This window comes from Seriola aureovittata, chromosome 15 (genome assembly GCF_021018895.1).
Source record: "Seriola aureovittata isolate HTS-2021-v1 ecotype China chromosome 15, ASM2101889v1, whole genome shotgun sequence".
Taxonomy (NCBI): domain Eukaryota; kingdom Metazoa; phylum Chordata; class Actinopteri; order Carangiformes; family Carangidae; genus Seriola; species Seriola aureovittata.
In genome coordinates, this window is record NC_079378.1 from 14,497,289 (window position 1) to 14,715,159 (window position 217,871).

Here is a 217,871-nt window from a genome sequence, read left to right on the forward strand (position 1 = left end):
TTGACTGGTTGCCAGCCTTTTTGATTTGACCCCTTTACCGGAAAAAAAAGAAAGAAAATGTCTGTTTGGGCCCCTTGTTGTGTTTCAGATGTCTGTGAGCTGTTAGCACTTCTATCCAGGAGACACATTCGTTCTGAAAAATCTGTGAAGGTTTCATTCAAAAAACTCTTTAAGACCAAAATAACTGTTTCAGACCAAGACATGTAAAATTGTTCTTTATTTATAAAAGCAAAGATTATAGAATAGTCCAGAAATGAGTCCACATTTTTTGGGAGAATTTAGGATATTCTTTCCTCTCCCATTAATCATCTCACCCCTCAGATTTATCTTGTGATCCTTTGGAGGGTTATGACCCACAGGTTAGGAACCACTGGACTAAATTGCTTAACTGTAAATGAAGTAGTTAAGATGAGCTCCACCCCAACCTACTACAACAGTGAAATACTTACGCATTGATGCATCAGTACTAACAGTTTGATAATGCCATATATAATCTTATACATCAGCCACAAGTATCAATGTTCTGTCGAACATGTACTTTGATACTGCAAGTTTTGCTTGTGTGTTTCTGTGGGATTTTAAATGCAGGGCTTTTAATTGTAATGGGGTGTAATGGGGTGTAATGGGCTGTAATGGGCTGTAATGGGCTGTCACTTTGCCACCCTGGTTTCCTGGATGCTCAGGAGCTGCCTGGAAACAGAGTAGAGCTTCCAGTTCACTGAGCTACTTACATACATCAATGATAACAATAGAGTAACATACTAATATAACACTGACCGGGGCCATTCTGGATAAGGAGTAGCCAGCACATTATGCTGGTAATATGTCTATACTTTTGCTTAAATAAAAATAAATTTGAAAGCATTGAAATTTTACTTATGGAGTATTTTTATAGTGTGGTACTGCTACTTTAATGATTTAAATACATTGGGTTACAACATATATAGCTATAGTTTTTAAGCTATTTAGCTAAAGCTAATGTGGTGAAGCTATTTAAGTAAAGCTAAAGTGGTGAATAATCGAAAAGCCTTCACAAGCAGTAGGCTAATACAAGCCAGCAAAATCTTACAATCTCACTTTCACAACTTCATGTCCAACTGCGTCAATTGAATAGAACAGAGCCATTAATAAAGTTAAGTAACACATGCTCTTCCTTCTATGACAGGTGTAAAAGTCTGCTGTGATAAAGGCCTGATGTTGATTCAACTCAGTAGCAAGCCTTCCTTTTGAGGCAGAATTTTGTGGCTTTGTCTTGAATCACCCTGTGTTGTAAGGTGCTTGTCACGTTTTTGCTCCTTCACATATGCAAACAAGGTGGACAAATGAATAGAAACACTGCTCTATATAATGCAGGCTAATATCAGCACTAAACCCCGTGTATGTAGTCTTGATAATCTGACATTGTGTTAGTTTTGGCTTGCGTGTTTCTATTTACTTTTTTAAAACTCTATTCGTGCATTTATATTTTTTCCGTTAAAAGCTCTTTAGCTTAATGTAAATAATGTTAATTTTACCAGAGGCTGAGGCCACCACAAGGGGCGCTGGTTGAGGGAATGTCTTCACATTGTGTTTGTGCGTTTAATATTCTCACCGGGTGAGCCAAAGGTTATTGTCTCAAAACAACGAATACAGTCTTGTCTTCTCGGGTTTGGGACCGACAGACTGATTTATAATAATGTTCGTCTAATTGTAGCCACATATATGGATTACGACTTATTTTTGTTTTAACAGTCACGTGGTTTTTTTTAATGTAGGTCATGTGACATACAACTGGCTGTGCTGCATTAACAAACGCACCATATCCAGTTCATTGACTGAAATGGCTACCACGGAAGTAGGTGAGTAGATTCATAACTGAATTCTGTGGACATTGTTTCCTTTTTTACAAAGAGGCAGGAGTTACACCAGCTCACAGCAGTTTGTTGGAGCGTATTAAACACATACAACAGTCGTAACGACCCTGGTATGTGGCGGCTGTTTTCTCCATGTTATGACACTCTGAAGCTAACTGCTAACTAGCCACACAAGCAGCTGCAGCAGTGATGCCCCTCCTATTGCCCCTGAAGACACTGCAAGCAAACCTGCAGGTGTTTGCCACTTCATGTGCTCTGTTTTCATTATTTATGTTTTACTCCATAATTAAATACAATATTAAAGTTAATTAATTACCCCAAGGCAGAGAGAAACACATTATTTCTCCTTATACTGTGTTTTATAGGTTTAAAACTAAACCAGGTCTTGCAGCCATTTCCCGTACGTTGACCAATTATTGTTTTCTATATAAGACTTTACATGTTTACATCGTAAAACTTAAAAAAGTCTTTCGTATCATACGTGTTATAATAAGTGCAGCATCCAGCTCAGTCTCATGGAATAAAGAGATTGAGCTAAACATTAAAACAGTCGTGTACGTTGAAGTTTCATTGAGGGCAAACAATTTGGATAAAATCATGTCATGGCATATGTATTTGTGATATCAATATATGATATATATATATGAATTTCCCCTAGGATATAAATAAAGTATGTATCTATCCATCTATCTATCTAGATGTGATGATGATTCAGTAACTTTTACAGACTGTGTGTAAAATAACGTTCTTTCCTAATCTAGTGACAAATCAAGGTATTTGTGACATTATTGCAATGAACATTTACAAATCCATTATTGCCATCAAACAGTCCTGCTCATTGATTTGCAAAAAACCTGTCAGCCCCAACCAATCTGGCCAGTCCCCTGTGACCTCTCTTATCAACAGTGGGTTCACAGAGCTGCTGCTCACTGGATATTTTCAGTTTTTTAAACTCTAGAGACTGTTGTGCTCGAAAATCCCAGGAGATCAGCAGCTTCAGAAATACTCAAACCAGTGTGTCTGGCACCAACAATCATGCTGCAGTCAAAGTCACAGAGATCACATTTTTTCCCCGTTCTGATGTTTATGTGAACATTAACCGAAGCTTCTGACCTGTATCTACATGATTTTAATCATTGCACTGTTGCCATATGATTGGCTGCTTGGACAATTACATGAAAAAGTTGGTGTATAGGTGTTCCTAATAAAGTGCTCAGTGAGTGTATGATAGTAAATGAAATATGTTTTGGTTTTGGACTGTTAGCTGAACAAAACCAACAGTTTGTCAGAATAGCACCTCTCTCTGCTCTGGGAAGTTTGAATGATTAATCAAGAAGGTTTATATTAATCACTAATGACAATAATCATTAGATGCAACCCTGTTGATATTATTCTCATTTTTCTGCCTGTATTTGTGTGTCTCTCAGAGCGTAGCCGAGGCCAGCTTGCTGCTCTGTCCATAGCAGCGGTGGTCATCATTGTGGGAGTCCCTCTGTGGTGGCGAACAACTGAAACATACCGCGCATGGTTGCCTGTCAGTCAGATAAACGAGTTAGCTAAGCTGCAGGTTTGTTTGTCCCTCCATTAATTAATCCCTCATTTTGTGGCCAATCATCTTCCATGTGTAAAACTCCTGTACCCTTTCAGAAACATCTGTCTCTTTATTTCTTTTTCTTCTTTTTTTGTAGCTACATTTGAGTGCTGATGTGGAGGTTGTGTTTGCTCGTGGCACTGTGACACCAGAACAGCAGAAGAAGGTCCCGCTGACACAGACACAGGATGAGGAGCACAGAGTAGATGGTGATTTATTAATGCTGTCTGTGATCTTAGATGAAGATATAATATGACGACTGCAAGTTCATTTTTTTCGTCTCAAATTAATTTGTTTCCAGAGGATACAGCTTTGAGGTACAGGTATGAGACAAGGTACCGCACAGCTACAGTCATGGAGGAGGACGCCCTGAACCAGCCCACTGCTGCAGGTGAGATGCTGTTTGCCTGTCGGATCAGCTCTTCACATCCAAACATTTTGTCATTTCAGTGAGACCACATGTAGTAATTTCTGTCGGTCTCTCTTGTTGCTGTCTATAGAAGCAGATCTGTCTCTGCACACACTCAGTGAGAGTCCGTGTGGTTCTTTGGTTGTGTATGTGATCCCAGAGTCATCTTCACTGCTGCCTCAGGTTCAAACACTCTATATTTTATTTTTTTCCTACATTTTTGTAATGAGCCATGTTTGGTTACCCATCCTATTCTTTTTATTTCCCTTGTTTTTCAACAGTGTGTATACGTTTAAATGTTAAAGGGTTAATGAGCCATGTGTGTGTAGTTTTATGCTTTGATGAATGGCTAAATTAGCTTTTGTGAGCTACATTCATGGATCTGTGAAGTCAAGTAGCATTTCCACTGAAAAAAAAGATGAATATAGATTGTTATTACTGCTTAATTTCTAAATACAGTACCTTCTCTATAGCTTGCAAACAGAATTATGAGTCATTTGAGTCACTCTGGATAAGTAGAGGATAATACATCACTAAATACCTACCTGTACCTTCATGCCTCTCAGGATGTGGACGTTTATATCGGTCAGAGACGGACAGCATTGCTGCGCATTGGTCCGCAGATGAGAGTGGGCAAGACTCTGGAACAACTGCTGGCTCACTTGGAGCCTCGGATTAAGCAGGTGCTGCAGGTGATGTCTTTTAGCCACACTGACATCACTGCTGCACTCAGCGACAGAGTCCGTCTCAGCCCTGGCAACAAGGAGAGCATCGCAGACAGTATGAGAGCCTTTAAATCCAGCCCGGGTTGGTATTTGTTTCAGGACAGCCATAAAGTCGATCACGTTAATTTCTGCTGTGGTCAGTATACACTTTAACTCTGTAAACCCTTTCCTTCTGTTCTCTGCTATTTCTTCTCTGTAGGTTATGAAATAACGTTCAGTCTGTTGAACCCAGACCCAAGGTCTCACCGGCTACACTGGGACATAGAAGGTGCCGTGCAGACCTACATCCGACCTTTGCTTACAAAACTGTCCCCTGTAGCCAACTTTAGCATTGACTCTCAGGTACAGTGTGTGCAAGTGTGTGTATGTGCAGCACCCACGTCACAATGACAAAATGCTCAGCCACTGTGTGTTGATGCGCTTATTCCCCTTACAGACCTTACACTATGCCGTGCTTGGTGTCAACCCTCGCTTTGACAGCAGCCGCAGCTACTACACACTCAACGCTGACAGCCTCGCACATGTCATCAACCCTGTGGAGGCTAGACTTGGTAAAAGTGTTTGCAAAAAGGAGACACATAACGTAGTTTGTTCTGGTGTATTTATAAACATATCTATATCTATATATATATAGATATAGATATGTATATATAGATATGTGTAGTAACTGTTTTTTTTTGCATCTTTCTTTCAGGCTCTAATGCTGCATCTTCCAACCCGGTGTTGAATTTTCTTCTGTATGTACCAGATGCACACCATTCACCCCTTTACATCCATGACCACAAGAAACAGGAAGTGCCTTCTAATGCATTTCACTCTCCTCGGTGGGGTGGAATTATGGTGAGATAATGTTATGGGCAACATTAGATGACAGTCTAAATATTGTGAATAGTTATTGCTCATTGTTATGGGCATGTGGTATGAATTATGATTTGATAGGCTGTATAGGAATGAGATTTTGCATTCAAACTTTAACAAAAATATCTTTATCCATGTGCTTGTAGGTTTATAATGTTAATGGTTTCTATGAACCAGAGACTGTGTTCCCTGTTGACATCAACATCAACATGGCTAAAGTCATGGGAGTCTTCCTTGCACAGCTTCGGTAAATGAACCCCCACAGTACACAGGTATTCCTTTTCCTGGAGACACAATATAACTTTGCTGTGCCGTCTCCTGTCAGACTGCTGCTGGGTGTGCAGTCGTCTTCCCCTCCCCCTGGCTTCCTGATGGCACCGTGTGGCAGTGCAGGACTAGCTGACTGGGAGCTGGATCGCCTCATGTGGAGTCGGAGTGTGGAAAATGTTGCAACAGCAACCACCACCATCACCTCACTGGCACAGCTGCTGGATCAGATAGGCAACATTGTTATCAATGACAACATTGCTGAACAGGTAAGATGCACACGCAGCTGCATTAATGTATGACTTGTAAAAGATTATGGACAACCCTGTCGAACATATTCTGGTGTATTTTTAATCTGGGGGTTTTTGTCATTGTGTGGATTTGCACACCATGAGTCCATTTACCAGTCAAAAGCACACCCCTATTTATTTTAAGAAAGCACACTGTCAAACCAAATATAGTCTTTCTAGAAATAATGTATTAAAGAATTAAATGTAGGGGCATCGCAGACTAAAGTAATCTTTGACCTGTCTGGTTCCAGACCTCTGAATTGGAACCCATACCTCAGATTTATTCAGTGATTCAAATAGTTCTGGGGTCTCAGTTATAACCACTGGACACACACAAAACTGGGCTTGAAAGATGCATACGCCACTTCCTACAGAAAAGCTAAGATTTATGTATGAATGTGCAAACCACCTACAAACATTTTGGAGACTTTTTTTGTACAAAATCGCTTCAGTGAATACATGACTGCGCTGTCAGGGGCATCAGGCAAACAGAGCGTAATGGATACACTACCAGGCTGCTACACAAACACTGCTTTCTTCAGGCACCTCATGCTAGCTACATACCTAGCTAGCACAAAAAAATAGCAACAAAACAGTAACAAGCATGGATGAGATTAACATAGCTTTAGAATTTGCTGTAAGTCTATTTATAGAAAGAATAACTCTAAAATCAACATTTTTATTTTATTTTTGGGCACATCATGGCTTTTTTTAGAGTGACACTGCAGTTAGTGCCTTAATTCCCTGCATATTTCTTTAATCAGTGTGATAAACATTAAGTTGACTGCTACTGCAGCTTCCATCTTATCTTGAAAGGACATCAAGGGGAAGGATATGTATGTTATTGTTTGATAGGAAAATAATAACTCCCTCTCTAAACAAGAAATTTAGGAACACAATGCCATGTGGAATGAATGCAGTGACACAAAGTGGCAACTCAATTGAACATTGTCTATGAAAAAATTATAGGGATCATACAAATTGCATTGCCTAAATTTGTTATTTAAATGAACATTAAAGTACATTAATTACTACTCTGTGTTGCATTAGTTGTATCTAACCTGTAATTGTTGCCGTTGTCTCTCAGGTGTCCAGTGCTGTCACATCTCTGCAGCTGGCAGTGGCTGAGTTGGAGGCCGGGAACCTCGGCTTTGCTCTGCAGTACAGCAAAGAGGCCATCTTGGCGTCAGAGAGAGCATTCTTCGACCCTTCACTCCTCCACCTCCTGTACTTCCCCGATGACCAGAAATTTGCTATCTACATACCGCTCTTCCTGCCTATGTGTGTGCCCATTCTGCTGTCACTGCTCAAAATAGTGTCTGAGGTGAGACAGAAACGCAGAGAGAAACACGCAAAGACGGACTGAAAAAACACTCAAGAAGAAGAAGAGGTCATGAGCAACACATTATGAACAGACTGTTTTGCCTTGACATTTAGGTACAAAGGTGGTATGAGGAAAGGCTAATTTGCAGCATTCAAGTGTGGGGTTTACAAATCAGTCATGTATGATTTTTTTTATTGTTTTGTGTGAGGAATTGTGTTTAGCATAAGATTTTAATGAAAGAATGCTGTGGCTGTCAGACACTGTACTGTTGAAAGCTTGAATTGTTGTAAATGTGTAAAAGTTTTATATTTGAATTCCACTTTATTCTATCCTAAGTTATTAACAAATAAAGACAAAGTTGTAACTATTTTTTTGTTTTTGTTTTTTTTGCTTTCTGACTGGCCTCTTTGGATCACACAAAATAAGACCAGATTTTAAATAAATATTACATAAATATGGGAGCAGTGTCCAAAGTAAAACCAATTTTGTCCAAGTTGAGCATTAATGTTCAGTTTTTATCTTGGAAAGTTTGACAAAATAATATTAGGGTTAGTTACCCTCTTAGTCTGGTGTTGTTTGGCTCAAGCAATTCAGCGATTTTTAATTGGTTTGTCTCACTGGACAAACTAAAGTACTTACTATTCTAATGTAGTAATGTAGTTAATGTAATGCAATCAGGATGCATTTGCGTCTACATTAAAGTTGCTACATGAAAACAGTTCTTAGCTATGTTGCTTTTTTGGAGAGTGTTTTTTTTTTTTATACCTTATGATTGTATTACTGTCTCTTTGAAACGATGTGAAGAAAAGTGCTATATAAATCTTTGTGTTAGCTCTGTGTAGTTGCAATTTTGATCATATCACATGATTTTGATAGTTATGTTTTCCACATAATTTTCAGTAGCAGATGAAGTTTATCCAGTTGTTATACAATTTTGTCCACTGAAGAAGATCATTGATCGAAAGCCCCAGAACGAGTTGAGACTGTTTTATCAACTGCTGTATCCATCGTCGACTGATTGAAGCTCAATATGCAGTACACATGCATCCCTGTAGGATGTAACCTGATTCTCCAGCAGGTGGCAGTGTGCGCACCGTTAAAGCAAGTTGATGCACTCAGTCACAGCGCCGAAGAAGAAGCCGTTTTCGAATTCCTTGAGCCGCAGCTTACAACTTCTAGCTTGTTGTTCATCTGATTGTTTCGACATCTACCTGGAAGGATTTCAGTTTCCATTAAGACGTGACTATAACTAAATAGTTGACGTGTAATTTTTATGTTCGGCTGACTACCTAAGCGTCATTTTATCGTTTATTCGTCAGGAGGAGATCTCCTAGTCAGGTTGCTAACTTCCTTCGCGGTTAACGTTACTGAGCTTTGTGTTAGCATGTCCGGAGGAGGTGTTGTTCGTGGACCCGCTGGGACTAACGACTGTCGTATATACGTGGGAAATCTCCCACCAGACATCCGCTCAAAGGACGTTGAAGACTTGTTTTACAAATATGGCTCCATTCGTGATATTGATCTGAAGAACCGGAGAGGAGGACCGCCGTTTGCCTTTGTGCAGTTCGAGGACCCGAGGTGAGCTGCATTGCTCCACCACGTTTCAACGTTATCTCCCCCTGTAGTTTTTTTCACCCAAAGCTGTTTACAAAAGATACATCCACACAACCACACTCATAGACACAGTTTATCTGGTAACCTGCAGTAAATCCGATTTTGCTGATTTTTTACTGTTTACACTGTTTCACTTTAAGTAATGAGGTAAATAACACAGATTAACCATTAGTTGCATCCATTATAACATTACTGTACTATTGTGGATATTCCAAGTCTACTTTTATGTCGCACTGTACACTCACTGAATCCACTAGCTGTATTTTAGTGGGAAATTATAACACACAAGTTTTTTTATTCTGGTGCCAAAGAATGAGTGATAGATGATTAAACACCCTTTTCGCACACAAAGACTATTGTATTAAAACAACTAACTCACTACAAATTTCATAGTCAATCAAGACCTTAAATAGGATTAGTCTTATAAAACACATGAAAACACAATAGTTTAATTGCTAAATCTTTGAATATACAATAGAATGATGAAAAGGGCTTCCAAGATGGTTTCTTAGTAATAAAATTGAGCAAATTTAATATGCTAAACATAGGCACAAAGGCATGGACTGGCAGCTACTTTGGATCGCGATGTGTTTCAAGCTTAAAATTGCCAACATTCTTCACTGCCATGCTTGAAATGCCTTCCAGTTGCGAATAGCTGCCATTTGATGCCTTTTTGTATTCTTCATGCCATTATGAGCCTGTGCACATATTGATCATATCAAACACTCTCACTTTTCTGTTTTCAACAGCTCCACTCCTTTCTTCATAAATAAACCAGTATAATTAATTATTCAGAACAATCACATTATTAAACATGTTTTCCCACTTACAAATGCATGCATTTTTCTCCCAGGTTTTATCACTGCAATTGTAAGATAACATGTTGCGACAACCACAAACCAGTGGGCTTCAATGATATCTGGCTTCTTTGACTTAAACAGTGTGTGTTTATTTACCTGATTGAAGTTAGATGATTATTAACTGTTGGATTCCACAGGGATGCTGAGGATGCTGTTTACGGCCGTGATGGTTATGACTACGATGGATACCGACTGCGTGTTGAGTTTCCAAGAAGTGGAAGGGGAGGAGGAGGAGGAGGAGGAGGAGGCGGAGGAGGTGGTGGTGGAGGAGGTGGAGGTGGTGGTGGTGGTAGTGGAGCAATGGGACCCCCGAGGGGAAGGTATGGTCCCCCGTCCCGACGCTCTGAGTACAGGGTTGTTGTGTCAGGTGCGTGTTTTCTTCCTCTTAGCTTGTTTTTATACTTTTCCCAAAATGTAGATAAGACTGAAGTCTTATGCCACCTTTTCCTGTCAGGTCTTCCCCCCAGTGGAAGCTGGCAGGACCTGAAGGATCACATGCGAGAGGCAGGTGATGTATGTTATGCTGATGTGTACCGTGATGGCACCGGAGTAGTGGAGTTTGTGCGCAAGGAAGACATGACCTACGCTGTCCGTAAACTGGACAACACCAAGTTTCGCTCTCATGAGGTAGGTAAAGGCTTGAAGCCTCAGGCTAAATTGAAATTTTAGTAAACATTTTCTCAATTGAAGAATTGATATTGTTATTGTTTCTTTGTGTCATTCTGGCTATGCATGTCATTCATTGAGTGATCATGACAGTGACAGTGGCATTTTAAGCCTAAATTTCAGTGACTAGATGATTTTTATCTGACGTCACCAAACAGCAAACACAGAAACAGATATTCGAAAATCTGAATTAGGGCTCTGGGTTACTTCTGCAGCAGCATATGAGCACGTTAAACATGGCAGTGTAGTTTTGAGCAAATGTCCCCAAAGACATTCATTTTGCTGTTTGTGACCGCATGTATTTCCTTCTGTCTACCTGAGTCTCATGTTGCAACTTAGTCATTACATAAACGAATGCTTAGTCGTGGTTGGCACTCCCATTCCTGCTCATTTTTTTTTGTGTGTTCAGGGAGAGACGGCCTACATTCGTGTGAAGACGGACGGACCTCGCAGCCCCAGCTATGGTCGTTCTCGCTCTCGCTCTCGCTCTCGTAGCCGCAGTCGAAGCCGGAGCAAGAGCGGGTCTCGCAGCTACTCTCCTCGACGCAGCAGAGGGTCTCCACGTTACTCTCCCCGGCGATCCCGCTCCCGCTCCCGCACCTAGATCTTGCATCTCACCTTAACTAAAGCAATGGTGTACCTAAGAGCTGAAGAGGAAATTTTCACATCACTTATCAAATCCAATCCTGTACACTGACCATGGATCATCTCCTGTGTTACCTGTTTGTACTGTCATATTGTGTGTTCCCTTTCCACCCCCCTTTTTTTTTTCTTTTTTTTTTTTGCAGTTTTTTTTTTTTTTGCAGTTTTCTTTGTATTTCTCAGTTCTGCAGACCAGATGTACACAAACCAGATGTCTGGTCTGTGTACATGGCCCCGTTTCACTCTTGATCTGCCGTGCTTCCCCTTTTCCATTTTCACAAACATTGCGTTTCTGCTAACCATCTTTTTCTCTTTTCTATTCTTTTTCTTCTGATTGTCCTCGTGTGCTTTGTTTTGTTTCGTTTGTAAAGATTTTGCTTCTTCTAAGCATATACTGCTGTCCTTTGACCTTCTTGTGTGTCTCTCTGTAGAGTTCAGAGGAACAGGATAGGATGGAAACAGAGGAAACAGTTCATATTAGGATAAACAGGAGGAGGAGGAGTCAAATATGGCACCAATGGTACGATGGCTGTGCCTTGTCAACTGTGAAATCTGCATTATAAGCCTGTTCGGCTTTTTTTTTTTTTTTTTTTTTCCCCATATACTTGACAATAGAGTGTTATGGATTGTTTTGCAGTACTAACAAGTTCTGTACAACATTTTGTATTTCGAGGCCCAAAGCTCGTGTTTTTTGCTTGTGCTCTTTTTGTATTATTCAAAGTAAATCTTAGTTTTTTTTTTTTTTTGGATTGATCATAGACGGAGTCCCTTGTTTATCTCAACGTAAACTTCCTCGTAGATGCATTTATTGACATTTTCAAGTCATTTGTGAAGGTGTGATTCTAACTTGCCTCCTTCTCTTTGGTTCTGCTGGTATTCTGAAGGTTTGGACTGGGCTCATTGTCTCCCCATTCCGGAGCCGGATCAGGATTCAGGATCAGATCAGGATTAGGATTAGGCTTCAGGATGGATACATGGAGCATGGGAGCATTTTACTGGGAGAGGATCCCGACCCCTGGCCCTGTCCACATAACCCCATCAAACCAGAGACATTGTAGTGAAAGTTTCAAACTAAATTGGCTTTCAAATAATCCAAATTAATTTTTCCAATTTCTGTTGGACCTCAGAGACAGTTACTGGCGGCAACGTGACGAGCAATTTATTTTTCATATATTTTTTTTTTTATTATTATAAATGAGAAGAGCAAAGCTTGGATCACAACCAGGAGGAGGGCTGGGAGGTGCAGGATGGATCCACACACGTAAGGAGAGTGGTAAATAGTGGGCAACCATTAACAGTGGAGGAGGGAGGGAAGAGGGAGGACTGGGAAGCGACAAGGGAATGTGACCTTAATGTGGTTTGTATCTTTTTTCTCTTAAGTGAGTCTTTTCCAGAGGAGAATGATTTCTGATTTTCTTAAGTATAATCTTCAGTATCTCAAAGCTTTATTCTCTTTTAATAAAACTTTCAATAACATTAGAAAATGTCTGTGTTCTTCTTGCTCAGTAATTTTAATACCGCAAAGGGTTGTGCACCAAAACATGCAAAACATATAGAAACATTCAAAGTTAAATTACTCCAAAATTTTGCTTACAGTATTACAGTACAGTATTTTAGTAAATGTACTAATATTGACATTGATGATAAAAGTAAGAAAAAAAAAAAGAATGAAAGTAAACAGGCTTTTTATATTAAAATCTCATAACTCCTGAAGCGGACAAGATATGTGTGGTTTTATTAATAAATTAAACAGGCTCAATAGTAAATAGTTCAATAGATTTAGAAAATGTGGGCTTTGAATATGAAATTTACCTAATAAAATTAATAGCTTTTATTTTTGTTTCTTGTTTTGGTTATATTGAAATTATATGACTTCCAAGATAACTAAGTTTGGATATTGGTAGAATATTCCTATATGTTTATCCAGATTCTTTTTGTGAATGGGCATTCTTAAAATACATGTTTTATTTTCTCTTTACAAACAGGTCTGCTGATGGTATCTCCAAATCTTGAAGTGTAGTTTGTGGGATATATATTATGAACAATTTTGAATCATACTTCTCCATTTGTTGGGGATAACCTCTGAGTATTTGCATCTGAAAAATCAGTTCCACACAAATCTTCCATGTGGAGTGATTTTTCTTCTACTGTTAAAAGTAAAAAGTGTATCATGTTTTTCCTTATATTTGTGGCTTTTAATGTGTATTCCGTTTTCAGAAATCAAAGATCCTGATTTCTGTAGCTAGCCAATTCAAAATGGCATTTCAACAGATTTATAAATGTATATCTATAATAATATACAATATAAGTTTTTATATCTAATTATTATTTAATTATTGAACATTGTACAATACAAATTTCAGACATCAGGTAATATCAAATGTGCAAAAAGTACATAAAATAGATTTAGATTTAAATTTTATGTCGCTACAGCAGTACATAATGACGACATGGCTATGATTTCTGCTATTGGTTAATAGAGCTCGCCCACCGCAGGGATACCGACTGGACTGTTATGAAGGGCCTCCACCAACGTTCCCGTAAACATTATGCTTGTAATTAGTTAAGCGACAACAGCCATAAATATATATTTCTACAATTTCTTGTTGGAGGTCAAACAATTGGTAGCCTGAACAGTTCGGTAGCTATCAACTTTGTTGAGCCACTGTTAAACATGTCCGTCGGAGGTGTCATTCGCGGACCCGCAGGAAGTTACGACTGTCATATATACGTGGGAAACCTCCCCCCTGATATCCGCAACAAAAACGTGGAGGACGTCTTCTATAAATACGGAATCATTCGAGATATTGATCTGAAGAACCGGAGAGGAGGACCGCCATTTGCTTTCGTGGATTTCGAGGACCCGAGGTAAACTGCGGTGCCACATTTGAACCACATTTCCCTTATTTCAGAGCTAAAGCTGTTCTCAGCACTATCACACACCTTTAAAACTTGAAACCTTCTATTTATCCAGGTAATAGTTTTAGACCTGTTACCTGGATTGAATCGTCAGAGTTGTAAAGATGCAGTTTACTTAATCTGAATCTTAATCTGAAACATGCCAATTGTGCCACTTCAAACCTTTGTTCATAAACATTGCAGTTCTTTGACACTGTGGAGATTGGAGAAACACTCTTCTTCTAATTTACTAGTTATTGTAGCACTTGTATCAATGCCCTTTTAGATGAATCGACATGTCAGAAATCTGGGTGTTCTGGGGTTTGTTAAGGTTGTTGTGAGGCAGTTGCTGTGCTGTTCCAGGTGTTTGTCATGAGGTGGTTTGGTGTGTAGAGTGATTTTTATATGGGGTTTATATTGTTCTGGGCAGTTGCAAGTCTCCTGCTAGGTGGTTGTTAAGAGTGTGTTGGTCGGTTGCTGGTTGGTTCGACCAATAAGTATATCGGCCGATAATAGTTTATAACCTACAGTATATACTAGTGCCAGCAGATGTGGTGGCATGTCAGTAAATAAATGTCAAAAATACCTTTGAGGGACTTTAATAACAGGCCCACCAATACATAATGTTACAGTGTAAAAGTTAAGACACTGTATGTTTGTTTTAAATGAATCTGATTGAAGAGAGACTGTTTGACTTTTTCAGCACCATGGACAGAGATACTGTTACTGAATGGGTTTGAATGCTTCAACACAGAATGGATCATGTGTGACTAAAACACATGTGCTATTTCCTCTATGCCATTTAATGAATATTCAAGCTTGTAGTGTAACATTTATGAACCATGTAGTGTACCCAAAAATCCCAACAGTGGTAGGAAATGTGGTAAAAACTAAATACTGATATGTAACTCATCTTCTACACTCTATCATTTAGGGAAAAGTGAGTGACTCTCACTGTCACCCTTCAGGGATGCAGAAGATGCGGTTTATGGACGTGATGGTTACGACTATGATGGCTACCGTCTGCGTATTGAGTTCCCTCGAAGTGGACGAGGTGGTGGTGATGGTGGTGGTGGAGCTTTAGGAACCACAAGAGGAAGATACGGTCCTCCGTCATGGCGCTCCGAGTACAGAGTTATTGTCTCAGGTTGGTGATATAGCCCTAACATTATCTTGTTACCTTGCATGGAGGAACTGTTGAGATTCTTATCGCCTTCCTTTCTTCCTGTCAGGTCTTCCCCCAGTGGAAGCTGGCAGGACCTGAAGGATCACATGCGAGAGGCAGGTGATGTATGTTATGCTGATGTGTACTGTGATGGCACCGGCGTAGTGGAGTTTGTACGCAAAGGAGACATGACCGACGCTGTCCGTAAATTGGATAACACCAAGTTTCGCTCTCATGAAGTAGGTTAGGGTTACAGTAAGGAATCGCTCTAGGATTAGATTTTGGCATTGAAACTGTTTGTTTAAGGTAAGTCTTGAAGTGAAACATAGAGCAGGTTAAGTGGGGAAAATGGGCATTAGGGTGAAGACAACTGGACAGCAAAGGTCAGTTTATATTCATGCTCAATGTTGTTGCTTTGTCATTATACAGTGTAAACCTGTCATTCCTGCCACTGCAAGGTTCTGGATTGATAAAGCTTATCTCTGATGCTCTGATGAAGCTCAACACTGGTGAGTGCTTACTCTGCCTGTCATGTATCATTTGTATGTGGAGACACTTTATAAGAGTGAGGCACTTGTGGAGACACTTTGTGAGAGGGAAAACCTTTTTTATGTTGTTTTTAACCATAATAACTATGAGTAAGCAGCTCTTTTCCCATTCCTGCTCACTTGTTTGTGTCTTCAGGGAGAGACGGACGGGGAGAGAGACGGACGGGGAGAGAGATGGACGGTCCTCGCAGCCCCAGCTACGGGTTGTTCCCGCTCTCGTAGCCGCAGTCGAAACAGCAGCAACATTGGCTCACGCAGCTTCTCCCCGCGTCACAGCAGAGGGACTCCACGTTATTCACCCCGGCATTCCCGCTCACGCTCTCGCACTTAAGGCACACATGACCTTAATCAAACCACCAGCCAGCAATGCATCTATGAGCGGAGAAGACAAACTTCACAGAACACATCCTTGACAGTCTCCATGGACCATTTGATATGTTAGTTGTTTGCTGTTTCTCTTGTTGTATGTTCCTGTTTCCCCAGTTTTCTGCTGTGATTTTTATTTCATTTCACATTTTGGCAGATTCTTGTTTGACCAGTTAATACCTTGGTCTGTGTACATTGCCCTCTCTCTTATATTTATATTCTCCTTTTCGATTTTCCCAGTGTTTCCTTTTCACCCCAAAATGATCAAAATCCCTCTTTCTGCTAACATTGTCTCCCCCTTTTGTGTGCTTTGTGTAAGGAAGGGTACCTTTTAGGGGAATACATCATTGTATGTCTTATGTTGTAGTTGTTATTTTGCAGGTGGTATAGTTAAATATTTTTCTAAGTCTTGCATTTGACCCTCTCGTGTGTTTCTCTGTAGAGTTCAGAGGAGCAGGATAGGATGGAAACAGAGGAAAAGGAAACACAGTTTATATTAAGATAAACAGGAGGAGGAATCAAATATGGCACCAATGGTATGATGGCTGTGGCCTCTCACAACTCTGAAATCTGCATAAAATAAGGCTTATTTCATTTTTTTAACCCTGAATATATGCTTGAAAATAGCTGAGTACCATTACCAAATGTTTCTATTACAAGTTTTGTTTTGTTATGCTATAGTTGCTGTAGTTGTGCATGCTCCCGTTATGTTATGAGTACCAGCAAAGTTACTTGCCTTCTGTCAGTAGCCCTTAAAGTCCAGTGTTTCCTCACACTGGTCCTGCAGTCTTTCCTGGGTTGGGTCAAGACAGTATCACTTAATTGTATATCATCTTCATATACCAAACACTACAGTGTGTTTAGAGATCCAGTAGTCACTGTTGTTTCTGCTTTTGCTCATTTGTTAGTATGTAAAGTAAGTATTTTTTTGGATTTATCATATACGACGTCCCTTGTTTTCCTCAATGTAAACTTCCTCATAAGTGTATTTATTGACATTTTCAAATCATTTGTGAAGGTGTGATTCTAACTTGCCTCCTTCTCTTTGGTTCTGCTGGTATTCTGAAGGTTTGGACTGGGCTCATTGTCTCTCCATTCCGGAGCCGGATCAGGATTCAGGATCAGATCAGGATTAGGATTAGGCTTCAGGATGGATACATGGAGCAGGAGCATGGGAGCATTTTACTGGGAGAGGATCCCGACCCCTGGCTCTGTCCACGTGACCATATTTTTTTTTCATGTGGGGCCTCAGAGACACAATCACTGATGACATCTTGATGAGTGATGAGTGTTTTTTGATAAAAACATTTTTTTATTAAGTGGAGCAAAGCTTGGATCAAATCCAGGAGGAGGGCTGGGAGGTGCAGGATGGATCCATGCACGTAAGGAGAATAGTAAATAGTGGGCAACCATTAACAGTGGAGGAGGGAGGGAAAAGGGAGGGAAGAGGGAAGGGGTGTGTAGGGGAATGTTACCTTAATATGTTTTCTCTTAAATGAGTCTTCTGCTGTAGAAGATTACTTTTAATTTTGCTAGGTATAATCTTCACTATCTTGTGTTTTTCTCTTCAATAAAAGCTGAATTTATAGTTTCATATTACTATGTCTCTCTTTTTTTATAGTAGTATATAGTAGAAGGAAAATTCTAAATATTCACTGCCCATTGAAAAGATTTTGGTGAACTGAAGGAAACACAAAACTACTGACAAGCTGAAAAGATAAAATAGCTTTAGACTTGCATTATGTGACTAGACTAGACTGAAGGGTGTTTAAGGCTTCGTTAATTTCATTTATACCAATTAATTTATACTGAGAACTGGTTGTCAGTGGCTGTTGTGTGCATCTGTACATGAAGGGACACAAATGTTAATGGAAAGCAGGATGCCACTTCTGTAGTGGCAGGGTAATTAGTTTTGTAAAAGGAAATATTTTTTATCTCCCATCAAGAATACTAACACCCAGAGAAGTACTGTTGCTCGCATTAATAAGAAGACCATCCAACACAGGAAACAATAACAACAGTAACACTTTTTTTTTTCTTTTTTTTTTTAAACTGATGCTTATTTTTTCACTAAACCATGGCTGTATACTCAATCCTCGATCCCCAGGTAATCACTTAAAGAAAAAGACAACATAAGACATGTATTAAATGTTTCATATGTTTTTTTCCACAAAAAAGTTCAATTATCCTTTTGAAAATAAATATACGCCTCCTGTCTCGTTGAAACATCCAGGATCTATGAATATGCAAATGTTTTTAATTTCAAAGGTTTCCCTACTAGACACACAATGTCACCTTCTTCACTGTAAACTCCACTCAGACTGGACCATGATTGCACCAAGTGCTGATCATACACATTTTAAACTCAGATTTAAGGTGAGCACAGAGAAACTTTCTCCCTTCAGCAGATGAGTCAAAAAAAAACAACCCTTTCAGCTTCAACCTCTGCATGTACATCATTCTGCACAGAGAAGCTCAAATATTTAACCAACAATAAGCATACCCCATTTTTGAACAGAGGGGGACTTTAAAAAGAGCAGCCAAATTGATCCCAGAAGTAATCTGAAGAAGAAGACTTCTGTAACCTCGGGTTATAAACCAGTCTCAGCAATACAGAGATATTTCCCCCTCAGGTTTATCCCAGTTATCTTGCTGGTCAAAGCCCACAGGAAGTCAGAGCTAAAAGTCCATTATGTCATCATGCTGCATTGAAGGATGTAGAGAAATGTTTCAGTATAAGGTCATTTAGGACAACTGTGAGCTGTATAACTGTCTGAACATGATTTGTTGTGGACTAGAATGCCTTTTTCTAAAATGGTTAATGAAGTAGCTCTTGGCTTCTAATGTGGAAAAATCGCTGAAAACCCTTTATGAGATATAATCTTTTTCATTTTAACATTTTTTATCGTGATCGTGATACTCTCTGTTTTCCAACCAGCATGGGATCAATACTCTTTACACTCCTGCATATTTGAGATGTGCCTTGCCTCCTCTGTTTGTGTCCAATCTAGCGTTTAATGTTTTGTAAGTGATGCTGATCAATACTATCGATCAACCCAATCACCTGGATCAATCACGCCCACTGAGGTGGAGGGGTGGTGGTGGTGGTGTGGTGTGGTGTGGTGTGGTGGTGTGTGTGTGTGTGTGTGTGTGGGGGGGGGGGGGGGGGTAGTGAAAATGGTGCATTCTGGGTTGAAATAAGATGCAGGCACTGTGCGCAAGTAGAAAACGCCGTCAGCAGGGTGGAGCCTTCACTCCAGCCAATCAGATAGAGGAGGTGATGTGGTGGGCGGGGCAGAGACGCACACTTCCCGTGCATAAATGAAGGAAAAGCTATACAGCTACCCGTAACGCACACATTTGAACGTTATAACTTCGCAGAGAGACGGTAAGGCTGAACTGCATGTCTGCTAGTGTGACTCGCTGTATGTTGTCGATGCAACCTGTGCACTGTCAGCAAGTGAGGGTGAATACCGAGGCTTCTGGTGCTTGCATGCTAATCTCGCCTGAGCCTCTTGTATTTGTCCTGAGAATCTGTGTGAATGCTCCTTCCACTTTCTTTGCATTGTTTGCAAACCTCACAACTCGAGTTAGTGATTTCTGATTACTGAAGTTTTAAATCATATAAGGAGCAACTTGTTGAATATGTGAAGAAATAGTTAACCAAAGTTATAATGCTGTCAGTTGCACAATGCAGGTGCATCCATTTCAGTAATGTTGCAGTATTATGTGTCATGTCAGCACCCTTCTTTCACTGCTTATTGTGATACATTCAGACAGGCTACATTGTCTTTCTCACACATCCACATTAGTGAGTTGTCTAAATGCAGCAAGTATATTCCAGAACAGCTGTCTGGGTACATCTGGGGGTGAGCTGAGGTGAGGTGGGGTGGGGTGGGGTGGGGTGGGGTGATGGGGTGGTCAAGGTTTTTCCTCAAAATTATCCAGATAATTTGGTGATCCTGCTTCATGGGGCTTCCAATCCAGTTAACTGGATAGGACAGGGTGCAAGTCTCACTTAGCGCTCAGTTGTAAATCATGTAAATCATCAAATCAAGATGCAAATAAATAGGCCCCAGCTGTAGTTGAGAGTCTTTCTGTAAGCAAATGTTGACGCCATGGACAGTCTCACTATCTGAAACTTGTAAGAACTATTTGGGGGGGGGAAATGTAACTGAATATTATGATTTATTTTGTCTCCTGTTCAGTTAAAACAAAAAGCCATCATGTCTGACAAGAAGGCAGTGATAAAGAATGCTGACATGTCAGATGAAATGCAGCAGGACGCAGTGGACTGTGCCATGCAAGCTATGGAAAAGTACAACATTGAGAAGGATATCGCCGCCTACGTCAAAAAGGTATGTTTGATTTTAATATTAAATGATTTCCACAAACATCTAACTTTTATTGGCACGTGTTTTTTAATGGCCTCTTATCTATGCTGTGCTAAATATTATCTTTCCTGCAGGAGTTTGACAAGAAGTACAATCCCACATGGCATTGCATTGTTGGGAGGAACTTTGGCAGCTATGTGACGCACGAGACGAAGCATTTCATCTACTTCTACCTGGGCCAAGTGGCCATTCTACTGTTCAAGTCGGGCTGAAATCCAAAGATTTCCTCCGAAAACTACTTTTAATGCCGCCCTTATACTTCTGTGCCACGCTGTACATGTGCTATCACCTTTCTGCAGACATGCCTACCTCCTGGTTTCCTGCTTGCTTTAGTCTGTTACTGTTTGCCACATACAACACTACCACCATCGTTGGATGGTGCTTTAGTCATGCCTGGGCTGGTGATGTGCTGTTCATAGAAAATGCCAATGTAACACTACTTATTATGCCAGCTGTCAGTCAGCATTTCCACATCTGTCAGACTCACTAGAAATCATAATTTCTGGATATTATTTCTGTTGTGCATTGATGCACAGACCTTGTACATTATTTCATGAATGTTGTATAATAACTTATTTTTCAAGAAATTAAAATGAGCAACAGAATTTTTGTTGAAATGCCTTTAATTTTCAGTGTTAACTGAGATCGAATTTAAAAATGCCAAGACTGTTGCTCTAACTTAATAAAGAATATTCCATACTAACAGATTTAAGGTTTTGTACATGCTTGGAACATTCCTGTTTTCACTTCTGCTGTGAGTGTGAATATTAACAATGTCACTGCTGTATTATCTCTGAAATTTAATTTTATTGGCACTTTGGTATTGTGATATTTTCAACATGTTGAGTTCAAAACAACTTTGAGACAGTAAATTGTTTCAAAATGTGCAGTGTGTGTGTGTACATGTTCCTTGAATTTACTTCCATGTACAAATGTCTTCACTTCTTATTGGGCTGGACACAGTATATTACCTCCTGTATATTCTAATTATAATGTGAAGTAAGGTACATACTTTTTGTTCCCTGAGGCTACAAACAAGTTACAATTTCTTTTCTTTCTTTTGTTATTGCATTAGTCTGCATTTGGGGAAACAGGCTGGGGGCATCTGCTGTAATCCATCAGAGGGAAGTAGTAACATTAACAGTACTACAGTATACAGTTTATTTTGTGTCTACATTTTTAAAGGACTTTTTGTGTTCTTTACTACTACATGTACCTGGCAGCCACAATTAAAAATTAGATGAATTTTATACAAAAACGTGATTAAATTATAGTATGTGATGCACTATTAAACTACCTAGCTATATATAAATGTTCCACCATGACCGGCTGCAATATTAACATAGCACTTATGTTCAAGCATCAATAATTTATTTTATGTTTATTCTAAGTATACAGCAGGGGCCAATGCCATAGCTAGCTTATAATGCCCAACCCTCTGCCTTTATGCAACAACAGAAAACTAAAAGTAATATTACATAAATATGTTAAAAACAACTCAATCTTTTGACACATTTAAAAAAAAAAGTGCTTTAATAATTTGACTCTTTCTTGTAATAATGAATTTTAGCATTATGATATATATATATATATGTGTAATGTAAAAGTTTTTCCATCTGTTTTTTTAGGGAGAAGATGAAAATAATAACTGGGATTTGGGTGTTTATGTTTCCGGGTCACACTGCAGGGGGCAGTAGTGAGCCTGACATTTGGGTGTTAAGCTTGAAAGGAAGCGCTAGAACCACCAAACAAGGGAAATACTTCCGAGGGCAAAAACATGAGCTTGGTTTTCTAAATTTTAAATGGTAATAGAAATAATACAAATTCAGTGGCAGAAAGTCACAGATATTCTTTATAAATACAATTTTAAAGTATGTACTTAATCCCATTTCTGCTATACTTTATACATCCACTACATTTCAGAGGGTAATATTGAACTTTTTACTCAACTAAATTTATCTGACATCTGGTGAAACTAGTTAATTTCCAAATTAAGATTTTACATTAAAAAACATACGATATGCTGTTGAATTGCAATACAAAACCTCTTAAAACAGTGTCAGGTTGAGGTTCATTTGTCATGTTTCAGATTATGAGTTGTTAAGCAGTTTGGCGGAATCTGCTGGTCAGACTGTGCAAATGCACTGAAAAACAAAAAAAATCAGTGGTTCAACCTAAGCAGACCTTCTACACAGAAATCATTTTGGGACCTATCCATGCTTGACACACTGCTTTGATGTCACTGACCTGCTGAGGCTCGCATGTGTGTGTATTCACACCGTCTGTGTGTCTGCTGCGTTGCTACCACCACCAGCTCGGTCTTTCTACTTTGAGTTTGCTTTGGATGTGGCCATCAATACTTGAATGTTGGATTTCTTTTCATTACAAACCTTAGTAACCTTATTTACCTTCATTCAGAGCAAGACACACTGTAGAGAGAGAGAGAGAGCGAGAGAGAGAAAGAGAGAGAGAGACAGTACAGTAAAATATTGCCCTTCACCTTTTGTTTCACTTATATTATTTACCGTATACCACTTGTATTACTAACATAATATAGGTCTAATCATAGCCTATGTTGGGTGTCTGCCAGTGAAATCACAATACATAAGGGCAGTAATGTCAAGATAGGAAAAGTAAATATAAACAGAACCTGGGCAGAAAAGTTAGGGCAGTTATTTCAAAATCTCAAAAATTGATGCTTTTTATTCTTTATTTGAAGTTTTGATATCAATATATATTTTCACATCTTCTTTCTCAGGCTCCTAACAGGTAATGTATTGTAACCTATTACTTAAGCTTGGTAAAACTAACCGGTAATGCAAATGACAATGGTGAGTCAGGGCTGAACGAGCCCAGCAGATGGTGAAATTCGGACTAAAATGCTCTGGTCAGATTTGGTGTGGAGCTTTACACTGGTGCCTTAGGCCTGGTACCGGCGCAAACCCCTGGATCAGCGTGCTGTTCTTCTCAGATAGAAGGAAGATTTTATCAGGAAAAAGAAAGAAGAAATGTTGCTGTATGTTATCAAAAAAAGAACCATTCCCTGGATAAGATATATCAGAGTTCTGGATCTTGGGTTTGATATAACACCTAGTCTGGTGCGGCAGCTTTAATTTATAGTTTTTCCCAAACGTTTAAACACATTTCCAGAAACTTTGTCTCCATTTCTCAAAACTCTAAACACAAACTGAAAAGAGTTAACTACTTTGTCAAAACCTTGAAAATGAAAATGAAACACAGCAATCAAAACCTTGTTCTCGCTTCTCAAAACTGATTCCTTCAACCAAAACAATACACGCAGCTATTATATGCTTATGTCTTACAGAGACTCAAATAAACACTGATGTGATCAATTCAAAACACTACCATGAAAAGTGTCATGTATGTTTTGGCTTCATGAGGCCATGTTATATATTCAAATGCATACAAGTGTGTGGAAATAAGTGTCCTTCTTTTCGTTTTGGTGAAGTGTAGTTTTGTCCCGAAATAGCATTTACAAAAAAAGGAAGAATGAGCATATCAGACAAAAGGCCTACACACAGGAAACACGTAACAAAGGTGTTTCTACAAAGTATTGACAAAGGGGGGCGGAATGCTTTTGCATGCCACACTTTTCCGTTTTCTATTTGTAAAAAAATTTGAAAACCATGTATCATTTTCCTTCCACTTCACAATTATGCGCCACTTTGTGTTGGTCTATCGCATAAAATCCCAGTGAAATACATTTATGTTTGTGGTTGTAACGTGACAAAATGTGGAAAAGTTCAAGTGGTATGAATACCTTTGCAAGCCACTGTATATGGTTGTTCAAGTTGGAGGATTTGTTGAAAAGATACTATACCATAAAAACTGTTTTAAAAAAGTGTCACAAGCTGAGTGACTCTGTTATGTGTGTGTGACAGTAGAAAATCAGAGTCAACAAATGAACTATTGAGGAAGAACTATCTGCTATTGCAGGTGTATTGATATTGCCATCAACTTTTTCAGCAACTCTTTCACTCTGTTGAGCTGAACTATTCCACAAAAGGCCGAAGTTCGGCTCTCTTGATGCAGCTCCATTCAAAAAGCTGTTTTACCACAAACATTTTGTTCAAAGTGCAGAGAAAAATAGAGGAAAAGAAATGAGACACAACTAATGAAAAACACAAGTAAAGTACATACAGTAAATAAATACAGCTAAATCCTGCAGTTTGACAGTTTCACTTGTTGCAGCCTGAACACTTTTAACCGCTGACTGATGAAAATAGCACTTAGCAGCTGTGTGATAGACCTGTTGTGGTCAGAGCATGAGCAGTCAGAAAAGAGGGGAAAGGAAGTTCACAAAGTTCAGAGAGGAACTGCACTTTTCACTTTGTGTAAACTCAGGTACAACCATGGTATTTAAACAACTCACTTTAGTAGCATTACAACTGCATTTGTTAAACAAAGGAAAAACTTGCATAATCCATAATTATCAATAATCTTTATATTCCAAGAATTAATGAATTCTTAATTAATTAATTAATTAATTAATTAAGAATTTACAAGAAATAATTATACTGCTGTTAATGTTCTAGTCATGGCAAAGGTAATATGTAATTCTCCAGTATGTAAATCTGCATCTGTAATTTGCTTGTTCATGAGTTTTGGAGAAAAGATATCAACAAAAAATATGTGATTGAATATCTTGAGAAGGGAAAGTGAAACCAAACCAGTATGCATTATAGTGAGGCCCTCCTCACCAAGTCCCCTCAGAGGATGTTCAGTCCATCAAACAAGGATGAGAAAAATCTTTCTACTCTAAACCCCAGATGTTTGTTTTATCTATACATCAAGTAAAATGACAAGTCTACAAGGAGATGATGACACCACATCAAGTGGACACAATCAGATGACTTCAAGGTAACATTTGAATCTTTAAATCACTGCTGAATTTAATGCAAGAAGTAAAAGACCTGCAGGGGCTAAAATAGATGTATTAACTAAGGTGGAAATGTTTGGTTTTAGATGGGCCTTTTTGGATTTTTTTCATTCAAAAAAGAGAATTCATGTGAATTAATAGAAGCTGTATTATTAGTAATTTATATTTATTAAATATTGCTAATCCTCGGCTTTAAAAAAAATCTTGCAACCAAGATAGGCCTTGCAGTATTAATATGCAGCAAAATTTCATGCAATTCTAATTTAAACATAATTAAAAAGGTATATACACTATAAATTCAGGTAAAGAAAAAGTACTATATAATAATTAAATTTATAAGTTAATGTCTTCTCTGTTCCTTTCCCTGTTATATTCCATTTCTCTTCTTTATTAGTTCTGCTTAGATCTTATGCTTCCTTGTACAAGTGACAAAGTTCTTTGTGGAGGCTGAATAAGTTTTGAACATTTTGCTTAGATAAAAATGTTTCTCCACTATCTCTGTGATTGAGGCTCCACTCTCAGGACAGGAAATAGCTGATGCAAAAAGTGATTATATTTTTAACCTCTGAAAATGTTGCAGTAATTTGTCTTTAAATTTACTTAGCGTAGATGATGACCATAATTTATGATTGTAAAATGTAATGTAATGAATGTAAAACGAATGCAGTGTAAAATATAACTTGTGAGCACCTATATTACAGTTTTTTACGATTGCTTACACACTAAAATGAAAAATAATACACAGATTTTGAAACTCGACACACAAGGAGCAAAATGTCAGCCCAGGACAACTATACGCACATTCTCGGCCTCAAATTTTTGCAAAACACTGCACACAGTGTTCATGTCATCTTCAGTTCAGTATTGAGAATAAAGAAACTTTGTTTCCCGATTGCATTTGCGTTCATATTTACAGCATGCTCAAAATGAGAAATGTCAAAAACATGCAGTAATAGTGTTTTTATACTTAGCATATATCATTAGAAAAGTAAAAATGTGGAAAATGTTTTAGATTTAGAACAATCGTGTGCAGTTGGCAGTGGAAAGATCTATATATTTGGTGTTTGTGTGTAAAGTTTGTTAGCCAAAGTATCATTTTTAGAAGAGTTTATTTAGTTTTTGATGTAGTGCTTGCCTTTGCAAGAGATGTAAGATGTTTTGTATTTTGTGTATATGGTTTTAGTTTGTGTGTGTGGAGCTCTGACAAACAGGGCCCTAGTTTCAGGAACTGTGTTTTTGCAATAGTGAAAAACTGTAATTACATGGTGCAGTATCATCTTGCAGAATGACAGGATGCCACTGGTATGATAAACAATGTTGGGAAAATAGGTTATAATAGGGTCAAGGTTTCACAAAATAGCTGAATCAATGTGTTTTTCAAAGGGAAGTTCAATGTTTGTTCTGTATTACAGAGAGGAACTTCAGGAAGCTCTATGCTTGTACACCTCAAAAAGTGTCAAGCACATTGATGCAGTGGGAAGATTCTTTGCAGGGTTCTCTCAATTAATAAAAGATAGGAAGAAAGACTTGAGCAAAATAAACAACATCAAAGACAAGTCGACGTCTCAAGAGATTGACCCAGAGGCAACAAGCAGAGGTGGGGCTATTTATGGTTGATGCTTTGTCTTACAGAAAGGAACTACAGGATGATTTGCGCCGCTACATCACAGAGACCTTCAACTACATCAATTCTGTGAGAGGATTCTGTGACAAGATCTCTGAATGGGTGGACAAGAGGAAGACAGAATCAAAAAAAGTGGTAGACATTAAAGATAGGGCTGACAAACTTGACCTGAACTTGAGACATGTTTACCAGTCAAAGAAGAAAGGTAAGGCCCTTCTGGAATATGGGATGAGCAAGGTGGCCGGGGTGAATGCAGACAAAAGGCGTGCAGAGCTGGAGAAGGAGCTGGTTGCTGTGTTGAGTGACACTTGGAAAGGCCTGGAGGAGCTCAACCACTTGCTGGGTGCAGTGGAGAAGCTGGTGGTCACCTCACTTCATGTGTTCATGGAGAACCAGGTGTTACATCTACCCAAAGGTATCAGCCTTGATGTTCAGGTTATCATCGCTACTGCACGACTAATCTGCCCTCTCCTCATTGAGTTTAAAAGAGATTCACGAGTCTTCAGCCTTCCCAAACTTCAGAATGCAGTGGTGCTGTCGAATCAGTTGGAAAGATACATAAAGACCACCCAGATAATCTGTGATGAGTTAGAGAAAAGGTAAATAGACATTTCATGAACAGCACATTCCATTTTGATTGAAATAATATGACAAATGTTTAAAAGACACCATACCATAGCTGTCTAAATTAATGATTGCTCTATCATTCACAGATCTGTTGGTAACTTCTGCCAGACAAAACCTGTTGTTGGTATACATGTGAATTTATCTAAGGAAAACATGGAGAGGATGATTCATCATGTCAATGAACTACTCCGAATCAGGTAAGCAGTTAAGGCAGTTTAGGCTGGTAGTCTTGCACCAGTAGGACTGAAAGAAGAGATGTTCTGCATCCATCAATGAATGCAATGAAGTCCAAATAGTAACCTAACCCATGGTTAATATAAAAAAATGTTGATAATTGCAGCTTTAATTTTGCTTCCCCTCTTTATTAGGAAGGACAAAGACTTCCAGACAGTGTTTATCTTCCCAGAAGGGCATTGTTCTCACTTCATCACTGAGTTCAGCAAGCGACAAAGCAAGTTACAGTCTCTTCTAACGAAGCTGAAGGACATTGCTATTCGTCTTGACAAGGTGAATAAGGGGATAAAGATCGCCTATGTGGCAGGCAGCTCAGTGGGGGCAATTGGAAGTGTGCTTTCCATTGTTGGTTTAGCGTTAAGTCCTTTAACACTAGGAGCATCTCTACCACTGACGATGGCAGGGCTAGGGATGGGAATTGCTTGTGGTGTCAGCAGTGCAGTCACCACAAGCACGAAGATTGGAGTAAACAGGAAACAGCAGAAAAAAGCTGCTTGTGTCTTCCAGAGCATCAAGAAGGATGTGGAGAGTATTCAGCAATGTCTGGAGGAGGTCAAAATGGAGAAAGGTAAACCTGATGTGACTCTGGGAGTAACCAGTGTTGTGTTAAATGTTGGTAATCTGGGATACAATGTTCATAATATTGTGGAATGTGGAGCAGGAGGTGTATGTGATGTGGTTGAAATATCCGCTGATATAGGACAGGCAGTAGCCAGTGCTGGTTTAGCAGCCCGTGCTTTTCTTCTCGTCTTTGACGTCTGTTCCATCATTAAAAACTGCGTCAGTCTAGCCAAAGATGCAGAAAGTGAAGCTTCACAGCCCATCAGGGACTCAGCTGATCTTTTGCAGTCAGTGATAGATTCATGGCAGGAGATTTATGAATCCTTGATTCAAGGCCAGAAAACATTTGAAGAAAACAAAGCTATCCTAGATAAAGCATTTTATCCAGAGAATTGGGAGAACAAAGAGCACAGAGACAAAAAATCAACTACAAATGACATAAAAAACAAAGAACAAGCACATGTGGAAGCTAAACAAGCACATGTGAAAGTTAAACAAGCACATAAGGAAGCAGACCAAACACATGTGCAACATAAACAAGCACATGTGCAACATAAACAAGCACATGTGCAACATAAACAAGCACATATGAAAGATAAACAAGCACATATGGAAGCTAAACAAGCACATGTAAAAGCTAAACAAGCACATGTGAAAGCTAAACAAGCACACGTGGAAGCTAAACAAGCACATGTGAAAGCTAAACAAGCACATGTGGAAGATAAACAAGCACATGTGGAAGATAAACAAGCATGCCTGAAAAATAACCAAGCACATGTCAAAGAACCAGCTCAAGTGAAAGATACGAGACAGGTGCATTGTGAAAAGTTGATGCTTAAGATCTGCACTGTCTTTGTTAAACTCTTGAATCCTGTTGGACCCTGTGGTGGGTCCATCATTACAAGCTGCAATTTCTAATAGTTTAGCCCTTTCAGCAAACACTTAAGAAATCCCATTTAGCAAGATGTTTGCAGGCTAAAACTATCAAGTTGATTCATGGATGATTTTGTTATTTAAAGGCATAGCAGTTTTTGGGGTTGGGTGGAAAACACATGGTAAAACCTATGTTTTTGTGAAATACATAATTTTGGATAACACAGTTCTTGAACTTACATTAGGTACAAAATGAAACTTAAAAGCTTCTTGTCTTATTCTTCATAATTTTTTGTCAAAATGCTATTAGGTGTCTTTCTTGATAATGTGGTGAATGATTTTGCTGTAATTTTGATACTAAGGATTTGTTTTTAATTTCCATGTGTCTTTTTATACATTTACATTTACATTTATACATTTATTCGTTTTTTGCATTTGCTTACACACTTATTTCAGAATTTGGCTCATTGTGTCAACACACAGGCCAAATAAGACAAAACACTTGGAGCTGAACATCTCACTTCTATGTCAAAATCAAACACTGCAGTCAAAACCTGACAATCCTCTTTCTAAATGGCGTTTCTTTTACAAAACCATACACATATACACCATCTGAATGACACTTTCAAAGCAGCAACAACACACCAATGAACTTAACACAAAACACTGCTGTCTTTACAACTTTAATTTTTTTCATCCATATTATGGATGCTACTCTGTAGCGACTTAGCTTGGTCTGGACCCTCTGCTCAGCCTCCCCCAGTGTCAAGCCATGATTTCTGAGTGGCCCTATTGTCATCTAAAATATGTTTGTCTATTGCCTGATCTTCTTTGTTCTGGCCCTCGTCCTCCACTTCCTCCCTGTCTTCCTCTTCCTCTAACTTTCACACCTGAGGTCTTTCTGTAGCACTAAGGCTCAGACTGATTGGTGTTCAATTTCAGCATAAGTGTTTTTAAGTGTGTATGTGTGTGGTGCAAAACTCAGATGTGTTTTGCAGTTTGAAAAAGAAGTGTTTCCTAATGACTGTGAGATCTTGAGATCTTGAGATCTAAGTATCTAATGTAAGAAAAAGTGTGTAGAGTTAGGAATAAAAAATTATGTAACATGGTTATGATGGAATTATTATGGTTGAGTCTGTTTCTATGAACTAAAAAGTGGCCAGAGTGGTCATGCACCCATGAAGGGAGAGACAGGGAACAGAAACCCACAGTGATGAATCTGACCTTGTCACCTCCGCCCACTCCTTCTGAAAAAGAATCAAACAACTCCGAATACAGAAGCAGGGAGCGTAGGTTTTTCTCTCTAGGGGCAGTCAGATCAGAAGAAGGAGGCACTGTGCCAAGAGGCTGGGACCAGCCTGTGCACCAAAGAAGGGAGAGCTGAGTCTAAACCACGGCTTCTCCCCAGCTTTTTGACCAATCAGATAGTTACAAAAATATATACAAAACTCTATGTAACTGCTAAGATAGACACTCTTCTCTGGGATGTTGGCCACGGCTAACTGCTTGCAGACTGTGGTTTTCAGATCGGAGGAGATCCATGTACATGCTGATTTTGATTCTCTAATAGCAAATAAATATTGGTTTCAATGGATGACTTCGAGTGGAGAACTCTTATTGCAAATAAACAAATGCGCTGACAATAGTGTTTTTTCAAGTGTGTGTTGTAGAACTGAAAACAAAGTGTAAAGTAGAAAATGTGTTTGTACTTTTGGCATGGGTTCAAAGGTTAAGGTTTTGATGCTTTGGTCTAAGCATTCACTTTTAGTGTTTTAGCAATTGCAAAAAAAACTGTAAGTTCATCAGTTTTGTTGCTGCTTTGAAAGTGTAATTCAGCTGGTGTGTGTGTGTGTGTGTGTGCGTGCGTGTGTGTGTGTGTGTGTGTGTGTGTGTGTGTGTGTGTGTGTGTGTGTGTGTGTTTGTTAAAGAAATGCCATTTTGAAAGAGGAATGTCAGGTTTTGACTGCAGTGTTTCATTTTGACATAGAAGTGAGAAGTTCAGCTCCAAGTGTTTTGTCTTATTTGGCTTGTGTGTTGAGTTTTGACACCAATCTTCCAGCCCCACCTATTTCACGTAGATGAGTGAATGTCACTTTGTTGTGTGACAATTGCAACTGTCTCCTCTTATCTTCTTGTGTGGGAAAAATTACTCCTTTAACATTAATATTTGTTTGTGGAGTCAAGAGTAATTTGCAACACATTGTCGATCTTCACACTCAACAGGTGTATAATAATGTAAGTTAGAAGAACAGAAAACTGTGAATGCATACATGTGTGCTTATATATGTGTGCTTGTCATTGAACATTTTGCATTTATTGTTGCACTCTGTCGCTCCTCTTTTCTTTGTCACATTTTTCTGGTTTTACCATAGGTGGAGCAACCTTTCCAACACTGTTGTTAGTCATGTAGCATAGCTACAGGTCAACCCACACACAATGCTTGTGAAGAAAGGATGTGGTATGAAACTCATACACACTCAACACTCTGAAATCTGGCTGGAATTCAGGTCTTTTTACCTAAATAATATGGTAGAGCTATGAATAAATAAAAATGCAAAAAGAAAAACCCTTTTCTTCTTTCCTTCTCAATTAATCATCTCATAACCCCTCAGATTTATCTAATGACCCTCAAAAGGGCCAAACCATGAGCATGAGCATGAGCAAGTGCCATCAGTTCAAATATGGTAAAAACGACTCAATCTTTTGATACTTAATCTTAAAAAAGTATTTTAATAAAAATGTGACTCTTTCTTGTAATAGTGAATTTTAACATTTTGATATATATGTAATGTAAACGTTTGTCCACCTGTTTCTCAGGGAGGCGATGAAAATAATAACTGGGATCTGGGTGTTTATGTTTCCGGGTCACCCTGCAGGGGGCAGTAGTGAGTAGTAGTCTGACATTTGGGTGTTAAACTTGAAAGGAAGCGCGAGAACCACCAAACAAGCGAAATACTTCCGAGGGCAAAAACATGGCGGCTCAAACCGGGTTGTCAGCACCGGGTCTTGGCCGTGCTTTCCCCCCGATGTCTCTGACTGAGGCCGGCCCGTTCACTCCCATGGGGGCGGACGGTTGGCAGATCGGCTCGCCGTCCGACGCCGAGAAACAGTTTTCCCGCTGCGCCACAAAGCTCCGAGCTCTGCGAGCAGAGTCCGGACAACTCAGAGAGGAGCTCAACCTGCTGTTTGACCAGCTGCTGTCCGAAAACTACAACAAAACTTTCTACCCCAATATCAACATCCGACCAGAGGTAACAGATATTCTGTGGTATTGTAGAGACGCTTGTCGTAACTCGTGATACTGAAAAACTTCAACAATTAGCCCCTGAACTTGCTGGTAAACGTTCAGGTTTACATGGTGCCATTGTAACATAGACAGGAACAAACACAGCAACAGCAGCCAAACCTAGATCCATATAAACCTAATGTGTCTGTCTGAAACTGGTAATGTCATGCAAACTTAAGTAGTGTGCATTAACTTTGTTCACATACACTCACCGAGCACTTCATCACAAACACCATATTAATACTGGGTAGTTCCTCCCTTTGCTCTCGAAACAACCTCACTTCTATGAGTCAAAATGTTGGAGGTTTTCCTTTGAGATTCTGGCCCATTTTTTGGGCAGTTTTTGCCTTTATTCGGATATGGACTGTGAGTGTTTTTAGCAATATTCTGAGTAAAGAAAATCCCAGCAGATAAGCAGTTTCAGAAATACTTGAACCAGCCTGTCTGCTATTAATGGCTGATTGGATAATTGTATGAATAAGTAGGCGTTCCTAATAAAGTGCTCATTGAGTGCATGTGAAAATGCTACCTGCTTTTACTCACTGGTGTGCCTTAACGTCCTAGTGGGCCCCAGGTCAAAAAAAGACTTGGGTACTTATTGCCCCCTGCTACACATGGCAGTGTTGTTATTTCCCCAGACACCCTGAATTATACAGGTGGACTGGAGCTGAAATGGCTGGTTGATGAAGCGATTAGTTGGTTGACAGAAAGTTCATTGGCAATTATGGGTTAGTTGCAAATATTATATTTGTAAATTAAATATCTTTGAGTTTTATACTGTTGATCAGACAAAACAAGACATTTGAAGAAATCTCTCTATACTATTTTCAAAAATGTTATATCCTAAATGATGAATTTATTATAAATTAATAAAGAATCAGACCCATAAATAGAGATTGAAAATAATTGTTAGTTTGTATTAGTGTCAAGCTTCTACGCATTCAGCTAAATCAACATGTATGATATCCAGGATTATACTTTGTGACCTCACCTTGTCACCACAGTAGCATCACAACTGTGTCACAAAACTTTACAGGTGTGTAATTGAGATTGTAAAAATGAAGGCCTAGTTCGGCTGAGTACTCATATCTTCAATATGTTGACGGGTGTCACGGCTGGTGTGATCCCATCACAAAATATTCTCTAATCATGTTTTCGATGCTGTGAAAGAAATTCTTGGTCGTGTTGAATCTCTTCATTTCCATTTCAGGACGTGTGTACTCTGCTGAAACATGCCAGCTGTCTTGTGCCGCTGAGTCAAGAACATTTAGTCATCAAACTCTGCCAGCTAATACACCATCTTCTCAATCAGCTAAAGGTAACAACAACTAGCCTTTAGCAACAGCAGAGCTCAGCCTACACATCCACCAATGTGCTGACTAGGTTTTCTTTTTTATTTTGTTCTCACTGATTTTTGTTTTTAAGGTAATAATGGACGAGCTGACATTGGATGTATTGGTGAACTATACCGCCAGTGCATTGAAAATGTGCAGTACATGGACACACTCGGATGTCCTCTTGGCACTCTCCACAGTAGTGTATGGGAATGGACCTCAGTGCCACCAGGTGGGTATTTGTACAAGCTTTCTGAAAGTGTGTTGTAATTAAAGATAACTATTGAAAGTTTACATTGATTTTTCTCATTCACAGCACCTCAGTGACTTACTGGGTGAAAATGGAGTGCTTTTGCTGTATAGTGCTCCATCTCAGCCAAATATGGAATTACGGCGCGTTGCGCTCACCTGTATGGCCAACATCTGTCTCAGGTAAGCTTTAGCATCCTTATAAATTTAGCCAGCTAGTTTGAGGACTGCGTGAAAACATGGACATGGTGTCTCTGATCTGATTTCTGAAGACGTGTTTTAAAACTTGAGAGTTAGGGTTTATCAATCTAGGAGCCAGAAGGAATGAATATGGACATTCGGGTGGAGCTAAGGTGAAACAAGCAAACTAATCCTAATACTAAATATCTTCTTAGTCTAATAATCATTTTCAATATCCCCATCTGTATCTTCGTATTATACTCCATCAAAAACAGAGTGAAAGTCACCAAACACCAGTAGGCTTGAGAAGTGGCAGTGAAAGCTTGTAGCCTTGTGGAGGACAGCTGCTGTTTTCAGCTTGGATTCACAACTGTCACAGTTGTGTTACATTCCAGTGAGAGCCCAGTATCATGGCAAAAATATCAAAACTTTAGGGAAACTTCTCAAAACTGCTACTGCAGTATAATCCGTTACTTCCCTGATCACTCAAATATGAATGTGTTCAAGAAAACTCTTGTTTGGTTCTCAAATACATGTTTTCCTTAAAGGTAACAGAGCACTACTACTACTACTAGTACTCCAAGAATAATGTCCAAAATCTGTTCATTTAGGATGTTTATTTGCATTCCGGGTCACAAATTGGCTTTTGTATTGTAGTGTTTTCTGACTAGATGCTCCTTCTTCTTGGTCCTTACTTTCTTGGTTGTTTCGCTCCAGGATTCCTGGTCAGCCACCTCTGGATGATCAATACAGAAGTGTATGTTTCAGAGTCTTCCTGCAAACACTGCAGTCACCCAAACCTCCCAACACAGATGAGCTCTTCTACTGCATGGTATGGATAATTTGTGTGATGTAACAAACATTTGAATGGGGAGAAATGCATTCAGTCATAGCTGATCCATTCCTGTCCCTGTCCCCTCTGTGCAGGTGATCCAGGCAGCTCTGAAGGGACTTCAGTGTTGTCTCTCAGGTGGGAAGTGGAAATTTGGCGGCGGGGAGGAGCTTGGATCTGTACTTGCCACAATGAAGGTGCAAAACTCTGCCACAGTTGCAGATTTTTCTATGGCTTTATCATTTTTGTTCCCTTTTCAGTAACTGACGTTGTGTGACAGTTTATATTTTGGTAAGAAACTAGAGATTTGTGCATGTATTCTACAGAGGCTCATGTTCCAGGGAGCTCCAGGTGTGAGCGTCGAGTGGCCGGCTGCGCTTTACCCAGCACCTCTTCCCCAGTATGAGGGTCTCTCTGCACCAAAACCTTCTGACCCACCAAAGGATGCAGCTGTGCAAGGCAAAGCCTCAGGGGTAAGACAAGCCATCATTTTTGTTGGACTCACTTATTGTAAGAACCACATTCAAATCTGTTTAATCTCTCCTAAGAATAAAAAGAGGAAATCCAGAGGAAAGGGGAAGAAGACGAGCGCTGAGGAGAGCAGAGGGGATGATGGAGAGGAGGATGATAGAGAGGCTGTGTCTGCACTTCAGAAAAGAGGGGGAAGAGAGGGAGGCAGAGGGGAGGGAGAGTCCTTCTCTAAACCCTCTGCCACATCTCTCTACCCGTCCTGGAAGCGAAACAGTTCTGACTCCGAGTTTTCTGACTCGGAGGGCAATGCACAGAGCAAATTAAGGTACAGAAAGAAACTGCCATCCATCCATACATCCATACACACATGCATGTTTGTTTTTTTTGTTTGTTTGTCTTTTTAAAGCCATTTCCTACGAAGTTACAAGTTACATTTGAGGAACAAAATGAACTTTATGTCTTCTAAAAGTTTTACATGTTTTAAGTATGTCATGAAAGTTTTTCCTAGTGTCAGTTAATGTTAACAGCAAAAGCAGACACAGTTTGTTACACTGACTGAACGAGTGAGAAATCCTGAGGCCTGCGGTATTTATCTCTTTCAGACTTTACCATGGTCGTGTGCGACAGGGAGCTCTGCACTGTTTACTAGCAGTGGTGAAAGGTGTTGAAAAGCGGACCCTGTACGGGTACTGGTCTTCATTCATCCCTGAATCTCCTGTCGGGGGACCACCACCTCTCACCCTGATCACAATTATACTGAAGGACCCATTGCCAAAGGTACAACATAACTTCACTCATGTTATAATTCTCCTCCACATGTATGACCGTAACATCTACCTCTCCTCTCTCTCAGGTACGTGCGTGTGCGCTTCAGGTATTGTCGGCCATGCTGGATGGCTCGCGTCAGTTCCTGGCTGTGGCTGAAGATACGGCGTCTCCTCGTACATCTTACACCCCTTTCTCCTTCTCACTGGCTACTGCTGTCAGAGAACTGCACCGTGCTCTCAGTCTGGCTCTGCTGGCTGAGACCGCCCCTCAGACGCTCACACAGGTCATAAAGGTACGATAACTTAACACTTGGTAAACACAGCTTACTTATCATGTGTGATTCCACCTTTGCCTGCTGAAAGAGTAATGGGGAAGTGTGCTGATTTTACTGTTGACAGTTGAGTTGCATTGTGGGTAATGTAGGCACTAGGTTTTGATAAGGAAAAAAAACAGACATCTCTTGTTCTCCCACAACGATTTTTTCCAGTGTCAGTCCAACATTGTCGTGGAGGTTGGCAGAGTACAATTTTAACAACAGCTACAGGTTTAAAGAGTTTCACCAGTTCCACTTTAACAAGACAAGCAATGAACAAACTAAAAGTGAAGCCATGTTGGCTGCCCACAAACGTTAACACTTGGTCCATTTATGCACTTATGATGACAACTGTTTTTTCCAAGGTCAAGCATGAATTGTCAAGCTCCGCCTTGCTTTCCGTACGTTTTGATCCGCACCATGTACAGGAAAGTTTAGAGGTTGACCCAAATCATAATTATTCATCCTCTGCACAATAGGAATAAAAATGATCAATATATTTCACTCTGGACCGAAAGGGGAAATGATTCAAAGATATTGCCACATAATAATTGCACCCTCCAGATTTAGACCTTAAAACAGAATGAGCCTAAAACAAACTGCTGACATAGTGCCCAGCTCTCACATGTAGGTTTATTATTCTAACAGCCTATCTCCTCCTTTCCTGGGTGTTAGTGTCTGGCCTATCTGGTGGCCAACGCTCCCTACCATCGTCTCAGACCTGGTCTGCTCAGCCCGCTCTGGAAGCAGATGCGTCCTTATGTGCGCCACAGAGGTCTGTATTTTGTCAGCACTCTAAAATAACAGGTCAGTAAATTGTGCTTCTTTTAAAACCACTGCGCTCTGTCTGTAGATGTGAATGTGCGTGTGTCGGTCCTGACACTTTACGGGGCTCTGGTGACGACTCAGGCTCCTCTCCCTGAGGTGCAGCTCCTCCTCCGACAGCCGGACAGCGGCAGCGGCTCCTTCACGCCTCAAGACTCGGCTCTCAGCTGGAGACAAAGAGACGGAGTGTCCTCTCCCTGTCGCACACCAGTCACACCCTCCCAGCGCAGCTCGCACACACACTCCCCCTACGTTCCTCGCACACCGGCGGAGGAGGACAGCTCACCGCCGTGGCTGCTGCAGCTGTGTGTGTCGCTGGTCACTCAGCCCAGAGAGGACCAGTCTGACAGCGAGGGAGCGGGAACAGGAGGAGGTGCTGTGTTGGAGCCCTCCCCTGTCCGACTAGAAGCTCTACAGGTGAAAGATAGTGGGTGAGATAGAAACCACAAAAGAAAACCTCAGTTAGACATTTTTGAAATCTGAACGTGAGTTTTTTTTTGTTTTTTTTCAAAGTGTGTCTTGTATCACTGTGTTTCAGGTCCTGTCCCACCTGGTACGTGGCTACTTCTCTCTAGCCCAAGCATGTCTGTGTGAGATCGGGCAGGTGAGCGCACGCTGCCTCGGGGAGACAGACCCCTCCATACAACTGCACGGAGCAAAGGTAAGGCCCTGTATTTCTTCTGATGGAGTAAATAAAAAAAAAATTTCACATATTTAGAAATGACATAAGTAACAACCAGGCAGTGATATCTGTGTCATCAACTTTTGTCTAGTTACTAGAGGAGCTGGGGACAGGAATCATCCAGCAGTACAGAGCAGAGAACAATGTGCCTGAGAGTTCGAGGGTCCCCATGAGCCAAGTACGTACACACTGTCTTTATACGATTATCAGGCTAAACTTGTTTTAATTAGTTAAGAGACACTTATTTCCTACTGCTGTTTGTTTCCTTTTTATTGTGTTAGATTCTTTCCTCTTTCATTCAGGTGATGTATTGATGAAAGACACCATGAGGTGTGTGAAAATTTAAATTTTAAGTTGCTTTCATTTCATACATATCTGTACATGATATAGGTGGTCCAGTTTTGGTCAGAAGTGTTGAGCGGTCCGCTGAACGGAGCGCTGCAGAATGAACAACATCCCATGCTGCAGACGAGCGCCTGCGACACGCTCTCCTCCATCCTGCCGCAGGCCTTCGCACAGCTGCCTGTGAGTTTCACTACGATTGAGCTCTGTCTGTTCCCACACTGGAATCTGTCATGTGTGATGTGTAACATTGTTTTCAGGAAAAGACCCAGCTGATGTGCATCACCGTGCTGCTGGGGCTGACCTACAGTGAAAACTATTTGGTGAAGACTGCGGCTGTCAGGGCTCTGGGAGTCTACATCCTGTTCCCCTGTCTGAGAGAGGTAAGGAGGCAACCATGAGCATACTGAGCATCAAGTAAAATCTTTAAAATTCTGTCAAGAGATTTACGTCTGGAAAAACTGCAGAACAGCAAACATGTTTCAGACGTACAAGGATCTGCTCTGAGGTTGTGGTATCTTTTTCAGGATGTGATGTTCGTGGCAGATACAGCAAACACGATCCTCGCCGCCCTTGATGATCGATCTCCAAACGTCCGTGCCAAGGCTGCCTGGTCGCTAGGGAATCTCACAGACACACTTATTGTCAATATGTAAGAAAGCATACAGAGTGCTGAGATGAAGCTTTAGAAATCATACTGTAATCTCCTTTATAATGGTATATTAACATAATCTAATGGTGAATCCATTTAAAGCATTGATCCCTCACTTATCTTTCAAAATAAAACTTTACTTTCTTTCATCATGTCATTAACAAAGAAAATGTTTTGAGATCAACTGATATTGATAAAAAGCAGTGTGATATAGTATTCAAGCTATACTGTATAATCTGTCCGTAGCTGTGTTTAATTTGTTTATCTGCTGTCTCTATGTCAGGGAGAGTGTAGGTGTGGACTTCCAAGAAGAGCTGTCAGACATGTTGCTGCTCAAGATGTTGCAGGCAGCTACTCGAGCATCAGCTGACAAAGACAGGGTGAGAATATTCACACTTTCACACACAAGAGAAAGAAGATCGTTAACTCTTGCCTTTTATTTTTTTCTGCTATGAAGTTATGTAGCATTAATGAAGGAAAGCACGTCCCCCGTAGAAGCATCTTAATTAAGCCAATGCCATGAAAAAAACCCCAGAGTACTAATGAAGAATCAAATATCTGCCCTGTGATGACATCATTTCCCAGTATTCTTTTTGATTGGCTCTCATCTCTCTGAACGTGCGTCCTCTCTTTGAACCTCCCAGGTGAAGTGCAACGCAGTGCGAGCACTCGGGAATCTGCTTCATTTCCTTCGTCAGAGTCAACTAACCAGGTCTGCTTTCCAACGGCCGCTGGAGGAAGCGGTCCGTGCGCTCGTAAAAACTGTCCAATCAGAGGCCACGATGAAGGTCAGATGGAACGCCTGTTACGCCTTGGGAAACGCTTTCAGAAACCCCGCCCTGCCACTCGGTGAGTCTTCATCCCTCAGGAATTCACCTGTGTTTGCCCTCAGCATGAATACCTCATCTTAGCATAAAGACTCAGGTAGTTATCGAAGATCTGATGATGCTGTTTGTTTCAGCTAATGTTTTAAACCTGTAGTTAATGTGACACACTCACTCTGATGTAAATTTCTACATCAGAGAGATGCATGACCATGACTGTAGAACACTAGAGCTGATTGACACGTTACAGGTTGTCTGAATAAAGAAAAAAAATCTATAAAATTTACACCAGAATTTTAGTTCTGCTGAGTAACACACGCACGTCTCTGGTCATCTATGCAGAGAGGACAACAGTAGGTTCAAAGAGGAGTCGGTGTACTCTCTCAAAACACAAGCTGATAGGTTGGTCCAACTTCCTGTTGGTAGCGGGATGTGAAAGACAAAAGAAAAAAAGGCATTAATGCTCTGTACAAGTATAAAATAACTTGTTCGCTTACATACAGCCAAGAAAAGCATGATACAGCTTTGAAGGAATAGTTCAACATTTCTGGGAAATACACTTATTATTTACCTTCTTGCTGAGACTTTAGTGAGACGATTGACAGCACAGTCATGTCTGTATACTAAATATGAAGCCAGAGCCAGCAGGCAGTTAGCTTAGCTTACTACAAAGACTAGAAACTGGGCAACAGAATCTTCTTCAGTATCACAGGGTTTGTTTGTTGATGGGTTGTTAAATGTATCCAACAGTGATTGATATGAATTTCAGTTTACATTTTAATGTTTTTCACATGTCTAAATTAACGTAATTAACTTAATATCTGTATTTTATTTCCCCTTAGACTCAGCTCTGTGGTCTTGCGACGCATTCTCCTCCCTCTGCCACGTTGTTACTTCCTGTAAGAATTTCAAGGTGAGGATCAAATCGGCCGCTGCCCTGGCAGTTCCTGCCCGCCGCGGCTGCTACGGGGACACAAAGCGGTTCAGCTGCGTGTGGCATTCACTGGCCACGGCGCTCGAGAACAGCGAAGACACAAACGACTTCTTGGAGTACCGCTACAGTGCCAGCCTGCGACACACACTCTCACAAGCTCTCCTGCACCTGCTCAGCGTCAGCCAGCCTCACGACATGCCTGCCCTCGGGGCATCGCTGGCTGGCGAGGAGGGTAGGGGCATCAAAGGGCATTTGATCAGATATCTCAGAGCCGAGGAAGGAGGAGGAGAGGGGGCAGAGGGAGAGAAGGACACAGGAGGGGATGGTTTCAACCCGCAGCAGAGAATCGGGCGTCTGCAGCAGACGCTGATCAGACTGAAAGAGTTGAAGGCTGAAGGGGAAGGACGCGGAGAGGAGGAGAGAGGTAAGGAGGTAGTGGTCAGTTTTCTGGAGGATTTGCTGAAGACGTGTGAAGAGCTGTAAAGAGTCTCCAGCTGCAGCGCTGGGTCTGGTTCTCACGTCGGGACAGAGCAAAGCAGGCTGACCTGTAGGCGGAAAAATGTCCAACCACAAACTCACTCAAGTGCTGACTGAAAGCAAAGATTATGTAACCAGCTTTGTCATAAGGTGATCATCACATTCACATGCACACTACATTATGTAGTTTTTTTTTTTTTTTTTCTTTCTTGAAGTCGGCAGTGGCTTTTTATATCCTTTTATTTACCCAATTGCACTTGCACTCTTTTATGGATTAACATCTGATATATGTAGTAGTGAAATTACATTTCAAGATCAAATGAATAGACAAAGATTGAGATTAAAGATGGGTGATAATTTATTGTTTTGACTTTCAGTGGAAACATTGCAGTAATATGAACATATTGTGCTGTTGTTTAACACAATTTAGTTTTCCAGGTTAATTAATGTGAGCAAAATGATGAATTCAAGTTGTTTTACATGTGAGTTTTGTCTGATGTGTAATGTATGACGGTGGAACATGGTTGGTTGCACTGACCATCAGTTTGTTTTATTTGTGATTTTACATTAATTTGCCATATTAATATTGGATAAATATTCTTAATGCCATGATATTGATTTAATATTGCCCAGCCATACTTCAGGTTATGAAGTATACTACACTGTCTACAGTATTTGAACACAGTAACAATGACACTGACCTGACAGACGGACTGGACATCTGTGCAGCAAATCTGATGTTCAAAACAATAAATGCAATGATTTCCCACAGTCTGGCTTCAGAGTTACTCAACATTAAGAGTTTACATACAGTAGGTGGTAATTTAAGAGAAATCCTTTGTTGGCTCTGTTTTACATCATCCTGTATTTGACCTGAGAATTAAAACACTGAGTATTAAAGTATAAAAGTAACAACTTGAAAACATACAGGTCACTGTCTAACCTGAAAAATGCCCCTCCTCTGAGACAAAATGAGGTCTCATATAAATAGAAAATACATATTGTATTGTTGCTGACAGAAAAATATACCCTTTAATTGAAAAAAGAAGAAAGGAAACAGTAATATGGCTTGTTAGTGTGTTGATCTTTAAGTATCACTTTGATATTTTAGGAGTAATGATGTTCATGTTTGGACTATCACCGGGCCATTATAGGTAATGAACATGAATAATAGTCAGAACGGAGTAAAAAGTACATCTGAAATCTGAAAAAAAAATGAAAACACTCATAGCCAACAGAGACTGAGCCCTTAACATCCAACCAATTTTTAGAAACAAAATCTGAGGTGAATAACTGTTAAGTGTTCACAGTTCATTTACAGTAATATTCCAACAATGAAATAACTGAGACTGATGATAAAATCAAATTGTATTCACAATCATGTATATATATATATATATATATATATATATATATATATACACACACACACACACACACACACACACATATTAAATTAATAAGAAACACATATTAATTAAAAAAAGTCGCATTTACACTTGAATCATGTGCCTGGTCTGATTCTGTGGCAAAATAATATGGATGGATTATGAATCAACATGGAGCATAGGAAAAGGGCCCCCACCCATTTACATTCATTTTGTGCCTTTTTGTAGTTGTCTGTATGTTTGTTTCGTGTCTGCATCGTAGTGTGCATACAGTTCTGTACTTTCTGTGCTCTTTTAATGTCTGATAGTGTTAGTCACAGCCAGTAGGTGGCACCAGAGGTCAGCGGTGGATGATCCCGGTTTGATTAGTGATGCCTGGATCAGTGCAGACCACGCTGCTGAAGGAATGGACGCTTTCGAGTTGTTTCGGAAACTCGGAGCTGGAGCAAAATTTGACCTGAAGAGGTTTGGTCAAGACGCAGCTCGGTTTAAGGTAAAGTAAACATGTAGTAGATGATATACTGGACGAAAATAGTGTTTAACAACAGCAGCTCGAACCATGGTTTAATCTATTTTGGTCAACCTCGGTTTGTACTAGCATGAAAATGTGCTGCAATGTTTGTTTTTTGAATATTTTGGAAATTGTGGCTAGATTTGGCGCCTTAATATCACATTTCATTAGATAAGTGGTGGAACACAATTTTGTATTTACACATACAGTTTACCCCTGCCTCATTTTGTAGGTTGTCAGATCTCACGGAGGGGAAGCGTCCTCAGATCCTCTATCTGCGATCGATTACTTTGGCACAGGACCGGCCAATGGAGCCCAGAGCAGGACCACGGGACTGGAGGAGGACGTGGAGGATGGAGGAGAGGAATATGAGGAGGGAAGTGAGAGTGGAGATTCCAGTGCAGGAGGTAAAAGGAAGCGAAAGGATGAAGAAAGAGAAGTGACGACGAAGAAGCAAAAGAAAAAGACAAAAAGAAACCAGGTGGAAGGTAAATGATGTTTACTGTTGACCAGATGTTTTGCTGGTTCCAGATGTTTTTTTTTTGTATCCGTGAACTATGTGATACATGTACAAAGCAGTTAAAGAATTCAAATAATATTAAGACGTGAACTTTTTGTTACTTGTGTCCTCTTCTAGTTTAGTTTAATTGATATGATTAATTGAATGTTATTGCATGTGAAAATTTTCCTTTGGGCTCAGGTAGCTTTTGATAGGTATTTTTTCCCTTAAAAAATGTTATATAGACTTAGCAGTAAACTCATTAATCGAAAATAGGTTGGTTTATTGGCAATGAAAATTATAAGTACTTGCAGCACTCGTTTAATCTGTCATTTTAAACCACAAAGTAAGTGTTAGACAGACTTAGAAAGTTGGCCACTTTTCTCAGTAACGTGTTTACTATGTAAACTTAATATCACAACAATGGTATGAGATGCTATTTAAAATAAACGCGATGTAGCAATCTATTTCATATATTCACTGATGTTTGCTGTGCTCTGTCTGCCTGAAGCTGGCGGCACGGAGGGAAATGGCATCAGCTGGACCTCTTCATTGGACAGAAAGATCCAAAACCTGCCAAGTGAGGGGAAGGACAAAAACTCTCTGAAGAGGCTGAAGCATCTTCATCAGGAAAAGGTCCCCACAGAGACACAACTCACAGCACATACACAACTCTTTAATAAAGGGATTTAGACAAATGTAAAAATGATGTCTACCACTGAAATGTTTATTAAGGTCCCTTGATTGATTTTAGGTGAATCGTACTCGCTCTCAACACCGTATAAATGTGCACGGCTGCGACGTACCCGACCCTGTGTGCACATTTGAAGAGCTGCAGTCCGAGTATCGTCTCAACCCGCGTGTCCTTCAGAACCTCAAAGACGCAGGGCTGAACTCCCCGACGCCGATACAGATGCAGGCAATACCGCTCATGATGCATGTGAGTACAGACGCACGCGTTCAGTGGTTTGTAAACAGTATACAGACGGTGGGTTTGTGAGGATTTCTGTGTGACTGGTTTCTCTGTCAGGGTCGGGAGCTCCTGGCGTGTGCCCCCACAGGATCTGGAAAGACGTTGGCTTTCTGTCTCCCGCTGCTCGCTCACCTGCAACAGCCGGCCAACCGGGGCTTCAGAGCTGTGGTTATCTCCCCAACCAGAGAATTGGCCAGCCAGGTATACACAGACACACACACACACACACACACACACTCACGCTGTATTGTTAGGTGCTTTCAAAGCCGTATTCATCGATTTTCCAGTCACTTGGGGTGAGCAAAAAAAACAAGCTGTAAACACAACACTGATATACTGTCATCTCGTAACGTTTTGGCTAACAGTTGCTTATTTACATGTGTGGCAGATTCAACATTAGCAGTCACTTGGCGTCACTTCTATCTGGCCTCCTAATAAAGATAAAGTGTAATAATAGTCAGTGTCCTTTGGCTCTGTTTTGGTCTTCAACTACTGAGGGAAATATGTTCACTATGGTCACCAGCTAAGTGTGTCTGTAGCTTACAAAGGGTTTATCAGAGGGTTATTTTTTGTGGCTTTTTTGGTTTTCTGCAGCTGGAAATGAGGTTGATAATAGCTCTGAGAGTGAACTAAAATGATAAATTGGCAGACCAGAAAAGCAAAACAATAAGATGACAGCTAAAATGCTTTGTAGAGCTGAGGGGAGCTGCAGAGTCAGGTGATAATTCTCTGTGGGTTCATTGCTACAAGCTTTCACAAGACACTATTGACAAATTCTTTATTTAAAGATATTGATTACTGCTTCTTTAATATTGAGATTTTATAGCGACTATAACAATATTTTACACTAAAAATGAAATGAAAATGTGAAAACCAATATGACAATGTGAAGCTTTATGGTGAGTAGTGAGCCTCAGGTCATCGTTTAGCTGTCCGATCCTTAATTGTGCCGTTTTGGTTCACTCATGGCGCTCTGACAGTGTTGTTTTCAACCGCAGAAGGCAGCTGGTTTCAGGGGAAAAGATCTAAAAACCTGCTGTACACTACCTGCTCCGCACCGAACACCAGCAGTTAAAGACCAGCTGCAAAACATAGTGGAGCATTTAGCCACTAAAAGGCCAGGTATCTCCTTCAGGAGTCAGTGAAGAATGAAGAGAGTGAATACTGGATTTATCAGGCGGACAAAAGCTCCCAATGAATGGAAATATTGCTCTGTAACTGCAAGAAATATGCAGAAGTTTGCTAACAAGTTTGCCATATCAACTTAAGGTGATGAACACCTTGTGTCTACTGCCCCCAAGTGGCCAAAAAAAGTTCAGAATCACTAATTTTACAAATCAATCGTGTTTCTCAAAAAAGTTTATGAAATCTGTTCTGAAATACTTGAAGATGCCAATTACAGTTTGACTTAATAATAATAATAATACAGCATATTTACTGATGTCAAGGAAGGAGGCATGAGCATCCAGGTTTCAATCCTTACGGAATGCAGTTTCAGGAGGATCACATATTGTACGTTGTCTTGCTTTCGATCAAGTTTTGTTGTATTGTGCTCAGACCTACAGAGAGCTGCTCCGCCTGTCAGAGGGAGTTGGATTTCGAGTTCACATCATAGACAAAGCTTCCCTGGCAGCCAAGAAGTACGGACCGCAGTCAAACAAAAAATATGGTAAGAAATGGCAGACTTGTTCACAGAAGACGTAAATGTGATCGCCCGTCCTCATTATTTACAATCCTACGTTTCTGTGCACAGACATACTGGTCAGTACTCCAAACAGACTCATCTTCCTCCTCAAGCAGGATCCTCCAGCTCTCGACCTCAGCAGGTAACATCTGATCTGCTACTTTTTCTTTTTCTTTTTTTTTTTTTTTGCTCACTTTTAGGTTGTTTCTTGTCTCTATCTCCACCGTTTATCGCCTGATTGTTTTCTTCTTGTTCAGTGTGGAGTGGCTGGTGGTCGATGAGTCCGATAAGCTGTTTGAAGCCGGTAAGACGGGCTTCAGGGAGCAGCTGGCTACAGTGTTTCTGGCCTGCTCTGGTTCAAAGGTGCGCAGGGCTTTCTTCAGCGCCACCTGCACGCAGGATGTAGAGCAGTGGTGCCGCCTGAACCTTGACAACCTGGTTTCAGTCAACATTGGACACAGGTAATAATCTACTTGTAACGCTCTTCATTTTTGATGGATTTGTATTGGCTTTTTCTTGCATTGGAAAAACTGAATTTATCGTCCTCTCAGAAATACAGCTGTTGAGACGGTGGAACAGGAGCTGCTGTTTGTCGGTACGGAGAACGGCAAACTGGTGGCCATGAGGGACATCATTAAAAAAGTACGGAAACATCAAGGAGGTTACTTTTCAAGCTTTTGAAGAATTTATTTTGTTTAATCGTTTTGTAAACTGGATCATCCCACAGTCGTGCGTTGGATTACTTTATTTTTTTTTTTTTTGGCTCAATGCAAAAGCTTGGTTCATTAATACATTAAATCCTGACATGGATTGGGACATGGAACAGTTAAACAGTCAAACTCAGTGTGTAAGACATTAAAAAACACATGAAATGAAAGGATGTCTCTGCTTTATTTCAGGGTTTCCTGCCTCCCATGCTGGTGTTTGTTCAGTCTATAGAGCGAGCACGGGAGCTTTTCCATGAGCTGGTGTATGAAGGCATCAATGTAGATGTGATCCACGCAGACCGCACACAGCAGCAGGTACATACGGACACCTAACACACTGTATTGTTGGATCACTCTGTGTCACTGATGTGCGACTTGGTATTTATCCTCCTCCTCTGTGACTCTTCTGATTTCAGAGGGACAATGTAGTGAACAGTTTTCGCTCTGGGAAGATTTGGGTGTTGATCTGCACGGCTCTGCTCGCCAGAGGAATCGACTTCAAAGGAGTCAATCTCGTGCTGAACTATGACTTCCCCACCAGCGCTGTGGAGTACATCCACCGAATTGGTTAGTTTTTTATTCATCTATTTATTGGTTTCATCCCAGCTACCTTTTAATCGTAATACACTTGTATGCCATCACATTTTTTACCTCTAACTCTAAGATTGTTACTGCTTTAGATCTATGTTTTAACACAGAGGAGTTGGACTCCCACTTTAATCACACCTGTCAGACTCCTGGACTCCTGTTGCCCCCTACAAAGACAAGATCAAATCCACCTCAGCCCTAGTTAAACAAATCCACCCAGGAATTAAAGAGCCTGTGGGAGAAAGGAGAGAAAGTGGGGAAAACAGGTTTACATGTATTTTATGAAATCTGGAAAGACAAATGAAAAGCTATCAAAAAGTTAAAGATGCAAGAAAATCCTTCTTCTCTAATTAAATTTTGGTTTTTATTATTGAAGTAATTGTATGTCTTTTCTCTTTAACGTGACCTCATATCTGTCCTTCCTCTCTCTCCTGCTTTCTGTTGTTATATATTGCCTCCTGAGTCTCTCGCTTGTTATTGCTTTTGCTTTGTTTTCAGAACATTATGTAAACTTTGTTTTTAACAAATATGTTTTTAACGATTAATCATTATTTATTGTGTAAAAAGACAAACAATTTCGGGTCACAGCCTCACAAACCTGAAGATTTTTTATATCATTGTGAATTAACTAACTCGGGTTTTTCATCAAAATTGGAGCCATAATGTTGCATTCTGGACACTTGTTATGGGCACATGATGTTTGATTCTACAAGCGAAATAATTAACTGAATAATCAAAAAAGAATAAAAAATCAATCATCAATAATACATAGCATCATTAGTAGTGGCCCTAATCCTGTGTTGTCTCCTTTAATACATTTCTCCTCTGTTTGATGTTCCCCAGGTCGTACTGGCAGAGCTGGACATCAGGGGAAGGCCATCACCTTCTTCACAGAAAATGACAAACCACTGCTGCGCAGGTACGTGGACACAGTGCATGAAACTTACAAAAAATGCAAACTGATCTTACTTAGCAGATAGGAATGGAAGACTTGCTTTTGTGAGTGTGACCCTGGAAAATGAGTACGCCAGGCGGCTGATGGCAGTGAAAGCGAAGTTAGTTTTTCTGTCTGTCTCTGCTGTCAAAAGGCAAAAAGCCCAGAAAAATCCATTAAAGAAAACAATCTACCTGCTGTACAGCGATGATACTACAGTAAAAGTGTTCTGGGTTAGACATTTGGTTCACTTTTCTCCTCTTTAAACATGACATCAAAATATCAGTTTTTGCAACAACATGCAGCAGGAGCCTGCACAGATTTCAAGTTTCTTGTTTTTCTGTGAGATGTTTTACAGTTTACACTTTGACTCTGAATATATTTCTCTTTTAACAGCATTGCTAATGTGATAAAACAAGCTGGATGTCCCGTCCCCGATTATATGATTGGCTTCAAGAAGATACACAGGTAAAGAATTAATGAAATTTCACAATGAGCAAAACATCTAAAGTCATTTTTGCTTTTAATAGTTGCTTAATTGATCCCTGTAGGTTTTGGAAATATGCTTCTAATAGTCCATCTTTATTTGTTTGTGTCCAGCAAAGCGAAACGCAGACTTGAGAAGAAACCTCCCAAGAGAAGCACCATTTGCACAACTCCTCGCTTCTTAATGAAGAAAAAAGGCAAAGCACAAGGACAGAAGCAGGCAGCGGGTGGAGAGCAGCAAGGAGAAAAGAAGACAAAAGAACAGGGACTGAAGAAGAGAAATAAAACGCAAAAAGAAGAGGGAACAGACAAACACAAGAAGACGTCACAGAAGACAGGATCGAATTCTTCTGGAGCCAAGTTAAAAAAGTAAGGATGGCGCTTCATGTGCATTTAAATTCCAAATTATTAATAAACCAGTTAACCAGAGCTAGACAAATGTTGCTTGTACACATAAAATAAGTGTCTAACTATATCTGTTTTGTGCCATAAGAGCTGGCTTTTCATCCTGATTATTCACTGGACCCCTCTAATTAACAAGTCTAAAATCTGGAATCTGTTCATTTTTGGATAAAATGATATTAGATGTGGTTCGTGTTGATGGTCATAAATAGCCAGAAAGAAAATAATTCAAATTTTCTTTTTTTTTCTCTCTTCCCCAGGAAAAAAGGTGAAGAAAAATAAGCCTCAAGAGGAATAGAGAGTGGCACAAGCAGACTGTTATGAAAATGTGATGTGGATTTTTTTTTTTTTTTTTTTGAAATCTAATTTACTGCTAATTTTCACATTTGTGCTTTGTATAATCAGAGTATAAAATAAACAGTTTTATATATAGTTGTGTTGTTTTGTTTCTGTTAATTTTGTTCACCTGCAACTTGAGACACTGACAGTAAATACACTTCAAGCTAGACCCAAGTCTATGAGCCAGATAAAGGAATGAAATAATATAGATAAAACTGTAATTGAAGACAATTGGGTGAGAAATGGGAAAACAAGTTCTTAACGTCACAAATTTATTTGTGAGTTCAGCACTTAACGCAACTGTGGGGCTTCTGTTTGTTGGGGTTGTGTAGACCTGATGAGGGAGGAGGGAAAGGATAAATTCTGCTTTATATGTGGGCTTAATGGAAGTCTATGGAGGTCGATTTGTTTCAATATAATTTGTGTGAACAGATCCACAATCCGTGTGTAAATGTGTAATCTGTAAATATAAAACACCAGAAAATAAATTTGCGAATTTACAAAAATATCTTGCAAGTATAAAACGGATTTGCAAATACACAAACAAATTCCACAAGTAAAAAAAATGATCTGTGAATAAATTCAATTAATTGACAAATTACAAATTTACAAATAAATGAAAAGCATTCGTGAATGTCTTCCTAAAGTTTATAGCTTTCAAGCAGACATTTGTGAATCAAATTTCTATTTGTGAAGTGGAAAAGCATTTGTGGATCTCTATTCTACGCTTGTGGATTTCAAATTTTACACACGTTTTGAAACAAACTTTCCACCAGTCTGAACCAAAATCAAGTTGTATCACTTGGCCACTGCGCGAACACATTTAAGCACCTGTATAGTAAGGCGTTAAAAGTCATAATATAATAAAGGCATAAAAAGTCACAGTATATTAAGCTATAAAAAGTCATAGTATAGTAAGGCATTAGAGTTGTTAATTAAACTAATGTGCATGTCTTTGGATCGTGAGAGGAAGCAAGAGTACCCGGAGAAAACCTACGCAGGCAGAGGGAGAACATGCAAACACCACACAGAAAGGCCCAGGACCTGGGATTTGATCCCTGAACCTCCTCAGTTTGAGGCAACAGTTCTAACCACTGTACCAACAAGTCGCCTCATCACAAAGTCATAGTCTAGAATGGCATAAAAAGTCATAGTATAGTAAGGCAAAAAAAAAAAGTCAGTATAATAAGGCAAAAAAGGTCACATGCGTAGGTTATAAACATGTCATACTATAATAAGGTGTAAAAATATTGTATAGTATGACATAAAAAAATCATAAAAAGATAAGGCACAAAGAATTTTTAGTTTAAAAAGTCCTAGATTGTCGTATGGTAAGGTATCGAGGGAAAAGGGATAAAATAGTAAGACATAAAACTCATATGACAAGTGATATGAAAGGTGATAGTATAATAAGTTATAAAAGTCATAGAATAGTAAGGCATAAAAATATCATAGTATAGTAAGGTATTAGACACCTAATGTGCATGTCTATGGATTGCGGAAGGAAGCTGGAGTACCGGAGACAACCCAAGCAGGCACAGGGAGAACATGCAAACTCACCACAGAAAGCACCCTGGATATATATAAGTCATCTGCATTCAAGGGAGTTCGGTCGATTCTCTTAACTATCGCGATACATTTGCCATGAGATCTCGCCCATGCATTATACTTCAGGAAACCCCGTTCAGTCTTCCTTTCTCAACATGGCACCGAAGGTGAAGAAGGAAGGTCTGTCAATCGTATCATTTTGAATGTCTAAACTGTGAATTTTTCTGTGATAACGTCTCTAAGGTTCAATAGACGTACCCGAAATGTAAGGATAAAGCGACAGTAGTTAAAATAATCTTAGGGTGTGGTTGTCAGATGTTAAAATGCGTAGATAACGCAGACTGTCCCCGGCATGTATGCTGAAACGTGATGCTAAGCTAATATTAGCATGTTAGCGTTGATAATGCTAACTAAATGCTGCCTATTAAGAGTAATGGTTCTGTTCCTATTTCGTCCGAGACTGTTTCTGATTCCCTTTAACTAGACAACATCAAGATGTCTTAGTAGCCGTCTTAGCCGTACTATGATAGGTTGTATATATTAGTTATGCGGTAATGTTAGCACTTGCTGCACCTTAGCGTTGTTTTAAACGTTGCAGTAGTTACACGTGATAGCCCCAGCCTGTACTTTATTAAAGAAAATAAATCGAGTGTCTAAAATATTTGTTTTATTGGTTGATGACAGTGGGTCTGTAACATTAAATCTGTAGGGGGTTTCGGCGATGCAATGCTATTCAAGTTTTTCTAAAAGAAATGTGATTGTAGCATGAAGCCCTGCTTAGTACCTAGTTTGGTAGAGTAAAATGCGGCTTTTGATATGTTTAAGCCCCGCAGTAGAGCTGATATGGTTGTGCGCGATGGCATATGTAATTACGAAGTTCTTTTATTATAGTGTGTATTTTTGTTCACGAATGTATGTGTGTGTGTATATATATATATATATATATATATATGAATAACTTAGACTGTTACCATATGTGTCAATTGCTGTCAGTTAAAAAAAAAAAAAAAATCTCTGCGTTGTCCTGAAAAATGCTTCAGTGGTACTACTACACCACTCAGCAGTCATATCATGCAGAGGTGAAGTTTGTTTTCATCTCTCAGCTCGTCAATGTAAATGTAGATTTTTCCTGATGACCCTCTGTGAAGGGGAGACTGATTAACTCTTAATGCCGTCTAAGGACTCGTTTTGGCACAATTAACATGTCATGTCAGGTATTTTTAGAGGTGATGGTTCTGTTTTCTGGCTTATTATTGAATTACAGACTGCAAGAGCATGAACAACTGACCAATAGTCTAACACATGGTATTTCTCTGACTTAGCTGTCCCTGCCAAGACTGAGGCCAAGTCAAAGGCTCTGAAGGCTAAAAAGGCTGTGCTTAAAGGTGTACACAGCCAGAGGAAGAAGAAAGTAAGGACTTCACCCACCTTCCGTCGCCCCAAAACCCTCCGTCTCCGCAGGCAGCCCAAGTATCCTCGCAAGAGTGCTCCTCGCAGGAACAAGTGAGTGACAATAACCGCATGCTACTAACAAACTGACAAGGATTAAACTTGGTGCATATGATGGTAAAAGCGATCAAAGTATGAAAAAGCATGATTCCAGCTTTATAAACTACTGATGCACCCAGCTGAAAAATTTTTCATGTTTGTTGCAGAGAAATTAAGTAATAGACATGTCATGTAGTACATGTAGAAAATTGTCTTTTTTGTAGAGACAGAAAAGGGGGGGCTTTTGAATATACATAATAATCATGTACATTTTTTCTGTAGGTTGGACCACTATGCCATCATCAAGTTCCCCTTGACAACAGAGTCCGCTATGAAGAAGATTGAAGACAACAACACACTTGTGTTCATTGTGGATGTCAAGGCAAATAAACACCAGATCAAACACGCAGTCAAGAAGCTGTACGACATCGACGTCGCCAAAGTCAACACACTCATCAGGTAGAAATCTTAACCCAGGCAGAGCTGAATGCAAGTTTCATTTTGTCCTGTTGGAAACTGAATTGCACTGATGGCATTATTTTGTGCAGAACCCTTTCCATGTATTATTCTTAGTTCATACCAGAACAGTGGTATATGGGGTTACCATAACCACAGCTATATTTGTAGTTTGTTTTATTGGACTCAGAAGTGAAGTCACAATAGTTGATTGCGTGACTTAATATACCTTTTCTAGGCATTTCATCTGGTGTTTTGACAGTTTGGATTTGATTCAAAATGTGGTCTAGGTAGCTTTTTGAACAACAACTTGATCTCACCTTTTATAAATATAAACTTGATAGCAACTGTCCTTTCATTATTTCATCTCGACTGTCTGTTTTGTTCTGACCCATATTCAGGCCTGACGGTGAGAAGAAGGCGTACGTTCGTCTCGCACCAGATTACGATGCGTTGGATGTTGCAAACAAGGTGAGATGTCAGTCATTCAACAGGGTAAAAGGGTTGGGTTTTAAGGCTAGTTCAGTTCAACATTATGGTAATGTTTGCTTTCAGAAGTTGTCAGTTCTGTGCAAGTGATGTAAACTTTTATTCAATCTGAATGTTTGTGATGCATTCAAAGGAACCACTGATGCCAGATAATACAGGTACAGTTCTGTTCACGCTGTTGATGAACAATGTGTAATTCATGTCTCTCTCTTCACAGATTGGCATCATCTAAACTGTGGCTGAAGAGACTAGTGGAAGAATAAATATTTGTATAAACAAATTGATTCAGTGTCTTTGTATTTTTGAGTTGTCTGCCTGAGTTTTAATTTTGGTTTCATGCAATTACATAGGTGATAGTAGGTAATATAATATAATAGGTAAAATGGTTTTATACAAATAGTATCAGGCATCAAAGCTGTGTGTTTGTGGATAGTGTATTTTAAATATGCAATAAGCTTGATTTTGGTCAGTTTGGCTTTGTATGCAGAATACATGGAGCATTGGTTGCGGTTAGTTTATTCCATGAGTGACTAGTCTGATGCTCTGGTAACCAGTCCAGAGAAACCAAGTTTGAATCTATAATCTTACAGTACTACTATATAATGTGTACATAGTTTTGTAGCTGTAATTTTACTGAAGTTGGTGATATAACTAAAGCCTTAGTAATGGTAATGTACTTGTTGAACATGTCCTTCCTAAAATGTCCATGGTTGAACTGGAATGGCTTAGAATAAAGCACAAGTACTGCTAATGGGGAACAGACACATTAGACTTGCTGAAAATGACACTTAGAGGTGCAGACAAAACCCATATGAACATTAGCTGAATTAATACCAGTGCAGATCACAGCTGACAGTTGTCAATTCCAATTGCCAGTTTCAGGTGTGAAAGCTATGGGGCAACGCATGATTCCATCAGATGCCCGAGAAAGGACTTTGACTTGTGATTTTTAATGAACAGAATATATCCATATTTTTATGTAACATAAATACAACGGCTGTAGTTACATGGGGGATGTAGGATATTTGGTCACAAAAGTCAGTTTAATTTGACATACAGAAAAATAAAACGCCTTAGATTTTGTGAAGGAACTGGTCAAAAACTAACAGAAGCCCTGCAGTAAATATGGTGAAGTTTATAAGTTCGGTTTTAAATACAGATGATTTAATTCAGTCAGCACTGGGTCTACTTGTATCGACAAAACTCTGAGACTATCCCTCTTCTAATTGAGGACTACAGTACCAATCAATTACCACCTCGGGTCACAATCAAACTTCTGTTTATGAAGCTGCTTCTTTAATGATAATTTAATGTAGTTGCTGCCTGTACTTGACCCTTAATGCTCAACAATGACCGTCTCATTGATGCGTCTGATAATCAAAATGACTGAAGCCTTTAAACTGATGTTGATTATGGGGCTGCTGTTATAAACTTTCCTTATAAGACAATCTTATGTTATTTTAGGAACAATAATATATTGATGTTTTTGTTTTACATGAGTTAAGATCAATAACAGTGGAACACATTGTTTTGAACAATGATTTGATTATTTTATTAGATTTTTCATATTTGGATATTAATAGATTAATAGTATACCTATGTCAAACATATCAACCAAAGAAGCATATTTGAAAAATCCATCACCTTGTACTCTTACTGTATTCTTATAAGGTTATGTCTGTGAGCATTATCCGATCATGTAGATAAATGATATAGAAAGTTGCCGATCTCGTCAATGTCTCTGGCCAGGTAAATCACATATTAGAAAACCTTTCCAATAAATATAAATTTGTATCATATTGCTTACATTCAATCACATCATAGTGACACATGAGACTGAGGGAGCTCGGCTCAGTCTCCTGGTTATGAGAGGAAGGTTCGAACTGTGCCTTTAACCAGACCTCTGCAGATGGGGCACTTTCGCAGAGATGGTGCGCACTCTTTGCACACCACCAGGTGTCCACATGGGATGAAGACAATGTTGACTTCTTTATCCATGCACACCTTACAGGTACGCTCCTCCTGCAGGCGCCGCAGCTGCTCCTCCATGGGAAGGTCTGCAAAGAAAAAGATAATTTTCCTCTTAAATCCAACATATTAGTCTGCAACAATTTACCGGTAATCTCAGGAATCTAAGTATCATTAAGTCATATTTAACATTTCTTAAACTTAAAATGGTGTATTACATCAAAAGACCCATGGAGTCCAAACAGTGTGCATCACTTAAATATTAACACGTACTTGTATTTTATGCAGAAAGTAACATTTACATTTAGGAATTTCACATGACTTTAAAACAGAAGTTACATAGTGATCCACAATGAAGCACACATTCAACTGGCAGAACACAAAGTTCTGTCCTAGGAACAGGTGTGTCTTCATACCTGAAAGATCTTGGCTTGGTGATGCAGCTTCATTTGACTGGGCTGAAAATGTGAAAGACAACATGCACTTAGGTCAGACTTTAGTCAGTGCACAGTGTAAACGAATATAAACCAACCACTGCATCTCATCACTATCTTATGTTTAATCTATTTTTTTTTTTTTTTTTTTTTCATTGATAGTTATACCAAGCCTAAGCTCAGAACAACTTAATGCGGTGGATTTCAGCCTGGACTTAAGTAAACCACTAAGCTACAGTTTGATCACTGTATTTTTGGATTTTTTTTTTTTTTTTTTTAAATCCAGGTTAACAGTTTCTGTACAAGGTGATCCACACACAGAACCCTTAGTGGCCGAAATATAAAATATTTTTCATACCCATGAGATCTCTGAGCAGGTGGACATCGTTTTTCTGGATCCAGTTGCGGAAGACCTCAGCGGCAGCGTTACCCTTTGTGAGGATGAGCTCTATCAACCTGGCTGTTTGCTGCTGGGCCGACGTCTGAGCCTGAAGACTGCTATACTCCTCAGCAGCTGCAGGTTAACAGGGAAGAGTTAAATCCCGATCGAGGTTTCTGAATTTACATGCTACAACTGTATAATAACAGCTAAAATGATAAGTCCAGTTATTCTACAAAATGCTGCTTGCAAAAATATCATGTTGCTGAATTATCACTTGTGAGTCGAGATTATATATTTCAACATGTATCTGTATTATCTAATGATAAACCACTAAACTTGTGTATGTTTTTTAACTAAATGAAATAAAATCTACTATATGTATATTACACAGACTCGAATAACCATACAGTTATACACCATTAACTGCAGCCGCAGGTTCAAGATACTTTGTACATTATCCTGTGATGAAGGGCTACAACTTTATGTAGTGGACCCAGCTACATTAATCTCAGAAACCTCATTGTAGTAACAAATTGTGAGGTAATTTAACTAGCTTCATTAAAGGTGCTCTCAGATACTAAAGCACTACTTAGCAACGAGTTTTACAACTTTAGTTAATTATAATTTTAAGATTTGATTAGAAATAGTTCAACTATAGCTGTTATGAAACAAAAACCTGGACACCAGAGTATCAAACTCTTTGTCTTCCAAATCTCAGACTAAAACACACAAAAAAGGATTATACATATACAACATACATAAAACATTTTGCTCTCTTAAATGGTCCAACACTGGCTCGACACTCTTTAAGCGCTGGATCAAAGCCGCTTGGTGTCTCTTCACAAAGGTGAAACCATCTGAAACAAAGGGAGACTGAGTTATTAAAGGAATTTATTGTTGGTGGTTTTCAAAAGCTTGACTGGTCTGAGAACAGCTGATAGTACGACTAACACTGAAATCCATTGCTGTTCATTTTCATGGACAATAAATGGAGAGGAAGTGCTATATTTTCCGCTGTCAGCTTTACCTGAAGCCATTGCCTCTGCCAGCATCTCACGCTCCTCCTCCCTCTTCTGGTCTTCAGCACTCAGCAGGTCTGAAACCAGCTCCTGGACTGTTCTGTAGTTCTCGCCACTGGTCAGGATCTTGCTCTGGACCGTTTGTTTGACTAGACTCCTCTCAAAACCCATCTCCAAGGCAGATTTAATCACAGGGGTGTTCATCATGACGGCGTCCTCAGATCGCTCCTCTCCTGGACCGAGGTGCACCACTGAGAGGAAGACAGAATAGACATGTCAGGCTGGGTGATACGACTTCTTAACTTATTTTAAACATTTCACATGTCAGTCTGGAGTCTATTTACCCCTTCGATTGTATCGTTTGACTTCGATAAGCTTCATTTAAGCACCAACACAACTAACAGTTTTATAGATGAATGTCAAAGACGAGTTCGGGCAACCTCTCTCATGATGCTAAACAGAAATTGACAATAACTCAAATACACAGCTGCAATTTCTGATTAATGAGCACCATATGATGTTCTGTCTATACTCTTCCTAAATGGTCATCTGGTGTTAAAACACAGTACTCTTCAGTGGATTATTTTTTAACCTTCTCAAGTATGTTGATATTATATAATTGTACACTCACCAGGTGGATCCACAAACTCTCTGGAGCTGGCGTCTCCATTTGTTAAAAGCTTTTGGAGACAAAACAAAAAAATAAGCATTTTCAAAACGACTCATTCTATGCCAAAAGTTTGAAATGAGAAAATATATTATGCTGCTCTCTACTAACCTGCTCAAAAAGCCGAGGGAAACGAGCCTGGATCTGGTGAACAAACTCTTGTCCCTTCTCCTGGAGCAAATATTCACACCTGCAATTAACCCGAGATACAAGAATACAAACATTCATTCAAACCATCCCTTTACGTGTATTTGGAAAATCAAAATATACATGGAATACAGTTTAAAGTGCTCTGGACACCAAATTTACCAATCAACATAAAAAATTGAAACAGCAGCACTTACCGAGGAAACCATTTAGCATGTTCCACCCAAGGATCATCTCCAGACTCCCAGCATCGCAGACCGCCATCACAGCAGAAACACTTGACATCGTCATTACGACCTTGAGGGCAAACAAAGAGCTCTCAGTGTGACAAATGGTTTTGGGGGGAAAAACCGCAAAATCATTGTGATTCTATTAAAGATGACTGTTTGAAACTAATTTGAATACGTTTCTCATCTTTCATTTTCTCTTTCGCTTGAAATATTTCATGATCACATTTTGGTACTTCATGTGTGTTCTCAACATGAGAACATGTGATTCCCTAAAAAGATTTTTACCAGGACTTTCCAGCTCAAATGAAACTGGGCAAATAGTGACAAATACCTGTCAGCTGTGGAACCCCCCACTCTCGAAACGTACCAGTGGGGGAAACTCTTACTGGTATCAGAAGGCACAGAGAAGAAATGCCTTCCTTTCAACCTTTCATCTGCACATTAAGAGTACATTTTTCTTATGGAGGTCACTGAATAACTGTCTCTCTTTGATATTGTCCTCACCTACATAGTAGAAGCCAGCTTTAGCCAGCTGGTCAGGGCGCACAGGAATACGAGACGGCCAATTGACAAAGGTAAGCAGCCTTTCTTCGCTCTGCTGCATGGCGGGGTTGGACACGTTACTAAGAGCTGGGCCTCCTGCAGACAGTTGGGACGTCACTGCTCCAGACGCAGCTCCAGCCATTCCGGCTAGCGACACGTTGTCAGCTCTATCCCCCCGGACAAAACGACAGTTCGGATAATGTCTCTGATGTTCGGATACGGCTCTATCACCTGGTTCCCAGTTACTCAACTGCAAATTCAAACAAAAACTCTTGTCATGTCCACTGTTCAAAAACATTAACACCCTGACATACCCATGGTGCTGGTTGTGCTTGTGAAGTGGATGTGCTGCAACCTGCTGCCCCAATTCTAGTACTAATAGTAATACTAGTGGTACAATATAGTAATACAACATACAAGAAGGGAAGAGCCACAAAAAGAAGATAAACCATCCCATTAAAGTGACTCAAAAAATGTGCGATTTTGAATATGACTGTACTCTGTGTACTGATACATGTAAACACACAGCTAAGCTAGTTAGCGATTTGCTTCCTGAGAGCAGCTGTGCTTGTGTCCCAGTGATGACACACACCTGTCCTCCGCAGCTGAAGCAGGCCACTCGGTCGCCTTGGCCTAAATAGTAGAAGCCTGCTTTGGCAAGCTCTGCGGGGGTGATGATGGAGAGTGTCCAGGAGTGGAAGGAGTCAAGGCGGTCCTGCTCTCTGCGCATGCTGGGATTGTGGCATGTTGGTCTCTGGTGGGACATGTCCTCAACACCACGAGAGCTCAGTGGGCTGGAGGGCGGCGGAGCAGAGAAACCCATATTTAGGTACCCGACCGGCTCATCACCTTGGCTTACTGTTTGGTTAGGAGCAGCTGGGCCTGGACCAGAAAGCTGGAAGAAAAACAACAGAGGAAAAATACTAAGAATATCATCATGTCGCTAAATGCTACTAGTAAAGGTAACTGCAATACTCAATGGGTTTTACACATCTCTGAAACTCTGAATTCATGGTCAAAAACAGATTCTGTTGTCAAAAACAAAACAATTTCACTGACTTTTCAGCCCCCCCCCCAAAAAAAACAAAAAACCATTTATACCTATGGGATGACATTTTTTTGTTTTATTATTTTTTTTTTGTTTTTTGTTCTCTGTATCTCTCCGCCCTCCCTTTTAGTAAGTCAAAATTTGAATCTAAAAACAATAAGAAAAAGTGTTACATTCAACATTATATTTCTATGATTTCGTCTTGCTTCAACAATGGGGGAAAAAGTTTTGTAAGAAACTTCCTGTGATCTTACCGGCATGGCTGGAGCAATGCGGAGTGGAGAAAAGGCAGAGTGAGAGGAGGAGAGCAGGTTGGCTGTAGATGGGAGGCTCTGGATGAAGGAGCAGGTGGGAGAGAGCTGTCTGTGTCTCTCTGTTGGACAGTCTCCGGCCTGCCAGCCCTCTGCCGTCACGTTGCACCTGAAACACTGAACCCGGTCACCCACGCCGGTGTAGAACCAACCTGCCCTCGCCAGACTTCGCTCTGTGACTCCCGAACATGGGAAACGAGCAAAAGTAGAGATCCGGAAGAGCTCTGCAGATTAAAACGACAATATATTGACACATTTCCATCACATTAGAAAGTTAGATGGATAAATAAATGCAAACATATTATAAATATATATCTGATGAACAGAAAGAATAAAAGAGATAGGTACCTGAGGAGTTATCATACTGTAGGTCAGGTGGAGGTCCGTTACGACACAAGCCCATCAAAAATGGGCTGTTTTTGAGTTGAACAAGAGTTTCCATTTTGAGATTTAATTTTAGTGAATAAGGGAAAAGCGATGTCCTTCAAAAGGGAGAGAGGTTTGAGAAAACCCAAGGTCTTATCCTCTCACACAGACACACTCAGTCATACAGAAACTGAAAATTGTAAAATAGATAAGGGGGCAGAAGAAGTGGGAGGGTTAACTCAGACCAAGACAACTGAAAAAGAATGTGAGGCTTGCCTAAGTGTCAAACTTAAAAAAAAAAAAGTACCACTCTGGCAACCAACATTATCACACAGCATTGGACATATCTGTTATTTATCCTCCTCAATCCTGGCTCTGTATTACATGTAGCTCGTACAGAGTACCACCTCTGAACATTTAACTGAAACTACAATATTTATTTTTCAGCTACAGTCCCAGCACACGTATGTCCAACAAAACACATCCTGTGCAGTAAAAAAAAAAAAAGATGGACTATTTTAAATAGCGTAATTAAAATGAATTCTCAAAGCAGTAATTATATCACACTGTGATCAGATCACCCAGGATCGGTGAACACTTTATTATCTGGTTTATTTACCTCAGACATGGTTAATACATTATCCAACCATTTAAACTTAAACATAAGGTATGTGATTATGTGCACCAACAATATAAATTAAATAAATTCCTCAAGCGCACACATGCATACATACAGACCATGGGTTGTGTGATCTCAAACCCCTCCCCCCATTTCGGACATCGCTTTTGTAGGTGTCTAAGCCTCCATAATCGAATATTAAAAACCCAATAAGAAAATTTATATCCTCCTTTGGTAAGGATAATGGGCTTCCCTCTTTAGTTTTGTGTTAGCAGCACCTGTGGAAATGAAGAAAAAACAGACAAAAGAGAAAACAACAGTTGATTTGTGTTCATGTAGAAATTCTTCCTGGAGTTTTTTAACATCTTTATGTCATTGTCTCTATTTGTTTAAAACTCATAATTACAATAACACATGTTTATATTTATATACATTTATTGTTATAATCTCCCAAAACCTCTTAATCCTTAATGGCCACTTTCCTATAATAATTAAGATCATAGGATCTGAGTATTTCCCTGAAGATTCATGTCATATAGCATCAACACTATTCTAAAACAAAAAGATAAGAGAATTTGTTTTGCTGTCAAATAGTATACAGAGGGATTCAACAGAGAATTATTTTAAACATTTCTGATAAAGCATAAATCTCATGAACACAAACAAATCTGCCAATTATATTTTCAATGAATCACTGGTTCTTGTAGAAAAGACTGTAAAAGTTTTCAAGGGGCCGAAGTGATTAAAATTGCTTATTCTGTCTGACTCAACAGTCCAAAAGCTAAACATATAATGATTTGATTACCTTTTTTTTTCTTTACCAATGACCTAAACTATTGATCAGTTAAAGTTTAGAGGGATCCCCATCCAGAAAGAGAAGCAACCAAAATCATCGAAGTGCTTTTTTAAGCAAAAATGCCAAAAGCTCACATAAACCAGCTTCTAAAATGTACACATTTGCCATTTTTTAAATAATACTCATGTCAACATATTTGTTTTTTTTTTTACTTCTGGTCAAACACAAAATAAGGCATTACATTATGTTAACTCGGGCTTCAGGGACTGGTAATCTAAACTTTCTATAGTAAAACTGGTGGAATGCCCCTTAAACAAAGCTGCCAAACACTTTCTTGTAGATCGACTAATCAATCACTCAGATAATCCTTTCAGAATTACGACTGGTGGTACTGAATTAGACAGTCAAATAAAGACTATACGTAACAGCATTTACTGTTATTGTTTCCGACTGGATAGCTAGGTACTTTCCTGAATACGAAAAGGGTTAATCAGCCAGACTCTTCCTGGCTCAGCTCTGGTTACGTTTCGGCCAAATTCTGCCCTTGTAGCTAAAGTTATCTTATGTCATACGATGGATTTAAACGAGGTTTCAGCAGTCAAGCATTAATTAAAATAAACAGTCAGCTAGCAACACCGCACGGAAACCAGTTTTGATAAGATCAGCAGACATTTAGCTTGCTAACGCTAACATATGCTAACGCTAATAACAGCCAAACTTTGCCCGCACTGATATGTCCAGCATCACAGAGAAAGAAAATTGAAACTGACAAACACACGGGACAAAACACAAGACACCGCAGTCGATTCCAAGGGTATACCACACTCACCGTTTCGCAATTCCGGCGACTGGCGACGGAAAGTCCCGCTGATGTCGACGTTTCTGGAGAGCGACTATACAGCACCGCCTCTGGCTGCTTCCGGTTGAAAAGTCAAGAACATGAAATAAAACAGAATTATGAATGACCGAGGTCCGAAGACCCTCAGTAAGACCCTGATCAGCCCATAGTCCTTGAGTTCCCGTTCACTGCTGGTTCCTGGCAGCGTACCACAGTCCCCATGTTCACATAAATTAGGCTATATTACAATAATAGGTTACATAAATCTGAGTCAGCATAAAATTACCTACATCCTCTGGAAAACTAGTCTGTTTAAATGCAAACACAGTAAAATACTGTCAGTAGAAAATGAAGACAACACTGACACTGTTGACTTTGTCACTGATACACAAATATTAATATAACATACCTACATATGTTCATGTCTACTATATACTTGAGGGCACATGGTCAATGAAAATAAAACGTGAGAGTTAGATCTACCCGTATGTCTACATCTAATGTATATATAAACCAAATATAAAAAAATTGTCTTAACTATTGTAACAACAATAATGTGTTAAAAGCATACACTGTATATAAAAAAAGTCAAGTCTTGTCAGGTTATCTCAGATTATTAAAGTTAAGATAAAGGTACATGGAATATTAGTAAGATACTTACATGTTGAGGCCTTATTGAAGACTAGTCAGATGGTTAGAGTATGAGCTGTCATTTTAACCACTTTATGGTATTTCCCATGAACTCCCCATACAGCAACCACTTCCTCTGACTATGCCACGCCCCCTTTTGTCTGGCTTTTCATTGGCTCTTTTAATATATTTTCTTTTTAAATGGTAGCATGAATTTTGACTCATGATTGTAAAGTACCTGCAGTTTTCTCTTCAAGGGTAGTTTAGATAATTTACCATTACCATTTATAAATACTACTTTTATTGTTACAGAGAGATCCAAACATACTGGAAATCCCTAGTCTAAAATGTTGTGTTCAAGAGCAGGGAGTTTATCAAACTTCTAATAATTACACTTTTCATTTATCAAGTGACTTACTTACAGTGAAGTGTAAAAGTCCCATGTGATCATGTGAAAGACCACATATGCTAAGAGAAGAATTAGCCAATCAGATATATTGATTAACTCTACATCTATCATATTCTACATTAAAAAAAAAAATCTGTAGTTTATTCCATTCATGCTCAACTCAACTCCATCCTTCATTGAATCAGATTGGGCTTTCGTAACTAAACCTTCAGATATTGCTACTACTACTTTAATAATCATTTTATTGGCAAAGTGTGTAATGAAATAAAATAATCAAAGAACTGTAATTTTGAACTCATAAAGTGAATATAGAAGCGGTGAAGAAATAATTCTATTCTAATATATCTATATCTATATATAGATATAGATATATTGATAATGAGAAGCCACCTGGTATTGACAACTTAGATGGAAAGCTCTTGAGGATGGCAGCAGACCATATTGCTACTCCTATTTCTCATAACTTCAATCTGAGCTTTGTGAGCAATGCTTGTCCCCGAGCCTGGAGAGAAGCTAAAGTCATTCCGCTGCCCAAGAATTTAAAAAAAGACACCTTGGACAATCCACATGAGTACAAATGACTACATGTCAAGTGTTTTTTAAAGGTTTATTAAACAGAAACTCCTTTAAAATGATTACAGTGAGAGTAAGAAGAAATATATTTATATAAAGCACATGCATAAAAAGGTACAAAACAAGTCTGATTGCCTCCAAACTCTCTGTAAATAGGATGATAAACATTATTATATGTAACATACATAGCGAGTGTCATGCATGCTAAGATAAATAATAGGCTAGGTAGTGTGTGTTGCCTTATGTGTATCAGCCCATTGTACTTTTATTTAGAAAAGATTACAAAAGGTGAACGGGCTCTTTATTTGGGGATGTTGTGAATTAAGTCTTTATACTCTATATACTGTATATATATATATATATGTATATATATATATAAAAAAAGGAAGCTGGTTAGAAGAAATGCTCTCACCAATAATAAAACAGCTTCAAATTCAGATAAAATATAAACACACTGCAGAAACAACCCAGCACATAAAAACAGAATATATACTTACTATATAGTTAAACTAGAGGAGAATAAGAAAGCTCCCCAGATTGATGATTGCCTTCCGTACTACAGCACCAGATAGCGCGTGTAGATAGAATAAAATACAAGAACACAGCATCCGTAATTAGCATGGTGCTTTTCTGAGGAGGCACCACAGGGTCCTTGACTTATGCTATGACTCTCAGAATGGCCCTGAAAGCCATTTTTAAAGCACAATATTTTCGTCATTCCTCTGAGAGGAAAACTGGAGCCAAGGACACAATTTGAAAAAAAAAAAAAGAAAAGGATGAGAATGTGGTTTTGTATACATGGCATTCATGGTGATCATTTATCAATCCCATGAATGAACACATGAGGAAACTGAAAACTGGTGAAAAAAAAACTTGGTGTACTGGAGAAACGTTGTGCAACATGTTTTGATTTTGATGGACTTGTTTTGAAGCTCACACTGGTCTGCAACTCGCTGCGTGTGCATTCTCAAAGTAAGAAACAATTCATTACAGTGAGCATCGAGACTGCTTTGTTTTTTTCTGTGTTACATTATCATTGTTTGTTAATGCAGGGCAGACTCTTCAAATCAAGTGGCACTTAAATTGCATTACCCCTCAACGATAATGCATGACTGAAAGAATAATGCACACTTGATTTTCACAGTTAGTGATTACGTCTCTTGGGCAATTTCCAGGAGTCTGGTAATTTAGGAAGTTATGGAAAACAATGGATGCATGAACTGGTAAGAAAAATGAATCTGAAAATCTGAATCAGCAGTGCATGCATCCAAAAATGGTCAGCAAAGTGTAGATCATTTGTGAGTTATAGTGTGGTTTTAGGTAAGGAGCTAAAACTGAAACACATGGCTGAAACTGTTACTGGTTTTGTGTCTTTCTGTGGGAGAAAAAAAAAACAATGATGCCAATGAATGAATAGACAATTTTTAAAAATGTGAAGAAGAAAATTATTAGGAATGACTCACACTATTAGTGGAAAAGGTATAAAACAGCTTAATCTCATAGTCAGAGGGGTGCTGGCTGACTCAATTCATTTTTTTCACTTACTGAAACATCTCGACCCTAATGGTAATTATATGGCGTCACTTCTTTAACAAGGGGTGAACATATTATTATTACAGCTGTACAATATAATGTAATCTAATAAAACAAATCTCCAATAAATACTACCTTTGTGAAGCTTATATTCAATGCTGGAGTAGACAAAATGACTGGACCACTTTACAATAAAATGCAATCCAATACAACTAAAAACACTAAAAACACAGCATTAACAAACCCTGAATATTAGTAACTTCAAAATAGGTGATTTTATAGCAAGGCTGTTGCAGGATTTCCTGCCGTGTTTGAGAGCGGGCGTGGGCGACTTTGAACCCACTTTTATATAATAAAACTGTAAGTTCAAGGTAAAAAGAGCAGAGGTGCTATTTCACACAGCAAACGCCATATAATGTATCTAAAGAGTGTGACTACCGTTTAAGCCGTCATCTACTGACTAAATTGATCACAAGACTGGATGTGTCAGGATTACTGTATCCTGAGGAAAACACTGCATTGTGTTGGATTGCATTATACTGACCATATGTTCATTTACTGTAGACATTCTCCATATATTCCAGTGGTCCTTACTGTAAAGAGAGGCCTTACAAACACATTTTGCTGTTAGCTCAAGTCAAGACTCCTCTGCATAGGGGCCTTTATTTCTCTCTAAGTGCTTTTGACAGGCTTTGATTTGTGAGGAATGAGGAAGAAGGTTTTTTTTTTTTTTTTACTGTGACTAAAGATAAAGCTTGTCCTCATGAATTTTATTTTGAAAAACCTTGCAAGATCCAATCCATGTTCAGAGCAGCCCTACACTCTTCAACACAGACTTACAAGTTACTCTGATTAAAGTTTTTGTTCTGTATTTTTTGGCTTGTGAGCATTTTAACTGACCATTTCTAAAGTTTGAGAGTAAATGGGAGTTTGCTTCATCTTCTACTGGCTCACCAAAAGGGTGCCTCCTCTTCTCCCTGATGTTTCTGTGTTGCAAAAGTAGCATGGATTTTTGGTTTTACCAAACCAATGTAGCGTTAATCGATATAAATTCTTTGAGTCATCTCTTTCTCGCAGTGCAGATGCTTCTTCAGAGCATGCCTTGGACAACTGTGAGCATGTGTGTTAAAATTACAAATTACAGGCTGCTCGGAGGTAGTAGAACTACTGTAGATGTGGCCATTTTGTCCCACAGGCTACATGGAGTAACAGAGATAAATGTGGATATGAGGATTTGCGCATCTTTTAGTTTATTTTGACATGTCTTCTTTGTGTTTCTTTATCTGTTACATGTAGACTATTATGACTTGGCTCTGTGTTTTTAAAAGATTGCTGCAAACAGTATTACCCAAGTGGGGATAGTAAAAAAAACAACTCTAAAATTAACTCTGACGTACTTTACCAGAGACGTGGGGAGCATCATCTGAGGTTGATGACTAAAAATGAATGTGTCATAAAATACAGATGTTCCGTCAATGCATCTCTGTAAGACCAGGCCCAAAAGGAGGAGAATATCAGCAGCTTACCACCTTCTGTGAGAGTCAGGTTTTTATATATTCCTCAGGGTGTGAGTAGTGTTAGGTATCCATCACTCAACAGTAGCGTATTCTCTCAGTAATGATGTTCGGTACCACTTTTGAAGCAAAAAGAAAAAAAGAAAAAAGAAAAAAATCCTCCAAAATTCTCAGTCACGTCATGAAGATCTGATGTCAAACCATATTTAGGCGGTGGCTGGGTGTGTCTATAGCCAGGTGAGCAGGCTGTCTCTGTCCATATGCGACCCGGAGAGAACCGTCTCCATGTCCATCAGAAGGTCCGAACTGAGACCCTCGGGGATGCAGGGCATTAGCTCCTCGCCCTCAGACATCGGGAGCACAGGCATCGACTCCTGTAAGGTCATCGAGGAGTTGTCGCCAGAGTCACCTGCACAAGTCAGAAAAGATAAAATGACTGAACTGTGTTGAGAATCTAAATATCAACAGTGAGCTGAGAACAATTTGGAAATTTAGTTGGGCTGTTGGGAGTTTTTTTCTTTTTGTTAAAAAACAAAATAAGGGACAGACTTTTCAATTTAGCAGCAGCTGAATCAAGGGCGGGTGCAGTGTTTTTTCCCTGCAGGAAGTTGTGTATGTGCATAAATAAATGCACAATTTATGTTTTTCTATCTCTCTCTCATCTGTTCAATATGTAAAAATAAAACAATACAGTGCTACTGAACACACAAAAAAATGTAATTAGATAAATATGTGCACAAATACAGATGAATAAATAGAAAATAAATAAACAGGAATTATCAAGGCATCATTAGGATGCTACTTGAAACTTGCAGTCCAGTGTAGCTGCCAGGCCAAGTGTTTTTCTGTGTTCTTTATGCCATTAGAAAGATGAAATTATTTGTTTCCCTATGAGTTATATTAATAATTAGTGAGAGGCCAGTGCAAAAGTCAGAGTTTACAACTAATTTCCATAATTACCATCGTTTTTAGCTCTAAAGTAGATCATTTCAGGTATTACAACTAAATAAGCCAGTATAATGGCTATCACTGGCTAAACTTGCAGCACATTATAAACTGCACCCAAAATAAACTGCTTCCCATTGGTCGCAGCATAGATTTAGATCATTAGATGCCAAATCGGAACACTGTATTCTTCATTACTTTGGTTTCAGTAAAATACACATAATATTTAGTTTGGAGGGACGATTTTGAAAAAAAAAAAAAAAAAAAATCAAACCTGCTTTTCCACTTCAGAAACCACAGGTCTATATTTCATGACTTTGTTTTTGGATGGTTGTGTGTGTGTGTGTGTGTGTGTGCGTGTGTGTGCGTGTGTGTGTGTGTGTCTGTGTGTGTGTGTGTGTGTATTACCAGTGTCCATGTGATCCACAGAGCTCAACATGTGGTCCGACGTGCGGGGTAAGCTGCTGACACTCAGACCACTGTCGGTGCTCTCATTGCGAGAGTGAGCGCTGCACAAGAACACACGCACAAAAATATTCCTTAATTCCTGATCCTCATCCCTTTTTAACGAAATAATATATACAATACTTTTTCCTGGAACTATGCAAATATTTTCATTGAAACTAACAGATTTATTTTTCATGCAAATTGCTGCCAGTGAAATTAATAGGTTATCCAGAGTAACTGGGACATTGTTCCTGGAAAGACACACTTCTGTTGAGTCTTTGAAATGTCATTTTTCAAAGCTTTGAGCTGCATGAATGGAATTCCACTTATCCCCAATGTATGGAGGCAGCAGCAGATGTTGAAAAAGTGAATTATTTCTACACTTTGTTGATGCTTTTACTGCAATAAAGTTTATGAATATCTTTAACACTTCTGTCACTTAATAACAACTACTGTCTACCATTTAAAACTACAGTTACAGTAGCTACATGCGATAATATTAAACATGTATTCACCCATTAAGTGTAGGTTCGTGGTTGGAGGATCTGATCCTGACATCCAGAGACGGGACAAGCGTCGGTGCGTTCCTGTCATGGTCCATCCCACCGGTCATCTGGTTTCTTCCTCCTGCCTCCTACAACACACACACACACACACACACACACACACACACACACACACACACACACACACACACACACACACACAAACACACACACACACACACACACACACACACACACACACACACACACACACACACACACACACACACACAAACTGTCATCTAAAACTCAAACTGTGTTTAAATGAAACAACATTTTCATTACTGTTGAGTCTGAACTGAATATACAGCATAATACAACCAAATGACACAGGGAATCACGTAACTGTAAGACAGCTTGTGCAGGTATTAGTGTGATTCCAAATGAAACGATAGAGTTTGTGGGTTACGGCACATCCAACTACAATTTTATTTGACCTCTGACCTGTGGTGTGATTTGGGGAGGAAGGCCTTTGCATCTGAGCCTTTCTTTTTCCTGCCTTTGCTGCAATGCCAGACCAAGGATGCCCGGGTTCATCTTCTGTGCTGGAAACATAAAATTCGTAGAAAAAAGACCTTTTTGACCATTAAGCAAATATTTCCAAAAGGTAAAACATTTCAGTAATGACATATATGAGCAAAAATTGTCAAAACTTTTGCGATCTTTCTTATTTTTGTTGCTGAACAGCAACTTGTGATGGTGGACATTGGAACAAAATGTTTCTCATTGACAAACAAGAATTGTCAATTCAGGAGACACAAATTTGATAGTGTGCTACCTAGACGCGGGGCGACCCATGCGGTGGTCTTATTTATGTGATCGATGTAGTACACCTCTCCATCTGCAGTCACAGCCTGCTCCCAGCCTTCAGGCAGTGGACCTGAACAGCAGTGAAAGTACACAGTGAGTGATGTGGATGGAGTGCATGGAGTGCTGAGAGTAAAAAGTAGAATTTGGCCCACGTCCTTCAATGTCTGTGCAACTTCTAGTTTGTAGAGATTTTAGAATAGAAGTGAAGGTTAGTGGGAAAACAGCTACAGTATGTTCTGTAGAGTAAAAATGCTCTAAAATCTGGCCTGGATGCACTGGATGGGAGATTTTGTAAATAAGTATGCAATATTATCCATACTCAAAAAATAAATAAATAAAATAGGGGAATCATAGTGTTCTATTCTTAAAGGGTCTGTTCAGCCAAATTACAACATTTAAATTCAACAGCAGCTCCTCTTTAGGGAAACACTGCCCCAGTTATTATGGATATAGTGGTAAATGCTTTGCTTCTTATTCTTCTTCTTTATTTGAACCTGCATTGATTGATATTTTGACCACTTGGGGGCAGTAGAAAATAAGCTGGAAACAACACTGACATACCCTATAAAGTTGTTAAAGTTAATCTGTTGCCTATTTACACTTTCAGAGGATTTGGATTAACATTATCATTCACTTGGAGCCGAGTTTGTGGCCACATGGCCGAGGGTTTTGGGCTCTGTGTTTGGTCTCTACCTACTGCTGAGGGAGATATGCGGCTCTTTAGCTGCCAAACGCTCCACTGTGTTCACCAGCTAGTATTTAAATCTGTTAACTGTTTCTCAGCTGTTGCTGGTGGTGCTGAGCAGGTAGTGTTCGGCAGGTTTTTAGAGCTTCCTACTGCAGCCAAAAACAAGGCTGATAAGAGTGTTGAGAGTGAACCAAAATAGTATAGTTGCGCCCTTGAGAACCAAAACAATGAGCTGAGAGATGCTACAATGGTCTGTAGAAAGTCGGATGATAACGTTCTGTGGGTTCATCTTCCACACAGAAGTACTTATTTGATCTCCCCCTTCATGCTGGACATAAAGAGATTCCTCTCTAATGTATTCGGTATAAGTGATGGGAAACAGAATTAATGGTACTTGTCCTGCGCAAAAATGCATTCAAACATTTATCTGAAGTTAATGTGATGCTTCAGAAGTCTTCAGTGGATAGTTTCCAAAGTTACACTTTTACTATAAAATCCCCTCTTTGTGCTTCCCTGAACAGTGTGTCCTAGTTGAGTTCCAGTGGAGGGATAGTAACAAAAGTAAGTGCTAAAAGCAACTTTAACTGTGGAAGATAGCCCCTTCATTTGCATATGTAAAACCTGGGGATCTACAGTAATAATGTCCAGTAGGAACATGAACACAATGATTACAGAGAGCAGAATCCATCTCAATGTTCGTATGGGCCCTGACTTGAAAAATCTTTTAGGTTCAAGTCTGGCCAGGGACCTTTGTTTCCTTTTTGTTTGTTTTTTGTAATTTGGGTGAACTGACCCTAGAAAAATTTGAAATGAGTGGAATAAATTCAAAGACAACCATGATCTAGCAAGCTATAAAACTTGCATCTAACTAATAAAAACACCTATATGAATAAAGTGCTTGAGTTTGACTTTCACCACTGTTTTTCCGGAGAATTAAGATTTCTCTCGCTTTAGTGGAATGCTCTCACTATCGAACCTGAGAGTCCATCTTGACGCTGATGTCATTAAAGTTCACCCTGGGTTTTAATCTATGAACATAATTGTTCCCAGAAAGAAAACCATGGATGTAGACACCAAAAGGGAATCCTGAAGAAATCACACCCAGCAAAGACCTGGCCCGCTGGAGATGGAGTTGAACTATGAAAAAGCAGGTCTGTGCTTTAAAGAGAAACTGGAGGGTGAGAGGGGGACGGGGGGTGTTAAGTGGTGGGGAGCAGTGTGATACCTGTCTCTGGGTTGATGTTTTGTGGTTGCGTAGTGGGTGCTGGGTTGCTGAGGGAGTGGGCATGGACCGGAGTGCCAGAGATAGGATGCTGAGCTGCAGCCGACTGCAGCTGCGAGAGACGAGGGTCGTGCCAAGTGGTTGTCTTATCCAGGTGACTGCAAACACACAACAGGTCTAAACGTATCTGTATCTGTTAAACCACTGTAACCTGACGGATGAGAAGCGTGAGGTAAGCTACGTTCTGCCCCGGACCTGCTTTACCTGTACTACCAGATGTGCGCCTTCACACATACACAGATCAATGTCACAGGCTTGTGCTGTGTTGTAAACTACGGTTGCCTTTGACAGGAGTGTGAGCTGTCAGGCCATGTGCTCCTGTGAATGAAACCGGCTGAAACCACACTGGTTGCAAAACTAGTCAGAGTGTTTTCTGTTTGAATGCAACAGATCGAGTTTAAGTCCTGGTTATATCTGCACAGTCGTTTGTCTCTCCCCATGTCTCTCTTCCTTGTGCTTTAATGATGTAGATAAAATTAATCAACACCCATTTGATTGTTTAATCTTATATCTTAAAGTAATTTATGGAGAAATTTAGCTGGTTCCAGCTTCTTAAATGTGAGAAATGGCAGCTTTTCTCTGTTATAAATGATTCTACACTGAACCTCTTTGATTTTTGGACAGACAATCAAACAAAACAAGACTCATTTGGGCTTTTGGGAAATTGTGAAGGGTGATTTTTACTATTTTCTTCCATTTTATAAAACAATAGATAATGCAGAAATGTAGATGTTAGGACTAGGTGGGGCTTAGTCTCTGGGTCTTTCTACACAGAAAACCCTTCAAGTAACCTGCAGAGCAGCAGATGAAACACAGTGATAAACAGAAGGTAGACCTCTTACTTGAGGAAGTATCGTTGGCCAGCAGGCGTTTTGGCCATTTCCCAACCGTGGGGGAGTGGCACGTCGTCAGGTATGATCTGTGGCGCTGCTACATCTGTTGCTTGAGTGGAGAGGGAGTTGACTGGGAGGGAGGCAGGGGAGGAATGGGCGCGGACGTGATGAGGAGTGAGGGAGCCGCACACGCCTCCATCCGAACTGGCCTGACGAGAAACAAGTAGGTTGACAACTGCCATGACGAGCCACAAACAACAAATCAGAAACTTAAACCAGCAGGAAGAAAAGGTTTGGATGGATACCAGAGTGAGGAAAGGTGGAAAGACAAACACTTCGGGAAACTGGTCCTTCACATGTCTGGTTGCTTTACTTTACAAGATGGTTTTATCACTTCTGCCAAGGAGCTTGCTTTGCTGGTGGTTTAATATTACTGGCAAAGTTATCCAAAAATCCTTTAGTGAACATTTGAGTTCAGCGAATTTCAATATTTGAGCCACAGCTACAAATCTAAGAGATACTTTCAAGGTGTGTTTTCAGGTCATTCAAAAAAAACCAAAAAAACAATATTGAACATGGAACTGAAGTGATGCTGGTTTGAGTGCTGGTGAAACTCTGTGACTACTTTCTAATCCCTAGAAGATCAGCCCCAAAATATTTCTCACTGTGGCTTAAACATCTCATCTATAATATCCAATTTTATCCTTAATCGTAATTATAATCTCCAAAGAGTGGGATCCAATAATGTTGAATTCATACACCTTAATAGGAAATATTAAAGCCCAAGGTGCCCTTCAAATGTCTTGTCTGACCAGCACTCCAAAACCTAGAGATATTCATAAAGCAGCAGATTTTTGGCATGACTTAACAAATCAATAAATTATCCAAACTATAGCTGTGAATATTTTAGTGGACTGACAGAAAAACGAATTGACAACTACTTTGATAATCAAGTAATTGTTTTTTTTAACTCTTGTTTTTACCAAAACGTTTTTGGGCTCCTTGCTCGTCATTGTCATACATTATAGTAAATTGAGTGTCTTTAGTTTTTTCAGTGTTGTGTGAACAAAAAATAATAATGTAAATACATCACCTTGGGCTCTGGGAAACAGCTGTGTCACTGTTTCTGACATTTTATAGACCAAACTAAGAAAATAATGAACTGATTAATCAACAATAAAAACAATTATTCGGCTCATCAGTTTACTAATTGTTTCATTGGACTGGGTGTTTCTAATATTTTGTCTCTCATGTATGAGAATGGGGGTGGACAAAATATTAGGGACAAACCCCTTTCCATACATTTGCAGTCTAATACAACACCATCACTAACTACTGACACTAACAAGCAGGTTTGGATTGCTTTGTTTTAACTGTATTATTGTGATCCCTCTTGTGTGAACTGCGGGGCTGTAGTTTGTCATGAATGTGGTGTAGTTACTAGCTGTTGTTAGTACTTGTCTGGAGTGGCCGCGGGGGTCCGGCTGCCTGAAGAAGGAGTCCGGCAGTTTCCTCATCCTCATGGGCAGAGAGGCCGGCTGTCTGGTCGCCTTGCTGGGGTTCATCACCGCACTGAAGAGGGCCTCCAGCTCCGTCTGCGAGTCCCCGCGGACGTGCACGATCTGCTGCCCGGCCGGAGGCGCGCCGCGGTGCGCGTCCATGTCGCCAAAAGTTCGGTGTCGAAACAAAATCTGTCGAAAAGTTCAATCACACAAATAAACAACCAAGAGAAGAGACGCCAGTGGCCCGTTAAGATTAGATGCGTGTGAGTGCTGGAGTTATGATCGGATTTGTTTACACTCTTTGCCCTCCAACCCCCCTCCTCCTCCGCCACCCACCCACCCCATTTGAACTGCTGTGTCGTTGTCTATTTCAAGCTGTAACATATCGGAAGTTAATCAGCTGTGAAGAGAAAAACAATCAGCGGGTAGACAAGTCGAAGGAGAGCAGTTTAGAGCAGGCATCGATGACGAAAATCAATCTCAGTAGTGTGCAACACGTTACATGCCTCCCACATACCTTCAAGCAGCCAGACCGTTTTCCCCCTCTCTGTCTCTCTCTGTATTCCTGCAGGGGAAAAAAAGTGAGCTGGAGAAATCACAGCCGGGAAAACACGCAGGCGAACACTGATTTCCGATGAAGATTTTAAACTAAAAGCCCCCTACAGTGGGAAAAATACATATATGTGTATGAAACTAGTTGGAGAAAAGTTATTTCAGCGAGACCTCCAAACTTTTTTCACATCCACTGTTGAGTCCAGATTCATGTGATAGTGCTGAGGGGCGGGGCTGCGGGGTTTAAAGCTGCCGCAGTTGCAGGGGAAATGTTTCACTCCAACACAAGACTCAGACAACAAGTCGTTTATTAAAGTTTTATTCACAGCTTCAAACGGTTCAAACAAGTCATCTCCAGCCACGAGAATGGGAACGCAAATAAAAGATATTATGGTCAACGACAAGCATTGGGTTGTTCTTTAGTTCTCCTCTGTGCTGTTTCCAGTTTTTGCGGTTTTTCTGCTGCTGTAGGAAAAGAAGCAGAGGGCGAAGTGTAGACAGAGGTGGCAAGAGACAACCACAGGAGATATATTGAAGCGGAGAAATGAGCCGGAGACATTCCCCTGAATCTGGGCCTGGGTCTGGCCAGGTTTTGGAGGGGGGTGGGGGGGTTGGGAAGTTGCATTGGGAAAACATCCGCCCCTGATGAGGCCAACCCAGCCGGAGCCTGTTTGTCCGTGCAAGCAACAGCCACAGTGTCCTGCCCTCTAGTGGAAAACATGCACACAATGAGCCGGAGCTCAGCTGGCCAACAAACTGAATTCAAGAAAAATGTCTGGTTGGACTGGTGCTATTACTGTGCACCCAATAACTCATTCAATTATTTCATCATTATAAGTCACCAGAAATAATACAGACCATACCGGACATGGAAACTCTTACAAATGATTGTAAAAAATGATTCATGGATATTTAATGGTGGATGGTGATGGAGTTTGTCATTTTAAGAGGGAAATAGACACAAATTCAAAAACAAACATGGATAAACAAGTTAAAAACCGCTTTACAAGTAGCAGACTGCCATTGTGCATAATTTTAAACTCATGCTGTGCAGTCAAACGTGATTCAAACCCACAGAACTTTATTTTAACTTCCAGTGGAAATCCCTACAGTTCCAAAGATACCAAATATGTCACAGACTGCAATTTGGAAAAATCTGCAAGAAATGATGCATAATAAATCCATATTATCTCCATTTTAATGAAAGGTTGTAAATAAACATTTAAATATTACACCCTGTAAACAGCATGAAGCTTCAAACCGTGTTGAAATAAGCTGATACAGAATATATGATATGTATGATTTTAACAAACTTAAAGACCCTGATCATATATTTTCTCATTCAGCTTCTTAACATGAGCGAACTGGTCGGACATGAACACAGTGTTTTCTGCCAGAGTTTGAATAGTTTTGGTAATTTCACATGAGAGAGTTCTGTAGTTAAAGCTCTTCTTATTGATATCTTATAATGACATATACTTCTCTGGGCCAATCAGGATTTAGATATATTGTTGATTCAGAATATACGTTCACTTTCAATCAAATCTGACCAAACCACACACAAACAATCTTGATGAGGCAGATTGACTGTCTTAAACCCCTCCTAAATAATATATAGAAATGCTTTTAACTCTGATTGTTGCTTATTTAGTTATGTATCTAAAGTTATAGAAAATACTTACATTAAATGCTTTAAAGTAAGGGCAAATAAAAGGGGAAGACTGGATATAAAGGAGTTCAAAGTGGGATTATTTCTATGAGTTTTATGCAGATTCCATTACTTCACTCTACAATTATTTCTCCATTTGCCAAGTGTTATAATTAATACGACTTTCTGGGGCTGTGTGCACACAGAAATAAATGAATGAAAGGTTTTCATGCATAGTTTCCTTTTACAGTCAAAATTAATTGGGCATGCCTAGTTCAAGAAAGAAAGTTCCCTTTGTCCTCTTTACCAACAAAAAGAAGATGAGAACACAATATAAAAGTAGGTAGGTCAAGAAATGGTTTCTAAAACTGTGATGACTGTGGTGGTCACTTAGATCCATCAGACGCCTCACCAGCTTCTTCCAAACAACACTCCTCAAAAAAACATACATTTTATCACCACACGTGTTGCTGCCTTCAACTGTACACCTGTAACTCTCACACTGTACACATCTACCATGTTATGTCAAGCATAACATATTCAGCCTCGGGAGTTCTCATGATTATCTGTTCACACTTATATTGTACCATTTCATAGCGCACAGTGATCACTTACTGTTTGGTGAGAAATAGACAGTTTACAGCACGTGTGTGTCTGTGGTTACTTGAACCTTTCATTTCTCATAACTTTTCATTTAGTGTATGTGTCTATTTGTGCCCCTGTTTAGCATCACTGTTCATTCAGATTCTAATTTATTTACCTTACAAGAGGAAAATAATGTGATTCAAAAACAAGATACACTTACTACACCTGCTTGGAGATCAGCAACCTTGTTATTTGCAGGTGTAGAATATAGCTGAATAAATGTTTGTGGAGTGTTATATACCAGCTGACTTATGTTATCATCACTGTGACAATATGTATTATTTGTGCTGAAATGATCAGTTGATTCTGATAAATCTGTATCACATTAAAGATATAATATTTTCTCATTTGGACTGGCAATAATACAGTTTCTTACATGTCAACTGTCACTATTATGTTTTTAAAGAGAAGTCTCTTTAAACTTTCTGATGCCTCATACATACAACATCTTTACACATATTTTTTATGCACCATGGCGACTGACTAAAGGTCAACACAAGAATTAAATGTAATGTAATACAAACCAGTCGCCATTAGATGGCACTGTCCTACCTTTACACCTGTAACGTGTTGTTTTGACATTACTGTCACATTAATTCACAAAGTGCAAAAACAATCGCACAGCAGTGGAGGAACAAAGTGTATGATAGAGTAGATTTAATGGGGTCTGTGGTCTTTTGATTATTACCTCTGCAGCAGGGTTAAACTTTCTTTCTTCTGCTGTTTTCCTGAACAAAATCATTTCCACACTGTTTTTTCTTTTTTTTTTATCACTGCCGTTTCTCTGCCAGATCAGAGGGGCTTAACCATCACAGGTGGCTTTTCAGGTGCTTATTCACACCACAAACAAAGCAGCTAGAATGAAGTGGTCTCATTTATTCAGACAAATCATTTCATTGTCACATGTGGTCAGGGCTGAGCTGTGGGGTTTATTGGAGAGAGTTCTGTCAAGATTAATATAATAATACTGAGTGATGATGTCATCCCACTTACCCTAATTTAGGTTTATATTCAGTTATGAAACGCAGCTTTCATATTATTAAATGACCAGTGTGTAGGATTTATGGGGGTCCGCTGGCAGAAATGTGATGAATCATGGCGTTTTTGTTGGTGAGTAAGTCCTTTATATCTAAATAGGGAACTAGCAGCATTTCTAGATGAATCGAGCACATTTATTTAATTTTGTACTGTCAACACTTAAGTTACCTTAAAGCTGCTAATATATATATAGTATGTCCCCCTCATGTGTCATTAAATCAGTTTAATGGAGACCAGTTAAGTAACGCAGTTCAGTTCGCTGTATTTTGAGTTTAGTTCTGTTTCACTGATCTCTTTGAGGGCCCAATTTAGTTAATGTTGCTTTGCCTTCTCTCATTTTTAAACTCCTAAAACTTGTGTGTTTTGTTTTTAATTTTTCATACCTTTACAAATCACACAGTCTTGTCTGAATATTCTCATTATCTGGCCTGGCAGATAAAGTGTGTCATTCGCATGCATAGACTGCTTTACTAGAGCATGTAACATAGGACAGATGTGGGGGCCCCAAGGCTTTCGGCACCAGGCTTTTCACATTCCTCTCACTGACCACGGCTGTAAACTCACACAGGTTCAAAACAACAGCAAATCTTTTCTTTGGCACTCATAGTAAAGTTTTCTAAAGAAGCGACAGGCCTCCAGCTGGACCCTGACTGGAATGCGCTGTTGCTCTCTATCGCTTTTCACTTTCCTCACTACCTAACTGCCCAGTTAACTAAAGTAATTGGTCTGACCCTCTAGGAGGCTGTTTTCAGATGTACGAGTCAGTGGTCAGAGAGAGAGAAGAGGGGTGTAACCGGGAGGAAATATGAGCCGAAGTGGCAGAGACACCCTACCTTCAGCTGCAGCTCCCACGCAAAGACACAAGCAGAGAGAACGTGTTGCTACATTGAAACAAGCTGCTCATTTCCCTCTCCACATCTGTTTCTCATGCTGGTGGCAGGATATAACCTGTAAACCAACAATGCCTGGTAATAGACACACCGAGGGGGAAGGTAGTCACTCTTTACCGCAAACCTGGAATCAGCACATTCAGCTACTTGTCAGAAATGTACCCAGACTTTTATCACCAGCCCATTTACAAATCTGACCTCCTCTCACATAGGATGTTGTCATGGGAATTTACAAGAAAAAGTGGGAGTAACTGATGGAGGTGGAGACAGGGAGGCAGTGAGGGAGGAGGTATAGGGAGAAAGGGAAGTGTGACAAGTGAGAGGAAGGAGGAGACGCAGAAAAGACTTAGTGGATGAAAGGGAAAGAAGGATGGATCTGTGAAGGGAAAAGAGCAGAGTCTGTGGAAATATAAGCATAAATGAAGGAGTGGCTGCTGGTGACGGAGTGGACAGAGCTCAGCCCCCTCGCTCCTAGAGGAAATAACCTCAGTCAGACGAGACTGGCATGATGTGGACAACAGCTGTCCTCCTGCTGCTTTTGCCTCATCTGCTTTCCTCCACAGTATGTACGATATGCATGTCATACATGTCAGTTTTAGTCAGCCATCTGCCTCGACCCTTTAACTTCTATCAGGAATTATGGGAGTGGCAATGTGTCATTTTTTAAACTTTACTATACATTTCTTCCAGAGATTCTGATGCAATCACAGAGATTTAGGGGCTTAGATTTAGGCATCATGAATTTGTGTGTGAGTGTGTGTGTGTGTGTGTGTGTGTGTAGTATAATATATTTTATATTGTTAATAGTGATCAATTAATGTGTGAGCATTTTCATTGTGGTTGGTCAAGGTGGAACTGATTTTAATTACTTACTGTTGTGCGTTCGATCTCCAAACTCTCAGTTTTATAGAGGCATTTCTATCAATAATCGAGTCTAAAATCCTTTTTCTGCAGTATCGTAACAATACATCAAACAATTGTGAAAACTCTGATTTTAGAGAATGTAACAAGATGTTTTGCACTGAAAAAAAGAAGTCATTATATTCCTACTACGCTGGCAGATTTTATTCTACAAGAATATAAAACTTGAAGGACTTAATTCCAGACTAAAATGTCTGAACTGATCACATTTTAGAAGCTTGTCATAAGTCCCAACCTGCAAAAAAGTACAATACTTCCTGTTTAAATGTAGTATAAGTATTAAGTAGCATTAAATGGATATAATCAAGTGAATTTCAAGAAGGACAGAACTGTATTGAGTAAATGAACTTGGTATCATTCCACCACTGGATTTAATTGCAGGGTATTGCAGGTACACTGTGTGTGTGTGTGTGTGTGTGTGTGTGTGTGTTTGTTGCCAAATCCCCAGATTAAAATTTTGTTATTCCATTCATCCCTCCTCAGTTGCAAGGTTCAGAATCTGATACAGAAGCTGCTCAGGACTCTGTGTTTTCCTCAACAACACTTCAGCAGAGTGTCCTGTTTGCTGACTCAGGGATTCGAGCAACAATCCTCCATTCAAAGTGCTGCTGAATATCCTCCAGACTGCCCTTCCCACTTGTCTGTTCTTTTTCAACAATGTAACAAAGCTGAACATCTTCATGGCAGACATTTTATTTTGGCATGTCATCGGGAAAATCACACATGTAATTGTTAGTGTTACAATGACTGTATTCCATTTAGGGGAACCAGTTCCAGGCTCCTGGTAAAGTGCACGCTGACTCACTGGGGCCTTTGGTGGAGTAAATATTAAGAGACTTGTCTTACTAGCAGTCCAAACTTGCAAACAATTAATAGGAAAAGCAGCAAATCTTCACGTTTGAGAGACTGGAACCATAAAATGTTTGAACTATAAATTGTTTCCAATTAATTTTTTAACAATTAACTAGCCTAATCTTTTCAGCTGTCCTTGTATTTACTGTTTGGTAGTTTAAACTATAACAAAATGTGTATTTTATTGGTGCTTCATATATTTTATATGCAAAAATCTTAATTTGGAAAGTAACTGCTGTCAGATAAATGCAGTGGTTACAAATCAAACTGTCTGCCATGAGAAAGGTCCTTAAATGAAATAGACACTGTCCAAACAAAACATTTAAATTATTCAATCTGTAATCCTCTAAGTGGCTGAAGTCACACATCCCAGGCTTGTTAAATAACACGATATGATTGTAGATTTAAACTTGCGGACAGTGGATCAAATTTCTACTGTCGTTCTCTCTATATTCCCAGGACACAGGAAACGGCACTAATTTTAACCAATCAGAAATAGAAGGTGAGGACTTCTCTGACGCTCCTGGCAAAGGCCAGAAACTTCTCGGAGGGGTCAAAGGTCGGGACACATGCTCCATCCCGTGTGACATCACCGTCAAGCTGCTACGAGATGAGAAACATTCAGTCTGTGGTAAAATGTCTTTCTCTTTCCTGGTATTGTTGTTACCTCTATCATCATCATCTATAGTCCAATGTGTGTGTGTGTGTGTGTGTGAGTGTGTGTGTGTGTGTGTGTGTGTGTGTGTGTGTGTGTGTGTGTGTGTGTGTGTGTGTGTGTGTGTGTGTGTGTGTGTGTGTGTGTGCGTGCATGCATGCGTGTATGTGTGTAGGCCAATTACATCAGTCTCTGTTGGCGTTTGGACGCAGCACCCGGAAGCTGATGAGGGATGTGATGGAGGAGCAGCAGAGAGCCCTGGACATCCTCAGCACCCAGGTAAAGTGAAGTTTTTCTTTTTTAGATAGTGACAGAATTTTTCTAAGCATCTGATTGGCTGGCTGTATATTCAGTAGTGTCACATTTCCAGGTCACAGAGCTGATGACCAAAGTGCAGACGCTCAGCTCCGAGGTCCAAAGAAGCAACACTGAGATGTACTCCGTGAAACCTGTGCAGTCCCACGGTAACTCAGACACAGACACATCCGACATTCACACAGATGGGAGACAAGATTTTCTAATTTTACACACAAATATCAGTTTACCAGTGGTGGAAAGTGACTGTGTACATTTACTAAAGAACTTAAATGCAGTTTTGATGTATTTGTACTTAATTTGAGTTTTTCCATTTTTTGCTGCTTTATAAGTTACATGTACTCCACTACATTCACTACACTACAATACATTTTTATTCCATTAAATTTACTTAATAGATTTAGTTACTAGTTACTTGTATTATTATAATATAATTCTACACTTGTACATGAATCTTTTAACACTGTGATACTGTGATTTTTACTTAATCTTTGAGTTTTTCTTCCACCACTGCTAATCATGCGGAACAAAATAAGAAATATATCCTGTAGTAATCAGTACACCACAAATTTGATGTTTATTATCCAGTGACATAAGTAATTAAAAGGCATATATAAAGTTAATTGAGGAGTTTTTGTGTTTTTTAGCCATTTGCATGCATATAAAGTACAAACACTGATTTCTTCTTTCTTGTCCTGCCAGTGAAACACTGTTGCGGAGGGATTATTTACTGGACTTGCAGAGTTATGCAGAGTTATTCATTTGTCATCAGTGATTATGAAACAGCAGCTGCTTTAGTGTTCGCTAATTTTATTCCTGATGACAAAAGAGAGCATGTTTGCTTTGATTAGGACGAGACTGCAGCGACATAAAAGACAGTCTTGTGTCAGTCGTCCCCAAGATCCCCAGTGGTATTTACATCGTCCACCCGGAGAATACTGACTCTTCCTTTGAGGTATGTAATTCACTCAGGCACACAGTCTGTCCCTCACTCATCAGCAGCTACTCAAAACAAAACTTGTCCTGCAGGTTTTCTGTGAGATGGACTATATGGGAGGTGGATGGACGGTGATGCAGAGGAGGACTGATGGATTAACTGACTTCAAACGACCCTGGGCTGATTATTCTGATGGATTTGGGAACCTTGCAGGTTGTACATTGCAGTTCCACTGGTGCACGCATGTTTTCTGTATCTGTGAGGTGTTAGCAACAACAGTATCAACCTTTAACACAACTTGACTTCTTTAGATGCTTTCAGGTCACAGTTCATGGAGAGATTCTATCTGTTAATGACAAAAGCTTCATTAAGAAACAGAATATACCAGTGTTTACTTTGATCTGTCATATTGCTTAAAATGAATCACATTTCTCATTATCTACATGTTAACTCCTTATAAGGTTTCATGTCAGTTAGATGTTTGAATTTCAGTCTTTTGCCAAACTGTTGGAAACACAGGTGTAAATAATAACATTGTTAAACGCACTGTTACAGTTATTGGACTGGAGACCTCGTTAGCGTCATTAGCATCACCTGTGCACCTGTCTGTTTTGACGGGTAAAACTGTCTGCTGTGAAAATAGTCAGCGAGTCTGGATCATTTTCGAAATTATAAAGAAACAAAGCTGCTGCAGACTATCAAAGGCTATCAAGTAGAACTGGCGATGCTCATGAAGCAAACTTATTGGCTCATTAAGCTCATTAATAGGCATCAACTTCCATCAAGGTGTGCTGCTCAACTAAAGGAAAATAAAGGAAAAAACTGCTGATGACGCAGCCCCTCACATATCTATATAACGCAGCATGTCTTAAAGGCACATTTCACAATTTAAAACCAAAAATATGAACAGGAGAGACTCGTTCTGTCTTTTGTGCTTAAAATTTGTGCAAACTTAACTTTTCATTTGCACAACAGAAACATATGGAACAAAAATTGCCAAGAAGCATGCAGTTGCAATTCTTGATGATATGTCTTGATGGGAAACAGGTGGCCTGGCTCTGTGTAAAATATGCCAACTAGCACCTAATTAACATGTTATTCAACAAACGCTTTGACTTCCTTGTTGAACAAAATCAGGCTATCTGCTACCCCTGTTTCCACTCATTATGCTAAGCTAGGCTAACCAGCTGCTCTGTAGCTTCATACTCAACAGAGACATGAAGGAAGAGAATAATAATTAATATAATTTGCACTTGACTGTGACTGTAGTAATTGTGCAATCTCTCTTTTCGTGTGTTTGTGTGTGTGTGTGTTTAGGAGAACACTGGTTGGGCCTAAAGAAGGTGTTTTACATATTAAACCAGAAAGATACTCGCTTCCAACTTCATGTGGCTCTGGTCTCCAACGATGACATCACCTCTTATGCATCATATGATGATTTCCGCCTGGACAGTGAAACCCAGTTCTTCAGTATACACCTGGGCCGATATGCAGGCAGCGCAGGTGTGACCATCCTCAGACAAATGTGCTTTTTGTTGCCACACAGTCAAACTCAAAATTGGGATAAATGCACTGTGTATTATGTCTCCCATCCATATGTGAATTTCTCTGTATGTTTTTTGTGCAGGTGACGCATTTCGTGGCTACGATCAGGAGCAGAACCAGGACACGGCTCCGTTCAGCGCCTCAGATGTGGACAATGACGGCTGCAATCCTTTCTGCTCCATCGAGAATCGCACTGTGGAGAGCTGCAGCACTCAGCACAACCAGACAGGATGGTGGTTCAACCAGTGCGGTCTGGCAAACCTCAACGGCTCTCCTGAAAATGCAGAGCAGAACCAGGGACAGAGGACTCACATCCTGTGGGACACCTGGAGACAGAACGGGGTCCCTCACACCATCAAATCTGTCTCGATAAAGATCAGGAGGATTGCAACCAATAATTGACAGTTGACAGAGAAAGAATTAGAGCACAGAGTCAGTACTTTAGTAAGTAAGTTGCACTGCATATTTGTACAACCTGAAGTTCTAATTAAACAACATAGAAGTTTTGTTAAAGTCTCATTTTCATTGTTTCACATGACTGTAACCAATCGCCTGTTCTGATTATAGTCCTCCAAGGTAATTTTGACTCTTGAGGATGTTTATACCTGAAATTACAATGTAATCTATTACAACAAAATGACAAAACCAGAATAATCAGAAAAGTAGAAAAAAATAAACGCAAAAGTCATTTAACATTTCTCTAACGCAGGATAAAACAGTATTGTGGTGTACTATTAAATGCAGGATTTTTGCCGTAGTTTTCAATTGATTGTGGAGATGTTTTAAAAGTTTTTTTTTAACTTATATTTATTGTTATTACTTCTTTCTGATTTTGCATGCAGTTATAATGCATATATGTCCAAATTTTCCATCATTCTTTCCACTGCTCCTTCAAGAAGAGGAAAACAAGAACCATTTTATTCACTCACTTATATAATGTTTGTAGCTAATGGTTAATAAATAATTCACAAATGCATTATTGATCAGGTATATGCCATTAATAAGACCAACTTTTGGGTTGCCAAGTCGTGTGTTATAAGTCACGGGTTAGCAGGTAACCTGTACGCTGTTAGTCCAGCATGAATCCTTATGCTTAAACCACGTCAAAAAGTTGTAGCCAAAAATGTTCATATGTGTTCATATAATTGCATCTATCCTGAGGATGAGGATATTCATGGAAGTTCAATGTCAACTTTCCATATCGCAGTGTTAGCTGATAATGAGCGGCCCTCTGCAGAGCTGGAAGTGTCATCAGTTTTTTTTTATCAAAGCCGCAGCAGCAGCTGGTGAATGTAAACAGTTTGTATTCCTAGTTACAATTACAGTAAATATTGTGCTGTTGTCAGAAGAGGGAAGACAGGTGGTCAAGCCTGAGCCGATAAGTGCCTGGGACGAAGGGGTCCTGTTTCACATATACACAGATCAGGGTGAACAAACTCTTTCAAGTGTGAACACATTCCATATTGTTGTTACACAGATCGCAGAGGGTGAGTGTGAAAAGTAGTAAATCTGACTTAATAATAAGCTGTGTAACTTTGTACTGTTAGTTTCAATATGACTGGCAGCAGCAGGTGAAACTGATGTTCTGAGTTGAGTGAAAACACCACTACCAACCCATTCCAGCAGGCGGTGCTGTGAATCCATCTCAACATAGTCAAGAAGAAAGCAGGTAAGTGTGTGTGAAGACGATACCTACATATGCATGAATATGTGTGTGCGTGAGTCATTTTGTCTGCAGTTTGTGAGAATAATGTTGCCTTGTTGGTACTAAGATTAATTGCAAATTATACTTGTGGTTACCATGACCTGGAATGGGTGAGTACCTGAACATGCGCTTGCATTATCTTTACACAGAGCAGAAACAAAAGCACCAGAAAGTTGTAATTTAGGCGTTGACTTGCTGGATGCAGTATTTCTTCACTTCCAGGGGGAGGCAGCAGCTCTGTCCATTCAACAACTTTTCCTGCCACTATGAAAGTCAGCTACACACACACATACACACATACACACACACACACACACACACACACACACACACACACACACACACACACGGACATCGTCAGCTGACTCTAAAGAGTTGAAAGTTGTTGCATGGCTTTCATACAGAATTGTGGCGTGTGTCATGGCGAAGTTAAATATCAACATTACCAATTGAGGGAAAATCAAGCTACAGTTTTCACCAACAGGATACTCATTTGTACACACACAGCTTAGTGTGTGTATTTGTGTGTGTGTGTGTGTGTGTGTGTGTGGATTCATTGGCAATATGCACAAAGCAGACCATACAAAGAGCCAGAGCTCCTACTGTGTTATCACCAGAATCAGTGGCATTAAGACATGCACACACACACACACACACACACACACACACACACACACACACACACACACACACACACACACACACACACACACATACACACACACACAGGTGCTTGCCCACTCGGTGCCCCCCAATAAGAGTGTGTATGTTTTAGCTGACAGTGTTTACGTTCAGATCTTAGGTCTGTTCTGTTCTGAGGAGGAAGTCTTAACAAAAACTCTTGCTGGTGACATTTGTCAGAGTTTACCCTCTTTCCCCCGACCATCCACCCTGTAAGATGTGACGCTGTTACACCATGAAAAGTACAAAGTGACTACGCTTCAGCAATCAGGCCCTTAAAAGGCAATTTTCACTGCTACAATCATACATCAGAGAGTCTGCTTTAACAGACATTTTTATGCTGAGATGTCCGTGTGATGTAAGGGGTGTTTTCTGTGAAATTCATACTGAAAGCAGATAAAATGTGGTGAACTGAGCGGAAACTGGCGACAATGATGCAAGACCTACTGTACTTCCAGATTAAAAAGCTAAAAATATCAGATGTGTGTGTTCTTGTCAATACAAGCGACAGAAACTGGGTGCCGGGACTCACCTTTGACCTACTGGAGAGAGAACACATGTTTGCATGCTTAAATACACTTGCTTAAATGTGTGTGGACACATACTGTGTGTGTGTGTGCGTGTGTGCGCACAGTGGGAAGTTTTTTTCCCACAGTGCACAAGGATCAGTGGAGAGTGGGAGCGCACAGGAAACAAAGTCTACTGGGAATTTAAACCCTAAGGAATCTCATCTGCTGTTCATCAGCCATCAGTCACTCCTGCACACATGTACACACATAAACACACACACACGCACACACACACACTGACGAACCTCAACATGTAGTCTAAACACTGCAGTTTAAAATAGAATTTTACAGCCTAAGGATGAAAACCACTGGCAAAGCACAATATTCAGAGAATATTCTGCAGCTGTAAATCAACTTAAATTTTGCAAAGTAGTCTGTATTCTTAAAACTAATCCAGAGAGTAATTTCTAAGGACATTAAAGGAAAATCCAGAAGAGTCTGTAGATTCAGCTGAAACAACTGTGACAAAAACGACCATATTCCACCAGTAACCTTCAGTGAGTTATCCTCCACATCTGTAAAGTTCAATGAGTCATGTAAATAAAAGTACAGTGGGACCCAGAAGGATGCATTCTTTCTCAAGGACACAGAATAAACAGAGGCGGAGGGAGACAGAGAGAGGGAGTCATGCCACAGGCACTTGATTACTCGTTCATATGAAGCAGGAGCAGACCCTCTATTGTTGACCACCTCCAGGATGAACCACAGACCGTTGGCGGCTCATCATAACAGCCGGACTGCGGGCTACAACGACAGCCCGAGGGCCAGGAGCCGTGATAACCTGCTGATATATGATGATTTTGGAGAGGAAAACTGTTGCCCTGGACGATGCCTCGGGTAAGTCTTATATTTACATCCCCTATTGAACCCCTGTGTTCATGTAGTGGGCGGGTGTGTTTATGTGTTTCGTTAGATTCATTAATCATTTGACTTTAATAACCTTTAAACAACTTTTCACAGTATTGACATCAACGCAGCATGACAGATTATCATGGAGTTTATAATAAAGATCCATAACACAAAGCAATAAAGTAAGACAATATCCTCGTCAATTACCTCAGCGTCATTGTAATTACTTATCATTTTGATTTTGGCGGTGTACGGTCATCTTCGAACTTGTTTTCAACATACGTGTCCACAATAATTAAGTCTTAAGTCCTAATTAAGAAAAAATAAGATGGATGAGATCATAATTGCATTTTTAATGTTACACCATATCCTTTAGAAGTCCCTCATATCCTACAAGGATTGTTTTATACAGATTATGTCCTGTGTGGTTCACAGTATGAGAGACAGCAGCTTTGATAGTTTGATCTCTGAAGATGCTGAACTTTGTAAAATGAGCTTGTATCCGACGATAAAAGAGAAGAAGAACACGTTATATTAATTAAACTATAAAATAGTTTCTGTCAGTGAATGGTCCAACACAATAATTTCATTAGGATTACTAGAAGATCATGAGTAGTGATGTAGTTTCCCTTCATATTTACAGCCCAGTAGAAGTTTTTTTTTGTGTAAAGAACATTTCCATTTACTCTTTGGTTTGTATATTTTATCTCTACTGTTGTCTATTTTTAGCTTTTTATCTAAACATGGTTCATTAAATGGAATTTAGGATTGCAGTTTCTGTAGAGTAATGTTTCAAATTTAAATTATTATCTACTACAACTATTAAAAGTCTTTCATTAATTTTGACTAATGATTTGTCTGACTGCAGTGGCTCTCTCTCTTTGTGTCAGAAATCACCTTTACATTATTTTTTTTTATGTCTATTCCAAGGGTTTTCTCTCAACATATATAGAATTAATGATTAAATGATGAATGATTAAATCCTATTAATGTGAAATGTGAAACTGAGATGAAACTGGGGACAAGTGTCTGAGGTGTGGTTTCCAAAAGAGTTTTCCCCTGACTCTCTGGCAGCCACAGCAGCTCGGAGAGACAGCTCACGGCTCGCCTCACCGCTGCTAAACGCCGCCAGGCTCTACGTGGTCCTGCCTACATGTTCTCTGCTCCTTCAATCAGCCTGTCAGAGGTTGAGCAGCGTTTCCTGGAGGCGGCTGAGTACGGCAACATACCAGAGGTGCGACGTATGCTGCTCCATGTGCCCAACTTGAATGTCAATGCTGTGGACTACATGGGCCAAAATGCACTGCAGCTGGCTGTAGCCAACGAGCATCTGGAGGTGACGGAGCTGCTGCTGGGGAGGGCAGATTTGTCCAGAGTGGGTGACGCCCTCCTGTTAGCCATCAGTAAGATGTGTGCATTTGTGTATGTTTGCAGACAAGAATCAAAAAACACATTTAAAGGGTTAATCACACATGGCAGAAGGCTGACATTGCTGATTGTGTGTTGAGCTTTATAGTTCGAACCATAACAACCAAGTTAATCTATCCTTTAACGGGCTCCTCCACCACAGCTCATAAAAACATACAGCTAAAAAGCCAGCATAACTTAGCAAACCCACCAAACACCAGGCTACCATGAGCCTCTACTGTCGGCTTCTACTGTAACAAGATTTTAATGTGGAGTTCTTTAACTTCATTAAACCTGCACTGACTGATTTTTTCAGTCACACGAGCTGAAAAAGAAGATGTAAACTGATTAGTCACATATTACCTCCTTATAAAGGTTATATGCTGAACTGAGCAAACAGTTGGGAGTTGCATCCACCAGATGTGGAGCATTAGACATTAGAATTGTGTCATGTTTGTGGCCACCTGGTGAATCTCAGTCTAATACTTCCCTGCCTTTTAGCTCTGTTCTGTGGCTCCATCAACCCGTTAGCTATTGAATGCTCCACTATGCTCACTGCTAACTCCATCTGCCATGCTGGACAGGTGGACGTTTTTCACCAGTGTGGGATGTTGGATCACGGCATGCAGACTAGACTTGGGTTTATAAAACTTTACTGAAGGGGTTTAAGGCATCAGGTACATATAGGAACGATTTCTTACAGTCATTTGACCTGCCATAATGCAGAGGTTTATTTGTCATTGACACACACACAACAGGTAAGGTATATTTGGTGTCCTCTGTGTTGTTTAGCAATTTCTGGAGCTTGCCTGGGCTGGTATTGCTAAGGTGCTTAAATGGCTCACAGAGGAATGCACTGCCAGAGACTTTTCTACAGAACTCTCTCTGAAAACAGCTTCCTGATGCAGCTCATAACTAAGCTGTGAGAGCTGGGAGAGTGAGCCAAAACTGTAAATTTGTGGGCCATAAAACCAAAGCAATGAGCTGAAAGATGCTTAAATGCTCTGAATAGGTGAAGGCAACTACAGATTTTGGTGATCCTGTAATTTCATAATTGAATCTTGAACTACTCAGGGTTAACTGTTAGAAACATAATCAACTGTTTTTACACAACTGAGTCCTCTAATGCTGTTGAATGAGTTTAGATCAAAGCATTACTTTCTTTATGGAAGATATAGTTTCAGGATTGTTACTTACTTTACAGTATAAGTAGGTAATGTCAAGACAACACATTTTTCACAGGCAATTCATGTTCCACAATATTAGCAACAGTACTGAGGTAAGACTGTCAAAGGGATGAGGTACCAAACCACACCAACAGCTTTTCTCTTTGTCCGTGTTTGTGTGTGTGTGTGTGTGTGTGTGTGTGTGTGTGTGTGTGTTGTAGGTAAAGGTTATGTTCGCATCACAGAGGTTCTGTTGGGTCACCCTTCATTTAGAGATGCTCATCGTCTGACAGCGAGCCCTGCTCAAGCTGACATGTTGGATGACTTCTACGCTTACGATGAGGACGGGACAAGGTATAAAGATACAGAGATATGCAAAAGGCGGAAGCATCACTAAAAAATTTGTTGCCTCTGACCACAGTAATAGTAGCTGCAGCACTGGTGCAATAAATATATATAATCCCTGATATGTGGGACATCCTGCATTCCCCTGACTGATTAAAGGGCTATTTTGTGTTTGCTGCACTGCCAAGAAATAGTTTGGTACATAACACCCTCGCAAAATGTTAATTTGTTGTTTTTACACCCCCTTTTTGTATGAATTGAACAAACAATATCTAAAATGTTAATCAGTGAACTTTAGAGGTGCTGGTACTTGGCTTTTGTTGCCTTCAGACAGAGCCAGTCTAGCTGTTTCCCTCTGTTCCCAGTCTTTGTGCTGAGCTAAGTTGGTCAGCTACTGGTGGTATTTAATAGACATGAGAGTGGTATGAATTTTCTTATGATGTTAAGGCCTTTGATGTTTGTTTGTTTTTTGCTGCTTTGTGAATGTATATTGTATATGTTTTTGTGTGTGTACATCCCCATAGGTTCTCTCATGATGTGACTCCAGTGATACTTGCAGCACACTGCCAGGAATACGAGATAGTTCACACCCTGCTGAGTAAAGGGGCTCGCATCGATCCTCCTCACGACTACTTCTGCAGCTGCGACTCCTGTAACTATCAGCAGCAGTTCGATTCCTTCAGCCACTCACGATCACGGATCAATGCCTACAGAGGACTCGCCAGTCCTGCTTACCTCTCTCTGTCCAATGAGGACCCGGTGCTGGCAGCCCTGGAGCTCAGCAACGAACTGGCCATGCTGGCCAATATTGAGAAAGAATTTAAGGTACAAATACCATCAAAGATCTCACAGAATCAGCACTAACAATGATGCAAACACAAGTCCACCAAGAACACGTGCACTGTTACTGGCACTGTGCACGTGACCTGAAAACCAGCTCATCATCAAGTGCACAAAAAGCATATTTGCCATGTTGCTGCCAACCAGCTGCCAGTAAACACAAGAACATTTTATGGGCCCTAAGAGAAGAAGCAGAAACGGATGAGAGTCAATACTGTAATCACTGTTGCCATTGTTGGTTTGACACATATTTAACAACTGTAATTATTGGGCCAACAGTAGGAAATTATACTATGGGTACTGCACAATAAATAAATGTCACAATTGCTTTTTACTGGTAGCATGATAAAAAACGTGATTTCACTAATTGACGCACATTTTCCCTGCTCGTAGAACGACTACTGCCGTCTGTCGAGCCAGTGTAAGGACTATGTGGTGGGCCTTCTGGATCTGTGTCGCAGCACGCAGGAGGTGGAGGCCATACTGAACGGAGAAACTGACTCTGAAGACAGCTATGATCTGCCAGGTCGCCCCTCCCTCACAAGGCTCAAATTAGCCATCAAATATGAACTCAAAAAGGTTAGTATATATATAATTTATATTTATATATATATTATTTATAGTATATATATTTGAACTGCAGATTAGACAAAATAGGCAATGTGTGTTGTGTGCATCATGATGATTCTTTCCCACACTGCCCCTTTGGCCCATTCATCTCATAATGACAATATCAAATTATTGTTTAGGCAGCAGATTATTGTCTCTTCATTCACACTTCACAGAAGCAATAAACATTATGGCTTGAAATTGCGGTCTTCTTTCTCTCACCACCCTTTATGTCTCTGCACTTGGGGCCCTTCAGTTTGTGGCTCATCCTAACTGCCAGCAGCAGCTGCTGAGTATCTGGTATGAGAATCTGCCCGGGCTGAGACAACAGACCACTGCTATCAAACTGCTGGTGGTGCTGGCAGTGGCAATAGGGCTGCCTGGACTGGCCCTGGCATACTTGATCGCGCCGTGCAGCAGAGTATGTCATTCACATTAATTCCCAAATGCACAAACTAGATTTTAAATCCCTGCAGTGTGTTTTTCTCTCATCCTCCTTTTGCTTCATCCTTTTTACTCAGGTGGGGAAAATAATGCGAAGCCCCTTCATGAAGTTTGTGGCCCATGCTTCGTCCTTCACAATTTTCCTGGGTCTTCTCATCCTAAACGCTGCAGACCGTTTCGCGGGCACCACCCTGTTGGCAAACATGACCCACCATCAGCTCCCAGTTGGACACCAACTCCACTCTGACCCGCTGCTGCTCTACCGCATGACAACAACACCCTTCACATGGATGGAGATCCTCATCATTTCATGGGTCGTGGGTGAGCAGTAGATGATCATGATGGATGAACTTCCTCATCACTTCGTCATCTTGTGTGTTACACCGTTTGATATGTGCTGCTGCAGGTATGATCTGGGCTGAAGTGAAGGAAATCTGGAGTCAAGGACCAGGGGAGTACCTGGTAGAACCGTGGAACTTCTTGGACTTTGGGATGCTGGCGATCTTCCTCGCCGCCTTCAGCTGCCGCTTCTCTGCTCTGAGACACGCTGACCAAGCCCAGACCCACATACACACACACTACACAACACTGATAAATGTCACACTGCCCGACAACTTACGCTACTTTACACTGGGTGAGCATGCTCACACACCTATCAGACCACCACACTTTAGTAGCCAACATTCACCTAGTGTTTAAACAGTTGCAGCAAGTTAGCACAAGGCGGTACACACAGGATCATATGTACTGCATTTGTTGAGATGACATGTGTTGGCTCTGGACTTTAGCAGGCACACAGATGGCCAAACATCAACAGTGTCTGTTTGAATTATCCTGTTATTGGGAAGTTAAATAGAACGATAAAACAGACCAAGCTTCTAGTAATCCCAATTAGAAAAGCAACATTTTGGATGGCAAACCTAAGTAACCTAAATCGTTAGTGGTTTCCAACATTCTTGGCTTTAGACCCCTGAAAATACAGTCCACTTTTAAAACCTTAGTCACAGATTGCACATGTGTATTTGATAATCATTGGAGGCCAGAAGAAGTAAAACTATCTAACATTTTACAAGAAATACATATAAGTAAAATACATATAAGTAAATGTTGATTTGCTGAACTTTGACTTGTTTGCGCTTTATTTTTGTAGCACGAATCGACTGGTTGCCGTCAGATCCCCAGCTGGTATCGGAGGGCCTGTATGCAGTCGCAGTGGTGCTGAGCTTCTCTCGGATTGCTTACATCCTCCCAGCCAATGAGAGCTTCGGCCCGCTGCAGATCTCTTTAGGGAGAACTGTCAAGGACATATTCAAGTTCATGGTTATCTTCATCTTGGTTTTTCTGGCGTTCATGATCGGCATGTTTAACCTGTACTCCTACTACCTGGGGGCGAAGCAGAACGACGCCTTCACCACGTGAGACATTCTCTGTGCACATGTCTGTTGGCTGTATATTTCACATTCATTTCACAGTGCAAGTGTGTAAACGTAAAGTGTGCTTTGAGAATTTCAATTCCATTTTTTTGAACATTTTGTGGTGGATGGAGGATGAATTACCACATGGGCAAGATCACTCAGCTGAGGTCCTAGAACCAACACTAAGCACAGTATCAGTATATCAAAGCACAATATAAAGGAACAATATTAATCTTAGATTGGGTCGTACAAAATTAATTTCCTAATCTTCAGCCCCTGTTTTATAGCATGTGTCAAAATCTATCTTGAAACTTAATCCAGCCACAGCATTGATTTATTATTAAACAAAAGGAAGAAAAAAAAAAAATCAGATTTTTTTTTATTGTTTATCCCTTTAATCATATTGGGACCTGTCAAGTTATGAAGTTCATTGGGCCCAAATGTGGACAACTAGAGCAGAGTAGTTGCAGTAAAGTGGCTTATTTAAACACAACATGAGAGACTAACTGACCAGGTAAAAGTAGTCTGAAGTGGCGAAGCAAGTCCAAGACCAGAAGTCTAAACTCAACAAAATCCAGTTGGGTGACACAGGGAGTAAGAGAACAAAAAGCACTAGGAACACTGGGAAACCAAACTGACACACAAGGGTGTCTGAGGAAAAATCTCAACTGTTCATGGGAGCAAACAGGAGTACAACAGACAGACTGATAATGACAGAGTGAAGACAGGGACTGAAATACACAAGGGAGGCATGGGTAATAGAACACAGGTGAAACACATTAGGGCGGGGCAGACAATCACTGAGGAGGGAAATGGAACAAAGATATAAAGTCCTACAAACATGAGACACACAAGGCAAATATAATAATTCAAAGTAAAACAGGAACTGAATAAAAATCCAAAATTCAAAGTCCAAAGAAAGTGTCCAAGTTTAGAAAAATAAGAGCAGATCATAACAGCAACCCCTCAGATTTACCTTGTAATTGCATTTTCACACAGTTAATAATAACACATGAAAATAAATATGATATGATGGCTTTCCTATCTTTAGCTTAAGTTTTTTTTTTTGCCTGTGCAAATTAGTAAAAGATAAATGGGAGGAAATCAATAGATGCCTGAAACCGAAAAATGTATCATAGGCTTTGAAATTGATGAAGAGCAACATAAACACATAATTAAGAATTTACTGAGCCTAAAAATATTTTTTCTTCCATTCCTTTTCTCACCGATCCTCTAAAATGTTTCCCTTCTGATGATGAATGTTTATGTTTGTGAAAAATAATTTTTCTCATGTCCCTCCATTTCACTCTCTGTGCGTCCATCCAGCCTGGAGGAGAGCTTCAAGACACTGTTCTGGGCTATATTTGGACTGTCTGAGGTCAGGTCGGTTGTGATCAACAACGGACACAAATTCATTGAGAACATTGGTTACGTGCTCTACGGGGTCTACAACGTTACCATGGTGATAGTGCTGCTCAACATGCTTATCGCCATGATCAACAGTTCCTTCCAGGAGATTGAGGTTCGCAAAACAAGTACTATCATCATAATAACATTATCATGTTCTTCAGATACAAGCTCACAGATATAGACAGTGGCCTGAGAAAGTATTATCTTCACATGTAGCACGCATTCTTCACACTTCCTGCTAAAATTGTTTTTCAGTTTCTGGCAGGAATGAAATAATGTCATTTAAAACAGGAGTAAAAATGTATATTTGCTCCAAATTGTTTGTCATAGTAGTATTGTTCAAAATGTTAAGATTAAAGATTTAAGATTTAGGTTTTACTCATTAGAACTCATTAGAACATGTTTTGTAAATAGATGGCACTTTTGCCTCCCTTTTCTAATGTTTAGGTGACAAAATAAATCATCTCACATTAATTTTTCATAGAGCAAGAAGAGTAAAAAAGTATACTCTTAATTTTTGTGTATGATAACAAACTATTTAATTACCATAATATATTCTGAAGAGATCTAAAATCCAACAAACAAAACTACAAACATTTTATCTATAAAAAGGACTCTAAATATACATTTCAATTAGCTTTTCACCTCAGTTGACTAGGCCAGAAAATTCTTTTTTTTAAAGTTTGTGTTGCAGATCAACACAGTGCTGAGGTTCATATTTTCATTTTACAGCATCTGTTGAAGAAATTGTTCAACATTTTGGGAAAGATGCATGCTTAGCATGACGCTACAGCTGGCAGCTGATTAGCTTAGCACAAAGACTGGAAACAAGGGGGAACAGCTAGCCTGGGTCTGGAGAATTCTCAAGACATGTTAAATAGTGAGCTTTAGCGATGCTGATAGACTGATTTAAAAAAAAATATTTGGACAGCCAGTCCATCTGTTTCTCCCTGCTTCCAGTCTTTATGCTAAGCTAAGTTAACTTACTGCTGGCTGTAGCTTCAAATTTAATCTACAGACATGAGAGTGATGTCAATCTTCTCATCTCATTTTTGGCAAGAAAGCGAATAAGAATATTTTCTAAAATGTCAAGCTATTTTTTCAGTAAATCTGAACTGGTGTCTCAAACTCAAATAGCCACAGTGATGCTCGTAATGTGTTTTCCCTCTTTTCTTCAGGATGATGCTGATGTTGAATGGAAGTTTGCTCGGGCCAAACTCTGGTTCTCCTACTTTGAGGAGGGAAGGACGCTCCCTGTGCCCTTTAACCTGGTCCCCAGTCCTAAATCCATGCTGGGACTGGCCACAGGTATCAAGTCCCTGTTCCTGCATGTAGCAGGACACAGTGAGGAGAAAACTGAGACACAGCTCAACCAGGTACCACACAATCTGCATGCATGTACTGGATATTTCATGAAAACATTGTATACAGCATTTATCCTTCCTCAGCTTGTACAGTCATAAGTCCATGGTACGTAGTAAGGCTTTAAAGACAGAGCCTGAGCACCTCCCAGTGGTTTCTCTGCTGCAACACAAGCTGCAGCTCAGAGCTGAAGACAAAAAGAAAAGTCACAATTATGTTCAAAGAAGTTAACTTCAGCTTAATTTTCTAGCTCGGGGTTTGTGCTTCGACCAACCCAAGCAGATATCAGGTATGCATGTGTGTTTTTTTGTTTTGTTTTTTTGTTCCAAACTTATTTGACAGCTGTAATTTATATTTAATTTATACTTAATTTATACTTAATCCGCAGAATTGGGTTTTATATCCAAACCAAGTGAGAAGTTAACAAAATATGATATTATATTTAATAATGCTACACTATAACTCATCAGCAGTAAACTACACTGTTACATTCACAAAACTTAAGCACGTATGTTAATGCTGTGATAAAATAATTTGTTAGTAGTCGTAGTAGTAGTAGTGTTAATTGTATCTGGTGCTTTTTCCATCACTGATTGTAGAAGATCATGAAGCGACTGATAAAGCGATACATCATCAAAGCCCAAGCAGACAGAGAGAGTGACGAGATCACTGAAGGTAAAATCAACAGAATGATACTGAAACTGCACTGAACTTAATTTAACTGCTGTATCCACTTTGGAAATAAAGCTACTCTAAATGTATTTGTCAATAAACCAAGCATGACCTTAAAAAAAAGAAAAAAAAAAAAGAATTTTCTCAGATCTAAAGTATTTTTTCTGCATTTTAGATTTTCTTTGATGCCTTTGTGTCTGTTGTTAATTCAGGGGAGCTGAAAGAGATCAAGCAGGACATCTCCAGCCTGCGATATGAGCTGCTAGAGGAGAAATCACAGAACATGGAAACACTGGACGGACTGCTGAGGAGGCTGGGAGAGATCAGCACACCTTCATAGTAGATTGAACACAAAACTGTACAGCCCATGGATTTAAAGCGCCTGTTCTGCATCACTGAATGTAGACAAACTATGATAGCATCAAAGCATTAATATAATAAAATAAGAACGTATGGTATGTGAATCTCAAATTAAAATGGAGCTTGCTGATTTGCATTATTATGTGTCATTTATATATTTATAATATGCAAAGTGCAATTTTTGAATCAATCAAACTGGGAGAACATCTTTTAAAAGACCATTTGAAAAAAAATGAAAAAAGTCTGATTTTGTCAACACTAACATACATTTGAAATACAGTGTCAATGTGAATGATTAATCAAATGTAGTATGTTTTGCACGTTGGCATATGGTACAATGGATATCTGTATTGAAAGCTGCGGTGACCTCAGAAACAAATAATAATTAAGAAATTTGCAATTTTTTTCTTGAGCAAATAATTAATACATAATACACATACAAAATAATAAAATAAGACTAAACATAAAGCGAATCTACAGATACAAACTTGTGGTTTTATGGAAAGTATTTGTCCTTTATTTAGGCAGCATGACATTTGACAGATAGTAAAATGAAGGAGTTATGAAACGATACAGTTCATACTGCTCCAGTACAGAAGTGTGAGCACTTAATCTCTGGACAGTTATAATATAATATGATTATTTACAAACACATAAATTACCAAGATTGATAGAAAAATACTGTTCACATGTACCTTGAAGACACCTCTCGTAGTTTTCTCATGATTCTCAGCAAGATGGCTGAACACAAACATGGAGAAGGAGCTGATAATGTTGATAAAGTGAAGCCAACAAGTCAGACATTAACATCTAGTGTATTACAAGCTGCTTAATAACACATAACATAGTTCAGATATAGTAGTCAGCTATACATACAGTACATACATCATTCAGATCCAGCTACAGTAGTCTGATATACATACTGTTCAGTGATAACAGTCACAGTTAAAAGATAAATATATTATAGCTTTGGTCAGCAGCACAGAGTGTTACTGTATCCACTGTAGATCCCTAAAGTTTGAGTTAGATCTTTGTGTTATTCAGTGATGCGGTGGTGACATCATCAGGTCTGTTAGATGTAGGTGATGTAGTTTTCAGGTATGAGGCCTGTCCTGCCGTTGTAAGTCGCCTGAAGCCAACCTGGTTCCACAGACGGATACACTGCAGACACAAACAGCTCAACTCAGCAAGTAAGCAAAGAGATTCATACATAAAACAATCTAGCACAGGGACCCACAGTCTTCTTAAGACATTGAAATTTCTCTACAACTTCTAAGAAGATTTTAATTTCCTGCTGGCTATGTGAATATACAACATACACTACATGATAAGTACAACCATACAAAAACCATCAACCATACAAAATCATTATGTATTCTTCAGAGAATCCTTGGAAGAAGTCAATTAACATCTACATCTAAAAATGTTTGACCTAACTTTATTTTCATTAATTTAACAGTTTGATGGAAACACTATGAACACTCAAAGTTAAGAAATACAAGAGATTACATGAGGTTATTATCAGGAATAAATGAAGATTGTAAGAGAGTTTGTGCTAAACCAGTTGATTAGCCGCCTGACAGAAAAAATAATCAGTGACTATTTTGATGAAACAGCAGCTCTAAAATTAAAACACACTTTTACAAATGTGGCCCCTGAACACCTAGTACTTCATTAAAACCTGACAATGGATATGGAAAAACACATTTCAGTATCAGGTGTGAATGGAACCAAAGATTCCTCGGGGACTGAAACCCCTGAGTGGTTTTCTTACCATTTGAGAACAGCGCCCCCTGTGGAAAACTGAGCTCATGGCTGTGCTCTGCCTCACAGGAGTAGAGAGCTTTTGCTTCCCTAGGAGACAAAAATAAAATAGTGATTTAGCAAGTGAGGTAGGGAGGATTTTGTGGATCAATATGTTTTTCTTTGCTTGAGTAGACTTTAGGCTTCGATGACTTCAAGACTAAAAGGTTTGTGCCACAAACAACCTAAAAAACAATGTACCTTCCTGAGGAACATATGTCTAACGCTGAGGAGAATACCGAACTCTCACGTTGTGGTAGTCTGCTCGATAACCTGTAACACACAAACACAAAATTGTAAGCTCCAGTACATACCACTGAGTACATTTCCTGGGATAATATCCAGTTTTTAATTGAGAGAGTGACTATGTCAGTATTGAAAACACTCTCAGCATAAAAAACGAAACAGCTTTCTCCTTCAGAAACAAGTAATCATTCCTGAAATCAGACCAATGATGTCTGAGATGAGCCAGTTTAAAATATGTTTAAAATGTGTCAAAATTAGATGACTGTTATCCATGGGCTCTTGGTTTCTCCAGGGCTAAACTATGCATGAACTGAGATCTATGGCCCCGTTCAGACCTGGTGTTAAGATCCCTATCGGGTGAATGATGTGAAGAACCGCATACTCAACTGACGTCCTCTGCCACGGACTAATTATTCCCTCCACAGTTTTATAATGAACTGAAAATATTAAGATATAACTATTTCAAATGGCTTATTATATTGTAGAGTGGTGAAGACCTACATCACCTACATCTAACAGACCCGATGATGTCACCACCACATCACTGAATAAAACAAAGATCTAACTCAGACTTTAGGGATATACAGTGTATGCAGTCACACTGTGCTGCTGACCAAAGCTATAATATATTTATCTTTTAACTGTGACTGTTATCACTGAACATGTGGAGATGCATTTTAATGCCAGGTGAGAACTGATGTACTTAGAGCTGACCACTTGTGATCAGATCAGTGAAGACACATGTTAATGCCAGGTGTGAACAGGGCCTATGTGTCTTTTCCTTCTCTGAGAGCACAGATCAAAGGCAAAGCACTGTATGACTCTGAGACTGACACTCACAGTGATCCAGGCCTCTGGTAACCATTGCTGGATGTAGTTGCAGAGAGTTTCGCAGTCATATCAGAGCCACACCGGATGTGTGAAGGTTTATGTCTGTGTGTTGCATCTCGTGGGTCCAGCGACATGAGACTCTGTACTGATCCGTGACAGCTTTTGTAATCTGAGACAAAACACAATAAATCAGAATTAAGCATAAACAGCTGACAGAGTGACAGATATTTAAACATTTCATGCTGTCACCACACTGCACCACCTACAAGTTCATCTTGATATTTTTGCAATTAAAAACAAATGTAGGCACCCTCAGAGATGTGTAGGGAGGTGAGAGAGGAAGATGTAGAAAGTTGGTAGGGAAACAATGAAGAGGAAGACGATGAGGAGGAGGAGGCGGTCCTGTAAGCAGTCCTGTGTGGCCGAGCAGGAGAAGTAGAATCTGTCACTCTGGTTTCTGTGACAGTGGAAGATGTGCTGGTCGCATTTCTTTGATCCACCGAATGAATGCTCTTCAGAGAAGAGACAGACGACACTCTCTGAACAGGCTGACCCTCTCTGAGAGAGGAGGCACAGTCCACTGAAGCGTGCTGGGTGGAGGCGGTGGATGTGGAGGCTCTGGAAGGAGATCTTGACTCTTTAACAGAAGACAAGGAGGCAGTGGAGTTTCCTCTGACAGACAAACTTCTCTCTGCAGAGAGTAAAGAGGATGTGGAGGAGGACACAGAGGAAGTCTGCTGGGCTGGAGTGGGCTGGGAGGAAGTCCAGGAGGATGAGGAAGGCATGAGCTGAGGGGAGGCGACGCTGTCTGTCTGGGGTTTCTGATCCTTCCCATTTGAGGAGTTGTGGGAGGGGGAACAGGAGGAAGCCGCAGGAGGAGATGCAGGCGCTGCGGAGGACGAGCTGGGCTCAGCAGCAGGAGAGGACGGAGGAGAGGTCTGAGACAGTCCGTTCTTTTCAGAGGAGTGTGAGGACAGAGATTCTTGGCTGCCCATCGGAGTTGTGCTGGGGCTGCTACTGAATGTGTCACCTGGATGAAGAAATGGAAACACATTACATAATACAGAGACTGAATGACAATGACGACATCAAGGATCCTGCTCAAACACTGCTGAACGGTCTACGGACCAGTGTACTTTGTTACTGTCCACCACTGTTGGTAGGATATATGATGAGATACAGGAGCTGCAGGCTGCAGGGAGACTCACTGTCGTTGTCTGCCAGGCAGAGAGCAGGAGGGTAGAGACGAGCCTTCCTCTTTCCAGATGACAGACAGATGGCCTTGTTCCTCCGAGGAGTCGACCGAGAGGACGGAGCCGGAGGTAACGGCACAGACAGGTCTGGAGCCTCACCAAAGATCTGACAGGGACATACAGTATACATGTCTGTAAGTTGTGTGTGTGTGTGTGTGTGTGTGTGTGTGTGTGTGTGTGTGTGTGTGTGTGTTTGTGTGTGTGTGTGTGTGTGTGTGTGTGTGTGTGTGAGCATGCATACCTTGTCGTGGTTTTCAATGATAATCTCCACCACAATGTTCTGAAACTTGATGTTCATCATGGCGGCCACCGTCTCTTCCTGTGACCTCATCAACGTTGGGCCAAAGATCATTCCCAAGTTGGACACAGTCATCAGGTTTTGGTCACTGTGAGAGGACACCCTGCACACACACACGCACGCACGCACACAGTCACACACACACACACACACAATAAGCATGTATTTTTAATATGTCCTATATCATCTAAAGGGGAAATAAGAGATGAAGTGTTAATAAAAACTGTTAAACAAAACAGAAACACAATCTTATTCAAAAAGTGATCATAATCCAAGTTCAGTTCACGTACTCCTACTAGTTTATCTATCAGCATATTATAAACATATCAATATTAATGTATTTTCAATCATACTTATTCGTGATAATTCGAGATTTGTGCAGCTAAAGCAAATAAACATTTGTTAAAAGGTGTCAATTTAATGAAATTTTAACTGTAATCTGTGCTAGGATTCTTTTCATGAATGGATTTCACTCTTCGGTGTTTAATTGTAATTTATTTTTGTTTTAAATTTTGCCTTTTTTGCCAACTTTGTCCACAAATTGACTGTCAGATGTTTGTAATAAAGCCAAAAAGGATTAAATGGCATGAGGATGACGTTCTTGCATTTTAACAAATATTTTAGGAAAATATTCAACACTTTCCTGATGCTCAACTATAAAAGCAGAGGATGTGATATACACATACTTGAAGAGGTGGTTGGTTAAGAGGTCCAACATTGCTCTGTTTTTTTCTGGGAGTTTGTGAACTAGAGCATGAATGGCTCTCACTCTATACTTCTGGTCATCGTACTCTGTGAAACAAAGAAAGGGATATGATTCAGGGGTGGTGAGGGATTGAGATACTCTGCTTCTGTGTACATGACATATAATGCAGCATGAGGCAGTAAATTCTTTGTGTTCTGAAGGAGGCAGCTCTTACTTGCAGCCTTGATGAATTCTTTATGCAGTCTGTAGGTCAGTACTGGTTCTGCCAGACACCTGTATGCACATTAGAAATCATGAATTCATGATTCATGGGAGGTGTTATTCAGACAGAATGTTTTGTACTATACAGTATGTTACCTGAAATAATTCTTTAGGCCACTGGTGATGGTCTTGTTGTCCCATGCGTCTGCATCCAGCTGCATGTCAGAAGGAGCTGTGGCCGCTACAGGAAAGTAGAAAGATCATGATTCATCTATAGTTACACATTTTTCTTATTTACTGTTTGATTGTACCTGATTGTGCTGGATCAAAGTTTCCCCATGCAAGGAAGAACATTATACACCTTACCAAACACACTCGTCATCAGCCGCTGCACTTTGGAGTTGACTCCTCCAATTCTGTACAGTCCCAGGGTGGTAATGCCTACACACACATACAGACGTGTTTAAATAAACTTGGTGAAGCAACACTGTAATTACAGTACTTAAGAATACTGATAAGAATCAGCTTGATTATAATCATAAACACTTTATGAAGGAGGAATACCTCTTGTTTCCACCAGCTCAATACACTTCTTAACAAAGCTGAAACCTGCTTCATTGAGAAAGGCTGTAAAACAAAAAACAAATATGAATTTAATTGCTGAATAACAAATAATAGAGGAATAAACCATTTAAGAATAAATCGAGTTACTTACTCTCCTCCTTTTTGCTAAGTAAAGAAGGAAGAGTGTAGATCTGAGGAAAGAAGGATAAAAATAGAGATAAATTAAAAAGTTTTACTTAATATATGTAATAATGTAAACCTGTGTTTGCATTACTTGCTGTAAAGCTTCATAAAAAGCCAGTTTCACTGACAAAAGATGAAATTATGACGCCTAACTTTAAGTCACAATTTGAACACCTTTTCTATGCAGCCTACATGTCTTCCTGGTGATACTCTATTATTGTTACTCTTTAATGATGTATATATTCATACAGGTTCTTTTCCATCCATTGCCTCCATCCACAGCCGCCTGTTGGCCTCAGAGAGCGCTTGTAGGGTGATGACGCCATGTCTGTAGAGAAAGAGAGATCATTTTACCGGAGCACAATCCAACAGTAGCCGTATTTTATATTATACAGACAGTTGTGTGTTATAAACACAGCCTCTCAGTCATCTTTCCCTCTCACCTCTCAGTCACCTCTATGTCGAAGCAGAAGCGTTTGTCGATTGAATCAGTCTTCCTTCTGACACACGAACGCAGCCTGAACATCTCTGGTGTGCCATTCACCACGCCATTCTGTTAACAGGGAGATGTTTTTGCAATATGCCATGATATGTGGCATTAAAGTCTTATAAGGATTCTCACTGAGCTTTTGATATTGTAGCAAAGAAACATAATGAACTTAACTCATTACTTCATATTGGTGTTTTTGCATGTTTTAGCCCCTCAACTACTCTGCTGACACTTGTACTTCCCACTTTTCAATTTGTGTCAAAATACTACAAAAATGAACTCAAATAGCTTGAGGTAAGTAATCCATGTCTTTTTGTTTCTGTCAAAGCTGCATTAGCAGCACATGATAAAGCAGTTAGTAGGGACTGTTTTGAGACTGTTACCTGTCTGCTGGCTGGTCTGGCCTCTGTGTTGCTCATGGTGAACATCTTGGAGCTTTTTTCATAAGTACAGTAGTATCTGGTCCACACGCTGCCCAAGGGACCTACAATACGTGACACACATTTTCATGCAGCTGCACTTGAGTTTGATTTTCTAGACAGTGTAAGTGAGATAAAGAAAAATATGATTTCTGTATATCTCACGTTTCTCCTGTATATACAGATATCCCTCCATGGTAAAGCAGCTGGGGGCTTTGAAGTCTTCTTCTGCTGATCGGATCCTCTTCATCAGCCGCTCAACCTCAGCACGAGTACTTTCAAAGTTATTGCGAGCCTTAACAACAAAAACATGTGTTGAAAGGAGGCTTGCATACATATTTGTATGAAAAAATACAAAATCTTTTTAAAAAATTAATTAAAAAATTTCTTTTGTAAATCCAAGCCATACATTGATTTCTCATTTGCATTTTTAAAAAGGTGACCCCAAACTATGAGGCTGCAACAATGATGTACAAGTTTGCACTAAAATGCAAAAGTAAACTGGATTTTATTTTTCCAGAAATTAAAGGAAAAACTGAAGGGCTAACTGAAAGGGTTGATAGTGAACAAAGTGTGAACTATTGAGGCAGTAAAATATGTGAGTCTGTGCAAGACAAAGCCTGGTTCAAGCCGTGGTTGAAGCACCAGGTGTGTGAGGTTTCCACTTAGGCACAGGTAGTGCCAAATGCATCTGAAATTGACTTTGAAATACCTTTTCATAACGGCTTAAGAGGCAGGTAGATCAGATGGAATAAACTAGTTAAAAATACTATTTACAAGTGATATCAGGCCCACCTTTGGTCCACAGGTTTGCAGCAAACACACACTTACATTCTGCAGGTTGAACTGAAGTTGCTGCTTGTAGGGTTCAAACTCACTGGCCAGCTCGTAGCCCTCATGGTAGAATGTAAACAAACCCTGCAGGAAGGCTAATAGCTGAAGAGCAGAGGGAGAAATCCGCAGGAAAAATGTTAGATGGGGGCTTGGTAGGTTAAAGTATAATGAGAGGATTACATAAGAATGATTGTCAGTCAACTGCTCAATCAACAAAAATAGCCTCTGTAGGTGAAAAAAAAACCCCAACCCTGCCTGTTGATTTTCTACCCTTGTTTACTTTACAACAAAGAATTTCCATCTCTGTCAGGCGGAAGAGATCTCCATGCAGGAAGTGCTGCTACAGCAACAGGAAGTGGGCTTTACTGATATGTATCATTAAAACATTTTCATCACTGACCAAACAGTGTGTGTAATGTGTGTTTTTCAGAATCTGGCTTAGCTGCCTTTCCATGATCATGTCTGTATGAACTCAACTCGACACAAGAAGGTAGAAGGCTGATACTGACAAAACCTTCTGTATTACAAATAATGACTTGCACTAAAGTGATATAAAATACATGACCATAATGTGTGTATGTGAACTCACCGGCTCCACAAATTCAAACTTCTTTCTCTCCTGCACTTCTTGGATCTTGAAGACATACTGCAGTGATGCATCATAAAAAACCTGCCTGTCCTTACTCATCTGTGAGTCAGCCTGCAACAAAACCACAATACACTTACAGTACTTTATGTTATCTAACACATGTGGGATGAACTAGGTGTGTGTTTTCTAGGAATCTGACAGTTTACCTCGTGTAGCTGTGATTCCTTCTTTTTGGAGGACAGGCTGAGGTGTTTCTCCAGAACAGAGTAGTACCTTTCTGTCTCCTTGTCAAACTGCTTCTTTCCCTCCTGGGGAAGACAGGGGGAGGACATGATCACACTTACACTACTTGAAAACTGTATGTCTTTTCCCCAAGCCCTTTGCATATGTTTCAGTGGGACTTTTCATACATTTAAAAATAAATTGTTCATAAATTTCTCAAATGCAATAGTATTTATTGTTATTGCAACAAGTGCAGCCACACAAGGCCTTAATAATTTAATAAAATAAACGGAATTGGTGTAAAAATAGCAATGTTAAAATCATAAATGATCTCAATCACTAAATATATAAATAGGTAAAACACACAAGAATCTAACTGGTCATTTCAAAACAGTTTTCAGGACTTTATAGTTTTCAATGCTACTACTGTACTTCTGACACAATTCAGTCAATACTCAAAAAGTTTTTGATACCCAGTCCAACTGTACAGAAACTAATAAGTAAATAAATAAAAGCAACAACACAAAGAGCCGACAAGCAGGTGTAACTTTTACCATGTTTAGCACCTTTATTTATCCTATTAGCATGCAAACATTTGCTAATTAGCACTAAACAATGTCAAATGAGACTGACATCAAGAACAAGACTAGATTACAGCCAGAAGAGAAGAATAGCTGTCTACAACTATCTGTTGTATAACATCGTGGTAATCCATCCCATAATTGTTAAGACATTTCCCTCTGAATCACAAACGTCAACCTCATGGTGGTGCTAGAGGAAACATCAGGGGCTCACCAAAGTCGGTAAGTTTTATCCTGTCGGCACCACAGATGTCTATACCGAACTTCATGTCACTGCGTCCAATAGCTGTCAAGATATTTTAGTTACTGATGGACCAAAACACTGACATTGCCTTTCCTACAGTTTGCTGCTTTGGCTCAAAATACCAAAATGCCACATATCTGTAGTGAGATCACAGCATCCAATATCTGCACAACATCCTGCATTTGTTTTGTTTCAAAAGTGACAAAAACTCAGGAGGGATTTTGGGGTAAACTAACATTCCAAAAAGCTATGACGAAGTGCAGTGGGACCATTAATAATCTAAATGAAGGGACTCTGCCAAAATATTTAGGACGACAGCTCTTTTCTAAAACAGCTGCAGCTACAAACCCCACATGTCCAACCCCTCTTTCTAGCACAACAACAGCAGTGTGAGGATGTACTGCTCACACACTCCTGCTACATTCTACAGGAGTCGCTTCGATTAACGCTGACAAACGAGCTATGATTTCACTTTCAGGATTAGTTTTAGCCGTGACCAGTTCTATTTTTTTAAACCCTGCCCACTGCATAACACTGCTATCTCTGCCCCTATTTCTGTCTAAAAAGAGAGCAAAGGAAAAAAAATGAGAAAAACTGAATTGGAAGACGTGAGGCAGCTGCTGAAACAAGACACCAGACTCACTTTGTGTTTACACTGCCTAACTGAGTTCAACTATCTGTCTGTGACGAGTTCCCTGTCTTGCCTTCCAGCGTCCGTTCCCATGACCTTGCTCCTGACACTGGACTGTGATCCATCGTTTATCTGAACAAACTGGATTCTCTGACCACTGACTGAGAGACCGACCGGGACCGGACCACAGCAGGATGACCTGACTGATCACCACCCACAGTGTTAGATAACTACTGACAAGTTTAATGAATTGAGCTTCACATACTGGCCTGGTTAAAACCTCAGCAGAGACGGTGTGAGGATCTGAACATCCCTTGTGCTTCTTATATGTAAAAACTTCAAAGCAAAAATTAGCTGGTTCAGCTACTTTGTGTTAATAACCTGTGCAGCTTTCATGTTACCCTTTAATTCCAACAACTGCAGGTATACCTTAACAGCTCCAATCTGCTCCTTACGAAACCTCTCGAGCGGTGAGATCAGCACGTCATCAGCGTTCTGGATCTGAGAGAGGGAAAAAACACAACAGTCTGCTCAGTTTGTCATAACAGCAAATACTAAAATGAGCAGTAAAAATAAGACAGCTGCTCAGTCCTTGCAGTGATGACTTCAGTGTTTTACTCAATAGATTTTTATGACAATTTTGTCTTAAAGAGACACATTTCCTGACAAATTTCTTTCAAAATATATCAATGAGGACATTAACATGATCTCAATGTCTTGCCATCTTCACAAATTTGTTGTATATAAGTAAAGCTAAGGCAGAGATTTACTTTATCTATTTCATGATGATCTCATCTGGTATTTCAGTTAACTAGAGATTTATAGATTTTGTGTATAGTTGTTATTGAATTCACAGGAAAAAAAATCTAGATGCAAATACTATTAACACAAGTTAGGTAGGGCAGATGCACAGAATTTCACAACAATTCGGCCAAGTCTGTCTACGATAAATCAATCTTTACTTTTGTGAAACCGTGTCTAACAAATTTCACCAGAAATTTCCAAACCTAAAATAAACATTGTACAATTGTGGAAATATCTTTGTAGCAGACTGTACAGTGAGTATGAGAAACTTATGGTTGATGTTGTGGCCTGAGATCAAGCAGTGGTTATCAGAGCTCTGGTGTTTATCTTTGGTCTCGGTCCTCTTCAGTCATGAGTCTATATATTGCAAGTCTCTGTGACGTCTCGCTTTGTTCCGTCCAGTTGATTTAAGTATTATACTGTAAATAACTTCCCCGCCCTGCATCATGACTTCACTTTCACTTCAGTTTAGAGCTGCACCAGCACCCGAAGAAAGGTCTGCTTTCTTTGTATGTTCTTTCTTTTTTAGCACATTACAATAAGGGGGGTGAAACTGAAAACGAAGAGAATGATGGGCATTGTCAATAGTCCCTCCCGGGTTGAACAGGTAGGTATTTCTCAGGAACCCATTTGCTGGAATTGCCCTTTAACTTAATAATGATGGTATTATTAGAAGTTCAGACCTATCAGCAGTGTTGCAGTGGTGCTACTCCTAGCGGAAAAGCATACAACACACACACACACACACACACACACACACACACACACACACACACACACACAGAAAGAACAGACACAACACACACAGGACCCTTTTATGGACTTTCCCAGGCAGTCATGGCTGTGCTCAGTCTCACAGGGGAATTGGCAGAATAGGTTCCACATGGTTCCTCTGTAACTAGACCATGCACAAAGTCACAAAGGCACACACACACACACACACACACACACACACGCACGCACACACACACACACACACGCACACACAGGGCTATACATAAGTTAGCATACTATGCACATACTGTACACTGAACATGCACAGAGGATTTGCCTACACACACAGACTGTGCCAGACTCCAGTCACTCCCACACAAAGGCGTCTGGTTGATGGAGGGTCTCTGAGTCAAAGATGTTTTTTCACAGCTACTGGCACAAAGTTTTCAATGTATGAATCACACTTGTGGGAAAACCAGATTAAGGCACAAGCAACCCAGAACCCAGTAAGATGCATTGAATGAAGGTTACTGACAAAAACTGTAACTTTGAAACTTTCAGTTGTTGAGTGTTGCTCTGTGTTGAGTCAGCTTCAATAAGCAGAGACAGAGAGATGGGAAAACTACTTGTGGACAAAGGAAGCTGTTGGTTTAGACTTTGGTGATAATTTGGTTAAGAAGGGGTTTTTGGTTTAATGGCCCTTCAGAAGTCTGAGGTTTCTATTTCCAACAGAATAAATTAAAACATACACTACATATGCATTTTATGCAGATGAGGATGGTGTGCAGAGAAAGGGAAAGGTGTGAAAATGTTAAAAATGTATAGAATAAATGTCCATGTCCAGCTGTTTTTCAAGTATCTCTGAAAACGTTTAGACTCCCAAATGTGATCAATAAAGTTTTAAAGCAATAAGCATACCTTTTTTGTGTAAAATACAGTGTAATTTATACAATTATAACTTAAAAACACCCCTTTTCAAAGTCGCAACCAATAAAAGGTCCTCAATTTTTAAACTTTCCTTATTTTATCTTTAAAAATATACAACAAAATCTGTTCATACACATACATACAAACAAATGTTTTTTCTTACCAGTCGTTTTCTCTCCTCTTCCATGGTGCTCAAGAGCTGAGAGAACTCCTTTAAGGACTGAGCTGTGGGGGAAATTATACACCATATACACAAGTGTGGAAAGACTCATCATATATGACATACTTTGCATTCTTAGCTCCTAATGTTCTAGATCATTAGGGGCATTTTCACCTCACCTATATTGACCTCATCATCAGTCTCAGCATCTCCAATACATTCAAACTGGAACTCCTGTAGAGACTGAGAGAAGCGCTGAACAGCAAGAGAAAGACCTGATGGAAAAACAGAGAGAATTTCATTCAGTCACAATGAACATAACAATCTTCTTATTTATAAGTTCACTATTTCCATATTATGCACAAGAATGACCTTGGCATAAGTTTGCATACTGCCAGTATTGGTTCAACACAATGCAGTGCTCCCATTTCCTTACAAAGCAAAAAACGACATCATTGTAATGAACTATTAATTACAAAGCTCTTGCATAGCATCCACTGCTTAGACATGAGGTGTCAAAGTCATCTGATGTACACAAACTGCCGCACCCTGCAGCCAACTCTGCTTAGCCTTACTCTCATAAAATAGTGTTTACGTGTCCAAATAACACTTCAATAACAGGATTTAATACCGCATTTTACTCTCTAAAGTGCACAAACGCTTGGCATCACAAGCTAGCATTCTCTCACCCACATACCCGTAACACTGGTCTGTATACCAGCTGCTGTAAGGCATTATTTCAATCACACCACTGCATTGTAAACTGACAACTGACTAAAACACACACATTTGAGATGAACACACTGAAAACTCCAGATTTTGAAAATGCTTTCCAATGAGAACAGAATTTCCAGTCAGTAAAGGTAATAAATGTTAGCATATCACAAATAACAACGGCATTGCATCATAGTAATATCCTATTTAGCTGGTGCTGGTGAATGATAAGCTCGTGCTCTGTACACTGTATGACCTGTTCATGTTAACAACGAAGTGATCCTGTTGTTTCAGTTGTCAAGCACAGCATATTGTGTGTGTATGGCAGACAGCAGCAGTGTTTACACTGATGACTTCAACCAGCAGGTGAGTGAAACAAACCACAGGCAGCCACAAAGCGTAGGTGTGTGAGATCTTAAACCTGATCAAAAGAAGTTCCAAACAAATGGGAGGTACCTGTTTTCATCAGCGTATGAGTATGACAGCCACAGTCAAACTGTGCAGCAGTTAAACATCCACCTTTCCAGCATGCCCCTTTCTATTGTCATAAGAAGGTAATAAATAAATACCTCTCTTTGTGGTCAGTTATTAAGTATGTAAGTATGTTGTTATCTGATCATTGAAAAGCAATGATACATTTTTGACCGGAGAGAAAATACAATTCAAAACAATCCCCATTCTCATACATTAGTGATTACAATACTGTGCACCTTAATACATGTCAGTGGACCCAGAGCTATTGTTGAATTATTGGTTTGATTAATATTTACATCTGCAGACTTGATGGATTATTGTAGAACCTTTTATTAATGATTCATTAACATTTATAACTTTTACCCTAATGGCTAAACAGAAATAGAGAAATGCAAACCTGATGACTTACTACAAAGTGTAAAACATTTAACTGAATAGAAACACACAGCCATTTTATTACTTTGCAATGAAAACCGCTCTTACCATAGGCATTTAACATTTTGTTATTCTTTCCTCATGTAAACTACTACAGCTAGTCAAACTCAATGTGAGTCAAATTGTTAAACCATAATAAATCTGTAGTTGTAAACGTTAATAAGAGGTTTATACATGGATTTTGGTCCAGATGTCCTGCAGCCCAGGAATTAAAGAGCTAAAAAACCATTCTGTCATGTAGCAGGATTGTCCACAAGATTTGTTAACCATTAATTACAGTTTTTAAAACCCTTTATAAATGGTGCCTTACCAGAGAGTGGCACTAAATTAAAATGTCTGTGCTTGTAACATTATATCAACACAGTGGCCTATGCATATCACTGTGACTACCTATCTAACTGTGCTGTTAATACCACCAAACACAAGTCAATGTAAAGACTATTAACTAAGTGTAATGTGGGCTAAACTCAGCACAGTGGCTCTATCTGATTTGATGGCCTTAGGTTACCCCGTTATCAGGCAGCTGCTGTTTGTGTAACTTTGTGTAAAACGCATTTTTACGCCGAAAAACAAGTGATGAAACAACGTGTACTTACTTCTAAGGGCAGTTATGAGCATGTTTCCATCTTTGATGAGGTCTTTTATAAACCTGTTGGTGCGCTCCAGCTCTATCTCATGGCACTGCAGTCGCTCTCTGAACTCCGGACTGTCCAGGAAAGAATCACTAAACTCCAGCGTCGGCAGACCCATCGATAGATTAATACACACAGCCAGTTATTAGATAAATACGGCAAAACGCGTCTTCTGTCCCCTCCGCAGGTTTAACGAGAGAAAACAGTGTTTCACTGTGCTCGGAGAAAATTTGTCAGAAGTTCCTTCCAGCTCCTTTTTTTCATGCCTTTCTCACTTTTCCCCCACAGAACTTCCGGACACTGAAACAGCAGAGTCTCTGACAGAGAAAGTTCGGCTAGGTTATACGACGAGCTCCACGCTGCTTCTCTTACCTTTTAATTTAAAATATTCGAATATAACGTCGCTTCGACTTCTTAGTGACTTATCAGTTGACATAGAAAACACCGTCCGTCGCAAAAAGAAAGCAGTTAGAGCTTAGTTTTAGACGCAACAAAGCTGTCGGCAGAGACTGTGGTGCTAACTCAGGCTACATACGGCTCTAAATGAAGGCTTGTTACTATGGGAACGAGAGACTCCTGCTGGCGCGTGCAAAAATGAGTGCAAAGTTTGCCATAATGAAAAAAATAATTACATAGTCTGGACCATTATAAGCTAATAGTTTAAGTTGTAGCCTATATTTTCTATTGTCAACAAATTCAATGAAAAGACCAAAACTAAGTAATACTTCTTCTATTTTTAAAAAAGGCTAAGTAATTTCCTAAAAACACTTGGGCACTGTAACTAGACTAGAGCCACAGATTACACATGTGTGATATTGCACAAAGGATTCATTGTAAATAAACTATAGCACCCATGGTCACTGTATTAAAGGAACATGTCACCCAGTTCAAACATTTTTGGATAACAAAGGAGGTCTACAGCCCAGAAGAATGTTTTTTTCAAGCTTTGCCAAAACAGACAGTTTATTGGTGTTTTTGATCATTCGTGGGATTTATTTATTATTAGAAAAACATATAATATCCAGCGAGGCTTATCATTGAAAGCAAATGAATCGGAGGCAATGAAAGAGTTAAAAGTGGGAGTAATGAGAGAAGCCTAAGTGGCAGCTAAATAAAAAATCCTGAAAAGAGTTTAAGTTTCATTTAAAGTGTAAGCGCTAAATAAAGTTAAAGTGTTTTTTAACTTAGTGTCAGTGGAAGTGAAAGTGCTGAAAGGAATTGAGGGTTAGTTGTTGTGAAAGAACTGAAAATAGTTAAAAGTTGAATGTTGGGTGATAAATGTAAGTCAGTCAGTTGTATAATTTCAGAGTAAGTTGAATATGTATGCAGCAAGTCTCACCACAATCTAATCAGATCATCTACTCCATGCAATAGATGTTTCTAAAATGTGTTGTTCTTCGTTGATCATGTTCATGAGAATATGACAAAAGTTACGACATCCTAAAACGTATAAACGGTATCAACATTTTGAATAGAGGAACACATATCACCCAAAGAAGCTGCACATTTTTAAGTTTGAATCAAGTTCCTCTAAAGAGTATGAGTTGGAGTATGAGTTGGAGTATGAGTTGGAGTATGAGTTGGAGTATGAGTTGGAGTATGAGTTGGAGCATGCCCTGTCCAAGACAGCAATGATAAATATGTAGTTGTTCAATAGTGTGCTTCCCTCAGGTGATAATAGCATTAGTAGATATAACACTCAAAGAAACCCTCTACCTACCAAAAGCAAGTTTATAGATTATAAAATGTGTATATTTTGTTTCTGCTATGTTTTGCAGGGATTTTTTGTATGGACTTAAACCTAAATTGTGAATGAGATTTGTTTTTTGAAAGATACGAACCTTATCTGTTATCTTACTACGAGCTATCACTGTACATGATGCACAGTAGGATATCATTCAAAATAGCTCTCACACACTCTCATGAAAATATGCACGCACAATAGAGAAAGTATGCGATAATGTTAAAATAATGTCTTACCTCCCTCAGCCCACAACACACATAAACCACAGTATTGTAATGAAATTGACTTGCAAGTTCGCAGGAACATTCACACAACAGAATACCTTGGGTTGCATTAGGTATAATGATTCATTGGACATTCACAAGTATAAATCTCCCCACTGAGAAGTTACTGGACAAAACAGACTATCTAATGTGAAAGAAATATAGTTGGGATTTATGCCAGCTGAAAACTGGGAGGCACAGTGCATTGCTGAGAGTGGGCCAAATGCTCCTGGGCAACCACTGAATAGACAACATGTTTTCATTTTCTTTTTTGTGTTGTGGTGTGTGTGACTAAACACAACTGCAGTGAGATCTATTTTATCATCATCATACTTGCTACTGTACATCTTACATGAGTCACTGTTGCAAGTCGTGACCTTTTAGACATGTTACCTCGGAAACAAGGCTCAGCTCACATTGAGTCTTTTTTTTTTTCTCCCCAGTTTAATCAGCTCTTTAATACTGCCTTTAATACAGCCCTGCTGCAAGCCCTTTAATACCCGACTATGTTTCCCCTTTAAAACTGTCTGTGCAAGCAGCCGCTGCAGAGTTTCAGCTCTCTGTTGGTGGTCCGGCTGCTTTTTTGTCTCAGTTGGTAACTACTGTATCTGCCAGTCACTGCAGAAGAATAGGATGCCATGACTACTGCCGTAAACAAGCTTTAAGTAGCTCTGTATATTGCCTGACGCACACACACAAACACATACACACAGTACAGAGAATTGTAGACAGTATAGGGAGACTACAGAAGTGTACCACATCTTGTGTTTTTTCTACATGTAAGGTAAGCAAAACAGTAACTCTCCTCAGAGCTGTCTCAGGCTTTATACTGGCTGTTATTTGAAAGACATAAAAACTGTGACACTTTTAAGGTTTCTTTCTTTCTGCAACTACTGAATACACTAAAGCTGTGGTCATTTTTTACAGTACTTGTTGGACCAGACACCAAAGATTCAGAGCTGCTGGTGATGCCAGTGAGCCAACAGGACAGCGAGGAGCCGACAGACAAAATGTTCATTGAAAATGCCAACGGACGACACCCACGTTGCCACCATGAATTCTTTCAGCGAAGTCGACCCTACAGGGGGGAGCTGCCGACGGTGGCAGGTAAAGGTTAACTGCTCTTTTGTCCCAGAGTCAGACCAAAGTTTGTGATGTTCTGAGATCAGATTATTCTGATTAAATATGTTGTGGTTCAGGTGGGAAAAGTTTTCTTCACCATGTATTTAAATAGTGAAGTCTATGCATAGTGGACAGAATGTCGAGGTTCACACTAATGAGAATAACTAAAATATCCGAAATTAGCACTATGTCTGTAATTTTGCTTCAGTGGAAAATAAAACATTATATTTATATCACATTTATCAATACAGTATTTAGTGTCATTGTCATTACAGTTATTATTTTTACTCTGCGGTTAAAGTAAATGGGCCTTAATGAGCCATGACCTACACCGCCAATTCTTATAATTTAAACAAGGATAGAGAACTGGTCTGGGGGTTTTCCAGCTCAAACACTAGAATAAAAATGCCTGATTGGAAGGATTTCAGCAGATGTTAAGTGAGGTTAGTCCAGCTGTGACGATGTGTTCGCTGGAATTACTCCAAAGTAGTGTGTTAAAAAAAGAAAATGCCAATAACTAAACTGTCTCATTTTAACCATGCACAAATACTTTGATTACAGGATATACATTCAAAACGGAAAACCTTGTCTTCCTGTAATCAGGCACTTTTTTATCCTCCCCAGGATTTCTCCTCTACCCAGACACTCCTGCTAAAATGGAGACCACGTCACGGGAGGCTTTCTGCTTTAGGCCCATCCCACAACAAGACAGAAGCAAAGGTCTGAAGTCTTATCTCAGCCTGGAGAGTAAACTCCACTTATCAGTTTTAAGATAACTTGTGTTTGTGGTTTGTGTGGAGTGTTTCGGTGTTGACAGAGGGCATGTCAGGCACTGTGTTGTGTTTAGTGGATATATATATATATATATATATATATATTTGTGTGTTTTGGAAAAGGTTTGTGCATGAGGGGAAGTGATTTATGAGTTTGTTCTTTCATTTAAAGGTTTAATTGTTCATAATATAAATAAGGCACTATCATTAGAGTGAAATAATAATAATACAGTAATACTTAAAAAAATATAACACAAATACGTCCATATAAGGTTAAACTTAAAAATGCTGTCACTTGTGTATCAAAAAAACAAACAAAAAAAGGATTATACTGACCCATTTACAATTTTATGTTATTATTAATTGCTAAACATTGCGAGCAAAGTACTGGCTAAACTAATGAGGGTGTAGCCTTTAGTCTGGCATTAGGATATAACGTTATAGGTCCATAAATAAAATGGTATGATAGTTTAATAATTTAACATCATTTATCCAAATTAAAGAAGACTAGTATCATACAGTGCAAATGAATGACTCTGGGAGGATTTACATAAGATATTTAGGAATTATAAGCCTTTGATTAAGACAGCAGAAAAAGCCACTGAATCTTTTTGATTGTTAATAGTTAAGATAGGTGTTTTACCACAGTTTTTATATTTTTTTCCTGGTGCTGCCTCCTTAAAACGGAAAGATGAGATGTTTCAGCGATATTCAACTACTGTGTTTCAAATGAAAATCTTAACAAGTTTATGATTACCTATCAGGAGACCATTTCACCCAGGGCATGCAGCAGCAGTCCCACTGTCGTCATCCAACATCCTCGAGACAAACAGGAAGAGGAAACAGCAGCAGCAGGGACAGGGAACCAGGGGAGGACGAGCAAGAGGGCAACCATGATCAGACGGGGTTGACAGCACTGAAAAATGAACAAGTTACAACAGAGATGCAGTCTCAGTATCAGAAGGATTTCCCTCCTCCATCCTCCTTCCGCAGGAGGCGAACACCTGCCCTCCCGCAGCAAGACAACATTGGCATCAACCCTGCCTTCAGGTGAGAGCTGAAGAAGTTGCACATCACAGTGGATTCTAGCTTCATGTAGAGAGCAGTTCATCAGTGTCCGTGTACGTTTTGGTTCACAGGATCGAGTTTGGCACAGTCCAAAGAGAGACTTACCCTGGTTGGCCCGTCGTGAACTGCAGGTATGCTGGCAGGCTGAGACCGGCCTCGCCCGGACAACCAAACACTTTTCAGAGATAGTCTTCAACATATGTAAGAAATCAGCTTGCATGTGCACTTCTAGGCAAAAAAGGTTTGACAGGACAGTCACCTCAGACACTTTTGTGATATATCTTCGCTATAAATCCAAGTTTGTTCCTGTGATGATGTTACGATCATACAATGCACAGAAATAAATAAGATTTTATAAACGAGTGAAACACATGACAGTTTTGTGGGTTTTGTTTGTGCGTCTTTGCATCAATCACACTGTCTCAACTCATGAAAAGCATATTATCATTACTTTTAATCTTATACTCAGTTTAGACATGAATTCAGTGAAAGTTAGAAGTTTATGTGTTGTTGAGTTTGCACCTATCTGGAATTATAGTCTTTTCTCAGGAAGTGCTTCCTTCATGGCACACATTTGTTTTTTAAGTGTAATTACATTATTTAGTTGTTCACTCTGTTACATCAGTGTTACTAAGGAATCAGTTCTTTTCAGCACAAACTTTTCTCAGATTTAACTTCTTCTCAGGACACAAGTGATGAATTTCCCACCAGCCAGCTCAGTCTGATGAGCTAATGGACTATGTGTTCACTGGATTGAGTCACTGGATAAGACTTAATGAGCTAATGCTAACACCAGAGCTTTAGCGTTTCACATTGATGACTTCATACTTGTGGTCAGCTTGAGAGAAAACATTCCACTTGGTGACTCATAACTACAATATGATCTGATCCGAGGGCAGGACCCAGGATTAAACAGATGAGCTAAGACTTCAGCAGGAGTCACAGAGGTGGATAACTTTCATCACACTGTGCGTTAAAAGACTGACATCCTGCACATTCTAATTTCTCTGTCTCTATTGTCTGTATATGATTATTTATTTTGTCATTATCATTTTTAGTTTCATTTTTTGCTTTTGACTGATTTTTTTTTTAGTAATAACTCCACTGGCTACCAATAACAACAAAAATATAACAACAATAAAAACAACAACAAAAGTTTTAATGGTAAGCAATGGAATTGCAATTTTAAGAATTCAAATTGGTGGCCTCTGCATTTGGTTGATGCTGTAATTTTTGCAATACAATTCCACAGAAAATTTGCTAGTAGCAGAGCAACATATAAATTAGGACAATAAAAAAAACATTCAATCAATCACCTCTTTCATAGAGCACAATGCAACCCATAATAGAGGAAAATCTTCATACCTTTCTGCAACTATGCACAAGGAAACACACCTTTTAGAGCCAGTGTTGCAGAAACCCTTCAGTGGCTTTTGCCAATTATGATGCTCTACAGGACATTGTTAAACTGCTCAACATAGGAAATCTTAACAGATTCAGTCTGATTTACAGGTACTTTATAGGTATATAATATAATAATAAAAAAATAAAAAAATAATTTTTTTTTTGGTATTTTATCCATTTAGTTGTGGATCCTGTTTTTTTTTTTTTTTTTTTTTTTTTTTACAGCTTATGGGCTTCACTTGGCTGGACGTCAACATAATAAAAAAAATTTAGTGAATTTATTTAAAAAATATAGTTAAATAGAACATGGGTTTTATTGCTCAGTGCACACTACAAAAGCATGAAGGCCTACTAAGTCAGAAATGCTGAAGAGTACCAGCTGAAAATACCGGTCCAGCATCTACTGAACATCAAGCCAAACTGACATCACGATACCATAAGAGGGTCTCTTATGGCTCTTTCCATAGACCAGTGCTACAAGCCTCAACAGTCACACTTTCCTTTAAAGTTCTCCACTGGAGGCAGGCAGCTGGACTGTGCATCAAAGCATCAGGCTTCATGTGCACCAGGTGAGATCAGTAATTTGTATGATCGATACGGGCTTCATCTTCTGTCCCTGTGCCTGCTCCTGTCACCGTGTCTGCGGTCATCCCTCTCTCTGCCTCTGTCCCGCTCATCCCTCCTCGATCTGCCGCCCCACTCAGCCTCTCTGTATCGGTCCCGGTCCTCCCTGTCTCTCGCCCCTTGTCTGTCCCACTCTCTCCCTCCACCTCCACCACCTCCCCGCTCCTGCACCATGCCGACACCGAGGTTAATGGGTTTACGGAACGGCCTGTCCCTTCCGCCGAACCGCAGCTGTCCGGACTCCTTCTTCCCTCCCAGCCCGCCGCCGAGCCGACGCGGGACCCATCCTTTAAGCGCCCTCTCCTGTTCAAAATCCACAAACACTTCGTGCTGATCCACCACCAGTTTGTTTGCGTCCCGGCGGGCCCGGACAACAGACCGCTCCTCCTTGTATTCAATGAAGGCGTATCGTTTGGAGAAGCCCGTGACGATGTCCCGGGCCAGTCGGAGCTGCTGGATGTCTCCGTACTTGGAGAACACTTGATAGAGTTTATCTTCGGTTGTCTGGGGGTTCAAACGAGCCACAAACAGAGTGAGCAGCGGGTCTCCAACAACACCCTTGTTAGGCTTGTATCGGGCACCCATAGCCCTCCATACCGCCCGGTCATGGGGCTCCACGTCCGTCCCGTCGATGCTGCCAGCTTTCAGCGGGTCGTACACCTTCGCTATCGGACTCCAGTCAACCATTTCTACCTAAACTGAGGCTAAAAGTCTCTTTCTTCCACACACGAGTTTCAGGCGTTACTCACTTACCACAACAGCACAGGCAGTAGTACGTACGTCCACAAAAACATTCCGTAATGAAACGGCCTGACAAGTTTTAAAGGTTCCTACTTGACCATTTTATACTCAATGCTGGAAACATGCGGGCTCGAGACAATTGTCCTAATTTGTAATTCTACGTAAATAAAGAGAGATGTACGGTTATTTGGATTTTTTGCTGATAAGTAAACAGAATTAAAGTAACAGGAAATAAATCGCTTACACCGTCCCCAACTGACCAAACTCAGATTTCTTACTTTGTACAAGCACTCACTGTAATTTGTGTATTTTAAAATGTACACGAATAAAAAAAATCACAACTCGTACAAACAGTAATTTACAGAACAAAAACAATAAAAATCGGCATATTTACAGGTATACAAGTCCAAAATTATAATTTCTCTCATTTATATAAACTAAAAGCTTATAAACTTACTAGTTTCATCTGGGCCTTTCAACCACTCAACTACCATCTTCTTCAAGAGTTTGCTCAGTTGTCATGAGGATGGATCTGCTGAGACCTGAACTCAGAAGCTGTTATGGTTTAATCTATAGCACTGTTATGATTTCTCATCTGTATTGGCTTGAAAGTTTAACATGAAAGCTGATTCTTCACCTTGGAAAAAGTAATTTGACAAAACAATCTCCACTAAAGGCCTGGTTACTCTAAAAAAAACGATGATTAAATGTCCTCATTGTCTTGTACTAAGTATTCCTGTGTAGCTTCCCTCTGCATGCCATTTCATGTAGGACTAATAGCCTTTTTTACAGCAGACAATCTGACTCATTGGAGGAAAATCAATTATATCATCAATAATGAAGATGATGGTTCAGTTTCATTCATGTGTTCCAGCTCAGGGACTTATCCATGCTGACTCACCGAAAACATACTCAGACAATTAAATGGCTGTCATCAATATTACATGTCAAAATATCTGCTGTGAATGAGATCTATACACACACAGCAGCATTATTTGACATTTCATCTGTGGTTAAATTGGGAGCCTGATATTATATAAGCCTTTCGGATGACAGGCGAAACGTCCAGTTGACTTTGAAGAGCTCTATGACCTGGATGACTGAGAATCATCACAGACACTAGTTAGATACACTTTTTGAATTTGTCCACATATCCTGGAACCATAATACCAGAAGGTGTTAAAGATCTGTTAAATGATATGTTTCTCACAGATGTGACCCTAACCCATTAAAAACAAAACAAAAATAACAAAAAAAAACCCAAACAAAAATACTAACTCCCCAAACCACTGTTTGTGAACACTTGTGATTCAGGGCACAACACTTAACAAAAACATTATTTAATAAAACAGTGAAAACCACATCTCCACATTGAACCTGTTATTACAAAATCATAAAGATGCTGTCACCTCACTATTATATACAGTTATGTTTGTGGTTTATCAGTTTGTAATAATCTGATATAAGTTGTACAGGACCAAACTGCTCTGGAAAGGTGAACAAAATGCATCAACATGTCAATTCTGCTGAGTAAATGAGTTTAACCTGCAGCTGTTCTAACATCACAGAGTAGATATCCCATTCAGCTAATTCTCTGAGGTTCAGTGGACCTGCGCTGCTCCTAAATAATCAGTATCTGATTGCCGTTACATGTCCTCCACGCTCCATTTATAAGCTGCCTCCTGGCCAGCTTTTTTGTCTGCCATCCGTGTGTAGCGTTTCTGTTCAAAACCATTTGATCTGTGAGAGAAAAACAAATTAAATTCCGTTTTTATTTCTGCAATGACACCCTCAACTCCATCTTTGATTTGGCACACCAGAGTAAATCTTCAATAAAAGCTCCCTATCAAGCTCATTTTAGAAGCCAAAATTGTGATCATGATATCACATATTGTACAATAGTGTAGGTATAGTATTGTCAATAGTGCAACTGTATGAGATGTAAGAAAATAGTATGAAGAAGGGATCTGCTACATGTGTTGACATTACTCCTATTACTAATACATCCCATTAGGTCACTTTCACAGACTCACAGACTCACAGACACACAGACACACAGACACACACACAGACACACACACAGACACACACACAGACACACACACAGACACACACACAGACACACACACACAACACACACACACACACACACACACACACACACACACACACACACACACAGTACCTGTCAACTCCATCCCAGCGATAGCCTGGTTGAATATTGAACCGGTTTGGAGGTGGTGCTGGACCTCGATACCGAGGCTTCTCTGCAAAACAAAAATAAGACAGTTTACAGTGTATACGCTAAGTAAACAGCCACTTTGGATCAGTCAACTCAAGGATAAATGTACGTGTATGTAATGTTTCGCACCTTGTGTCTTTGTGCTGCGAGCTTTTTTCCGTCTGAGCATTGCAGCCATGGGATCTCCCTCCCTTTCCTGCTCTCTCAACATACGGTCGAGATCCTCGTCATCGTAGTGACGTGCCAGCGGCTTCTGGGCTTCGTGCAGTGCATCTTCAAGTTTCTGCTGATGCATCTGGCCCTGGGCCAACCTATAAACACACGCTGACTTTATATCATGGAAACAAGTTGGCACAAAGCACATTTCAATTCATTATGCGGCCATCACACTCAGTAGCCTTATCTAATGTGTGAGAATTTTATGCAAACTCACCCTTTCCCCCACTGAGCATATTTCTCATCCTTTGCTGCTTTTTCTCCAGCTTTCTTCTTCTGTTCTTCTCTCTCCAAATCCAAATCCCTCTTTTTACCGCTCTTGTCTCGGAACACCGTCTGGGAATTGCGGGATTCATCTATTCATAGCAGAAAAATAGGTATAACGTGTCACCTGAATGAGGATTGCATCATCCAGCTCTATAGGAACTAATCCTGATTGTGACCAAAGAAATCTGTAAACATTTGGAGATTACATGGATGATGTAGACATGAGATAGAAAGTCTTGTAAGCTCTGCCACCAACAGCTGTGAAGGGAAAGTATCTTAGAAGAGAAAAAGCTGGGCCAACCTTCTAGTGGCTGGTTGTGTCTGTCTCTGCGTCGGTTCTCCTCCTGCTCTTTCCTTAAAACATCTACAGAAACCAGACCTGCCTTCCCACCAGAAAGCATCCTGTGGCCCTGACAAGAAAAAAACAAACAAACAAACAATGAAAACATATAGCAATCTCGGGCAAATCAAATTTTGAATTAGTCTTCAAACTAACACAATTTTCCTCACCTGTGACTGGCCAGGTCTACGAGGTGGTGACAGATCTTCATCCGAGCCCTTTCCACCCTGCGGCCGCCTCCTGGGTGGAGACTGGTCAGAATCAGAGCCGTGTCTTGTTTTTGACTGCCTCCTTGGAGGAGATTGGTCAGAGTCCGATGCTTCTCTCTTCTGTGGCTTTTTTCGTGGAGGTGACTGGTCAGGGTCTGAATCATGCCTGTTCTGAGCCCTCTTTGCCAGTGGTGACCGACGAGGATCAGGTGAACGTTTGTTACTTGACAATGATGAGCTGGGCTTTCTTCTGCTGGGGGGTGAATCTGACGAAGAAATAATTAGGTGTTTAGTTAAGTGTAAAACTAAACACTTGAACCAAAAATACGTTCCTCATGTGCACGTTGTTAGGCCAGTTGTATATGAGGGGTGACAGTAAAATCTAGAAAGTATTAGGCTGACTGATTAATATATTGATGTGTCATTTATCACATTTCAATGTAATTATATTACTACATTTTTAAATTAAACTGTACATCCTGATACATAATATCATTATCCAAATTAATATCAATCTGAAAGTGAGAGTCTTCTCATAATGATTTCTTAAGTCCATACAGAGTTCTGGCAAAATGAAAATTCAGTGTTTCAGTTTGACCTTTAATTATCAAGCAAATCAAATATGATGGATGTCAACAGGGCAACTTAACTAACTGGGTCTTTTGGTTGTTGTGATGTTTTTGTTGTTCATATTAACCTGCCCTATGCAAAAAGAGATTCGATTCAGCCTCCAATATTGTGTTTAAACACTCACCTTTACTTTGCACCTTTCCTGATTTCCCTGAATGTTGCCGTGGAGGTGACAAGTCTGGCGAGTCATGGCGGCCTCTTTTGGGAGGGGATATTTCTGGAGAGTCGTGGCGACCTCTCCTGGGAGGGGATGTGTCTGGAGAGTCGTGGCGACCTCTCCTGGGAGGGGATGTGTCTGGAGAGTCGTGGCGACCTCTCTTGGGAGGGGATGTGTCTGGAGAGTCGTGGCGGGTCTTTCTGACAGGAGAATCATGCATCCCTCTCTTTGATGACAGCTCTGGCGAGTCATGGTGGCCCCTGCTTGTGTCTTCATCTTCATCAGCTATAAGGAAAGGATACTCAAAGTAAATAACGATCTTCTTCACCACACAGGAAAAGATTCTCTCTACATCTTTCACAAATACCAATTACCTCCTATCACTTTCCATCTGTTGCTGGTTCTGAAAGCTTCTAACTGTTTCACCTCGTCTGGTCGATCATCAATCACCTCAGCTATCTGCGTAGACAAACAAGACAGGAAGTTTCAAGAGAACATTAGGCAACATGACAGGCAGGAGTATTATATGCAATGTTGTAAATCAATGAGGAGAACTGCCTTGTGGCAATAATGGATATGGTTTTTCCATCATTGTGATGATGGAGCTCGATTTTTCAGAAAAATAACAATATCAAAACTACAGCTGTAATGATCAATTATTAGTCGATTGACACAAAAATAATGACCAACTATTGACACATTTTTTTTTTTAGTAAAACTGCCAAAAATTACCTTGTCCAGCTTCTCAACTGAGAGTTTTGCTGATTTACTTTATCTTATGTAATATTAAATTGCATAATTTTGGTAGTTTTGTGTCAGACCTAACAAGAAATTTGAAGAGCCTATCTTGGGATTCATGAAGTTGTGATCAGCATTTTTCACATAAAATTATTCAGAAAAGAATTGTTGGTTGCAGTAGAGCTGCCACTAATGATTATTTTCATTATCGATTAATCAGCTAATTACTTTAAATCTTAAAATGTCAGAAAATAGTGAAGAAAAAAAAGGCAGCTATTATTTCTCTGAGCCTGAGGTTACATCTTCAAGTGTCTTACTCGACCAACAGATCAAAACCCAAGGATATTCAATTTACAATGAATATATGAAAAAAAGCTTCCTAACAGTATCAAAAATTACTTTTCTATCACCAAAATAAATTACTTCACTTTAAAGCTGGTCTAATCACAACATACATTGATGTAAAATTGCATATTCTGTTTCAAGACACGCTTGTCCGTCAATAAAGCAATGCATTTTGAAGTTATTTTTTCTAACTTAACTTATCTCTTAATTACTCTGTTGAATTTATATTTTATTACAAACCATATAATAAGCCGATGAATCCCAGAAGAAAATAACATCGATACAATTAAAATGAATGGTCTCGGGCCAAACAGCGAGATTAAGCTAGCTGTAAATTCTTACCACTGGAGCTTCATCTTCGTCCTCTTCAACCTCCTTCTCCTCTTGGACCATCTGTTTCCAGTCTATGTCATCGTCTACAATTTTAAGTCTAAAATGAAAGAAGTAAAAATGAGTTTGGTAACTTCACATACACTTTTCATTCAAAACATGGTGTTTAAGGCAGTGAACGGAGCGACCTCAACTAGCTTAACGCACACTCGCACACAATATGCCCGGCAACAACTTGATTAAAACGTCCCCATCGACTCACCCTTTCTCAGGAACTTTATGTCGTTTCTTTTTAAGCTTCCCCTTTGATTTCTTGGCATCTTCATCGGTGGATAAGTACCGTTTTAGGTACTCAGCTTTGGATAGTTCTGGTCCTTTACCGCTGCCAGCGAAAGCGGCCATCATTATGTTTTCGGAAACTACGGATAACACGGAGGGTCATGAACGTCTGTTTCGACTATTTCAAGTTCCGGATGTGAAGCCCTGACAATCTCTAAAATAGTTTGTACCAGGGGACAGATTTTGTATAAGGTCTCGGATGTTTTAATTTGCCTCATTAAAGTGTACATTTAAACAGCGAAATGAAATGAGTACTCGTTTGTAATTTTAAATTTTAGTCTGGTTTAGGTAGTGACTGGTGACACTGTACAGTCATGAAATATAAGCCATACTGTAGCTAATGGCATGAAAATATGGAGCGTTTTGAAAGAAAAACGTAAAACAAAATCTACCATGAAAAAAAAAAACGCTGCCACAGTGAAAATAAGAATGACTGAATAACTTTCTCAGTTTATTGTTTCATTTATTTCACTCTATTTCTTCATAGGATTATTTATTTCCTGGTGTCTTAATATTTGACACTTGGCGCACTGGGGCTCCATAGGTTCCAACAATAATCAAACAAACTCATTAGATTTTGTGGGATAGATAGAGATGATTATATGCCTTTGTGACCTCCTGGACTATTACTATATTTCTGATTTTTGAAGTTAGATCAAATTAAAGGCAGCCCCCTTGGACGTTTTCATGTTTTATTGTTCCCAACATTAAATCAATGTGGATTTAATATGGCTTTTTGGGCGAGGATCAACGGAAAATAGATATCCACAAAGTGTTCTGAAATAATTACAACTGTAAATGACAAAATATCTGTTTGCACAAGTATTGAAGTCATAATTTAGCAAAGATTACAGCCTTCAGTCTGAGTGGATAGGTCTCTCAGGTTGCGTGCAGCATTGTGAGTGAACAGCCCTATAGCTCAGCCACTCCAGGACATTTTCTTATTTTAAGCCATTTCTGTGCAGGTCTTTCTCTCTCCCACTCTCCCATTTATCTGTCACTGGTAGAGAAACCGGCCACATTTTATTGTCTGCTCAGTCTCTCTAATCTGAGCTTTAGAAGCTTGAAACTCCTTCAGGGTTTTCACAGGTCTTTCCCTCACCAGTCTTCTTGCACAGTCACTCAGTTTTGAGGACAGTCTGCTCTTGGCTGATTTACAGCTGTGTTCATTTAGCTTACTATAAGGGATGTTCAGCAACTTGGAAATTTGCCTGTATCCACCCCTTCTGCTTTTCAATCAGGTTTTCGCTGAGTTGCTTGAAGTATTCCTTTGTCTACATGGTAAGAGGTTTTACAGCTGTACTACCTCGCCAAATATTGCAGACACAGTGACGATCTCCAGTCGACAAATGTGACTTCTAAAACCTGAAGATCTTTTTCACAGCATATATTTTAACATCCCAAAGCAGGAAAAACACCAGTGTAATTAATAAGGAATTGATGAATTAGTTTTGGCAGTTCTCAAGACTTTGCATTGTGCATGCTGGCTGAATGGTGAGACTTACTTGAACCCTTAAATGAAACAGAGCCATAATTAATGTAATCAAACTCTTTTAAAGTCTCTGCTGCTGTGACAAGTCAAAATATCTGCTTTGGAAAAGGTTCGGGATGTTACTCTTATTTAAGTCAGAAAAAACTCTGTTTTCATTTTGATGTTAAAGTTTTTTTTTTAGTTGATCTGTGTCAAAAAAAGCCAAATTACATTTACTTTGATTCAGTGTTGTATGACAATGAAACATGAAAACTTCCAAAGGGTGTGTATCCTTTTGTACATGTGCTGTAACTCAGATGCTCCTCACCCAACTCTGAATCATCAATCACACATGTTGTAATTCTAATGATGGAACACATTAGCTGTCATTATTAACATTAGTAACATCTGTATCCAACATTACAGAGCTTATGTTTATTACACAGCTTTTAAAAGCAGCGGATTATCCTGTTGGACCATATTATTCCCATGTGAACCCCAGTTCTGTCCCATGGACATTGTATTCACAACAAGTCAACGTCTGACTTTAAACAGCATCCCTTTATTGAAAACAAATGCTCCAGCTTCCAAAGTAATATTTACATGGGAGTGCATTTATACACATACAATACAGTGTGAGCCTCAGCACCAAAAAAGCACATCTCTAAACATTTCTGCTGACTCTTTGAGTCACCTTCATTCTTTCTCATCAAAGAGAGTTACAAAAAACACCTTTTATTTCTACTCAGTGCTCTTGGGAGGAAAACAGCTGCAAGCTGTTGACAAAATCTTTTTAACATGTGGTGTTAGTGTTGGGATGTTTGCAGATGCGGACAGATGCATAGGCAGGGTTGGATGTGTGTTTGTATGTGCTGGCGCAAGACTGCATGTTTCTTTAGCTATGTGGGCAGTAGAAGGCGAGCAGCAGACAAACGATCCAGGAACCGGAGCTCTTCAGAAACAGGCTTACCGCTGAACACGGGACAAGTTGTTCTGCAGAGGAAGAAAAGTGGGATGCAAACAGTTGAAAGAAAAACCCCAAAACTCTCGAATATGTCTCCTACTCACTTACTCTCATGCTCACTCCCTCAAATCTGCACACACAATCACCCCACCTACCTGCCTCCACATGGACTTTGGCAACCTCCCCAGTTATTCTGCACATGTAAGTGGTGTTGTGTGGGAGTTTGTCTGTGAAGCCGGACAGGGTCATTCTGTAGCCATGGGGCTCCAGCTCCACCACGGTGCTTTTTTCCTTGAACTGGCCTTCTGCCGATGAACCAGACACATTGGTGTTGATGAGGGACTCTTTGTTGCCAGAGGACCAAGAGAACTCATAGCTGTTGATCTTGTTAGGCTCGGGCTTGACCAGACAGTCTACTCTCAGGTCCCTGTCATCTTCCAAGCACACAGTGATTAGACTGCACTTTGCGGGAATCAGCAACACTAGGGCAAAACAGAGAAGAGTATGTGAATAAACACAAAGGGGATAAGAGCATATGTAGAGATATTTCATTTATAATAATAATAATAATATTTTTTTACTAGAATTTATATACCATATATTCTTTAAAATGATTCTCACCTCCCAGCACTCCATACACAAACAGAGACTTGAGCATGATGGAAAAGCACCCATCCAACTTTGAAAAACAAGAGAGGAAATGTGAGAGAGGAAACCACATTGCAAACCACATCGTATCAAAGACAATCTAATCTAATCTAATTTAATCTAATCTTAATCAGCAGGTCAGGCTCTCTAGACAGTTGTGAGGTAATTTTAGGTGAGGTCATGACATCATTCATAGCATGGAGACCAAAAAAAAAGAAAAAAAGAACAAAAAGATCCCAAAGGAAACAAACTACAAAGACAACGTCCTTCTTTTGATAAAGCAGACATGACTTTGTGATCTGGGTCACAAATCAAAGAGTTTGAGCTGTTCTGATCTAGTTTGTGAATGTTAAATGTATATGCCCTCTAGTTGTCTCCGGAACCGGAGTCCACCTTTGGCCAAACCCAATGACTGGTCATGATCCAAAGTGAAATATGAAACAGATGAGGGTTTTTTTTCTCCGTTCTATTGCCTGTTTGTTATACTATTCCTCACATTTTCCCACTGCCCTTGACACAGTTTTGCACATATCACTATCCTAAGCTTAATATTACATAATGAGTTTTAAATGTCAAGTTATAAGGTAATGTTTACATATCTCTGAACATAAGCATTCTCTCTTATCACGCCTTGCATATCTACGTATTCTAGCCCATTCTTTGTCTTCCTGATAAGACCCCAGTGCTCATACCTCTTCCCCCGATCTGCAGCCGAACATCTTTGAGGAGACTTACCTCCTGTCAGGGCTGGATTATGTAGCAGCTCCTGCCTTTGTGGGTAATATGCAGCTGGTGGTAGTTGCCTCAGCACTGCAGAGCATCTCACTTCTGAGACAAGGTAGCAGCGACACAGAGAGGTGGGAGGGATGAGGGTGGGCGAGAGAGAATGCTGATTCGTCTTTCTCCTCTGCAGTGTGTCTGACGGAGGACACTGAGCAAGCACGCAGGCAGGCGGGCTGAGACCAAACTCGGTCAGCGTCATTTACCAGCAGGGTGTGATGACCTTGTCTCCTTTCCTCTCTGGTACTCTCCTCACCTTTGTCTCACTTCCAGAACTCTCTTGTCCTGATTTGCCCTTCACATCTCTCTATGTGATATTCTCCCTATGTTTTTCCACTTTTAAAGCTGCTCTTTTAAATTAGAAATGACTTCAACAAGGATTAGAGTGATTCTTGTGATGTGCTCTATATAACAAGTCTATGATTTACATGTATAGTGGTGAAAATATTGACTGAAATCATTATATTATATAAATTAAAGAGAATATATAGATTTTATTGAAAGCACGTTTGCACAGGGTGAATTTGGGAACCCCCACCCCCATCCCTAGAAATTTCTAGCACTGTCATGCTAAATGACTTGCGTATGATTGCTCAGTGTCTCCACCTTAGGGCCAATAAAAGGAATTTGACAGAATGAGCTGAGTGCATGTTCACAGCCTGCATCACAAGGTGACAGTGTTGGGCCATGTGATGTTTAGTGGTTGCTGCATGAGGGTGGATATGACCACAACTACTGAAACTGCACTGGGAAACTTGAGATTCATAACATGGAAGCCATCTGCATCATCTAAAGTCCACCTCTTCCTTTTTTTTTTTTTTTTGAGCTAAATGCAACAACAACATGGAGGAAAAAAAAGTATAAAAAGAAAATTTGACAGAGTAAAATCTTGGCTCATTGGAACATTTTGCAGGTAAAGTTATGAATACTAATTTACTCCTTTTACCCATGTCATGGTCACAGAGGACTGCGCTGTTTCCAGCATGCACTGTGCAGATGGTAAGAATTTGGAGAGGTCACTTGTTTAATAAAAGGGGATAACACTGGTAACACCAGTCAATCTGACCTATATGAAAACTCCACATAGAAATGAGTCACACACACACACACACACACACACACACACACACACACACACACACACACATATACACACACACACACACACTCTCTCTATCTACACATATTGATTGTGACAGATAAACCTTTGAATCTTTTGAATTAATGCCACCATGAATACATTTCTCTGTCAAACAGATGTGTCATGCTGCCTCCTACATCATTTCTTTAGCTTTCATCTTCATCTTCAGACACATTCTAAGACTCTTTCTTCCTATTTCTAGTATGTGTGTGTTTCCTTCACTTTTTCAGTTTCAGTGTAAGTCATTTCTCACTTGCCAACACTGGATTCCTCCCCTGAGCTTCCCTCCTCCGCAAATCATCCTGGACATACAAGCAAGACCAGACCACTTTTACAATTATATGTCCTTTCAATGATCCTTTGGTAAAATAGATGTATGTCGATGTAATTCGTATGATACAGGGCTTCATATTTTATCATATCTTTATGCTATACAACAGCCATATAGTCCACATACGTTTACAGGCATCAGATTATCGTTTCTATTTATGATTTTTTTCCATTAATTTATTCATCTATCAGGATGTGTCATGGAGAAAAAAAAGAATAAATCATGCACATAATTAAAATTTAAATGTATTCACTTTTACACACTTTTGTACCATTAGGCTCATCTTGAATATATCCTTCACATTGTCATTCTTTTATTTTGATCTCGGACAGAGGTGTACTTCAGGTTTTGGCTGTTAAACACAATGTTGTGTTATATTGGAGATTAATTAAACATATTTTACAGGATAAACTCACGGACTGCTTCTCCGTACAATATGTGACGTTACTGCAGATGTCATCTAGCTCACGAATAAACAGATTCAGGGTACGTCTTCTTCACACTCCTGCTCCAAGAGGGGAGGAAACAAACTAGACAATAGCAAAAGATATTAAATCCAGAGCACAAATTAAGCAATTAGAGATCACAAGTTATTCGAGCACATTTTTTTCTCTATGGCACCACAGGCTCTGTATTCATTTATATATCAAGTTATAAGTCACCAGCACTAGCTATAGATCAGGTCAGTGTTCAAATCTCTTCATCTCTCTTCATTAGTGGATGGTGAAATCAGGACAGCAGCACAGCAGAGGGGGCCTACAGTCACTGGGAGCTAATTCCTGTAGCTACGCCTCTGTCTGGGCCACTAATTGAGTCTATTGAGTCTGCTCATTTAAAATAGCCTGACTGCGCCTTTTCTCTAAATGTGCAGAGCAGCCGGCGGGAGGTTTGCTCAGCTCAGCTCAGCCCTCACACACTGACAGATAGTTGTCGGTCGGGACTGGGGGTAGGCTATCTCGGAAATAATCTGCCCACGCGTTAAGCTGCTTTATCCCTGCCAAGCCTCAGCCGGACAGAGACTGCTGCAGCTCCGTTACCGGTCGGAGGGAAGTCGGAATTAAGAGTGGGAGAAAGAAAAAGTGACACAAGGTGCGGGGACAAGTTTGAGAAAGCTTTCCAGGCTGACAGTTAGTGAAGCAGGGGTGAGTGCGGGTAGCTCGGTTTGCCGCAGAGGACATGGAGACCTGACGGGACCTTGAACATACGGTCCTGAGGCTGAACCCGCTGCTGTGTTCAATCTGGGGGGGGGGGGGGAGGGAGGGAGGCAGGAGGCAGAAAACAAGTGCACACTGGGAATTTAACCACAGCGAGACGCTGGCCACGGTGGTATGGGCATGGAAAACACTGGATTTTGGATATTCCTGATAACAACTTGTGTTGTTCCAGGTAGGCTGCTCTGCTCTTCTTAGCACCTGTTAAGGAATAATGAAATGACACCGGTGTTATCAGTCCAGGTTAAAAGACGTTGATTTCCCTGTATCCTCTCAGTGAGGAGATGCAGTCATAGAGGATGGAAGTAATAATGTGCAAAAGAAAATTTCAGTGTTTTTCCTGTTATGAAAATTTCATATGTTGTAGCCTACATTCAGTGAACAGTAAAGGTTAAACCCACATAAACTCAGTCTGTAAGTGAAGTAAAAGTAGAAATCACAGTACAATAGTGAAAAAGGCCTAATCACCTTTTTATTTACCAACTTCTTGCTCACAACCATCGGTATCCTGTGTTGTTGTGTTGTCAAGCATGGTAGTTTAAACATGTTCTTTTTAGTTTCAGTTTATTGTTTTGATAAATGATTGAATATTAACATCATAGTGTCTTTTATCTATTTTACATTACTGTTATATAACATTTGAGTGTTCATTTAAACACTAATGAGTCAGTTTACTTATATCACCTTCATCATCACCCTCACCATTACCTTCCTCATCATTTTCTTCATCAAAGTATGAATGAAAAAAAACAGGCAAAAACAAAAAAAAAAAGACAGGTCACCACTTTCTGATAAGTTACCTTTTAAGAGTGATATATAATATGTATCTGATTGCTGATTAATGACATATAAATAATTTACTAATCTGTTGTAAACCAGTAACATTTGAAAACAAGATTTGGGTCACCAGGGTGTGAAAAGTCCTCTTCCATGATTATCATGTCAGGTACAAATGTTAACGTTTTCACAACCAGGCAACTAAAGAACTCTGGCTTATAACTGATGTTTTAAGCAGTAAACAATTATTTATTAACTATTACTGAGGGGATTTGTTCCAAATTAAAAGTTTTTTCATAATTTTTAAAATTAGGTCAATTCTCAACGTACTTCGGGCCATAGGTTCATTGATCTTCTGGCTCTTTTCACTAATGTTTGTTCAGTTTTTCCAGTGTCTGATGTTCAGTGCCCTAGTGCCAGTTTTCCTTCATTCAGTGGGAGCATCAAACTCCTTTCATCCTCATATGTAAATGATTCAACCTCTGAAACTAAATGTCTTTACTCCTGATCAGTTCAGAAGTCAAACCAGACCATTTCAACACTGTTGTTATTTTTCAGTCAGTCCAGACTTCACTGTGTCCAACTAAACTTGCCTGTTGCCAGCAGGTGCACTGCTGTAATCACACTGAGATGTGGCCACTCCTGCAAATGGCATCCCCAGATCTTACAGTGTGTGTGTGTGTGTGTGTGTCTGAATGAATAGACTAACTCTTGCCTCACTGTAACAGGTGCAGCTGTGTAATCACACTAAGCTGGGGCCAAACATATAAAGCTGGCATCAGAGTTGGGGATGTGTAATAAAGGGGGGGCAGTGGTGGTATACATAATACGCAATGACAAAAGCGATTGTGGCAGCATACGCATGTGTTGAGCTGCTGTGACATCTGCTGTGATTGGTTTTTTCATTCAGTCAGTGATAAACCCCCCTATGCAAGTTGAGCAGTAATTTTCTTGTGTGCATACATATGTGTGTATGTGTTATTAGCGAGTGGGAGGCCACGCCATGTGTGTAGGATTGTCATGTTGAAGGACAGAGCAGTGGATTAAAGCTGCACAGAGAGCAGGAAGGGTGTAACAACATGATTGCTGCCAAGTCCAACCCTGCTGACTGTTGCTGCAGTGTGTCTGTCTTCTCCTGACTGGTGCAGACTCAGAGCACCTCCGCAGGTCTGTCATCTCCTGTAGGGTGCCACCAACTTGATGCGAGTGCTGTCACAGATAGGCACTGATATGTTTTTCCCCTTCGCATAAAAGTTTGCAATCCTCCTCTGCAGAAAGACACAGAAAAGGCTGACTAAGGCTGACAGACAGACAGACATCCTCATGAATTTTAGCATAATCCACTGTCCACAGCTGGAACACACAGACGCTACCCCACAGAAATAATCCAGCACAAACACACAGCCCTTCTGTCCTCTGCCTTTTTTGACTTTCTCTTTTGTGCACCTCTCTCTCTCTAGAGAGAGTCGGCCCACTGGAAGCCCCATTTTTTCCCCCCTTCATTGTCTCTCAGTCAATTGATCTTCCTCCACAGACATGATTTCTAAACATCTCCTCTCCCTTTTGTGTTTATATTCGCCTGTCATGTCCCAAAACACAGATGCAGCAGCAACAGTCATCGTAATCCTGTGAGCTGCCCGCTGAACACTGGCCAAGCGCACACTCCGCGTTCCTGCAGTGCCACAGAGATTACACACCCACACAAACACGCACACATGTACATGCATGTGTGCGTGCACAGATACCAGTCAAAAAACAATGAGAGATTATAATCAATTTAGGGGGTGGGTGGGCGAGAGGAGAAGAAGTGTTTTCTCCATTTCAATCAGGCAAAAATGGACAGGAGTTTACATAATTTGGTAAAGTGGAGGTCGAAAAGTCAGTTTACATTGTCAGTAAAGTTGTTGTTTTTTGCTGTCAGGCTATGCAATCTGTTGAGAGTTGCTATGTAAAATGACTAGTGACTCTAGTCACAGGTAACGGTAGTAGTCATATCACAAACACGTTATTAGTTCGAGCGTGTGTGTGTGTGTGTGTTTGTGTGTGTGCACGTGTGCATGTGCTTGTGTGTGTGTGTGTGTGTGTGTGTGTGTGTGTGTCAGTTGGTCTTCATTCTGCCTAAGGTTTCCCTATATTGTAAGTCACAAGGCCAAAGACACAAACACAGTGTGTAATCCCAGATCAATCACAGATTTCATGGCCTAAAGATTAAACAGTTAATCTGCCCTCTCCTCTTTCTCTCTCTGTGATTTTCATTTTCTCGTATGCAGCATGAGGTCAGTTTTTCAGTATCTCCCAGCTTCTGGTAGCCAAGTGAGGGAAGCTGAAGTGGTTTGTTCAGGCCTGAAACGTTTCAGTTTAATGTGACGGTCTGCACCACTGCAGACAATGATGTCACCCTCATATTCTTAATCTTAGACAAAGGCTTGTAGATACCTGAAATTCTTTGTGCCAGTGTGACAGAACAGATAACAACTTCCTTTAAAAAAAACTATCTTAAGGGAAAAACATTTTCGGATCAAAGTGACCCAGTTTGAATTTGATAACAGTAAATTTTAAAAAATAACTTAATTCTACCAAAAATATCTACAGATGTATGGCTACTTATGTTTTTTAGTGTTAATGAATGTGTTAATCTCATGAAGTTAATGTTTCAGATTGGTTTTATCTATTTAGCCGTGCTAGCAGCATGGCTCTATTGATGGCAATGTTCATCTCAGTACAGATGTGTACTTTGAAATGCTTTGAAATTTTGCACAGGCATTCGTGACCCCCTGAGGATGAACCCTACTGTGTTTGGTGTCTTTCCATCAGGCTGACATTTGTGGTTTTATATGGACTGAGGGCAGAGTGGACGCTAAAGTGACTCACTAAGGCCTCATAAAGTACAAAGTGGTATTACGAGATGGGACAGGACAGGGCTAGCTGGTTAGCGTGCTAACTTGAGTAGATATTTCTGAAACACAAGACATACAGTCGATTTCTTATTACATTACATTCTGTTGATAATTTTAGTTAATTTTTTTAATGTTTTAAACTAAAATACTTAGATATAGCACCTTTTAAGTTACCTTTGATGCTGATTCTAGGATGAAATAGTTTATACTTATAATAGAAATTAAGAAGTTAATCTCAGTGAGACCTATACTTAAAAAATTAGATATTAGCATATACATTTTATTGGTGTATGCAGAAAAGTGTAAACGCTTTACCAACAGCAATCAGAGACTGTGCTGAAATAATGAAGCAATAAGATTTCCATTTTCCAATCTTTTCTTAATACCCTGCAGCAACACCTGCCACTCTCATACATACAGGAAAAGCTTAAAAATAGGTTGTCACATAATTATTAAGTTTGGTGAAGAAAGATTGCAGGATGTGTCCATTCAGGATGTAAACAAAAAGCCCAGCATCTTGCTGTGATGCTCTTGCTGTTCTTACATGCTGCACATTCAAGTGCGAAACAATGTTTCCATTGTTTTGTCAAGTTCCCATGGTCGTCTCTTGCCCATGTGCTGCTCTTTATGGGTAATTGTCAGGTGGACTGTTGACATAATTTCCTATAGTCTAAACAAAAGAAGAATGTGAATGGACCCGGCAGAAAAGAGGAAGGTGGGAGAGATATGTGTGTGCGTGTGTGTGTGTGTGTGTGTGTGTGTGTGTGTGTGTGTGTGTGTGTGTGTGTGTGCGTGCATGTATGCGAGTGTGCATGTGTCAGAGAGGCTCCCTTTCTGCTCTGACCTCACCTAAAGCCCCTAATCAGCTCAGCTACAGGGCTCAGCAGGGGGGGACTCTCAGTGGGATGTGTGTGTGCCTTTAAAGGGTAGTGTTTAGACTAAAGTGAAAGGTATTTCATCTCCCTGATATAAGGCAGGGCTGAAATTACAAACTGACTTGTTAATGAGGCCTGTCTGTGTTTACTGAGCGTGTGCGTCAAATAAACACATAGTGTGTGCGGATGGAGGGTTGCAGGGGGGCCATTAATGCAACACAGACTTTGTAAAGAAACGGTTTGACACTTTGGGAAATACCCCTATTGGCTCTCTTGCCAAGAGTTAGATGAGAAGATTAATACCACTCTCATATCTGTATGGCTATCATGAAACTACCTCAAACAGCTTGTTAGCTTAGCTTCTCTTCGCATAAAGACTAGAAACATGGGGTACTAGGTAGCCTGGCTCTGTCCAACGGTAACTAAATCTGCCTACCAGCTCATACAAATCCAATATTTAAAGGTAACTTTTATGAAAATAACTTTTTGTCATATTTGCTGAAACTGTCACATACCAACACTTTGGGCCCAGTGGCTAACCCACAGAAACTGTATTTGACAACTTGACAATCAGCTATCTTTCTCCAGAATAGTCTACTGCACTTGTTTCATTAATCTGAAGTGTATAATACTGAAGTGTAAAAATAACAAGTTGTGGATTTATGGGGGATATGTGGCAGACTACGTCTTGACCGGGAGCAGTGACTTCCTTAAAACCAGTGGACACGCAAGGAAGTCACTGCTCCAAAAAATAGTCCAACGCATAATCCCCTCGTAGAAACACTGCTTGTTTTTACACGTTTTGGATATATCTTGTTCATTTTTGAGCTTAAGGCATTGGTAGCCATATTTAGTTAATGTTAGACAGAGTCAGACTAGCTCTTTACCTGTCTCCAGTCTTAACTAAGCTAATGGCTGTATCTTCATATTCATCATACAGACATGACGTATTTCTCAAAGTGTGATCCTGTTCCTTAAACATGTCTTATACAATTCATCATACAATTACCCTCTTACAGATATGCAATGCATACTGAACATGCGTCAAATCTTTGTCAAGAAGTTCAGTGTTTTACATGTAATTTGACATTTTACTGTTTGGATGATTGAGATGAAACTACACAGGCATTTCATAAAGCATTTAAATATGAGATATGTTGGATGTTTTGGAAGGATATTCCAGATTTCTTTGATAAAAGGTGGACCCTGATGAAACTGAGCCTAAAATTATCACAGAAACATCCACAAAACAGCAAATATTCCGTGAGTTTAACATGAATTACATTAACCATTAAACTACTAAAGTTCTTCTTCATATAGGTAATGGAGGCTTAAAAACACACAAACAATCTGGTAAGGACTGAATCCACAAGAATTCAGCACAAATATTTTGTAACCGTCCATATGTACTGCAGCAAACAGGACATAAACTCTGTGATGCAGATGCATTTTAATATCCTAAATCGTGTAATCTACTCCCACTGCTGGCCTTCTTCCCTCTCAATGAACCACACAAACACACACAATAGGTTATACAAGTGGGCATGTATGGCACAGTGAACTCCTACTATAATACAAAACTATCAAACATATTAATATAACAAAACACATATGGCCCAAGCCGTACTTGTCATTATGTGATGACGTTGGTTGCATTTTTTATGATTGATGTCGGCAGTGCAGATGCTTGCATGCATAGAACAGCTTAAATATGCCACATGCAGTTTTGCATATCAGATGCTTTTTTAATATGCTTATTGATATGAAAAACAGGGAATGAACACTCTTATAATTCTATTTTCTAATTGAGGCTTTGTTTTCAAGTAGGAAACTAGGTAAGCACTAACATGTCCTGCCTTTTCTCTTTAAGTCTGTGCAATGTGTGTCATGCCATCAGTCAATTTTGAAATTTTAAGATTTTGATGCTTAGTTTATAGCTCAAAGAAACCAATGAAATCATCAACATATTCTTATTTCGTGCATTCTTATTTTGTGGCAGCAAAGCAAACTTAGTGCAGTTTTAAAAGCACAGAGAGACATTCAAGCTCAACAGATTTGTCTATGGTTTTCTATATCTACTGTAGTCAGAACTAAACTTTAAGACCATTTCAGGTAAAACAGTGAAAAATATCATTGTAATTTATACGCCTCATCTACAGTCCTGTGAGGAAGTTACTGTTTTTGATTTAGGTCTAGAGCTCTCCTGGTTTATGGGACACTGAATTATATGAATCTGTCTGCTTGCTCGGTTTTTAGGGGCATTTGAGAATTTGCAAAGACCTTAATTCTTCACTGTATTTCAGAGCTGATTAGCTCTCTGTTCATGCACAGGCCTATTATGTGGCTGACCTTTATTTGGCTCATTGTTGAAGGATTTTCTTATGTCATTCAGAAATACGATGCCATTTCTAACATTAGATCCCAAGAAGCCCTCTGCACTCTCCGGCAGGTCATTGTCTACAGATCGGAATCTACACAAACTCTTTCTCTGTGTAACATATATAAGTGCTTGAAACTACAGACATTTACTGTAGGAAGAGGTTTGTGAAAACAAATGCAATTTAATACATTTTGCCCAATCACTCTGTTTTTCTGGGATTTTTATAGACTATTTGAAGATATTGTTCTGTCATGACTAAAAGATAGCCAGATGAAAGAATCAATGCTATGTTTCCTCTATGTGTTGGTGAAAAGTAACAGGGCTTAATCAATGATTAAACGTTATGGCAGGATTTTGAATGGCAGGTTTAATAATAAAAGCATTGAGTCATCGTATTTCTTCTCTTGTGTTTAGTGTAATAGGATGATTGGGATTAAATGCGAGATATACCATAGTTGTGTGTTGCCAGCACACTAATGATAAAATATATACAGGGTTAGCAGGTGTACAGAGAACAGGATAGGACCCAGAATTGACCCGTGGGGCACAACACACATTGAGCTTTGACTCAGCCTATCAGTAGAGCAACTGTAGGATGTACAGACAGTTTTCATGGATAGTGCTATAGCAGTTGATGGTGTTGTCAGGGCTTTTTACAACAAGTCACCAAATGAAATGATGAAATACATAACGAAACATGTAAGCCACTTATTTTTCCTGTTCGTGCAAATTGATTTCACCTCTACAGTTTGATTGGTTAGAGTTAGGGAAAGGACATGGTTTGTATCAAAATAAATACCTGCTTAAGTTTCAGAAACCATCGTGGTCATGGTTAAGAGAAACCAAAGTTGACTGTCAGTATGAAAGGGAACCGACCAACAGTCTCCTGTGTCACTTAAATGTAGACACGCATCATTTTGGGACGTGCATCCTGTTACACTGCATATTACACTGCATGAGGAAAAGTCTACATGTACATATACTACTTCAACTGTTCTTGTGTATTCATAATGTATCACCAGAGAGCATGTGGCAGTATTAATCATATATCCTCTCCGTTTTGTTCAGCCTTGCCAAACGGCACAGCAAGAGGCTATTGTTCAGTTACTGTGTATTGTATATTTTTCTGCAGGAAATAACACGTTTAAACATTTCTGCAGGAAGCTCCTACACGGCTCTGATAAAAATATTGGGATGCCAACCTACTGTTTATAGGTAAAAGCATTATTTCATGGTTAACAACCTTGAGGGGTGAACAGATGTGATGTCTGCCCTGTCAGCCTGAGGTGTTTTTTTGACTGACTGTGTCTGTGATAGAGACCATACTAGGACACTCATGGACCGATCAATATTCCTCCATTAATAACATGGAAATATTGGACGGCATGATGAATATGGAACCTCATATTTCAAACATGGAAATCACCCCTGGGTATGAGTTACATCCATACAGTCTAATACAGCTACATAACATCTAATAAAATTTCCAGTTGCCTGGCTTATGGCATTAAATGTTTGAGAAAGTTAAAAATGACCAGCTGAAGTAAAGTTTGCTGAGGTAACTGAGACCTTACAAATCTAATTTTGTGACAAACCCAGAGGTATCCTTTACAGTAGTATCAGGGATGGCTGTTCTCATAATGACATTTATTGGGAAATGTTTTCGAAAGAAAGTCACAGCTTGTTTCCTGCAACCGTGTCTTTTATTTTTTGTTGTGAGACTCTGATAAGATGCCTAATAACTACCTTTGCTGTTTATATTTGTGCCCAAAAATAATCTTCCAAAACTAATGGGACCACCAGACTGCTCTTTAGGGTAATTTTTATTGCTTTATCTAAGGAGGAAGCCAAATACAGAATGTCTTGGGAGGAAAAAACAGCTCACACAATGATATTTGTGTATGTGTAACATTGATTTTATGCTTCAAAGCTTTTATTTTGGCATAATGACTCAGCATTTACCAGAAGGTTTGATGAAAAATGTAATTAAAATGTGATATTTTTCCCCAAATGAATGATAAAATACAAAGTAAACAAAACCCAATACATTTCAAATACATATGGTGAGAATACTTCATATCTTAAAGAACGTTCAGGTAAAGTTACACGATGCATTTCTCTCCCATCGGCATCTATCTTTTAGTATTTGGCTGCTGCCATACTAAAAGGGAGAAGGGACTTTAAATGGATTAACTATAAAAAATGAAATAATTTCTTCATAAAAAAAGTTTGTAAAGATAAAAAATATTAATGTAAGACTGGATATTTTAATCTAGGATGGCTGATTGTTAGTGACTGAGATGACACAATTAGGGATATTGAGAATGAAAGGTTCCTCTCTCTCTCTGTCTCTCTCTCTCTCTCTCTGTGTGTGTGTGAGTGCGTGTGTGAGTGTGTGTGTCTGTACTGTATAATAATAACACGTGTGTGAGAATGGGAGCAGCCATTGTCCTCAGCTGTTATTTTCTGTCCTCTATCCTGCACCATGAATAATAATCATTTTATTCGTTATGAACCTTCCAGATTGAATATGATGTTACTGGAAGTTTATCTGACAAACACAAATAAACACACGTGACTCAGGTACGCTCAGGAAGTGGGCGTGGCTCTGCTGTGGATTTGTTAAAGGGGATCAGTAAGTCAGTGGGAACAGTAACCAAACAAATCGTGCTTATTTATACCCTCACTCTAATCCACGACCTTTGACCTCAGCTCACCTCTCACCCTGCTAAAGTGTATCACCTTTGACAGCTCAGCTCCCTTTAGAAGCTCAACATGCTGTGCTGACTGTGAACAGCTTAGAGCATGCCAGTCTGAGGCTGCCAACATGTGTGTGTTTGTATATTTGTGTGTGTGTGTGTGTGTGTGTGTGTGTGTGTGTGTGTGTGTGTGTGTGTGTGTGTGGTGTGTGTGTGTGTATGTGTGTGTGTGTGTGTGTGTGTGTGTGTGTGTGTGTGTGTGTGTGTGTGTATGTGTGTATGTGTGTGTGTGCCCTGTGCCCAGGTGAAAGTGTTTTCATGTCTTTATGTTTCTCTTTCAGGAATAAATGGCCAGACTGTGGAAATGGATGACGGGAAGTCGGGGTATGTTGGCTCAAAGGTGGATCTCCGCTGTCGGTTCATTAACAGCTCCCCGCCCGTCAAAATCTCCCAGGTATCCAGTCGCCCACCTGAACGTGGATTACACCAAATTGTAAATACATAAAAAAAAAAAACCCATAAAACTCACAAAAAAAAAAACCACCATTCACACGCAGAACACGCCTTCCAAATTATAGATAAATCAGCAGAAACTCTGTCTGTGTGTTTATCTGCAATTCCATAATCAATCATTTTCAGCTTTCTGCAAAACCTGATTTCTTCAACATCCTGCGATGAACTCAGTTTACTTAACTGTTTCAAGAAATTAAGAGAAACCCAGTTAACACTGCTAGATTTTTGCAGGAGGAACCTGATTTCTTGTAAATCTTGAAAGTGAAACTGCTTTGCAAAGACTTCAGACAGGGAAAGAGTCTGCACTGAAAGTGACAGCGGCAAGAAACAATTTTCAAATTCAATACATGCAAATCTTATACAGTACTATGATTTTTGCATTTGAAATCTGTTTCAAGCATTAGTTTTTTTTTCCTTTTTTAGCAAATTAACTACAAATCACATTATTTACAATACATTTCCAAAAGCAAAAGTTCTTAGCCTAATTTCCCATTTTGCAGGCCATCTTCTTTGTAAGCTGGTAAAGTATGGGTGTCTATGTGGTAGGGAGTCAATCTTAAAACTTAGTTGTTGTTGAAGCTTGTTTCAGTTGGCTTTGGTGTAAAATGTTTCCATGTAGTTAATGAGACAAAACCACAAGTATCATTTGGTTAGATGTGTAACTGCATGCATCAGACTTTTGACTTCTTATGCCCTGATAGGTTTCACAGTCATTATTCGTCTTGTTTATTTATTATTCAATTTATTATTGAAATATACATATACGTTTACAATACATTGATTCACATGCACTGTAGCAGTACAACACACTTCCTTACCCCTTCATTAACTCCTTCCATTTCGTCTCTCCGTCCTTCTCAAGGTAACATGGCAGAAACTGGTGAACGGCACCAAGCAGAACGTGGCGATCGCCAACCCCTCCCTGGGTGTGTCAGTGGCGCCGCCCTACAGGGACCGCGTCACCTTCAAGAACGCAGCAGTGAGGCGACGAACTCCGACCCTTGAAGACACCACCATCACCTTCTCCTCGCTCCGCCTCTCTGACGAGTCCACCTACATCTGTGAATACACCACGTTCCCCGCAGGAAACCGGGAGAACACAGTGAACCTCACTGTCTACGGTAAGAAAGAAGTATGATGAGCTGAGTTTCAAATAAGATACAGATGGATTGTCACTATGTCTCTAGCTTCATATTTACCGTACAGACATCTAACTTTTGGTATAAAGCAAGTAATCTCTATTCCTTTAAGGTGTCAAATGCCACACCAAGTAGTCCTCATTGATTCAGCTTCGTGCCATTTTAAAAAGTTTGACCAGTTTTGGATTTTTAAAACAAATTTTGACAAACTAGTGTTTCCATGTTCAATATTGAACATTCACACACTTGAAAAAACTGTATACTGGTTTCCGAATGTAGAGATATTGTGAGTTTTTTCACATTCATTTCTGTACTTGTATGTTACATAGAAAAGTAGCCAATGTAAAAATTTAATTTTGGAAATTTTAACTGTTGCTTTTTTTTTTTTTGATTTTGGATTTAAATCTTAATTGGATGAGATGAAGATTACCTGTAGATAAAAAATAATAGTCATATTTTGTAAAATCTTGACTTACCATTGTGTTTACTCGCCTTTTTAGAAAATGGCTTTGTTGTGTGCAGATGCAGTTTGTAAAACATGATTTACTGATGAGGCAATCGCTGTTCATATTAACTGCAAAGTCGAAATTGCAGCTTTTGCCTGTCATCACCTTGGATAAGCTGTAATACTATATTATCATGATGTAAAAATATTCTCATGCCAGATCAACTCGACGCCTTTGATTATTTTTATTCCCGCAGTTCGCCCAACAACTCAGATGAGTCTGTCCTCACCGACACTAGTGGCTCGTTCATCCAATCTGAAAACACCGGTGGCCACTTGCATCTCTGCCAATGGAAAACCACCTGGAACCATCAGGTGTGTAACAGATGTTTTGTCTCTTGAATTCACCCTCCCTTACATTTGGTATGGTTTGCATTGTTGCATTGTAAAACTAATCTCTCTCTCAAATCTGCATGCTTTTCTCAATATGAATTTATATCTTCTGCTTCTTCTTGTGTGCGCGCTTCCATTGCACAACCGTAAATGAAACCCTTGCCTTCTGTTTAGTGTATACACATATACAAAATGTATCTATGTACGTGTGCGTCGTGTGACACTGATTCCTGGTTGGTGTGAGCAGGTGGGAGACAAAGGTGCCGGGAGAAGTGACCACTCGAGAGTACAGAAACTCAGACGGGACGTTCACTGTTCAGAGTGACTACGTTTTGGTGCCCAGCAGAGAAACGCATAAGGAAACGCTCACCTGTGTCACCAGCTACAACGAGGAGGTCTTCACTGACAGCGTCACCCTCGATATTCAGTGTAAGTCTCTCTCATACACTACATAACTCGACAGTTCAAAATAAAGAAGTGAATTTTACAGGCTTATATTTTGTTACTGGTACGTGTCTGTGTGTGTGTACCAGATGAGCCAGATGTTACAGTGGACGGGTTTGATGGAAACTGGTATGTGAACCGAGAGAACGTCCAGCTGAGCTGCCAAGCTGATGCCAACCCAGCCGCCTCTCTGTATCAGTGGAGACTGTGAGTACAACTCTTTAAGAGGGCACACACACACACACACATACACACACACACACGTCACATGACTTTTTCCCCAGTACACCATATTAAATTTACAAAACGTTTCAGCTATCTTGCCTTCATCAGAGTGAACAGACAGAGGCTGTTTGAAGTTTCCTCATAAACAACACACTGAGCTGTCATGTGACTGATATGAAAAATGTCATGGCCTTTAGTTGAACGTTGTGTTGTGTTGTTGTTTAGTTGTGAAGAAAACTATTTACCATAAATACCATAAATACAGAGTACAACAATAAAATCATCATTTCACAATATTCTGCAACAAATACACTTTTTCATCTTACCATAATACAAGTGAACAATTTTTATCTTCAAATCACCTTTGAACTGAACACATCAATCCAGGAAGTACACATCTCAGTGTCTTGTATAGAAGTAAAACAGAAACAGCCTCAGACACCAGACTGATGAGGTAGACAAAAATGTTGAATACAGCTTGGCAACCGAGAGAAGAGTTGTGTTAATGTAAGAGAGAAACCATCCCTGCCAGTAAATCAAGGAGGTGATGCCATGTGTCTTTAAATTGAGAAACTGAGATTTACTGAAAATGGGTCAGTTATAAAATAAAACAAAATCTGGTTTCTCTTCCTTAATTCGTGGAGAGTCTGTCCTTCCCTTCTTAATTCTTACGCTAACACTGTTGTCTTTTTCTTTTTCTAAGTGCCAGCGAACATAAACCACGAAACAACACACCTTTCTTCTTCCTGTTTTATAATGCGTGTATTGTCTTAGTTTGTATTTGATTTTTGCATCTATCATTGAATTATATCATCGTATATAAAGGGCATATTGCTGTTATTGTTATTCGCATGGACAAAATGTCGACTGAAGAGAGTTTTAGTTTCATAACTTGTGTGCACTTTTTATTTAAATTATATTTTCTGCACATTCTGTAGAATTAATGGCTCCATACCAAGCAATGCTGAGATCCGAGACAATGTCCTTACCTTTAAAGGACCAGTCACATACGACCTGCAAGGTACCTATGTGTGTGATGCAACCAACAGCATTGGGACACGGTCAGGCTCTGTGGAGGTCAGCATTATAGGTATGTTTACCTGAGGTCCGGGGTCATTTGATAATAATGAGAAAGGGAAATTAAAAAGTATTCCTGCTAATATTACCACTTCTAATCCTGCAGCTGCTGTGTACTGAACTTTTCTATTCACATTTTCTTTCCTGCATGACTCTTACTGTACCTCCAAAGTTACTGTAAACCGTGCATGTGTTTGTTTGAATTTTTTATTGATGTGCGATTGTTTTCTCTGTAGAAAAGCCACTACCGCAGATTGCAACAGGTGATGTCATCAGTGTAATCGCCTTATTGCTGGCTGCTGGAGTGCTCATGGGCATTACTATCACAGTCCTGGTGCTCAAAATAAGAAGTAGAAAAGACAACTCCTCGTACGTAAACGGTCCATTCTCCCTCCTGCCCTCTGTTTCACAGGCGTGTTTGTTCCAACACAGTTTCTTACCATCCTCATCATCCATCTTCTATTCTCTTTTCCTCCTTGATCAGAAATGATTCCCCGTCCAGAAAACTGTCCCAGCCAATAAGGAAAAGACCAGGAGATGAGATCCAGGTAAACTGCGTGTGTTGTTTGTAATTTACACGTCACATGTTCAAAGGGTTGCCAATGTGCTTGAGTAAATTTTCCTCCGATTTTTATAAAATTGTGGCAGGTATTTCTTTGGCAGGTTCACACTACTTGCTATTCTGGAAAGTAAATAATAATTGTAGAATAATAACATCATTTACAATAGAATTAATGCTGTAATGTTACTGCTGACTGTGCCACCAATACTAAAGCTGATGTAAAATAATACATAAAGCTGCTATTACAGTAACAAACAATGGACTGTCCATACAGAAAATAGTAGTCATCTCTATTGTCAGTAATGCATCAGTGCTACTTGGACGCTTGAGAAATACAGTTTGCAGCACTAAAGATCTCAGTTCATTGAGTGCACGTTAAATATTCACCAACTGCAATAATAAATAAATAGATGAATATTTGATTCCACATTCACTGACACAGACCAGTCAGACCCGTCAAACACCAACCACCGAGGACACAGCGAGGACGTCAGCCTCGTTACCTCTCTTACCTTAGCGATTCTCTTTGTTCCTCACAGAAAACTCATCTCAGCAGCTTTGTGAATAGCTCTAAAAAGAAACTCTTATTAAGGAACTTTTAGTGGCTTTTATAACCTTTATGTGATTTTAAATTCCTGTCATCTATCTTAACATTTTGTGTCCTTCCACCATGTTGTTTTTGTTCTGAAAAGAAGTCTAACCAGTCTAAATAAATGAAAACACCTATGTGGGTGCACCATGGGTATGTAGGGTCAGTAATACCACTTAGAGACATGAACATGGTTATATTTGCTTATTAGCAAAACTTCACTAGCATAACCGTCATCGTAACAGGTTATGTGCATGACTGCAGATAACCTTATTAGACCAATTGCTTCAGACCATTATTGATTTATGTAGATATAAAACACTCTCTGTGTACTGTTAGAATGTTCTTAAAGCAGAATCTGTACTATGTTATGTACCGTTTGTAAGGCTTTGTCTCAACAACTTTTGTAACTGTTGAAATTTTGGACCAAAATTCCCTTAATTTCAGTGGAATCTCTGTGATCAGAGGATTTGCTTGTGGAGAGCTTTGCGTGAATGTTAATTTGCGGTGTTTACCAGTTCCAAACCACCTTGACAGGTCTGAACTTTCAGGGATCGAAGAGAGGCAGAAAGTCCAAGATGGAGGAAGAGATATTAAATTAGCTGCGTGTTGCACAGCTTTTTCTTAATGGCCCCGTTCCTCTTTGTCGTTCCTTCCTTATTGTCTCCCTTTTTAAATTATAATAAAATACATTTTATTTATAGACTCCTTTCAAGGCTCTCAAGGACACCTTACAACGCACAGTAAAAAAATAAAAAGCTAGTACAAGGCATAAAATACAGAATAAATTAGAATAAATGTAATTCCATAAAAAATAAATATGATTAGTGCTGGTGCTGGAGTTAAAGAGAGTAAGAAAGTTTGAAGAGGTGTGTTTTGAGGTGGGATTTGAAAACAGGAAGAGAATCAATATTACAGATGTCTTGTGGAAGAGGGTTCCAGAGTCGAGGGGCAACATGGCTGAAGGTCCTAAACCCCATGTTAGTAAGACGGGCAGGAGGTACAGAGAGATTAATGGAGGAGGAAGCACTGCTACGAGGTCAGGAACTCCAAAGTAAATACTATATGTACTGTTTGCATGTACAGCATGTATGTGTATTGTTTCTAAATGTGATGTTTCTCCTTTCTCCACAGCATTCAGGACGGTTTTATGAAGAGCTTCCAAACACAGCAGACTATGTGAGCTACAGACTGGCCTGTAACAAGGAGGACTACCCAGAGCCCTACTCCCCTCCCATCAACCCTCCTCTCTCGTTCCTGCCCCAGCACCCCTACCACTCCTCACAACCGACCACTGCAACCAGCAGCATAAGCACCACCACGTCAAAAAACACCTTCTCTCCCCCTTCACACACCACAGCCATCTTTAAGTACCCCTCAGTACCGGGCCTGTCTTCTCCTCCTCCAGGAGTGGCGGCGTACACTTTTCCCAAAGAGCAGTATGTCTGAACCGACATCTTGTTACAAACTCAGACCTCTCCAGTGAGCTCAGATGAAACAACCCGATTCAAACCCGAACCTTTCCCAAGAGGAGGTTGGAAAAATATGTTGAACTCTGGACCATCAGAAGGTGTCTCTGCACCGTCTGCACCGTTGTGGATGGCTCGGGAGGTCAAAGGACAATGCAGCTTTTGTTGTTGCACCTGGAATTCAGTCCAATTTTCTCTCTTTGGTCTTATCTTTTACTGTGGTATTTATTCTTTGAAAAGGGAAGACTGTTGAACCATGTTTCAAATGTTTGCGAGCAAGTTCAAGTTTTAGGTTACAGGCAGGTCGAGTTAAAGATGATTTGACTTTAATTGGAATAAGTATATATTGCATGGATGTATTACATTTGATGGGAAAATACTTCAAACAGAATGGATGAAATTATCTACTGATGTCCCATGTGGTTGACCCCTTACTTTATCCTCCATGGTATCATTTTGTAATAAAAAAAACAAAGAAAACAAAAATAATACTATACTTTCCTACTCTCTCTTTATTCTGTGATGTACACACTGACCATCCATTTACTGAGGAGCAGCAAGCCTCACCTTTCGGTTTTACCCTCTGTCCTGATGTAATACTTTCACTGTGTTTGTATTTTGTATCACTCATGTTTTTCTGCTTTCTGAAAAAAAACCATTTTTATTTACTGAAGACATTTTGTCGATTTATGATATTGATGTTTTTATTTGTGGTATCTGTGGATTTTAGTATTCATTGACACTGGTTGTTGGATGAACCTTGAATTTTTAGCGTTTAAATAAAAATGATCATTTAAACTTGTATCAGTGGTGTATACTAGACTGAAAACTACAAGCTCTTCTTCTCTTTCTTTACTCTGAAAAGCAATAGTCTAATATTTTATTCATGGCCAGTATTGAGATGTTCACCCTGAAATATGTATTAACAATTAAAAGTCTACTGTACAATGTTTCATCAAAAATATTTTAGACTAATTATGATGGTTATTTTGTCAAAGACATCTCCGTTAAGTGTGATTTAAGCCACATTAGCAATATTGATCGATGTCGGAAAAATAACACACGGTTCACTTAACCTGCACATTTTTCCTAATACTGCTCCGAAGCAGTATTCAGGGTTAAGTGTGTTATACAGTTCACCACAGTCTACTGTGCCGCACCAGTCCAGTGTTTGTAATGTGCTTATAAGCTGATTTGAGGACCCACAATAATCAAGAAGCATGAACAACTTCGCATCAATAGTCATATCCAAACACTATGAAGTTAATGGCAGAATTTCCACACGTAGCAATTTATTCCTCTTAATGAGACTGGTAAGATTAATATTGAATATCTGACATATATATATATATATATATATATATATATATATATATATATATATATATACTTACTTTGAAAGATACATTTGATGCTTAAAAATTGTGAGACAAAAAACATCCAAATATGCTATGCCTCTTCTATGTACAGTAGACCTATGTGTTTCTAGACAACTTTATTTAACATCTTCATCAATGGTATCGTCCTCTCCGCTCCTTAATGTATGTTTTTTTTTACAATGTACAATGCTTGATGCAACTCATTTGTACCAACAAATTATCTGAGCTGGACTGTGCCATGTGCAGTATTTGTATTAGCCCAAGTGTTCCCTGTTTGCACTGATAAAGTTCTGCACTCTTACAGTCTTAACAGGCACTTGGGCACTCGGGCAATTACCAGAAACTACTGGAATAATACTGGAAATATGGGTATTGGGACGTCACAGCCTCTGAGGTAAACCCTCTCTGCAATGCTGCATAGATCATCCTGTTAAAGGGGAGCTTTGAGGAACTTTAGTTTGGATGCTGACGCAAAAGACGTGAGTGACCATTTCCAGTCACACCAGTTTTATGTACTTGGTACCCTCCCCCACCACACACACACACACACACACACACACACACACACACACACACACACACTGTAACTACACATTTGCATAAACCTTCACAGCTTTAGCCAATTATTTCTAAGATCAGTTCTGTCTCAACAACAACAGGATCACGAGTCAGCTGACCACCCTCACTGTAAAAACAATCAGAGACGACAGGACGGCTGATTCCTGCTGAAGACAAGACAAAGGAAGCTGACGCCTCGTTCAAACTCCTCAATCAAACATGTCTTTACACTAAAGGGGCTCAGCTTTGGACAAAACACATATTTATATCTTGTTGAATATTACTGATGTCTAAGGGTTTCAGCTTATATGACAAGCAAATTAATAATAACTAAAAGACAAAAACTCCTCCATGAATCCATTCAAGGCTGTTTATTGTTGCAGTTTAATAAGATCTACTTCATATATAAGCCCAAAATTTGGTGATACAGTAACTTTGATGTTCAAGAGGATCTAAAGTAGTGTCGGTTATATTTGTATTTATTATATCTTACTTAGTTAAACTAGTATTTCTAGTATAAAAGCTTTAAAGATGCTATAATCAATAATTTTATATCCACATTGGATCACTTTAAGTGACACATCCATGGACATATCACCTAACTATGCAGTTCCTTTGAGTTTTACAGAGCTTTTTAGTGACTTTTAGCTTATTTGTTTTGGTTCAACACCAAACAGCAGACAGGCAAAGTAAGCAACTAGCTGGTGAATTTAGTGGAGCATTTTTCTTAGGAGTCGGTCGAGACTGAAACAGAGCTAAAAGATGTGTAACTAGGCAACTGAATGCCAACAGGTTTGCCATATCTGTCAGTCTTGTGTCTACACTTTGTTTTTGATGCTCCCAAGTGTTCAGAAAATCAGTTCGGACAGACTTTAAATTAGGTTATATCACATTAGCTGGCAGTTATTTTTCATTTCCATCACTCCAGGGTGGACTACGCCTGCCTCTCTCAGGGCGTCCCCTGACTTTTCCAGCCTTGATATTCAGCTTTAGCTTTGCATGTCTGAGAATGAGGTCAACAAAACTCCGACTGGTGTCATTTTACTTGAGGCTCAGAAGAGACTGTGTCACTGCCTGACAGTCAGAGACTGAACCACAGTGCTCTACTCCCATAGTCCTGCTTTCCAGGGAGTCATTCATGATTAACAATGTGCGAGTGCTGTAAAGGTCACACATTAAACTATTCAGTGTAAAATACATTTCAAGTCTTTTCAGATATTTACAATATGAATAGATAGTAGAGTATGTCAAGAAAAATATATACACAGCATGTTATGGTTTTAAAGTTAACAAAAGCAGAATAAAAAGCACTTTCCTACTGCATTCCAGTGTGATAAACCACTGAAGATACATATTTTCGGGTGCATCTTCATATTCGATAGTATTATTATAATTTTCCTTTATGAAATTTCACTTGTTGTGTTATTTTTATATGGATATAGATGAGTGATTGTGGCCCTCTGTACTTATCTCTGCCAAGTGAGGAAAATTGATCTCTGTCCTGCATTCATTCATGACAAACATCTCACATTACATACTCATGGCTCCACTCAACAGTCCCTCCTCCTCTCTTTCTCCGGTATAAACACATAAACATAAACTCATCGCTCGTGAAGAATCTTTAAAAACACAGGATGAATACCTGTTCCGGAGATCAGATGGTGTGTAAGTGCAGCATGGACCGTGCGGCTTTACATCTTTACATGGTGGCCTGCGGAGTGTCGAGGTCGCAGCATGTCGTGAGGAAACACAGAGCATCGCTGTGAGATGCCAGATTTCTAAATCTATTTTAATCCTAATCCCATCAGTAGAGTTTACTCTGCTCTCTGGTCCTCACATGACCCCTGAAATTAAAATCTGGAGCCTTTAATTTTACAACTCACCCCAAAATGACTAGAAAACAGAGGGAAAAACAGTCTGATATTATTTTAACTAAATAAAAGGATGTCTTTGCTGAGCTCATCATCTCCCAAATCAGTTTGAAAAACTTGTTTTTGGTCCTTAACATATTACTGAAACAACCAGCAAAGTGAAGTGCAACTTAAAACAAGTCTTGTGTGGAGAAATGTTCATGTTAAGACCCTGAATATCACCTATTAGTTAATGTGCAGGTGTGTGCATAAGTGTATGTGTGCTTGTGTGTGTGTGTGTGTGTGTGTGTGTGTTTCTGTGTGGAAAGCTAACCTGTCCACTCATGCGTCTGCTTTGTAAAATGGATGAGCTCAGTATCAGCGTGTTATTCTAACCGTGTTATTCTAACCGTAAGAAAGAGGGATAGAGAGAAAGAAAAAAACACATGAATAATTGAACCCAAATCAGTTTAGTGACCCTCCGTCCCTTCCTACTCTCAGTCTAATGAAGTCAGTGCCTGCAACTGGATTCTCTTAAAAAGCTTCAGGAGCGGAGAGAGGGAAAGACGTGACATCAGGAACCTGAGGGAAACCAGTTTTTGTTGTCCAGAAGGTTTCTACCATTCAATCATCTCTACTACATTTTCCGGAGTAAAGAGGTTGTTGGACTCAGGATCATCATGATACCATGGTGGCCCAACTGCTAGGGCTGGCCTTTTTACTTCTACCATTTCTACCTACCAGCCTGGTCACCTTTACAACTTATGGTAAGGGTTTTCCAAAGCCTTCGGATTCATTTAAACTTTTCTGAGTGACAGTTAATGATTTGGCTGATGAATATATTTGGACAAATTAAGAGGACTGCCAAAAATTCTTTAACATCGACTGTCAGTAGAATCTGTTGTACAAATTTTAAGCATGACAAATACTGATATTGATATTTTGAACTGTAGTTTCAGGACAATATATTAATATTCTTTTTTATATATGTATATAAACAAAAAAAGACAACTTAAATTTATGACCATGATATTTCCTGAATGGGAAATTTTACAGTTGTTAGTGTTGTTTGGGGGAGAAACTATATAGCAGCAAGACACTTTCTAGATTTCCTCACAAGTATCTTTGGCATTTTTGAAATGTAAGTTCTTGTTACTTATTGGCCAAGACATACCACTGATACCAATATATCTGCACTGAACTAAAATCAACGGATACATCAGCCTTGCCACTTTATGTGGCAAGTCTGGCTCTAATTCAAGTCAAATTATAATTTAGAACTGAAAGGTTTTTGTTTCACATGTGAGGAGTTGTTTCTGATGTACATTACATCAGAGACAATGGAACATTTCAACCATATCGCCATAACTATTCACAGTTCTCTCAGAGTAACAGAGAAAGGGAATAGCTAAGGAAGCAAAAGATGGTTGATAAAGTGAATGTTTACGGAAAAATAATGGGACTAATCCAGTTATCTGTTTTGGAATCCCTTATTAAACCATCAGAGTGTGTCTGAAACTTACAGTGTAATCAATCCTGTAATTGAACACTGGCAGGGCAAATGACACCACCATCTCCTTTTCCTTCACACACACACACATTTGGCTGCATATCCGTGTGTGTCCTCTCCCTCATCCAGCGGTGCAGATCAATCACAACGGGGAGGTGGTATACCAGGACACCAGTGTGTATGGGGTGGTGGGCAAAGCTGTGATCCTGGAGTGCGGCACCACTTTACCTGACATGTACATATGGAGCTTCACCAAGCCCGGCACTGAAGCTATAAAAGCTGTGGTCTATGATTTGGGGCGAGGGCCGAGGATCCAGAAGCTGGCCGAGACGCTCGGACAGCTGAAGATCATCTCAAACAGTGCAGCTGTGAGCATCGAGAAACTACCTCCGGCTGCACAGGGCCTGTTCACCTGCCAGGCCTTCTATGACATCGAACGAGAGCCCAAAGTCTACTACTACTACGTGCACCTCACTGTCCGAGGTAAGATTTCACTCCTTCCTAGTGGTGTAGCTAGGATGGAGGCACAGGAGGGGACACACTCTTAACACCTACACCGTTATTCCATCAGCCATATGCAAAAAAAGCTGACAACAATATATTGGCTGATATTCTGTTTTTCTACATAAACACATAACAAACATTTCTAATGCAGATCCTTTAAATTGTCTACTAAGCAGGATGATAATAAACCTGTCATTGCTCTCAGGTGAACAAAACATATCTTGTTCATCAAGTATCAAGCTGTACTCGGGTTCTTTGTGATTTGCCAATAATTTCACATAGATGAGGTTAACAACACCGTGCACTGTGTTATTATAATTTCCAACCAATGGACAGAGTAGGGACGGATCTGGCCAGACAGGCGGATTCATATCTGTACACTAAATATGAGGCTGTAGACAGGAGACAGTTAACTTAGCTCTCCGGTTTGTCTCCAGTAATCACCAATTTGTATTTTGTTGGCCATTTTGTATTTTACAATTAACCACGGGTCACTAAACCAGAGCATCATTAAATCAAAACGTGAAATAATCCTGCACAGATTAAAAAAAACTTTTGGCTACTCTCTCAGCTTGGGGCCTATGGGTGTCCATACCTTTACAGGCTGCAGATGAATAGTTAACATGAGCTGTCTGGATACATGGACACACACATGTACTGAACACTGTTCTTCATCTGCATTAGAGACAGTAAACATACCTACATGTTGTGTGACTTACAGTTCCGGTCAGTAAACCTTACCTCCTGATGAGTGATGCTTCTCCGGTGGAAGGATCTACAATGTGGATGCGCTGCAATTTGGAAAATGGGACCGGACCGATCCAATATGTGTGGCAGCATGAAACCCGGAGTGGCAACATCTCAGTCTTTGCACAGGGCAACACCAGCGCAATCAACGTGACCGACGTCAACCGTAACCACACTGGCTGGTACCGCTGCGTGGCCACCAACCCCGTCAACAGCGAGAGCTCTAACCGGTTATGGCTGGACACCATCTGTGAGTATTTCTGGGTGGTTTGGGGTAAGATTTGGGTATTCAAACAAAATATTATTGTACAACGTATAGCTTTTTAAGACATCACAAGTGTTTATGAGTAATAATACTAGATCACAGTGCATGTTTTTTTTTTTTACTTACTTTTACTTTAGCCCTTAAATGTCAAGAGGAGGAACAAGTCACATTAGAAGAAAAATACATCAGAGCACATAAAGTTATGAATTTCCAGTCAATACTTATTATTATTAAATCATCACTCACACTGTTTAATGTTTTAGTCATAGGTCAGCTTTTTGTATTTACTTAAAATTCTCACTTAGTTATATTCCTTATCTTTTGAAAAAAAAACATTGTATTGTTTCTGCTTTGGCTTGTATTTCAAAAAGCTGCTTGTACTTCAAGTGTTAATACTTGGACTCCAGTGGTTTGAATTTGAGTCACAGAGACAGCTAAGCGAAAAAAGCTTTAAAAATCCACTGTACATCACCTGCTCAGCACCAAACAGCAGACAAACAGTAAGAGACAAGCTGGTGAACGCAGTGCAGCATGTAGCAGCTAAAGAGTCAGATATTCTCCTCAGGAGTAGGTGGAGACTAAAAACAGATTGAATATTGGACTTAAATTCACTAGGTGGCTACAAACACAACTCCAAATGATGAATTGTTGCAGGGTGGAAATATACTGTAGTTCTTAAGAGAATAACATGAGGTTGCTCACCTGTGTGTGTAACATGTCCATGTCCATCATAACTTGAGTGTGTTCATATCCTTTCTCTTCAGTTGGTCCAGACATTCCTCAGATAGACGTGACTCCGTACAGTATGACAGAGCGGGGATATTCAGCCCTCGAGCGAGAGACTGTTTCTTTACTCTGTCAAGCCCAGTCCAACCCGGCCAGTCAGTACGTCTGGTTCTACAACAACTCCCAGGTCTACACCGGGCCGCAGTTCACCATCACCAAGATCCTCCGCATGCACACTGGCGACTACGCCTGCTTGGCACAGAACACCTACCTCAACACCCGCTCCAAAAAAACCATCAGCTTGACTGTCTACTGTGAGTGTGATCTCTGACCTCTGACCTTGGACTATGCCATCACTTGTTCTACTCTACGGCTGACCTCTCAGTCTTAACCTGTGTTCTTCTGTCTTGGTACTGCAAATGGCAAGGACATGAGATTAAATAATTCATTTTTGACATTGAAAGTACAAGACCAAGAGAACACAAATCATCTCATCTATGTTAACCCTAAATCTACCTGATGATTTCACTTTCAAATGCACCTCTCCTGTTTTTAGTATGACCCAGAAAACTCCTCTGATTTCTCTGTTTTACTATTTTAAACATTCTTTCTCCATTCAGTACATCAATTCTCATATTTCAAGCTCTGCATACTCACTAAGACTTCAAAACACATCAAAAAATGCACATGCAAATGCACTCATACACCTACACACCAACACACAGCAGAGTGTGGAAGTGCTGCAGACCTATTCTCCTGTTCGGGCCGTCTAAGGGACTGTTGATGGGACTCTCTGGCAGGTACCTCGCTGTGATGTCACAGCCATGGCAAGTGTTGGTTGGCTAGAAAGCCGGTACTTGTCATTTCACTCTCCTGTTTGGTTTTGCAGAGTTTCTGCTGTTCTGGCAGATACTCAGATCATATATCTGATCAACAATTTATCACCCAAGAGCGTTAGAGACCATTGCCTTTCATCTTTCAAATTAGAAAAAACAGGCCCTGTAGTGCTGACCTGTCATTTGCCTGTGTTACCCAGCTTTATCATGAGAAAAGGTTGCAAGTAAAAAGAAAACTAATGAAAAGCACATTGTTCTTTTATAATTCTTGTAAGATGATTCATAACAAACATCCTAAATACCTAAATACTAGGCCCACAGGCACTTTCTTTGGCTCTGATGACCTCACATGATCCCCATCTTACACACCACTGCCTCGTTACGCTGTATTTTATTCCCACAGACCCACCCGATGGCCCCCCCTCCTGTTCTGTGCAGCCGGCTCTGAATCACACCTCTCTGAGACTGCTTTGCTCCTGGCCTGGCGGATTCCCCTCCGCCTCCCTCCGCTGGACTGGAGACCTAAAAGGACTGGGACAGGAGGAGGCTGACACAGGGCAGCAAACAAATCCACTGAGCAACACTGCCATCTTGCTGCCGTCTGAAGGCCTGAAGTCCAACAACAGCTTGTTCACATGCATGGGCTCCCACCCCGCACTCAAACAGTCAACTGAGTGCAGCACACGCACATGTGAGAATCACTAAGAGGAACAGACACAGGTTTGGTTTTGTATGTTCACTGGTCTACAAACCTCTTACACATCCCTTCAACCTCTCCTCCTCCACCAGATGTTCCACCTGCACTGCCAGTGTGTTTTGCCTATGTGACTAACAACCGGCAGTATTTGATGCTGTCCTGCTCCTGGGATGGAGGGGCCCCAAAAGCCTTGGTGTGGTGGGAGGGCCCGGGGGGCCAGGGCAAAGGCGGGCAAGAAAACTCAAACATCCTGATCCTTCGCTACGGCACTGCCCGTAGCGGGAAGCCCTACACCTGCCATGCTAAACATCCACTTCTGGTCCAGACCGAGACCTGTAGGCTCACACTGGGTCAGTGCACGTTGTCAGAAACAGACACCTTACAACAAATAGCAGATATGGTTTGTTAATTAACTCATTTATATATTTACTTGTCACCTGTAGAGGCCCCTGTGTTGCTGACACAGCGCAGAGTCGTGTCTGTATACGAGGGGACCGATGTCCAGCTCACCTGCAACCTGAGAGCCAACTATCTTCCCGTCAGTGAAATCACCTGGTTCAACAATCAGGGTGTGGACATCCAAGACACCTTGAAGTACACGCTGCTGCGAACATCTGCATGGGCCAATCTGACTGTGAGAGACACGGATGAGACTCAAGACAGTGGCGAATACAGATGCACCACCTCCAACGCAGTGGGAGGAACTGAAATCAATGTCACTTTAGTGGTCAAGAGTAAGAAATTTTTTCTTTTCTTTCTTCCTTTTTTTTTTAAAATCTATGTTGTTGTAGCTTTTCGAAAGAGTAGTTTGACATTTCATTTAACTGCTTTCTTGCAGGGAGTTAGTTAGGAAGTTGAGAAGACTCATGTTTGTATGATAAATATGACGCTTTAGCCAGCAGTTGATTAGCTTAGCTTAGCATAAAGACCAGAAATGAGGGACAAAAGGTAGACTGGCATACAAAACCTAAATGTTTAAATGGCCAGTTGTGGTTTACAGAAGGAAATTGTATTGGACTATTTATTCTCCGGGTGTGCAGTGATTTTATAACATCTTGTCAGGCAGCAGTAGAGTCACTGCCCCAACCAAAAAATAGTCAGACACATAGCCACCCATAAAAAAGACAACCTACCCTTTTTACACTTTTGTTTTAGAGTGGATCAAACCAAACTAGTTGTGAACATCAGCATGCTGTAAATAACAATGCTAACATGCTGCAGTTAAGAAGGTCTTCAAGTTGGTTTAACCAAAGATCCTCCAAGTCTCTGGTTTAACCTGTTAATGTGCTAACAAGCTAATTAACACTAAATACTTAGGGCGGAATTGACGACTGGAATTTGGAACTGAAACAAGTACTGGACAAATAAAGGTTTTAACCTGTTAGTGGTACTTGACAAAAAATGAGGGGATCACCAAATTCGGTTAAAATTTTTGTAGCAATACATTTGGTTGTGTTCTTGCTTTTTATCAGGGCACCCCATGCCACCCAATGCAACCCTGATCAAAGTGATGTACAACAGCCGGCAGCGTAACGAGGTGGAGCTGGAGTGGCAGGTACAGAACGAGGAACAAGGAGGTTGGACAGGTTTCATCCTGGAGCACAGATTGGTGTCAGAGAGACCAGGAAGGAGAGGCAGCAGCAATGGTTCAAAAGAGGAGATGGAGGAGAGGATTGGTCCACAAGTCTGGTACCGTAACATCATCCAGGACCCAGAAGTCAGGAGTCATACAGTAGGGAGACTGACCCCGACCGTTACCTACCAGTTCCGCATCACGCCCATCAACCACCGCACCATCGGACACTCTTCTGCACCAAAGACTCCAGGTATAGTATGTAAACATAGTGAGGAAAGTGTGGTCAGATTTTCAGCAGAGAACTGAACAAAGACAGGGACTTGAGTTAGGGATGTCTTAAACAAGGTGGCCGGTGAGTTAGGTGATTACTCAAAATCGTTGATGCTCGTATTTTGCTCTGATTGCTGTTACAGTGACTTTGATGACAGTCTAACATTTTTGTTTTTCTTCTTGTGTTATCCACTTAGGTGAAAGACTCAAACACAAACAACAAAAAACACATACAATTACATACATCTCACCGCTTCACATCTCCCAGTCACTTCCTCTTTACCTCCTTCCTTACCTGTCCTCGAACTGGCCCTGTGTGCTTCTTCTTGTAAATTCTTTGTGTTAATTGTACCATGCATAGTAGGATCTGGTCAAACCAATCCAGGTGTTTAGGATATAGAAAGGCAGGTTCCAGGGTAGGATAGGCCAGTGGTTTTCAACCCTTGTATTGTTGATGTATCAAGAAACATGGTTTACTTTAAAGTGAGCCTATGTAACTTTTGTCAGACAACAGTCTCTGTAGCTAAAGGTGAAAATTATGGGATAAAAATGCTAAAACAGTGTAGTACTACCACAAGAAAATTAGTCACACATCAGTGACCTGACTCCGTAATGTCAGTTAAATAATATCTGCCTAAAATTTGCTAACATTAGCCATCATAAGCTACTGGTCATACCAGGCCAAGTAAGGTAGTAGCATCAAAACCACAGGACAGGACAAATGTGTTTTTCCTTCTTTTAAAAAGTTACATAGTCTTGCTTTAACTTCATGATTTTTGTCAGCCAAACTTCCTCCCATTTCATGTATCCTGGCTTCCACAGTGAACGCATTTCCAATCATTTGTGAATTTGGTGTATGTTGTGCCGCAACAACAAGACATGGGTTGAGAACCACTTGTCAGAGATGAAACATGATGGAAAAAAAAGACGCGTTATGTCAGAGGTGTACTGTTTTGCAATGTGTAACTGTGATGTGTTGCAGCGGAACCACGCTACAACATGTACCCTGCTGTGATTGGAGCAGCTATAGGCGGGATGCTCTTTGCAGCCATCATCACGGCGCTGCTGCTCGTGTACATTATCCGCAACCGCAACAACAATCCTCGTGAGTTCTGCACACAATCACCAACATCCTGATGACTTCTAGAATGAAGCATTTGACCCATTATGTGGCATTAATAAATTAAATCTAAATTAAATCTATTTTTCTATCCCCACAGGACTACATGACATGCTGTTTGGCTTGTGAGTATCTGTATACCTGTTTAAGTACCGTATAGCACCGACAATGAAAAATTAGCAGTTTCTAATGATGTGGACAAGTAATTAAGTGTGTAGACATGCCATTAAAAGTGTTTTTTGTTATGGTGTGTCCAGGCAGCACAGCCAGTCGAGGGAAAATATCAACTTCCCAGAGGATGAAGTGGTAGGAGGGTCAGAGGGAGGAATAGAGGATATTGGTGGATCATCCAGCCCAGGCAAGATGAACCCACATGAAACACACATTTATATAAATGTCAGGGTTTCCACACTCAGTAGGACATAAATATTTTGAGTGTGTCTTTAAATTACTTTTTATCATGTCCCCCTACTGGGGGGAGTAGTAGACTAATTAAGGTAAGATGTTTTCCAAACACACCAATACAATTCTGCCTTTCTTGTGCTTTATTCCAAAACGTATGATTACAGACCCTACATCACTCAGGGATGAAGAGCCCCAAACAACAGTTACACATGCATTATATACATTTAGCCCGCCCGTCCCGAGATGCATCCTGAACGCCTTATTTGCCAATTTTATTTTTCTGCCTCATTCTAGTTTTTGACGAACTGGGCTAGTGAGGAGCTTCCTGTTTCCTTCAGATTTCTGTCACCTTCTTTTGCCTGGTTCACTACCAGCTGAGATTCATGGGGATCATTTCCCTATTGAAACAGGATGCAGCTCAGGTGAGCGGTCAAACAACGGTCAGCTTAGAACAGTGGTCAGAGAATGGTCACACAGCTACATGACAGTTCTCTGCAACACAAATTTCACAACATTAATCTTTATAAAGAATAAACTATAATTTCCCTCACGCATTTTTTTTTTTTGCTAACATTCTGAGCAAGCTCTGAGGTTTACTTCACATTTACACTTCTTGCAAGTCTGCTCTTACAATGACTTGATTATTGTTCAATAAAGGGAATTGTGCTGCTTCCCTCCGCTTCTGTCTGTGAATCAGACAACAGATAGATACACTCAGCCCGAGGAGAAAGATTATTAAAATCACGGCTATCGGCAGGCCCCAAGTACCCAGGTTTTTTTCCAGCCAGCTGGTAAAACTATCACTAGACTTTGATGGACCAAAAGAATTAGCAATCTTCTTCATTTCTTTTATAACACTTTCCATTTTATCTGAATTGTCTGGGATCAGGGTAGCGCATGCACTCTGACACCATAGGTTTCCTCCTGGTTTTGCCATTTTATTCCACCACAAGTGTGAAGTTTGAGACGTCACCAGTATAAGCTGTTGAGCAAATGCTCTATTCTGATGAAACCTGTGATAATGAACTGCTGGTGCCGAGGACGGAATAGATATCTATGGTTAGGTTAGTTTCCCTGCTAATGTTGGCTAGATGTCTGAACACAGAGTAAATGTTTCCGCTGGTATTTCAAAACCTCCTGGGTTTTTTCTTTGATATCTGTCCTGCTTGTTTGAGACAATTATTTGGGGAGAACTTACGACACTGGTAACCTATTCACTGTAATTACTCTAACAGAGTACAACAGTGTCCGCCCAAGTGTTTATATTATATTCAGGTATCAAATAGTTTCAGTAGTAATGAGCTACACACACTGTTTTCCAGGAATTGGTTCCTGTTCCTAGTATGTGATGCTCATGGAAAAAGGTCTCTCTTTGTCTGTGGGAGTAATATAGAGTATTGCAATACTTCCCTTTTCTTCTCACTCCTCCTTATACAGTTTTTTCTCTTCTGTCGGAGTAATCAGTGGGTTTTTAAACCTCCAGTTAAGGTTACTCTTGTTGTTTGCTTCAGTGATGCAGACAGTCTGTGTCTGTTGCCTTTGCTGCTCTGCCTGTCTGCAGAAACCTGCTGTCCTTCTGGCATCCGCCTGTCCGACTCCTCAGGGCTCCCCGCTGCCTTCCTGCAGTGGCTGGGGTGAATCCAGTTTTGTCACCAGTAACACCTGGAAGGGTTTGGTGGTCAACAGGATCAAAATTCATACTTTGAAACGTCAGTGTTACACACACTGTGGGAACTTTGAGGGCTGAGTTTTACATGCAGTTTTCTGAAACGCATCTGAAGTGACAGAAAATGAACTGTAGCATCTGACTGTATACACCATTTTATTGTAGTCTGCTTCTATATATACATACAAATAATGGTTATGGCTTTAATGATAACATAAATAAGTGGTTAAACTTGCATCATTCAAAAATAAATTAGCAAAAATAAGAGTACATGAGTATAAATATTTACCACACGATTATTTCGACGTTTAAGGATATTGTGTCCTCACCTTATTTTGAGTTCTTTTACCCCTTTGGGATCGAGAAAGACCGCGATGATTCAAGCGTCCGTCCGGAGATGCCTGTGTGAGAGGCTCGGACTCCGTTCACCTGCTGGAGTAACCAGTGATTCTTCGAGTTACACACAGCGGACAAAGCCACATGCTGGACACGGTCAACACCACAGGTCACCAAGCTTACCTGTACTGTGTTGAGTCCACCTTGCTTCGCTCGGAGCTCTTTCTGCTTACTTTTACTGAGCCGATGTGCTCACACCGCCAACAGATACACCGCTGTTTTGTCTAAGGGCCAAAAGGTTGTTGTTGCAGCTGCGTGACATCACATCCTGCCAACTAACAGGGGGTGTACTTTAGTTGTGCAGGGTTTAATAATAAAAAATCTTACTTTGATCTGTCATAGTTAAACAAAACTTGATGAATCCACTGTTTTTCAAACTATTTTAAGTTTTGTGGAAACTGATGATGTTATGAGAAGTGCGTTTTAAAAAAAATCTTATCGTTCATCTACCATGATGCTGAACCTTGATGCTGGTCTCTTCCAGGTCCAGCCATGGCTTTACCCCGGGCAGCTTCACCCCTCACCACCCCCACCAGCCAAGCACCTTCCCCTGGAGATGATAACGAGCCTGTCAGCGTCACCATCACCGTCAAGGCTACGGGCTCATAATCATTTATCACAGACTCCCACAGTTGTAATTTAACCTGGAATTCCCGCTTTTGTAGACAGTTAGTTTGCACAGTCATTACCATGTGTGCAGCCTGTGATCTCAACTCAGCTATAATAACAGTTGCAAGGTGTCCTCATGTATCTTTCACTACAAAACCTGGTCATACCATCATTTGAAGCATGGACATAAGATGTTCAGTTCATTTCTACATTAAATGATATGAATGTATACTGCTCAGCTGTCAGGAGGGTTTTTGTTTTTAAAAAAAGGAAACTTTTATTTGAGGCTTTTATATTAACATGGATACTGGCTAAATCTGGGCTCATACCCTAAAATTATTCTTCTCCTCATCAGTGGTCATCCTCATTGTCTGCATTCATCATTCATCACAAAACCTTTAGTTTGCAATGTTGGTCTTTCGATAATTTATTCAAGACTTCGGACTGTATCATCAACAATCAGCCTTTTCATAGACAGAACATGGAGACGCAGACACACAGACACACACAGGTTTTGATCTTGTTCTGATTCTAACAGCAAACAACATTATTGCTCCTTTAACAAGTGAGAAGTGGCTGCAATGACCAAGGTCGTTGCAGCCACTTCTCTCACATAATAGAAGTAAATGAAAACAAGAACCAGAACACAGACAGAAAACAACAGAACACATTTAAAACATCAGTAGAACAAATAAATATATACAGGTTTTCTCTCCAATGTCAATGGCAGTAGACACCAGAAACTGTGAGGACGAAGCTGCTCATGTGACGGGAAGTAAAACCTTCTGAGTGCTGATGATGTCGCCAAGCTTCTGTTTTATCTTCACAAAGAGACGTTTAAACTCCAGACCGTCACCCTGAAAAGACACACAGACACGTCAACATCTGTCGGACGAAAACATGCTCTCATGCAATGAGCGAAATGTAATCGTAGACCAACATCATTAGAGGATTCCTTTCACTTGTGGCACATTTTGTTAGTTAAACTTTTTACATATGAACAAGGATGTGTAAGCATGAAGTCATATTGCCTCAATACAGGAGACTACAAAGGTTACGTCCACACTAAAATGGTCCTGTCCAGACGGCCATTTTAGCTGTGTCAGAAAAAAAATCTGTCCATACTAACACACCTGAAAATGCACATCACATGACCAGTCACAAACATGAGGCATGAACGTGCCAGTGTCATCATAAAGGAGATTGTCTACCGAGTAACTAGGAGATTCTGGTTAGTTGCAGAAATTACTACAAACAAAGAACAGCAAGGGCAGTTGCAGCATTATAAAATGCAGAATTTCAGGTCAGCAATGCTTTTAATTCATTATTCATATTGAATTCATCACTGGCAGCTGTCACAGGTAAGATCCAATGAGGGAGTGAATGTGGATGTCTTTGGTATTGTAACAGTAACGTTAGCTTCGTGAGTTTGTTGCTTGCACTAAAACGTTATTCATTTTTCATTCATAACTTTTTTTTACAAGTTTACCTGTGGACATGTAAGTTAACATGTTTTAATTTAAAATAAATGAACTGCCGACAGAGTGCAGATCTATTTACAGACAATGCAAACAACACTTAAATAAATGTTAATTTACGTTTCAGCGCAATTTTGTGTCTTATTTGTTATTGTTACTAAATTCTTATATTTTATCAGATTAAAAAAAAACAAAAAAAGAACAAATAAAAAATAAAGGCCATCGGCCACCCTGCTCCCTAAATATTGGCATCGGCATTGGCCATTGAAAAACCCACATCGGTCGATCATTAGTGCCACTCTTTGAAATCCTCCTCTACCTAGATTTGCACTAGGCTTATAAAGGAAAAAAATGCATATTCACACACACTAATATCTCAACTTTAATGCAGTAATGGATTATTCATTAGAAACATTACACACTTATGAAATACTAAAACCCACCTTAGACAGTCTGAAGTCCAGCAGCACTCTCTGATTCATCTCTAGCAAATGGACTTTGAAGATGAGCTTGTTATTGCGCTTGTCCAGGGTGCTCACCGTCACCTAAGGGGCAGAGAGAGGTTCATTATACTAAAGTGCATTATGGTCTGTAGTGGCTGCTGAAGGATTGTGTGTTAATACTAGTGGCCGCTGAAACAGGTAGCCTGGTTGTGTGGTCCAGGTGGTGTTATCGTTGCTCATTATGTATTTAACCTCTGTAAATATCTGAATCCTGTATATTCGAGCACAGATGTACCTGTTTGGCGCAGGTGAGCTTGAAGCCAAGTGCCAGTCCGTCACAGGTGTCTTTCAGGGCAGATAATGATGCATCAGCATTCACAGCAGTGAAGAAACGCGTCATTCTCCGCACTAATCTCTGCCACGGCGACTACACAAACAGAAGAAGTGGTTAAGACATGAAATAACTGACAGCGTTATTTGCATCAATCTCGGTACATTAAAGGTGGGAGTTCATTACACATTAATTTTTGCTTTGTATAGATTTTGATACATTTAAATGTAGAGCAGAAGAAGCAATTACATAACAGGACATGTTGAACATTCACACACATTGTCACAGGTATTATAAAACAAAAACACAAATAGATGCAGGGTATGTGACTTACCTGACTGGCTCCTGGCGTGCCCAGTAGTTGACTACCCAGCAGCATGTGCTCCGGCTTGGTCGGCTGGGAGAAGCTGACTTGACCGTCAGTCTGACTGATTAACAACATGGCTTCCCAGCCACCTGCTGCGAGGTCAGGCTGAGAGCTGGAAAACTGCATCCTGTCATCACTACAGAGGGAGGAATGTGGTTTTAAGATTATAGGCATGAAAAGAAATACACCTTTGAGTTCAAATAAGAAAGACAGGAAGCTCTAATAATAATAACTTAGATTTTTATAGTGCCTTTCAAGGTACCCAAGGCCGCTTTAAAGAGTAAGAAACACAAAATAAATAAATAAAACAACCTGTTGGAACGGGATTTGAGTCCCACATCTGATCGAAGAAGTTTGTTTCCTCCTGAGCCCAGAGAACCTGGTGGCTGTTTTACAGCTGCAGAGAAGCACAGACAGAAATCAGCCCAGTGAACATTTAGCAGTCAGTTGAATTGATTTTGTTATACCGATACCGAGACTTGCCTTGAGTAAACCAGCGGTCTTTCTGTATGTCTGTGATGCTGATGCGTGCATCTGGACTGGCCAGCAGTAATTTGGACAACAAACCTGAAGAGGAGTTGCATGTGAATTAAATAAAGCTTCAAGACCATTTAGAAAAAAATAGGATTTCAACTTATACAATTTGAAACGTACTAAGAGGCACTGGTTGTATTTTCTTCCAAGGAGGTAGATAGGTTTTCTTTTGAATCCAATCTGAGTACTCTTGACAGGTCTCAGTGGGCTGGTCCCATGGTAACTCTGACAAAGCAGCAACACAAAGACAGTGACAAAACATTTCCACACATCTACTGGAAAGAGACGATGCTGTTGCAAGAGAATGAACAGAAAAGGAGTATATTTTTGTTCTTATTTATTTTTATTGCATTTTAGCCCTTTGTTCAGTGTACATGCAGTATTTAGTTCGAAAAACCCCTGAACAAACAATATTTTTGACTTGTTCTAGTCTCAGTAGTTTTTTCCCCATTATAGCTACTTGGCATGGAACTGATTTGGAAACAGCCTCATGAGAATGTCACTATAGCCACTCAAAACATCCTATTTCACAGTCAGAAAATCACCTTGTAACTGTATTTTGGAACGGGTAAAGCACATTTTGTTTGGTTTACAGTATGAATATGCTATATCAGTAACCCACAGGTTTTCAAAGTAGGACACTGTTGACTTTTCGGTCAATAATACGTCCACGTTTTAATAACAGAGCAAATATATGTATATGTATAGAGTGTCAGTGTTCCAGGTATATAGGAACCATGTTGACAGTCTTTGTATTATTTTGATTTGGGGATAATCATGCTCTAACTTTTGGAACAACAGTTCTCATAATTTGGGGGCTTTGTGGAATGTAAACAGGAAGTATTAGCTGTGGGCTGCATTTGTACTCCATTTCTTTTAACCCACTTTTGGTTAAACTCTGGCAAACTGGCACCACTAAAAGTATTTTACATTTACAGTTCTTGTTTACAGTGTACCCATGGATATACAGACAGCTGTCACAGGATTACTTTGATACGGAAGAACATTTTAAAATGTGATAATTCTCAGGCAAGTTCTGGATCTCAAGGAGCATATTTTTGGAGCTAATGAAGTCCTTGGGAAATGTAAGTCACGTAGAATATAAATGTCTGCATATTCAGATTTGACAGATTTATGACTCCAGTAGGGAGTACGACTTTTGATGCAACAAGTATATAGCTTTCATGAGCCTTATGTCATAGACTCTGCAGCAGTTCCAACTGCGTTGTTAAGTGGGCTAAACTATAATAAGACCTTTAACGCTTATATAACAATAAAAGTGTGGATTGGTGAGCAACATTTTACATGGTGACAGTCTAAAGTACATACACAGTAAGTAATATAGTAAGCTACAACATGAACACAAACTGCAGCTTTAGAAATGGCCAGAGTTGAATCAACACTTCTCTGTCAGTCTTGCAAAAATCTAAAACCTTCACAAAGACATGGCTATTGTACTTTAACAGAATTGCGTTTAAAATTGTAAACACAGACTATGTGATCTTACCTCCAGCCAGCATGGCCGTGAGGACTATCCCACAAGCCCAGATATCCGCCGGCTGAGCTTTGTACTCCGTTTGGCTGAGAAGCTCCGGAGCCACGTATGGAAGCGTCCCACAGAGTCTACATAGAAGACGTTCTCGTCCTTTGAAACGAAACATCGTGGCCAGGCCGAAATCTGTCAGCTTCAGGTTATCTGAAGGTAAAGAACAGCAACAGGCTAAGGTTATAATAAATACTGAACAAAATTATTCCTTAAACATGTCAATATACATTGTGTTTCCTCACCTTTGTCATCCAGCAAAATGTTCTCCGGCTTTATGTCTCTGTGGGTAATGCCAGCACTGTGGAGGTACTCCTGCAAAAGTGCAACTGAAAATTTAATGACACCACAAACTGGTGCAGGAGATCACATCGACGAACAGATTTATTTCACTCACCACAGCTGCTATGAGCTGCTGGAAAAATCTATGAGCATCTTTTTCTGCCATTCCCACATCAGGCTCTAAAATGAAACAAGAGCATTTCAATAACCTACATGAATAACCACCATTCAAACAACATTTCTACAGGGCTGCAAACAGACTGTTGATCAGGCTGATATCAGACGTTTAAGTATCTACAGAGATAAATTAGACTCAAAATGGTAACAAATGTGTATTACATGATCTAACGCCAAGCGGTGGGGCACTACAGGAAACACATTTCAACTGGGGGACAGACGGACTGACATTTATAGGCGACTGAATAGTCTATAGTTGGTAAATCTACATGTTCTAATCGAGGGACGACAAGCTCTTTGCCTGTTTAGGAAAACATCTTTCCCACTTTTAAATTATACAAGAATTCACAGAAAGTCCTGTACGCACATTTAACAATCTGTAAATAAACATTAAAGAATGTCCCAGATATTCTTACAGATTTGTATACACTGGAGGCTTTTTGAAATCAAAAGTTAAATTTAAAAATATTTATGTAAAATATCAATATTTATTCAGGTTGTGATGTGTGCATTATGTAAAACTCTTTCCAAAGTGTTCAAAATGCTTGATATTTGGATGTGTACTGGAACATGCATTTGCGAGAGCCCAAGGTTACTCACAAATCGTTGTTTGTAAATCTTATTTGTCATTTGTAGATCATGTAATACACGTTTCTGACTATTTTGAGTCTAAATTCTCAGCATACGTATCGGCTATAAACTATACTCTGCCTATTTTTATAATTGGTTAGGTAAAACAATTTTAATTTGAAGAGCAAAACGCATAGGGCAAATAAAAATCAAAGGTTGTATTTCCAACCATGTGTCAGTCAAGTAAATTTTAAATGAAATTTATACAAAAATAAATAGACTCAAGAATGAGCTGTGGGTGAGGCAAGTCACAGTAATTCACAGTTAATTTTGAAGAGGTTTTTGATGATCTGAAACTGAATACTTGGCATTGATTCTTGACATTACAGTTGTAATGTCTACCATAACTATCAGACTTTCGGTCACACCCTCCAAGAAAGCAGTCCTATGTTTGCCGCCTGCAGTTGTCTCACTCACCGATTCGGTCGAAAAGCTCTCCACCGGTGCAGTACTCCAGGAAGAGGTACACAGTCGGCCCTTCCTTCCGATGGCCAAAAAACCGTACAATGTTGGGGTGATTGAGCATCTACCAAACAGGAGTAAATGTTGTAGTGTAAGTGCACACGTCATGATTTGCATAAAGCAATGTTCTCAGCCAGCGTTTTTGGTTAAATAAGTTTTAAAAATTCAAATAACCTGGTTAACACTTACACTTCAGCCAGTAAACACTGACTAAATAAAAGGTGACTGACCAACCTTATGGACGCAGACCTCCTTCTTGACATTTTCAGCACACTCTTTAGCCTGGGAGGTATCGATCACCTTCACTGCAACTGCCTCCTCCGTCTGCCTGTTCACCAGCAGCCTCACCCTGAGGCCACAAATACAAAGAGGCGACAGCCATTCAATAACAGAGAACGAGAAGAAAATGAGAAGATGAACAGAGGCTGTGATGGAGAGTTATTATTAAGTTATTCTTGTATCAACTGGGCAAGTACGAACATATTTCTCTGAGAGAAAATCAATAGTTAAAAGGGAAATGTCACATGAGGGGAAACAGATGAGTGTCAGCACTCAGCAGCAAACTTTATTAACTGACAAACCTAGCAGTGAATTTTTAAATTATTATGAATTCAATAAGTTTTATTTTTAAATCAACTCCATCACCTGGAGACGCACTGCTATGAAGTAAATAAATGGTGTAAATGACTGATATAGAAAGACTCATACTCTCCGTAGGCTCCTTCTCCCAGTGTCTGAACAAGGTCCCAGTCCTGCACAAAAGGTACCGCCATGCTAAAAACAGAAGCACACACACACACGTTTTCCTATTTTCACTTCATGCAGATACTGTCACTTCTAAGCAGTGTTTGCTCTTTGAATAATTACCATTTTATCCGTCAAAATGTTGTTCCGTAATGAAGCAACACTGTTGTATGTCATGAACTCACATGATGCACTCAACCAAACAAAACCAGGAGGTGCAAACAAACTTGTTGACTAGCACTTCAGTAACTATCTTACCTACCTGTCTTCCTCAGCCAGCCGCGTTTTGCAAATTTACTCGACAAACTTTTTCATGTGTTTCAGGCAGCGACTGCAGTGACTTCAGCACAAATTTGGCGCGTTGTTGTTTTCGCTGGCGATAACTTCCGACATGCTCGTCACTTCCGCTTCCACTTCTTCTTCTTTGAGGTTTTATCGGCAGCGGTCATCCTTAGCGTTGCTCTACTGCCATCTTTTGGAGTTAGCTGAGTACTACAGTATCCACTTTGTAGTTCTTCCACAGGGAGGCACTAGAGAAAAGGCCATTGGCTCAAAACGTTTTTGCTGATGGAGGCATGAATGTGTTCAGTCTATTTCTAAGATTGATAGATTATGAGGTCAGTTGATATTTCGGGAAAAGAGCAGGTAAATGCAAGTGTTCAAAATGAAAAATGTTTTCTTTTTCTTTTATAAGGGGATTCTACTCAATCAATTATGTTGAATAAAATCTAATTATAAATGTTCCACTCCACAACATGAACTGTGACAGACCAATCAGTCTGTCCAGAAATGAGAACAACTACTTAATTGTCACTGATGTCAAGTCCCTCTCTGCCAACTGGAAAGCCCACATTTAACACATGTAATTCACAAAGTTCACTAAAGGAAACGCTACAGTACTACTTGTGTGACGTCTTTGCATCAATACAGTGACATCCCTAATATCTAGTCTTGATCAGTTGTGACAACAGCTCTTTGAAAAGCTGGAGATTGTCAAATTATCACTATCATTCGCATTGTTTGAAAACATTGAAGGAAGTTTTATTTTTCAAGAAACTATGCAGGCGACATAAAGAATATGAAGAGGAGGAGTGAAAATGGAAGTTGAATATACATATCAGACTTTTAAATCATTGCTGAAAACAAAAGTTAAACCCTGAACAGGCCCAGGGACCCAAGAGGCCAGAGCCTCTGTTTGAAGAGACTTGTAACACACCCACTGCAGTACTTTGCAGTGACGTTACAGGTTCTTGATTTGACCAACCAATCCAACCGATACTCTAATTCCTTAATTATCAAGAAAGAAGGAGAAAACAGTCAGTGTTCTACTCACAAGAGAGGAAGCGAGAAGAGTCTAAGGCCGAAGGTAAGATGTGGCGCAGGTTGGTTGCCTATCTGGCACACAGCAAACATGAAGTCTCTCTTCCCCCAACGTACACACCCAAAACTACTCATAATCAGTGCAAATTGGTGTTAAGGTGATGATACAGGGCTATACTATTATAGACTTAAAAGTCAATCAAATGACTACAAAGAGATGCAAGATGTTCACGAGAAAGACACAAACTAAACCCAAGCCGACGCAAAACAACCACAAAGAGATGCAAAAAGACCACAAAAAGAGACACAAACTGAAAGAGACACAAAACAACTACAAATAACTTCATACGTTTTTCTGTGCTGACATCTCATTTCTTAAAAGAGATGTTTTTCTCAATCAAATGTCAGAAAGAGCAACAATTAAACCAGTCTGGGATGACTGGGAGTTCAATCAATAACTGAATCAACATGCCAGTATGTAAATCTCCACAGTGCCTCCCTATTTCGGGAAATGATGAGACGAATATTTGTTCTTGGTACTTTGTACTCTGGTTACACAATTACTTTTTGTTTGTTTTGTTGTTTTTTATTGCAACATGTGACTGTGTGTGTACACATGACTGGAAATCCTGGATCAAAGACGGAGAAGCTATGGCCTAGTTAAGGTCAGGACACAAAAAAAAACCAAAACAATATTTAGAGAGAGTACTATTTAGACTACAATGGTAAAAATTAACAGTCAAACTTAACTGTACTGAATTTATTTAAATGTTCCCAATCTTTCAGACAAAAGGGTCAATATATAAGATTTTTCTTTCCCCTTTTAAGAGTTTTAATATTTGAATGCACTACCAGTTAATTGAATATAGCAAGTCAAAAATATAGTTAATTAAAAGTGCTTTTCGTATTTTTACTGTATATTAATCAAGTCGGTTTAAATGAATTATTTTATTTTAATCTTGAGTTCTTATGCAATGGTAAAATTTGGTGGAAATTTGTTTGTTGTGTCATAGAGTATTGATCCCCTTCTATTTATCATAAAGTTAATAAGTACCAGGATGGTCTTCGTTGGTTCAGCCCTACTCTGCAAACATTGCTGTCCATTTTGCAATAAATGTAAGGCTTCTGCAAAATCCTCTCATTTTTATATTGTTCCCCAGTTTATGGTTCACCATGGGATTTTCTGTCTCCTGGAGCTGGTTTGCTGCTCTTTCATGTGTCCTCTGCATGGGTAAGCTAATTTTTTCTTTAGATTTTAAAATACATATATATATTTTTTATATGTTATTTTGAACTTTCAAATGTGTCAAACGCCCATGTATTTATATTTATTGTAACCTATAAGTAAGGCGGTTTTTTGTAAGATATAATAGAATTGACATAATAAACTTAACAAACTAAATAATTAACACAAATGTGTGTAATTTGTCATTAGCTTTAAAGATTGAAATAAAAACAATGTATATTGAAATTAGGAAAATTAAATAGCTGTTGAAAACCATTATAACAGCAATTTCAATATTGACATTAAAATTTCAGTGGGAAAAATACCATCCTACATTTCCCCAGTCAGAATGTTTGTTTTCTGAAATCTGAAATTTTCATAAAATTTTTTGTTTGGTCATCACGTAATACTACTCATTTTATGGAAACAATTCTATAATGTCTGGCTATGGAGGGAGCTTCCTAAAATCTGATTACCGTTCTAAATCTTGGCCTCCATGACCCAAACCTGTCCTTTCTTTTCAGGAGGGGAAGTTTGGTGTGAATGCACAGAGGAAGGTATGAAAATTGAAGATGGTTATTACTCACTGACCAGGCAGCTGCAGAGTGGCAGCATGTTGTTCTACACTTGTAAAAAGGGTTACTATCCATACCCTGTTCTGACCCGCACGTGCCAGCTTAATGGCAAGTGGAGACCCGAAAAGTCTTCGCCTCAGATATGCAAACGTGAGTTATGTAGTGATGATGTTTCTCCCTTTGCTCCAGGGCTGACTGCTCAACATGACAACTTAGGTGCTTTTGTTTTGTTTTGCAGTGGTTGAATGCCCAGACCCAACTGTGCTGGAGAATGGAGATGTCTCCCCTCCTCAGGATAAGTACTTTGTTGGAAATGAGACCACGTATGAGTGCTACTCTGGACATAATCTGCGAGGCTCATTCAGACGTGTTTGTTTACCAAACGGGAAATGGAGCGGCTTCACTCCTATCTGTAGCCGTGACTGTATGTCCTTAACAGCAATCTGCTTTCTTTTAGGTTTGGGGATACACCCTCATTTGTAACTTTTGTATGTATGAGTTTAATCTTTTGTCTTTTGTGTTACCACAGCAGGACATAACTGTCCAGATCCTGGTGTCCCAGCTGGTGCCGTGAGAATAGGGAACCTATTTGGAATTGGTGACAAAGTGAAATACAGCTGCAGCAATAATAACCTGTTTTTGGTGGGGTCAAAAGAAAGAACGTGTCTGGAGAATGGCCAGTGGACCGGCACAGAACCAGAATGTTACTGTAAGACAGAAACCCACACACACTGTTTTTTTTTTTTTACAACAATGTGTGGCATTCCCGGAACAACTATAAGCACTGTTTTACTAACTAGTTTTGATCAAGCAAAGTGAGCTCGACTTAGTTTTGCACTCTTGTATTTTGTTAACAGTATTAACATTTTGACAAGTTCGGGGTTTTGTTCCGCTGGTCTTGCCCTTTCAAAAATGCAGCCACCTGGTTACTGGTAGGAGGTCAGTGAGGGATCATATCCTACCAACAATAACTGGTTTGAAGAGACCAGCAGATGCATGCTGATGATCCCTGACCTGCTTCCAACATTTACATGCTGCCTGAAACTACTTAGAGCTAATCCCGAGAACTTTTACTTTTACCTTGTCGCAATTAGGCCTTTTGCAAACTTCTGTTATTGTGGCTTTTGCTTCTTGCAGACAAACACACCTATGACAGTCCACTGGAGGCTTCAGAGGCATTTGGCAGTGCAATCAAAGAAAGCCTCACCACTTTACAGCCCACCGGTAAGGAACTAATATGACAAATGAACTAATGAACTAATAATGTTCATGGACTAATATGATTGTTAGCATTATTTAATAGCAATGCTATATGGTCATTTATGTTATAACAGCATGTTGAGAGGTACATTTGTTAAGTTAGTCAACAAACATAAAAACTCACTCTTCTTTATAAGGACATAATACCTTATTTCTGAACATATTAATCTAAGAAACTGTATAGGTATGAATGTTTCCCTGTAACAATGCAGAAGACATTGCATGGTCTTCCGTGATGATTTTGTCTCTAGGCAAAAATGGCATTTAATGTGTATGGCAAAAGTAACAGTATTTCTAATGAATTGTGCAGGTAACGAACAGTCGGGGAAAAATTTCAGGATTTCAAAAGATGGGATACTTAACGTCTATATTGCTGTGGATATTTCTGAGAGCATAACTGAGAAAAATGTCACTGATGCAAAAGATACTATCATAAAACTTATTAAACGGGTAAGAAACAAACAGCTCTCCTTTTGATTAAAAGTTTTACACTGTTTTCTTCATTGTTATTGTGACAGAACTCTCTATTACAATATGCTGAATTTGCAGTTAACAGTCACCAACATTCTCCTGGGACTAGAGATATATTGGGATTATTTTGCTAATTGTGGGCTCCCTTTAAAAGATGCATATGGGGTGAAAGTACAGACTGTTGCTGATTAGTGTTGGCAATACATTTGCTGAGTCGATAAAACATGTTAGAAATACAGCCGTTATTGTGACCAATCTGAACATTTAGTCAATCATTTGATCTTATAAGGAATAAAATTAAAATGTTAGAGTTTATATTGCCAGTAGCCTGACTCAGAAATGTCAAATAGATATTTAGAAACCATTAGTTTTTTGGATGTGACTGTCATGGTACTGATCCCACTGAGATATCTGGATCTAACTATGTCAAGTCACTCTATGTGTGGTGGAAGCTGACAAATGGAGCACTTTACGTTGTATGACACACTTTTAGAAACACATTTGGCACGCTGTACAGGTAACATGTAGCTACACAATCTCATTCCATTTGGTTGTCAGGGCAAGAGCTCCTTAGAATTAAATGTCATTATGAATTATTATACATTATAATCTTGATCGATGTTTCTTGGCAAGAGTCCCTTGGCTTGTTGTCAATGCACACTATGGGATACTCTATCTACTGATAAATGAATCAATTACTCAACAAAATAACAACCATAAGCAGTTTGATACATAAGGAGGTGTTGCATTAAAAAAACATGTGTCACAGCAGCTCCACAAGTTTACATGTGTTTACAAAGTTTTGTCAAAACGTGAAACAATATTAAAGATCATACACCTTATATTTAACTAATCTGCTTCATGTCTCCACAGATTGCCAGCTTTACTGTCTCTCCAAACTATGAAATCTTCTTTTTCTCTTCTGAGGTAATTGAAGTTGTCAACATTCTTGATTTTTTGAAAGACGGAGTACAGCCAATAACAATCATTGAAGCCATTGAAGCTTTCGATATAGGCGGTGAGTCAAACAGATCAGAGATGTGGTTGAAAATTCAAGTTTTGAATACATGGTTTGATCTTAATGTTTTACTGTGTATTTGGATTGAAAGACCACAACACTGCTGGGACAGATCTGACACTCACCTTTGAGACCATCTTGAGCAAAATGGCTTTCATAAAGGACAGAGTTGGAGAAAAAAATTTTACAGCACATCATCACATCCTCATGCTTTTTACAGATGGTAAGTTCAGCCAACTTCAGGGTTTAAATATCAAATGTTGTCTATGTTGTACATGATTTTAACACACTGGTGTCTTTCATTGCAGGTGCTTATAATATGGGAGGTTCGCCTTTACCAACCGTGCAAAAAATAAAGAACTTGATATACATGGACCATAGTAGTGGAGAGAATCATCCAAGAGCAGAATTTCTTGGTGAGTTTTATGATATATTATATGATTATATGATTTCTGTTGCTATATTCACTTTCAACATTAGGCCTCACTACCATTGTTCGGATTTTTCGTTACAGACACATGCTATACGATTAGTAACATTATTGAATTGTTATACAGTAATGCCTTGCTAGCAGCTTGAGCAACAGAATGTGTTTTAATGCAACAGAGAGACCTCAATTTATCCTGCTATGTTTCATTCTGTTACAGACATTTATGTTTTTGCCCTTGGAATTGAAGTCTTTGATGAAGACCTGCAGCTACTCACAACAGGGCTTGGTGGGAAGCATTACTTCAGATTGGATCAGATTACAAACTTGCAAAAGACCTTTGATGAAGTGATTGGTAAGGGATCTCAGAAAGTGAGGGCAGAAAGTTGTATTAATCTGCTAACATATTTGAGTAATTTCTATTATTAGTTCAACTATACTGTAGGTGTGCATTTGTGTGCTAATATTTACCCTTGATTTCATCTCCATCCTCGAATTTGACACAAAGGAGGTATATGATCATAACTGGCAAGAAAAACATGCTTCTCTTGTTTCTTAAAGTGGTTAAGAGCAGGCAAAATCATCCTTCTTGATCTCATGGTTTATATGATAAAAGTCCAACACCACTGATGTTACATGGACAGATACGATAAAGTCACCCACTGGATCCCATTGATTATATACTTATACAGATCATATATCTATCCCCCTCAAGAGAACTGACCATTAAAAAACATCAAACATACACAGTGTTTCCATTAAGAAGAATTACACTTCAAATCTAAAGATGCCAATGTTAGTCTGCATGTCTTTGGTACAGAAATGAAATATATGCCAAAAAAGCAAATTTTATTAGACCTGGTATTAACCTGTGTTCTATATCTGGAAATATTATCTGAATAACGACATTTAATCCACAGATTTTTGCACCTACATCTTTTATTAATATGATCTCAATATGCAAAGCAATTAGCACAGACTGGTGGACTTGTCAATATACAAGGCACATTTCAGGTCAAGGGACACCATGCCACAAATAGACAAACAATTTCTAAATCAGTTTTTACCTGTAGATTATGTCAAGCTTGCTATTTGATTTTGCGTATTTACGTGTGTCCAGTACAAACCTGAAGCTAGGGAGGGACTTGTCATGGATATTGATCGGCATTTACAATATCCAGTGGCACAGAATGTGTATTATGATGACATATATTTGGCTTATAACAAGAAATAATGAACAGTTAACACAGGGACAAAGGATTAAAACTGGAAAAATGGCATTTTCATTTCATGGGGCTTTTAAGATAGCAACAAGAGGCTGCGTTAGATGACCTTTAACCTGACCTTTTTTTGTTTTCTTAAGGTTGTGATCAAACTGTACATCCGATCACAGTGCAAGCCTGACCACCTCCAAATGTTGTCTGGCTGAAAAATGTGAAACTGATTTTTTGTTTTTGCATGCAGACGAAGACGCTGTTATGGGTCTCTGTGGTCTTCACAAGGCAATAGACAAATACAGCTACGGCTACAAGAGGGAAATGTATCCATGGTCAGCATACATTAATGTCGAGGTGAATGTTTCAGTTTTTCATTGAACCTTATAATTCATTTATGAAATAAGTCCAAATATGAATATCACAATACTTTACATAATTATTTAGGCATGAGAATGGCCAAATGTCTTCATTCCTCCTGAAGCTAAATATTTGACTTAGTGACAATACAGTGGATTCAGAAGTAGGATTTTTGTCCTTGTTTTGTTTTTGTTTTTTTTTACTAGGTGTTGTGCTGTGTAAGAGCAGCAAATTGCTTCCTACTTTTGAGTGTTATATGTTATATAACTACTAAACTACAGTATGTATTTATTTATCATTTAAAACTTAAGAGTGGAGATTCAAAGACGAAATGCCTTGGCTCTCTGGTGACCGCGAAGTTTGTTTTGACTGCTGCACACTGCTTCAAAAGAAATGATTTACCTAGGCACGTCACTGTTGAGATTGAGGATGGCCATGGCACAGGTAAGCTTACTCAAGCCTCTTCTCCTCAGGTATCTGAACATGACTTCCGGCATTTTAGCTATCATAAAAACAATCGGCGCAGTATCTAATTCAGTTTTTTGCTTTCAAAATGAATGTTTCTAGGTTTTGAAGTTAAAACCTATGCTTTAGTCTAACATTTTGATTTGACAAAATTTTCTGTTCTTCACTGATGACAGTAACAATTATACTAACACTTTCTCATCTTGTCTCTTTTACAGTGAAAAAAGTTAAAGATTTTTTTCCTCATCCAGAATATAATGTTAGTGCTAGAGTGGATCAGGGCGTGCTGGAGTTCTATGACTATGATGTGGCTCTCATCGAACTGGAGACAGCTGTTGCAACCACCTATAAATCTAGGTCGGAACTGGAGTCCCACAAATACTGTCATTATTAGTTGGATTTGATTAGGATTTATTGATAAAACAGTTCTTACTATGAAGACAATATCCTGTGTTACAAATTGTTCACTTGGAACATCACCCTCTTCATGTCAAATTGTTTTTGGTATCTCATCCAGAACTATTTGCATACCTTGCACCTTGGAGACCAATATTGCTCTTAAATTGCCCAAGAACGCTACCTGCCAGCAGCAAGGTACAGTAACTATAGCAACATGCTGCAACAACATCACATAGCTTGGTCGTCATGAATGTTAAGAAATGTAGAACAGGGTGACATTTCATGAACTGATTTTTTTATCTGACCATTACCACTCAGATTTTTTTGTAATTTTCAAAACAGCGGGCCCTTGTCTGGTAGCAGACAGAGGTAATCAAAAGCAGTCCTCTCATTTCTAGCTGGCGGCTCTCAACCAAAATAAGAACTGTCAGTGGTAGATCTTTATCTGCTTTGGTTAACTAGCTAATTAGAATAAGGTAATATTAAATGTCCATAAGCAATAAATTGAAAATTGAAAATAAAAAAAATAGAAAAAAAATAAATATTGAATACTTATGAGTACTTCATTAATACAACAAAAATAATAAAGACAAAAGTTTTATATTTCATATTCATATAAAACAAGCTTTACAACCGTATTATATAATATTGTCAATCATTACGCTACAGATGCTTAATTCAGAGGATTTATAGTTGATGACAAATACATTATTAATCACTTAAAATGTCCTTATATCACCTTGTAATAAGTGTGAGTGTGGTCAGGTGTGTTGTTAAGCATTTCTTTATTGTTATTAAATATACCACTTAGAACTGCTAAATAGGGGGAGGTTGCCAAATTTTCTTCTGTCAATTTAGTGGCCTTGCATTTAAAATACATATCTATAGAAGCTCAGGTACAAGTTACTGTATTTTTGTGTTCTCTAAATACAGAGGAGCTTCTTTTAAAGGATCGTCTTGAAATACTCAATTTCCTGACCAAGACAAAGAACTCAATAGAAGAAAAAGATGCCTACATTCACCGTGGTGATACTGTGAGTTTTAAATTACTGAGCTTCCCTTGTGTGTGTGCCTGCGTGCGTGTGTGTGTGTATGTGCCTGCTTTGTTCACTTTTCAATCAAAATCTAAAAAGTCACTTTGAGCTATGGTTCTTCTTCCAATTCTCCAATGCAGAGAGCTGCATGCATCAAGCATGCGCTAGATGCAAAAACGATAATAAGAACAGATAAGGCAGAGGTTGCTGTGACTGAGAACTTCCTGTGCAGTGGTGGTCGGACCATTGATTATAGAAGCCATATAGCTTGTACAGGTATGTATTCTGTTTTTCATGTATAAAAATTATTTCGCTACTTCGAGAGGATAGTTTTCCCATAAACATTTTTTGAATTGAGCTAAGCTAAACTAATTTCACCAAAATACATGCAGACACATTATAAAGGCATCCAGTTGTGTCTTATTTCAGGTAAGTAAGGAAAATGGCATAACACCCCAAAACAAAAATGCAGTTTAATTTCCAACATTTTTATCTTTTCCAACCTCAGTTATGAGTTATAAGTAGGTATGTTATTCAATTTATGAAAAACAGTGGTGTAGGTCAAAAACTGAAGCCTATTATTTTCTGTATTTTTTGGGACAGGTGACTCTGGAGGTGCTGTTTACAAGGACTTTGAACATCGCACTGTTCAGGTGAACAGTTGTTCTTTTCCACACATCCAACATTATATCACAAATGAGCAACATCTTGTGGCAAAATATTTCCCAAATAAAAGAAAATCCCTATAAATGAGGTTATATAATTTGACATTGTGAATTGTTGTTGACTTTATGATTTCTTTCACAGATTGGTGTGGTCAGCTGGGGAAACAAAAAGAAGTGCTCTGGGGGAGGTCTCAAGGAGTCAGATAGCACCTCCCGAGATTTCTTTCTTAATCTTTTCAGGGTTGTCCCCTTCCTCAAATCAATCATTGGAGTTACCACGAGTGATGGGTATTCACCACTTACCTTTTTGGAGTAAATGTATTTACATACTGTACTTTGTTTTGCCATTTCATTGATATGATTTGTGTATTGTATGTGTACTGTATGTTTAAAAACATGTTATTTTGCTTATTGATCGTTTATCAGACTGAGTTCAGAATGAAAAAGGTACAAATAAAAATATTTAAAGAATATAACATTTTCTCATTAAAAGCATACATACATACCGTATATACATAGATGCATATTCACAAAAAGGCAAAAAAACACCCATTACCCGTTCTCAAAAGGTAGTCAGTGCATGTAAATAGCTACTAGTTATGCTTTTCTGTACTTTATCCAGTCTGCACTTACATTGATTCAACATGTTCAGTGATCAACTAGTGTGTAAAGAAGTTAATAAATCAGCATTGACCTAGGTATAGATTTTTTTTTGAAGAGAAACTAATCCAAATGGTTAACACACCCTGAATTAAGGTCTCCTCTATCCATTGTTTATGTTTCAGTGGCTATTCATATAATATTGCTGACTGTTAGGCCAGTGTTTCTAGACCACCAGCAGAATTGATTTATGTTGTGTTGCTCATGATATTTGTATCATTGTGAAAATTGACTTGTACTTGCCAGATAAAAAAAAAAAAACCTGGAACAGCCAAAACAGACATTCCTTTTCACCCTGTTTTATTTTTTTCTGTAGATTTTCCAAAAACCTTTACTAAATCATTGTATATTGTATATTGATAATGCAATATGAAATTACCCTTTCTGTGCTAGACATTAATATTGGCCCTATCTTGGACCATCTGCTTTGTGCCTGATTTAAAGTTTCTTTTTGACCAGAACAAAACAAACAAACCAGCTCCTGTAAATCTCAGTCTCCAGTGTCACAATTCTCTTATTAACTATATACATATACACATACATACATATATGAATTATACATATATACTTATATAACTTCACATATATAACTTGCACATTGTTCGCTGTGCCTATGAGGTATTTGAACAAGGAAACTTTACTTAGAAAATCATTGGAAGAAGAAGTTTTTATCATAATTTACATGACACACTGTTTATGCATTTACAATCACAGGTTAATAAACTATTTCCTTTTTTCAGGCCTTTTCCAAACCTGCATAAAAAAGGAATGACTAAAAGAATTACTACAGCACTTAAAAGGTTTCATTAAAACTCTTTTATGGATGCTCAGCTCTGCTGATAGAGCCGTCCAGCTCCCCCTTAGGTCAGTGACTCAGGGCTCATGTCCAGCTCTCTGTGCAGCTCTACGCAATGCGGACACTCAGGCTGGCAGCATGCCAACTTAGATCATTCAAACTGGATTTAATGGAAAGTTAAGTTATTTTTTTGGCGTATAATTAAGTTTTTTCTTTCTCTCTGTGGCTTTGAGATGGAAATGAACTGAGTTTCTCAATCATTGCCCTGTTTTTATAGCCCACAAACAAACAGCCATTGCATTACGAATGATTTGTTGTGGTCAAATCCAGTTTATGGTTTCAAAATCATGTTATGTTACTTTGTAACTGTGATCTGTTGACCATTATGCTGTCAGACTTTGCCTCAGTGAAAATTTACATTTAGCAATTCTCTTTACTAATGCATATTGGCTAAATGTCCAACATCAAAGAGCAGTGGTGGATTTTCAACATCAATGTTAGGTTTTCTCTGAGATGGTGAACCTTGTACGTAAGGGAGTGTCTGCCTATGTGTGTGTGTGTGGTGGTTTGTAAGGTCAGTGATGTACTGGCTTCCCGTGGGAACATTCATCTGGTTTCCCTTTAACTAAATGGCAGAGAGGGAGGAGGTCAGTGGGATGACGGAGGGAGGCAGAGGCAGAAGAAGACAGACTGTGTGAGGAGAGCTGAATGGGAGAGGCTTAATTGAATGAAACTCTCTCCTGGTCTCAGATGCTGTAAACAAAGAGGAAATTTAAAACGAGACTCATTTCTTATTGAATCCCCCTGGAGGGCTCAGGAACCTCTCAGTCTTTTCTTTTATTATTTAGAGCATCCCCTGATAATGCATACGTCTTGTACCCCACCTTCAATTTAAACAATGCAGGAACAGTTTGACTGAAATCAAGCTACATCTAAACTGATTAGCTGTGTATGGATAGAGCAGCTTGCATGAGGACAGTATATTCATGGCAGCCCCCCCCCCCCCATTCAACGCTAGCACACACAGCATATTCCTGATGAAGCATCCTACTGTTTAAACTCTGGCTGATCTGTCTCTATGTAAGCCCTAAATCAACCTTATGGGCCATTTTAGAAATTGCTACCATTAAGAACTGCACACATACACTTTCCCCCTATTTGTGCTCAGAAAAGCAGGTCACGCTCACAGGCAACAGTGGTTTCTGCTGATCCTGACGCTTGAATATGAAATTATAGATGGCTCCCTTGGCACTAAACTGTAATGTCAAACATTCATCTGGATAATCTGACATGTGTATGAGCTTAGTTCGAGAAATTTGATTTAACTTGGGAACAGTTTATTTTCTTCCTGTTTATTTTCATTCACCAATCTTAAAGGAAAACCCAGAAATTTAAGGAAAATATTTGCTTTTGTAAGATGTAAGAGGTAAAATAGATTAGAAGAATGATACGAAGCCACCACGAGCAGACGGTTAGCTTAGCTTAGCACAAAGACAGGAAACAAGGGGAAACATCTAGCCTGGCTCAGTCCAAAGGTAATAAAATTCACTTACCAGCATCTCTAAATCTCATTCATATGTTATATGTAGTTTGTGTAATCAGATATAAAACATGTTAACTGTGAGCTTTAGAGGTGGCTAGCTAACTTCTGTTTGTTTTCCCCTGTTTCCAGTCTATATGCTAAGCTGACCTGCTTACTCTGGCTTCGATTGTAGTTTACTGAAATGAGAGTGACATTGATCTGACTCAAGAAAGCAAATAAGGGTATTTCCCATAATGTCAAACTAACATTCTTTTAATTAGTTAAATTTTTTTTATTCAAATATAATACATAAATAAGTAACTGTTCACATGGATGTTATGTTGTTATCATGTGCACTATATAAATGCACGTTGACAATTTGTCAATTTCTGAATTTCTTTTGTAATCAAAGTGTTGAGTCATTCGACACATTTATCCTTGGACCAATTTTACAACTTTTTCTTCTTTTTTTAAAAAAAAAATCTATCAGCCTATTATTGTAAGTAATGGAGTCCTACATGAACATGATGTTGAAGATGCAACAGTTATAAATTTTATTACAAACTGGATTTCTCAGGATTTCTCTGTTTTCGTCTGTGCACCTAGTTTGAACTGGGCATGCCTTGATTGGTAAGAGGTGATGTCATGACAACTGAGAGGGTGTTTGCTTATGTTGCAAGACCTCTGTCAATCAAATCTGATCAAACCACACCCACACAGTACTGATGAATCAGATTCGCTGAGTTGTTGAGTGGTAAGGATATCCATTTGTGAACTTTAATTTAAGTTGATTAAAATATCATTTGTTGCAAAGAGATATTTAAGATTTGAAACCTAATTTTCAGGTGCTTTAATAATAAAGGAAAGAAAAAGTATACATCGATTGTCCTGATGGAGATGTCAGCTGTGTTGGCAATCTGTCTTGCTTTGTCCTGAAACACAATAAGATAAAAACGCTGCAAGATGGACCTGAGAGAAATATTGTATAATATCCCTGATCGAGTTAGAGGAGATCATTTTCATGTAACACTTTTGTAATGATAATACCCAAAGCCTCAGTAATAAAGGAAGGAGTGAAATCTGCCTCTTGTCAGCGTTTACGATGAGAAGCACTTGCATGATTAGATGTCTTGCGATCGATGCAGCCTCTTCTCCCAATCATTAAGACTGCTCTTAACAGATTACAGCCCCCTCCCAAACACGCACAGGCTTTTCTCCTCCTTTTCCTGCTCCTCCTTCTGTCTCACATACTCTATTTTTCAGAGCAGGGGACTCGCCTCTTGAGCACTTCTTTAGCTTTCTCTCTGAATTTGAACCTTTTTTGGAGCATTTTCTCACACCTGAAACAACAGCTCGCATCTTGAGATAGAGTTTTTCTGGTCTCGTGTAAGCTCCACTGATGACCAGATAAACAGACAGTGGCATGAAAAAGACTGAGAGGTGGTGGTGGATTGGTGACTACAACTGACAAAGATGGATCTGCTAACAATCTTCTGTCACTTACTGCTTTTATTTTTTGATCCATCTACAGCCACAAGCCTCATCACAGGTAAGCCTGCACACAAAAAACACAACACAGCATAAAAACATCAACTCTTGATTCACTTGTGGCTCTGTCTTTGGTTTCCTGACGGCCTGCCATCCTCACTCTGTACGCTGGATGTTTGGTTCTTGAAGCGGATGTATTTCAAGCCAGAGGTAGGCGACACACTCCTACTAAAATACAGTTTTATGAACACTTCCACAACAAACTCGTATCTTTAGTAGTAGGTATAAAATTCCCATAATTCCCACAGTAAGGCCATTTTTTGTAGACAGTGCTCTAACAGACTATTTAAGCGATGCCTTTGAAAAAATTTCAGTGCACATCTGGCGCATGTAATGAGGTGAATGTGTGTGTGCAGGTCAGCGTGTGTGCAAGGCAGGAAAAGGGAGGCCGTGTTACAAGCTGGCCTATTTCTCAGAGCTCCGGCGGAGGCTGAACTTTGTGGAGGCAGAGCTCGCCTGCAAACGGGACGGAGGGCAGCTGCTGAGCGTGGAGACGGAGGCTGAGCAGAAGATCATTGAGCAGCTCATCACAGAGCTCCGTCCTACTGATGGAGACTTCTGGATTGGTCTCCGCCGTAGCCATGGAGATGAGGATAGCAGCTCAGACTGCTCCTCACAGTACTACTGGCTGGATGGCAGCAAGTCTACATTTAGGTGGGTCTAGAGTGTAAAAAATTAAAATCAAAGGGGTCAAAAAATCCTTCAGTTTAGCCCCTTAAATTTTGAAGAATTTTAGAGCAATAAAGTGATATGTCCTATTTCCCAGTGCTGGTTAATTTCCCCTGTTGATTGGACTAATAATAAGTTAAGAAACAAAACCATTTTTTATGAAGGCATAGTTTTGAAATAAGACAGTAAATGTTGTCTTTATTTTTTTCTTTAGGCCTGTACCAATATTTATTTTGAGAGCTAAAAAAAACTGATAACTAACCTATACTATATAACCAACATATTTTGACATTTCTGTACTGCAGGTTCTTATTGGCCAACATAGATGCAGATGCAGATATTTCTAAAATAAGTTAATATAAGCCGATATGTCAGCCTGGCCGATTCATTGGTTTTCTTCTAATGTTGTCTAAACACAAGCATCCGTACAATACTTTTGTCTAGATAAAACAGTCGGAATGGATCTAAATTGGGAACACTATCATCAAGAATAACTAAATACAAAATCCGATAGCTGTCAGTTAGTTTCAATACTCAGTGTACAGATATTTTTCGGACACTGCCAGAAAAAGTATTGGGGTCTGATACCAAGCATTTGTCTCATCAGAACTGGACAGCATTTTAATTTAATTTTTTTATTTATTAGCTTAATTTAATTACGTTTTCCTTTTTTACATTTGGGAATGTAAGTTTTGTAAACATTTCCATTCAGGCATCTTTGAAAAAAGCTGATCATGTTCTTTGTGCGTATGATTGTTGTAGGCACTGGCACTGGGACGAGCCATCATGCGGCTATGAGGTGTGTGTGGTAATGTACCACCAACCATCTGCACCTCCAGGTCTCGGGGGGCTCTACATGTTCCAGTGGAACGATGACAATTGCGAAACCAAGAACAACTTCATCTGCAAATACACCGCAGGTACTGCCGCACACTAATTCAGTGGTCTTTTACTTTGAAAATACTCGAACATTGTTGATGGCAATTTATATTCTCCTCAGAGAAGCCACTGGAGCCTTCCCCTTCCCCCAACTCCACTCAAGCAGGTAAAATGTGCTCAGAATGCTTGTTCAAACAATGACTTAGTACACAGTTTACAAACAGATTTTGCATACTTTAAGAATGACTTTGCTCAATATAGAGTGACACAGTCTGACCATCAAGGATACTTTTCATTACAGATGTCGTCCCTTCATCCGTGCAGCCGTGGAACCCAAGTGACCAAAACCAGGACAGAAGTACAGGTTGACCTGAGTAGAGTATACATTCACTACTCTGATGCTGTCATATGCAAACGCCAACCTGACAGTCTCTAAATCTGCATCTCTGTTGACTGTGTCTTTCTTTCAGCTCTGAATTTGGTTTACATCATCATTCCCACCATTCCCCTGATACTGCTGTTGCTGACAGTGACTGGAGTCTGCTGCTTCAAACTGCTTGTCAGACGGTGAGGATCCAAAACAAAAGCAAATGTTAAATACTAAGGACGCCTGATGATAAAGAACAACTCCAATTTGAAACGTGACCAGCAATGTCCTACTGCTATTCAAATATCAATACAGTTTAGTTCAGTTCATCAGTGAACAAATTGGCTCCAAGGCTATTTATTTACTTTATATCCTCATTGTACGATGATCATTGTTATAAAAACTAGCTCACCATTTCATAGGACCGTCTGTAAGCTACAGTCCTCAAGAGGCAACATCATGGCGCTAATTTCCATTTACAGTTGTCACTGATTATTTCTGCTATCTAGAAAACACCACAATGTAACAGACAGTGTGTCCTTGATTGGTACTTAATGTCTTAATGATCAGTCTTTTCCTGGTGTCAACAAGTCCTGTGAAAAGATCAAAAATAAAGTTTTATTACATCTTTCAATACTTTCTGACTTCCCTACTCAGTCTGAGGTCCATTTTGACCAAGTCTTCAAAATCATATCAAATATGTATAGTTTCACTTTGTAAAAAGGCAAAAAAAATTGTAATACAGCTGGGCACTGTGGTTTTTAGTAAACATTACTCAAACAGGAGTAAATAGTAAATTTCCCGGGGACTATTTTAAACTGCGGATTAATACATGCTACTGAGTATTTGCAGCAGAAAAACACTGTATGTGGGATTTGTTTTAAAAATGCCCATGCCCATGTTCACTGTAATGAAAGAACATGTCACCCAGTGCAATGGTGTAAGTCATGTTTTTAATAGTTTTTGGATAACAATAGAGGTCTATGGCACAAAGGAATAAACGTAATAAGGCTTTCGTTATTTCTGCAAAACTTGTTAGTAGGATCTGTTCACTAAGGCGCTGATATTTCCTGACTCAAAAAGTATTGTCAATACTTCAGTTTTAGGTTTCATCCTATGTTAATGGTTGAGGTGTCCTCTTATTTATGTTTCTCTGTGTGTGACACAGCCGGAGAAAACAGCAGAAATCAGAAGTATGCCAGACAGATCCAGGCCTCTGCGCCAGCCCAGCTCCAGCTGACGTCTACAATGTCATTCGCTCCCAGAAGGAGGATGACCTGGTGTCAGCTCGCCCGCACACTAAAAACACCTCCTTTTTATGCTCCTCCCCTGACACACCGACAGGTGACTATGACAACCTGGGAGGTCGGGACACAGAGAGTGGCTTTGTAACACTTGCCAGCACGGAGAGTTGCTTCCTCAACTTTGAACTCAATGACTTCAGCCTTGGACGCCGTGGCACCCGTGACTTCTACGACACCAGCCTGGGCCGCTCAGGAAAGAGGGACTTGAATGACAGCAGTCTGGGTCGCACTGGGCACAGAGAGTTTTATGACAGGAGTCTAGGTCGCCGAACAACAAAGAGTGAGCATTACGGCAGCAGTGTGTATGGGGACCAGGGATTGTATGATAGCAGTATCAGAGGAGGGAGTGACCTCTATGATTCCAAACAGAGGCCTGGAAGTCACACAGTAAAGGCTGACCTCTATCAGACATACATCACCAACGGCAAGGACGACACTTACCAAACCAGCCTCGGAACCTACGGAAACCGAAAATCCTACCAATCTAATCTGGATTCCTACAGAAATGGCCTGAATCTTGAGGGCGGAAGGAGATACTTCAATGAACAAGAGTGGATCAACAGAGAAAATTACTGATCCTATAAACAGCTCTTGTGTTGTTTGTACGTGTGATTGTAGATTTGGATGAGAATGGCAAAAAAAAAAAAACTGTGCATGTTCGTGGTTGTAATTGTTTCTACAATATGTTTCTGAAACTTTTTAGGATGAAAATCAGGTGAGGAAATGGTCAAATTATATTTTGTCACTGGGCCTACAATTCACCATGTGACAATAAGTTTTGGTAATATGAACCTGTATCATTGTATCATTTGTCATTAGAGTCAGTTCACCCAAATTACAAAAAACATTAAAAAAAAAAATATATATATATTTTCTCATTTACCCCTGGTGCCGTCTTACCATGCTGACATTTTGGGTTTGATTTCTCAGGTTTTGAGACGTCCACTTATGACATTTCTGCTTATACACCCAACTTGGTTCGCAATGCTCACAGCACTTGAAAATTATGCTTAAAGAATTAAACTGCAACGTATCTTTCTGTTAATGTCCAGGTTATTATTGAAAATCCACAGACCTCACTGTGAATAGCTTTCATTAGCCCATGAAAACTGCTGACAGTAAGCTGTTTCTTTTTTTTCTAGTAATTCTTTTAGGGCCATGGGCACCAAAAATCCATTCACCTTTATTATATTGCGGTGGCAGAAGAAATATCAAAGATGAATATCTCAAAACCACAACAAATAAAACCAAAACAATCTGCATATCAAGACACTGCACCATTAAGGGCATGAAAAAAATGTTTTTTTGGTAGTTTGGGTGATCCAACACTTTAAAAGAGTCTTGAGAATGAGATTAGATATTAAATGGGAACTCCACTGATTTTACACAAAGTCTGTTTATACGCCTTGGGGAGTACTATTGCATGTGAAGTAAGTATTGCATAAAATCTTTCGTGGCTCCATAGGGAGCTGAGTGAATGTTCATAAGTGACATCACGAGTCAATGTTGGGCTGAAGTCTGAAAATTAAAAAAAAATCTGGATGTGTGGGGTTTACCAGACCTCAGTAGCCCGCTTCACTTCTCTGCTTGGGGCTGGTAGCATGAGGCCACATTAGCTGCTACACACCTGAATCTCCAACTAAACTGTCGATGGTTGAGTTGCATTGTGAGTAAAGTAAGCTCCAGGTTTTGACAAGAAAAATGTGTGTAATTAGATTAGGATCAAAGATAATATCTAATATTTATAATGCTGCATTGATTTAGATTCTTTTTTTTTTAATGAAAAAATGCTGTGACAATGTTATAGATGTGCTATACTAAATCGGTGGAGTACTTTTAACACAAGCCCTCTCTACATGACTGAACCTCAAGACCTCTGTATCTACAGGCCCCAGTCATGTCAGTTGATGTTGTGCTCCTTTCGTTTAAAATTACCACAAACAAATGCACACACAGGAAACCTGGGGGTCTTTGAAAGCAGTTCAGCCTTGGGGAGTAAAGAAGCCCAGCTCAAATGAAAACTACCAAACTCCCTCAGATCTGACTGAGTGATTGTAAGTGACTTTGACAATACGTGTGTGTGTGTGTGTGTGTGTGTGTGTGTGTGTGTGTGTGTGTGTGTGTGTGTGTGTGTGTGTGTGTGTAGCAGCCTGTTTGCATGGCCTTGTCATGCTGCCCTTGCTTGGTATGGAGGTCTTGGACCATTACGTTTGCTGTGCCTGAAAATACTATTTTAATCACAACATAGTTTACCTGATATAAACAGGCTACCTCGAACAGATTGAGACACAATAAACCAATAATGCTTGAGGGAGCATATACAACTAAAACACACACAACTATAGATTATTTTTTTGTACAGTGTGTTGTCACATGGCCTTAAATTGTAAGATGTCCAGATCTTGAACTGAATTTCACTGATACACCTGTTCCCTCATTTATCAATGGTCTTGTGTCTCCTTTTGAGTAAAGACTAATAAAAACTGCTAGTGAGAAGAAAGGTGGCTCATACAGTGAATTCAGCTTGAGTGCCTGCAGCCTGACTACAGCATGATATCAAAGACAATGAGAAAATATAGCATTATTATTATTATTTATTCAGAATGTATAATGCCTTGACATCTCTCCTGTAAGTGAGAGTAGTTTGTATGTTTGTTACATAAGGAAATCTTCAAATAAAAAGATTACAGTTAAATCAATCAGCCTGTGATGCAGTGATTTTACCATCCCAGTAAAAAAAGGAGGATTGTATTCACAGTCAATTATGTTTTATTAACATTCCAACTTAAATTAATAACACACCCTCACCTTCATTCATCTCCACCACTCATACCTAACAGAGCACACAATAAGATACTGTTCAAGTGCAGACAAGCAAACACTACAAGATTTGTTAGATTAATTATTCAGAAAAATTCTGTCAGGCCACATTTTCAAGTGAAGTATGAAAAAAAACACATTATTTGTATGTAATGGCCTGTCCTGGGCTAAATACATGTAAAATCTTGTAGTGTGCCGCCAATATAATACATTCAGTTACACACACACACACACGCACACACACACACAGAGACATTGACACACACACACACACACACACACACACACACAAAAGGAGATAAAATGTCCAGCTGATTCCTGCCAAGCTCACCTCCATACATACCATTTTCTCTGTACACACACAGAAACACACACACACACGCACGCACGCGCACACACACACAAACACGCACGCACGCACACAAGCCCAAAAACAGTTCTTAAAGGGTCTGCTATCTTCAAATATTTCAAGAGACAAATACTTCAAAACACATGCATGCACACATGTTCAACAATCACACACAAATACCAGCTGTATTGAGGGGAAGTGATTGATTTCTGTTATCAGGATGTTGTAGGATTTTAGGCCACGCTGAGGTTCAAAGGTCAGCCGTGGGTACGCTTACGAGGCTGCTTTTGCCGCCGTGGTTTCAAGATGACGTAGCGCTTGTAGGTGGTGTGATGGTCTGATATAAATGGGATGTAGAATGCTCTGAAGAGAGGAGATGATCTGAGAGAGAAAAGGGTTTTATTAAAAAAGTGCATCACTCTTTTAGACCTTTGTAGGCAGGAAAGATAGATGGACTTGGTAATTGGTAATAAAGTTCTCCCAGATGTCAACAGCATGCTGCCTATCTTTTTACATTTTCTTCCTCTGGGCCTTATGTTTACTTAAAGACACAATAGATTAAGTTTTTTTTTTTTTTTTTTTTAAGATTTGGAAGGCATGTTTTTTCTCTATTTCTGTGTAAATCTTGCATTTGGAAAATTACCTTGATGCTTGAAGGAAAGGCTTATAGGCGATGATGGTCCACTCTTCTTTGTTGGTTGAATAACGTGGCTCAAGAGGCGCCACTTCGTCTGTGTCGAGGTCTACTAAGTAGTGGCACTGCCGTAAATCCACCTGTATGAAGAAGAAAATTCACAATTTAATGCAATGCTCTTAACTACAGTATCCATGTGCCAATAAACATGTAAATGTCGGAGTGACTTACATATCTGGTTGGCTCTTCTAGGTTCTGGTCATTCATATTAGCTGGGGTCATCTGCGTGGCCAGAGGACCAGAGGCGTAAGGCTGAGGCAGCTGCCCCTTAAACTCAGACTGAATGAAATGCAGTTGCCAGCTGGAGATTAGAAATAGTAATTATCAGGAAGGGACACAGTCCGAGACACTCACTCTGATTTAAGTATACATTTGTATCTGGCGTGACAAATGTAATCTTGGCTTAGAGATGTATGAAAATCATTTATATGTCAATCCGTAATAGAAGAGAAGCACTGACACTTCAGGTTTTTGCACAGATACAATATCCTGCATACTGACTTGTGTGGTAGTAGGAAGCTGCTGGGGAAGCGGTACCACTCTTTGCCCACACACACACTGACAGGTCTGCCTTCGGGGACTGAGTGAAGAGTCGGATCCTTGGCGATGCGGTGAAACTCTGGGTACAGGTCCAGTGGGGCGTGGTAGCCTGTACCACAGAGAAAGAAAAAAAATCTCCTTTCATTCATCTTGAACTGTTCATTTTTGTTGCCTGAAACTGGTGCTTAGGAGAGCAGAGTTTGTGTGTACACGCACCCCTGAAGAGGGCGACAGAGCGTGACAGTGACAACACTGTGAAGACCACGACGGTACTTAGAGCCAACCAGTTAGAGGAGACCGTGTAGTGCTCCAATCGGTATCGCTGGAACAGGAAGTGGTAGCATTTCTGCAAGAAATAAAATTAATCTGTAAAAACTCATTTTACATACAAATCTATGACTAAAAGGTACCTAAAACAAATGAAGCCAACTGACACAGACTACTGTTTTGCTATCAGAGCCAAAATTGGAAAATGACAAACCACACCTGTAGAGATGAGAGGGCTACTGCACCGCTGAGGCAGATGAGAGGGTAAATAGGAAAGAGGAAACGTTCTTCTTTATGAGGTCTGGTGAAGAAAACCAGCATCCACAGATACATGGGAGACAGAGTCAGCCAGTATGGACGGCCCAGGTTCTGCACTACAGAAAACACACGTGCGCACAAGCACATGTAATCACAAGAGGAGCTGTTTTGAAAATTAAAAGTTAGATTAGATTAATTTCTGGTTTTTGCTACATAGACAGTATATGCCTATACTGACGAGGGCTAGGGTACAGGATAGCATCAATGGGGCTGGGTACATTTTTGAGTGTTGTAAAATTAACAGTTAACAGTCTGTAACAGCAAATAATAATTTGATTGCATCATATCAACACGCAGTCCATGTCCCAGAAGAACTTAATAACTGTAAACAGAAATGAAGCAACAAGCAAAGCACCTGAGTACATCATTACCACAGCACTTTACACAGCTGAGGTAAACACCCTTTCCATCCCCCCCAAAAAATTGAAGTAATGACAAGGCTTGCTGCTGTATGAAACACCCACAGTCCTCACCATTGAACTTATGTAAAAGTGTCTCCATGAGAGCGGTGAGTGGCAGAGAAAACAACGCCAGAGCAAACACCAGATTGAAGTTCAGGATCCCATTTAGAAAGTAGAAATGCCACGGCTCTGTACCTGAAAATTAAACAACACAAAACATGTAAAATATTACAGCTCATGTACATATCACCATAATAGAAGCATCATGACTGTATAGTTAGTGTAAGATTTACTTAAAGGGAAAATCCACAAACGGGATTCTCAAAAACATGTTAATTAAGATAAAACATTGAATATTGATGGCAAAAGACAAAAGCCAGAAGGTCCTATACATATACTTCTACTGTCTGTGAGTTAATTACTCAGTGAAGTATTTCAGCCAACTTAATGAAGAGGAACAGAAACCTATTGGCACACTATCAAATGGTTTGATATGTTAGTGATGATGATGGTATGCCATCTAGAGTCCAAGAAAATGAGTGCAGCTTTAAATTGTTCGTTTTCACTTAAGCTTCATTTGCTCCATTCTGTCATGAAAATAATATACCATCAGCCTAACAGTCACTATATAATAGATGTAAATAACACCCCGAATAAGTAATAATCATTTCCAGCGTTGTACACCTTGACTGCCTTTAGAAAACTCAGGAATGTTAGTAAAATAAAATGAGTATCTCATGCTCCACACAGCACACATATAAAAACTATTACTGGCTGTCAGGCAGTGTCATTCAGTTGTAATCTACGCACCCTCTTTGTTTTTTTTTTGTTAAAAATAAATAAAACATTATAAAAACCGAAAAGTGCTTCAACAAAATATAGTTCAAATTCTCTAAAACATATCAAGGGAGCAAGTGCACCCCTTACTTGAATGGGCACCATGGGGTTTTTATGGCTGATGTTTTGCCAACATGATATAAAATGATACATTAATGACGTGTGTGCTCTTGTATATTACCATAGAGATCAGGTCCATGTGGTGTGAAGACATTATACAATAGAATATTGAGTGGAGCAATAACCAGTTTGCCATAAAAGAAAGAGTCCACTGCTACCAGGGGTACCTGAGAGAGACACAGGTTAAACAGGACAGACAGATGAAGAATCTATATACAATGTATGTATTTACCATGAAAATGTCTCTTAGGTTTTATAATCTTCTGTATAACACATAATGTAATATTCCATTATATTCCTATATTGATGATTAATTCTTCCACAAAAGTTGGTGCACACGTTGCAGAGGTGTCACTGTAAAGAAACTCATCTGCATGCACCTCTTCCCTGTAGCATGCAAATTTAAATCCTTAGTTTTACATGTATTGTTTTTTTTTTTTTTTAAATACTCTCACCAGCAGCAGAAGCAGAGCAACAGCCGACCAGGTGATAAAACTTTTCCACTGCCTCTTCAAAATCAGCAGGTCGAAGGCAATCGGAACCCTACAGAGAACATAGACTTAAGATGTAAAAAAGGGCAATACATTTTGATAAGTCTGTCTGGGAAAAGTGTTGCTAACAATTTTAGTTTACAACCCTACCCAATCAGAGCGGAGAATGGCCATCCTACAATGGCACCCGATGCCACACCCACAATGGCTAATGGTGTTGAGTCCTGAAACCACCCCGTCATGGCAACCAGTGTCGTATACATACAGAAAGAGGAAGGCAGGAAAGCTGAGGCGAGAGAACAACAGAGAGGGATGATAAACCATAAAAAATGCAAACTGAAAACAGGAAACCCTAACAGAAACACCATACTGTCTGCTACAGTGCCTATGGAACAATGCCTTGTTCTGCCAACTTTCATACTACAACTACTGGGGTGCTGCTGAGAAATAGTGAACCTGCATCCCAGAAATGTATCACAAGTATGAAATGCTCTTTGGAAAATTTGCTGCACAATTTAAGAGGAGGTTTTGCTTCACATTTGGCAATTTAGATGACAGGGCCAGACTGAGAAACATCAGTCTCTGATCTGTAAACGTGGATGATAAACACCAAAGAGGGCTTGGATGGAGGAGCAAGGTAGACAATAAAGAGACAGAGACAGAATTGATTAACTAGGTGAATACATCTGACCAACCTGCAGACGAGCAGAACATTCCTGTGCTCAGGACAAGGAATGCCAACATCAGACGGCCCACATGCAAGCCAAACTTCTTACAAACTGCCCTGTGTCACACACACAAACAATACAAATGGTTAACCTCCACATCATATACTGTATATAATCAGTGCTTACGATGCCCACTTGCATTTTAGAGGAAGGTAAACTCACTTGTAGAAATAGAGTTCACAGACACAGCAGGAGAATGCTAAGACACATCGTACAAAGTAGAACACCAGAACCTGCAACACAATCATAACACAAGCCTGAAACTACTGCACATGTTCCAGTATAATGATATACAAACCTCTGTGCGTGTACATGTGTGAAGTGAATTCATGTATGGCTCTCAGTCGCCCCATGTAAAAACATTAAACTCATTAAGCCTGTGTATATTCTCATTTGTCCAGGTCATAGTATCCTAAAGGAGTTTTTTAAATCGAAAACAACTGGACTAGGTTATTTATCTGGGAAGACGTTTCAGTCAGGACCAGTCCTAGCCTGGTCAGATGCGTACATGAACTGATGAAGCCTCTTGGATGAGAGGTGAAACGTCTTCCCAGACAAATAACCTAGTCCAGTTGTTTTCGATTTAAAAAACTCCTTTAGGATTAAACTCATTAGTTTTTCAAAATTTTTACTGAAAAACCATGTATTTTTGTTAAAAAAAGAGGAGTTTTTCTTTAACTTGTTTCTCACAGATTTTATGTTAGACTTGACACCTCTGACTTGACACTGTTGCCCTGCAGGTTAAGGTAAATATTGTCCTCTCTGAACAGAAGAGAAATGAAGAACACAGAGGTGTGGCTGATTACACTGTAGGTCAGCTGAAGTCATTTAAAATATCAACAATGACAACAAACTTTGAAATGACAGCACGTATGGTATAGTTACCTTGTTTGTCTGTAGAACATGGGCATGCAAACAAGCAGGAAGAGCGTGTAACCATAGGTAAGCATAAGATCTGATGGCGTACAATGGGGAATATTCCCATGTCTGCATCCCTGTGCCGTACAGCAGGTAGTGCATCTGTCAAAACAGTCATCACAACAAATAAGACATAAACAGTTGAAGAAAAAGAAGCAGTAAATTGCTTTAACAATGAAAAGATGAAAATTATAATCCATTGAAGGGTCACAAATGACAGCAAATTGCACTTTAGGATTACTGATATTAGTGAGTTGTACTCACAGGCTCCCAGTAGTTGAAGGTCTCATCGCAGTCTGAGATGTTGCTGAGCAAAGCTGCACAGAAACGTGCAGAGAGCAGGCATTTAAAGGCAGTAGAACCTTCTGGAGCCCAGACTTGCCCCCCACGACTTATTGACCTATTACAAAAATACACATGATGCACAATTGCTTGATAACCCCACAATAATATATGCATTATTATTAATATTAATTTCAGTGTCAAATGTATTAAAAACATTAGAAAACTGGGTTCTTACAATAACCTAAATGTATTTAAATACTTTAGTACATGATGTTTGCTTTGTGCATATTTAATAGAAATTAGCCTAGATTTAAACTGTCTAATTAGCCATCTAAAGACAAGACATGAACCTGTCTACTGGCCTTTTAACTGATATTTGTCAGTGTGTTTTACAATACACAGGCTTACCTGGCTGATATTTCCAGTGCACCTGCTTTTAAGAAAGCACTAAGGAAGTCTGCAATTATGGTAATGATTTCAGAGCTGACAAGTTAATATGTCCCTCATTACAAAGAGTACGTTTGTGCTGGAACACAATGTAAGTGTCAATTCACAGCAGAAAAAAAGACAAGCCCTAATGACATGGAGGTTTCAAAGACTTTCCCACAAAGAAAGCTCAATTGAACTATGTTGGGGCATTATCACTTACTCTATCAAAAGGCCTATGAAAACCGACTAAGCATTATACAGTTGCATAGTTGATTGTTGCCCCTATTTAGCTTGTGGACTGCCCTTTTTTTAAAAAAAATTTATTTCAATTACATAGTTTCATTCTTTAGTGATTGTCCTTCTTGTTCAATCAGCCTTGCGTCAATCAATTAATCTGCAGAAAAAGCAAAAAAACGCAGGAAATCATCTCATTTAAGTGGCTAGTATCAGAGACTATTTGGCACTGTTTCACTATTTTTGCTTAATTGATAATCAGAATCACAGCCAATTCATTTTCTGATCAACTAATCAATAAATCAGCTCATTGTTTCAAATCTTATTATTTCAGATATGTAGACAGACATCTAGACATAGAGCGTGTTGTCTATACATGCCAGACTGGAGTGCCCAAGGACTAAGCCAGTTCTGATTAGACCTCTTTTTTAATGTATGGTTTGCCTTAAAATTATGACATGTGTGCATTTTACATTTTTACATAAGTTTCTATATTTTGATCATGAATTTTTATCCTTTGTATGTTTTTTCTAATTATTAGTTTTCCCACTAGTACTTGCAGTATAACCATAAGAGCAAACCACATTGTATTTTACTACAAAATTATGTGACAATAACTCCTTTGAATGCTTGACTCCTGAATCAACAGCCACACCATCTACAGCACCGTGTTTATATGAGTGGATAGCTGAGGGTGTAGTTTGTTCCGATGTGAACAGTTGTGCGCTTGTTCAGAATACTGTTAGTGAATAGTATTCAATACAGGTCTAGAGCCATTTCATGCATATTTATATCTGTGGTGGTAACCTACACTCCTCTCTGTGTCTGGTGGTATTTCCTCTTGTTCACTCATCAGATCAGTTAGATCAGTTGGCTCAGCTGCAGCTCAGCATTGATCCTCACGTTTATATTTGTTATGACACGTCACCTTACAAACTGTCAACATTTCTCATTTCAGCAACACATCAACTACGCCAATCACTGGTTTGAACTAAACCTCTGTACCCACACTGAGAAGGAGTGGATCCGCTGGTGGCAGCTAAACTGTCGTCAGCTGTCATGAATCTGGCAGTGGACAGGTGGGAGAATGAATGAAGCTGACCAGGTAACTCAGCTACGTTACGTTGCATTATTAAAACATAAACGATGCAATTAGTTATTATTAGGGCAAAAACACAACCGAACAGCCACTTTAGGTGAAATGAATGTAAACACATAGCCTGTAGGTTGTTCGGTGGACGTTATCAATCATTGTTATCGTGTTGTTAGAATCAAAACTTGCGTATCAAAGTAGCTAGCTAGCTAGCTAGCTAGCTGCCCCTGCTCAGACTGTCAGTCAGACGGGGGATGGAGCTTGTAGCACCGGCGAGTCTAACGTCTCTCCTCCTGGCTCATACTCACTCTTGCCGAGTCTCTGTGATTTTACTGTCGTCGCCACCCTTCTCATCTTTCGGTGTCCGAGCTTCGGCGGATATGTTCACGTTGTTTGCATCTTGTCTGCTGCCTCGCCTGGTTCGTTGCCGAAGCGCCTTGGCCGCCATGTTTATCGATGCTGCTGCTCCCGAGTCAGACGTCGTTCATTTCCGTCGCTGCCCGGTTACTGACAGCTCTCATCAAACTGCATGAAGACTATTTTCTAAGTTCATTAAATAAAAAACAGCAGTTGATTAACATTTGGAGAAAGGCTTGTTTCATTGTCTGTTTTCTGCAGGTGTTGTGTTTACAATCATTTGTTTTGCACTCAAATCAACAAAAACGTTTGCTGAAGACATACACATGAGAAAAATTGAGATGCTTTGATTTTTTAAATAAAATCTCTTAAGAGAACAAGGGATTGTAACCCCACAAATGACCTGTTGCACAGTACATGAATAATTTGAATAAATCAAAAATATTTAATATTTAATGTTAGATGATTAGACAGATTACTTGCTCCTAAGCACGAGGGCCACTTAAGTTTGGAAATAAGTAATTTGGTAATAATTACAGGTAAAATAAAGTGTTCAATTGGTACATTTCCAGTTAATTAACTCCATTGGAGTGCTAACTTAACATATGATCCTTTACTCAGTGCGCAGCAGGTCAGCTGAACATGCAAAAGTGTGAAATTTATCTCCAGACAAGCATAATCCATTAATATATTGTATACTTGGAATGGATTTAAATGGACAAGTTGTTTCAAGAAAATTCCTCTGGATATCAACAACTGCTTGTAAACTCCACACAACTGAGTCCTATCAGTCTCATGACTTACTCTATTTTTTTCCCCCTATAATTGGTACCAATTTACAGTTCTTTCAAGGAAACTTTCTAGGCAATTATGGACTTGTAATTACCTAAAAGTCTCAAGCATATAACATGAGAAGAACAAACTGGCGTTGCTTGTTACAGATACTATTACAACCCAGATTACAGATTTCATAGCTGTTTTATTGCAGAATACTTGCTTTTATGCTTTTTCACATCATGTATTAAATATGACTATAACTGTTTACAATGATTCTTGACAGACCACAAGTTAAAGTTAAATAACTTGTTTATTATAGGATAATTAAAACACACAGAAACACAGAATTCCAATCACAGTTTAAGACTTACTATAAACAATGCCTCAGCTATTGTAAAGACGGTTCAACAAGAATTTTGCAGATTATATGCTTATAATTTGCTTAGCAGTCAGAGACAGACTTAGACCAGTAATTATAATGTCTCTGAAATAATAAGAGGTTAAATCTCTGTTCCTCTGAGAGATTGACCTATAGCTACCTGATGGTGACCAGAAACCGAGAGAAAAGTAAAGACTCCAAGTGTTTGTGAAACTGGAGGGCTTGTGTGTGTGACAGAGCATGTGTGTGTGAGTGGTATATGAGTCTGTAGCAGTAACTGGTCTGACTCAGGTCAGGATGTGAGAATGTGTCAATGAGTTTAACTTGCTCCACGGTCCCATGACTGGCCTCTCGGACCACAGCGTGGAACTTCCTCGCCTCCCATGTCGGCCCCGTCCAGAAGCTGATGTCAAAGCTGAAGTGCTCGGGAAACAGGGAAAATGGGTTGAAAGAAGTCCCGGGTGATGGGCGGAGTTCAAACTGTTTTAAGAAGCGTGGGTCATGTGACCACAGCAGCCGCCAGTCGGGGAGGGAGAACAGGAGCACGGCAAGAAGGTCCAAATTTAGGGATACAGTGACACTGACGTGGCTAATGTTGTCACTTGCAATGCTTGAAAACACCTTACCAACCAAACCCATTGGCTGTGCCATCAGACGCAGACCTTCCTGTTCTGCAATCAGGGAGACCCCATATGGTGCGAGCAGTGGTTCCAGCCTTTGTCCAAGCAATCTGATTGGCTCACATTCTGAAGGGAAAACCCCTCTGAGGAGAAGCTCGTGAAAGACAGGCAGGGACCAAAGGTTGACTGGGACACTCTTGAACACCAGGCCACTAATGCCAAATAACAAGCTGGTCACACCGTTACAGCCCCCACAGGATTCCTCCTTCTTATTTCCTTCAACACTTTCATTATTTTCCTCTGTCTCCCTATGACTCCCTGCATTGTTAATCAACTCTTCTTTTTTAGTTATAAAATCTACTATCTGAGGGAGCAGTGATGGACGCAGCAAATAAAGACCACTTTCCCCTTCAGGATCAACATCGAGAGAGCAAGCAGACCTTAAGCTCTCTGCTCCTTTGCTCCTCACCCTGTCAACTTTATCTGAGGTAACACATGTGTCTGACAGAGTGTCTCGTGTGTCTGTGTGTCCCCGACTGTCCGAAAACATGAACTGATCTTTTTTCTTGTCCACAGAGGTCTGAATGTCAGAGCTGAGGTCTTTCTGAAGCAGGTGGATCCAGTAGCATTGTGTAATGTCTACATCACGGCAGCACATCTGCAGCTGTTTGGCTGTGAGGAGGAAGGGGATGTCCTCTGTCGTCATGGAGACCGGCCACTTTTCCGCCAGTCCTTCGAGAAGAAAATCTTGCACCAATCTGACAGGGTGGACAGACCCTGAGCAGAGAAATCCCCTGATGAAAGAGAGGAAACAATAAGCATGTGGTTATATAACTTTCTTTGCGTTGGTGGCTTAGTACTCAAACAGCATGAGAGCCTCTGTGTTACTGTACCTGAATATATAATCACTGATCTCAGCTGGCATATTGTACTGGACTTTCTCCCCTTCAACAGCCTCCTCCACCTTAAGCATCTGAGCTGAGGTGTAGGGAAGGCTGTGAGTAAACACATGGAGCAAAGCTTTCTCCACATGAAAGCCCTTATCCTGGCTCCTGCACAACAGCAATATCATCATTAGACTCAGTATGCAAACGCACATCAAACAGATACAGATGGACACAAAGGGTCGTTTCTACTTGTACACTGCAACACTCACCTTTACTCCTTACCTGTATCCAGTGCACTTGTAGCTCTGGTATTTCTCACTTCCAAAAGGATGGATGTCACTAAGGATTAGGTGTGCTTCTGCTGCCATGGCAGCCACCTGCCAGCTGTTGTGCCACTCTCGCCTCGGCTGGTCTGCTGGTGTCCCGCCCTGGCCGTTGCACAATGAAACATGAACCTCCCCGTCTTTGGCCAACACTTGAACACAACTGGAGGAACACAAAAAGCATTATAGCTCATTGACAGATGTGTATATATATGAAATATAAATATGTTTTTTTTTGTTTTTTTTTTAATTTTCCATTTAACAAAACAAGTTCACAAAGGCTAAATACTGTCTAAAAATAAGCAGCCATATATGAACTGTGCTGAAATAAAAACTCAGACTAATTTTGGTTTAAATTGGGAACTGTCTGGTCAAATAAGTACAGAATCTGAGACAGCATTTAAGGTACTCAATAGTTGTCAAATTTGGTGCAATGGACATATTGGGAAAAGAAATAAAACTTATAAAGCTAATTAGTGTATAATTTGCAGTTTATGGGGTAAACATTTATATAAAGTGCGATAAAACTGCTTTTTTAAATTAATGGTTTTAAAAATCATGTATGGACATATATGAAGCATGGTATAATTTCATGACAAAAATAAATAAATAAATCAGGGTCCGAATTGACTAAATTCCATCTGTAGTAGAATGACCCTGATTCACAATCACAAATGAAATGGATGATTTTATTTGCACTGGCTGATATGTGTGCAGATATGGCTGATGGCTGCTTGAGGGAAATCTGACAGTAGAAAATTCTGCGATACGATTGAATCCTACGGTGTGATGCAGTTATACCTGAGAAAGAAGTTTTTGAGAAGTTCTCTGTTCTTTTTAACCCCACTCTTTCTTCCGCAGTGAGGAAAATTGAACACCACATGGTCAAACAAACGGCCCTGTAGAGAGGTACATTCTCCCAGCTGTGTGCAGTCCACCCCGAAAAGCACAGTTCCACCTGAATAACAAATAGGATAAATAATTAAATAGAAAAAAAGTCTAGCCCCGGAAAAAAAAGCAACTGAGAACAAAGATTAAAGTACCCACAAACATGTACCTGAGTCCTTGATGATCTCAATGTTACTGGCTGCACCTTCATGCCGCAGTGCCTCGTCCTGATGCTGCAGACAAGTGGCCGTTATGTTGGTCTCTGTTTCAGCGTATGTCTGGCTCATGGACGCAGAAAATGAGAAGTTCCCTTCTCCCACCAACAATATGGACCGTGAAGGAGACATGTCCAGTCCACTTAGAAATGTGGCCACACAGAAAAACTCAAATCCCTAAAAGGCTGACCCCTCAAAAAAATATATACTCTCGCTTTTGAAGCGAAAGGAAGAAAGAGGCACGTAGGAGCAACAGTGACAGTGACAACCTTCAGTCCTCTTCACCGTTTTATACGATCCTAGTAAATGCACTTTTGGCAAGAAACGTCCGTATCTTGTGTTTAAGGTTGCTCTCAGCTAAATAACACAAATTATATTGACTGTGTTGTAAAACAAAGCCGTTGACCTTCTCCTGCTCTGTTCGGTGATGCAGCACATGAAAGCTGAATAATATTATCTCACCTGTAGCTGCTTGCGTTGGACGCTGTGTCGCACATACAGTAGTCCGACCTGAAACAAAACTTGCGGAACACTGCTCTATTTACCCGAGATGTCAAAGCCTCATCAAAAAAGAAAAATATATACTGTTAAGTAAGTAAGGCAAATGAAAATGTGTAAATTATATATTCATAATAATTCAATTGAGTTGCCAATTGTCGGCATGTAAATAGAAGAGCGTCATTTTTAAGACCACAGAATTCGACTCATGTTTTCAGAGGGGCACATTTGCAGGGTGGCCCATCACATCTGGAGCAGGGAGCTATTTACAGCATCAGTTTATCACAGCATCAGTTGCCTTCGCATACTTGTCGTTTATTAAAGAAGAAAACCCAGCTGACAGCCTTTCTCATGTGCACTTCTCAGTTCCGCACGGGATTTTAAGGTGTCTTGATCACATCGGACGTAGGTAGTAAAACAACTAGCGCACATACAGGCATCTGTTTTTGCTGATGCTAAGGTCATGCTAGCTAACGGAATTGCTGCACCTGCACAGGAAAACAACAGACAACCTGGCGTGATGCACATAGTTGTAATCATCCCTTTAATTCAAGTTTCAAATCCAATGTAAACCAAGTTAATGACATAGCAAAAGACATTAAAAAATATAAATTTGCATTTTTAATTTTGTTTGCATCTTTGATTTCATTAACTTGTGAATAGCTGTCAGTAAGTGCAGGTTTTTGTGCAACAACAGACATTTTATATTCTGAAATATTATATTTGATTTATATTATTAGAGTCTGGCTTTAAAATTGCACGTTCCGCAGGAAATTAGACAAATAAGTGGGTGACAGCATCCTCATAAATCGCTCCTTTGTCTCATTGGGCCTTGTAGGAAGTGTTGTGCCCACATGGGCAGTGTCCTAGCCTTGTCTTCTGGTCCAGGCCATCAGAACTGGCCTTTCTCCACGAACCCCTCTCCTTCTCGCTGGGACAACCATCCTGCTCACTGGGACAGTCCGCCACGCTGGGAGAGGAGAGATGGCCGCTTACCCAACCCAGGCAGCTTTCACTCCCTCCACAGGAGCTGCAAAGGTATGTGCTGTATGTATACGCAATTGAATGCTGGATGCAAAAAGTCATCAGAACATTGAATATGTTTACATCCACCTCAAAGTTTAAATGCAGTTTGCTCTCCAAAAATAAAAGATGTATCTGTCCGACTGTAGCTGTGTTTTTATGACCCGGTCATAATGTTTCAGTAGCAATAAATTAGTTACATGTAACTCCTTAAATCTGAAAAATGAAACTCTGTATTTTCACTATCAGAAGAGGAGAATAATCAGATGATTACATGCCTGTAAATGCACCAAATGTGATATTTATGGTTTTGATATGACTGTTCTACCTATCTCCCCAGATGTTTTTCCTCAACAGATTGAGGGTGTTAAGATGCTCATCAATAAAACTCTGAGCAGCTTCTTCAAGGTGACTCTTTCGCCCACATTGATTTACATTCAATCAGTTTATTGCATGTAAAGACAATAAGGATGTAAATCTCTTGCATCTTAAAATGTTATAATGCCTGATGTTTAACGTGATTGCTTCCAGGTCAGTCATACTCTGCATCTCAGTGCTGTTAGTCCCTCATACTACCGGTTCCACGTGGAGCATCTGCAGTCTGACGATTTCAGCAAAGACAAGGTCAAGCACGAGTCATCAGATGATAAACATGTTACCACTGCTTTATCATTAATGTTTTTAGCGCTTACAGTGGAAAACAGACAGAGATATTGGCTTTGTGATTTGATAGGTTGCATATTTATCCTTCCTCATATTTTAGGATGCCCCAGCATTGATCGGTGAAATGGACTCTTCTGGTAGTCTGAACGCTCACGCTCTGTTGCATCTCTCTGAGCGTGTACGAGCCAGAACAGTGTTCCAGGTGAGGTCCTAAAATCCTTCTCTGTCCGTATAGCCATCTATCCCATACCACATTCAGTCACTGTTTCTATAAAAGTCAGTTATGAAAATCAATGCTCTTTGCTGCAAACAACTCAACATTCAAATTCTTGATTCTGTGTTTTAGACTCAGCAGTCCCAGTTTGTAACATGGCAGTTTGAGACTGAGTACAGAGGGAACGACTTCACCGCTGCTGTGACAGTAGCCAACCCAGATGTCCTCAGAGAGTCAGGTGAGAAACGACACGTGGAACGATTAGAGCCTCACCTGAGCATCAAATTAAATGTCAAATTATTTTACACCTGCATTTGTAAAAAGACACAAGCATGAATATCAGTCTTGATTTATATTGTTAAGGAAATTATGTAGTTTCCTCGATATGATATATTGCTATTAGCTTTTTAAAACCATGTCTTTTGTATCTGCCCTTAATTTGAAGTATTGTACCACCTTGCCTTATCTAATCTACTTGTATTGTATGTATCTGTGTGTGTCTCTGTGTGTATTTCTATGGGGCAGTTATCCTTGTGGCACACTTCCTGCAGAGTGTGTCTTCTGGACTGGTTTTAGGAGGGGAGCTCGTCTACCATCGGGGAAGAGCAGAGGAAGGAGGAATTCTTACTTTGGCTGGACAGTACTCACGTGAGATTTTGTTGTTATTTGTGAATCAGCTTTAAACATCTGATTTAATTTAGATGGCATGTTTTTTGTTTGTTTTTTTAAATCTGTTTTGGTTGATCCAGCAGCAGCAGCATTTCACTTTCTCTTCATGCAGGACCAAACTGGGTGGCAACGCTGAATGCCGGGAAAGGAGGCGCCCATGCTAGCTACTATCACAGAGCCAACAAACAGGTATAGCAAATACCACCATACTCTATATACATAACATATACTTTACAGCATATTGCAAAAATGCATGTGCATGTGTGCGTGTTCACCAGATCCAAGTTGGAGTGGAGTTTGAAGCCAGTACCAGGACGCAGGAGACCACAACCTCATTCGGGTATCAGATGGAGCTCCCAGAGGCCAACATGGTCTTTCGAGGTAAATTTCTTTCAAATGTCATGCTTGATGAAAGCTGTTCAGAAAACATACAGAGACCTTTTTCTGTGTGTCCAGGTATGATAAACAGTCGGTGTATAATAGGAGGTGTGTTGGAGAAGCGCCTGACCCCACTCCCTGCCACCCTGATTATGGGCGCCTTTGTAAATCACAGAGGTGACAAGCTGCAAGTGGGACTAGGTGTCCATGTGGGATAATCTTCCACTAACCCCTGCTGCCATTACAACTCACTGTCAGGACCACCGTCCAGAGACCTGTTTCAGAGGCTTCATAATGACCTGCTCTTCCAAGGTTTGTCAGCCTCAGTAAAACTCTTGGAACCATCTCAGTAAAGGGGAATTTGTTTTGGGCGTTGAAGCCCAAAATGTTTCTTTAAATCGATGCATCTTATCTTGCAACCTACCTCTCAAAATGGAGGTGATGTTTTCTGATTGGGTGACAATAGGATTACACAGGAAGATTGGATTAACATTTTGAGGGGATCAACATATGTGACTTGATATAAATTCCTGTCTCCCTGAAACCAGACTGCAAGTCACCTTCAGGATAAAGGACACAGAAAGGATTAGTGGCACACTGTACTGTAAACTGCAAATAAATTAAAGTTTTATACTGTAGGTAGACACAAAGAAACTTTATGGATATAGATTGCATTAAAAGATAGTAGTTTTTTATTTCATTTTTAGCCCATTAACTAGAATTTATGTATACCTGACCTGTCTGCCGACTATATCAACAAGTTCACTGTTGTTTGTAAAACTAATACATGATTTTTCCCATCTTCCACACAGCCATTGCTTTACATTTGTGCCAGTATCATTTGAAAATCAACTTGTACAAACAGCATAGCTTGAATCCATTGCTGCCCGCAGCATTACCACATGATACTGACAAAGAAAAAAATTAAGCTGATTAAATGTTCACTGATTAATTATCTCAAGCCAGTTCCTATGAGATGATTTTCACCGACTAATACTGAGAGGATAACTCTAGAAACAAAGTGGTCAGCAGTAATGTCAGCTCTGTGTGAGTTTTAGTAAATGGGTGAAAAACATACTAAAACACCAGTATGATCACTAAAATTGTGTGTGTATGTGTGTGTGTTTGGTTGTGTGTTTGATTGTCATCTTTTTTTGCCAGCATATTAAAAGTGTGTGAGAGCACCACACGCAAACAAATCCCCAGTTCACTCGTAAGACAAAAGGTGCTCCACCATATATACTAACCCCAGCTGAGGGATGTGTGAGTGGCTATGCACTAACTCTGCTGAGCCATTACTGTACTGTATGTATATAGATGAAGGCATGTGGAAACACTGACTTGTATGCAACTTGCACTACCCACGCTGCTTCTGGGCATTTGTCCTGTTAAACATAAGAAATGTTGCATATGTATTATTTCTACATTATGTCATATAAGCATGGAGAGAAGTGGAAGGGAATGACTGTCTTTTTGGACTTAATTTAATAAAGATGTTATTTGTATTATAGTTAAGCTGTTTTGTCTTCACCGAGTGTATTAATATTTGTAGCGACATATTGCAGTTCTGCAGATATGCAGTGTACTGTGCATTCATTGTGTTTTAAAGCTCCACTATCAATTCTTTTAGTATTATATTAGCTAATGGCTAATATGAAAGGGGTCACTCCTAGTGACAAACCAAAATAAAACTGCCACATAACTCTTAACTCATCCTCAGCACCAAGCTGCTTTTAGCCTCCTTTAATTCATTCTTTTGGTTGTACTGTATATTGTTTAGAATATAGTGAACTTAAGAGACAGATATTTTTTAGGGAATAGTTAGAAACCAAAATAAAGCAAAAAGGACAGTGAATATTGGACATCTTTCAGGGCAGTAAATGAATGTGTTGCTAATGTGTTCACCATAACAACTTAGGCCATAACATGAGTTTTGTGTTCAATTAATCTTTGTGTGCCTCAAGGTGTATTTAGATAGAGAGCGAAGCAAAACCATTCCAGTTCTCACATTTTTTTGCCATGAAAAAAGAAAGTGTACCGACTGTGAGGATGTTAGCTGTAGGCTAGCTAGCGATGCACATGACCATTTCTGTGGGAGAGCCCCTGGGCACTTTCTGTTACTGCTGTCCTGTCTCTGTCCCTTTTCATGAGGCCCCAGAATTTGGGCAAATTTGCATAAACGTGAAGCATTTTCAAACTGGCATCTTAGTGTTAGTTCGCACTGCTCTTGCAAACTTGTATCTTTGAATTAACTTTGTATACAGTTGCCTATAATACTCATTTCGGTGTCTGAACACAGTCAGAATGACCAAAAAAACATTTAGGAAATACAGCTTTAAGATACTGCAAACCACTCAGCAGAGATTCATTAGTGGCTTTAACTTTTTAATATTGTATAAATTCCTAAAAACTGAAATTACTGATATATAGTTACTGTACATCCATATATTTTATATACAAATATATTTAAATATATTCAAATATGAGGTCTGTAAACATTTGACTTGGTGATTCTAATAACAGTACATTATCTGGCAGCATTAGCTCACAGTGGCAAATATAAAGGCAGATACTCAGTCTGTTTGAACTGCTGCCAATTCTCTGTTATTTGTCTCTGAAAAAAGAGAAAAATCCTTTCCCTCCTTCTCCCTTCACTCTCAAAGACTTGCTTCTTTGGAGTCCCACTGAGTTGTCTTTCTCTCGCTGTTTTTCCTTCTTTCTCTCCTCTTCCCTTTGCTGCACCTGCTGATTGATCACCAACCGCATATCCTCCTGCGACGAGATGAAACGATCAGATAACCTTTACGCTGTGCTATTTTAAATGTGTTGCCAAAAGGCATCATTTTGAATTTTATACCCCTGTTCTCAGACCCACCTGCCAGGCATCCAGCTCTTGAGACAGCGCCACCTTGTGTTTGATCGTGTTGAGAAGCTGCTGAGTTAGTGTTTCCTTCTCCTGGCGCACCGTAACCAACTCACTCTCTAAGGAACTGGACATTGATATGAAGATTAACAAAACATCACTAGTTTCATCAAATCAACAAAGGTGTTTAGCTTTACCTGTAGCTTGGCTTTTCAGGGCTGCCTCTAAATGGCTTGATTTCTTCCCTCAAAGTCTCCAGCTCTCCTTGCTGAGATTGTAGCTGCAAAGTGTGAAAAAGAAGACAATATATTTATACTCAGCTCCAGAGATCCCCTTGATCCCTACTGAAAAATATATCAGACACAGAGCATCTTTATAAAGCTCAGTATTTTTATATCTTAAAACTTATACTGTAACATATAACAATATAATATAATAATAATAATATAATATAAGTCACATCTACTTCTCTTTTATTGAAAAATCCAGAATCTATGAACATGCAAATATCTTTTTGAGTACTGGACACAAGATGTCACCCACTTCACTGAAGTCTATTATCAGTGTATGTAATATGGAAGTTTCAAGTTTCTCACCATCACACTTTTGTAAGATGGTGAAACTGGCTGGACCGTGATTGGCCCTAAACCAGATGTTATGTCACAAAATCATATTCCTATATTCGTGTCGGATTTTAGGTGAGTGCAGAGAAACTTTTCTTCTTCAGCAGATGGATTTGTAAAGGCTTCCATGTATCAAGCGCTGCACATACATAATGTTGCACAGTTAATGGTTAACCATCCAAATAAGATATAAGGAAAGCACATTTTTAAGTGAAGGACGGCTTTACCTGTATTAAAATGCAAGTGGTAAAACTACAATATGCTTAATTTCATAAATTAAGTTAAATATATTGATGTTAGGCTACATACTATCTTTTTAATGAATATAAACAGCTAATCAGCTAATTGCGCTAGTATTTCTGTAACAGCAAGGATTTTCACCCATTTCAGATATTCTAAACCCACTGAAATGGAAACCAGCATCAACTCGCTGTCTCCCCTACTCAAGGTCAATCCCCATGTTAAATTGTGTTTGTGTATGCGTGGTTATATGTTGTACAGTTCCACAGACCTTCTCTTTGAGTGCTTGAATCTCTTCATCTCTTGCTTGCAGGACTGTGGAGTGAGCCAGAAGAGCCTCTTTAACCTGTTTAGCAGGAGACAACACAACAGTTTAGAAAGATCAGTAATTTCAAAACACTCATGAGAAGGTGTTTGTGCTTTTGATGCAAATTTGATGAAAAAGAAGGTTGGGAATTTTTTTTTTTTTTTTTGGGGGGGGGGGGCGGGGCAATTAGTATCAAACTAAGGAAGCATGTGAGAACAGGGTCAGAAGAAGTGCACACCAGGAAAAGTAAGACTGTGAAGTTACCGTGCACCTGTCAGTGCAGTTGCCAGTGTTTTGTCTCTGTGTGTACCTGTGATTGCTGAATTTCACTAAGCAGAGACAAAGGTTGTGTGTGAGCACTGTCCAGGATGCTCTCTTCTCCCAGGCTCAGAGATTTTTGCTGTAGAGAGCGATTCAAGGTACGCAACTCAAACACCACTCCCTGCTCCTGCTCTATCTACATATATGCACACACAAACACACATGCAGTGAGATACAGGCACAAGCACGCACACAAATCAAGAGCTTCAAACTAGTCACGTTAGTGATTTCTGTTAGTGTTAGTAATATCTCCTGTGGCTCATGATCCTCTTCCTGTTTACCTCAGGCTTTTTCTTTCAGTGTTCATCAGCCACTCATTGATCCTCACCTCTGCTTCTTTCTCTCTCAATTTCATCTGGAGCTCTGACAGTCTCTCTCTTAGTCCCTCTCTCTCCATACGGAGTCCATCACTGTCCTCCTGTGTAGCTTTTAGTTGTGCCTCCATGTGCGACAGCCGCTCCAGCAAAACTCTGTTCTGTAAAGGGAGGAGGGAAAGATAGATAGAACACAAAATACTTGTAAATAAATGGTGCAGTGAAAGTGGTGGAAGAAAGTGGTAACTGAAGTTATTGCCTTGTTTAGATCATGAAGCAAGCAACTCTGGCTGCTGGATTATGCCTCTGATGAACATTCAAATAAATGCCATTCATTTCAGCTAGAGTGCAATTCATCTAGGACCAGGTTTGATACTTATGCGTCTGAGTTTGTTAAATCTCAAGGGATTTATTCAATATTCTGCTTATATTTGCATCTTAGCAGGCAGAGCTGTACACTCGAGACTTGAACTTGAGTCAGAATCAAACCACCCAAACAGGACTTGAGATTTGATTTCAACTTGATTTAAATTAGACGTCACTCCCTAATGACTTGACCTACAATGAGACTTCAAAGCAAATACTTTTACGTCTCAATTTTTAAACAGCTACAGGAAGGCCTTGGCTTGCACACCATGAATATTTAAACATTATTCTTTGATAGGACTTGGTTTCAGCTGTATAAAAACACAAACATAAACATAAAATTGGCTCCCTACTTTCACGTCGTATTATAATTTCATACTTTGACCATGTTTGATATTTAATGCTTTTTGTGTATGACCTACATCCAGCATTCAAGATGGCATGATGTCTTCCTAACTGTCATGTCAAAACTGTGGCATTGATTTACTCATGCAAAACATTAAGAAGTGGTAAGTATACCTCTGCTTGAATATTCTTTATCTGTGTGAAGCTGATATTTCGGCTAAAAGATGATTCTTCCATCTCTTCTCTGAGGGAACGAATCTCAGTCCTCAAGGAGTGTTCCAGTGTTACAGCCTAGATGGGGAGGGAGGTGGAAAAGTTGAGAGGCTCAGTTAGTGACAAAGGATGACTCCCAAAACCTGCTAGTCTGCATTGTTCCTGTCTGTGACATGACATCACAAACAAGCGCAGACAATTCCCACACACAAACACGCACACATCCTGTCTACACCTAGATTCTGTTCATTCTAACAGCGTTACAACATAGTCATGACCTTGGGTTAATGTCTTAAGACTAACCTCTGCTAGCTGTTCAACCAATCGTTGGTTATGATTGGCTAACTGAGTCAGCTGTTCGCCCTCATCCTTTCTCTGGGCTCTCTCCTGGCTGTGATGTTGCTCCAGCTTGGCCCTCAAAGCAGTTAAATCCGTAGTCAGCTCTGCTTCTTTCTGACCAGATGCCAGTTCATTCATGTCCAGCCTCCTCTGAAGAACATGTTTCTCCTGCTGTAAAGCCTGAAATGTTAAACACAACATTAACTGGCTGCGAGGCGCCACGACGAGATCAGATACTGAAATACATGGATTTTCTGTTCTTGTGACTTTGAATGTGAAGTGAAATTTACATCTTGTGATGGTTTCTGTAGGCAGTTAATTCATAACAGACATTATGACATGTCATTGTAGGAAAGTGACAGGTATTACAAATAACACTAACAATGGTTCTGTTCTATTCAAGTGTCCCACTAAGCTATGGCAGTGAGGCAGCCCAATACCAGGACTTCACTCATATTATTATTTACAGCTGTGTTTTTCCTACTTTCACATGTCATAATGTCTTTCATAAAAATACTTGTTCTTATTTACTTTATATCAGGGAAAGATTTATACCTCCATTGTAATGAATACATTTAAGTAACATAAAGGAAAAATACTTACAGAAAACTAGCAGTGTAATAATAAAAATAGCACAATAAAAATACTACAATTGTAACTACCTGTTTTACCACTTATAATGATAAGAATCTAAATACATTTACCTCCGTCTAATAGTTTTATCCATGTGATTTGCAGAGACAAATATGTGGGCAAGTAAAAACTTGATATTAGTAGTAAATTTCATGTTGAATATATTTGTTGTATGGTTTTTTAAAAATAGTTTTACATAATTCTATGTTTTTGTTATCTTTACTGGTTGATTAGATGGAATTCATTTAAGATGGAATAAAATGAATCTTCATAGTTACAGTTACAGACTTAGTCTTTCCAAATTTAGAATGATGGCACTGCAGGCCAGAATCACAGAAATTCAGATTGATTGTTCGTGGCAAACAGTTTTCAGTTTTCCTATTGTTCACACCTGACTATTGTTTTTAGTGATGTCAAAAAGTTTGCAGAGTTGAGGAAAAAAAAAAACCACACTATTTGCAGCAGCAGCATTCTTACCTCAATCTCCCTCTCTCTCAGCTTCAGAGAGGCTGCCAGCTCCTCACTCTTCTCCAGTAAAGCCTGTCCCAGCTCTGCAGCCAGTATCAAATCTGTCTCTATCCCTCCTCCGCTGTCATTGCTACCAGGACATGGTGCAGATGATGGGAGAGCAAAGGAGAGAGACACTGAGGAAGATGAGGACAGTGGGAAGAAGGAGTCCTCCAGGCTGGGGGAAGGAAGGCTGCTTTTCCTGGCGGTGAACATTGTTTTTGCAGGTTTGTAGGAGTCAGCTGGAAAACATCATTCCAGGTGTTGTAATCCACACTCACACAGGTGGCAGATGGACAGCTTTCTGTCCTTTTCTGTTTCTTGATGGTCTGGTCTGGAGTGGTTGAATGAATCAATTCTGTAATCCAATATGTCCCTGCCAAACTTGTTCTTCACTGTGTTGCTAATGGTCCTGATGCTGGTATCATTCAAACCCTGTCTTCTCTTTTCACAGAAAATTCTGTGGGGGAGAAATACACCTTCAGTGACACAGAAAACCACCACAAACAGATTTATTAACCGTAACTGTGGAATTCAGGACATGTATGATGACGTGTGAAAATCAGACAAGTTGTTTTCTAGTAATCTAATCTCACATGGCCTTTAAGGAGGTCTTTTGTCTGACAGGCACTTTTGTTACTCTGACCGAAATACCAGCGCCACTGTTAGCTTTGTTCTGCTCCCCTCCCTAAATTCCAAAGACATTGTGCTCTATTATTTCCAACAAATCCAACAAAGTCTTGACTGTTCCCAGAACAGTCTCTAAAGTAATCAATTTTCACTACAATGCTTGTCCACCTGTCTTAAAACAAGTCCAAAATGAGACTTGATAAGATGTTCCTACCACATATTGTTAATTTACAATCACTGCAGGATTATTTCTATATAAATTCTGTCTAGGTAAACTAGTCTCCCCAGCCATTTCTGCCTTTAAGCGTCATGTCACCATCTATCTTTTCACCTGTTACAGTAAAACCTGTTGCTATCATGAAACCATGCTGTCATCCCACTTAAAATCATTCAAAAGCAAAATAATGAACTCATTCAAACATGACCATGACTTTTTGATTATGAGAACTGAGAGAATCTGTTTTAATTCATGTTCTACCTGATTCTGAGGGAACAAAAATGAAGTCTGTCTTACCTGACAGTTCCCAGCCAACTCGCACGAAGCAGGTAAAGTCTTCCTGTTTGGTCAGTGTGTGTGTATGCGTGTGTGTGTGTGTGTGTGTGTGTGTGTGTGTGTGTGTGGTGTGTGTGTGTGTGTGTGTGTGTGTGTGTGTGTGTTTGGGTGTGTTTGCACAAGAGAGGCTCAGCTGGTTTCCTTGGCAGTGGAAACATACAGTATGTAAATACAGCCAGTGGCTCCACCTCCTGAGTTAAAAAGTTAAAGGAAGCAAACAGAGGGAGGAATACACAGGGAAAATGGGAACAGTGGTGTGTCTGCAGTGAGAGTCATTGCTCTGACATCTAGTGGCTGAATAAAGTAAGGGAAAACATACAGTATATTAACTCTGAGGAATGTGTTGTTGCAAAGTCGAACACTCTGTTTGAGCGGGGGTGAAACAGGGTGACAGATGGAGAGAGGGGGATGCCAGGAGACAAACCAGAGTCTGTCTAATCTGACCCTCCTCCTCCTCATTCCCCATCCTGTTTACCTGCATGAAAGTTTTGAAAGGAGCTCTGTGTGTGCGTGCGTGTGTG

The 217,871-nt window shown here is 39.6% G+C and overlaps 25 protein-coding genes, 3 long non-coding RNA genes and 1 other non-coding gene across 39 annotated transcripts; 18 read left to right on the forward strand and 11 right to left on the reverse strand.

Moving 5' to 3' along the window:
• Positions 1-1,672: 1,672 nt before the first annotated feature.
• pigs (phosphatidylinositol glycan anchor biosynthesis, class S) lies at positions 1,673-7,686 on the forward strand. Its single transcript, XM_056396460.1, has 12 exons — positions 1,673-1,838; positions 3,281-3,420; positions 3,542-3,653; positions 3,746-3,835; positions 3,945-4,036; positions 4,420-4,660; positions 4,778-4,920; positions 5,015-5,129; positions 5,273-5,418; positions 5,583-5,683; positions 5,762-5,972; positions 7,081-7,686. The coding sequence occupies exons 1-12, from the start codon at positions 1,820-1,822 to the stop codon at positions 7,357-7,359; spliced, it is 1,689 nt and encodes a 562-aa protein (XP_056252435.1). The 5' UTR covers positions 1,673-1,819; the 3' UTR covers positions 7,360-7,686.
• Positions 7,687-8,449: 763 nt separating this feature from the next.
• Positions 8,450-12,583, forward strand: LOC130181946 (serine/arginine-rich splicing factor 1). The gene is made up of 5 exons (XM_056396421.1): positions 8,450-8,895; positions 9,929-10,158; positions 10,246-10,418; positions 10,867-11,619; positions 11,984-12,583. The coding sequence occupies exons 1-4, from the start codon at positions 8,702-8,704 to the stop codon at positions 11,059-11,061; spliced, it is 792 nt and encodes a 263-aa protein (XP_056252396.1). The 5' UTR covers positions 8,450-8,701; the 3' UTR covers positions 11,062-11,619; positions 11,984-12,583.
• A 980-nt stretch (positions 12,584-13,563) lies between these two features.
• On the forward strand, positions 13,564-17,672 carry LOC130182000 (serine/arginine-rich splicing factor 1B-like). Its single transcript, XM_056396514.1, has 6 exons — positions 13,564-13,967; positions 14,966-15,148; positions 15,230-15,671; positions 15,847-16,147; positions 16,519-16,612; positions 17,145-17,672. Exons 1-3 carry the CDS (start codon positions 13,774-13,776, stop codon positions 15,408-15,410), a joined length of 558 nt encoding a protein of 185 aa, XP_056252489.1. The 5' UTR covers positions 13,564-13,773; the 3' UTR covers positions 15,411-15,671; positions 15,847-16,147; positions 16,519-16,612; positions 17,145-17,672.
• Positions 17,673-19,325: 1,653 nt separating this feature from the next.
• On the forward strand, positions 19,326-21,357 carry dynll2b (dynein, light chain, LC8-type 2b). Its single transcript, XM_056396464.1, has 3 exons — positions 19,326-19,464; positions 20,285-20,434; positions 20,545-21,357. Exons 2-3 carry the CDS (start codon positions 20,303-20,305, stop codon positions 20,680-20,682), a joined length of 270 nt encoding a protein of 89 aa, XP_056252439.1. The 5' UTR covers positions 19,326-19,464; positions 20,285-20,302; the 3' UTR covers positions 20,683-21,357.
• A 3,870-nt stretch (positions 21,358-25,227) lies between these two features.
• LOC130182798 (uncharacterized) lies at positions 25,228-32,182 on the forward strand. The gene is made up of 5 exons (XM_056397948.1): positions 25,228-25,351; positions 27,003-27,593; positions 27,708-27,818; positions 27,990-28,423; positions 32,166-32,182. The coding sequence occupies exons 1-5, from the start codon at positions 25,290-25,292 to the stop codon at positions 32,180-32,182; spliced, it is 1,215 nt and encodes a 404-aa protein (XP_056253923.1). The 5' UTR covers positions 25,228-25,289.
• A 46-nt stretch (positions 32,183-32,228) lies between these two features.
• On the forward strand, positions 32,229-42,229 carry heatr6 (HEAT repeat containing 6). Of its 2 annotated transcripts, XM_056396478.1 has the most exons (20): positions 32,229-32,540; positions 33,786-33,893; positions 34,001-34,141; positions 34,226-34,341; positions 35,056-35,170; positions 35,266-35,367; positions 35,497-35,643; positions 35,719-35,966; positions 36,244-36,418; positions 36,495-36,701; positions 37,398-37,497; positions 37,576-37,964; positions 38,086-38,208; positions 38,321-38,407; positions 38,620-38,754; positions 38,832-38,954; positions 39,099-39,223; positions 39,507-39,603; positions 39,868-40,072; positions 40,890-42,229. In XM_056396478.1, the coding sequence occupies exons 1-20, from the start codon at positions 32,262-32,264 to the stop codon at positions 41,462-41,464; spliced, it is 3,597 nt and encodes a 1,198-aa protein (XP_056252453.1). In that variant the 5' UTR covers positions 32,229-32,261; the 3' UTR covers positions 41,465-42,229. The 2 variants fall into 2 exon arrangements, with proteins under 2 accessions (XP_056252453.1, XP_056252452.1); XM_056396477.1 differs by having other exon boundaries at positions 35,497-35,966.
• Positions 42,230-43,182: 953 nt separating this feature from the next.
• ddx52 (DEAD (Asp-Glu-Ala-Asp) box polypeptide 52) lies at positions 43,183-50,062 on the forward strand. The gene is made up of 15 exons (XM_056396479.1): positions 43,183-43,339; positions 43,590-43,845; positions 44,368-44,492; positions 44,611-44,796; positions 44,887-45,030; positions 46,387-46,498; positions 46,583-46,655; positions 46,771-46,974; positions 47,065-47,155; positions 47,413-47,535; positions 47,637-47,787; positions 48,652-48,727; positions 49,139-49,210; positions 49,343-49,597; positions 49,891-50,062. The coding sequence occupies exons 1-15, from the start codon at positions 43,253-43,255 to the stop codon at positions 49,910-49,912; spliced, it is 1,977 nt and encodes a 658-aa protein (XP_056252454.1). The 5' UTR covers positions 43,183-43,252; the 3' UTR covers positions 49,913-50,062.
• LOC130181984 (uncharacterized) lies at positions 47,628-51,598 on the reverse strand. The gene is made up of 3 exons (XR_008829650.1): positions 51,530-51,598; positions 47,947-48,040; positions 47,628-47,763 (listed from the first exon to the last, which is right to left on the reverse strand). It is a non-coding gene; the product is annotated as an uncharacterized LOC130181984 (long non-coding RNA).
• rpl23a (ribosomal protein L23a) lies at positions 51,559-54,234 on the forward strand. Its single transcript, XM_056396482.1, has 5 exons — positions 51,559-51,697; positions 52,840-53,020; positions 53,288-53,464; positions 53,863-53,932; positions 54,168-54,234. Exons 1-5 carry the CDS (start codon positions 51,628-51,630, stop codon positions 54,180-54,182), a joined length of 513 nt encoding a protein of 170 aa, XP_056252457.1. The 5' UTR covers positions 51,559-51,627; the 3' UTR covers positions 54,183-54,234.
• On the forward strand, positions 53,071-53,142 carry LOC130183099 (small nucleolar RNA Z17). The gene has a single exon (XR_008829784.1). It is a non-coding gene; the product is annotated as a small nucleolar RNA Z17 (small nucleolar RNA).
• Positions 54,235-54,880: 646 nt separating the features above from the next.
• On the reverse strand, positions 54,881-64,054 carry birc2 (baculoviral IAP repeat containing 2). 2 transcript variants are annotated; one of them, XM_056396480.1, is made up of 14 exons: positions 63,980-64,054; positions 63,310-63,396; positions 61,048-61,962; positions 60,643-60,923; positions 59,933-60,235; positions 59,302-59,590; positions 58,765-58,864; positions 58,532-58,610; positions 58,385-58,433; positions 57,762-58,004; positions 57,493-57,591; positions 56,711-56,866; positions 56,335-56,376; positions 54,881-56,007 (listed from the first exon to the last, which is right to left on the reverse strand). In XM_056396480.1, the coding sequence occupies exons 3-14, from the start codon at positions 61,139-61,141 to the stop codon at positions 55,814-55,816; spliced, it is 1,929 nt and encodes a 642-aa protein (XP_056252455.1). In that variant the 5' UTR covers positions 61,142-61,962; positions 63,310-63,396; positions 63,980-64,054; the 3' UTR covers positions 54,881-55,813. The 2 variants fall into 2 exon arrangements, with proteins under 2 accessions (XP_056252455.1, XP_056252456.1); XM_056396481.1 differs by lacking the exons at positions 63,310-63,396; positions 63,980-64,054 and adding an exon at positions 62,490-63,193.
• An 871-nt stretch (positions 64,055-64,925) lies between these two features.
• On the reverse strand, positions 64,926-75,781 carry LOC130182863 (transcriptional coactivator YAP1-like). Of its 2 annotated transcripts, XM_056398043.1 has the most exons (10): positions 75,753-75,781; positions 75,547-75,594; positions 74,985-75,218; positions 73,537-73,736; positions 72,638-72,792; positions 70,693-70,794; positions 70,359-70,459; positions 69,885-70,003; positions 69,331-69,431; positions 64,926-68,386 (listed from the first exon to the last, which is right to left on the reverse strand). In XM_056398043.1, the coding sequence occupies exons 3-10, from the start codon at positions 75,186-75,188 to the stop codon at positions 68,205-68,207; spliced, it is 1,164 nt and encodes a 387-aa protein (XP_056254018.1). In that variant the 5' UTR covers positions 75,189-75,218; positions 75,547-75,594; positions 75,753-75,781; the 3' UTR covers positions 64,926-68,204. The 2 variants fall into 2 exon arrangements, with proteins under 2 accessions (XP_056254018.1, XP_056254019.1); XM_056398044.1 differs by lacking the exon at positions 70,693-70,794 and having other exon boundaries at positions 75,547-75,780.
• A 4,330-nt stretch (positions 75,782-80,111) lies between these two features.
• On the forward strand, positions 80,112-85,534 carry angptl5 (angiopoietin-like 5). The gene is made up of 8 exons (XM_056397188.1): positions 80,112-80,364; positions 82,035-82,206; positions 82,406-82,509; positions 82,601-82,694; positions 83,397-83,500; positions 83,575-83,695; positions 84,800-84,985; positions 85,110-85,534. Exons 1-8 carry the CDS (start codon positions 80,308-80,310, stop codon positions 85,427-85,429), a joined length of 1,158 nt encoding a protein of 385 aa, XP_056253163.1. The 5' UTR covers positions 80,112-80,307; the 3' UTR covers positions 85,430-85,534.
• A 3,065-nt stretch (positions 85,535-88,599) lies between these two features.
• On the forward strand, positions 88,600-98,997 carry trpc6a (transient receptor potential cation channel, subfamily C, member 6a). The gene is made up of 14 exons (XM_056397187.1): positions 88,600-88,819; positions 89,906-90,234; positions 91,626-91,758; positions 92,274-92,574; positions 92,983-93,168; positions 93,455-93,619; positions 93,720-93,963; positions 94,049-94,276; positions 94,793-95,057; positions 96,384-96,579; positions 97,646-97,843; positions 98,080-98,118; positions 98,429-98,504; positions 98,714-98,997. Exons 1-14 carry the CDS (start codon positions 88,680-88,682, stop codon positions 98,839-98,841), a joined length of 2,628 nt encoding a protein of 875 aa, XP_056253162.1. The 5' UTR covers positions 88,600-88,679; the 3' UTR covers positions 98,842-98,997.
• Positions 98,998-99,331: 334 nt separating this feature from the next.
• On the reverse strand, positions 99,332-114,316 carry LOC130182343 (rho GTPase-activating protein 42-like). Its single transcript, XM_056397186.1, has 24 exons — positions 113,781-114,316; positions 111,741-111,836; positions 111,565-111,626; positions 109,386-109,457; positions 107,485-107,586; positions 107,279-107,389; positions 106,687-106,791; positions 106,021-106,150; positions 105,820-105,920; positions 105,390-105,499; positions 105,196-105,274; positions 104,915-104,954; positions 104,764-104,826; positions 104,566-104,640; positions 104,356-104,440; positions 104,213-104,271; positions 103,979-104,084; positions 103,236-103,395; positions 102,950-103,100; positions 102,052-102,771; positions 101,751-101,910; positions 100,866-100,937; positions 100,636-100,715; positions 99,332-100,022 (listed from the first exon to the last, which is right to left on the reverse strand). The coding sequence occupies exons 1-24, from the start codon at positions 113,932-113,934 to the stop codon at positions 99,934-99,936; spliced, it is 2,982 nt and encodes a 993-aa protein (XP_056253161.1). The 5' UTR covers positions 113,935-114,316; the 3' UTR covers positions 99,332-99,933.
• Positions 114,317-116,331: 2,015 nt separating this feature from the next.
• si:dkeyp-69c1.9 (uncharacterized) lies at positions 116,332-119,163 on the forward strand. 2 transcript variants are annotated; one of them, XM_056397774.1, is made up of 5 exons: positions 116,332-116,607; positions 116,751-116,930; positions 117,570-117,665; positions 118,500-118,768; positions 118,858-119,163. In XM_056397774.1, exons 2-5 carry the CDS (start codon positions 116,847-116,849, stop codon positions 118,973-118,975), a joined length of 567 nt encoding a protein of 188 aa, XP_056253749.1. In that variant the 5' UTR covers positions 116,332-116,607; positions 116,751-116,846; the 3' UTR covers positions 118,976-119,163. The 2 variants fall into 2 exon arrangements, with proteins under 2 accessions (XP_056253749.1, XP_056253748.1); XM_056397773.1 differs by having other exon boundaries at positions 116,343-116,607; positions 118,483-118,768.
• Positions 119,164-119,924: 761 nt separating this feature from the next.
• snrnp35 (small nuclear ribonucleoprotein 35 (U11/U12)) lies at positions 119,925-122,745 on the reverse strand. The gene has a single exon (XM_056397771.1). It carries the CDS (start codon positions 121,499-121,501, stop codon positions 120,794-120,796), a length of 708 nt encoding a protein of 235 aa, XP_056253746.1. The 5' UTR covers positions 121,502-122,745; the 3' UTR covers positions 119,925-120,793.
• Positions 122,746-122,879: 134 nt separating this feature from the next.
• On the reverse strand, positions 122,880-127,438 carry bud13 (BUD13 homolog). The gene is made up of 10 exons (XM_056397770.1): positions 127,292-127,438; positions 127,042-127,129; positions 125,991-126,075; positions 125,584-125,901; positions 124,791-125,095; positions 124,582-124,690; positions 124,231-124,369; positions 123,927-124,108; positions 123,741-123,822; positions 122,880-123,295 (listed from the first exon to the last, which is right to left on the reverse strand). Exons 1-10 carry the CDS (start codon positions 127,432-127,434, stop codon positions 123,202-123,204), a joined length of 1,545 nt encoding a protein of 514 aa, XP_056253745.1. The 5' UTR covers positions 127,435-127,438; the 3' UTR covers positions 122,880-123,201.
• Positions 127,439-133,606: 6,168 nt separating this feature from the next.
• nectin1a (nectin cell adhesion molecule 1a) lies at positions 133,607-151,293 on the forward strand. The gene is made up of 10 exons (XM_056396609.1): positions 133,607-134,089; positions 143,884-143,996; positions 144,918-145,176; positions 145,897-146,014; positions 146,280-146,461; positions 146,566-146,683; positions 147,640-147,791; positions 148,015-148,147; positions 148,263-148,326; positions 150,064-151,293. Exons 1-10 carry the CDS (start codon positions 134,032-134,034, stop codon positions 150,376-150,378), a joined length of 1,512 nt encoding a protein of 503 aa, XP_056252584.1. The 5' UTR covers positions 133,607-134,031; the 3' UTR covers positions 150,379-151,293.
• Positions 151,294-154,701: 3,408 nt separating this feature from the next.
• Positions 154,702-165,746, forward strand: LOC130183045 (V-set and immunoglobulin domain-containing protein 10-like 2). Of its 2 annotated transcripts, XM_056398357.1 has the most exons (12): positions 154,702-154,952; positions 155,825-156,178; positions 156,921-157,196; positions 157,976-158,251; positions 159,177-159,464; positions 159,563-159,820; positions 159,914-160,204; positions 160,943-161,296; positions 162,299-162,421; positions 162,537-162,561; positions 162,694-162,794; positions 165,388-165,746. In XM_056398357.1, the coding sequence occupies exons 1-12, from the start codon at positions 154,874-154,876 to the stop codon at positions 165,510-165,512; spliced, it is 2,550 nt and encodes an 849-aa protein (XP_056254332.1). In that variant the 5' UTR covers positions 154,702-154,873; the 3' UTR covers positions 165,513-165,746. The 2 variants fall into 2 exon arrangements, with proteins under 2 accessions (XP_056254332.1, XP_056254333.1); XM_056398358.1 differs by lacking the exon at positions 162,694-162,794.
• Positions 162,967-165,158, reverse strand: LOC130183047 (uncharacterized). The gene is made up of 3 exons (XR_008829768.1): positions 165,027-165,158; positions 164,837-164,939; positions 162,967-164,503 (listed from the first exon to the last, which is right to left on the reverse strand). It is a non-coding gene; the product is annotated as an uncharacterized LOC130183047 (long non-coding RNA).
• Positions 165,747-165,909: 163 nt separating the features above from the next.
• Positions 165,910-172,964, reverse strand: chek1 (checkpoint kinase 1). 2 transcript variants are annotated; one of them, XM_056398359.1, is made up of 14 exons: positions 172,766-172,964; positions 172,468-172,533; positions 171,994-172,108; positions 171,715-171,823; positions 170,606-170,670; positions 170,454-170,523; positions 170,173-170,361; positions 168,786-168,890; positions 168,615-168,698; positions 168,444-168,528; positions 168,099-168,267; positions 167,729-167,860; positions 167,434-167,535; positions 165,910-166,369 (listed from the first exon to the last, which is right to left on the reverse strand). In XM_056398359.1, the coding sequence occupies exons 2-14, from the start codon at positions 172,530-172,532 to the stop codon at positions 166,274-166,276; spliced, it is 1,386 nt and encodes a 461-aa protein (XP_056254334.1). In that variant the 5' UTR covers position 172,533; positions 172,766-172,964; the 3' UTR covers positions 165,910-166,273. The 2 variants fall into 2 exon arrangements, with proteins under 2 accessions (XP_056254334.1, XP_056254335.1); XM_056398360.1 differs by having other exon boundaries at positions 172,762-172,964.
• Positions 172,965-174,920: 1,956 nt separating this feature from the next.
• Positions 174,921-183,877, forward strand: LOC130181998 (complement factor B-like). Its single transcript, XM_056396504.1, has 18 exons — positions 174,921-175,054; positions 175,573-175,773; positions 175,862-176,047; positions 176,153-176,332; positions 176,761-176,847; positions 177,194-177,333; positions 178,228-178,372; positions 178,464-178,595; positions 178,681-178,788; positions 179,020-179,154; positions 180,264-180,370; positions 180,685-180,817; positions 181,057-181,195; positions 181,356-181,432; positions 182,171-182,271; positions 182,412-182,547; positions 182,875-182,924; positions 183,079-183,877. The coding sequence occupies exons 1-18, from the start codon at positions 174,997-174,999 to the stop codon at positions 183,250-183,252; spliced, it is 2,289 nt and encodes a 762-aa protein (XP_056252479.1). The 5' UTR covers positions 174,921-174,996; the 3' UTR covers positions 183,253-183,877.
• A 3,275-nt stretch (positions 183,878-187,152) lies between these two features.
• On the forward strand, positions 187,153-193,380 carry layna (layilin a). Of its 2 annotated transcripts, none has more exons than XM_056396619.1 (8): positions 187,153-187,463; positions 187,592-187,612; positions 187,819-188,116; positions 188,894-189,051; positions 189,132-189,176; positions 189,312-189,374; positions 189,481-189,577; positions 190,546-193,380. In XM_056396619.1, exons 1-8 carry the CDS (start codon positions 187,388-187,390, stop codon positions 191,255-191,257), a joined length of 1,470 nt encoding a protein of 489 aa, XP_056252594.1. In that variant the 5' UTR covers positions 187,153-187,387; the 3' UTR covers positions 191,258-193,380. The 2 variants fall into 2 exon arrangements, with proteins under 2 accessions (XP_056252594.1, XP_056252595.1); XM_056396620.1 differs by having other exon boundaries at positions 189,312-189,368.
• alg9 (ALG9 alpha-1,2-mannosyltransferase) lies at positions 193,258-201,695 on the reverse strand. Its single transcript, XM_056396618.1, has 15 exons — positions 201,514-201,695; positions 199,429-199,564; positions 199,132-199,266; positions 198,409-198,479; positions 198,214-198,302; positions 197,669-197,804; positions 197,483-197,570; positions 197,089-197,194; positions 196,143-196,265; positions 195,571-195,725; positions 195,301-195,430; positions 195,046-195,193; positions 194,716-194,845; positions 194,494-194,624; positions 193,258-194,231 (listed from the first exon to the last, which is right to left on the reverse strand). The coding sequence occupies exons 1-15, from the start codon at positions 201,651-201,653 to the stop codon at positions 194,108-194,110; spliced, it is 1,842 nt and encodes a 613-aa protein (XP_056252593.1). The 5' UTR covers positions 201,654-201,695; the 3' UTR covers positions 193,258-194,107.
• LOC130182076 (uncharacterized) lies at positions 200,869-204,052 on the forward strand. Its single transcript, XR_008829668.1, has 3 exons — positions 200,869-201,217; positions 203,687-203,826; positions 203,915-204,052. It is a non-coding gene; the product is annotated as an uncharacterized LOC130182076 (long non-coding RNA).
• On the reverse strand, positions 202,631-206,140 carry fdxacb1 (ferredoxin-fold anticodon binding domain containing 1). Its single transcript, XM_056396617.1, has 5 exons — positions 205,606-206,140; positions 205,350-205,506; positions 204,508-204,711; positions 204,232-204,390; positions 202,631-204,132 (listed from the first exon to the last, which is right to left on the reverse strand). Exons 1-5 carry the CDS (start codon positions 205,781-205,783, stop codon positions 202,875-202,877), a joined length of 1,956 nt encoding a protein of 651 aa, XP_056252592.1. The 5' UTR covers positions 205,784-206,140; the 3' UTR covers positions 202,631-202,874.
• A 246-nt stretch (positions 206,141-206,386) lies between these two features.
• si:dkey-71l1.1 (uncharacterized protein LOC569883 homolog) lies at positions 206,387-210,606 on the forward strand. 3 transcript variants are annotated; one of them, XM_056396623.1, is made up of 10 exons: positions 206,387-206,558; positions 206,988-207,187; positions 207,513-207,580; positions 207,704-207,796; positions 207,936-208,037; positions 208,182-208,287; positions 208,575-208,697; positions 208,831-208,907; positions 208,997-209,099; positions 209,175-210,606. In XM_056396623.1, the coding sequence occupies exons 2-10, from the start codon at positions 207,004-207,006 to the stop codon at positions 209,312-209,314; spliced, it is 996 nt and encodes a 331-aa protein (XP_056252598.1). In that variant the 5' UTR covers positions 206,387-206,558; positions 206,988-207,003; the 3' UTR covers positions 209,315-210,606. The 3 variants fall into 3 exon arrangements, with proteins under 3 accessions (XP_056252598.1, XP_056252600.1, XP_056252601.1); XM_056396625.1 differs by having other exon boundaries at positions 206,387-206,554; XM_056396626.1 differs by having other exon boundaries at positions 206,387-206,534.
• Positions 210,607-211,464: 858 nt separating this feature from the next.
• bicdl2 (BICD family like cargo adaptor 2) lies at positions 211,465-217,434 on the reverse strand. Of its 2 annotated transcripts, XM_056396621.1 has the most exons (10): positions 217,312-217,434; positions 216,138-216,627; positions 214,992-215,207; positions 214,650-214,766; positions 213,779-213,925; positions 213,440-213,586; positions 213,094-213,168; positions 212,157-212,239; positions 211,972-212,086; positions 211,465-211,868 (listed from the first exon to the last, which is right to left on the reverse strand). In XM_056396621.1, the coding sequence occupies exons 2-10, from the start codon at positions 216,381-216,383 to the stop codon at positions 211,701-211,703; spliced, it is 1,314 nt and encodes a 437-aa protein (XP_056252596.1). In that variant the 5' UTR covers positions 216,384-216,627; positions 217,312-217,434; the 3' UTR covers positions 211,465-211,700. The 2 variants fall into 2 exon arrangements, with proteins under 2 accessions (XP_056252596.1, XP_056252597.1); XM_056396622.1 differs by lacking the exon at positions 213,440-213,586.
• Between the last annotated feature and the right edge of the window lie 437 nt (positions 217,435-217,871).

Coding starts and splice junctions, on each gene's coding strand:
- LOC130182343 (XM_056397186.1), bottom strand. CDS start 113,934: ATGGGTCTGCCGACGCTGGAGTTTAGTGATTCTTTCCTGGACAGTCCG. Junction 106,151..106,686: donor TTCAGTTCAACCTGCAGAAT/GTAAGTGTGTGT, acceptor TTTGTTGTTAAG/GCTCGCAATAACTTTGAAAG. Junction 102,772..102,949: donor CTGCCTGGCAGACAACGACA/GTGAGTCTCCCT, acceptor TTCTTCATCCAG/GTGACACATTCAGTAGCAGC.
- rpl23a (XM_056396482.1), top strand. CDS start 51,628: ATGCATTATACTTCAGGAAACCCCGTTCAGTCTTCCTTTCTCAACATG. Junction 53,021..53,287: donor AGTGCTCCTCGCAGGAACAA/GTGAGTGACAAT, acceptor TTTTTTCTGTAG/GTTGGACCACTATGCCATCA. Junction 53,465..53,862: donor AAAGTCAACACACTCATCAG/GTAGAAATCTTA, acceptor ACCCATATTCAG/GCCTGACGGTGAGAAGAAGG.
- snrnp35 (XM_056397771.1), bottom strand. CDS start 121,501: ATGGTTGACTGGAGTCCGATAGCGAAGGTGTACGACCCGCTGAAAGCT.
- si:dkey-71l1.1 (XM_056396623.1), top strand. CDS start 207,004: ATGGGCAGTGTCCTAGCCTTGTCTTCTGGTCCAGGCCATCAGAACTGG. Junction 207,581..207,703: donor CTCTGAGCAGCTTCTTCAAG/GTGACTCTTTCG, acceptor GATTGCTTCCAG/GTCAGTCATACTCTGCATCT. Junction 208,698..208,830: donor TTTGGCTGGACAGTACTCAC/GTGAGATTTTGT, acceptor CTCTTCATGCAG/GACCAAACTGGGTGGCAACG.
- LOC130181946 (XM_056396421.1), top strand. CDS start 8,702: ATGTCCGGAGGAGGTGTTGTTCGTGGACCCGCTGGGACTAACGACTGT. Junction 8,896..9,928: donor GTGCAGTTCGAGGACCCGAG/GTGAGCTGCATT, acceptor TGGATTCCACAG/GGATGCTGAGGATGCTGTTT. Junction 10,419..10,866: donor CCAAGTTTCGCTCTCATGAG/GTAGGTAAAGGC, acceptor TTGTGTGTTCAG/GGAGAGACGGCCTACATTCG.
- chek1 (XM_056398359.1), bottom strand. CDS start 172,532: ATGGCGGTACCTTTTGTGCAGGACTGGGACCTTGTTCAGACACTGGGA. Junction 171,824..171,993: donor AGGAGGTCTGCGTCCATAAG/GTTGGTCAGTCA, acceptor CCTGTTTGGTAG/ATGCTCAATCACCCCAACAT. Junction 170,671..171,714: donor AGAGCTTTTCGACCGAATCG/GTGAGTGAGACA, acceptor GTTTCATTTTAG/AGCCTGATGTGGGAATGGCA.
- bud13 (XM_056397770.1), bottom strand. CDS start 127,434: ATGATGGCCGCTTTCGCTGGCAGCGGTAAAGGACCAGAACTATCCAAA. Junction 124,691..124,790: donor GTAGACCTGGCCAGTCACAG/GTGAGGAAAATT, acceptor TTTTCTTGTCAG/GGCCACAGGATGCTTTCTGG. Junction 124,370..124,581: donor ACACAACCAGCCACTAGAAG/GTTGGCCCAGCT, acceptor TGCTATGAATAG/ATGAATCCCGCAATTCCCAG.
- LOC130182000 (XM_056396514.1), top strand. CDS start 13,774: ATGTCCGTCGGAGGTGTCATTCGCGGACCCGCAGGAAGTTACGACTGT. Junction 13,968..14,965: donor GTGGATTTCGAGGACCCGAG/GTAAACTGCGGT, acceptor GTCACCCTTCAG/GGATGCAGAAGATGCGGTTT. Junction 15,149..15,229: donor AGAGTTATTGTCTCAGGTTG/GTGATATAGCCC, acceptor TCTTCCTGTCAG/GTCTTCCCCCAGTGGAAGCT.
- birc2 (XM_056396480.1), bottom strand. CDS start 61,141: ATGGAAACTCTTGTTCAACTCAAAAACAGCCCATTTTTGATGGGCTTG. Junction 58,434..58,531: donor TCCCTCGGCTTTTTGAGCAG/GTTAGTAGAGAG, acceptor TGTCTCCAAAAG/CTTTTAACAAATGGAGACGC. Junction 58,005..58,384: donor AGAGTTTGTGGATCCACCTG/GTGAGTGTACAA, acceptor TCTTCCTCTCAG/TGGTGCACCTCGGTCCAGGA.
- si:dkeyp-69c1.9 (XM_056397773.1), top strand. CDS start 116,792: ATGCCAGTGAGCCAACAGGACAGCGAGGAGCCGACAGACAAAATGTTC. Junction 116,931..117,569: donor GGAGCTGCCGACGGTGGCAG/GTAAAGGTTAAC, acceptor TATCCTCCCCAG/GATTTCTCCTCTACCCAGAC. Junction 117,666..118,482: donor ACAACAAGACAGAAGCAAAG/GTCTGAAGTCTT, acceptor ATTACCTATCAG/GAGACCATTTCACCCAGGGC.
- angptl5 (XM_056397188.1), top strand. CDS start 80,308: ATGATGTGGACAACAGCTGTCCTCCTGCTGCTTTTGCCTCATCTGCTT. Junction 82,207..82,405: donor TGAGAAACATTCAGTCTGTG/GTAAAATGTCTT, acceptor GTATGTGTGTAG/GCCAATTACATCAGTCTCTG. Junction 83,696..84,799: donor TGGATTTGGGAACCTTGCAG/GTTGTACATTGC, acceptor GTGTGTGTTTAG/GAGAACACTGGTTGGGCCTA.
- layna (XM_056396619.1), top strand. CDS start 187,388: ATGGATCTGCTAACAATCTTCTGTCACTTACTGCTTTTATTTTTTGAT. Junction 188,117..188,893: donor GGCAGCAAGTCTACATTTAG/GTGGGTCTAGAG, acceptor TGATTGTTGTAG/GCACTGGCACTGGGACGAGC. Junction 189,177..189,311: donor CCCCAACTCCACTCAAGCAG/GTAAAATGTGCT, acceptor TTTTCATTACAG/ATGTCGTCCCTTCATCCGTG.
- LOC130183045 (XM_056398357.1), top strand. CDS start 154,874: ATGGTGGCCCAACTGCTAGGGCTGGCCTTTTTACTTCTACCATTTCTA. Junction 159,465..159,562: donor TGAGTGCAGCACACGCACAT/GTGAGAATCACT, acceptor CTCCTCCACCAG/ATGTTCCACCTGCACTGCCA. Junction 162,795..165,387: donor TGGTGGATCATCCAGCCCAG/GCAAGATGAACC, acceptor GGTCTCTTCCAG/GTCCAGCCATGGCTTTACCC.
- LOC130182798 (XM_056397948.1), top strand. CDS start 25,290: ATGACAAGTCTACAAGGAGATGATGACACCACATCAAGTGGACACAAT. Junction 25,352..27,002: donor CACAATCAGATGACTTCAAG/GTAACATTTGAA, acceptor TTTGTCTTACAG/AAAGGAACTACAGGATGATT. Junction 27,819..27,989: donor AATGAACTACTCCGAATCAG/GTAAGCAGTTAA, acceptor CCTCTTTATTAG/GAAGGACAAAGACTTCCAGA.
- LOC130181998 (XM_056396504.1), top strand. CDS start 174,997: ATGGGATTTTCTGTCTCCTGGAGCTGGTTTGCTGCTCTTTCATGTGTC. Junction 176,848..177,193: donor CACCACTTTACAGCCCACCG/GTAAGGAACTAA, acceptor TGAATTGTGCAG/GTAACGAACAGTCGGGGAAA. Junction 180,371..180,684: donor CAGCATACATTAATGTCGAG/GTGAATGTTTCA, acceptor TTAAAACTTAAG/AGTGGAGATTCAAAGACGAA.
- pigs (XM_056396460.1), top strand. Junction 4,661..4,777: donor AGCCTTTAAATCCAGCCCGG/GTTGGTATTTGT, acceptor TCTTCTCTGTAG/GTTATGAAATAACGTTCAGT. Junction 5,684..5,761: donor GTCTTCCTTGCACAGCTTCG/GTAAATGAACCC, acceptor GTCTCCTGTCAG/ACTGCTGCTGGGTGTGCAGT.
- nectin1a (XM_056396609.1), top strand. CDS start 134,032: ATGGGCATGGAAAACACTGGATTTTGGATATTCCTGATAACAACTTGT. Junction 134,090..143,883: donor AACAACTTGTGTTGTTCCAG/GTAGGCTGCTCT, acceptor TTTCTCTTTCAG/GAATAAATGGCCAGACTGTG. Junction 147,792..148,014: donor TGTGGAGGTCAGCATTATAG/GTATGTTTACCT, acceptor TTTTCTCTGTAG/AAAAGCCACTACCGCAGATT.
- fdxacb1 (XM_056396617.1), bottom strand. CDS start 205,783: ATGTCTCCTTCACGGTCCATATTGTTGGTGGGAGAAGGGAACTTCTCA. Junction 204,712..205,349: donor CTCAAAAACTTCTTTCTCAG/GTATAACTGCAT, acceptor GTGTTCCTCCAG/TTGTGTTCAAGTGTTGGCCA. Junction 204,391..204,507: donor TACAAGTGCACTGGATACAG/GTAAGGAGTAAA, acceptor GCTGTTGTGCAG/GAGCCAGGATAAGGGCTTTC.
- LOC130182863 (XM_056398043.1), bottom strand. CDS start 75,188: ATGGACGCGCACCGCGGCGCGCCTCCGGCCGGGCAGCAGATCGTGCAC. Junction 72,793..73,536: donor GGCCAACGATACTTCCTCAA/GTAAGAGGTCTA, acceptor GTGTGTTTGCAG/TCACCTGGATAAGACAACCA. Junction 69,432..69,884: donor CACGAACCTACACTTAATGG/GTGAATACATGT, acceptor GTTCTTGTGCAG/CGCTCACTCTCGCAATGAGA.
- trpc6a (XM_056397187.1), top strand. CDS start 88,680: ATGAACCACAGACCGTTGGCGGCTCATCATAACAGCCGGACTGCGGGC. Junction 93,169..93,454: donor TCAAATATGAACTCAAAAAG/GTTAGTATATAT, acceptor GGGGCCCTTCAG/TTTGTGGCTCATCCTAACTG. Junction 93,620..93,719: donor TGATCGCGCCGTGCAGCAGA/GTATGTCATTCA, acceptor CTTTTTACTCAG/GTGGGGAAAATAATGCGAAG.
- heatr6 (XM_056396477.1), top strand. CDS start 32,262: ATGGCGGCTCAAACCGGGTTGTCAGCACCGGGTCTTGGCCGTGCTTTC. Junction 35,171..35,265: donor ATGAGCTCTTCTACTGCATG/GTATGGATAATT, acceptor CCCTCTGTGCAG/GTGATCCAGGCAGCTCTGAA. Junction 35,368..35,496: donor CTGTACTTGCCACAATGAAG/GTGCAAAACTCT, acceptor TGTATTCTACAG/AGGCTCATGTTCCAGGGAGC.
- bicdl2 (XM_056396621.1), bottom strand. CDS start 216,383: ATGTTCACCGCCAGGAAAAGCAGCCTTCCTTCCCCCAGCCTGGAGGAC. Junction 214,767..214,991: donor TGGTTGAACAGCTAGCAGAG/GTTAGTCTTAAG, acceptor CTCCCCATCTAG/GCTGTAACACTGGAACACTC. Junction 212,087..212,156: donor CCTGAAAAGCCAAGCTACAG/GTAAAGCTAAAC, acceptor ATCAATGTCCAG/TTCCTTAGAGAGTGAGTTGG.
- alg9 (XM_056396618.1), bottom strand. CDS start 201,653: ATGGCGGCCAAGGCGCTTCGGCAACGAACCAGGCGAGGCAGCAGACAA. Junction 197,571..197,668: donor CCATTCTCCGCTCTGATTGG/GTAGGGTTGTAA, acceptor TGTTCTCTGTAG/GGTTCCGATTGCCTTCGACC. Junction 194,232..194,493: donor CCTTTCCTTCAAGCATCAAG/GTAATTTTCCAA, acceptor TTTCTCTCTCAG/ATCATCTCCTCTCTTCAGAG.
- dynll2b (XM_056396464.1), top strand. CDS start 20,303: ATGTCTGACAAGAAGGCAGTGATAAAGAATGCTGACATGTCAGATGAA. Junction 20,435..20,544: donor TCGCCGCCTACGTCAAAAAG/GTATGTTTGATT, acceptor TCTTTCCTGCAG/GAGTTTGACAAGAAGTACAA.
- ddx52 (XM_056396479.1), top strand. CDS start 43,253: ATGGACGCTTTCGAGTTGTTTCGGAAACTCGGAGCTGGAGCAAAATTT. Junction 48,728..49,138: donor GACAAACCACTGCTGCGCAG/GTACGTGGACAC, acceptor CTCTTTTAACAG/CATTGCTAATGTGATAAAAC. Junction 49,211..49,342: donor GGCTTCAAGAAGATACACAG/GTAAAGAATTAA, acceptor GTTTGTGTCCAG/CAAAGCGAAACGCAGACTTG.